Source organism: Eucyclogobius newberryi, unplaced genomic scaffold, assembly GCF_026437365.1.
Source record: "Eucyclogobius newberryi isolate DKJ021-1_F unplaced genomic scaffold, fEucNew1.0.hap1 SCAF_13, whole genome shotgun sequence".
Lineage (NCBI taxonomy): Eukaryota > Metazoa > Chordata > Actinopteri > Gobiiformes > Gobiidae > Eucyclogobius > Eucyclogobius newberryi.
In genome coordinates, this window is record NW_027315757.1 from 17000171 (window position 1) to 17284698 (window position 284528).

At 44.2% G+C, this 284528-nt stretch overlaps 5 protein-coding genes and 1 long non-coding RNA gene across 12 annotated transcripts; 3 read left to right on the plus strand and 3 right to left on the minus strand.

Annotated features, from left to right (window-relative positions):
* The first annotated feature begins 3020 nt into the window (after positions 1 to 3020).
* LOC140357637 (transmembrane protein 233) lies at positions 3021 to 10722 on the plus strand. Its single transcript, XM_072442139.1, has 5 exons — positions 3021 to 3186; positions 7256 to 7435; positions 7617 to 7852; positions 8717 to 8849; positions 9899 to 10722. Exons 2-5 carry the CDS (start codon positions 7327 to 7329, stop codon positions 9913 to 9915), a joined length of 495 nt encoding a protein of 164 aa, XP_072298240.1. The 5' UTR covers positions 3021 to 3186; positions 7256 to 7326; the 3' UTR covers positions 9916 to 10722.
* A 4049-nt stretch (positions 10723 to 14771) lies between these two features.
* Positions 14772 to 18082, plus strand: LOC140358100 (uncharacterized). The gene is made up of 3 exons (XR_011926694.1): positions 14772 to 15731; positions 15881 to 15934; positions 16424 to 18082. It is a non-coding gene; the product is annotated as an uncharacterized lncRNA (long non-coding RNA).
* Positions 18083 to 21787: 3705 nt separating this feature from the next.
* On the minus strand, positions 21788 to 41507 carry mvp (major vault protein). The gene is made up of 17 exons (XM_072442769.1): positions 41417 to 41507; positions 37608 to 37794; positions 36286 to 36481; positions 36083 to 36206; positions 35855 to 35986; positions 35688 to 35782; positions 35364 to 35600; positions 34893 to 35018; positions 31433 to 31651; positions 30961 to 31196; positions 28833 to 29030; positions 28194 to 28338; positions 25628 to 25839; positions 24826 to 24942; positions 24560 to 24686; positions 23263 to 23451; positions 21788 to 22091 (listed from the first exon to the last, which is right to left on the minus strand). The coding sequence occupies exons 2-17, from the start codon at positions 37769 to 37771 to the stop codon at positions 21969 to 21971; spliced, it is 2640 nt and encodes an 879-aa protein (XP_072298870.1). The 5' UTR covers positions 37772 to 37794; positions 41417 to 41507; the 3' UTR covers positions 21788 to 21968.
* Positions 41508 to 115683: 74176 nt separating this feature from the next.
* Positions 115684 to 142854, minus strand: LOC140358101 (caskin-2-like). Its single transcript, XM_072442754.1, has 22 exons — positions 142539 to 142854; positions 138841 to 138892; positions 135096 to 135193; positions 133546 to 133691; positions 132638 to 132733; positions 131139 to 131269; positions 129286 to 129394; positions 128971 to 129079; positions 128070 to 128164; positions 127567 to 127684; positions 126843 to 126971; positions 124956 to 125089; positions 124596 to 124641; positions 124019 to 124131; positions 123687 to 123797; positions 122876 to 122977; positions 121993 to 122131; positions 121750 to 121898; positions 120452 to 121117; positions 119158 to 120295; positions 118753 to 118990; positions 115684 to 117375 (listed from the first exon to the last, which is right to left on the minus strand). Exons 1-22 carry the CDS (start codon positions 142630 to 142632, stop codon positions 117267 to 117269), a joined length of 4122 nt encoding a protein of 1373 aa, XP_072298855.1. The 5' UTR covers positions 142633 to 142854; the 3' UTR covers positions 115684 to 117266.
* An 8771-nt stretch (positions 142855 to 151625) lies between these two features.
* On the minus strand, positions 151626 to 178949 carry LOC140358102 (uncharacterized). 5 transcript variants are annotated; one of them, XM_072442759.1, is made up of 5 exons: positions 178560 to 178949; positions 166347 to 166485; positions 166020 to 166274; positions 163181 to 163280; positions 151626 to 151826 (listed from the first exon to the last, which is right to left on the minus strand). In XM_072442759.1, exons 1-5 carry the CDS (start codon positions 178821 to 178823, stop codon positions 151724 to 151726), a joined length of 861 nt encoding a protein of 286 aa, XP_072298860.1. In that variant the 5' UTR covers positions 178824 to 178949; the 3' UTR covers positions 151626 to 151723. The 5 variants fall into 5 exon arrangements, with proteins under 5 accessions (XP_072298860.1, XP_072298858.1, XP_072298859.1 ...); XM_072442757.1 differs by having other exon boundaries at positions 166020 to 166304; XM_072442758.1 differs by having other exon boundaries at positions 166020 to 166232; positions 166275 to 166485.
* A 14036-nt stretch (positions 178950 to 192985) lies between these two features.
* On the plus strand, positions 192986 to 236915 carry LOC140358103 (V-type proton ATPase 116 kDa subunit a 1-like). Of its 3 annotated transcripts, none has more exons than XM_072442761.1 (22): positions 192986 to 193031; positions 196134 to 196282; positions 202462 to 202540; positions 202748 to 202845; positions 204299 to 204427; positions 207271 to 207347; positions 207419 to 207545; positions 207650 to 207732; positions 208238 to 208331; positions 221467 to 221679; positions 223389 to 223539; positions 224905 to 225044; positions 225630 to 225796; positions 226794 to 226884; positions 227908 to 228026; positions 228341 to 228557; positions 229384 to 229491; positions 230498 to 230605; positions 231928 to 231975; positions 233059 to 233176; positions 235277 to 235448; positions 236378 to 236915. In XM_072442761.1, exons 2-22 carry the CDS (start codon positions 196166 to 196168, stop codon positions 236469 to 236471), a joined length of 2550 nt encoding a protein of 849 aa, XP_072298862.1. In that variant the 5' UTR covers positions 192986 to 193031; positions 196134 to 196165; the 3' UTR covers positions 236472 to 236915. The 3 variants fall into 3 exon arrangements, with proteins under 3 accessions (XP_072298862.1, XP_072298863.1, XP_072298864.1); XM_072442762.1 differs by having other exon boundaries at positions 231955 to 231975; XM_072442763.1 differs by lacking the exon at positions 231928 to 231975 and having other exon boundaries at positions 192987 to 193031.
* Positions 236916 to 284528: the final 47613 nt, after the last annotated feature.

Consider the following 284528-nt stretch of genomic DNA (forward strand, 5'->3'; position numbering starts at 1 on the left):
CTTCAGTCCTGCTCTCTGCTTAAGATGTGTTTCTTCTGTTCTCATTTTTTTTACATTGTCGCCCTTGTCATCAGGGAGTGGAAAACAGCTCTCCTGAGTCTCACCTCAATATCCCACAGCTTGTTGGAACGGCGGATGGCAAATGTTTGTCAAGAACTTCGACTGGCAGAAGCATCTGAGTCCCTTCTTCAGACGGCTTCCAAAGATCAAGAGTTATCATCACTTCAGGTATTTATATTGAAACTCTCACATTGTGTTTAAAAAAAAAAATAATTGTTTAATGAGTTATGTTAAATAGTTAGCCATTTCTTAAATGTCCTGTTATTTGTTTACAGCTTTGATGCCAAGAGCCGAGAGTCACAGCACAGAAGAGTGCACAGACGAAGAAGAGGATGAGGATGTGATCTCTGATGTAATTGGACTCTGGTGGTGTACATATCATATCTATTATCTCATATATTTAAAGCCATGGACCCGTTGCAGTTCGTATACCTGGCCCTGGCATCTGTTTATAAGAGTTCTTCTATTGAGAGTGTTTTTTAAACTTCCTATAAGTTACTTTCCTTTCCCCCTGTATCGACTGCGTTGTAACATTAAAGGCTATTTTATCTTATCTTATCTTTTGTTGTTTGTGTTGCACTGAATCACCTGTGAATTATGTTTATCGACAAATGCAATGAACCCTATTCTGATTCTGATTCTTTGATTCTATTCAGGGCCTTTTGTAATCCAAGTATTTCCATTTTAATATAGTAACTTCTAATTCTGATTCAAGTCCAGTTACCATCAATAACAACACTCCTCTTGAGTCTTCAGTGACAGCTGTAGGGGGAGGTGGTGTCAGTGTGACAGGGGGGAGGGCTTATCTCAATGAGATGCAAATGAGCCCCCCTGTGACTCTGGGCTCACTCAGGTGAGAAACTTTGAGCCCCGTTTTCTCAGTGAATGGGTTTGAGAGTTGTTTACATTCAAATGACCACAACTTACTCAAATATGATCAGATCTACATGAGTGAGACATCAAAGCTTTGAATTCACACTTTCAGAATCTGAAGAACTCAAAATGTCTCCGGGTAGACATGTAACTGGTTTAGCCATGGGTCAGTCATAAATGTTTATCCTCTGTTTTGTTGTAACTTTGACAAGAATAAAAAAAAATATTTGAATTAAACCACTAGTCAACTTTAAAAAATAATGTTAGTTGTATCTAAATGTTGAATATAAATAATTGTTTGTTGCAGGTCTAGTGTCGGTTAAATATCAGTTATTTGCCACAACAGCAAGAAAATCTTTATTTGACCCTCCACATTTTATGGTCTTGGTCTTGGTCTTGTATTGGTTTCTAAAGCCAGAGTGGTGCATTGTGGGATTGTGCTCCATCAGCAGAAAGCCACAGGAAGTCCCTCAGCTGCAGCCATGCCCTGTCACAATAAAAGCACAGTTTGTTTCAAAGATCTGCTGCATTTACACTTAGATTTTACAGTTATATGCAGAGAAGGTGAAGCAGAAGAGGTGAAGAGGAGGAGCAAAGGAGGAGCAGAGACGGTGAAGCAGAGGAGGTGAAGAGGAGGTATAGAGGAGGAGCAGAAGCAGAGGAGGTGGAGAGGAGGTGAAGAGGAGGTGTAGAGAAGGTGTAGAGGAGGAGCAGAAGCAGAGGAGGTGGTGAGGAGGAGAAGCAGAGGAGGTGAAGAGGAGGAGGTGTAGAGGAGGTGCAGAGGAGGAGAAGCAGAGGAGATGAAGAGAAGGTACAGAGGAGGTGAAAAGGAGGTGAAGAGAAAAGACAGAGCAACATCCAATATGGTTTTAGTCTTTCATTCCATCGTTCTGTCTTGTTCAAACTCAGAGTTATAAGAGTTCAAACCCAGAGTTATAAGAGTTCGGCCTCGGGATTTAAAGTATAATTCTGTCAGAAGGACTGAACTCAAACCAGACACAGAAGAGCAAATTCTGGGACAACCAGAGGAACAACCAGAGGGACAAGGACACACAGGACAGGTCAGCTGACACAGGCCGTTAAAGTGCGTTTGACATTTTTTTATGATTTCCTGGTTTTGACTTTATTTGGTGGAATAAAACCTGTTGTGAATATAAATGATGGTTTTGCACCGCTCAAGTGTCAGTTTGAGAAGAAAAGTTGAAAAACAGCGACAGAGAGTGATGTCATGATTTGCAACCAGGAAGTAACATTTCAAACTGGGACAAAATCTGTAAACGTATGAGCAAAAAGTTAAATATAAAAAATGTGCAGTTCCACCTGTCACACGGCGCGTCAAACGACCCGCGCCTGTCACCACCAGGGGGCCGCGCACCTCAGTATGAGACGCTGCCCTGTGGTGTGTTTTGCTTGTGTCGGCTCCATTACTTCCTCACATCTGCACAACAGGAAACGCTTTCTATTCCCACTGTGGTTTTTACTCGCCCTTCTCCCTGCACCCCCCCTCCCTCCTCCCTCCCTCCCCCTCTCCCTCCTCGCTCCCTTCTCCCTCCCCCCTCCCTCCCTCCTCCCCTCCCTCGCTCTCATTCTCCCTCACTCTTGCTCTCCCTTTCTCTTGCTCTTACCCTCTTTTTCCTTTTTTTCTATAAATTCTTTGCTCTCTTACCTTACTCCTTCCCTCCTCCCTCCCTCCCTCCCTCCTCCCTGCTCTCCCTCTCTCACTTCTTGCGGCTCACTTCTCTCACTCCCTCCTTCCCTCTCTCCCCTCCCTCCCTCTCTCACTTCATGCAGTGCACTTGTTTCTCTCTTTCTCTCCCTCCCTCCTCCTCCCTCCCTCCCTGCTCTCCCTCCCCCTCTCACTTCATGCAGTGCGTGTACTTGTTTCGTTCTCTCCCTCTCTCCCTCTCTCCCTCCTCCCACCCTCCCCTCCCTTCCACCCTCCCTCCTCCCTGCTCTCCCTCCCTCCCTCTCTCTCTGCTCTCCCCCCTCCCTCCCTCCTCCCTCCTTCCCCTCCCTCCCTCTCTCACTTCTTGCAGTCTCCCGTTGGTCCGCAGCATCTCCTTCTCCGCATCACTTGGACATAGCCCACACACAGTCCTCCCTCTTGCTCCCCTCCTCCTTCATCCTTCACTACTGTTCGCGCCAAGATCGTTCTCATTCATTTATTTATCCCGCACAGAATCTTCCAGAAGCTCCCGGACAGAACGAGGCAGCCCGGACTGGGACATGGAACGCCAGATGCCTCACAATTAAGTAAGAAGATGCACTTTTTAGTCATTTGGGAAATTCATTTTATTTTTATTTTCTGTGATTTAGCTGAATGGTTGTGTCTTTCTTTTCATCCATTACAAAGCTGGACCGAGATCAAGGGGGTTTAATGAAGGAAAAATTAAGCCTGATCTCATCTGATTTAAAATTTAGTCCTGATTTTGCCTGGATTTGTCTCGTTGTGTAAACGGTTATGGCTCAGTCCCGGCTCCTTGACATAATGAAGATTAACGATCCTCGTTTTACTCTGGTTAAGCTCTGTTTTAGCCCTGCTTTAGTCCTGTTTTAGCCCTAGTTTAGTCCTGGTTTAGTCCTGCTTTAGTCCTGTTTTAGCCCTAGTTTAGTCCTGGTTTAGTCCTGTTTTAGCTCTAGTTTAGTCCTGGTTTAGCCCTGGTTTAATCCTGGTTTAGCCCTGGTTTAGTCTGTTTTAGCCCCGGTTTTAATCTTGGTTTAGTCCTGGTTTAGTCCTGGTTTAGTCCTGGGTTAGCCCTGTTTTAGCCCTGCTTTAGTCCTGTTTTAGCCCTGGTTTAGTCCTGGTTTAGTCCTGTTTTAGCCCTGGTTTAGTCCTGGTTTAGTCCTGTTTTAGCCCTGGTTTAGTCCTGGTTTAGCCCTGGTTTAGTCTGTTTTAGCCCCGGTTTTAATCTTGGTTTAGTCCTGGTTTAGTCCTGGTTTAGTCCTGGGTTAGCCCTGTTTTAGCCCTGCTTTAGTCCTGTTTTAGCCCTGGTTTAGTCCTGGTTTGTCCTGCTTTTAGCCCTGGTTTAGTCCTGGTTTAGACCTGGTTTAGTCCCGGTTTAGACCTGATTTAGACCTGGTTTAGTCCTGGTTTAGTCCTGTTTTAGCCCTGGTTTAGTCCTGGTTTGTCCTGCTTTTAGCCCTGGTTTAGTCCTGTTTTAGCCCTGGTTTAGTCCTGGTTTGTCCTGCTTTTAGCCCTGGTTTAGTCCTGGTTTAGACCTGGTTTAGTCCCGGTTTAGACCTGATTTAGACCTGGTTTAGTCCTGGTTTAAACCGACCTGGTTTAGTCCTGGTTTAGTCCTGTTTTAGCCCTGGTTTAGTCCTGGTTTGTCCTGCTTTTAGCCCTGGTTTAGTCCTGTTTTAGCCCTGGTTTAGTCCTGGTTTGTCCTGCTTTTAGCCCTGGTTTAGTCCTGGTTTAGACCTGGTTTAGTCCCGGTTTAGACCTGATTTAGACCTGGTTTAGTCCTGGTTTAAACCGACCTGGTTTAGTCCTGGTTTAGTCCTGGGTTAGCCCTGGTTTAGTCCTGTTTTAGTCCTGGTTTAGGTCTGAGAAACAATGGCATTAAAGCAGCACTTAGTACATTTTGTGCTCATCACCATGGAGATAGAAAGATAAACTGTAGAACATTCTCCTTTGAGGGCCGGTTGCCAGCTCCAACTGTTTGCTGAATGTCCCTCTCTCTCCTGTCCAATAAAAGCTTCTGTCAAAGTTAAATCTGCTCATGAGAAAAGTAATGACCATTGTAATCTCTGATAAGGGCCTCCTGCTGGTGCCAGAGTCAGGACTGAACATGGACCGGCCACCGCGCACGTGCGTGCGTGTGTGTTTAGTGTGTGTGTTTAGTGTGTGTGTGTGTGTGTGTTTAGTGTGTGTGTGTGTGTGTTTAGTGTGTGTGTGTGTGTGTTTAGTGTGTGTGTGTGTGTGTGTTTAGTGTGTGTGTGTTTAGTGTGTGTGTGTGTGTGTTTAGTGTGTGTGTGTGTGTGTTTAGTGTGTGTTTAGTGTGTGTGTGTGTGTGTTTAGTGTGTGTGTGTGTGTTTAGTGTGTGTGTTTAGTGTGTGTGTGTGTGTTTAGTGTGTGTGTGTGTGTTTAGTGTGTGTGTTTAGTGTGTGTGTGTGTGTGTGTGTGTTTAGTGTGTGTGTGTGTGTGTGTTTAGTGTGTGTGTGTGTGTGTTTAGTGTGTGTGTGTGTGTGTTTAGTGTGTGTGTGTGTGTTTAGTGTGTGTGTTTAGTGTGTGTGTGTGTTTAGTGTGTGTGTGTGTGTGTGTGTGTTTAGTGTGTGTGTGTGTGTGTGTGTTTAGTGTGTGTGTTTAGTGTGTGTGTTTAGTGTGTGTGTGTGTTTAGTGTGTGTGTGTGTGTGTGTTTAGTGTGTGTGTGTGTGTGTGTGTTTAGTGTGTGTGTGTGTGTTTAGTGTGTGTGTGTGTGTGTGTGTAGAACAGTAGATTGTGTTCTCGTTGCACTTTTGTAACTTTGCTCTGGTGTAAAATGACTTGCGTCAGGCTTTTTTCGGTGACAGTCACTTTACATCACGTCCCAAACTCAGATATGATGAAAAGTTGAATATTAAATGAAGTAAATGCTGTATTGTGTTTCTGGGACATTTTGGGTGATAAGTGCAGCGCAGCGTAACACAATCCGCTGCTCGTGTCAGCGTTTGGAGGGGCCGCAGTGGCTCCTGGGGGACCGCCATCGTCCTCCAGTGTTTTAATGCAGCAGCTCAAAGCAAAGAGCCGGGCATGATGACACGAGCCGGGCGCAAAGACACGAGCCGGGCGTAATGACACGAGCCGGGCATAATGACACGAGCCGGGCGTAAAGACACGAGCCGGGCGTAATGACACGAGCCGGGCATAATGACACGAGCCGGGCATAATGACACGAGCCGGGCGTAATGACACGAGCCGGGCGTAAAGACACGAGCCGGGCGTAATGACACGAGCCGGGCGTAAAGACACGAGCCGGGCGTAATGACACGAGCCGGGCATAATGACACGAGCCGGGCGTAAAGACACGAGCCGGGCGTAATGACACAAGCCGGGCGTAATGACACGAGCCGGGCATAATGACACGAGCCGGGCGCAAAGACACGAGCCGGGCGTAATGACACGAGCCGGGCGTAAAGACACGAGCCGGGCGTAATGACACGAGCCGGGCATAATGACACGAGCCGGGCGCAAAGACACGTGCCGGGCGTAATGACACGAGCCGGGCGTAAAGACACGAGCCGGGCGTAATGACACGAGCCGGGCGCAAAGACACGAGCCGGGCGCAAAGACACGAGCCGGGCGTAAAGACACGAGCCGGGCGTAATGACACGAGCCGGGCGCAAAGACACGAACCGGGCGTAAAGACACGAGCCGGGCGTAATGACACGAGCCGGGCGTAATGACACGAGCCGGGCATAAAGACACGAGCCGGGCATAAAGACACGAGCCGGGCGTAAAGACACGAGCCGGGCGTAATGACACGAGCCGGGCGTAATGACACGAGCCGGGCATAATGACACGAGCCGGGCGCAAAGACACGAGCCGGGCGTAAAGACACGAGCCGGGCGTAAAGACACGAGCCGGGCGTAATGACACGAGCCGGGCGCAAAGACACGAGCCGGGCGTAAAGACACGAGCCGGGCGTAATGACACGAGCCGGGCGCAAAGACACGAACCGGGCGTAAAGACACGAGCCGGGCGTAATGACACGAGCCGGGCGTAATGACACGAGCCGGGCACAAAGACACGAGCCGGGCACAAAGACACGAGCCGGGCATAATGACACGAGCCGGGCGTAAAGACACGAGCCGGGCGTAATGACACGAGCCGGGCATAAAGACATGAGTCGGGCATAATGACACGAGCCGGGCATAATGACACGAGTCGGGCATAATGACACGAGCCGGGCATAATGACACGAGCCGGGCGCAAAGACACGAGCCGGGCATAATGACATGAGCCGGGCATAATGACACGAGCCGGGCATAATGACACGAGCCGGGCGTAAAGACACGAGCCGGGCATAATGACACGAGCCGGGCGCAAAGACACGAGCCGGGCGTAATGACAAGAGCCGGGCGTAAAGACATGAGCCGGGCATAAAGACACAAGCCGGGCATAATGACACAAGCATAATGACACAAGTCGGGTATAATATAGGGGTAAATATTGAAACATGAGCCTGAAGAATGGGTTTATTATGTCGTTATATTTGTTTTACATGACCTGGAAGTTGATTCTGTGCTTGGCTCAAAGGGACAGGTCAGAGGTCAGAGGTCAGACCCACAGCCCGAGTGCAGAGGTCAGAGTGTTTCATACTTTTGCCCTCATTCTCCTCAGATCTCGCCGAGCTCGTTTCCCACCCGTGACCCTTCGCTCTCGACCCGAGCCCCGCACACCGATCCGGCAAGATGGAGGAGCAGCCAATCAGCACGCAGCCTGACTCACAAGCCCCGCCCCCCGCCTCAGATGAGGGGCACATGGCCCACCTGACCGTGGCCAACGACGCCTCCGAGAGCAGTAAGAGTTCACACACGGAGAGGGGCATTGTGGGTAAAACAGTCCAGCACCACCTCTGAAATAAGACGATTTATCGAGATTCAGTCATTTAAACTGATTTGTTTAAGAAAAGTGACAGTCTCTTTTATTCTTTTTTGTACAGTTTAAGGCACTGCTGATGGGGCCGTGTGTGTGTTTTCAGGTAACGGCGTGGTCCCCGTCCACACCTCGCCCACAGTGTCCAAACCCAAGCCCAGCAGCAGGTCTGGTTCTGTGGCCGGAGGTTCCCCCAGGCCGTCCCTGAGCCGCCGGCCCAGCGCCTGCCCCGAGGCCCCTCAGGACGGGTCCAAGCCACGAGACTACCTGTTCCTGGCCATCCTGTCCTGCTTCTGCCCCCTGTGGCCAATCAACATCGTCGCACTCACGTTCTCCGTCATGGTACGAGAAAAGAGCGCGGGGGTGTTCAGACAGCTCGCCATAGCCATGTTTCCACTGGTTCTCTTTGCTCTCTTTGCTCTGGCCCCAAAGTGTGACTCAGTCTTACTCGGACCAGAGACAGACCAGGACCAGAGACAGACCAGGACCAGAGACAGACCAGGTCCAGAGACAGACCAGGACCAGAGACAGACCAGGACCAGAGACAGACCAGGACCAGAGACAGACCAGGTCCAGAGACAGACCAGGACCAGAGACAGACCAGGACCAGAGACGGACCAAACCTGGACCAGAGACAGACCAAACCTGGACCAGAGACAGACCAAACCAGGACCAGAGACAGACCGGGAGCAGAGACAGAGCAAAGCTGGACCAGAGACAGACCAGGACCAGAGACAGACCAGGACCAGAGACAGACCAGAACCAGAACCAGAGACGGACCAGGACCAGAGACAGACCAGGACCAGAGACAGACCAGGACCAGAGACAGACCAGGACCAGAGACAGACCGGGACCAGAAACAGACCGGCACCGGAGACAGACCAGGACCAGAACCAGAACCAGAGACGGACCAGAACCAGAGACAGACCAGGACCAGAGACAGACCGGGACCAGAGACAGACCAGGACAAGAGACAGACCAGGACAAGAGACAGACCGGGACCAGAGACAGACCGGGACCAGAGACAGACCGGGACCAGAGACAGACCGGGACCAGAGACAGACCAGGACAAGAGACAGACCAGGACAAGAGACAGACCATGACCAGAGACGGCACACAGAGCTATAAGAGGATGTTTATGACTATGGGCTCATTTACTTGCACTGGTCTGAAGTGATTCTCCTCTCTGCTCCCCCTTGTGGCCAGTCAAGGAACAGCCTGCAGCAGGGCAACATGGACGGGGCTCGGCGCTTGGGTCGGAACGCCATGATTCTGTCGGTGGTGTCAATTCTGGGAGGAATCGCCATCATCGCCACCGCCCTCTTCTTCAACTGGGGCCGTGAGTGTGACGCCTGCCAGACTCTTTAGCGTAAAGATGCACTGCGGAACCTTTCCGTCACCCGCTCGTCTCAACGGTTATCGCGTTGTTCTCGCCCGCAATGTTCCGCGACTTGGCACACATCTTTTATTGCTCAAAGATTTCGGGAAAAACCTACATTCTTTCTGTGAGTGCGCTCGCCTCGTCACGGATCTGACCTGTAGCTTGGCCTGTTGGCGTCACCAGCTTGTTTAATGCCACAGTCAGTGCACCTTTGAGGGGAACATATTCTGCCTAGTCAACTTTAATGAAATTTGAACCTCGTTACAACAGCGTTTGCTCATCGTCGTTAGTTTAATTGCAGTTGTATTTTAATTTATCCGTATTTGAGTAAAGCTTGTGCTGCAACTAACGCTCTCCAGTGATCAGAAAAGTTGTGTTTTCCCCTACCCCCTAGCCCCGCCCATGTCCCTGTACTTACTGTGATTATTTGGAAAAATGTATAGCCGAGTGATGCACATTGGGTTAAAAAATTGCGGAGTGTTCACGTACTTATTTTCACTTATACTCACTCTAAATGGGGGCGGGGATAGGGGGTAGGTGAAGACAGGACTTTTACTCGAGCCTCAGCGGTGAGCCTAAACAGGATTGACTCAAACATGCAAGAATCACTCAAAATACAACTCCGAACAGTGATGTAACGAGGTCAAACTCTCATTTCAGTTGATTTAACAAAATACACAAATGGTTGACGACCCTTCAGCTGCAACTCGGTATTTAAACCCAAATGATGCAGTGCGCGGCTTCTCGTTTCCGGAACCAACCGTGCTGAAAGACGAATTCCGCGGTCATGCGAGTGTTTGGGACGAGCTGGAGAAGGCTTTGTGCAGTGGTCACTCTCTCCCATCATCAATACAAGATCTGGAATGAGCGTGACTTTGTTTTGTCTGTGTCTTCTTTTGGCCAGGCATTGTAATATGTGTCCTTTAAAGGCCACAAGGGTCAGCGCTCGTCTCTGTGATGTTTGTCTGTTTGTAAAGTGAATATTCCTTGTGTCTCTCTCTCTGCAGTGATCCTAAAGTCCTGATGGGGCCTTTTCTCTGGCTCTGGCCACATGTGTCTCGCTTCCAAACGCCTGCTCCTCCTCCTCTGAAGCTCCTCCTCCTCCTCTGAAGCTCCACCTCCTCTTCAGAAGCTCCTCCTCCTCCTCTGAAGCTCCACCTCCTCTTCAGAAGCTCCTCTTCCTCTTCTGAAGTTCTTCCTCCTTTAAGGCTCTTCCTCCTCCTCTGAAGCTTTTCCTCCTCTTATGAAGTTCATGCTCCTCCTCTGAAGCTCCTCCTCCTCCTACAGAAGCTCCTCCTCCTCCTGAAGCCCCTCCTTCTTCCCCCTCAAACCTCTGAAAATATTTAAAATCTCCAGTTTGGGTTTGCGTTCCCCCTTTGCTGTTTGCTGCTGCACGTCACGCATGGTCTTCCGCCCGACTCTACCTCGGACACGAGCGCACAAGCGGCACCACAGCGCCCCCCACTGTTCCTCTGTGGGAGCGACGCCCGTCTCAATCTGTGGAAAAACTCTGCTCCAAAACTGAACGGTTTACGCCAAAAACAAAAACTGACAAATGCTGCTGCTGCGAAAGGCGAGATGTTTTTTTTCCGAAAGTGAAGGAAACGATGCAAGTGAACGCGCTTACGAGAGCCGTGGATGCTAACGCTGCTAGCTCTTCAGTCCGTTTACAAAACCCCATCTTTAGGTCGAAAAAGTTCTGGTTCACCCAGTCACCAATGTTTTCACGGATTGCCTTCTTTTGAGACTTTTTTTAAACGATGTTTCACACACCTGAGAGGAAAGGGATGTTTCTGCTGATTCTCGATCGTCGGGATCTCAAAAAAAGCACCAAAAGTTATAAAAACATGAAAAAAGAAGAATGAATAAAACGAGACAAAACCCAGTAAAAAAAAAACATGACAAAGGAGGTTTAATAATGGATCGGTCTAAACTGAAATATAATTCAAACGGACGCAAGACGACATTTTAAAGTAGGTCCTGGGCAATGAGGATCGATATTAAAAAACAAAACAGAAAAGAAAAGAACACAACCACATATCACAGAGTAAACTCCCCATTTTTTTTCTGTAAAATTTATCCTTTTTTCAAATTACTTCAGAATCTGATTTGTTCTTCCGTAAGTCAATCCGGTCCATTATTGTTTGTGTCATTCTTTTCATGTAACGGCCTTCTTCACGCTGCTGTTCCAAAGGGATCCATTCATCGAGTCCATGGCAGGAGTTTTGAGGCCCAGATCCAACGCTCTGAAATCGAGTCAAAAACGTTTTTAATCTCAGTCCAATATTTCTGAGCTACAGGACGGTCCCAAAACTAATACCGTAATTCCGTTTGCCCCGCCCTGCGTTAAAGTGAAACTGAATATTTGAACGTTAAAATCCAAACAGAGCAGAAGACCACACTGTGCAAACACTGATGCACATGAAACGTTTACAGCGACTTTAAATGTGAGAGACCGACGACAGAACTATGATCACTTTAGATTAGAGAAGAAATATTTTTAGAAAATCAGACATTTAAAAACCTCTAAATCAGAAGAAGTTAGTCGAGAGTTTTCATATAAAACGAAATGTTAAGTAAAGTGTAAAGTTTGTGCTTTCAACCTTCTGTAAAACCTCTACAGTTTTCATCCTCAACTTGTTTCAGCGTGAACCAATGTGCCCAGAGCATGAACAACACTGTCAGCTGCGGTCTAGACTTTTGTGGGTAAAAGTCAATTTGCAGAAGCATTTGAAAATTTAATCACGGTTTGAATAATGGATTTGCCCCAACTCCAAACTTTATTAAATTATTGACCACAGAAGCAGCGGGAGAAGACTTCTATTCATTTAAGGCTGAGCCGCGGTATCACATGACCTCACACGGACTGAAGCGTCACATGACCTCAGACTGAAGCGTCACATGACCTCAGACTGAAGCGTCACATGACCTCAGACTGAAGCGTCACATGACCTCAGACTGAAGCGTCACATGACCTCACACGGACTGAAGCGTCACATGACCTCAGACTGAAGCATCACATGACCTCACACGGACTGAAGCGTCACATGACCTCAGACTGAAGCGTCACATGACCTCACACATGGACTGAAGCGTCACATGACCTCAGACATGGACTGAAACATGACATGACCTCAGGCTGAAGCGTCACATGACCTCACACGGACTAAAACGTCACATGACTTCAGGCTGAAGCGTCACATGACCTCACACGGACTGAAACGTCACATGACCTCAGACTGAAGCGTCACATGACCTCACACGGACTGAAACGTCACATGACCTCAGACTGAAGCGTCACATGACCTCACACGGACTGAAACGTCACATGACCTCAGACTGAAGTGTCACATGACCTCACACGGACTGAAACGTCACATGACCTCAGACTGAAGCGTCACATGACCTCACACGGACTGAAACGTCACATGACCTCAGACTGAAGTGTCACATGACCCCACACACGGACTGAAGCGTCACATGACCTCACACACGGACTGAAGCATCGCATGACCTCACACATGGACTGAAGCGTCACATGACCTCAGACTGAAGCGTCACATGACCTCACACGGACTGAAACGTCACATGACCTCAGACTGAAGCGTCACATGACCTCACACGGACTGAAACGTCACATGACCTCAGACTGAAGCGTTGCATGACCTCACACGGACTAAAACGTCGCATGACCTCAGACTGAAGGGTCACATGACCTCACACGGACTGAAACGTCACATGACCTCAGACTGAAGCGTCACATGACCTCACACGGACTGAAACGTCACATGACCTCAGACTGAAGCGTCACATGACCTCACACGGACTGAAATGTCACATGACCTCAGACTGAAGCGTCACATGACCTCACACACGGACTGAAGCGTCACATGACCTCACACACGGACTGAAGCGTCACATGACCTCACACACGGACTGAAACGTCACATGACCTCACACACGGACTGAAGCGTCACATGACCTCACACACGGACTGAAGCGTCACATGACCTCACACACGGACTGAAGCGTCACATGACCTCACACACGGACTGAAGCGTCACATGACCTCAGACTGAAGCGTCACATGACCTCACACGGACTGAAACGTCACATGACCTCAGACTGAAGCGTCCCATGACCTCACACGGACTGAAACGTCACATGACCTCAGACTGAAGTGTCCCATGACCTCACACACGGACTGAAGCGTCACATGACCTCACACACGGACTGAAGCGTCACATGACCTCACACACGGACTGAAACGTCACATGACCTCACACACGGACTGAAGCGTCACATGACCTCACACACGGACTGAAGCGTCACATGACCTCAGACTGAAGTGTCACATGACCCCACACACGGACTGAAGCGTCACATGACCTCACACACGGACTGAAGCGTCACATGACCTCACACACGGACTGAAGCGTCACATGACCTCACACACGGACTGAAGCGTCACATGACCTCACACACGGACTGAAGCGTCACATGACCTCACACACGGACTGAAACGTTACATGACCTCACACACAGACTGAAGCGTCACATGACCTCACACACGGACTGAAGCGTCAAATGACCTCACACACGGACTGAAGCGTCAAATGACCTCACACACGGACTGAAGCGTCACATGACCTCAGACTGAAGCGTCACATGACCTCACACACGGACTGAAGCGTCACATGACCTCACACACGGACTGAAGCGTCATATGACCTCACACACGGACTGAAGCGTCACATGACCTCACACACGGACTGAAGCGTCACATGACCTCACACACGGACTGAAGCGTCACATGACCTCACACACGGACTGAAGCGTCACATGACCTCACACACGGACTGAAGCGTCATATGACCTCACACACGGACTGAAGCGTCACATGACCTCAGACTGAAGCGTCACATGACCTCACACGGACTGAAACGTCACATGACCGCAGACTGAAGCGTCACATGACCTCACACGGACTGAAACGTCACATGACCTCAGACTGAAGTGTCACATGACCTCACACACGGACTGAAGCGTCACATGACCTCACACACGGACTGAAGCGTCACATGACCTCACACACGGACTGAAGCGTCACATGACCTCACACACGGACTGAAACGTCACATGACCTCACACACGGACTGAAGCGTCACATGACCTCACACACGGACTGAAGCGTCACATGACCTCACACACGGACTGAAGCGTCATATGACCTCACACACGGACTGAAGCGTCACATGACCTCAGACTGAAGCGTCACATGACCTCACACACGGACTGAAGCGTCACATGACCTCACACACGGACTGAAGCGTCATATGACCTCACACACGGACTGAAGCGTCACATGACCTCACACACGGACTGAAGCGTCACATGACCTCACACACGGACTGAAGCGACACATGACCTCACACACGGACTGAAGCGTCACATGACCTCACACACGGACTGAAGCGTCATATGACCTCACACACGGACTGAAGCGTCACATGACCTCAGACTGAAGCGTCACATGACCTCACACACAGCACAGATTCTTACGTTTACAGTACAACACTGTGTTATTCAACAATTCAGATTTGAATAATTGACAATAAATGAATAAAAACAAGAAGCACATTACAGGCACATTTACATATTACTGACAATTGTGGAAAACAAACCAATTATTCATTTATTTATTTATTTATTTGAGCAACTTACAGAAAGTTTTTGCACATTAATTGGACATTTAAAAAAATGCTTTTGTACTAAAAATTAAATGGTTCTAAGAAGTTACAAAGTCGTTAAACAATAACCAAAAACTCATGCGTTTAAGGAAAAGATAAACTAATTTAAAAAGGAAGAATAATTGTCGTGGCTAAAATGTAATAAAAGTGTAAACGTTCCCTAAACTCGACGCTTCCAGATGAAATCAGATCATGTGCCTGTTTGGACTGTTGACGCTGAAGCAGAAGTGAATGTTGATTTTGGGACAGATTCAAGTTTCGATTGAGATTTAAACGACACTAAAGAATCTGCTACGGACGAACTCACAGATTTTGCCTGTTTTTGAATGTGACTTTTGGATCCTGTGCATGTTTACAATATTTACTACGGACAACTACGCTCCATTAGCCACGGGAGCTAACAGACGCTAACAGAAAAGCACCATGTACATAAACTGGAACATGTACAATGTTTGCTTGAAGATTTTATCATGAACTTTGAACTTTTGAGGGAGAAAACAGCACTGTCACTTGAGGTACTCTGCGCCACAAAATGCGCCACAAAAACCGCGACAAAATGCACACTAAATCTAAACTTCGAGCCTTTTCACAGCGACCAAGCTTCAATGTGGCTTTTGGTTCCAGGAAATGTCATCTTGTTACAAAGCTCGGCACAAATAACATAAAGTAATATAACGTTTGCGCTGTTTCGTGGACAAATGTTCCCACGTTTATGGAAGTTTTGTATGAACCATGGAAGTATAAAAGAAGATGAATCGACAATGTTTCAATGGCCTGGGCTCCATTACGTCTTCAACACGAGTCTGTATCAGTTCTGACTTTAGGATTTAAGTCAAACGTGTCCGTTGTTGACCCTCCTAAAGCACAAAGCAGCAACTTTTATTCCAAAATAGCTCAGAGTTTGGTCGCTGTGAAAGAGAAACGTCTGCTGTGATGCTAACGCTATTTTGAAATGACCTAAAATTATATAATTTTAAATGCATTTCTAAGATAGATTCTGGGTGTCGCAGCTCTATCATTGCTCTTCAGGGGTTAGCTTCAGGGTTAGCTTCAGGGTTAGCTTCAGGGTTAGCTTCAGGGTTAGGGTTAGGTTCAGGGTTAGGGTTAGCTTCAGGGTTAGCTTCAGGGTTAGGGTTAGCTTCAGGGACAGGGTTAGCTTCGGGATTAGCTTCAGGATTAGCATCAGGGTTAGCGTCGCAGCTCTAACATTGTTCTGAGCCTATTCAGGGTTAGCGTCAGGGTTAGCATCACAGCTCCAACATTGTTCTGAGCTGATTCGGGGTTAGCTTCAGGGTTAGCTTCAAGGTTAGCTTCAGGGGTTAGCTTCACGGTTAGCTTCAGGGTTAGCTTCAGGGTTAGCCTAAGGGAAGTGCGCACCTATGTTTTCCCTTTTCTATGCACAGGGGAACTACGCTAATACTAGCATAGGCTACTGGCTCAGGTTCCACAGCCCCAATAATTGTGCATAAATGTCTGGTTTTACATCATAAAATGTAGCTGCATAGAACCCAAACCCAAATCCTAAACCAGGTCTCGGGGAATATAGGGCTGACCCCCTAGCGTCAGGATTAGCTTCAGGATTAGCATCAGGGGTAGCGTCCCATCTTTAACAGTGTTCTGAGCTGATTCTGGGTTAGCGTCAGGGTTAGGGTCAGGATTAGCGTCAGGATTAGCGTCAGGGTTAGCGCCAGGATTAGCGTCTTCAGGTTATTACCAGGGTTAGCATCAGGATTAGCATCTTCAGGTTATTACCAGGGTTAGCATCAGGATTAGCATCTTCAGGTTATTACCAGGGTTAGCTTCAGGATTAGCGCCAGGGTTAGCTTCAGGATTAGTTTCAGGATTAGCGTCAGGGTTAGCGCCAGGTTTAGCTTCAGGATTAGCACCAGGGTTAGCTTCAGGATTAGCGCCAGGGTTAGCTTCAAGATTAGCGTCAGGATTAGCCTCAGGATTAGTGCCAGGGTTAGCGTCAGGATTAGCGTCAGGATTAGCGCCAGGTTTAGCTTCAGGATTAGCGCCAGAGTTAGCTTCAGGTTTAGCACCACGCTTAGCGTCAGGGTTAGTTTCAGGTTTAGCACCACGCTTAGCGTCAGGGTTAGCTTCAGGTTTAGCACCACGCTTAGCGTCAGGGTTAGCTTCAGGGTTAGTGTCAGGGTTAGCGTCACAGCCCTACCGTGCTACTGCGCCGCCCTGCGCCCGTGTGACCCGCAGACAGGGGGCAGTGTTCCCTCCTCCTCGGCTCGTACTGTATGTAGCATGTCTCTAATAATCACAAAATGCAAAAATGTGAATGCTGTCGGACCGACGCAGCTTTCGTTCGGATTCAGACTGTTACTGCGCTACATTTCGCTCCAGACGCTTTCACACAGGACACACACTTTGTTAGCTCCAATTAGCGTTTCATTTGCGAAGTGAAATCCCGGGGCAAAACCTGCAGATTGACCTTAGACGTTTGACCCACTCCGTCGCAGTTAAACCTTTGTGATCGACTGACCTGATGGTTTTTTGGTGTGTCCTGTGTGAAAGAGGATCATTGAATGTCGAGCGCTCGTCATCACGCTTCTCGGACGTATTTAACCCGCTCTGTGTCGTGTATCGTGTATGTTTCTAGAGATGACACCCGCTCGTTTAGATCACATTTACGTTTGCACACCGTATATTACAACTATACCCCTAATATGTAACACGTAATGGAAAAGTAAATGAAAAATAATCTCGTTTTTGGGTTTTTATGTTAAACCGAGTGTGAGGATGATTGTGAGAAAAACGGAGAAAAAAAACATCAATTGACACGATTTCTGACCATTTTTACTCACACACATCTGTATCGTCAACTTTTTTAATTCACATACATTTTAAAAGTGATTTACAAATAGCGTTATGACTTTTGGAGAATATATCCACGGATTCCGAACAAACTCGTGGGTTTCTCGCAGTTTTCCACCTGTGACTTTTCACTTCCTGATGTTCTTGTATTTACAGAGCTGAGGATCGAAAGGCAAAAGAGACGTTTTGGGTGAAATTCAGTTTTTAAAATCAAATGAAAGCTTATGATCAGGTAAAATGATTCAAAAACTATGTGTGAAAAGTAAAAAGTGTTTGGAGACAAAAGAAGTTCTTAATTGTTCAAACAGAAAAACAAAAATGTGAAAGTTTTAATGTTGAACTGTGATTTTTTTTAATTTTTTGTTGTTGTAATTTTCAAATGTATTTCTTATTTTCAAGTTAGAACTTTTTCCCATATTTCAAAATTTTAAATAATTTTCAAATTCAGTGTTGAGTTTATTCAAGTTTTTTCAGATTCAAACTTTTTGGTCTGAACTTGAAGGCCCTGCCCCTCGCTGCAACGAGGTAAAAAGTAATGCCTTGAAATGAGGAAGAAAGAAAGATGGGGAAAAAAATAAAAGATAAAATGGATTTGTTGACATTCAAAATATTTTTTAGAACTTTTTGTGTGTGTTTTTTGTTTTTTTTTCAAAGTTCAACATTAAAACTTGCTTTTTCAGCCTCACATTTTAAATTTTCAGTTTTTAAATATGACGGACCTGTGTTTGCTCCACAGAAAAAACAATAGAAAATTAAAACTCAACCAGAACTTACTCATTTAAAAAGTGAAATTAAACCTGTGCGTCTGACCACACGAGCGCAGACGTCTTTGTGAAGGACACTGTCTTCTCTCTGGAGGAAGAACGTCCCTTTGGCCTCAGATCCTCAGCTTCACTTTGTGTTCAAGCGTCGAATGTTTGGGTTTGAAGCGGCTCCAGAGATCTTTGTGGACTCTCTCTCGTTGTTTTTTCACGTTTGTTCTTTTGTACGTTTGTATTTTTGTACGGCGGTGGCCTGATGTTCGGAGCATGACCTCATTAGCTGCAGAACGCGCCGCTGCATGTGTCTGTGAGCGACCGGGCCTCACACAAAACAATAAAACACAAACACCTCCGACCCCCCTGACCTTCCCCGTTTTCTTCTCTGGAAAACCACCGGGCCGATCCGCACCAAACGAAAACGGACACAAAGGTTGTCGACTTAATCCATAAAACTCCAAATCAGCTCAAACAAATTTGATACCGATCACCGTACGTTTCCTTTGGAGTTTACATTTGTTTAAGTGAGAAACTAGAACCGTTTTATTCGTCCTGGTTCGACCGACTGAGAGCGAATTCAGCACGAAGAACGGTGCGACGCTGGAAACACGACAGTCGGCTAAAACGACACATCTTTTCACGCATTCACACCGTTTGCGATATGCAAGAGCCGCCGACGTGGAGGCGGGATAATAAAAAGTGGCGGCGGGAGAGTTTTCTAGCAACCGTAAAAAGGCGTTTTGGCAGATTTGAACCGGTGTTTTGGGTCGAAGGCGGCGGCGAAAGGTGAGTTCCGCGCGGACTTTTGACGAGCGTTCCTGATCCGGAGCGGCATCGGCGAAGACTCGGAGGTTTGAGCGCACGAGTGAGCGGGTTTGAAACTGCTGATCGGCGGCGGCGGTGAGACGGGACGGCGAGGCTGGAGAACGACGTCACGAAAGCGCTGATCGGGGTTTCAGCTGCAGGGGGCGACGTGGGGGGACCGAGGTGGGAAATGAGGCATCCCCCGATTTTAACGTCCGGTGGTTAAAGTATTCATAGTTCTTGTGTTATTTCTCCCTCGTTTTTCTGTGCGATGCTACTAAAATACTATGCTAATGTTGCTAACGTCTGTGCGGTGCTAATGACCACCAGAGCACAGGTTCCTGACCTCTGATTTACAACTCACCAAAGTCTGGGCTAATCCACAGTTTTTCTTCAGATCCGAGCACATCTCTACGTTTTCAGTTACTCTACGCGAACGATAATACGCCGCTCTGTTATAGCCGCAGCTACTGTTGTTAGCCTTATTTGCACTGCCCCCGCCTCCTCCGTGCAGCGTCGTGTCATCGAAAGCTGAAAAATGCGGCACGTTTGGAGCTTTAAACGAGTCTAAACTTCTGTTCCCCCCCATCCCGTTTCTAGGGCGAGCAGGAGTTGGTTGTCAGGGCAACCGTCGCTAAGGGACTGGGCTGCGGCTCCATCACAATCCTGTGTCCATGTTCTCCTCTCAATCCTCTCTCTCCCTCGTTCTCTCCATCCTCTTCTTCTGGCGTTCCTCCCTCGTCGTCTCTCTCTCTCTCTCTCTCTCTCTCTCTCTCTCTCTCTCTCTCTCTCTCTCTCTCTCTCTCTCTCTCTCTCTCTCTCTCTCTCTCTCTCTCTCTCTCTCTCTCTCTCCTCTCTCTCTCTCTCTCTCTCTCTCTCTCTCTCTCTCTCTCTCTCTCTCTCTCTCTCTCTCTCTCTCTCTCTCTCTCTCTCTCTCTCTCTCTCCATTCCTTCACTGTCTCTCTGTTTTTCCTCCGAGAGCCGCTGCTGCTGTGGGTCATTTGAATTTAAGACGGTGATAAATTATTAAAAACACTGTCCGCAGCGAAAGACAAGAGCTGAGGGAGATAAGGGGGAGGGGGAGAGAGAAAGAAAGGGTAGGAGGAGAGAGAGAAGGGAGGGAGAGGGAAGGGGAGAGTGAAAGAGAGGGATGAGGAGGAGGGGAGGGGAGCAAAGGGAGGCGGAGGAAAGAGAAAGAAACAGCAAGGGGAGGAGGAGAGAGAGAATGGGGGGAGGAGAGGAAGGAAGAGAGAGTGAGGAGGCGGAGAGAAGGAGGGGGAGGAGACAGGGAGGGAAGAGAGAGTGAGGAGGAGAGAGAGAAGGAGGAGAGTGAGGAGGGAGACAGAGGAAGAGCAGGAGGAAGAGGAGGACGCGTGAGAAAAGGCAGAGACAGTGTCATAATGCAGAGGAGGGCGGGGCTTCCACTGCATCAGCGCACAAAGGATCAGACCAGGCTGTGTGTCAGATGCCCTCCCAGATGCCCTCCCGTCCCGCTGTGTCAGATGCCCTCCCAGATGCCCTCCCGTCCCGCTGTGTCAGATGCCCTCCCAGATGCCCTCCCGTCCCGCTGTGTCAGATGCCCTCCCTATGAAAACTATATATTTAATTATTCATATTTCACCATTTTTAATAAACAATAAAATGAGTTCTTCCCTGGAAATGAGATTGTTGCTTATTTTTTGTTGGAAACACTTAAAATTCTCACGATTTAGAGCCGAAGTCTGTTAAATGCTCTTTCCCCTGTCGCAGTGTAGAAAGTCCAACACTTCTGTAATAAAGACAGAAGTATTCGCTTTTACCTCACTTTAGGTTTCTTAAGCTGTTGGAGAGCGCCCTCTGGTGGGGAATGAAATATAGTACAATCAACACAATTCGACTAAACCAGGTCTAAACCACAAAACTGAGATTAAACTAGAACTAAACCAGGTCTAAACCACTAAACTGAGATTAAACTAGGACTAAACCAGGTCTAAACCACCAAATTGAGATTAAACTAAGACTAAACCAGGTATAAACCAATAAACTAGAACTAAACCAGGTCTAAACCACTAATCTGAGATTAAACAAGAACTAAACCAGGTCTAAACCACTAAACTGAGATTAAACTAGGACTAAACCAGGTATAAACCACTAAACTGAGATTAAACTAGGTCTAAACCAGGTATAAACCACTAAACTGAGACTAAACTAGGACTAAACCAGGTATAAACCACTAAACTGAGATTAAACTAGGACTAAACCAGGTACAAACCACTAAACTGAGATTAACCTAGGACTAAACCAGGTATAAACCACTAAACTGAGATTAAACTAGAACTAAACCAGGTCTAAACCACTAAACTAGAACTAAACCAGGTTTAACCACTAATCTGAGATTAAACTATAACTAAACCAGGTCCAAACCACTAAACTGAGATTAAACTAGAACTAAACCAGGTCTAAACCACTAAACTGAGATTAAACTAGAACTAAACCAGGTCTGAACCACTAAACTGAGATTAAACCAGGTCTAAACCACTAAACTGAGATTAAACTAGGACTAAACCAGGTCTGAACCAGAACTATATTTATTTGCTTTTATTTTAAAAACGCCAGGAGACCGAATAAGCAGCTCTTCATTTATTTAAGGCTTTTTGGGAAGAAAAAAAAAAAAAGAGTGCAACAAATGTAAACCAGTGAAACACAAATGTAAACTTTGGCTTGAGAAAGAGACAAGAACAAACTAAAGGTCATTGCACTACAACAACTTAAACTCAGATAAAAGATAAGGCATGTCGGATTTTTACTGATCTAAACGCGTCACCCGGAAGAAAAGTTAGAAACCCTGTCATTTTAACTTCATTTATTTACCATGCGAGGAATAAGCATGTTGGAATCTGTCAATGTGATGTCATTTCAGCTCCTTTAGATGTTCCTTTTAGCCCTGGCCTCCCGCTGGTCTACTCCTGGCCCTGTCCCGGCAGCGCCCCCAGCAGGCCGTTGGCGGTGGTGAACAGGTTGATGGGGGAAGATCCGTCTGTGATGAGAGTGGACTTCAGCCCCAGAGCCTGCAGCAGCTTCACCTGGAACACACATACTCTGAGCGTGAGCATCAGAGGAACTACAGCAGGGGTGTCAAACTCATTTGGGCCGCGGGCCGAATTTGGACGCTCAGGCTAGGTCGCGGGCCGAACATAACGTAAAACATAAAACAATTAAAAATATAAGAAATAAATAGCTTTATATAGCCTACGCTGTTTTGAAGCAATTACTCGATCGATTAAAAAAAATGACAAAATGTTTGTTCTCATAAACTGAAATGTATTTAGAAAAACAAGTGTCATTTCACCAACACTGTGCTTCAGTTTATGTACATTACAACTTCAGAGTTAATCTACAGTTCTACAGAGATAAACATTTGACTTTATAACAAAATAAACTTCTCAAGATCTAAAAAAACTTTTAAATGTACTAACTAACATTTCCACGTCTGTGTAGTTCTCTGTACACCTGAACTGACACACCACTAAACTTCTGCTCAAAAGTGCTTAAAGTGCACTTCTCCCTGAGCAGCTCACACAGCAGTGCAGCAGAGCCCCGTGGGGGAGGGGCGGCCACCTGCGGCATTGTGGGACGCGTAGTTTTAGCGATAATTTTTTTTAATGTTATTTTTCTATTATAAATTTGAAATGTTCGGCGGGCCGGATTAAAGCGTCTAGCGGCCGGATTTGGCCCGCGGGCCAGAGTTTGACACTTATGAACTACAGGGATCATGAAGCCTGTGGTATAAATAAAGTGACCTGAAGCTTCAGTCTTTGATCTTACACATGAACCTCACTCAGATACGTTTTGCCTTCTTGTTTTTCCTGGTTGGACATGAGGAGCAACTGTTTCCTAGCAACCACATTACAAACAAGGGCCAAGATCCATATAGATTACACAGTAGTTATGATTTGACAAACGATTGGTTGAAATGTGTGAACATTGTGTCCTTTAAATATAAAATGTCCTTGTATTGTTAATGGCACGTCGCATATTGATGACATCACAGAGGGAACTGTCATTTTTATCTTTCAGCATCATATGAGATGAGGCCAGAGGACCTTTAATGAACCGTAAACTAAACAGAAATGATCAACACTGAGCTCCAGGTCTTTTCTAAGGACACGTTTGGTGGAAAGTGTGAGATAAAGTCATGTCTCCAGTGCATCGCCATCTCTTCTAATAGTGATTCATTTTGTGATTGTGCTTCACCTGCAGCTCGGGCCCCGCCTTGGCCATCTCCCTGAGCGTGTCGGCCCCCAGGCTCTCCACCAGCCGACTGAACTTCAGACTCTCGATCTGGGACAGCTTCTCCTGCTTCTCCACCTCCAGATGGTCCATGTTCTTCTTGTAGCTCAGCTCCTGCTCTCGAGCCTGAGCCAAACGCTGCAGCTCCGCCTCCTGGAGGAGCACAGGGAGAGAGTGAGACATGTCCACAGAGTGAGAGAGTGAGACACGCCCACAGAGTGAGAGAGTGAGACACGCCCACAGAGTGAGAGAGTGAGACACGCCCACAGAGAGTGAGAGAGTGAGACACGCCCACAGAGTGAGAGAGTGAGACACACCTACAGAGAGAGAAAGTGAGACACGTCCACAGAGAGTGAGACACGTCCACAGAGAGTGAGAGAGTGAGACACGCCTACAGAGTGAGAGAGTGAGACACGCCTACAGAGTGAGAGAGTGAGACACGCCCACAGAGAGTGAGAGAGTGAGACACACCTACAGAGAGAGAGTGAGACACGTCCACAGAGAGTGAGACACGTCCACAGAGAGTGAGAGAGTGAGACACGCCTACAGAGTGAGAGAGTGAGACACGCCTACAGAGTGAGAGAGTGAGACACGCCCACAGAGTGAGAGTGAGACACGCCCACAGAGTGAGAGTGAGACACACCCACAGAGAGTGAGAGAGTGAGACACACCCACAGAGTGAGAGAGTGAGACCCCACGCCCACAGAGTGAGACACGTCCACAGAGAGTGAGACACACCCACAGAGAGTGAGAGAGTGAGACACGCCCACAGAGAGTGAGACGTGTCAACAGAGTGAGACATGCCCACAGAGAGCGAGAGAGTGAGACACGCCCACAGAGAGTGAGAGTGTGAGACAAGCCCACAGAGAGTGAGAGTGAGAGACAAGCCCACAGAGAGTGAGAGTGAGAGACAAGCCCACAGAGAGTGAGTGTGAGACACGGCCACAGCGAGAGAGAGGGAGACACGCCCACAGAGAGTGAGACACATCCACAGAGTGAGACACACAACACGTCTGCAAAAAGTGAGACAACCCCCTCAGAGAGTGAGACTGCTCCCGCAAAGAGTGAGACATGCCCGCAAAGAGTGAGACATGCCCGCAAAGAGTGAGACAACACCCAGCAGAGTTAGACAGCACGTCGTAAAGAGTGAGACAGCACACCAGCAAAAGTGAGACCAACACGCCAGCAGATAGTGAGACAACACGCCCGCAACAAGTGGGATGCAACATCACAGTCACATGTGGAGAAAACTGAGACTCACGGCCTCGATCCTCTGGGCCTCGGCCTTCAGCTTGGCCTCGTTCACAGCAGCTTCGCCCTGGATCCGAGCCGCCTCTGCCCTGGACTGAGCCTCAGCTTTGGCCGCTCCGGTGCTCTCCACCGCCGCACTGACCACACAACATCACTGTTACACACTCAATACTGGGAACATTAAAGGCCAGATTTGTCCCCGGTCCCGCTGTCCCCAAACCCCGTTTTCCAGTCCCCGGTCTGCCGGTCCCTGGTCCCCGGTCTCTGGTCTCTTACCTGAGGGCCTCCAGCTCTAATAGTTCCTTACGAGCTCTCTCAGCTGCTGCCTGGTCTGTGATCTTCTGACGGTCCAGTTTCCCTCTGGCCTCCTGCTCCAGACGCTCAGCCTCGTGACTGAAAGAACAAACTTATATTCAACTACGGCGCCCCTGTGCTGCTGGGGCGTCCACTGTGTGCTACTGCGGAGCCCCCTGTGCGCTGCTGCGGAGCCCCCTGCGCGCTGCTGGGGCACCCCCTGCGCGAAGGTGCGGAGCCCCCTGTGTGCTGCTAGGACGCCCCCTGTGTGCCCCCTGTGCTGCTGCTGCGGAGCCCCCTGTGTGCTGCTGGGACGCCCCCTGTGTGCTGCTGCTGCGCCCCCTGTGTGCTGCTGCTGCGCCCCCTGTGTGCTGCTGCGGAGCCCCCTGTGTGCTGCTGCGGCGCCCCCTGTGTGCTGCTGCGGCGCCCCCTGTGTGCTGCTGCGGCGCCCCCTGTGTGCTGCTGCGGCGCCCCCTGTGTGCTGCTGCGGAGCCCCCTGTGTGCTGCTGGGACGCCCCCTGTGTGCTGCTGGGACGCCCCCTGTGTGCTGCTGGGACGCCCCCTGTATGCTGCTGGGACGCCCCCTGTGTGCTGCTGGGACGCCCCCTGTGTGCTGCTGGGACGCCCCCTGTGTGCTGCTGGGACGCCCCCTGTGTGCTGCTGCGGCGCCCGCTGTGTGCTGCTGCGGCGCCCGCTGTGTGCTGCTGCGGCGCCCGCTGTGTGCTGCTGCGGCGCCCCCTGTGTGCTGCTGCTGCGCCCCCTGTGCAGCTGGCATACTGCTCACCGTGCCGTGGCCTCCTGGGAGTTGGTGGTGATCTCGATGGCGAGCTGCACACTCTTCTGCAGAGCGTCCCTCGTCCTCTGGTCCACAGGCTCTACAGACTGAATGTCCACGCTGGTGATGACCAAACGATTCTGATCAAACTCCAGAGAGCGACGGATGTTCACCTTCTCATCGAAGCCGAACACCGCAGAGCAGATGATCCGGTTTGAGTTCTGACGCAGAGAAAACAGTAAATCCTCTGCATGGTTTGGTGTGTAAAGTCAAGCGTTCTGTCCAGATCTCACGTGGGACTTCAAGATGCAGAGTTTGATAAATATCTTTTTACACAGTTCTTCAACACGCATTTGTTTTTTCAGTTACTTTTATGTTTAATATTCCATCGGAACGGTTTTAAGCACAAGAACCAGAGCCAGAACCAGCCTGGCACCATAGAACATCAAGTTAAAGCAGAATGTGCACAGGAAAAGGTCCCCATCCATCTTCTCCTCATCCTCCTCCTCTCTTCTCCTCCTCCTCTCTCCTCCTCCTCCTCCTCCTCCTCCTCCTCCTCCTCCTCATCCTTCTCCTCCTCACCCTTCTCCTTCTCCTCCTCCTCCTTCTCCTCCTCACCCTTCTCCTCCTCCTCCTCACCCTTCTCCTCACCCTTCTCCTCCTCCTTCTCCTCCTCACCCTTCTCCTCCTCCTTCTTCTCCTCCTCACCCTCCTTCTTCTCCTCCTCCTCCTCACCACCCTCCTTCTTCTCCTCCTCCTCCTCCTCACCACCCTCCTTCTCCTCACCACCATCCTTCTTCTCCTCCTCCTCCTCCTCACCACCATCCTTCTTCTCCTCCTCCTCCTCCTCCTCCCCCTCGTCCTTCTTCTCCTCCTCCTCCTCCCCCTCGTCCTTCTCCTCCTCCTCCTCCTCCCCCTCGTCCTTCTCCTCCTCCTCCTCCTCCTCCTCCCCCTCGTCCTCCTCGTCCTCCTCCTCCCCCTCGTCCTCCTCGTCCTCCTCCTCCCCCTCGTCCTCCTCCTCCCCCTCGTCCTCCTCGTCCTCCCCCTCCTCCCCCTCGTCCTCCTCCTCGTCCTCCTCCTCCTCCTCCCCCTCGTCCTCCTCCCCCTCGTCCTCCTCCTCCTCCCCCTCCTCCCCCTCGTCCTCCTCCTCCCCCCCTCCTCCTCTTCACCCTCCTCCTCCTCTTCACCCTCCTCCCCCTCCTCCTCCTCGTCCTCCCCCTCCTCCTCCCCCTCCCCCTCGTCCCCCTCCTCCTCCCCCTCCCCCTCGTCCTTCTTCTCCTCCCCCTCGTCCTCCTCCTCACCCTCGTCCTCCTCCCCCCCCTCCTCCTCCTCCTCCCCCTCCTCCTCCTCACCCTCGTCCTCCTCCTCTTCACCCTCCTCCTCCTCCTCTTCACCCTCCTCCTCCTCCTCTTCACCCTCCTCCTCCTCCTCCTCCTCCTCCTCCCCCTCGTCCTCCCCCTCCTCCTCGTCCTCCTCGTCCTCCCCCTCCTCCTCCTCGTCCTCCTCCTCCTCCCCCTCCTCGTCCTCCTCCTCCTCCTCCTCCCCCTCCTCGTCCTCCTCCTCCTCCTCCCCCCCTCGTCCTCCTCCTCCCCCTCCTCGTCCTCCTCCTCCTCCTCCCCCCCTCGTCCTCCTCCTCTTCACCCTCCTCCCCCTCCTCCTCCTCGTCCTCCCCCTCCTCCTCCCCCTCCCCCTCGTCCCCCTCCTCCTCCCCCTCCCCCTCGTCCTCCTCCTCCTCCTCCTCCCCCCCCCTCGTCCTCCTTCTCCTCCCCCTCGTCCTCCTCCTCACCCTCGTCCTCCTCCCCCCCCTCGTCCTCCTCCTCCCCCTCGTCCTCCTCACCCTCGTCCTCCTCCTCCCCCTCCTCCTCCTCCTCTTCACCCTCCTCCTCCTCCTCTTCACCCTCCTCCTCCCCCTCCTCCTCCTCCTCCTCCTCCTCCCCCTCGTCCTCCCCCTCCTCCTCCTCCTCCCCCTCCTCCTCCTCCGCCTCGTCCTCCTCCTCCTCCTCCCCCTCCTCGTCCTCCTCCTCCTCCTCCTCCCCCTCCTCGTCCTCCTCCTCCCCCTCCTCGTCCTCCTCCTCCCCCTCCTCATCCTCCTCCTCCTCCTCCCCCTCCTCGTCCTCCTCCTCCTCCTCCTCCCCCCCTCCTCCTCCTCCTCCCCCCCCTCCTCGTCCTCCTCCTCCTCCTCCCCCCCTCGTCCTCCTCCTCCTCCTCCTCGCCCTCCTCCTCCTCCTCCTCGCCCTCCTCCTCGCCCTCCTCCTCCTCCTCCTCCTCGCCCTCCTCGCCCTCCTCCTCCTCGCCCTCCTCCTCCTCGCCCTCGTCCTCCTCACCCTCGTCCTCCTCACCCTCGTCCTCCTCACCCTCGTCCTCCTCACCCTCGTCCTCCTCCTCCTCACCCTCGTCCTCCTCCTCCTCACCCTCGTCCTCCTCCTCCTCACCCTCGTCCTCCTCCTCACCCTCGTCCTCCTCCTCACCCTCGTCCTCCTCCTCACCCTCGTCCTCCTCCTCACCCTCGTCCTCCTCTTCACCCTCGTCCTCCTCCTCACCCTCGTCCTCCTCCTCACCCTCCACCTCCTCTCACCTTGTGGAAGTCGTCAAACTGCACGGAGGCCACAGCTCCTCTGATCTTGGAGGCGATGGCTTTACAGGCGTCGCCCACAAAGTCCGGGACGGAGAATAGAGCGGCCGCGTGCTCCGCGCTCACCGGGGTCTTTACGTCAAAGTACCTGCAAACAAGCACATGTGACAGACTCTACCAAAGAACTCACACTCCAACACAACATGGAGCTGGGACTGGGGCACTACAGGTTACCATGGCAACGGGAGCTCTAGATATAATTATAACCCATTTGTTATGCCAAGTTGCACTAGTATCACTCGTATGATCAGTGCGTGATGACACTGGGAGAGCATGGGGGGAGCGTGGAGGAGAGTGGGGGAGCCTGGGGGAGCATGAAGGGCGTGGGGGAGCGTGGAGGAGAGTGGGGGAGCCTGGAGGAGCCTGGAGGAGCCTGGGGGAGCGTGGGGGAGCCTGCGTGTTGCCGACCCTTGGTCTAAGGACATAGGACGTTGGGACATTGCCCCATTGTCTTTATGAACATTGTTTAATCTGTTTTTCACTGTCGCCCTTCAGGGCAACTGCTGTTGTGACTTTGGGCATTACAAAAAAATATAAATGGAATTGAATTGAAGTAGTACTGTAGTACTAAGTGTGACGTACCAGTTGTACGAGAGCTGCAGCTGCAGGCGGGCATGGTCAGCAGTTTCTATGGTGATGATGTCGGTGCAGAAGTCTGGTCCAAGCAGCAGACACACAGCTTTGATCACGTTCGCTCGCTTCGGTTTGTCTCCAGAGAGAGAGAGAACTGTGAACTGTTCATCAGGACCAAGCATGACGAGCTCCGGACCAAACACCACCCTGAAACATATAATAACAGCCTGAAACATATAATAACAGCCTGAAACATATAATAACAGCCTGAAACATATAATAACAGCCTGAAACATGCAATAACAGCCTGAAACATGCAATAACAGCCTGAAACATGTAATAACAGCCTGAAACATGCAATAACAGCCTGAAACATGTAATAACAGCCTGAAACATGTAATAACAGCCTGAAACATGCAATAACAGCCTGAAACATGTAATAAGATAAGATATTCCTTTATTGTAACAGCCTGAAACATGCAATAACAGCCTGAAACATGCAATAACAGCCTGAAACATGTAATAAGATAAGATAAGATATTCCTTTATTGTAACAGCCTGAAACATGCAATAACAGCCTGAAACATGCAATAACAGCCTGAAACATGCAATAACAGCCTGAAACATGCAATAACAGCCTGAAACATGTAATGACACACCCTGCAACATGCAATAACAGCCTGAAACACGCAATAACAGCCTGAAACATGCAATAACAGCCTGAAACATGTAATAACACACCCTGCAACATGCAATAACAGCCTGAAACATGTAACAACAGCCTGAAACATCTAATAACAGCCTGAAACATGTAATAACACACCCTGCAACATGCAATAACAGCCTGAAACATGTAATAACAGCCTGAAACATGCAATAACAGCCTGAAACATGTAATGACACACCCTGCAACATGCAATAACAGCCTGAAACACGCAATAACAGCCTGAAACACGCAATAACAGCCTGAAACATGCAATAACAGCCTTAAAAAAAAAGCAATAACAGCCTGAAACATGTAATAACACACCCTGCAACATGCAATAACAGCCTGAAACATGTAATAACAGCCTGAAACATGTAACAACAGCCTGAAACATCTAATAACAGCCTGAAACATGTAATAACACACCCTGCAACATGCAATAACAGCCTGAAACATGTAATAACAGCCTGAAACATGTAATAACAGCCTGTAACATGTAATAACAGCCTGAAACATGCAATAACAGCCTGAAACATGTAACAACAGCCTGAAACATGTATAACAGCCTGAAACATGTATAACAGCCTGAAACATGTAATAACACACCCTAGAGTCGCACCGCCACGACTCTGCCCCGGACTCTAGCACCGCCCCGGACTCTAGCACCGCCCCGGACTCTAGCACCGCCCCGGACTCTAGCACCGCCCCGGACTCTAGCACCGCCCCGGACTCTAGCACCGCCCCGGACTCTAGCACCGCCACGGACTCGAGCACCGCCCCGGACTCGAGCACCGCCCCGGACTCGAGCACCGCCCCGGACTCGAGCACCGACCCGACTCCACGACTCGAGCACCGACCCGACAGCACGACTCGAGCACCACCACGACTCGAGCACCACCACGACTCGAGCACCACCACGACTCCACGACTCGAGCACCACCGCACCGCCCCGGACTCGAGCACCGCCACGGACTCGAGCACCGCCACGGACTCGAGCACCGCCACGGACTCGAGCACCGCCACGGACTCGAGCACCACCACGGACTCCACGACTCGAGCACCACCACGACTCGAGCACCACCACGACTCGAGCACCACCACGACTCGAGCACCACCACGACTCGAGCACCACCACGACTCGAGCACCGCCCCGGACTCGAGCACCACCACGACTCCACCATTCAAGCACCACCACGACTCCACGACTCGAGCACCACCACGACTCGAGCACCACCACGACTCCACGACTCGAGCACCTCCACGACTCCACGACTCGAGCACCTCCACGACTCGAGCACCACCACGACTCGAGCACCACCACGACTCGAGCACCACCACGACTCGAGCACCACCACGACTCGAGCACCACCACGACTCGAGCACGACTTTAACAAAACCTCAGCCTAACTTGGTCCCGTTGATGTGACTGACCGTGCCTTCTTCTCTCTGTAGTCGTACACCTGCACCGCAGCGTTGTGTGGGACTCTGTACGACACCACGTGGGTCTTGTCTCGGGGTCTGGGGTCCGTAGTTTGATTCCGGTCGGACCGATCTGCCAAAGGGTCGAGAGGAGACGCCAACAGCGCCTCCACGTTCGTCGGCAGGTCCTTCTGCCACAGCTCCTCGTCCTGAGTCAGCATGTACGTGTGTCCAATCACCGCTCGCACCTGAGGGGAGAGAGAGAGAGAGGCCCAAGGGCACAATGTCAGAGAGAGAGAGAGAGAGGCCCAAGGGCACAATGTCAGAGAGAGAGAGAGGCCCAAGGGCACAATGTCAGAGAGAGAGAGAGAGGCCCAAGGGCACAATGTCAGAGAGAAAGAGAGAGGCCCAAGGGCACAATGTCAGAGATAGAAGCCCAAGGGCACAACGTCAGAGAACAGTGATGCAGAGGGGGAGGACTCACTTTCCCGGTCTTGATGTCCCTGACGTAGATTCCTTCGTTCTCGTCCAGAGGAATGGCCTGACGCCGCACTAACACCGCCACAGCAGCAGGGGGCACATACTCGATGGGCCCGCGGAGCATCCAGCGGTCTCCGGGGCGACGCAGAACTCCCGCACGGCGTCTGCGCTTGGCGGCGTTCTCGTCCTCCTCGTCATAATCCTCCTCCTCCAACGGCTCCAGCTATCGCCACCAGGGGGCAGCACACACCATCAGGCATTTTACATATCGTGTTGTATTATTACCGTTCTAAGGGTTAAACCAGGACCAGACAAAGATTCAATTACAGTAAAAGCTTTTCAATTTCAAAACCCGTTCCAACAGTGTTTCCTCACTCAGAGTTGTATTTTGAGGCTCAAGTGTTTTCACCTACCCCCTAGCTCCGCCCACATCCCTGTACCTGTGATTCTTTGAGAATTGTCGTTTTCCTAAAAACACGTAAATAAAAATGTCCTGGTTGTTACAGTGAAATACCACCATGAAGAGGTGGGGCTTATCACTGTGAAGAGGCGGGGCTTATTAGTTCAGGTAAAGGATCTTTGGTTTATATTATTGAGCAATTTAAATGTAAAATAATGTAAAATAAGAGTTGGCGTTGCTTCTGAGCCTCACGAGTCTCAGCCACAGAAGTGAAATCTGGAAGACGAACTAAAGATGGCGTCATGTTTGTTTCAATGGTCTGTGCTCGGTGGCACCCGACTCCGCCCTCTGTGACGACAGAAAAGTGACACAAAAGTGATAAATCAAACAAACCGCACCGAGGTCGAGTCAATTAGACCCAGACCCGGCTCCACAGCCGGACCAGGAAGAGTTGGACTGAGCATTCACAACTAGCCAAACCAACCAGACAATCTGAGCAAACGGATCCAGATTCAAATCAAAAGTATATTGTGAAAGAACGAAAAGGCTGAACCAGGTCTGACCCAGGACTAAGTGTTCTAACCCTCTCTCTCTGTGTTAAGGTGGATTTACTGTAGCTCAGACATGGCTTTGTGGGTTGGACCTGTTTGAACGGGACTCTCCACGTGCCGATCCGCCCCAGCGCGCAAAGATAAGTAAGGTTACACCGTTCTTCATTATCCTCGTCCTGCTTTGGCTGCGGAGTGTTCAAGGTGTATCCGATGCCCTGATTTATCACACAAACGGAAACACGTCTTGGACAAACACATTTTTCTTTGCTGCACCTTCTGTCACTCTCCGAGCTCATTAATCAAAGAACAAACTGTGGGAACGAACAGAACACTGCACCAACACGAGGCAACCCAGACCCGGGTCCCAGACCTGGGCCGGACCAGGGACCCGGATCATCCCAGACCTGGGCCGGACCAGGGACCCGGATCCCAGACCTGGGCCGGACCAGGGAGCCAGACCTGGGTCAGACCAGGGAGCCAGAACCGGGTCCCAGAACCGGGTCCCAAACGTGGGCTGGACCCGGTTAGCCACGTTTCGATTGGCCCTGATCCCGCCCCAGACCGGGTCACTTCAGTGCGCTGGCACAGACGGGTTCATGTTGCCTGTGTGTCCGCTCAGGGCCAAATTCCATATCATGGAGCAGAGTCTTTTTAATAATAACCAGTTGGACAATCTAAACCATCATACGGGTGTTTAACGCCTGTAATTACATTACACACCGCTTGGCCCATAGGCTTTATTGAACAGGAGAGCGTGGAATGGGGATGAGAGAAGGGAGGACATGCAGAAAACTGACAGTTGTGACTCGAATTCACGACACTGCAGCGAGCTGCACACGGAGCCTGGCATATTATAGTCTTCACCACTCCACCACCGGCGGGTTTTCGCTTTTCAACGTCAAGGGAGCGTCTCCAAGATTTTAAGCAAGAAACACAGGAAAAGGATGTGTCAAAATAAACAGATGCTCTTTCCTAAAACATGTAAAAACATGTTTCACATGATCAGAGCGTCCAGGACCTAAGACAAGTTTATCATCAAACTGGAGAAATATAAAAATTTTACAAAGACAACTTGGAATTTTGAATCCCTGGAGAGATCGACGCCCGGGGCATTCGGATGCTAATAAGGCACTCAAGGAGGAGAGAGAGTGAGCCAAGATACAATAGGAGACTAATAGCCTATTAAAAAAGACTGATAGTAAACAAAGGTTAGTTTAGTTTCTGGTGAAAGCAAAAACACATTTTATCAGGAGGTCCCGCCCAGTGGGCAGGGCCTACTCAGAGTAGGATAAATATCTGAGTTTCCTGTCTTGATTCGCAGATTGAGAATGACTCTCGGATGAGAGTCGAAACGTTTTGTTTTTCCTAAAAAACAGAGTCCAGATGATACAACTGAATCTTTTTCTACAACACTTTATCCAACCAACATTTAATATGTAAGAAATATGAAACAGTTTTGTGTAAATGTGTAGATCCACAGACGGACATAGCAGAGCCTCTGGTGTAGATCGTCTGCAGTTTTGCGTACATCACGTGCTGCTGTAGCTCCTGGTGTAAAGTATCATGTTTTCTTCATAAATCTAATCTAAATCCTCCTGAATGATACTTTTTTTTTAATCCTGAGGCCGATCTCAGTGATTCATAAAAAGACGTTTAGTAATTCGAAGTTTGTGTGTGTGTGAGGGGTGTGGCTAAAGCTAGCGTGCACAGGAACAGTTTTGCCTCATTTCTTTGACTTCTCTGCATGTGAGGGGTGTGGCTAAAGCTAGCGTGCACAGGAACAGTTTTGCCTCATTTCTTTGACTTCTCTGCATGTGAGGGGCGTGGCTAAAGCCTCTACGCCACGTTTGAACCTCTCTTTATGTCACGCTTTGGCTTTGGATCATGTCAGACGCATTATGACCTGGAAATATCAGATTGTGGCTCTTGACAAAGCGAGTGCCGTGCGGCCATAAACAGGAAGCAGCTGTTGCTAACGCCCCTTGCTAGCTTTATGTTGCTAAGGCTCAAAATAAGTTGCGTTCCCACTTGACCAGTTTAGTCCGGCTAATCCGGCAATTTCACAAGTGGAACAAGTTGGAGTAAACTGATCCGGGGCGGCCCCGGACTAAAATGCAAGTGGGAACGCAGCTATTCAAGTATAACTTTAGCTAGTTCCTCTCATGGTCGGACTTCTCAAACTAAGAGGTACAGTTCATTTTGAGCAGTGGAAACACCACAGAACCGCAACGCTCCCATGGAAACGCGGCTAAAGGGAAACAGTGGAAACGTGGCTTTTGAGACCTGGTCTAGTCCTGGTTTAGCCCCGTCTTGTCCTGGTCTTGTCCTGGTCTTGTCCTGGTCTTGTCCTGGTCTTGTCCTGGTCTTGTCCTGGTCTTGTCCTGGTCTTGTCCTGGTCTTGTCCTGGTCTTGTCCTGGTCTTGTCCTGGTCTTGTCCTGGTCTTGTCCTGGTCTTGTCCTGGTCTTGTCCTGGTCTTGTCCTGGTCTTGTCCTGGTCTTGTCCTGGTCCTTACCGGGTCTTCGTCCATGAAAGCCTCCACAGCTCTCAGCACCAGCCCTTCATCCTCAGAAAGAACAAAGACGTCCTGGATCCCGTTCTCCAGACGTTCTCCAGGCCGAAGGAAGAAGGACCTCTCGCCCTGAAGGAGAACATGGTCAGAAGAACATGGTCAGAGGAGAACCAGAGAGGGGCCAGTTATGGGGAATTGAATGAAATGTAAAGAAAAGCAGCAGAGACAGAGAGCTAGTATTCAACCAACAGAAAAGACACAGTTCATATCAAAAAGACGAATATCAGAAAATAGAAAAAGCCACACAGGGACTTCTCAAGGGGTTCTTGTGAGGGGGGCTAAGCATCAAAAGACTCAAACTTATTATTGTCATGTTGTTTATTAAGTTACATATAATTGTTCCTGAATCCTGTTTAAAGCCGTGTTGAGACGAGGTCATTAGTGAAGTGTAAACTGTGTAGACCAGGACCTCACCTTCACCACCTTCTTCTGTCCGAGCTGGAGTTTTCCGTCCTCGCCCACTGGGTCCAGGATGATGCAGTACTGTCGGCTGCTCAGCGTGGTTACCGTGACGACGCCCACCACTTCCTCCGACACCGACGGCACATGAGCCTCGCGGTCTGCCATTGTCACCAGCCACTCCTCGCCCGTACGCCGCTCTCGCCCCCCCGCATCCTTAAAGGACCGGAGCGCACGTACGTGCAGCGCCCTCTGCAGGAGGCAAGAGGAACACACAGACCGGGCTCAGACCGGGCTCAGACCGGGCTCAGACCGGGCTCAGACCGGGCTCAGACTCACCTTGTCCGTGAGGATAAAAGCGTTGACGATGTCGAGGACTTCCTCATGAGCTCCAGGGAGATACGCCCCAACTTTGCACACAAGCCACTCCTCTCCTGCAGGATACAAACACAGGCTTAATCAGCTGATATACAGAGTATTCTTGGCGTGTTCTTGGCGTGTTTTACCTGTTACTCTCTTGACTCCACCCCGGTCCAGTCCTTCTTTGCGTGCCCTCAGTCTGATGGCCTGGTTCTCGCGGATCACGGTGGCTTTGATGGTCTCCAGAACCACAACCTCCTTGCGGGGAATGTAGGTCCCTGTAGCAAAAAGACCGGCTCAGAACCAGGACAGAACCAGGACTAAATAAGGAACTAAACCTGGTCTAAACCCGGTCTAAACCAGTAGTCTCAGACCTGGTCCCTCGAACAGCCACTCGTCTCCGGCCGTCCTCTTGGTTCCGCTGGAGTCGGTGAAGTCGAGCAGAGCCTGGAGCCTCAGGGCCGTGTCAGGGAACACGATCTGCAGCGGCGTCACGTCCTGCACAGAGACACATGGGTCAGATGCCCTCCCACTGCGGTGTGTCAGATGCCCTCCCACTGATGATGGCGCTTCATACCTGCTGCACCTCCTCCCCCGGGTACAGGGGGAACGGGTCCTGGGTGAGGCGGATCTCCTGGTCAGCGTGTCTCAGCTTGGCCTGTCCTGATTGGTCAAACTGCGCCTGGCCGTTGTCGTCACGAGCGACGGGGTTCAACACGATGCAGTAGTGACGCGGAGGCACCATGACCATCCGCACGGGGGAAAAGAGCACCCTAAAGAGAGACAAACACAAATATAACACCTACACTGAGGGAAAGAGCGCCCTAAAGAGAGACTAACACAAATATAACACCTACACAGAGGGAAAGAGCACCCTAAAGAGAGACTAACACAAATATAACACCTACACAGAGGGAAAGAGCTCCCTAAAGAGAGACTAACACAAATATAACACCTACACAGAGGGAAAGAGCACCCTAAAGAGAGACTAACACAAATATAACACCTACACAGAGGGAAAGAGCTCCCTAAAGAGAGACTAACACAAATATAACACCTACACAGAGGGAAAGAGCACCCTAAAGAGAGACTAACACAAATATAACACCTACACAGAGGGAAAGAGCTCCCTAAAGAGAGACTAACACAAATATAACACCTACACAGAGGGAAAGAGCGCCCTAAAGAGAGACTAACACAAATATAACACCTACACAGAGGGAAAGAGCACCCTAAAGAGAGACTAACACAAATATAACACCTACACAGAGGGAAAGAGCTCCCTAAAGAGAGACTAACACAAATATAACACCTACACAGAGGGAAAGAGCTCCCTAAAGAGAGACTAACACAAATATAACACCTACACAGAGGGAAAGAGCACCCTAAAGAGAGACTAACACAAATATAACACCTACACAGAGGGAAAGAGCACCCTAAAGAGAGACTAACACAAATATAACACCTACACAGAGGGAGAAAGAGCTCCCTAAAGAGAGACTAACACAAATATAACACCTACACAGAGGGAAAGAGCTCCCTAAAGAGAGACTAACACAAATATAACACCTACACAGAGGGAAAGAGCACCCTAAAGAGAGACTAACACAAATATAACACCTACACAGAGGGAGAAAGAGCTCCCTAAAGAGAGACTAACACAAATATAACCCGGGTCTTAGGGTCGGATCCGGCCCGGGTCTTAGGGTCGGGTCCGGCCCAGGTCTTAGGGTCGGGTCCGGCCCGGCCCGGCCCGGGTCTTAGGGTCGGGTCGGGCCCGGCCCGGGTCTTAGGGTCGGGTCGGGCCCGGGTCTTAGGGTCGGGTCGGGCCCGGCCCGGGTCTTAGGGTCGGGTCCGGCCCGGGTCTTAGGGTCGGGTCCGGCCCGGGTCTTGGCCTACCTCTCATTGTCCTGTCGGATGTAGGTGAGCGGGCCGATCTCCACACGGGCGATGTTGGTGTTCTGGTCCAGGACGTGGATGTAGTGATGAGGAGGAATCCTGATGATGGAGGCGTCCACAGGAAACTCCATTTCAGGAACACGAGGACCAGACTTCCTAGACATGTTCTAGTCTCACTATAAAAGGTCTGGAACAAAACAGAACACTAACATGAGAACCAGACTTCGTAGACATGTTCTAGTCTCACTCTAAAGGTCTGGAACAGAACGAGAACACGATTCGCTGGCTAAGATAGAAGAACGACAACAACAACTCTACAACAACACCAAATATGTATATATTAGGCGGCGCAAGGCCCCTGGAAAGTCGGACCGACCTGGCGAAGAAGAAGAAGAAGAATAAGAGTCGGTTCTGCGCCTGGTGGGACAGGAGATGACAGAGGGGAGTGGATCGATGGTCAGTAGCGTTCTGGACGGCGAGGAGGAGCAGCCTTTTCTGGCTGTTGGTGCCCGGAAACGTAAAATGTCCCTTAGCTCGTCCGAGGGTTCTGGAAGTGAGCAGCAGGATGAAGCCGCTATTGTCGGGGTTGAGAGCAAAGTGTGTAAGGTGATCATAAAGCTTGCACAGGATAATGCGTCCTTTAAGGAGAGGAATCCGTTTGCATTGGCCAAGAGTCTATAGAAGGCTATGGGAGTGGTCAAGGAGTTGAGAGTCCGTGGAGATTGCTGCTGGTTATGTGCAAAGACGCGGCTCAGCGAAGGAAAGCAATTGGGAGTAAAAGTCTGCTCACAGCCTGGTTTACGGCGCACTGCGTTAAAAGTGCCGCTTTATTTTGTAAAAGCGTTGGAAAATACGTCTTCTGTCCTCGCCCAATCTAGTAGATGCACGGCTGCCAAGCAACGACAACATTGGAAGTATCAAAGTCTTAAGAATGAAGACTAAAGAATAAAGCCTAAAGAATAAAGTCTGGCGGTAATGTAACACTTGGATACAAACCGCCATAAAACAACACGAGGACCAGACAGAAATTTGAATTTTCAAGCCAAATTAAATTAAACCTGGCTCTGTCCAATTTTCAAATTTTTAAATGTCCCAAATAATGAGACATTTTGATCTCTTTTACACATTAAACGCCTCATTTGTATACAAACAGTTTTTGGGGGTGGGAGGGTGGGTTAAGAGCAGGCTTTTGGATAGGATTTGAAAACTACTTTCTACTTTTTCCCAAGGAGGTTTTTTGTAGTTTTTCCTGGCTGAGAAGGAGGGTCTAAGGACAGAGGACTCTGGGACATCGTCCCTCGCCACCACAGACATTGTTTGATTCATTTTTTACTGTCGCCCTCAGAGGCAACTGTTGTTGTGATTTTGGGCGTTACAAAAACAAATTGAATTGAATTGAAAAACACCCCGTACGGGGGCCGACTAGGCAAAATACGAGTAGCTTCGGCATTCTCCGGAGTACTCAAAAAATGTGTGCTCGCGCTCGATATGGAAAGCCAATATGATCACACTCGTATCGCGGCGTATTTTCCAACGCTTTTACAAAATAAAGCAGCGCTTTTAACGCCGTCTGATATTACGCCGTGCGCCGTAAACCAGCGCCGTAATTTGCGCCAGACGGCGTTCGGGTAAATCCAGCTCCCCTTACTTTCTGTGAAATTCTGTCAAAGTGCGTGAATAAACGAGTAGCTTCGGCAAACGAGTAGCTTTGCATTCTCCGGATCACGGATCAGCACCCAATCAGAGCCAAGCACACAAATTTCGTCGACAAATCAGCGAGCAGCTCGATTTAAAGATAATATTCTCTTTTTTTCTAAGATTTATTAATAAAATGACCCGTCCCTGCACTCGAAAATGCCCGTCCACATTTCAAAATACCCCGTCCAAAATACGGGAAGACGGTCCCCTATTTAAAAGCCTGGTCGAGAGAGCAGAGACAACAAGAGATGCTGGGATTGGCCTGTATAAATAGGGGTTCTGGGTTATTAGAGGTGTGGTTAAAGAGTGGAGGCGTGGTTGCTGTAGGAGTAAGAGGTTGAGGCGTGGTCCAGCTCCCGCCGAACCCCAGTTAACGATCAACAGTTTGCTGCATGTCCTTCCCGCTCCCTACTCCCCACCGCACTGTCCCGCCCATTAAAGCCACCGGGACAAACTGTGGACGGAAAACTGTAAAAGCGAGCGACGGCGCGAGTGCGTTTCTGTCGGAGCGGGGCGAGGCTCAAGTGCACTCTGGGTAAACTCTGAGGAATGAGACACTCCCGTAACACGCCTCATCCTCCTCGTGTGGTCGATGAGTTCTTTTTCAAAATAACACACTAACATGTCGCGTGAAGCCCGTATTACAGGTTCTCATGTTTTTCTAACCATGATGTCGTTCAGTCGTCGTGAATAACGATCGTCGTCTTCAGAAACTGCAACTTGACAGATGGAAAAACGGTTTGACAAATAAAAACAGACGATCACAGGAAGTGGAGCAGAGTTCTACGGCGGAATACCTCTGTGATATCAAAAAGCGCCATTCCACCGAAAATGCAGAGAAAATGTGCGACTCGCGATAGTGATGGTTTCTAGACTCTGAAACGCCAAAATTGTCTTCATTCAGCTGCAGAATTTTGCAGTAAAGTTTGAGGCTGGAAAATTGGTGCATTGAACATTTAAATGAACACTGCAAAATACTGTGAGTGAAAGTGACAATAGAAGAGTAAAAAGTTCGAAACAACAAATTCTCCGGCAATTTTAAAATTGTCCATGATCATTGGAGACATCGAACTGAAGCAAACGTTTCTAAAACAACCGAAGCGATCAACAAAACGACAGGAGGAAAACTACTGAACTTTGAGACTTTTAAAGAACCAGATAAAAGGTGTAAATATGTGACTGAAGCTTCGAGGGAGAATTTTTTTTAAAAAATGAATTAATTATTGATAAAAATCAGAAACAGTTGATATTTTCGTTGAATAATGCCATGTTTGACATAAAAGCTGTTCTTTTGCGTTTTAAAGTTGGAGTTTAAATAATCGAGATCTACAATTATTTTTTGTCAAATAGTTGATAAATTGTTACAGCCCAAAAGAATAATTATAATGTGAGTTTTATTTTAGCAGAATTTTGAGAACATTTCACAAACACAAAAGGAAAATGTTAATTATAGGTTTTAAGACACATGACTACTACAACCACTACAAATAACTATTAACTTATAACTACTACTAACTAGTAACTACTACTACTATTGTTCATTTGTACTTTCTGTGATCGTTATAAACAAGAGTTTTAGATTTGAAACGTCTGTTTCAAATGAAGAAACATGCAGCGTCATTCATCAGTGCGCATGCGCAGTGCTTTGAAGCATAATTGCATGATTAAATGTTAAATATTATTATTAAAGAGAATGAGGGAAAAGAAGCTTGTCTCGCAAACGATGTTTCGTGCGTTGAAGCGTTTGTTCTTTTCCTTTGAACTTACAGAAACATTTAAAGCAGGTTTAAGTGGATTAGTTTAGTAAATATGTGATAAACAAATAAATACATGTGATAAACTAAAGTACATTTCAGACTGGGTTCTTTGCATCGACACCAGAAATATGGAAATGTCACAGAAACGACAAAGTACATGTTTTTAATGTGAAGACGTAAAACAAACGCACGGAAGTGTTTTATAACTTAAGAAAACACAGTTTTATTAATTTGTGTGAAAACAAACATCGACTTTACAATGAACAAAGTAAAATGTTTGAGACGCGGAAGAGAAAAGGAGAAAAGGAGCGGCTCGGACTTTAAACTGCGCCAGACACAAAGTGCGGACTTTACCTGAGCTCGTGCGCAGAGGCTCGTGCAGCGGCAGCTCCGGGCTCGGGTCTGGGCTCGGGTTCGGGACAGGTTCAGGGTCTAGACCGGGACCGGCTCTGGTTCGGGTTTCGGGACGGAGCTGTGCGTCTCTGGCGTCAGGGGGCGTGGTGTCCCGGAACAGACAACGTGATTTCTCTCTTATGACGCAGAATGGACATGCGCATGTGTCAGGCGTGTGTGTGTGTGTGTGTGTGTGTGTGTGTGTGTGTGTGTCAGGCGCGCGTGTCTATGTGTCAGGCGCGTGTGTGTGTCTCAGGCGCGTGTGTGTGTCAAGCGCGCGTGTGCGTGTCGGGTGCGTGCGCAGCATGGTTCTTCTTCGTTTTGTCTTAAGACAGTGGCACTTCCGTCCTCTACTGTCCGCGCAAAGACATGAACCATGACATGAACTGTAGATGTTTGTTGTTGAGGACACGTGATTCTCGAGGTTGTTTCCATACTCAAACCTCTCAGAGCTCTGAACAAAGCTTTATGAAAGGCAAATAAATCAAATTTTCATAGAACATTGTCTTCATCTTGTCATTTTTGTTCCTGTTCCAGGTGCAGGTGACTGAGCCTCTCCCAGTGACTTTGGGCCTGGGAAACGCACTACGCCCTCGACGCGCGTTTACTATAGACTTTGAATGTAAACTGGACGCTTCGGGCGCGGCGGTGTGGACGGGCCTTTAGGCAAGTTCATCATGGACACAAACGTTCACTCTCACATTCACTCTAATGTTCACTCTCACATTTACTCTCATATTCACTCTCACGTTCACTCTCAAGTTCACTCTCACGTTCACTCTCAAGTTCACTCTCACGTTCACTCTCACGTTCACTCTCAAGTTCACTCTCACGTTCACTCTCAAGTTCACTCTCACGTTCACTCTCACGTTCACTCTCAAGTTCACTCTCACGTTAACTCTCACGTTCACTCTCACGTTCACTCTCAAGTTCACTCTCACGTTCACTCTCACGTTCACTCTCAAGTTCACTCTCACGTTCACTCTCACGTTCACTCTCACGTTCACTCTCAAGTTCACTCTCATGTTCACTCTCATGTTCACTCACGTTCACTCTCACGTTCACTCTCAAGTTCACTCTCACGTTAACTCTCACGTTCACTCTCACGTTCACTCTCACGTTCACTCTCAAGTTCACTCACGTTCACTCTCACGTTCATTCTCACGTTCACTCTCACATTCATTCTCACGTTCACTCTCACGTTCCCTCTCGCGTTCACTCTCGCGTTCACTCTCACGTTCATTCTCACGTTCACTCTCACATTCACTCACGTTCACTCTAATGTTCACTCTCACGTTCCCTCTCCCGTTCACAATCACTCTCACGTTCCCTCTCACGTTCACTCTCACGTTCATTCTCACGTTCACTCTCACATTCCCTCTCGCGTTCACTCTCGCGTTCACTCTCACGTTCATTCTCACGTTCACTCTCACATTTACTCTCACGTTCCCTCTCCCGTTCACAATCACTCTCACATTCACTCTCACGTTCATTCTCACGTTCACTCTCACGTTCACTCTCAAGTTCACTCTCACGTTCACTCTAATGTTCACTCTCAAGTTCACTCACGTTCACTCTCACGTTTACTCTCACTTTCACTCTCACGTTCACTCTCAAGTTCACTCTCACGTTCACTCTAATGTTCATTCTCACGTTCACTCTCACGTTCACTCTCAAGTTCACTCTCACGTTCACTCTAATGTTCACTCTCAAGTTCACTCACGTTCACTCTCACGTTTACTCTCACTTTCACTCTCACAATCACTCTCACGTTCACTCTCACGTTAATTCTCACAATCACTCTTACGTTCACTCTCAAGTTCACTCTCAGGTTCACTCTCACATTCACTCTTACGTTCACTCTCAAGTTCACTCTCACGTTCACTCTCAAGTCCACTCTCAAGTTCACTCTAATGTTCACTCTCACGTTCCCTCTCACATTCACTCTCAAGTTCACTCTCACGTTCACTCTCACGTTCCCTCTCACATTCACTCTCAAGTTCACTCTCACGTTCACTCTAATGTTCACTCTCACGTTCACTCTCAAGTTCACTCTCACGTTCACTCTCACCTTCACTCTCACCTTCACTCTCACATTCATTCTCACGTTCACTCTCACGTTCACTCTCACGTTCACTCTCACCTTCATTCTCACATTCATTCTCACGTTCACTCTAACGTTCATTCTCACGTTCACTCTCACGTTCACTCTCACGTTCACTCTCACCGTCATTCTCACATTCATTCTCACGTTCACTCTAACGTTCATTCTCACGTTCACTCTAACGTTCACTCTCACATTCACTCACACCTTCATTCTCACGTTCACTCTATCAAATCAAATCAAATCAAATCAATTTATTTTTGTAAGGCCCAAAATCACAACAACAGTTGCCTCTGAGGGCCACAGGGAGAAATGAATCAACAATGTCTGTGGTGGCGAGGGACGATGTCCCAGGGTCCTCTGTCCTTAGACTCTCCTTCTCGGCCAGGAAAAACTACAAAAAAAAACCTCTTTGGGAAAAAAGCGTAGAAACCTGGAGGAGTTCCAGTGAAGGAGAGATCTGACTCTCACAGACGGACAGACGGACACGAGGGAGACTGGAGCTGGACCCACTCTTCAGGCAGATGAGGGACCGACTGAGGCGAACTGGACCCACTCTTCAGATGAGGGACCGACTGAGGCGAACTGGACCCACTCTTCAGGCAGAAGAGGGACCGTCTGAGGCGAGCTGGACCCACTCTTCAGGCAGATGAGGGACCGTCTGAGTCGAGCTGGACCCACTCTTCAGGCAGATGAGGGACCGTCGGAGGCGAGCTGGACCCACTCTTCAGGCAGATGAGGGACCGTCTGAGGCGAACTGGACCCACTCCTCAGGCAGATGAGGGACCGACTGAGGCGAGCTGGACCCACTCTTCAGGCAGATGAGGGACCGTCCACACAGGGCAGGGACCACTTCACCAGGAGAGGGGCATCTGGGTCCACAGGTCCTCAGGAGTGAGAGAAAGAAAAGAAGGCGGTGAACAGTTTGCAAGTGGAATCAAAAAATAAATATTGTTTGATAGCATAAGTAGTCAGAAGAAGAAGAGGATAGTGCTCAAGCTGTCATACTTCCCCCAGCATAGTTACTCCTAGGGCAGCGTAGCTGAAGCTGTGGGTTTATGTTTCTGTTCCTAACTAGTCTGACCATAAGCGATTTCGAAGAGGAACGTTTTAAGCCTGGACTTAAATGAAGAGACTGTGTCAGCATATTTAACATGGGTCGGGAGCTGATTCCATAACACAGGAGCTTGGTAGCTAAACGCTCTACCTCCTACTGTACTTTTAGAGACTCTTGGCACCACCAGAAGGCCAGCATTCTGAGAGCGAAGAGCTCTGTTTGGATGATATGGTTCTATAGCATCTTTGAGGTAGGATGGGGCCATGTCATTTATGGCTTTGTAGGTCAAGAGTAGAATTTTGAATTTGATTCTGGACTCGACGGGAGCCAGTGAAGAGACTTCAGCACCGGCGTAATGTGCTCTCTTCTTTTTGTTCCTGTTAGTAATCTTGCTGCTGCATTTTGAACCAGTTGAAAGCTTTTTATGGAGCTTTTAGGACACGCTGCAAGCAGGAGTTACAGTAGTCTAATCTAGTCGTTACAAATGCATGGATAAGTTTTTCGGCATCACTTTTAGGTAGGATTCTTCTGATTTTGGCGATGTTGCGCAAATGGAAATAGGCTGTTTTACAGACTTGATTTATATGAGCTTTAAATGAGAGCTCCTGGTCAAATAAGACTCCAAGATTTCTTACAGTAGAACTAGAGGCTACACTGACATTGTCCAGTGTGACTATCTGCTCAGATAGAGAGTCTCGTAGATGCTTAGGGCCAAGCACAATGACCTCGGTTTTTTCAGGGTTAAGAAGCAGGTAGTTTAGTGTCATCCAGGTTTTTATCTCCTTCACACAAGTACTAAGTCTGTCTACTTGATCGCTCTGATCAGGTTTCATTGATAAATACAGCTGAGTGTCATCTGCATAGCAGTGGAAGTTAATGTCATGCTTTCTGATAATGTTGCCTAATGGCAGCATATAAAGAGTAAACAGAATTGGACCGAGTACCGAACCCTGTGGCACACCGTAAATTACTTTAGAGCATGGTGAGGAGCTCTTGTTTACATTAACAAATTGGAACCTATCAGATAGATAGGATTTAAACCAGCTGAGGGCTGTTCCTCCAACACCTACATCACATTCTAACCTCTGCAGTAGAATGTTGTGGTCAATGGTGTCAAACGCTGCGCTCAGGTCCAACAGAACCAGGATTGAGACCAGTCCATCGTCAGCGGCTAATAACAAATCATTTGTGACTTTAACTAGTGCAGTTTCAGTGCTGTGATGGGCTCTGAACCCTGACTGGAAAACTTCAAACAAGTTATTGTCCTGCAGGTGGCGACAAAGCTGTTTTACTACAACTTTTTCAAGGATTTTAGAGACGAAGGGAAGATTTGAAATAGGTCTGTAGTTTACCAATAGGTCGGGATCTAGGTTAGGCTTTTTCAGAAGAGGTTTAATGACTGCATGTTTGAAGGACTGTGGAACATAGCCACTTTGGAGTGAAGTATTTATTATATTAAGAATAGGTTCTATAATTAGGGGGAGAATGTCTTTGAGGAGTCTGCTTGGAATGGGGTCTAGGACACAAGTTGAGCTTTTAGAGGACATAATGGCTGAAGTTATCTCTGCTTGATCAACAGCTGTGAACCTTTCTAAGTTTACAGGTGGATTTATATGAGACGTTAGATTTACAGCTTGGGCTAGTTCAGGGCTAATAGCGGGGGTAATTTCATCTAATTTATCTCTGATTGTTTTTATTTTATTGTTAAAAAATAGGAGGAAATCATCAGAGCTGAGAGTAGCTGGGATTGAGGGCTCTACTGCGCTGTGACAGTTTGTTAGCCTAGCTACAGCGCTGAAAAGGAATTTAGTGTTACTTTTGTTGACTTCTATTAGATTTGAATAATATCTGGTTTGGGCCTTACGCAGAGCCTGCTTATAGGACAGCAGGCAACTTTTCCATGTTTTTAGGGATTCTTCGGTGTGAGAGCGACGAAATAATCCCTCTAACTTTCTAACTCTTTGTTTATGTGAACGCAGTTCTTGGTTGTACCATGGGGAGGCGCGCTTTGGCCTAATGACCTTCTGTTTTAACGGCGCTACAACGTCAAGAGCAGACTTCAGAGAATTCATTGCCAAGTCGACAAATTGATCACTTAAACTGGGACTAAAGCTGTTCTCAGCAGGATCACATGACATGTCACTGAATATTGGCTCTATTATTTCTTTGAATTTTGAGATAGATTTTTCAGATATTGTCCTTTTCATTATAACTTTATTTTGTGGGACTGGATGATCTTTAAGAATAAACTGAAAGGTAATTAGGAAATGATCTGACAATATAGGGTTTTGAGGGAGGACAATGAGGTCACTAATCTCTGTTCCATACGTTAGGACAAGATCCAGAGTGTTCTTGTGAGTGTGAGTCGGTTTATTTACATTCTGAGTGAAACCAATGCTGTCTAACAAGGCGCTGAGGGCATTACTGAGAGCGTCATCACTCATGTTCACGTGGATATTAAAGTCTCCAGCTATAACTATTTTATCCCAGGCTAACACTAAGTTTGATATAAAGTCAGAAAACTCTGTTAAAAACTCTGAGTAGGGACCAGGGGGTCGGTAGATAACTATGAACAAAACTCCTTTTTGGTTTTTCATATTTGGACATGTGATCGACAGCATGAGGCTTTCAAATGAGTGAAATGCATTGTTAGTTTTAGGGCTCATGAGTAGGCTTGAGTGTGAGATCACTGCCACACCACCACCTCGGCTTGTGCTCCTGGCAGTCTGAGAGTTTACATGGGTGGATGGGGTGGACTCATTTAGTCTGACGTAGTCGTCTTGTTGAAGCCACGTTTCAGTTAGAGCTAGAAGATCTATGTTATAGTCACTAATTAATTCATTAACTAAGAGCGATTTGGAGGAAATTGCTCTAATGTTTAGCAGTCCACATTTTACGTGTTTATTCATTTGTGTATTTGTGTCATTTGTGATTGTTATTTTCTTTAAGCTATTTGGTCTGACGCCTGAAATATTTTTTCTGAGATGTGACTTTTTGGCATTATTTGTACGAGGGACACGAGGGACACGAGGGACACACACAGTCTCTATCTGTCTTGAAACTGAACACTTCAAATGTAACAGAACGGGCGAGAGTTCAGCGACAGAGGAGCGTCTTACACTGCTGCTCTGCACCTGGGGCTCATCCCTAGATGGTCACTTAACACGACTAAGACTATCGGTCAAATTCCGAACTAATAGGGATGTACCCTCCGAAGTTGGATGGATGCCATCCCTGCGTATGAGCCCGGGCTTTCCCCAAAACGCACTCCAGTTATCAATAAAGACAACGTTGTTTTGAGGGCACCATCTAGATAACCAGCTGTTGAATGCTGAGAGACGGCTGTACAATTCAGCATTGATCCGATTGGGCAGGGGACCAGAAAATATTACAGTGTCTGACATCGACTTCGCTAGGTCACACACCGCGGCTACTTGAACTTTGAGCACCTCTGATTGTCTCTAACGTTCACTCTCACGTTTACTCTCACTTTCACTCTCACAATCACTCTCAAGTTCACTCTCACGTTCACTTTCACGTTCCCTCTCACGTTCATTCTCAAGTCCACTCTCACGCTCACTCTCAAGTTCACTCTAATGTTCACTCTCACGTTCCCTCTCACATTCACTCTCAAGTTCACTCTCACGTTCACTCTCAAGTTCACTCTCACATTCACTCTCACGTTCACTCTCAAGTTCACTCTCACGTTCACTCTCAAGTTCACTCTCACATTCACTCTCAAGTTCACTCTCACGTTCCCTCTCACATTCACTCTCAAGTTCACTCTCACGTTCACTCTCAAGTTCACTCTCACATTCACTCTCACGTTCACTCTCAAGTTCACTCTGACAATCACTCTCACGTTCACTCTCACGTTCACTCTCAGGTTTACTCTCAAGTTCACTCTCACGTTCACTCTCAAGTTCACTCTCACATTCACTCTCACCTTCATTCTCACATTAATTCTCACGTTCACTCTATCGTTCACTCTCACATTCACTCTCACCTTCATTCTCACGTTCACTCTAACGTTCACTTTCACGTTCACTATCACAATCACTCTCACAATCACTCTCAAGTTCACTCTCACGTTCACTCTCAAGTTCACTCTCAAGTTCACTCTCAAGTTCACTCTCACATTCATTCTCACGTTCACTCTCACGTTCACTCTCAAGTTCACTCTCACGTTCACTCTCACGTTCACTCTCACGTTCACTCTCACGTTCACTCTTACATTCACTCTCACAATCACTCTCACGTTCACTCTCAAGTTCACTCTCACGTTAATTCTCACAATTACTCTTACGTTCACTCTCAAGTTCACTCTCAGGTTCACTCTCATGTTCACTCTCAAGTTCACTCTCACGTTCACTCTCAAGTTCAATTTCACGTTCACTCTCAAGTCCACTCTCACATTCACTCTCAAGTTCACTCTCACGTTCACTCTCACGTTCACTCTAATGTTCACTCTCACGTTCAGTATCACAATCACTCTCACGTTCCCTCTCACGTTCACTCTCAAGTTCACTCTAATGTTCACTCTCACGTTCCCTCTCACATTCACTCTCAAGTTCACGTTCACTCTCACGTTCACTCTCAAGTTCACTCTCAAATTCATTCTCACGTTCACTCTCACGTTCACTCTCACGTTCACTCTCACATTCATTCTCACGTTCACTCTCACGTTCACTCTCACCTTCATTCTCACATTCATTCTCACGTTCACTCTAACGTTCACTCTCACGTTCACTTTCACATTCATTCTCACGTTCCCGCTATCGTTCACTCTCACGTTCACTCTCATATTCACTCACACCTTCATTCTCATGTTCACTCTCACGTTCACTCTCAAGTTCACTCTCACGTTAATTCTCACATTCACTCTCACGTTCACTCTCAAGTTCACTCTCACGTTCACTCTCAAGCTCACTCTCACGTTCCCTCTCACGCTCACTCTCAAGTTCACTCTAATGTTCACTCTCACGTTCCCTCTCACATTCACTCTCAAGTTCACTCTCATGTTCACTCTCAAGTTCACTCTAATGTTCACTCTCACGTTCCCTCTCAAGTTCACTTTCACGTTCACTCTCACATTCACTCTCAAGTTTACTTTCACGTTCAGCCTCACATTCACTCTCGCGTTCACTCTCACGTTAACTCTCAAGTTCACTCTCAAGTTCACTCTCACATTCATTCTCACGTTCACTCTCACGTTCACTCTCAAGTTCACTCTCACATTCATTCTCACGTTCACTCTCACCTTCACTCTCACATTCATTGTCACGTTCACTCTCACGTTCACTCTCACCTTCATTCTCACATTCATTCTCACGTTCACTCTAACGTTCATTCTCACGTTCACTCTAACGTTCACTCTCACGTTCACTTTCACATTCATTCTCACGTTCCCGCTATCGTTCACTCTCACGTTTACTCTAACGTTCACTCTCACATTCACTCAAACCTTCATTCTCACGTTCCCGCTATCGTTCACTCTCACGTTCACTCTAACGTTCACTCTCACATTCACTCACACCTTCATTCTCACGTTCACTATAACGTTCACTTTCACGTTCACTCTCACAATCACTCTCACAATCACTCTCACGTTCACTCTCAAGTTCACCCTCACGTTCACTCTCACCTTCATTCTCACATTCATTCTCACGTTCACTCTAACATTCATTCTCACGTTCACTCTCACGTTCACTTTCACATTCATTCTCACGTTCCCGCTATCGTTCACTCTCACGTTTACTCTAACGTTCACTCTCACATTCACTCAAACCTTCATTCTCACGTTCCCGCTATCGTTCACTCTCACGTTCACTCTAACGTTCACTCTCACATTCACTCACACCTTCATTCTCACGTTCACTATAACGTTCACTTTCACGTTCACTCTCACAATCACTCTCACAATCACTCTCACGTACACTCTCAAGTTCACTCTCACGTTCACTCTCACGTTCACTCTCACAATCACTCTCACGTTCACTCTCACAATCACTCTCATGTTCACTCTCAAGTTCAAACTCATGTTCACTCTCACAATCACTCTCACATTCACTCTCACAATCACTCTCACGTTCACTCTCACGTTCACTTTCAAGTTCACTCTTACGTTCCCTCTCACGTTCACTTTCACATTCATTCTCACGTTCCCGCTATCGTTCACTCTCACGTTCACTCTAACGTTCACTCTCACATCACTCACACCTTCATTCTTACGTTCACTCTAACGTTCACTCTCACGTTCACTTTCACGTTTACTCTCACGTTTACTCTCACTTTCACTCTCACAATCACTCTCACGTTCACTCTCAAGTTCACTCTCACGTTAATTCTCACAATTACTCTTACGTTCACTCTCAAGTTCACTCTCAGGTTCACTCTCACGTTCACTCTCAAGTTCACTCTCACGTTCACTCTCACCTTCATTCTCACATTCATTCTCACGTTCACTCTAACGTTCACTCTCACGTTCACTTTCACATTCATTCTCACGTTCCCGCTATCGTTCACTCTCACGTTCACTCTAACGTTCACTCTCACATCACTCACACCTTCATTCTCACGTTCACTCTAACGTTCACTCTCACGTTCACTTTCACGTTTACTCTCACGTTTACTCTCACTTTCACTCTCACAATCACTCTCACGTTCACTCTCAAGTTCACTCTCACGTTAATTCTCACAATTACTCTTACGTTCACTCTCAAGTTCACTCTCACGTTCACTCTCAAGTTCACTCTCATGTTAACTCTCACGTTCACTCTCACATTCACTGTCACAATCACTCTCACGTTCACTCTCACGTTCACTTTCAAGTTCACTCTTACGTTCCCTCTCACGTTCCCTCTCAAGTTCACTCTCACATTCACTCTAATGTTCACTCTCACGTTCACTCTAATGTTCACTCTCACGTTCCCTCTCACGTTCACTCTCAAGTTCACTCACGTTCACTCTCACGTTCATTCTCACGTTCACTCTCACATTCATTCTCACGTTCACTCTCACGTTCCCTCTCGCGTTCACTCTCACGTTCATTCTCACGTTCACTCTCACATTCATTCTCACGTTCACTCTCACGTTCACTCTCACGTTCACTCTCACGTTCACTCTAATGTTCACTCTCAGGTTCACTCACGTTCACTCTCACGTTCACTCTCAAGTTCACTCTCACGTTCACCCTTACATTCACTCTCACCTTCATTCTCACGTTCCCTCTCACGTTCACTCTCAAGTCCACTCTCACGTTCACTCTCAAGCTCACTCTCACGTTCACTCTCACGTTCACTCTCACAATCACTCTCACGTTCCCTCTCAAGTTCACTCTCACGTTCCCTCTCACGTTCACTCTCAAGTTCACTCTAATGTTCACTCTCACGTTCCCTCTCACATTCACTCTCAAGTTCACTCTCACGTTCACTCTAATGTTCACTCTCACGTTCAGTCTCACAATCACTCTCACGTTCACTCTCACATTCATTCTCACGTTCACTCTCACGTTCACTCTCAAGTTCACTCTCACGTTCACTCTCACGTTCACTCTAATGTTCACTCTCAAGTTCACTCACGTTCACTCTCACGTTCACTCTCACGTTCACTCTCAAGTTCACTCTCACGTTAACTCTCACCTTCATTCTCACATTCATTCTCACGTTCACTCTAACGTTCACTCTAACGTTCACTCTCACGTTCACTTTCACATTCATTCTCACGTTCCCGTTCACTCTCACGTTCACTCTAACGTTCACTCTCACATCACTCACACCTTCATTCGCACGTTCACTCTAACGTTCACTCTCACGTTCACTTTCACGTTTACTCTCACGTTTACTCTCACAATCACTCTCACGTTCACTCTCAAGTTCACTCTCACATTAATTCTCACAATCACTCTTACGTTCACTCTCAAGTTCACTCTCAGGTTCACTCTCACATTCACTCTCACGTTCGCTCTCACATTCATTCTCACGTTCACTCTCACATTCACTCTCACGTTCACTCTAACGTTCACTCTCACGTTTACTCTCACTTTCACTCTCACATTCACTCTCACGTTCACTCTCACCTTCACTCTCACCTTCATGCTCACGTTCACTCTATCGTTCACTCTCACGTTCACTCTCAGGTTCACTCTCACATTCACTCTCACCTTCATGCTCACGTTCACTCTATCGTTCACTCTCACGTTCACTCTCAGGTTTACTCTCAAGTTCACTCTCACGTTCACTCTTAAGTCCACTCTCACATTCACTCTCACCTTCATTCTCACATTAATTCTCACGTTCACTCTATCGTTCACTCTCACATTCACTATAACGTTCACTCTCACATTCACTCTCACCTTCATTCTCACGTTCACTCTAACGTTCACTTTCACGTTCACTCTCACAATCACTCTCACAATCACTCTCACGTTCACTCTCACGTTCACTCCCACGTTCACTCTCAAGTTCACTCACGTTCACTCTCACGTTCACTCTCGCGTTCACTCTCACATTCACTCTCACCTTCATTCTCACGTTCACTCTATCGTTCACTCTAACGTTCACTTTCATTTTCACTCTCACAATCACTCTCACAATCACTCTCACAATCACTCTCACGTTCACTCTCAAGTTCACTCAAAAGTTCACTCTCACGTTCACTCTCACAATCACTCTCACGTTCACTCTCACAATCACTCTCACGTTCACTCTCACGTTCACTTTCAAGTTCACTCTTACGTTCCCTCTCACGTTCCCTCTCAAGTTCACTCTCAAGTTCACTCTCACATTCACTCTAATGTTCACTCTCACGTTCCCTCTCACGTTCACTCTCACGTTCACTCTCATGTTCACTCTCAAGTTCACTCTAATGTTCACTCTCACGTTCCCTCTCACGTTCACTCTCAAGTTCACTCACGTTCACTCTCACGTTCATTCTCACGTTCACTCTCACATTCATTCTCACGTTCACTCTCACGTTCCCTCTCGCGTTCACTCTCACGTTCATTCTCACGTTCACTCTCACATTCATTCTCACGTTCACTCTCACGTTCACTCTCACGTTCACTCTCACGTTCACTCTAATGTTCACTCTCAGGTTCACTCACGTTCACTCTCACGTTCACTCTCACGTTCACTCTCAAGTTCACTCTCACGTTCACCCTTACATTCACTCTCACCTTCATTCTCACGTTCACTCTCACGTTCACTCTCACGTTCACTCTCACCTTCATTCTCACATTCATTCTCACGTTCACTCTAACGTTCACTCTCACGTTCACTTTCACATTCATTCTCATGTTCCCGCTATCGTTCACTCTCGCGTTCACTCTAACGTTCACTCTCACATCACTCACACCTTCATTCTCACGTTCACTTTCACGTTTACTCTCACGTTTACTCTCACTTTCACTCTCACAATCACTCTCACGTTCACTCTCAAGTTCACTCTCACGTTAATTCTCAGAATTACTCTTACGTTCACTCTCAAGTTCACTTTCAAGTTCACTCTTACGTTCCCTCTCACGTTCCCTCTCAAGTTCACTCTCACATTCACTCTAATGTTCACTCTCACGTTCCCTCTCACGTTCACTCTCACGTTCACTCTCATGTTCACTCTCAAGTTCACTCTAATGTTCACTCTCACGTTCCCTCTCACGTTCACTCTCAAGTTCACTCACGTTCACTCTCACGTTCATTCTCACGTTCACTCTCACATTCATTCTCACGTTCACTCTCACGTTCCCTCTCGCGTTCACTCTCACGTTCATTCTCACGTTCACTCTCACATTCATTCTCACGTTCACTCTCACGTTCACTCTCACGTTCACTCTCACGTTCACTCTAATGTTCACTCTCAGGTTCACTCACGTTCACTCTCACGTTCACTCTCAAGTTCACTCTCACGTTCACCCTTACATTCACTCTCACCTTCATTCTCACGTTCCCTCTCACGTTCACTCTCAAGTCCACTCTCACGTTCACTCTCAAGCTCACTCTCACGTTCACTCTCACGTTCACTCTCACAATCACTCTCACGTTCCCTCTCAAGTTCACTCTCACGTTCCCTCTCACGTTCACTCTCAAGTTCACTCTAATGTTCACTCTCACGTTCCCTCTCACATTCACTCTCAAGTTCACTCTCACGTTCACTCTAATGTTCACTCTCACGTTCAGTCTCACAATCACTCTCACGTTCACTCTCACATTCATTCTCACGTTCACTCTCACGTTCACTCTCAAGTTCACTCTCACGTTCACTCTCACGTTCACTCTAATGTTCACTCTCAAGTTCACTCACGTTCACTCTCACGTTCACTCTCACGTTCACTCTCAAGTTCACTCTCACGTTAACTCTCACCTTCATTCTCACATTCATTCTCACGTTCACTCTAACGTTCACTCTAACGTTCACTCTCACGTTCACTTTCACATTCATTCTCACGTTCCCGTTCACTCTCACGTTCACTCTAACGTTCACTCTCACATCACTCACACCTTCATTCGCACGTTCACTCTAACGTTCACTCTCACGTTCACTTTCACGTTTACTCTCACGTTTACTCTCACAATCACTCTCACGTTCACTCTCAAGTTCACTCTCACATTAATTCTCACAATCACTCTTACGTTCACTCTCAAGTTCACTCTCAGGTTCACTCTCACATTCACTCTCACGTTCGCTCTCACATTCATTCTCACGTTCACTCTCACATTCACTCTCACGTTCACTCTAACGTTCACTCTCACGTTTACTCTCACTTTCACTCTCACATTCACTCTCACGTTCACTCTCACCTTCACTCTCACCTTCATGCTCACGTTCACTCTATCGTTCACTCTCACGTTCACTCTCAAGTTCACTCTCACATTCACTCTCACCTTCATGCTCACGTTCACTCTATCGTTCACTCTCACGTTCACTCTCAGGTTTACTCTCAAGTTCACTCTCACGTTCACTCTTAAGTCCACTCTCACATTCACTCTCACCTTCATTCTCACATTAATTCTCACGTTCACTCTATCGTTCACTCTCACATTCACTATAACGTTCACTCTCACATTCACTGTCACAATCACTCTCACGTTCACTCTCACGTTCACTTTCAAGTTCACTCTTACGTTCCCTCTCACGTTCCCTCTCAAGTTCACTCTCACATTCACTCTAATGTTCACTCTCACGTTCACTCTAATGTTCACTCTCACGTTCCCTCTCACGTTCACTCTCAAGTTCACTCACGTTCACTCTCACGTTCATTCTCACGTTCACTCTCACATTCATTCTCACGTTCACTCTCACGTTCCCTCTCGCGTTCACTCTCACGTTCATTCTCACGTTCACTCTCACATTCATTCTCACGTTCACTCTCACGTTCACTCTCACGTTCACTCTCACGTTCACTCTAATGTTCACTCTCAGGTTCACTCACGTTCACTCTCACGTTCACTCTCAAGTTCACTCTCACGTTCACCCTTACATTCACTCTCACCTTCATTCTCACGTTCCCTCTCACGTTCACTCTCAAGTCCACTCTCACGTTCACTCTCAAGCTCACTCTCACGTTCACTCTCACGTTCACTCTCACAATCACTCTCACGTTCACTCTCACGTTCCCTCTCACGTTCACTCTCAAGTTCACTCTAATGTTCACTCTCACGTTCCCTCTCACATTCACTCTCAAGTTCACTCTCACGTTCACTCTAATGTTCACTCTCACGTTCAGTCTCACAATCACTCTCACGTTCACTCTCACATTCATTCTCACGTTCACTCTCACGTTCACTCTCAAGTTCACTCTCACGTTCACTCTCACGTTCACTCTAATGTTCACTCTCAAGTTCACTCACGTTCACTCTCACGTTCACTCTCACGTTCACTCTCAAGTTCACTCTCACGTTAACTCTCACCTTCATTCTCACATTCATTCTCACGTTCACTCTAACGTTCACTCTAACGTTCACTCTCACGTTCACTTTCACATTCATTCTCACGTTCCCGTTCACTCTCACGTTCACTCTAACGTTCACTCTCACATCACTCACACCTTCATTCGCACGTTCACTCTAACGTTCACTCTCACGTTCACTTTCACGTTTACTCTCACGTTTACTCTCACAATCACTCTCACGTTCACTCTCAAGTTCACTCTCACATTAATTCTCACAATCACTCTTACGTTCACTCTCAAGTTCACTCTCAGGTTCACTCTCACATTCACTCTCACGTTCGCTCTCACATTCATTCTCACGTTCACTCTCACATTCACTCTCACGTTCACTCTAACGTTCACTCTCACGTTTACTCTCACTTTCACTCTCACATTCACTCTCACGTTCACTCTCACCTTCACTCTCACCTTCATGCTCACGTTCACTCTATCGTTCACTCTCACGTTCACTCTCAAGTTCACTCTCACATTCACTCTCACCTTCATGCTCACGTTCACTCTATCGTTCACTCTCACGTTCACTCTCAGGTTTACTCTCAAGTTCACTCTCACGTTCACTCTTAAGTCCACTCTCACATTCACTCTCACCTTCATTCTCACATTAATTCTCACGTTCACTCTATCGTTCACTCTCACATTCACTATAACGTTCACTCTCACATTCACTCTCACCTTCATTCTCACGTTCACTCTAACGTTCACTTTCACGTTCACTCTCACAATCACTCTCACAATCACTCTCACGTTCACTCTCACGTTCACTCTCACGTTCACTCTCAAGTTCACTCACGTTCACTCTCACGTTCACTCTCGCGTTCACTCTCACATTCACTCTCACCTTCATTCTCACGTTCACTCTATCGTTCACTCTAACGTTCACTTTCATTTTCACTCTCACAATCACTCTCACAATCACTCTCACAATCACTCTCACGTTCACTCTCAAGTTCACTCAAAAGTTCACTCTCACGTTCACTCTCACAATCACTCTCACGTTCACTCTCACAATCACTCTCACGTTCACTCTCACGTTCACTTTCAAGTTCACTCTTACGTTCCCTCTCACGTTCCCTCTCAAGTTCACTCTCAAGTTCACTCTCACATTCACTCTAATGTTCACTCTCACGTTCCCTCTCACGTTCACTCTCACGTTCACTCTCATGTTCACTCTCAAGTTCACTCTAATGTTCACTCTCACGTTCCCTCTCACGTTCACTCTCAAGTTCACTCACGTTCACTCTCACGTTCATTCTCACGTTCACTCTCACATTCATTCTCACGTTCACTCTCACGTTCCCTCTCGCGTTCACTCTCACGTTCATTCTCACGTTCACTCTCACATTCATTCTCACGTTCACTCTCACGTTCACTCTCACGTTCACTCTCACGTTCACTCTAATGTTCACTCTCAGGTTCACTCACGTTCACTCTCACGTTCACTCTCACGTTCACTCTCAAGTTCACTCTCACGTTCACCCTTACATTCACTCTCACCTTCATTCTCACGTTCACTCTCACGTTCACTCTCACGTTCACTCTCACCTTCATTCTCACATTCATTCTCACGTTCACTCTAACGTTCACTCTCACGTTCACTTTCACATTCATTCTCATGTTCCCGCTATCGTTCACTCTCGCGTTCACTCTAACGTTCACTCTCACATCACTCACACCTTCATTCTCACGTTCACTTTCACGTTTACTCTCACGTTTACTCTCACTTTCACTCTCACAATCACTCTCACGTTCACTCTCAAGTTCACTCTCACGTTAATTCTCAGAATTACTCTTACGTTCACTCTCAAGTTCACTTTCAAGTTCACTCTTACGTTCCCTCTCACGTTCCCTCTCAAGTTCACTCTCACATTCACTCTAATGTTCACTCTCACGTTCCCTCTCACGTTCACTCTCACGTTCACTCTCATGTTCACTCTCAAGTTCACTCTAATGTTCACTCTCACGTTCCCTCTCACGTTCACTCTCAAGTTCACTCACGTTCACTCTCACGTTCATTCTCACGTTCACTCTCACATTCATTCTCACGTTCACTCTCACGTTCCCTCTCGCGTTCACTCTCACGTTCATTCTCACGTTCACTCTCACATTCATTCTCACGTTCACTCTCACGTTCACTCTCACGTTCACTCTCACGTTCACTCTAATGTTCACTCTCAGGTTCACTCACGTTCACTCTCACGTTCACTCTCAAGTTCACTCTCACGTTCACCCTTACATTCACTCTCACCTTCATTCTCACGTTCCCTCTCACGTTCACTCTCAAGTCCACTCTCACGTTCACTCTCAAGCTCACTCTCACGTTCACTCTCACGTTCACTCTCACAATCACTCTCACGTTCCCTCTCAAGTTCACTCTCACGTTCCCTCTCACGTTCACTCTCAAGTTCACTCTAATGTTCACTCTCACGTTCCCTCTCACATTCACTCTCAAGTTCACTCTCACGTTCACTCTAATGTTCACTCTCACGTTCAGTCTCACAATCACTCTCACGTTCACTCTCACATTCATTCTCACGTTCACTCTCACGTTCACTCTCAAGTTCACTCTCACGTTCACTCTCACGTTCACTCTAATGTTCACTCTCAAGTTCACTCACGTTCACTCTCACGTTCACTCTCACGTTCACTCTCAAGTTCACTCTCACGTTAACTCTCACCTTCATTCTCACATTCATTCTCACGTTCACTCTAACGTTCACTCTAACGTTCACTCTCACGTTCACTTTCACATTCATTCTCACGTTCCCGTTCACTCTCACGTTCACTCTAACGTTCACTCTCACATCACTCACACCTTCATTCGCACGTTCACTCTAACGTTCACTCTCACGTTCACTTTCACGTTTACTCTCACGTTTACTCTCACAATCACTCTCACGTTCACTCTCAAGTTCACTCTCACATTAATTCTCACAATCACTCTTACGTTCACTCTCAAGTTCACTCTCAGGTTCACTCTCACATTCACTCTCACGTTCGCTCTCACATTCATTCTCACGTTCACTCTCACATTCACTCTCACGTTCACTCTAACGTTCACTCTCACGTTTACTCTCACTTTCACTCTCACATTCACTCTCACGTTCACTCTCACCTTCACTCTCACCTTCATGCTCACGTTCACTCTATCGTTCACTCTCACGTTCACTCTCAAGTTCACTCTCACATTCACTCTCACCTTCATGCTCACGTTCACTCTATCGTTCACTCTCACGTTCACTCTCAGGTTTACTCTCAAGTTCACTCTCACGTTCACTCTTAAGTCCACTCTCACATTCACTCTCACCTTCATTCTCACATTAATTCTCACGTTCACTCTATCGTTCACTCTCACATTCACTATAACGTTCACTCTCACATTAACTCTCACCTTCATTCTCACGTTCACTCTAACGTTCACTTTCACGTTCACTCTCACAATCACTCTCACAATCACTCTCACGTTCACTCTCACGTTCACTCTCACGTTCACTCTCAAGTTCACTCACGTTCACTCTCACGTTCACTCTCGCGTTCATTCTCACATTCACTCTCACCTTCATTCTCACGTTCACTCTATCGTTCACTCTAACGTTCACTTTCATTTTCACTCTCACAATCACTCTCACAATCACTCTCACGTTCACTCTCAAGTTCACTCAAAAGTTCACTCTCACGTTCACTCTCACAATCACTCTCACGTTCACTCTCACAATCACTCTCACGTTCACTCTTAAGTTCACTCTCACGTTCACTCTCAAGTTCACTCTCATGTTAACTCTCACAATCACTCTCACATTCACTGTCACAATCACTCTCACGTTCACTCTCACGTTCACTTTCAAGTTCACTCTTACGTTCCCTCTCACGTTCCCTCTCAAGTTCACTCTCAAGTTCACTCTCACATTCACTCTAATGTTCACTCTCACGTTCCCTCTCACGTTCACTCTCACGTTCACTCTCATGTTCACTCTCAAGTTCACTCTAATGTTCACTCTCACGTTCCCTCTCACGTTCACTCTCAAGTTCACTCACGTTCACTCTCACGTTCATTCTCACGTTCACTCTCACATTCATTCTCACGTTCACTCTCACGTTCCCTCTCGCGTTCACTCTCACGTTCATTCTCACGTTCACTCTCACATTCATTCTCACGTTCACTCTCACGTTCACTCTCACGTTCACTCTCACGTTCACTCTCAAGTTCACTCTCACGTTCACCCTTACATTCACTCTCACCTTCATTCTCACGTTCACTCTCACGTTCACTCTCACGTTCACTCTCACCTTCATTCTCACATTCATTCTCACGTTCACTCTAACGTTCACTCTCACGTTCACTTTCACATTCATTCTCATGTTCCCGCTATCGTTCACTCTCGCGTTCACTCTAACGTTCACTCTCACATCACTCACACCTTCATTCTCACGTTCACTTTCACGTTTACTCTCACGTTTACTCTCACTTTCACTCTCACAATCACTCTCACGTTCACTCTCAAGTTCACTCTCACGTTAATTCTCAGAATTACTCTTACGTTCACTCTCAAGTTCACTCTCAGGTTCACTCTCACGTTCACTCTCAAGTTCACTCTCACGTTCACTCTCAAGTTCACTTTCACGTTCCCTCTCACGTTCACTCTCAAGTTCACTCTCACGTTCACTCTAATGTTCACTCTCAAGTTCACTCACGTTCACTCTCACGTTCACTCTCACGTTCACTCTCACCTTCATTCTCACATTCATTCTCACGTTCACTCTAACGTTCACTCTAACTTTCACTCTCACGTTCACTTTCACATTCATTCTCACGTTCCCGTTCACTCACACCTTCATTCTCACGTTCACTCTGACGTTCACTCTCACGTTCACTTTCACGTTTACTCTCACGTTTACTCTCACTTTGACTCTCACAATCACTCTCACGTTCACTCTCAAGTTCACTCTCACGTTAATTCTTACAATTACTCTTACGTTCACTCTCAAATTCACTCTCAAGTTCACTCTCACGTTCACTCTCAAGTTCACTTTCACGTTCCCTCTCACGTTCCCTCTCAAGTTCACTCTCACGTTCACTCTAATGTTCACTCTCACGTTCAGTCTCACAATCACTCTCACGTTCCCTCTCACGTTCACTCTCAAGTTCACTCTAATGTTCACTCTCACGTTCCCTCTCACATTCACTCTCAAGTTCACGTTCACTCTCACGTTCACTCTCAAGTTCACTCTCACATTCATTCTCACGTTCACTCTCACGTTCACTCTCACATTCATTCTCACGTTCACTCTCACCTTCATTCTCACATTCATTCTCACGTTCACTCTAACGTTCACTCTCACGTTCACTTTCACATTCATTCTCACGTTCCCGCTATCGTTCACTCACGTTCACTCTCACGTTCACTCTCAAGTTCACTCTCACGTTAATTCTCACATTCACTCTCACGTTCACTCTCAAGTTCACTCTCACGTTCACTCTCAAGCTCACTCTCACGTTCCCTCTTACGCTCACTCTCAAGTTCACTCTAATGTTCACTCTCACGTTCCCTCTCACATTCACTCTCAAGTTCACTCTCATGTTCACTCTCAAGTTCACTCTAATGTTCACTGTCACGTTCCCTCTCAAGTTCACTTTCACGTTCACTCTCACATTCACTCTCAAGTTCACTTTCACGTTCACTCTCACATTCACTCTCAAGTTCACTTTCACGTTCAGTCTCACATTCACTCTCGCGTTCACTCTCAAGTTCACTCTCACGTTCACTCTCAAGTTCACTCTCAAGTTCACTCTCAAGTTCACTCTCACATTCATTCTCACGTTCACTCTCACGTTCACTCTCAAGTTCACTCTCACGTTCACTCTCACGTTCACTCTCACGTTCACTCTCAAGTTCACTCTCACGTTCACTCTCACATTCACTCTCAAGTTCACTTTCACGTTCACTCTCAAGATCACTCTCACGTTAATTCTCACAATTACTCTTACGTTCACTCACAAGTTCACTCTCAGGTTCACTCTCACGTTCACTCTCAAGTTCACTCTCACGTTAACTCTCAAGTTCACTCTCACGTTCACTCTCAAGTTCACTTTCACGTTCACTCTCAAGTCCACTCTCACATTCACTCTCAAGTTCACTCTCACGTTCACTCTCACGTTCACTCTAATGTTTACTCTCACGTTTAGTATCACATTCACTCTCAAGTTCACTCTCACATTTACTCTAACGTTCACTCTAATGTTCACTCTCAAGTTCACTCTCACGTTCACTCTCACGTTCACTTTCACATTCATTCTCACGTTCCCGCTATCGTTCACTCTCACGTTCACGCTAACGTTCACTCTCACATCACTCACACCTTCATTCTCACGTTCACTTTCACGTTTACTCTCACTTTCACTCTCACAATCACTCTCACGTTCACTCTCAAGTTCACTCTCACGTTAATTCTCAGAATTACTCTTACGTTCACTCTCAAGTTCACTCTCAGGTTCACTCTCACGTTCACTCTCAAGTTCAATCTCACGTTCACTCTCAAGTTCACTTTCACGTTCCCTCTCACGTTCACTCTCAAGTTCACTCTCACGTTCACTCTAATGTTCACTCTCAAGTTCACTCACGTTCACTCTCACGTTCACTCTCACCTTCATTCTCACATTCATTCTCACGTTCACTCTAACGTTCACTCTAACGTTCACTCTCACGTTCACTTTCACATTCATTCTCACGTTCCCGTTCACTCACACCTTCATTCTCACGTTCACTCTGACGTTCACTCTCACGTTCACTTTCACGTTTACTCTCACGTTTACTCTCACTTTCACTCTCACAATCACTCTCACGTTCACTCTCAAGTTCACTCTCACGTTAATTCTTACAATTACTTTTACGTTCACTCTCAAATTCACTCTCAAGTTCACTCTCACGTTCACTCTCAAGTTCACTTTCACGTTCCCTCTCACGTTCCCTCTCAAGTTCACTCTCACGTTCACTCTAATGTTCACTCTCACGTTCAGTCTCACAATCACTCTCACGTTCCCTCTCACGTTCACTCTCAAGTTCACTCTAATGTTCACTCTCATGTTCCCTCTCACATTCTCTCTCAAGTTCACATTCATTCTCACGTTCACTCTCACGTTCACTCTCACATTCATTCTCACGTTCACTCTCACCTTCATTCTCACATTCATTCTCACGTTCACTTTCACATTCATTCTCACGTTCCCGCTATCGTTCACTCACGTTCACTCTCACGTTCACTCTCAAGTTCACTCTCACGTTAATTCTCACATTCACTCTCACGTTCACTCTCAAGTTCACTCTCACGTTCACTCTCAAGCTCACTCTCACGTTCCCTCTTACGCTCACTCTCAAGTTCACTCTAATGTTCACTCTCACGTTCCCTCTCACATTCACTCTCAAGTTCACTCTCATGTTCACTCTCAAGTTCACTCTAATGTTCACTCTCACGTTCCCTCTCAAGTTCACTTTCACGTTCACTCTCACATTCACTCTCAAGTTCACTTTCACGTTCACTCTCACATTCACTCTCAAGTTCACTTTCACGTTCAGTCTCACATTCACTCTCGCGTTCACTCTCAAGTTCACTCTCACGTTCACTCTCAAGTTCACTCTCAAGTTCACTCTCAAGTTCACTCTCACATTCATTCTCACGTTCACTCTCACGTTCACTCTCAAGTTCACTCTCACGTTCACTCTCACGTTCACTCTCACGTTCACTCTCAAGTTCACTCTCACGTTCACTCTTACATTCACTCTCACAATAACTCTCACGTTCACTCTCAAGTTCACTCTCACGTTAATTCTCACAATTACTCTTACGTTCACTCTCAAGTTCACTCTCAGGTTCACTCTCACGTTCACTCTCAAGTTCACTCTCACGTTCACTCTCAAGTTCACTCTCACGTTCACTCTCAAGTTCACTTTCACGTTCACTCTCAAGTCCACTCTCACATTCACTCTCAAGTTCACTCTCACGTTCACTCTCACGTTCACTCTAATGTTCACTCTCACGTTCAGTATCACATTCACTCTCAAGTTCACTCTCACATTCACTCTAACGTTCACTCTAATGTTCACTCTCAAGTTCACTCACGTTCACTCTCACGTTCACTCTCACGTTCACTTTCACATTCATTCTCAAGTTCACTCTCAAGTTCACTCTCAGGTTCACTCTCACATTCACTCTCACGTTCACTCTCACATTCATTCTCACGTTCACTCTCACATTCACTCTCACGTTCACTCTAATGTTCACTCTCAAGTTCACTCACGTTCACTCTCAAGTTCACTCTCACGTTCACTCTCACGTTCACTCTAATGTTCACTCTCACCTTCCCTCTCACATTCACTCTCAAGTTCATTCTCACGTTCACTCTTACGTTCACTCTAATGTTCACTCTCACGTTCAGTCTCACAATCACTCTCACGTTCCCTCTCAAGTTCACTCTCACGTTCCCTCTCACGTTCACTCTCAAGTTCACTCTAATGTTCACTCTCACGTTCCCTCACACATTCACTCTCAAGTTCACTCTCACATTCAATCTCACGTTCCCTCTCACATTCACTCTCAAGTTCACTCTCACGTTCACTCTAATGTTCACTCTCACGTTCACTCTCAAGTTCACTCTCACATTCATTCTCACGTTCACTCTCACCTTCACTCTCACATTCATTCTCACGTTCACTCTCACGTTCACTCTCACATTCACTCTCACCTTCATTCTCACATTCATTCTCACGTTCACTCTAACGTTCATTCTCACGTTCACTCTAACGTTCACTCTCACATTCACTCAAACCTTCATTCTCACGTTCCCGCTATCGTTCACTCTCACGTTCACTCTAACGTTCACTCTCACATTCACTCACACCTTCATTCTCACGTTCACTATAAAGTTCACTTTTACGTTCACTCTCACAATCACTCTCACAATCACTCTCACGTTCACTCTCAAGTTCACTCTCACGTTCACTCTCACGTTCACTCTCACAATCACTCTCATGTCCACTCTCAAGTTCACTCAAAAGTTCACTCTCACGTTCACTCTCACAATCACTCTCACGTTCACTCTCACAATCACTCTCACGTTCACTCTCAAGTTCACTCTCATGTTCACTCTCAGAATAACTCTCACATTCACTCTCACAATCACTCTCACGTTCACTCTCACGTTCACTCTCACGTTCACTCTCACCTTCATTCTCACATTCATTCTCACGTTCACTTTCACATTCATTCTCACGTTCCCGCTATCGTTCACTCTCACGTTCACTCTAACGTTCACTCTCACATCACTCACACCTTCATTCTTACGTTCACTCTAACGTTCACTCTCACGTTCACTTTCACGTTTACTCTCACGTTTACTCTCACTTTCACTCTCACAATCACTCTCACGTTCACTCTCAAGTTCACTCTCACATTAATTCTCACAATTACTCTTACGTTCACTCTCAAGTTCACTCTCAGGTTCACTCTCACGTTCACTCTCAAGTTCACTCTCACGTTCACTCTCACCTTCATTCTCACATTCATTCTCACGTTCACTCTAACGTTCACTCTCACGTTCACTTTCACATTCATTCTCACGTTCCGCTATCGTTCACTCTCACGTTCACTCTAACGTTCACTCTCACATCACTCACACCTTCATTCTCACGTTCACTCTAACGTTCACTCTCACGTTCACTTTCACGTTTACTCTCACGTTTACTCTCACTTTCACTCTCACAATCACTCTCACGTTCACTCTCAAGTTCACTCTCACGTTAATTCTCACAATTACTCTTACGTTCACTCTCAAGTTCACTCTCAAGTTCACTCTCACATTCACTCTCAAGTTCACTCTCACGTTCACTCTCAAGTTCACTCTCACGTTCACTCTCAAGTTCACTTTCACGTTCCCTCTCACGTTCACTCTCAAGTCCACTCTCACGTTCACTCTCAAGCTCACTCTCACGTTCACTCTCACGTTCACTCTCACAATCACTCTCACGTTCCCTCTCAAGTTCACTCTCACGTTCCCTCTCACGTTCACTCTCAAGTTCACTCTAATGTTCACTCTCACGTTCCCTCTCACATTCACTCTCAAGTTCACTCTCACGTTCACTCTAATGTTCACTCTCACGTTCAGTCTCACAATCACTCTCACGTTCACTCTCACATTCATTCTCACGTTCACTCTCACGTTCACTCTCAAGTTCACTCTCACGTTCACTCTCACGTTCACTCTAATGTTCACTCTCAAGTTCACTCACGTTCACTCTCACGTTCACTCTCACGTTCACTCTTACATTCACTCTCACCTTCATTCTCACGTTCACTCTCACGTTCACTCTCACGTTAACTCTCACCTTCATTCTCACATTCATTCTCACGTTCACTCTAACGTTCACTCTAACGTTCACTCTCACGTTCACTTTCACATTCATTCTCACGTTCCCGTTCACTCTCACGTTCACTCTAACGTTCACTCTCACATCACTCACACCTTCATTCTCACGTTCACTCTAACGTTCACTCTCACGTTCACTTTCACGTTTACTCTCACGTTTACTCTAACAATCACTCTCACGTTCACTCTCAAGTTCACTCTCACGTTAATTTTCACAATCACTCTTACGTTCACTCTCAAGTTCACTCTCAGGTTCACTCTCACATTCACTCTCACGTTCGCTCTCACATTCATTCTCACGTTCACTCTCACATTCACTCTCACGTTCACTCTAACGTTCACTCTCACGTTTACTCTCACTTTCACTCTCACATTCACTCTCACGTTCACTCTCATGTTCACTCTGACAATCACTCTCACGTTCACTCTCACCTTCACTCTCACCTTCATGCTCACGTTCACTCTATCGTTCACTCTCACGTTCACTCTCAAGTTCACTCTCACATTCACTCTCACCTTCATGCTCACGTTCACTCTATCGTTCACTCTCACGTTCACTCTCAGGTTTACTCTCAAGTTCACTCTCACGTTCACTCTCAAGTTCACTCTCACATTCACTCTCACCTTCATTCTCACATTAATTCTCACGTTCACTCTATCGTTCACTCTCACATTCACTATAACGTTCACTCTCACATTCACTCTCACCTTCATTCTCATGTTCACTCTAACGTTCACTTTCACGTTCACTCTCACAATCACTCTCACAATCACTCTCACGTTCACTCTCAAGTTCACTCTCAAGTTCACTCTCACGTTCACTCTCACGTTCACTCTCACAATCACTCTCACGTTCACTCTCACAATCACTCTCACAATCACTCTCACGTTCACTCTCACAATCACTCTCACGTTCACTCTCACGTTCCCTCTCAAGTTCACTCTCAAGTTCACTCTCACATTCACTCTAATGTTCACTCTCATGTTCACTCTCACGTTCACTCTCAAGTTCACTCTTACGTTCCCTCTCACGTTCCCTCTAAAGTTCACTCTCAAGTTCACTCACACATTCACTCTAATGTTCATTCTCACGTTCCCTCTCACGTTCACTCTCATGTTCACTCTCAAGTTCACTCTCACGTTCCCTCTCCCGTTCACAATCACTCTCACGTTCCCTCTCACGTTCACTCTCAAGTTCACTCACGTTCACTCTCACGTTCACTCTCGCGTTCACTCTCACATTCACTCTCACCTTCATTCTCACGTTCACTCTATCGTTCACTCTAACGTTCACTTTCATTTTCACTCTCACAATCACTCTCACAATCTCTCTCACGTTCACTCTCAAGTTCACTCTCACGTTCACTCTCACGTTCACTCTCACAATCACTCTCACGTTCACTCTCAAGTTCACTCAAAAGTTCACTCTCACGTTCACTCTCACAATCACTCTCACGTTCACTCTCACAATCACTCTCACGTTCACTCTCAAGTTCACTCTCACGTTCACTCTCAAGTTCACTCTCATGTTAACTCTCACAATCACTGTCACAATCACTCTCACGTTCACTTTCAAGTTCACTCTTACGTTCCCTCTCACGTTCCCTCTCAAGTTCACTCTCAAGTTCACTCTCACATTCACTCTAATGTTCACTCTCACGTTCCCTCTCACGTTCACTCTCACGTTCACTCTCATGTTCACTCTCAAGTTCACTCTAATGTTCACTCTCACGTTCCCTCTCACGTTCACTCTCAAGTTCACTCACGTTCACTCTCACGTTCATTCTCACGTTCACTCTCACATTCATTCTCACGTTCACTCTCACGTTCCCTCTCGCGTTCACTCTCGCGTTCACTCTCACATTCACTCTCACGTTCATTCTCACGTTCACTCTCACATTCATTCTCACGTTCACTCTCACGTTCACTCTCACGTTCACTCTCACGTTCACTCTAATGTTCACTCTCATGTTCACTCACGTTCACTCTCACGTTCACTCTCACGTTCACTCTCAAGTTCACTCTCACGTTCACCCTTACATTCACTCTCACCTTCATTCTCACGTTCACTCTAACGTTCACTCTCACATCACTCACACCTTCATTCTCACGTTCACTCTAACGTTCACTCTCACGTTCACTTTCACGTTTACTCTCACGTTTACTCTCACTTTCACTCTCACAATCACTCTCACGTTCACTCTCAAGTTCACTCTCACGTTAATTCTCACAATTACTCTTACGTTCACTCTCACGTTCACTCTCACGTTCACTCTCAAGTTCACTCTCATGTTAACTCTCACAATCACTCTCACATTCACTGTCACAATCACTCTCACGTTCACTCTCACGTTCACTTTCAAGTTCACTCTTACGTTCCCTCTCACGTTCCCTCTCAAGTTCACTCTCACATTCACTCTAATGTTCACTCTCACGTTCCCTCTCACGTTCACTCTCACGTTCACTCTCATGTTCACTCTCAAGTTCACTCTAATGTTCACTCTCACGTTCCCTCTCACGTTCACTCTCAAGTTCACTCACGTTCACTCTCACGTTCATTCTCACGTTCACTCTCACATTCATTCTCACGTTCACTCTCACGTTCCCTCTCGCGTTCACTCTCACGTTCATTCTCACGTTCACTCTCACATTCATTCTCACGTTCACTCTCACGTTCACTCTCACGTTCACTCTCACGTTCACTCTAATGTTCACTCTCAGGTTCACTCACGTTCACTCTCACGTTCACTCTCAAGTTCACTCTCACGTTCACCCTTACATTCACTCTCACCTTCATTCTCACGTTCCCTCTCACGTTCACTCTCAAGTCCACTCTCACGTTCACTCTCAAGCTCACTCTCACGTTCACTCTCACGTTCACTCTCACAATCACTCTCACGTTCCCTCTCAAGTTCACTCTCACGTTCCCTCTCACGTTCACTCTCAAGTTCACTCTAATGTTCACTCTCACGTTCCCTCTCACATTCACTCTCAAGTTCACTCTCACGTTCACTCTAATGTTCACTCTCACGTTCAGTCTCACAATCACTCTCACGTTCACTCTCACATTCATTCTCACGTTCACTCTCACGTTCACTCTAAAGTTCACTCTCACGTTCACTCTCATGTTCACTCTAATGTTCACTCTCAAGTTCACTCACGTTCACTCTCACGTTCACTCTCACGTTCACTCTCAAGTTCACTCTCACGTTAACTCTCACCTTCATTCTCACATTCATTCTCACGTTCACTCTAACGTTCACTCTAACGTTCACTCTCACGTTCACTTTCACATTCATTCTCACGTTCCCGTTCACTCTCACGTTCACTCTAACGTTCACTCTCACATCACTCACACCTTCATTCGCACGTTCACTCTAACGTTCACTCTCACGTTCACTTTCACGTTTACTCTCACAATCACTCTCACGTTCACTCTCAAGTTCACTCTCACATTAATTCTCACAATCACTCTTACGTTCACTCTCAAGTTCACTCTCAGGTTCACTCTCACATTCACTCTCACGTTCGCTCTCACATTCATTCTCACGTTCACTCTCACATTCACTCTCACGTTCACTCTAACGTTCACTCTCACGTTTACTCTCACTTTCACTCTCACATTCACTCTCACGTTCACTCTCATGTTCACTCTGACAATCACTCTCACGTTCACTCTCACCTTCACTCTCACCTTCATGCTCACGTTCACTCTATCGTTCACTCTCACGTTCACTCTCAAGTTCACTCTCACATTCACTCTCACCTTCATGCTCACGTTCACTCTATCGTTCACTCTCACGTTCACTCTCAGGTTTACTCTCAAGTTCACTCTCACGTTCACTCTTAAGTTCACTCTCACATTCACTCTCACCTTCATTCTCACATTAATTCTCACGTTCACTCTATCGTTCACTCTCACATTCACTATAACGTTCACTCTCACATTCACTCTCACCTTCATTCTCACGTTCACTCTAACGTTCACTTTCACGTTCACTCTCACAATCACTCTCACAATCACTCTCACGTTCACTCTCACGTTCACTCTCACGTTCACTCTCAAGTTCACTCACGTTCACTCTCACGTTCACTCTCGCGTTCACTCTCACATTCACTCTCACCTTCATTCTCACGTTCACTCTATCGTTCACTCTAACGTTCACTTTCATTTTCACTCTCACAATCACTCTCACAATCACTCTCACGTTCACTCTCAAGTTCACTCAAAAGTTCACTCTCACGTTCACTCTCACAATCACTCAAAAGTTCACTCTCACGTTCACTCTCACAATCACTCTCACGTTCACTCTTAAGTTCACTCTCACGTTCACTCTTAAGTTCACTCTCACGTTCACTCTCAAGTTCACTCTCATGTTAACTCTCACAATCACTCTCACATTCACTGTCACAATCACTCTCACGTTCACTCTCACGTTCACTTTCAAGTTCACTCTTACGTTCCCTCTCACGTTCCCTCTCAAGTTCACTCTCAAGTTCACTCTCACATTCACTCTAATGTTCACTCTCACGTTCCCTCTCACGTTCACTCTCACGTTCACTCTCATGTTCACTCTCAAGTTCACTCTAATGTTCACTCTCACGTTCCCTCTCACGTTCACTCTCAAGTTCACTCACGTTCACTCTCACGTTCATTCTCACGTTCACTCTCACATTCATTCTCACGTTCACTCTCACGTTCCCTCTCGCGTTCACTCTCACGTTCATTCTCACGTTCACTCTCACATTCATTCTCACGTTCACTCTCACGTTCACTCTCACGTTCACTCTCACGTTCACTCTAATGTTCACTCTCAGGTTCACTCACGTTCACTCTCACGTTCACTCTCACGTTCACTCTCAAGTTCACTCTCACGTTCACCCTTACATTCACTCTCACCTTCATTCTCACGTTCACTCTCACGTTCACTCTCACGTTCACTCTCACCTTCATTCTCACATTCATTCTCACGTTCACTCTAACGTTCACTCTCACGTTCACTTTCACATTCATTCTCATGTTCCCGCTATCGTTCACTCTCACGTTCACTCTCACGTTCACTCTAACGTTCACTCTCACATCACTCACACCTTCATTCTCACGTTCACTTTCACGTTTACTCTCACGTTTACTCTCACTTTCACTCTCACAATCACTCTCACGTTCACTCTCAAGTTCACTCTCACGTTAATTCTCAGAATTACTCTTACGTTCACTCTCAAGTTCACTCTCAGGTTCACTCTCACGTTCACTCTCAAGTTCACTCTCACGTTCACTCTCAAGTTCACTTTCACGTTCCCTCTCACGTTCACTCTCAAGTTCACTCTCACGTTCACTCTAATGTTCACTCTCAAGTTCACTCACGTTCACTCTCACGTTCACTCTCACGTTCACTCTCACCTTCATTCTCACATTCATTCTCACGTTCACTCTAACGTTCACTCTAACGTTCACTCTCACGTTCACTTTCACATTCATTCTCACGTTCCCGTTCACTCACACCTTCATTCTCACGTTCACTCTGACGTTCACTCTCACGTTCACTTTCACGTTTACTCTCACGTTTACTCTCACTTTCACTCTCACATTCACTCTCACGTTCACTCTCATGTTCACTCTGACAATCACTCTCACGTTCACTCTCACCTTCACTCTCACCTTCATGCTCACGTTCACTCTATCGTTCACTCTCACGTTCACTCTCAAGTTCACTCTCACATTCACTCTCACCTTCATGCTCACGTTCACTCTATCGTTCACTCTCACGTTCACTCTCAGGTTTACTCTCAAGTTCACTCTCACGTTCACTCTTAAGTTCACTCTCACATTCACTCTCACCTTCATTCTCACATTAATTCTCACGTTCACTCTATCGTTCACTCTCACATTCACTATAACGTTCACTCTCACATTCACTCTCACCTTCATTCTCACGTTCACTCTAACGTTCACTTTCACGTTCACTCTCACAATCACTCTCACAATCACTCTCACGTTCACTCTCACGTTCACTCTCACGTTCACTCTCAAGTTCACTCACGTTCACTCTCACGTTCACTCTCGCGTTCACTCTCACATTCACTCTCACCTTCATTCTCACGTTCACTCTATCGTTCACTCTAACGTTCACTTTCATTTTCACTCTCACAATCACTCTCACAATCACTCTCACGTTCACTCTCAAGTTCACTCAAAAGTTCACTCTCACGTTCACTCTCACAATCACTCAAAAGTTCACTCTCACGTTCACTCTCACAATCACTCTCACGTTCACTCTTAAGTTCACTCTCACGTTCACTCTTAAGTTCACTCTCACGTTCACTCTCAAGTTCACTCTCATGTTAACTCTCACAATCACTCTCACATTCACTGTCACAATCACTCTCACGTTCACTCTCACGTTCACTTTCAAGTTCACTCTTACGTTCCCTCTCACGTTCCCTCTCAAGTTCACTCTCAAGTTCACTCTCACATTCACTCTAATGTTCACTCTCACGTTCCCTCTCACGTTCACTCTCACGTTCACTCTCATGTTCACTCTCAAGTTCACTCTAATGTTCACTCTCACGTTCCCTCTCACGTTCACTCTCAAGTTCACTCACGTTCACTCTCACGTTCATTCTCACGTTCACTCTCACATTCATTCTCACGTTCACTCTCACGTTCCCTCTCGCGTTCACTCTCACGTTCATTCTCACGTTCACTCTCACATTCATTCTCACGTTCACTCTCACGTTCACTCTCACGTTCACTCTCACGTTCACTCTAATGTTCACTCTCAGGTTCACTCACGTTCACTCTCACGTTCACTCTCACGTTCACTCTCAAGTTCACTCTCACGTTCACCCTTACATTCACTCTCACCTTCATTCTCACGTTCACTCTCACGTTCACTCTCACGTTCACTCTCACCTTCATTCTCACATTCATTCTCACGTTCACTCTAACGTTCACTCTCACGTTCACTTTCACATTCATTCTCATGTTCCCGCTATCGTTCACTCTCACGTTCACTCTCACGTTCACTCTAACGTTCACTCTCACATCACTCACACCTTCATTCTCACGTTCACTTTCACGTTTACTCTCACGTTTACTCTCACTTTCACTCTCACAATCACTCTCACGTTCACTCTCAAGTTCACTCTCACGTTAATTCTCAGAATTACTCTTACGTTCACTCTCAAGTTCACTCTCAGGTTCACTCTCACGTTCACTCTCAAGTTCACTCTCACGTTCACTCTCAAGTTCACTTTCACGTTCCCTCTCACGTTCACTCTCAAGTTCACTCTCACGTTCACTCTAATGTTCACTCTCAAGTTCACTCACGTTCACTCTCACGTTCACTCTCACGTTCACTCTCACCTTCATTCTCACATTCATTCTCACGTTCACTCTAACGTTCACTCTAACGTTCACTCTCACGTTCACTTTCACATTCATTCTCACGTTCCCGTTCACTCACACCTTCATTCTCACGTTCACTCTGACGTTCACTCTCACGTTCACTTTCACGTTTACTCTCACGTTTACTCTCACTTTCACTCTCACAATCACTCTCACGTTCACTCTCAAGTTCACTCTCACGTTAATTCTTACAATTACTCTTACGTTCACTCTCAAATTCACTCTCAAGTTCACTCTCACGTTCACTCTCAAGTTCACTTTCACGTTCCCTCTCACGTTCCCTCTCAAGTTCACTCTCACGTTCACTCTAATGTTCACTCTCACGTTCAGTCTCACAATCACTCTCACGTTCCCTCTCACGTTCACTCTCAAGTTCACTCTAATGTTCACTCTCACGTTCCCTCTCACATTCACTCTCAAGTTCACGTTCACTCTCACGTTCACTCTCAAGTTCACTCTCACATTCATTCTCACGTTCACTCTCACGTTCACTCTCACATTCATTCTCACGTTCACTCTCACCTTCATTCTCACATTCATTCTCACGTTCACTCTAACGTTCACTCTCAAGTTCACTCTCACATTCATTCTCACGTTCACTTTCACATTCATTCTCACGTTCCCGCTATCGTTCACTCACGTTCACTCTCACGTTCACTCTCAAGTTCACTCTCACGTTAATTCTCACATTCACTCTCACGTTCACTCTCAAGTTCACTCTCACGTTCACTCTCAAGCTCACTCTCACGTTCCCTCTTACGCTCACTCTCAAGTTCACTCTAATGTTCACTCTCACGTTCCCTCTCACATTCACTCTCAAGTTCACTCTCATGTTCACTCTCAAGTTCACTCTAATGTTCACTCTCACGTTCCCTCTCAAGTTCACTTTCACGTTCACTCTCACATTCACTCTCAAGTTCACTTTCACGTTCACTCTAACATTCACTCTCAAGTTCACTTTCACGTTCAGTCTCACATTCACTCTCGCGTTCACTCTCAAGTTCACTCTCACGTTCACTCTCAAGTTCACTCTCAAGTTCACTCTCAAGTTCACTCTCACATTCATTCTCACGTTCACTCTCACGTTCACTCTCAAGTTCACTCTCACGTTCACTCTCACGTTCACTCTCACGTTCACTCTCAAGTTCACTCTCACGTTCACTCTCACATTCACTCTCAAGTTCACTTTCACGTTCAGTCTCACATTCACTCTCGCGTTCACTCTCAAGTTCACTCTCACGTTCACTCTCAAGTTCACTCTCAAGTTCACTCTCAAGTTCACTCTCACATTCATTCTCACGTTCACTCTCACGTTCACTCTCAAGTTCACTCTCACGTTCACTCTCACGTTCACTCTCACGTTCACTCTCAAGTTCACTCTCACGTTCACTCTTACATTCACTCTCACAATCACTCTCACGTTCACTCTCAAGTTCACTCTCACGTTAATTCTCACAATTACTCTTACGTTCACTCACAAGTTCACTCTCAGGTTCACTCTCACGTTCACTCTCAAGTTCACTCTCACGTTAACTCTCAAGTTCACTCTCACGTTCACTCTCAAGTTCACTTTCACGTTCACTCTCAAGTCCACTCTCACATTCACTCTCAAGTTCACTCTCACGTTCACTCTCACGTTCACTCTAATGTTCACTCTCACGTTCAGTATCACATTCACTCTCAAGTTCACTCTCACATTTACTCTAACGTTCACTCTAATGTTCACTCTCAAGTTCACTCTCACGTTCACTCTCACGTTCACTTTCACATTCATTCTCACGTTCCCGCTATCGTTCACTCTCACGTTCACGCTAACGTTCACTCTCACATCACTCACACCTTCATTCTCACGTTCACTTTCACGTTTACTCTCACTTTCACTCTCACAATCACTCTCACGTTCACTCTCAAGTTCACTCTCACGTTAATTCTCAGAATTACTCTTACGTTCACTCTCAAGTTCACTCTCAGGTTCACTCTCACGTTCACTCTCAAGTTCAATCTCACGTTCACTCTCAAGTTCACTTTCACGTTCCCTCTCACGTTCACTCTCAAGTTCACTCTCACGTTCACTCTAATGTTCACTCTCAAGTTCACTCACGTTCACTCTCACGTTCACTCTCACGTTCACTCTCACCTTCATTCTCACATTCATTCTCACGTTCACTCTAACGTTCACTCTAACGTTCACTCTCACGTTCACTTTCACATTCATTCTCACGTTCCCGTTCACTCACACCTTCATTCTCACGTTCACTCTGACGTTCACTCTCACGTTCACTTTCACGTTTACTCTCACGTTTACTCTCACTTTCACTCTCACAATCACTCTCACGTTCACTCTCAAGTTCACTCTCACGTTAATTCTTACAATTACTTTTACGTTCACTCTCAAATTCACTCTCAAGTTCACTCTCACGTTCACTCTCAAGTTCACTTTCACGTTCCCTCTCACGTTCCCTCTCAAGTTCACTCTCACGTTCACTCTAATGTTCACTCTCACGTTCAGTCTCACAATCACTCTCACGTTCCCTCTCACGTTCACTCTCAAGTTCACTCTAATGTTCACTCTCACGTTCCCTCTCACATTCTCTCTCAAGTTCACATTCATTCTCACGTTCACTCTCACGTTCACTCTCACATTCATTCTCACGTTCACTCTCACCTTCATTCTCACATTCATTCTCACGTTCACTTTCACATTCATTCTCACGTTCCCGCTATCGTTCACTCACGTTCACTCTCACGTTCACTCTCAAGTTCACTCTCACGTTAATTCTCACATTCACTCTCACGTTCACTCTCAAGTTCACTCTCACGTTCACTCTCAAGCTCACTCTCACGTTCCCTCTTACGCTCACTCTCAAGTTCACTCTAATGTTCACTCTCACGTTCCCTCTCACATTCACTCTCAAGTTCACTCTCATGTTCACTCTCAAGTTCACTCTAATGTTCACTCTCACGTTCCCTCTCAAGTTCACTTTCACGTTCACTCTCACATTCACTCTCAAGTTCACTTTCACGTTCACTCTCAAATTCACTCTCAAGTTCACTTTCACGTTCAGTCTCACATTCACTCTCGCGTTCACTCTCAAGTTCACTCTCACGTTCACTCTCAAGTTCACTCTCAAGTTCACTCTCAAGTTCACTCTCACATTCATTCTCACGTTCACTCTCACGTTCACTCTCAAGTTCACTCTCACGTTCACTCTCACGTTCACTCTCACGTTCACTCTCAAGTTCACTCTCACGTTCACTCTTACATTCACTCTCACAATAACTCTCACGTTCACTCTCAAGTTCACTCTCACGTTAATTCTCACAATTACTCTTACGTTCACTCTCAAGTTCACTCTCAGGTTCACTCTCACGTTCACTCTCAAGTTCACTCTCACGTTCACTCTCAAGTTCACTCTCACGTTCACTCTCAAGTTCACTTTCACGTTCACTCTCAAGTCCACTCTCACATTCACTCTCAAGTTCACTCTCACGTTCACTCTCACGTTCACTCTAATGTTCACTCTCACGTTCAGTATCACATTCACTCTCAAGTTCACTCTCACATTCACTCTAACGTTCACTCTAATGTTCACTCTCAAGTTCACTCACGTTCACTCTCACGTTCACTCTCACGTTCACTTTCACATTCATTCTCAAGTTCACTCTCAAGTTCACTCTCAGGTTCACTCTCACATTCACTCTCACGTTCACTCTCACATTCATTCTCACGTTCACTCTCACATTCACTCTCACGTTCACTCTAATGTTCACTCTCAAGTTCACTCACGTTCACTCTCAAGTTCACTCTCACGTTCACTCTCACGTTCACTCTAATGTTCACTCTCACCTTCCCTCTCACATTCACTCTCAAGTTCATTCTCACGTTCACTCTTACGTTCACTCTAATGTTCACTCTCACTTTCAGTCTCACAATCACTCTCACGTTCCCTCTCAAGTTCACTCTCACGTTCCCTCTCACGTTCACTCTCAAGTTCACTCTAATGTTCACTCTCACGTTCCCTCACACATTCACTCTCAAGTTCACTCTCACATTCAATCTCACGTTCCCTCTCACATTCACTCTCAAGTTCACTCTCACGTTCACTCTAATGTTCACTCTCACGTTCACTCTCAAGTTCACTCTCACATTCATTCTCACGTTCACTCTCACCTTCACTCTCACATTCATTCTCACGTTCACTCTCACGTTCACTCTCACGTTCACTCTCACCTTCATTCTCACATTCATTCTCACGTTCACTCTAACGTTCATTCTCACGTTCACTCTAACGTTCACTCTCACGTTCACTTTCACATTCATTCTCACGTTCCCGCTATCGTTCACTCTCACGTTTACTCTAACGTTCACTCTCACATTCACTCAAACCTTCATTCTCACGTTCCCGCTATCGTTCACTCTCACGTTCACTCTAACGTTCACTCTCACATTCACTCACACCTTCATTCTCACGTTCACTATAAAGTTCACTTTTACGTTCACTCTCACAATCACTCTCACAATCACTCTCACGTTCACTCTCAAGTTCACTCTCACGTTCACTCTCACGTTCACTCTCACAATCACTCTCATGTCCACTCTCAAGTTCACTCAAAAGTTCACTCTCACGTTCACTCTCACAATCACTCTCACGTTCACTCTCACAATCACTCTCACGTTCACTCTCAAGTTCACTCTCATGTTCACTCTCACAATAACTCTCACGTTCACTCTCACCTTCATTCTCACATTCATTCTCACGTTCCCGCTATCGTTCACTCTCACGTTCACTCTAACGTTCACTCTCACATCACTCACACCTTCATTCTTACGTTCACTCTAACGTTCACTCTCACGTTCACTTTCACGTTTACTCTCACGTTTACTCTCACTTTCACTCTCACAATCACTCTCACGTTCACTCTCAAGTTCACTCTCACATTAATTCTCACAATTACTCTTACGTTCACTCTCAAGTTCACTCTCAGGTTCACTCTCACGTTCACTCTCAAGTTCACTCTCACGTTCACTCTCACCTTCATTCTCACATTCATTCTCACGTTCACTCTAACGTTCACTCTCACGTTCACTTTCACATTCATTCTCACGTTCCGCTATCGTTCACTCTCACGTTCACTCTAACGTTCACTCTCACATCACTCACACCTTCATTCTCACGTTCACTCTAACGTTCACTCTCACGTTCACTTTCACGTTTACTCTCACGTTTACTCTCACTTTCACTCTCACAATCACTCTCACGTTCACTCTCAAGTTCACTCTCACGTTAATTCTCACAATTACTCTTACGTTCACTCTCAAGTTCACTCTCAAGTTCACTCTCACATTCACTCTCAAGTTCACTATCACGTTCACTCTCAAGTTCACTCTCACGTTCACTCTCAAGTTCACTTTCACGTTCCCTCTCACGTTCACTCTCAAGTCCACTCTCACGTTCACTCTCAAGCTCACTCTCACGTTCACTCTCACGTTCACTCTCACAATCACTCTCACGTTCCCTCTCAAGTTCACTCTCACGTTCCCTCTCACGTTCACTCTCAAGTTCACTCTAATGTTCACTCTCACGTTCCCTCTCACATTCACTCTCAAGTTCACTCTCACGTTCACTCTAATGTTCACTCTCACGTTCAGTCTCACAATCACTCTCACGTTCACTCTCACATTCATTCTCACGTTCACTCTCACGTTCACTCTCAAGTTCACTCTCACGTTCACTCTAATGTTCACTCTCAAGTTCACTCACGTTCACTCTCACGTTCACTCTCACGTTCACTCTTACATTCACTCTCACCTTCATTCTCACGTTCACTCTCACGTTCACTCTCACGTTAACTCTCACCTTCATTCTCACATTCATTCTCACGTTCACTCTAACGTTCACTCTAACGTTCACTCTCACGTTCACTTTCACATTCATTCTCACGTTCCCGTTCACTCTCACGTTCACTCTAACGTTCACTCTCACATCACTCACACCTTCATTCTCACGTTCACTCTAACGTTCACTCTCACGTTCACTTTCACGTTTACTCTCACGTTTACTCTAACAATCACTCTCACGTTCACTCTCAAGTTCACTCTCACGTTAATTTTCACAATCACTCTTACGTTCACTCTCAAGTTCACTCTCAGGTTCACTCTCACATTCACTCTCACGTTCGCTCTCACATTCATTCTCACGTTCACTCTCACATTCACTCTCACGTTCACTCTAACGTTCACTCTCACGTTTACTCTCACTTTCACTCTCACATTCACTCTCACGTTCACTCTCATGTTCACTCTGACAATCACTCTCACGTTCACTCTCACCTTCACTCTCACCTTCATGCTCACGTTCACTCTATCGTTCACTCTCACGTTCACTCTCAAGTTCACTCTCACATTCACTCTCACCTTCATGCTCACGTTCACTCTATCGTTCACTCTCACGTTCACTCTCAGGTTTACTCTCAAGTTCACTCTCACGTTCACTCTCAAGTTCACTCTCACATTCACTCTCACCTTCATTCTCACATTAATTCTCACGTTCACTCTATCGTTCACTCTCACATTCACTATAACGTTCACTCTCACATTCACTCTCACCTTCATTCTCATGTTCACTCTAACGTTCACTTTCACGTTCACTCTCACAATCACTCTCACAATCACTCTCACGTTCACTCTCAAGTTCACTCTCAAGTTCACTCTCACGCTCACCCTCACGTTCACTCTCACAATCACTCTCACGTTCACTCTCACAATCACTCTCACAATCACTCTCACGTTCACTCTCACAATCACTCTCACGTTCACTCTCACGTTCCCTCTCAAGTTCACTCTCAAGTTCACTCTCACATTCACTCTAATGTTCACTCTCATGTTCACTCTCACGTTCACTCTCAAGTTCACTCTTACGTTCCCTCTCACGTTCCCTCTAAAGTTCACTCTCAAGTTCACTCTCACATTCACTCTAATGTTCATTCTCACGTTCCCTCTCACGTTCACTCTCATGTTCACTCTCAAGTTCACTCTAATGTTCACTCTCACGTTCCCTCTCCCGTTCACAATCACTCTCACGTTCCCTCTCACGTTCACTCTCAAGTTCACTCACGTTCACTCTCACGTTCACTCTCGCGTTCACTCTCACATTCACTCTCACCTTCATTCTCACGTTCACTCTATCGTTCACTCTAACGTTCACTTTCATTTTCACTCTCACAATCACTCTCACAATCTCTCTCACGTTCACTCTCAAGTTCACTCTCACGTTCACTCTCACGTTCACTCTCACAATCACTCTCACGTTCACTCTCAAGTTCACTCAAAAGTTCACTCTCACGTTCACTCTCACAATCACTCTCACGTTCACTCTCACAATCACTCTCACGTTCACTCTCAAGTTCACTCTCACGTTCACTCTCAAGTTCACTCTCATGTTCACTCTCACATTCACTCTAATGTTCACTCTCACGTTCCCTCTCACGTTCACTCTCACGTTCACTCTCACGTTCCCTCTCACGTTCACTCTCAAGTTCACTCACGTTCACTCTCACGTTCATTCTCACGTTCACTCTCACATTCATTCTCACGTTCACTCTCACGTTCCCTCTCGCGTTCACTCTCGTGTTCACTCTCACATTCACTCTCACGTTCATTCTCACGTTCACTCTCACATTCATTCTCACGTTCACTCTCACGTTCACTCTCACGTTCACTCTCACGTTCACTCTAATGTTCACTCTCAGGTTCACTCACGTTCACTCTCACGTTCACTCTCACGTTCACTCTCAAGTTCACTCTCACGTTCACCCTTACATTCACTCTCACCTTCATTCTCACGTTCACTCTCACGTTCACTCTCACGTTCACTCTCACCTTCATTCTCACATTCATTCTCAAGTTCACTCTAACGTTCACTCTCACGTTCACTTTCACATTCATTCTCACGTTCCCGCTATCGTTCACTCTCACGTTCACTCTAACGTTCACTCTCACATCACTCACACCTTCATTCTCACGTTCACTCTCACGTTCACTTTCACGTTTACTCTCACGTTTACTCTCACTTTCACTCTCACAATCACTCTCACGTTCACTCTCAAGTTCACTCTCACGTTAATTCTCAGAATTACTCTTACGTTCACTCTCAAGTTCACTCTCAGGTTCACTCTCACGTTCACTCTCAAGTTCACTCTCACGTTCACTCTCAAGTTCACTTTCACATTCCCTCTCACGTTCACTCTCAAGTTCACTCTCACGTTCACTCTAATGTTCACTCTCAAGTTCACTCACGTTCACTCTCACGTTCACTCTCAAGTTCATTCTCACCGTCATTCTCACATTCATTCTCACGTTCACTCTAACGTTCACTCTAACGTTCACTCTCACGTTCACTTTCACATTCATTCTCACGTTCCCGTTCACTCACACCTTCATTCTCACGTTCACTCTGACGTTCACTCTCAAGTTCACTTTCACGTTCCCTCTCACGTTCCCTCTCAAGTTCACTCTCACGTTCACTCTAATGTTCACTCTCACGTTCAGTCTCACAATCACTCTCACGTTCCCTCTCACGTTCACTCTCAAGTTCACTCTAATGTTCACTCTCACGTTCCCTCTCACATTCACTCTCAAGTTCACGTTCACTCTCACGTTCACTCTAATGTTCACTCTCACGTTCAGTCTCACAATCACTCTCACGTTCCCTCTCACGTTCACTCTCACATTCATTCTCACGTTCACTCTCACGTTCACTCTCACATTCATTCTCACGTTCACTCTCACCTTCATTCTCACATTCATTCTCACGTTCACTCTAACGTTCACTCTCACGTTCACTTTCACATTCATTCTCACGTTCCCGCTATCGTTCACTCACGTTCACTCTCATGTTCACTCTCAAGTTCACTCTCACGTTAATTCTCACATTCACTCTCACGTTCACTCTCAAGTTCACTCTCACGTTCACTCTCAAGCTCACTCTCACGTTCCCTCTTACGCTCACTCTCAAGTTCACTCTAATGTTCACTCTCACGTTCCCTCTCACATTCACTCTCAAGTTCACTCTCATGTTCACTCTCAAGTTCCCTCTCAAGTTCACTTTCACGTTCACTCTCACGTTCCCTCTCAAGTTCACTTTCACGTTCACTCTCACATTCACTCTCAAGTTCACTTTCACGTTCACTCTCACATTCACTCTCAAGTTCACTTTCACGTTCAGTCTCACATTCACTCTCGCGTTCACTCTCAAGTTCACTCTCACGTTCACTCTCAAGTTCACTCTTAAGTTCACTCTCAAGTTCACTCTCACATTCATTCTCACGTTCACTCTCACGTTCACTCTCAAGTTCACTCTCACGTTCACTCTCACGTTCACTCTCACGTTCACTCTCAAGTTCACTCTCACGTTCACTCTCACATTCACTCTCAAGTTCACTTTCACGTTCAGTCTCACATTCACTCTCGCGTTCACTCTCAAGTTCACTCTCACGTTCCCTCTCACGTTCACTCTCAAGTTCACTCACGTTCACTCTCACGTTCATTCTCACGTTCACTCTCACATTCATTCTCACGTTCACTCTCACGTTCCCTCTCGCGTTCACTCTCGCGTTCACTCTCACATTCACTCTCACGTTCATTCTCACGTTCACTCTCACATTCATTCTCACGTTCACTCTCACGTTCACTCTCACGTTCACTCTCACGTTCACTCTAATGTTCACTCTCAGGTTCACTCACGTTCACTCTCACGTTCACTCTCACGTTCACTCTCAAGTTCACTCTCACGTTCACCCTTACATTCACTCTCACCTTCATTCTCACGTTCACTCTCACGTTCACTCTCACGTTCACTCTCACCTTCATTCTCACATTCATTCTCACGTTCACTCTAACATTCACTCTCACGTTCACTTTCACATTCATTCTCACGTTCCCGCTATCGTTCACTCTCACGTTCACTCTAACGTTCACTCTCACATCACTCACACCTTCATTCTCACGTTCACTTTCACGTTTACTCTCACGTTTACTCTCACTTTTACTTTCACGTTCCCTCTCACGTTCACTCTCAAGTTCACTCTCACGTTCACTCTAATGTTCACTCTCAAGTTCACTCACGTTCACTCTCACGTTCACTCTCACGTTCACTCTCACCTTCATTCTCACATTCATTCTCACGTTCACTCTAACGTTCACTCTAACGTTCACTCTCACGTTCACTTTCACATTCATTCTCACGTTCCCGTTCACTCACACCTTCATTCTCACGTTCACTCTGACGTTCACTCTCACGTTCACTTTCACGTTTACTCTCACGTTTACTCTCACTTTCACTCTCACAATCACTCTCACGTTCACTCTCAAGTTCACTCTCACGTTAATTCTTACAATTACTCTTACGTTCACTCTCAAATTCACTCTCAAGTTCACTCTCACGTTCACTCTCAAGTTCACTTTCACGTTCCCTCTCACGTTCCCTCTCAAGTTCACTCTCACGTTCACTCTAATGTTCACTCTCACGTTCAGTCTCACAATCACTCTCACGTTCCCTCTCACGTTCACTCTCAAGTTCACTCTAATGTTAACTCTCACGTTCCCTCTCACATTCACTCTCAAGTTCACGTTCACTCTCACGTTCACTCTCAAGTTCACTCTCACATTCATTCTCACGTTCACTCTCACGTTCACTCTCACATTCATTCTCACGTTCACTCTCACCTTCATTCTCACATTCATTCTCACGTTCACTCTAACGTTCACTCTCAAGTTCACTCTCACATTCATTCTCACGTTCACTTTCACATTCATTCTCACGTTCCCGCTATCGTTCACTCACGTTCACTCTCACGTTCACTCTCAAGTTCACTCTCACGTTAATTCTCACATTCACTCTCACGTTCACTCTCAAGTTCACTCTCACGTTCACTCTCAAGCTCACTCTCACGTTCCCTCTTACGCTCACTCTCAAGTTCACTCTAATGTTCACTCTCACGTTCCCTCTCACATTCACTCTCAAGTTCACTCTCATGTTCACTCTCAAGTTCACTCTAATGTTCACTCTCACGTTCCCTCTCAAGTTCACTTTCACGTTCACTCTCACATTCACTCTCAAGTTCACTTTCACGTTCACTCTCACATTCACTCTCAAGTTCACTTTCACGTTCAGTCTCACATTCACTCTCGCGTTCACTCTCAAGTTCACTCTCACGTTCACTCTCAAGTTCACTCTCAAGTTCACTCTCAAGTTCACTCTCAAGTTCACTCTCACATTCATTCTCACGTTCACTCTCACGTTCACGCTCAAGTTCACTCTCACGTTCACTCTCACGTTCACTCTCACGTTCACTCTCAAGTTCACTCTAACGTTCACTCTCACATTCACTCTCAAGTTCACTTTCACGTTCAGTCTCACATTCACTCTCGCGTTCACTCTCAAGTTCACTCTCACGTTCACTCTCAAGTTCACTCTCAAGTTCACTCTCAAGTTCACTCTCACTTTCATTCTCACGTTCACTCTCACGTTCACTCTCAAGTTCACTCTCACGTTCACTCTCACGTTCACTCTCACGTTCACTCTCAAGTTCACTCTCACGTTCACTCTTACATTCACTCTCACAATCACTCTCACGTTCACTCTCAAGTTCACTCTCACGTTAATTATCACAATTACTCTTACGTTCACTCTCAAGTTCACTCTCAGGTTCACTCTCACGTTCACTCTCAAGTTCACTCTCACGTTCACTCTCAAGTTCACTCTCACGTTCACTCTCAAGTTCACTTTCACGTTCACTCTCAAGTCCACTCTCACATTCACTCTCAAGTTCACTCTCACGTTCACTCTCACGTTCACTCTAATGTTCACTCTCACGTTCAGTATCACATTCACTCTCAAGTTCACTCACGTTCACTCTCACGTTCACTCTCACGTTCACTTTCACATTCATTCTCACGTTCCCGCTATCGTTCACTCTCACGTTCACTCTAACGTTCACTCTCACATCACTCACACCTTCATTCTCACGTTCACTTTCACGTTTACTCTCACGTTTACTCTCACTTTCACTCTCACAATCACTCTCACGTTCACTCTCAAGTTCACTCTCACGTTAATTCTCAGAATTACTCTTACGTTCACTCTCAAGTTCACTCTCAGGTTCACTCTCACGTTCCCTCTCACATTCACTCTCAAGTTCACTCTCATGTTCACTCTCAAGTTCACTCTAATGTTCACTCTCACGTTCCCTCTCAAGTTCACTTTCACGTTCACTCTCACATTCACTCTCAAGTTCACTTTCACGTTCACTCTCACATTCACTCTCAAGTTCACTTTCACGTTCAGTCTCACATTCACTCTCGCGTTCACTCTCAAGTTCACTCTCACGTTCACTCTCAAGTTCACTCTCACATTCATTCTCACGTTCACTCTCACGTTCACTCTCAAGTTCACTCTCACGTTCACTCTCACGTTCACTCTCACGTTCACTCTCAAGTTCACTCTCACGTTCACTCTCACATTCACTCTCAAGTTCACTTTCACGTTCAGTCTCACATTCACTCTCGCGTTCACTCTCAAGTTCACTCTCACGTTCACTCTCAAGTTCACTCTCACATTCATTCTCACGTTCACTCTCACGTTCACTCTCAAGTTCACTCTCACGTTCACTCTCACGTTCACTCTCAAGTTCACTCTCACGTTCACTCTTACATTCACTCTCACAATCACTCTCACGTTCACTCTCAAGTTCACTCTCACGTTAATTCTCACAATTACTCTTACGTTCACTCTCAAGTTCACTCTCAGGTTCACTCTCACGTTCACTCTCAAGTTCACTCTCACGTTCACTCTCAAGTTCACTCTCACGTTCACTCTCAAGTTCACTTTCACGTTCACTCTCAAGTCTACTCTCACATTCACTCTCAAGTTCACTCTCACGTTCACTCTCACGTTCACTCTAATGTTCACTCTCACGTTCAGTATCACATTCACTCTCAAGTTCACTCTCACATTCACTCTAACGTTCACTCTAATGTTCACTCTCAAGTTCACTCACGTTCACTCTCACGTTCACTCTCACGTTCACTTTCACATTCATTCTCACGTTCCCGCTATCGTTCACTCTCACGTTCACTCTAACGTTCACTCTCACATCACTCACACCTTCATTCTCACGTTCACTTTCACGTTTACTCTCACGTTCACTTTCACGTTTACTCTCACGTTTACTCTCACTTTCACTCTCACATTCACTCTCACGTTCACTCTCAAGTTCACTCTCACGTTCACTCTCAAGCTCACTCTCACGTTCCCTCTTACGCTCACTCTCAAGTTCACTCTAATGTTCACTCTCACGTTCCCTCTCACATTCACTCTCAAGTTCACTCTCATGTTCACTCTCAAGTTCACTCTAATGTTCACTCTCACGTTCCCTCTCAAGTTCACTTTCACGTTCACTCTCACATTCACTCTCAAGTTCACTTTCACGTTCACTCTCACATTCACTCTCAAGTTCACTTTCACGTTCAGTCTCACATTCACTCTCGCGTTCACTCTCAAGTTCACTCTCACGTTCACTCTCAAGTTCACTCTTAAGTTCACTCTCAAGTTCACTCTCACATTCATTCTCACGTTCACTCTCACGTTCACTCTCAAGTTCACTCTCACGTTCACTCTCACGTTCACTCTCACGTTCACTCTCAAGTTCACTCTCACGTTCACTCTCACATTCACTCTCAAGTTCACTTTCACGTTCAGTCTCACATTCACTCTCGCGTTCACTCTCAAGTTCACTCTCACGTTCCCTCTCACGTTCACTCTCAAGTTCACTCACGTTCACTCTCACGTTCATTCTCACGTTCACTCTCACATTCATTCTCACGTTCACTCTCACGTTCCCTCTCGCGTTCACTCTCGCGTTCACTCTCACATTCACTCTCACGTTCATTCTCACGTTCACTCTCACATTCATTCTCACGTTCACTCTCACGTTCACTCTCACGTTCACTCTCACGTTCACTCTAATGTTCACTCTCAGGTTCACTCACGTTCACTCTCACGTTCACTCTCACGTTCACTCTCAAGTTCACTCTCACGTTCACCCTTACATTCACTCTCACCTTCATTCTCACGTTCACTCTCACGTTCACTCTCACGTTCACTCTCACCTTCATTCTCACATTCATTCTCACGTTCACTCTAACATTCACTCTCACGTTCACTTTCACATTCATTCTCACGTTCCCGCTATCGTTCACTCTCACGTTCACTCTAACGTTCACTCTCACATCACTCACACCTTCATTCTCACGTTCACTTTCACGTTTACTCTCACGTTTACTCTCACTTTCACTTTCACGTTCCCTCTCACGTTCACTCTCAAGTTCACTCTCACGTTCACTCTAATGTTCACTCTCAAGTTCACTCACGTTCACTCTCACGTTCACTCTCACGTTCACTCTCACGTTCACTCTCACCTTCATTCTCACATTCATTCTCACGTTCACTCTAACGTTCACTCTAACGTTCACTCTCACGTTCACTTTCACATTCATTCTCACGTTCCCGTTCACTCACACCTTCATTCTCACGTTCACTCTGACGTTCACTCTCACGTTCACTTTCACGTTTACTCTCACGTTTACTCTCACTTTCACTCTCACAATCACTCTCACGTTCACTCTCAAGTTCACTCTCACGTTAATTCTTACAATTACTCTTACGTTCACTCTCAAATTCACTCTCAAGTTCACTCTCACGTTCACTCTCAAGTTCACTTTCACGTTCCCTCTCACGTTCCCTCTCAAGTTCACTCTCACGTTCACTCTAATGTTCACTCTCACGTTCAGTCTCACAATCACTCTCACGTTCCCTCTCACGTTCACTCTCAAGTTCACTCTAATGTTAACTCTCACGTTCCCTCTCACATTCACTCTCAAGTTCACGTTCACTCTCACGTTCACTCTCAAGTTCACTCTCACATTCATTCTCACGTTCACTCTCACGTTCACTCTCACATTCATTCTCACGTTCACTCTCACCTTCATTCTCACATTCATTCTCACGTTCACTCTAACGTTCACTCTCAAGTTCACTCTCACATTCATTCTCACGTTCACTTTCACATTCATTCTCACGTTCACTCTCACGTTCACTCTCAAGTTCACTCTCACGTTAATTCTCACATTCACTCTCACGTTCACTCTCAAGTTCACTCTCACGTTCACTCTCAAGCTCACTCTCACATTCCCTCTTACGCTCACTCTCAAGTTCACTCTAATGTTCACTCTCACGTTCCCTCTCACATTCACTCTCAAGTTCACTCTCATGTTCACTCTCAAGTTCACTCTAATGTTCACTCTCACGTTCCCTCTCAAGTTCACTTTCACGTTCACTCTCACATTCACTCTCAAGTTCACTTTCACGTTCACTCTCACATTCACTCTCAAGTTCACTTTCACGTTCAGTCTCACATTCACTCTCGCGTTCACTCTCAAGTTCACTCTCACGTTCACTCTCAAGTTCACTCTCAAGTTCACTCTCAAGTTCACTCTCAAGTTCACTCTCACATTCATTCTCACGTTCACTCTCACGTTCACGCTCAAGTTCACTCTCACGTTCACTCTCACGTTCACTCTCAAGTTCACTCTCAAGTTCACTCTCACGTTCACTCTCACATTCACTCTCAAGTTCACTTTCACGTTCAGTCTCACATTCACTCTCGCGTTCACTCTCAAGTTCACTCTCACGTTCACTCTCAAGTTCACTCTCAAGTTCACTCTCAAGTTCACTCTCACTTTCATTCTCACGTTCACTCTCACGTTCACTCTCAAGTTCACTCTCACGTTCACTCTCACGTTCACTCTCACGTTCACTCTCAAGTTCACTCTCACGTTCACTCTTACATTCACTCTCACAATCACTCTCACGTTCACTCTCAAGTTCACTCTCACGTTAATTATCACAATTACTCTTACGTTCACTCTCAAGTTCACTCTCAGGTTCACTCTCACGTTCACTCTCAAGTTCACTCTCACGTTCACTCTCAAGTTCACTCTCACGTTCACTCTCAAGTTCACTTTCACGTTCACTCTCAAGTCCACTCTCACATTCACTCTCAAGTTCACTCTCACGTTCACTCTCACGTTCACTCTAATGTTCACTCTCACGTTCAGTATCACATTCACTCTCAAGTTCACTCTCACATTCACTCTAACGTTCACTCTAATGTTCACTCTCAAGTTCACTCACGTTCACTCTCACGTTCACTCTCAAGTTCACTCTCACGTTCACTCTTACATTCACTCTCACAATCACTCTCACGTTCACTCTCAAGTTCACTCTCACGTTAATTCTCACAATTACTCTTACGTTCACTCTCAAGTTCACTCTCAGGTTCACTCTCACGTTCACTCTCAAGTTCACTCTCACGTTCACTCTCAAGTTCACTCTCACGTTCACTCTCAAGTTCACTTTCACGTTCACTCTCAAGTCTACTCTCACATTCACTCTCAAGTTCACTCTCACGTTCACTCTCACGTTCACTCTAATGTTCACTCTCACGTTCAGTATCACATTCACTCTCAAGTTCACTCTCACATTCACTCTAACGTTCACTCTAATGTTCACTCTCAAGTTCACTCACGTTCACTCTCACGTTCACTCTCACGTTCACTTTCACATTCATTCTCACGTTCCCGCTATCGTTCACTCTCACGTTCACTCTAACGTTCACTCTCACATCACTCACACCTTCATTCTCACGTTCACTTTCACGTTTACTCTCACGTTCACTTTCACGTTTACTCTCACGTTTACTCTCACTTTCACTCTCACATTCACTCTCACGTTCACTCTCAAGTTCACTCTCACGTTCACTCTCAAGCTCACTCTCACGTTCCCTCTTACGCTCACTCTCAAGTTCACTCTAATGTTCACTCTCACGTTCCCTCTCACATTCACTCTCAAGTTCACTCTCATGTTCACTCTCAAGTTCACTCTAATGTTCACTCTCACGTTCCCTCTCAAGTTCACTTTCACGTTCACTCTCACATTCACTCTCAAGTTCACTTTCACGTTCACTCTCACATTCACTCTCAAGTTCACTTTCACGTTCAGTCTCACATTCACTCTCGCGTTCACTCTCAAGTTCACTCTCACGTTCACTCTCAAGTTCACTCTTAAGTTCACTCTCAAGTTCACTCTCACATTCATTCTCACGTTCACTCTCACGTTCACTCTCAAGTTCACTCTCACGTTCACTCTCACGTTCACTCTCACGTTCACTCTCAAGTTCACTCTCACGTTCACTCTCACATTCACTCTCAAGTTCACTTTCACGTTCAGTCTCACATTCACTCTCGCGTTCACTCTCAAGTTCACTCTCACGTTCCCTCTCACGTTCACTCTCAAGTTCACTCACGTTCACTCTCACGTTCATTCTCACGTTCACTCTCACATTCATTCTCACGTTCACTCTCACGTTCCCTCTCGCGTTCACTCTCGCGTTCACTCTCACATTCACTCTCACGTTCATTCTCACGTTCACTCTCACATTCATTCTCACGTTCACTCTCACGTTCACTCTCACGTTCACTCTCACGTTCACTCTAATGTTCACTCTCAGGTTCACTCACGTTCACTCTCACGTTCACTCTCACGTTCACTCTCAAGTTCACTCTCACGTTCACCCTTACATTCACTCTCACCTTCATTCTCACGTTCACTCTCACGTTCACTCTCACGTTCACTCTCACCTTCATTCTCACATTCATTCTCACGTTCACTCTAACATTCACTCTCACGTTCACTTTCACATTCATTCTCACGTTCCCGCTATCGTTCACTCTCACGTTCACTCTAACGTTCACTCTCACATCACTCACACCTTCATTCTCACGTTCACTTTCACGTTTACTCTCACGTTTACTCTCACTTTCACTTTCACGTTCCCTCTCACGTTCACTCTCAAGTTCACTCTCACGTTCACTCTAATGTTCACTCTCAAGTTCACTCACGTTCACTCTCACGTTCACTCTCACGTTCACTCTCACGTTCACTCTCACCTTCATTCTCACATTCATTCTCACGTTCACTCTAACGTTCACTCTAACGTTCACTCTCACGTTCACTTTCACATTCATTCTCACGTTCCCGTTCACTCACACCTTCATTCTCACGTTCACTCTGACGTTCACTCTCACGTTCACTTTCACGTTTACTCTCACGTTTACTCTCACTTTCACTCTCACAATCACTCTCACGTTCACTCTCAAGTTCACTCTCACGTTAATTCTTACAATTACTCTTACGTTCACTCTCAAATTCACTCTCAAGTTCACTCTCACGTTCACTCTCAAGTTCACTTTCACGTTCCCTCTCACGTTCCCTCTCAAGTTCACTCTCACGTTCACTCTAATGTTCACTCTCACGTTCAGTCTCACAATCACTCTCACGTTCCCTCTCACGTTCACTCTCAAGTTCACTCTAATGTTAACTCTCACGTTCCCTCTCACATTCACTCTCAAGTTCACGTTCACTCTCACGTTCACTCTCAAGTTCACTCTCACATTCATTCTCACGTTCACTCTCACGTTCACTCTCACATTCATTCTCACGTTCACTCTCACCTTCATTCTCACATTCATTCTCACGTTCACTCTAACGTTCACTCTCAAGTTCACTCTCACATTCATTCTCACGTTCACTTTCACATTCATTCTCACGTTCACTCTCACGTTCACTCTCAAGTTCACTCTCACGTTAATTCTCACATTCACTCTCACGTTCACTCTCAAGTTCACTCTCACGTTCACTCTCAAGCTCACTCTCACATTCCCTCTTACGCTCACTCTCAAGTTCACTCTAATGTTCACTCTCACGTTCCCTCTCACATTCACTCTCAAGTTCACTCTCATGTTCACTCTCAAGTTCACTCTAATGTTCACTCTCACGTTCCCTCTCAAGTTCACTTTCACGTTCACTCTCACATTCACTCTCAAGTTCACTTTCACGTTCACTCTCACATTCACTCTCAAGTTCACTTTCACGTTCAGTCTCACATTCACTCTCGCGTTCACTCTCAAGTTCACTCTCACGTTCACTCTCAAGTTCACTCTCAAGTTCACTCTCAAGTTCACTCTCAAGTTCACTCTCACATTCATTCTCACGTTCACTCTCACGTTCACGCTCAAGTTCACTCTCACGTTCACTCTCACGTTCACTCTCAAGTTCACTCTCAAGTTCACTCTCACGTTCACTCTCACATTCACTCTCAAGTTCACTTTCACGTTCAGTCTCACATTCACTCTCGCGTTCACTCTCAAGTTCACTCTCACGTTCACTCTCAAGTTCACTCTCAAGTTCACTCTCAAGTTCACTCTCACTTTCATTCTCACGTTCACTCTCACGTTCACTCTCAAGTTCACTCTCACGTTCACTCTCACGTTCACTCTCACGTTCACTCTCAAGTTCACTCTCACGTTCACTCTTACATTCACTCTCACAATCACTCTCACGTTCACTCTCAAGTTCACTCTCACGTTAATTATCACAATTACTCTTACGTTCACTCTCAAGTTCACTCTCAGGTTCACTCTCACGTTCACTCTCAAGTTCACTCTCACGTTCACTCTCAAGTTCACTCTCACGTTCACTCTCAAGTTCACTTTCACGTTCACTCTCAAGTCCACTCTCACATTCACTCTCAAGTTCACTCTCACGTTCACTCTCACGTTCACTCTAATGTTCACTCTCACGTTCAGTATCACATTCACTCTCAAGTTCACTCTCACATTCACTCTAACGTTCACTCTAATGTTCACTCTCAAGTTCACTCACGTTCACTCTCACGTTCACTCTCACGTTCACTTTCACATTCATTCTCACGTTCCCGCTATCGTTCACTCTCACGTTCACTCTAACGTTCACTCTCACATCACTCACACCTTCATTCTCACGTTCACTTTCACGTTTACTCTCACGTTCACTTTCACGTTTACTCTCACGTTTACTCTCACTTTCACTCTCACAATCACTCTCACGTTCACTCTCAAGTTCACTCTCACGTTAATTCTCAGAATTACTCTTACGTTCACTCTCAAGTTCACTCTCAGGTTCACTCTCACGTTCCCTCTCACATTCACTCTCAAGTTCACTCTCATGTTCACTCTCAAGTTCACTCTAATGTTCACTCTCACGTTCCCTCTCAAGTTCACTTTCACGTTCACTCTCACATTCACTCTCAAGTTCACTTTCACGTTCACTCTCACATTCACTCTCAAGTTCACTTTCACGTTCAGTCTCACATTCACTCTCGCGTTCACTCTCAAGTTCACTCTCACGTTCACTCTCAAGTTCACTCTTAAGTTCACTCTCAAGTTCACTCTCACATTCATTCTCACGTTCACTCTCACGTTCACTCTCAAGTTCACTCTCACGTTCACTCTCACGTTCACTCTCACGTTCACTCTCAAGTTCACTCTCACGTTCACTCTCACATTCACTCTCAAGTTCACTTTCACGTTCAGTCTCACATTCACTCTCGCGTTCACTCTCAAGTTCACTCTCACGTTCCCTCTCACGTTCACTCTCAAGTTCACTCACGTTCACTCTCACGTTCATTCTCACGTTCACTCTCACATTCATTCTCACGTTCACTCTCACGTTCCCTCTCGCGTTCACTCTCGCGTTCACTCTCACATTCACTCTCACGTTCATTCTCACGTTCACTCTCACATTCATTCTCACGTTCACTCTCACGTTCACTCTCACGTTCACTCTAATGTTCACTCTCAGGTTCACTCACGTTCACTCTCACGTTCACTCTCACGTTCACTCTCAAGTTCACTCTCACGTTCACCCTTACATTCACTCTCACCTTCATTCTCACGTTCACTCTCACGTTCACTCTCACGTTCACTCTCACCTTCATTCTCACATTCATTCTCACGTTCACTCTAACATTCACTCTCACGTTCACTTTCACATTCATTCTCACGTTCCCGCTATCGTTCACTCTCACGTTCACTCTAACGTTCACTCTCACATCACTCACACCTTCATTCTCACGTTCACTTTCACGTTTACTCTCACGTTTACTCTCACTTTCACTTTCACGTTCCCTCTCACGTTCACTCTCAAGTTCACTCTCACGTTCACTCTAATGTTCACTCTCAAGTTCACTCACGTTCACTCTCACGTTCACTCTCACGTTCACTCTCACGTTCACTCTCACCTTCATTCTCACATTCATTCTCACGTTCACTCTAACGTTCACTCTAACGTTCACTCTCACGTTCACTTTCACATTCATTCTCACGTTCCCGTTCACTCACACCTTCATTCTCACGTTCACTCTGACGTTCACTCTCACGTTCACTTTCACGTTTACTCTCACGTTTACTCTCACTTTCACTCTCACAATCACTCTCACGTTCACTCTCAAGTTCACTCTCACGTTAATTCTTACAATTACTCTTACGTTCACTCTCAAATTCACTCTCAAGTTCACTCTCACGTTCACTCTCAAGTTCACTTTCACGTTCCCTCTCACGTTCCCTCTCAAGTTCACTCTCACGTTCACTCTAATGTTCACTCTCACGTTCAGTCTCACAATCACTCTCACGTTCCCTCTCACGTTCACTCTCAAGTTCACTCTAATGTTAACTCTCACGTTCCCTCTCACATTCACTCTCAAGTTCACGTTCACTCTCACGTTCACTCTCAAGTTCACTCTCACATTCATTCTCACGTTCACTCTCACGTTCACTCTCACATTCATTCTCACGTTCACTCTCACCTTCATTCTCACATTCATTCTCACGTTCACTCTAACGTTCACTCTCAAGTTCACTCTCACATTCATTCTCACGTTCACTTTCACATTCATTCTCACGTTCACTCTCACGTTCACTCTCAAGTTCACTCTCACGTTAATTCTCACATTCACTCTCACGTTCACTCTCAAGTTCACTCTCACGTTCACTCTCAAGCTCACTCTCACGTTCCCTCTTACGCTCACTCTCAAGTTCACTCTAATGTTCACTCTCACGTTCCCTCTCACATTCACTCTCAAGTTCACTCTCATGTTCACTCTCAAGTTCACTCTAATGTTCACTCTCACGTTCCCTCTCAAGTTCACTTTCACGTTCACTCTCACATTCACTCTCAAGTTCACTTTCACGTTCACTCTCACATTCACTCTCAAGTTCACTTTCACGTTCAGTCTCACATTCACTCTCGCGTTCACTCTCAAGTTCACTCTCACGTTCACTCTCAAGTTCACTCTCAAGTTCACTCTCAAGTTCACTCTCAAGTTCACTCTCACATTCATTCTCACGTTCACTCTCACGTTCACGCTCAAGTTCACTCTCACGTTCACTCTCACGTTCACTCTCAAGTTCACTCTCAAGTTCACTCTCACGTTCACTCTCACATTCACTCTCAAGTTCACTTTCACGTTCAGTCTCACATTCACTCTCGCGTTCACTCTCAAGTTCACTCTCACGTTCACTCTCAAGTTCACTCTCAAGTTCACTCTCAAGTTCACTCTCACTTTCATTCTCACGTTCACTCTCACGTTCACTCTCAAGTTCACTCTCACGTTCACTCTCACGTTCACTCTCAAGTTCACTCTCACGTTCACTCTTACATTCACTCTCACAATCACTCTCACGTTCACTCTCAAGTTCACTCTCACGTTAATTATCACAATTACTCTTACGTTCACTCTCAAGTTCACTCTCAGGTTCACTCTCACGTTCACTCTCAAGTTCACTCTCACGTTCACTCTCAAGTTCACTCTCACGTTCACTCTCAAGTTCACTTTCACGTTCACTCTCAAGTCCACTCTCACATTCACTCTCAAGTTCACTCTCACGTTCACTCTCACGTTCACTCTAATGTTCACTCTCACGTTCAGTATCACATTCACTCTCAAGTTCACTCTCACATTCACTCTAACGTTCACTCTAATGTTCACTCTCAAGTTCACTCACGTTCACTCTCACGTTCACTCTCACGTTCACTTTCACATTCATTCTCACGTTCCCGCTATCGTTCACTCTCACGTTCACTCTAACGTTCACTCTCACATCACTCACACCTTCATTCTCACGTTCACTTTCACGTTTACTCTCACGTTCACTTTCACGTTTACTCTCACGTTTACTCTCACTTTCACTCTCACAATCACTCTCACGTTCACTCTCAAGTTCACTCTCACGTTAATTCTCAGAATTACTCTTACGTTCACTCTCAAGTTCACTCTCAGGTTCACTCTCACGTTCCCTCTCACATTCACTCTCAAGTTCACTCTCATGTTCACTCTCAAGTTCACTCTAATGTTCACTCTCACGTTCCCTCTCAAGTTCACTTTCACGTTCACTCTCACATTCACTCTCAAGTTCACTTTCACGTTCACTCTCACATTCACTCTCAAGTTCACTTTCACGTTCAGTCTCACATTCACTCTCGCGTTCACTCTCAAGTTCACTCTCACGTTCACTCTCAAGTTCACTCTCAAGTTCACTCTCAAGTTCACTCTCACATTCATTCTCACGTTCACTCTCACGTTCACTCTCAAGTTCACTCTCACGTTCACTCTCACGTTCACTCTCACGTTCACTCTCAAGTTCACTCTCACGTTCACTCTCACATTCACTCTCAAGTTCACTTTCACGTTCAGTCTCACATTCACTCTCGCGTTCACTCTCAAGTTCACTCTCACGTTCACTCTCAAGTTCACTCTCACATTCATTCTCACGTTCACTCTCACGTTCACTCTCAAGTTCACTCTCACGTTCACTCTCACGTTCACTCTCAAGTTCACTCTCACGTTCACTCTTACATTCACTCTCACAATCACTCTCACGTTCACTCTCAAGTTCACTCTCACGTTAATTCTCACAATTACTCTTACGTTCACTCTCAAGTTCACTCTCAGGTTCACTCTCACGTTCACTCTCAAGTTCACTCTCACGTTCACTCTCAAGTTCACTTTCACGTTCACTCTCAAGTCCACTCTCACATTCACTCTCAAGTTCACTCTCACGTTCACTCTCACGTTCACTCTAATGTTCACTCTCACGTTCAGTATCACATTCACTCTCAAGTTCACTCTCACATTCACTCTAACGTTCACTCTAATGTTCACTCTCAAGTTCACTCACGTTCACTCTCACGTTCACTCTCACGTTCACTTTCACATTCATTCTCACGTTCCCGCTATCGTTCACTCTCACGTTCACTCTAACGTTCACTCTCACATCACTCACACCTTCATTCTCACGTTCACTTTCACGTTTACTCTCACGTTCACTTTCACGTTTACTCTCACGTTTACTCTCACTTTCACTCTCACAATCACTCTCACGTTCACTCTCAAGTTCACTCTCACGTTAATTCTCAGAATTACTCTTACGTTCACTCTCAAGTTCACTCTCAGGTTCACTCTCACGTTCACTCTCAAGTTCACTCTCACGTTAACTCTCAAGTTCACTTTCACGTTCCCTCTCACGTTCACTCTCAAGTTCACTCTCACGTTCACTCTCACGTTCACTCTCACGTTCACTCTCACCTTCATTCTCACATTCATTCTCACGTTCACTCTAACGTTCACTCTCACGTTCACTTTCACATTCATTCTTACGTTCCCGCTATCGTTCACTCACGTTCACTCTCACGTTCACTCTCAAGTTCACTCTCACTTTAATTCTCACATTCACTCTCACGTTCACTCTCAAGTTCACTCTCACGTTCACTCTCAAGCTCACTCTCACGTTCCCTCTTACGCTCACTCTCAAGTTCACTCTAATGTTCACTCTCACGTTCCCTCTCACATTCACTCTCAAGTTCACTCTCATGTTCACTCTCAAGTTCACTCTAATGTTCACTCTCACGTTCCCTCTCAAGTTCACTTTCACGTTCACTCTCACATTCACTCTCAAGTTCACTTTCACGTTCACTCTCACATTCACTCTCAAGTTCACTTTCACGTTCAGTCTCACATTCACTCTCGCGTTCACTCTCAAGTTCACTCTCACGTTCACTCTCAAGTTCACTCTCAAGTTCACTCTCAAGTTCACTCTCACATTCATTCTCACGTTCACTCTCACGTTCACTCTCAAGTTCACTCTCACGTTCACTCTCACGTTCACTCTCACGTTCACTCTCAAGTTCACTCTCACGTTCACTCTCACATTCACTCTCAAGTTCACTTTCACGTTCAGTCTCACATTCACTCTCGCGTTCACTCTCAAGTTCACTCTCACGTTCACTCTCAAGTTCACTCTCAAGTTCACTCTCAAGTTCACTCTCACATTCATTCTCACGTTCACTCTCACGTTCACTCTCAATTTCACTCTCACGTTCACTCTCACGTTCACTCTCACATTCACTCTCAAGTTCACTCTCACGTTCACTCTTACATTCACTCTCACAATCACTCTCACGTTCACTCTCAAGTTCACTCTCACGTTAATTCTCACAATTACTCTTACGTTCACTCTCAAGTTCACTCTCAGGTTCACTCTCACGTTCACTCTCAAGTTCACTCTCACGTTCACTCTCAAGTTCACTTTCACGTTCACTCTCAAGTCCACTCTCACATTCACTCTCAAGTTCACTCTCACGTTCACTCTCACGTTCACTCTAATGTTCACTCTCACGTTCAGTATCACAATCACTCTCACGTTCCCTATCACGTTCACTCTCAAGTTCACTCTAATGTTCACTCTCACGTTCCCTCTCACATTCACTCTCAAGTTCACGTTCACTCTCACGTTCACTCTCAAGTTCACTCTCAAATTCATTCTCACGTTCACTCTCACGTTCACTCTCACGTTCACTCTCACATTCATTCTCACGTTCACTCTCACGTTCACTCTCACCTTCATTCTCACATTCATTCTCACGTTCACTCTAACGTTCACTCTCACGTTCACTTTCACATTCATTCTCACGTTCCCGCTATCGTTCACTCTCACGTTCACTCTCACATTCACTCACACCTTCATTCTCATGTTCACTCTCACGTTTACTCTCACTTTCACTCTCACAATCACTCAAGTTCACTCTCAAGTTCACTCTCACGTTAATTCTCACATTCACTCTCACGTTCACTCTCAAGTTCACTCTCACGTTCACTCTCAAGCTCACTCTCAAGTTCCCTCTCACGCTCACTCTCAAGTTCACTCTAATGTTCACTCTCACGTTCCCTCTCACATTCACTCTCAAGTTCACTCTCATGTTCACTCTCAAGTTCACTCTAATGTTCACTCTCACGTTCCCTCTCAAGTTCACTTTCACGTTCACTCTCACATTCACTCTCAAGTTTACTTTCACGTTCAGTCTCACATTCACTCTCGCGTTCACTCTCACGTTCACTCTCAAGTTCACTCTCAAGTTCACTCTCACATTCATTCTCACGTTCACTCTTACGTTCAATCTCAAGTTCACTCTCACATTCATTCTCACGTTCACTCTCACCTTCACTCTCACATTCATTGTCACGTTCACTCTCACGTTCACTCTCACGTTCACTCTCACCTTCATTCTCACATTCATTCTCACGTTCACTCTAACGTTCATTCTCACGTTCACTCTAACGTTCACTCTCACGTTCACTTTCACATTCATTCTCACGTTCCCGCTATCGTTCACTCTCACGTTTACTCTAACGTTCACTCTCACATTCACTCACACCTTCATTCTCACGTTCACTATAACGTTCACTTTCACGTTCACTCTCACAATCACTCTCACAATCACTCTCACGTTCACTCTCAAGTTCACTCTAATGTTCACTCTCACGTTCCCTCTCACATTCACTCTCAAGTTCACGTTCACTCTCACGTTCACTCTCAAGTTCACTCTCAAATTCATTCTCACGTTCACTCTCACGTTCACTCTCACGTTCACTCTCACATTCATTCTCACGTTCACTCTCACGTTCACTCTCACCTTCATTCTCACATTCATTCTCACGTTCACTCTAACGTTCACTCTCACGTTCACTTTCACATTCATTCTCACGTTCCCGCTATCGTTCACTCTCACGTTCACTCTCACATTCACTCACACCTTCACTCTCAAGTTCACTCACGTTCACTCTCACGTTCACTCTCACGTTCACTCTCAAGCTCACTCTCACGTTAACTCTCACCTTCATTCTCACATTCATTCTCACGTTCACTCTAACGTTCACTCTAACGTTCACTCTCACGTTCACTTTCACATTCATTCTCACGTTCCCGTTCACTCTATCGTTCACTCTCACGTTCACTCTCAAGTTCACTCTCACATTCACTCTCACCTTCATGCTCACGTTCACTCTATCGTTCACTCTCACGTTCACTCTCAGGTTTACTCTCAAGTTCACTCTCACGTTCACTCTCAAGTTCACTCTCACATTCACTCTCACCTTCATTCTCACATTAATTCTCACGTTCACTCTATCGTTCACTCTCACATTCACTATAACGTTCACTCTCACATTCACTCTCACCTTCATTCTCACGTTCACTCTAACGTTCACTTTCACGTTCACTCTCACAATCACTCTCACAATCACTCTCACGTTCACTCTCAAGTTCACTCTCACGTTCACTCTCACGTTCACTCTCACAATCACTCTCACGTTCACTCTCACAATCACTCTCACAATCACTCTCACGTTCACTCTCACAATCACTCTCACGTTCACTCTCACGTTCCCTCTCAAGTTCACTCTCAAGTTCACTCTCACATTCACTCTAATGTTCACTCTCATGTTCACTCTCACGTTCACTCTCAAGTTCACTCTTACGTTCCCTCTCACGTTCCCTCTAAAGTTCACTCTCAAGTTCACTCTCACATTCACTCTAATGTTCATTCTCACGTTCCCTCTCACGTTCACTCTCATGTTCACTCTCAAGTTCACTCTAATGTTCACTCTCACGTTCCCTCTCCCGTTCACAATCACTCTCACGTTCCCTCTCACGTTCACTCTCAAGTTCACTCACGTTCACTCTCACGTTCACTCTCGGGTTCACTCTCACATTCACTCTCACCTTCATTCTCACGTTCACTCTATCGTTCACTCTAACTTTCACTTTCATTTTCACTCTCACAATCACTCTCACAATCTCTCTCACGTTCACTCTCAAGTTCACTCTCACGTTCACTCTCACGTTCACTCTCACAATCACTCTCACGTTCACTCTCAAGTTCACTCAAAAGTTCACTCTCACGTTCACTCTCACAATCACTCTCACGTTCACTCTCACAATCACTCTCACGTTCACTCTCAAGTTCACTCTCACGTTCACTCTCAAGTTCACTCTCATGTTAACTCTCACAATCACTCTCACATTCACTGTCACAATCACTCTCACGTTCACTCTCACGTTCACTTTCAAGTTCACTCTTACGTTCCCTCTCACGTTCCCTCTCAAGTTCACTCTCAAGTTCACTCTCACATTCACTCTAATGTTCACTCTCACGTTCCCTCTCACGTTCCCTCTCACGTTCACTCTCACGTTCACTCTCATGTTCACTCTCAAGTTCACTCTAATGTTCACTCTCACGTTCCCTCTCACGTTCACTCTCAAGTTCACTCACGTTCACTTTCACGTTCATTCTCACGTTCACTCTCACATTCATTCTCACGTTCACTCTCACGTTCCCTCTCGCGTTCACTCTCGCGTTCACTCTCACATTCACTCTCACGTTCATTCTCACGTTCACTCTCACATTCATTCTCACGTTCACTCTCACGTTCACTCTCACGTTCACTCTCACGTTCACTCTAATGTTCACTCTCAGGTTCACTCACGTTCACTCTCACGTTCACTCTCAAGTTCACTCTCACGTTCACCCTTACATTCACTCTCACCTTCATTCTCACGTTCACTCTCACGTTCACTCTCACGTTCACTCTCACCTTCATTCTCACATTCATTCTCACGTTCACTCTAACGTTCACTCTCACGTTCACTTTCACATTCATTCTCACGTTCCCGCTATCGTTCACTCTCACGTTCACTCTAACGTTCACTCTCACATCACTCACACCTTCATTCTCACGTTCACTTTCACGTTTACTCTCACGTTTACTCTCACTTTCACTCTCACAATAACTCTCACGTTCACTCTCAAGTTCACTCTCAGGTTCACTCTCACGTTCACTCTCAAGTTCACTCTCACGTTCACTCTCAAGTTCACTTTCACGTTCCCTCTCACGTTCACTCTCAAGTTCACTCTCACGTTCACTCTAATGTTCACTCTCAAGTTCACTCACGTTCACTCTCACCTTCATTCTCACATTCATTCTCACGTTCACTCTAACGTTCACTCTAACGTTCACTCTCACGTTCACTTTCACATTCATTCTCACGTTCCCGTTCACTCACACCTTCATTCTCACGTTCACTCTGACGTTCACTCTCACGTTCACTTTCACGTTTACTCTCACGTTTACTCTCACTTTCACTCCCACAATCACTCTCACGTTCACTCTCAAGTTCACTCTCACGTTAATTCTTACAATTACTCTTACGTTCACTCTCAAATTCACTCTCAAGTTCACTCTCACGTTCACTCTCAAGTTCACTTTCACGTTCCCTCTCACGTTCCCTCTCAAGTTCACTCTCACGTTCACTCTAATGTTCACTCTCACGTTCAGTCTCACAATCACTCTCACGTTCCCTCTCACGTTCACTCTCAAGTTCACTCTAATGTTCACTCTCACGTTCCCTCTCACATTCACTCTCAAGTTCACGTTCACTCTCACGTTCACTCTCAAGTTCACTCTCACATTCATTCTCACGTTCACTCTCACGTTCACTCTCACATTCATTCTCACGTTCACTCTCACCTTCATTCTCACATTCATTCTCACGTTCACTCTAACGTTCACTCTCACGTTCACTTTCACATTCATTCTCACGTTCCCGCTATCGTTCACTCACGTTCACTCTCACGTTCACTCTCAAGTTCACTCTCACGTTAATTCTCACATTCACTCTCACGTTCACTCTCAAGTTCACTCTCACGTTCACTCTCAAGCTCACTATCACGTTCCCTCTTACGCTCACTCTCAAGTTCACTCTAATGTTCACTCTCACGTTCACTCTCAAGTTCACTCTCAAGTTCACTCTCATGTTCACTCTCAAGTTCACTCTAATGTTCACTCTCACGTTCCCTCTCAAGTTCACTTTCACGTTCACTCTCACATTCACTCTCAAGTTCACTTTCACGTTCACTCTCACATTCACTCTCAAGTTCACTTTCACGTTCAGTCTCACATTCACTCTCGCGTTCACTCTCAAGTTCACTCTCACGTTCACTCTCAAGTTCACTCTCAAGTTCACTCTCAAGTTCACTCTCACATTCATTCTCACGTTCACTCTCACGTTCACTCTCAAGTTCACTTTCACGTTCAGTCTCACATTCACTCTCGCGTTCACTCTCAAGTTCACTCTCACGTTCACTCTCAAGTTCACTCTCAAGTTCACTCTCACATTCATTCTCACGTTCACTCTCACGTTCACTCTCAAGTTCACTCTCACGTTCACTCTCACGTTCACTCTCAAGTTCACTTTCACGTTCAGTCTCACATTCACTCTCGCGTTCACTCTCAAGTTCACTCTCACGTTCACTCTCAAGTTCACTCTCAAGTTCACTCTCACATTCATTCTCACGTTCACTCTCACGTTCACTCTCACGTTCACTCTCAAGTTCACTCTCACGTTCACTCTCACGTTCACTCTCACGTTCACTCTCAAGTTCACTCTCACGTTCGCTCTTACATTCACTCTCACAATCACTCTCACGTTCACTCTCAAGTTCACTCTCACGTTAATTCTCACAATTACTCTTACGTTCACTCTCAAGTTCACTCTCAGGTTCACTCTCACGTTCACTCTCAAGTTCACTCTCACGTTCACTCTCAAGTTCACTCTCACGTTCACTCTCAAGTTCACTTTCACGTTCACTCTCAAGTCCACTCTCACATTCACTCTCAAGTTCACTCTCACGTTCACTCTCACGTTCACTCTAATGTTCACTCTCACGTTCAGTATCACATTCACTCTCAAGTTCACTCTCACATTCACTCTAACGTTCACTCTAATGTTCACTCTCAAGTTCACTCACGTTCACTCTCACGTTCACTCTCACGTTCACTTTCACATTCATTCTCAAGTTCACTCTCAAGTTCACTCTCAGGTTCACTCTCACATTCACTCTCACGTTCACTCTCACATTCATTCTCACGTTCACTCTCACATTCACTCTCACGTTCACTCTAATGTTCACTCTCAAGTTCGCTCACGTTCACTCTCAAGTTCACTCTAATGTTCACTCTCACGTTCCCTCTCACATTCACTCTCAAGTTCATTCTCACGTTCACTCTCACGTTCACTCTAATGTTCACTCTCACGTTCAGTCTCACAATCACTCTCACGTTCCCTCTCAAGTTCACTCTCACGTTCCCTCTCACGTTCACTCTCAAGTTCACTCTAATGTTCACTCTCACGTTCCCTCTCACATTCACTCTCAAGTTCACTCTCACGTTCAATCTCACGTTCCCTCTCACATTCACTCTCAAGTTCACTCTCACGTTCACTCTCAAGTTCACTCTCACATTCATTCTCACGTTCACTCTCACCTTCACTCTCACATTCATTCTCACGTTCACTCTCACGTTCACTCTCACGTTCACTCTCACCTTCATTCTCACATTCATTCTCACGTTCACTCTAACGTTCATTCTCACGTTCACTCTATCGTTCACTCTCATGTTTACTCTAACGTTCACTCTCACATTCACTCAAACCTTCATTCTCACGTTCCCGCTATCGTTCACTCTCACGTTCACTCTAACGTTCACTCTCACATTCACTCACACCTTCATTCTCACGTTCACTATAAAGTTCACTTTCACGTTCACTCTCACAATCACTCTCACAATCACTCTCACGTTCACTCTCAAGTTCACTCTCACGTTCACTCTCACAATCACTCTCACGTTCACTCTCATGTTCACTCTCAAGTTCACTCAAAAGTTCACTCTCACGTTCACTCTCACAATCACTCTCACGTTCACTCTCACAATCACTCTCACGTTCACTCTCAAGTTCACTCTCATGTTCACTCTCACAATCACTCTCACATTCACTCTCACAATCACTCTAACGTTCACTCTCACGTTCACTTTCACGTTTACTCTCACATTTACTCTCACTTTCACTCTCACAATCACTCTCACGTTCACTCTCACGTTAATTCTCACAATTACTCTTACGTTCACTCTCAAGTTCACTCTCAGGTTCACTCTCACGTTCACTCTCAAGTTCACTCTCACGTTCACTCTCACCTTCATTCTCACATTCATTCTCACGTTCACTCTAACGTTCACTCTCACGTTCACTTTCACATTCATTCTCACGTTCCCGCTATCGTTCACTCTCACGTTCACTCTAACGTTCACTCTCACATCACTCACACCTTCATTCTCACGTTCACTCTAACGTTCACTCTCACGTTCACTTTCACGTTTACTCTCACGTTTACTCTCACTTTCACTCTCACAATCACTCTCACGTTCACTCTCAAGTTCACTCTCACGTTAATTCTCACAATTACTCTTACGTTCACTCTCAAGTTCACTCTCAGGTTCACTCTCACATTCACTCTCACGTTCACTCTCAAGTTCACTCTCACGTTCACTCTCAAGTTCACTCTCACGTTCACTCTCAAGTTCACTTTCACGTTCCCTCTCACGTTCACTCTCAAGTCCACTCTCACGTTCACTCTCAAGCTCACTCTCACGTTCACTCTCACAATCACTCTCAAGTTCACTCTAATGTTCACTCTCACGTTCCCTCTCACATTCACTCTCAAGTTCACTCTCACGTTCACTCTAATGTTCACTCTCACGTTCAGTCTCACAATCACTCTCACGTTCACTCTCACATTCATTCTCACGTTCACTCTCACGTTCACTCTCAAGTTCACTCTCACGTTCACTCTCACGTTCACTCTAATGTTCACTCTCAAGTTCACTCACGTTCACTCTCACGTTCACTCTCATGTTCACTCTCAAGTTCACTCTCACGTTCACTCTTACATTCACTCTCACCTTCATTCTCACGTTCACTCTCACGTTCACTCTCACGTTAACTCTCACCTTCATTCTCACATTCATTCTCACGTTCACTCTAACGTTCACTCTAACGTTTACTCTCACGTTCACTTTCACATTCATTCTCACGTTCCCGTTCACTCTCACGTTCACTCTAACGTTCACTCTCACGTTCACTTTCACGTTTACTCTCACGTTTAATCTCACAATCACTCTCACGTTCACTCTCAAGTTCACTCTCACGTTAATTCTCACAATCACTCTTACGTTCACTCTCAAGTTCACTCTCAGGTTCACTCTCACATTCACTCTCACGTTCGCTCTCACATTCATTCTCACGTTCACTCTCACATTCACTCTCACGTTCACTCTAACGTTCACTCTCACGTTTACTCTCACTTTCACTCTCACATTCACTCTCACGTTCACTCTCATGTTCACTCTGACAATCACTCTCACGTTCACTCTCACCTTCACTCTCACCTTCATGCTCACGTTCACTCTATCGTTCACTCTCACGTTCACTCTCAAGTTCACTCTCACATTCACTCTCACCTTCATGCTCACGTTCACTCTATCGTTCACTCTCACGTTCACTCTCAGGTTTACTCTCAAGTTCACTCTCACGTTCACTCTCACGTTCACTCTCAAGTTCACTCTAATGTTCACTCTCACGTTCCCTCTCACATTCACTCTCAAGTTCACTCTCACGTTCACTCTAATGTTCACTCTCACGTTCAGTCTCACAATCACTCTCACGTTCACTCTCACATTCATTCTCACGTTCACTCTCACGTTCACTCTCACGTTCACTCTCACGTTCACTCTAATGTTCACTCTCAAGTTCACGCACGTTCACTCTCACGTTCACTCTCACGTTCACTCTCACGTTCACTCTCAAGTTCACTCTCACGTTCACTCTTACATTCACTCTCACCTTCATTCTCACGTTCACTCTCACGTTCACTCTCACGTTAACTCTCACCTTCATTCTCACATTCATTCTCACGTTCACTCTAACGTTCACTCTAACGTTTACTCTCACGTTCACTTTCACATTCATTCTCACGTTCCCGTTCACTCTCACGTTCACTCTAACGTTCACTCTCACGTTCACTTTCACGTTTACTCTCACGTTTAATCTCACAATCACTCTCACGTTCACTCTCAAGTTCACTCTCACGTTAATTCTCACAATCACTCTTACGTTCACTCTCAAGTTCACTCTCAGGTTCACTCTCACATTCACTCTCACGTTCGCTCTCACATTCATTCTCACGTTCACTCTCACATTCACTCTCACGTTCACTCTAACGTTCACTCTCACGTTTACTCTCACTTTCACTCTCACATTCACTCTCACGTTCACTCTCATGTTCACTCTGACAATCACTCTCACGTTCACTCTCACCTTCACTCTCACCTTCATGCTCACGTTCACTCTATCGTTCACTCTCACGTTCACTCTCAAGTTCACTCTCACATTCACTCTCACCTTCATGCTCACGTTCACTCTATCGTTCACTCTCACGTTCACTCTCAGGTTTACTCTCAAGTTCACTCTCACGTTCACTCTAATGTTCACTCTCACGTTCAGTCTCACAATCACTCTCACGTTCACTCTCACATTCATTCTCACGTTCACTCTCACGTTCACTCTCAAGTTCACTCTCACGTTCACTCTCACGTTCACTCTAATGTTCACTCTCAAGTTCACTCACGTTCACTCTCACGTTCACTCTCACGTTCACTCTCACGTTCACTCTCAAGTTCACTCTCACGTTCACTCTTACATTCACTCTCACCTTCATTCTCACGTTCACTCTCACGTTCACTCTCACGTTAACTCTCACCTTCATTCTCACATTCATTCTCACGTTCACTCTAACGTTCACTCTAACGTTTACTCTCACGTTCACTTTCACATTCATTCTCACGTTCCCGTTCACTCTCACGTTCACTCTAACGTTCACTCTCACGTTCACTTTCACGTTTACTCTCACGTTTAATCTCACAATCACTCTCACGTTCACTCTCAAGTTCACTCTCACGCTAATTCTCACAATCACTCTTACGTTCACTCTCAAATTCACTCTCAGGTTCACTCTCACATTCACTCTCACGTTCGCTCTCACATTCATTCTCACGTTCACTCTCACATTCACTCTCACGTTCACTCTAACGTTCACTCTCACGTTTACTCTCACTTTCACTCTCACATTCACTCTCACGTTCACTCTCATGTTCACTCTGACAATCACTCTCACGTTCACTCTCACCTTCACTCTCACCTTCATGCTCACGTTCACTCTATCGTTCACTCTCACGTTCACTCTCAAGTTCACTCTCACATTCACTCTCACCTTCATGCTCACGTTCACTCTATCGTTCACTCTCACGTTCACTCTCAGGTTTACTCTAAAGTTCACTCTCACGTTCACTCTCAAGTTCACTCTCACATTCACTCTCACCTTCATTCTCACATTAATTCTCACGTTCACTCTATCGTTCACTCTCACATTCACTATAACGTTCACTCTCACATTCACTCTCACCTTCATTCTCACGTTCACTCTAACGTTCACTTTCACGTTCACTCTCACAATCACTCTCACAATCACTCTCACTTTCACTCTCAAGTTCACTCTCACGTTCACTCTCACGTTCACTCTCACAATCATTCTCACGTTCACTCTCACAATCACTCTCACAATCACTCTCATGTTCACTCTCACAATCACTCTCACGTTCACTCTCACGTTCCCTCTCAAGTTCACTCTCAAGTTCACTCTCACATTCACTCTAAAGTTCACTCTCACATTCACTCTAATGTTCATTCTCACGTTCCCTCTCACGTTCATTCTCATGTTCACTCTCAAGTTCACTCTAATGTTCACTCTCACATTCACTCTCACCTTCATTCTCACGTTCACTCTAACGTTCACTTTCACGTTCACTCTCACAATCACTCTCACAATCACTCTCACTTTCACTCTCAAGTTCACTCTCACGTTCACTCTCACGTTCACTCTCACAATCATTCTCACGTTCACTCTCACAATCACTCTCACAATCACTCTCATGTTCACTCTCACAATCACTCTCACGTTCACTCTCACGTTCCCTCTCAAGTTCACTCTCAAGTTCACTCTCACATTCACTCTAAAGTTCACTCTCACATTCACTCTAATGTTCATTCTCACGTTCCCTCTCCCGTTCACAATCACTCTCACGTTCCCTCTCACGTTCACTCTCAAGTTCACTCACGTTCACTCTCACGTTCACTCTCGCGTTCACTCTCACATTCACTCTCACCTTCATTCTCACGTTCACTCTATCGTTCACTCTAACGTTCACTTTCATTTTCACTCTCACAATCACTCTCACAATCTCTCTCACGTTCACTCTCAAGTTCACTCTCACGTTCACTCTCACGTTCACTCTCACAATCACTCTCACAATCACTCTTACGTTCACTCTCAAGTTCACTCTCACGTTCACTCTCAAGTTCACTCTCATGTTAACTCTCACAATCACTCTCACATTCACTGTCACAATCACTCTCACGTTCACGTTCACTTTCAAGTTCACTCTTACGTTCCCTCTCACGTTCCCTCTCAAGTTCACTCTCAAGTTCACTCTCACATTCACTCTAATGTTCACTCTCACGTTCCCTCTCACGTTCACTCTCACGTTCACTCTCATGTTCACTCTCAAGTTCACTCTAATGTTCACTCTCACGTTCATTCTCACGTTCACTCTCACATTCATTCTCACGTTCACTCTCACGTTCCCTCTCACGTTCATTCTCACGTTCACTCTCACATTCATTCTCACGTTCACTCTCACGTTCACTCTCACGTTCACTCTCACGTTCACTCTAATGTTCACTCTCAGGTTCACTCACGTTCACTCTCACGTTCACTCTCACGTTCACTCTCAAGTTCACTCTCACGTTCACCCTTACATTCACTCTCACCTTCATTCTCACGTTCACTCTCACGTTCACTCTCACGTTCACTCTCACCTTCATTCTCACATTCATTCTCACGTTCACTCTAACGTTCACTCTCACGTTCACTTTCACATTCATTCTCACGTTCCCGCTATCGTTCACTCTCACGTTCACTCTAACGTTCACTCTCACATCACTCACACCTTCATTCTCACGTTCACTCTCACGTTCACTTTCACGTTTACTCTCACGTTTACTCTCACTTTCACTCTCACGTTCACTCTCAAGTTCACTCTCACGTTAATTCTCAGAATTACTCTTACGTTCACTCTCAAGTTCACTCTCAGGTTCACTCTCACGTTCACTCTCAAGTTCACTCTCACGTTCACTCTCAAGTTCACTTTCACGTTCCCTCTCACGTTCACTCTCAAGTTCACTCTCACGTTCACTCTAATGTTCACTCTCAAGTTCACTCACGTTCATTCTCACGTTCACTCTAACGTTCACTCTAACGTTCACTCTCACGTTCACTTTCACATTCATTCTCACGTTCCCGTTCACTCACACCTTCATTCTCACGTTCACTCTGACGTTCACTCTCACGTTCACTTTCACGTTTACTCTCACGTTTACTCTCACTCTCACTCTCACAATCACTCTCACGTTCACTCTCAAGTTCACTCTCACGTTAATTCTTACAATTACTCTTACGTTCACTCTCAAATTCACTCTCAAGTTCACTCTCACGTTCACTCTCAAGTTCACTTTCACGTTCCCTCTCACGTTCCCTCTCAAGTTCACTCTCACGTTCACTCTAATGTTCACTCTCACGTTCAGTCTCACAATCACTCTCACGTTCCCTCTCACGTTCACTCTCAAGTTCACTCTAATGTTCACTCTCACGTTCCCTCTCACATTGACTCTCAAGTTCACGTTCACTCTCACGTTCACTCTCACGTTCACTCTCAAGTTCACTCTCACATTCATTCTCACGTTCACTCTCACGTTCACTCTCACATTCATTCTCACGTTCACTCTAACGTTCACTCTCACGTTCACTTTCACATTAATTCTCACGTTCCCGCTATCGTTCACTCACGTTCACTCTCACGTTCACTCTCAAGTTCACTCTCACGTTCACTCTCAAGCTCACTCTCACGTTCCCTCTTACGCTCACTCTCAAGTTCACTCTAATGTTCACTCTCACGTTCCCTCTCACATTCACTCTCAAGTTCACTCTCATGTTCACTCTCAAGTTCACTCTAATGTTCACTCTCACGTTCCCTCTCAAGTTCACTTTCACGTTCACTCTCACATTCACTCTCAAGTTCACTCTCACGTTCACTCTCAAGTTCACTCTCAAGTTCACTCTCAAGTTCACTCTCACATTCATTCTCACGTTCACTCTCACGTTCACTCTCAAGTTCACTTTCACGTTCAGTCTCACATTCACTCTCGCGTTCACTCTCAAGTTCACTCTCACGTTCACTCTCAAGTTCACTCTCAAGTTCACTCTCAAGTTCACTCTCACATTCATTCTCACGTTCACTCTCAAGTTCACTCTCACGTTCACTCTCACGTTCACTCTCAAGTTCACTCTCACGTTCACTCTCACAATCACTCTCACGTTCACTCTCAAGTTCACTCTTACATTCACTCTCACAATCACTCTCACGTTCACTCTCAAGTTCACTCTCACGTTAATTCTCACAATTACTCTTACGTTCACTCTCAAGTTCACTCTCAGGTTCACTCTCACGTTCACTCTCAAGTTCACTCTCACGTTCACTCTCAAGTTCACTCTCACGTTCACTCTCAAGTTCACTTTCACGTTCACTCTCAAGTCCACTCTCACATTCACTCTCAAGTTCACTCTCACATTCATTCTCACGTTCCCGCTATCGTTCACTCTCACATTCACTCACACCTTCATTCTCATGTTCACTCTCACGTTTACTCTCACTTTCACTCTCACAATCACTCTCACGTTCACTCTCAAGTTCACTCTCACGTTAATTCTCACATTCACTCTCAAGTTCACTCTAATGTTCACTCTCACGTTCCCTCTCACATTCACTCTCAAGTTCACTCTCATGTTCACTCTCAAGTTCACTCTAATGTTCACTCTCACGTTCCCTCTCAAGTTCACTTTCACGTTCACTCTCACATTCACTCTCGCGTTCACTCTCAAGTTCACTCTCAAGTTCACTCTCACATTCATTCTCACGTTCACTCTCAAGTTCACTCTCACGTTCACTTTCACATTCATTCTCACGTTCACTCTCACGTTCACTTTCACGTTAATTCTCACATTCACTCTCAAGTTCACTCTCAAGTTCACTCTCACGTTGACTCAGGGCCAGCCCAGCTTATAAGCGAACTAAGCAGCCGCGTAGGGCCCCGAGGCTTTAATAAGGCCCCCAATCTGGCAACCCGTTTTATGCGAAGTGCAAGCGCAGCGTGCGCCACTAGTGTAGTAGCGCTGCTGGCGCGGCAGCGCACACAGCGGGAACATATAACGCACAAACCGCATTTATTTGTAATGACAATCTGGCAACCAAGGCATCAAACCTGCGCTGATTGGGCAACTTCATTGTGCGCGAGCAGAACGAGAGCAAAACATAAACACAACAGAACGTGGTCCTCATGTCCAGAGGAATATATCCCCCCGATGCCGAAAAACGAAAGAAGAAACTTCTTGACGATGTAAAGAAACTGCAAACTCAACAACACTCTCCAGGTATTGAACTTCTCTTACAAAGAGACGGTTAATGCTGCTGTTTGAAACAACACGATTCTGTCACGTTAGTTCGCTCAGGCTGGAGGCGACGAGAGCTCTGCCCCGCGCATTATATGTGTCTGAATGAAAGATAATAAGCTTAACATTTACACCAGCCCGGGAGTGTCAGCTGCAGGTGAGGCCGGGGAGGGGCGTCTATGCCCCGGTCACTAAGAGGCGGAGATCCGGTCCGGACGAGCGCCGTCTCGTCCAGAACCTCTGATGTGAAACTTTGGAGTGAACAGTGTGCGCCCCCTGTCCCGGGCCCCTGTCCCGGGCCCCTGTGCAGCCTCAGTTAGAGATGAGCGGGTTTGAGTTTGCGTCCCTCTCTCTCACATCACCATGTGTGAGATCAATCGTGACTCGTGATGTCTGTTTGACTTCTTAAAGTGCAATAAGAGGAACGTAAAGGTTTATGAACGTAAGGTCCATCAGCCAATCACATCGCAGCATTGTTTCACGCAGGAGTCCAGTGTGTGATGTTCTGATCAGAACAAACATTTATATTGTAATTAACTTTTAATAGAGCAATAAAACATTTCAATTTATTTAAAAAGCATCATTAGACTATTTGTTATAATAAAATATTATAATAAATTGATAGTGAAAAATAACCAGACATATTATGATATAGAATAATACTATATATTTTTATACAAAAGTGGCAAAGTTGCAGAAACGCAGTCTCTTCACTATAGCTAGGTTTGGACCTTCACTTCTAGTTCTGTTCATTCTCTGGGAATAACATGTTTGTTTTATCAGTGTTAATTGTTCATCAAGCAATGCTTATGCCATTTGTTTAATTTAATATAACTTGTTTTGTCACTTTAGCAAGAAGGAACAGTTGGGAGCAGTAAAAGATAAATTAGTAAGGATAACTATTACTTTTACATTTTCAGTTAAAATGAATCAATTTGACCATAATTATTTTTCATAGCCATTATTGTATTGAGTAATTAAGTACACTAATGTATTAATAACTGGCTTTAATCATTTTCTCCTGGCACAGTTTCATCACATCATCATTTTATAGCATTACAACCTCAACATTTTACTCTTACTTTAGCCGGCCGGACCACATTAAAATGCAGCTGAAGACCCAAAAAAGGTCTGAAAATCTCTGGGGGAGGGCCCCCAGACCCCCCTGTTCATTCATTTAAACTAATGTGCTAATGTGGCTGTCGACCCCTAACGCCCACAAATACGCCCAAAAACATATCTGGGATGTGTGTTATTTGTACAGGGAGTAGAGGTGATGTCAGCGGAATACCAAGTTGCATTGTGGGATTTAAGTTATCAATATTTGAGCTTGTGAGGTGCTGAGAATAAACTAACTGGCAAACGGATTTTAATGTTCTGTTTTCTCGTGTCGTTTACAGCTTATGCATGGCTTTAAGGACAAAATATGACAAATAAAATACGTAAAAACAGCTTTAGTTAAAAGTTAGGATAAATCAAGATTACAAGAATAAAACAAACTTAAATACAATAAAATAAAGAGAGTTTTATATAAAGTGTGGTTGGTTTCAGTCATAATTCAATAATACAAAGGAATGAGCAAAACATGCAGTTTAATGGAAAAGTGGTTCTGTCCTGGTTTAGTCCTGGTTCAGTCCTGGTTTAGACCTGGTTTAGTCCTGGTTCAGTCCTGGTTTAGACCTGGTTTAGTCCTGGTTTGTCCTGGTTTAGACCTGGTTTAGTCCTGGTTCAGTCCTGGTTTGTCCTGGTTTAGACCTGGTTTAGTCCTGGTTCAGTCCTGGTTTGTCCTGGTTTAGACCTGGTTTAGTCCTGGTTCAGTCCTGGTTTGTCCTGGTTTAGACCTGGTTTAGTCCTGGTTCAGTCCTGGTTTAGTCCTGGTTTAGTCCTGGTTCAGTCCTGGTTTGTCCTGGTTTAGACCTGGTTTAGTCCTGGTTTAGTCCTGGTTTGTCCTGGTTTAGACCTGGTTTAGTCCTGGTTTAGTCCTGGTTCAGTCCTGGTTTGTCCTGGTTTAGACCTGGTTCAGTCCTGGTTTGTCCTGGTTTAGACCTGGTTTAGTCCTGGTTCAGTCCTGGTTTAGACCTGGTTTAGTCCTGGTTTAGGCCAGGGTTAGTCCCGGGTTCTTCTTCATCAAATAAATGCTTTCGTTTTTTCCAAAATAAATCATATTTTAAAAACATGGACGGATTAGACTGTAAAACACAGGTATAAAAGGAGCAGTCCACAAACAATACATTTTAGGAATTATAGAATCTGATATAGACGAAATATAAAGGACAAATTTACAATAAAATACATTTGGTGTATGTTTTATGATTTGGAGAGTTATTTTGTTGAAGATAAAAGATTCAGAGAGGAGTCAGCTGATATTGACCCAAACCTTCTCAGGAGACAGCCGCGCCCCCTACTGAAGGTTTGGGTCATTTCTCGGTCTTTGTAAACCTTAGAGTCATTATTTTAGAAGTGCTCATCTGGATCCAGCTTTGTTCATTTTTCAGCATCATAAGAGAGAAGTCCTTCCATTTTCAGTCAGGTTTTTATAGCAGAATGTTTTGATTTGAAGGGTCGTTCCATTACGGCAGGTTTTCTTTGCGATTGCTGGACTTGTAATACTCTTTCCCTCCTGCAGAGGGAGTGAAGCTTGTGGTTTTATTCAACACTAGTTAGAGGGTGTCCGGTTTGGGGACCACAGGATCTCATCTCTGCTGCAGACTATGTTGTCCTGATGGCTCCATCAAACCAGGACCTGCAACATGCACTGGGACGGTTTGAGCCGAGTGTGAAGCGGCTGGGATGAGAATCAGCACCTCCAAATCCGAAGTCATGGTTCTCGACCAGAGAAAGGTGGCTCGCCCTCTCCGGGTGGGTGGGGAGTCCTTGCCCTCTCCAGGTGGGTGGGGTGTCCTTGCCCTCTCCAGGTGGGTACCCCACCCAGGGTCCTTGCCCTCTCCGGGTGGGTGTGGAGTCCTTGCCCTCTCCGGGTGGGTGTGGAGTCCTTGGAGGAGTTCAAGTGTCTCGGGGTCTTGTTCGCGAGTTTCTTAATGTGAGCGGTCACTCCAACATGGCGTCCAGCTGGTCAGCGAGGTCATCGAACATGGTCCCGATGTCGTCAAGAATGGTTCCCGCAGATTTCACGGAGCAGCTGAGGACAGAGGACACACTTTAGTCCTAACCTTTGAGACTCAGGGGCCCGTCCACGCACAGGGGCATAGCATATTAGGGGCAACACCTTCCATGACTGTTTCATTAATATTTTACGTTTTGAAGTTAGCATTAGCGGTGACAAACAGTGAGCGAGCCAACTGTGCGTTTGACCCGGTCGACTCTCTCACACTAAAGCAGTTCGCCTACAGAACCACAGGTCTGTGGACGACGCTATCAACCTGGCTCTCCACTTCACCCTGCAGCATCTGGACTCCCCGGGAACGGGACAAGCTCTCCCAGCTCAACATCCCTGACTCCACCTGCACTTGCACTGACTCCACTCCACCTGCAGGGGGAGCACTGACTTCCTGACGGATCAGAGGCAGTGCGTGTGGCTGGGGAAGAATGTCTCAGACACACGTACCATCAGTACAGGAGCTCCACAGGGCTGTGTACTTCCCCCTCTTCTCTTCTCCCTGTACACAAACTGCTGCACCTCCAGCCACGACTCCGTTAAACTAATCAAGTTTGCGGACGACACCACCCTCATTGCCATGACGACACCACCCTCATCGCCATGACAACACCACCCTCATCGGGCTCATCTCGGACGGGGATGAGTCTGTCTGAGTCAGGGACAAACAGAGACTACAGCGCATTGTGCGCTCTGCTGAGAAGGTGATCACAGCCGACCCTTCTCATCCTGAACACGGACTATTTGAGCCACTCCCCTCAGGCAGGAGGCCACTCCCCTCAGGCAGGAGGCCACTCCCCTCAGGCAGGAGGCCACTCCCCTCAGGCAGGAGGCCACTCCCCTCAGGCAGGAGGCCAATCCCCTCAGGCAGGAGGCCAATCCCCTCAGGCAGGAGGCCACTCCCCTCAGGCAGGAGGCCACTCCCCTCAGGCAGGAGGCCAATCCCCTCAGGCAGGAGGCCACTCCCCTCAGGCAGGAGGCCAATCCCCTCAGGCAGGAGGCCACTCCCCTCAGGCAGGAGGCCACTCCCCTCAGGCAGGAGGCCAATCCCCTCAGGCAGGAGGCTACGGTCCATCTGGACCAGAACCTCCTGCCACAAGAACAGTTTCTTTCCCTCTGCTGTTGGACTCATGAACACTTCTAAACACTGTCACTTTAATTTTAATTATTCAACCAATACTATTCACGCACTGTTGACTTTCTGCTCTATTTCCGACCATCTGTAAGTGTTTGTGTAAATATCTGTGTACATACCAGGTTTTGACCTTATTTTATGAGTAAATTCTAAATTTATGCATGCCATATTTGACTTTATTGACATTGCTATTATTATTATTTTATTACTATATATTTGTTTTGTGTTGCACCTAAGTAGTAATACAGTAGTACAGTAGTACTTTGCAGTACTACAGTATTTACCCGGGTTCCAGGCTCCGCTCCACGTCCTGAAGAGCCGCCACCAGACTCACACTGGTCTGATCCAGCCTCAGCTGCACCTCAGAGTCATGTGACCCAGGAGAGGTCATGTGACTGCGAGAGGGGGAGCGGGCGGGGCTGAGGGAGTGGGCGGGGCTAAGGCAGCGAGGGGAGGAGGGGGAGGAAAAGGCCACACTCTGGACGACAGAGACAGAGACACCTGGACAAGACCAGCCTGACCCTGAGGAGCAGAGGCACAGAAAGGGTTAAACTCTCAAGTGTGATATATTTGAACAGAACAACAATCATATTTAAACTTTATGATAAACCCTGAAGCAGAAGAATGTCTGTAAACTCTTCTAATTGTACAATTCACTTTAAAAACATGAGTTGCGTTGGCAGACTGACCGTGGCTCAGCAGACTCTGCCGCACAGGTTTAGGAGCCACCACAGGTTTGGATGCAAGACAAGGTCTGTGCAGAGAACCAGGAGAACCAGGAGAACCAGGAGAGCCAGGAGAGCCAGGTCTGAAGAGGGGCTCAGATCTCAGTGGAGAGCCAGGTCTGAAGAGGGATTCAGATCTGAGCGGAGAGCCAGGTCTGAAGAGGGCCTCAGGTCTGAGTGGAGAGCCAGGTCTGAAGAGGGCCTCAGGTCTGAGTGGAGAGCCAGGTCTGAAGAGGGCCTCAGGTCTGAGCGGAGAGCCAGGTCTGAGCGAAGAGCCAGGTCTAAAGAGGGGCTCAGATCTGAGCGGAGAGCCAGGTCTGAGCGGAGAGCCAGGTCTGAGCAGAGAGCCAGGAGAAGGGGCTCGGTCCTGGGCAGCTCTGAGCGGAGATCCAGGTCTGAAGTGAGGGTCGAATCGGAGCGGAGAGCCAGGAGAAGAGGCTCGGTCCTGGGCAGGTCTGAGAGGAGACCCTGCTCTAAGCGGAGATCCAGGTCTGAATGGTGGCTCGGGTCTGAGAGGAGACCCAGGAGAGGGAGCTCGGTCCTGGGCAGGTCTGAGGAGAAAGGCGGCCCGCAGCTCCTCCAGACTGGACGTCCTGCTATCGGGCCCCGACTCCTCAGGGTCACCATGGCCTGGAGACCCATCGCTCTGGTCTTTGGGTTTGTGTCTCCGCTTTACTGTGTCCGACTCCTTCAAGTTAAACTCCAGAGTCTGGTCCCTGGTCTGGTCCCTGGTCTGGTCCCTGGTCTGGTCCCTGGTCTGGTCCCTGGTCTGGTCCCTGGTCTGGTCCCTGGTCTGGTCCCTGGTCTGGTCCCTTGTTTGGTCTATTTTCTGATCCCTGGATTGAAGCACCTCCTCGGTCCTGGTCTGCTCTCTGGTCTGCTCTCTGGTCCGGTCTTGGTTCTGGCCCAATCCCAGCACCTCCTCTGCCCGGGGCGGTGCCGGGGCTTTGGGTCTCTGTTTAATGGTTAGATTCCCTTCCTCAGCGAATGGGATGCACTCGCTGGAGCTGCTCTGCGAGGCCCCGCCCAAGGCACGCAACTCTTCCGAGTCTGAGTCCGATGTGACCCCGGTTTGGCCTTGCCCCCGAGTCACAACACCCTCCTGTGATTGGACAGAAGGACCAGAAACAGCCAATCAGAACTCAGGACTGAAAAGCAAAGACAAACACACAGCACAATGGTCTAAACCAGGTCTAAACCAGGCCTAAACCAGGTCTAAACCATGTTTAAACCAGGTCTAAACTGGGTCTATCTGTACCTGATGGCTGGGCTCTGGTGCACGCCCCTCCAGGGCCTTGGCGAGGGTCCGTACTCGCCCTGGGCTGTCGGACATACTGCTGTCGCTTTGGTCATCGCTGGGCGAGCTGACAGAGCTGAGGCGTTTGGGCGGAGGAGGGGGCGGGCCTTTCCTTCGTGCTCTGATGGCAAAGGACTGGCTCCGCCCCACACGCTCCCCCTCGCAGCCTCCGGGGGCACTCTTCTGCGAGCGCCGGCGGCTCAGGGTGGCGTAGGACGGTGGCAGAACCGCATCCTCCTCATCCTCGCCCTGCTCTCCATCAGACAGCGAGCCCCGGGAGATATGCGGCTGCTTCAGCAGGGCGGGGCCACGGGGCGAGGAGGCAGAGCCCCGTGGAGAGGAGGCACCGTGAGGAAAGCCTGCAACCTGTGGTTTGGCGGGAATAGTCGGGTACTTGAAGACTGTGGCTGTGCCCTGAGGAACGTGTTTGGGCCGGGTATGGTCCCTGGACTCAGGCGGGTCCAGAGGTGGGTCTAGAGGTGTGTCCAGGGGCGTGTCTTGGGAGCGCCCGGAGCCTTGGGAGCGGCCCGCCAGACTCTCCTCACTGTGGGACAGACTCATGCTCTGGCTCAGAGACTGGTCCGGCTGAGAGAGGGCGCAGGGCAGTTCAGCGCTCAGACCACTGTCCTGAACACACCAGAGAGAAGCTACTGCGTTAACCTCATTTACACCCTTATTGTGATCATGCTAATGCTAAAATTAAACATTTAGCTATTAGGAAATCAAATATTGTTAATATTGAGTAAATTGTTTTTGCATACGAAATAATTCAGACTGGTACAATTTTTTTTGGGTTAGCTTTAGCATGTGACACAAACACCTTAAGTACTGACTCCTCCTCCATCGAAGCACACCATATGTTAGCCCTATAGCTACAGGAAGTAGTGGGGCAGTGCTAACGAGTCTATTCTGAAATGCAGCGGATTTTCCTCAAAGTTGCAAAGTGACACAGCCATAGATTGTGTCTAATCGTTAACGCTACGACTAGACTACGACTACGACGACTAGAGACGCACTAACACGGACTGTAAACGCCGCCATATTGACAGGAAAAGGCTGTTACTATGACTTAAATATCCGGAAACAAATACAAGTATAAACACTAGCTATTGTTATTATTTTGTCCGGCATGAATTATATATTGTCAATTGTTATCGTAAATGTTCTCTTTTATGTCACGATAAAACATTTTGGCCGGATCGTTCTGCCCTTTCGCGCAGTGTGGCCAGCAGAGGGCGTAGGAGCAGTGTGGCTGTTACCTGGAAGCTGCTCATGGGCGTGCGAGGACTCGGGGGCCCCTCAGAGTTTGGGGGCCTCGGGGCTCGTCTCCTCAGCGTCCCCCCCTGCGTCGCGGCTCTGTGCAGCTCACACACTCGCTTCACCGCCAGCATCAGCTTCTTCTGGTGACCTACACACAAAGTACACGACAGAGTACACAACTGCAGTAGTACACAGAGTAAAGCACATGACTGCAGTACAAGTACACAGAGTAAAGTACTGACCCAGCTTGATGATGCCGATCTCCTGCAGGTCTTCCCAGCTCAGGTCCTTGACGATCTCCATGGAGTCGTATCCGTTTTCACACAGTTTCCTCTGGTATTGCAGGAGGCCGATAGAACTGAGCCACGCCCCCAGGTCCGCCTGGCACACACAGTACAAATACTACTGTTACTGAGTCCCTCGCCAGGCCTAACAGTATTTTACACAGATTTAGGGGACTTTAGGAGTCAACTCAGCAAGGGCTAAAAGAGAGTAAAAGTGGGTCTGAAGACGAGGCTTGAACTCAAAACCTTCTGGAAGGATGTCGCCATAAACATACTAGAACTAAAGCCCTCATTTCAGATCCAGCTCTAGCTTTGAGTTGTGTTTTGGGTTGTATTTTGTGTGTTTAGTGTGTTGTGTTTAGTGTGTTTAGTGTGTGTTGAGTGTGTTGTGTGTGTGTTTCGTGTGTGTTGTGTGTGTTGAGTGTGTTTTGTGTGTGTTGTGTGTGTTCTGTGTTTAGTGTGTGTTGAGTGTGTTGTGTGTGTGTTTTGTGTGTGTTGTGTGTGTTGAGTGTGTTTTGTGTGTGTTCTGTGTTTAGTGTGTGTTGAGTGTGTTGTGTGTGTGTTTTGTGTGTGTTGTGTGTGTTGAGTGTGTTTTGTGTGTGTTGTGTGTGTTCTGTGTTTTGTGTGTGTTGTGTGTGTTCTGTGTTTAGTGTGTGTTGAGTGTGTTGTGTGTGTGTTTTGTGTGTGTTGTGTGTGTTGAGTGTGTTTTGTGTGTGTTGTGTGTGTTCTGTGTTTAGTGTGTGTTGAGTGTGTTGTGTGTGTGTTTCGTGTGTGTTGTGTGTGTTGAGTGTGTTGTGTGTTTAGTGTGTGTTGAGTGTGTTGTGTGTTGTGTGTTCCTCACAGGGATGAAGTCAGGGAGCCACTCTGGGATGTTGAGCTGTGTGATCTCCAGAGCGATCTTCTTGCGATGTCCAGGTTTAGTGACTCCGACGGCCGTCAGGTCCTGAAGAGACGTTTGCACCGCTGTGAAACTCACACTCTTACAACATTTGTATTTTTTTCTGTTTTTCTTTTCTTTCTTTCACTATCACTAATACGACTCACAGAGAGCCCGGGTTTTGATGATTTGACTTAAAACAAGGAGACCTCCAGATCTCTGCCTTTAACAAAGTCACAAATGTGTGAAATTGTAAAGTGAGTGTTTTGTGAGGCTCAGAGAAGGAGCAGAGAAGACGAGCTCGTAAACAGGATTCACAAAACAAACAATGTGAGGCCCTGCCCACAGGGCACTGATACAGAGTGTTTTTGGTTTCACCAGAAACTAAACCTCTTTGTTTTCAATCAAACTAGCCTCTTTGTTAAGTATGAGTCCTTTAATGGGCTATCAGCCTCCTATTGTTACCTAACAATAGGAGGCTGAAATAACAATAGGAGGCTGAAACAAAAAAAACACCCTTTATCAGGAGGGCCTACTCAGAGTAGGATAAATATCTGAGTTCCCGGTCTTGATTTGCAGATTGAGTTAAAACAGGGATAGAACAGGGTTAAAACAGGGATAGAACAGGGATAGAACCGGGTTAGAACAAGGTTAAAACAGGGATAGAACAGGGTTAAAACAGGGTTAAAGAGCTCTAACAATACATAAAGGAATGAAAGTTGACAAGCGACAAATCTCCATTAAATCTGTGAAGTGTGAGACTGAATCGTCAAACCTCGGGCGTCATGCGGCTGATGGTGGGCACGTCGTAGCCGTTGTTCAGGAAGTTGGGCGCGTACTGCTCCAGCTGGAACTCACTGAGCCACTGGAAGATGGCGTCTGCGTCCTGGAACAGACGGGGTTAAAACGGATCAGACAGTGGACGTGTGTGTGTGTGTGTGTGTGTGTGTAGTTCTGGAGGTGTGTGTGTGTGTGTGTGTAGTTCTGGAGGTGTGTGTGAGTGTGTGTGTGTAGTTCTGGAGGTGTGTGTGAGTGTGTGTTTGTAGTTCTGGAGGTGTGTGTGTGTGTGTGTGTGTGGTTCTGGAGGTGTGTAACGCTGGGTCAGACCTTTCCATCGAGGAGCTGCTGTGGTCGCACAAACTGCTGCGCGAACGGCTCGGCTCTGGACTGAACTGTGACCGTTTGCCGCCGAGGGGTGCCAACTGTGCCACCTGTGCCAGCTGTGGAGAGAGAGGGTGGGGTTGATTAGTGAATTAGCACTCATTATTATGCTTGTTTAAAGATAATATCTGGTCAAATTGGCAGGGGCTTCTTTTTTGAATGTGTCCAAAGGAGTACCTCAGGGCTCCATCTTAGGCCCTATTTTATTCTCTATTTATATCAATAATCTCTTTGATCTTTCAAATGTCAGTTATCATTTCTGTGCAGATGATACGGTGCATTACTGTTCAGCTTGTCTTGATGTAAACACTGACTGGGGAAAGAGAGCGTTTTCCTAAACTGCTCCTGTCGTGTTTTCCAGGACTTGGACTTTTGATTCTCAATTTCCATGACTTTTCTAGGTTTTCCATGAACCCGGCTGTGTCAGAGCTGAGTCACACGTCTGTGCTCAGCCTCTGCACAGGTTTGAGGAGTTCGGAGGGAGAAAACCAGAGCACTTGTGCTGCTCTGGCTGAATAAATACCTGCAGAGGAATCGTGCTGCTTTAGGTCTCCAGCAGAGGGCACCACCTGAAACACAGCACAGAACAACAGGACTCAGAAGATAAGGCCTAAACCTCACGAGGAGCTCTGTGGAGGTCTAAAGATAGAGTGACCGGTAAGGTAGGTTCATGCTTGACGCGTCCGTGAAGTCCGGGCAGTGAAATGTTTAAATGTTTTGTCTGACACACCGCCTTTTCCGCATCAGCGTCACTGAAAACGTTTTAACTATGGGGACAGTTCTGCACGAAAATGAGCGGTATTTCATTCAGAGCGTATCCTTCCTGCACGGAATTCGTGTGCGGGAAGTATAATCCGAGCGTTGGACGACACACAGCAAATACCTTGTCGTGGTGTGTTTGGCTGCAGTTCTGCGCGGAGCCGGTGGTGGCGCTGTTGCTCTCGGTGCTCTGTCCGCTGCCGGCGCTGCGGGTGCTGGCCACGCTCCCGGTGCTGCCCACGCTGCTGCGATCGCCTGCTGTGAACACCACAGGCACGTCTGAGGCTGAAACGCTGAAACACTGAAGACGTTTCACTACGAGTCCAGAGCTGAACGAGGGACGTAACAAGAACTGAAACGTCTCAGTCGCATCACGAGCGTCACATTGCGCTCGATCATGAGGTTCTTTGCTTGAATACATTGTTTTGTTGAAGCAGCAGCTTCAGAGGACGATAAGACTAAGCACTTTTACATCTGAATTATCTTCATTATGACAGTAACGTTTCACACCAAAGTGACATTTGGATAACGTTACATCCCTAATCTTCATTAGGACTAAACCAAGACTATAACTGGTCTAAACCAGGACTAACCAAGACTAAAATAGGACTAAACCAGGACAATAACTGGGAATAAACCAGGTCTAAACCAGGACTAAACCAAGACTAAACCAGGACTAAACCAGGACTATAACTGGGACTAAACCAGGTCTAAACCAGGACTAACCAAGACTAAAATAGGACTAAACCAAGACTATAACTGGGAATAAACCAGGTCTAAACCAGGACTAAATAAACCAAGACTAAACCAGGACTAAACCAGGACTATAACTGGGACTAAACCAGGTCTAAACCAGAACTAAAATAGGACTAAACCAGGTCTAAACCAGGACTATAACTGGGACTAAACCAGGACTAAACCAGGACTATAACTGGGCCTATACCAGGTCTAAACCAGGACAAAACCAGGACAAAACCAGGCAAAATCCAGAATTACAGAGGAATGTATGAACCAGAGATGAGGGGAAAATGTATGATGCATAAAGTTTGAAGGTTATGCTCAAGTTATGAGTGAAACGTTATTTTAAACTATTATTATTGCCACAACAAACAAACAAACAAACAAACAAACCAACAAACAGGATTTCGGGTGAACAGGGATTAGCGGGCGTTACCTGTGTTGGCGAGGGGGCAGTGGTCTTTACCTGTGTTGGCGAGGGGGCAGTGGTCGTTACCTGTGTTGGCGAGGGGGCAGGGGGCGTTACCTGTGTTGGCGATGGGGTGTTACCTGTGTTGGCGAGGGGGCAGTGGTCTTTACCTGTGTTGGCGAGGGGGCAGTGGTCGTTACCTGTGTTGGCGAGGGGGCAGGGGGCGTTACCTGTGTTGGCGAGGGGGCAGTGGGCGTTACCTGTGTTGGCGAGGGGGCGTTACCTGTGTTGGCGATGGGGCGTTACCTGTGTTGGCGATGGGGCGTTACCTGTGTTGGCGAGGGGGCGTTACCTGTGTTGGCGAGGGGGCAGTGGGCGTTACCTGTGTTGGCGAGGGGGCAGTGGTCGTTACCTGTGTTGGCGAGGGGGCAGGGGGCGTTACCTGTGTCGGCGATGGGGCGTTACCTGTGTTGGCGAGGGGGCAGTGGGCGTTACCTGTGTTGGCGAGGGGGCGTTACCTGTGTTGGCGAGGGGGCGTTACCTGTGTTGGCGAGGGGGCAGTGGGCGTTACCTGTGTTGGCGAGGGGGCGTTACCTGTGTTGGCGAGGGGGCAGTGGGCGTTACCTGTGTTGGCGAGGGGGCAGTGGGCGTTACCTGTGTTGGCGAAGGGGCAGTGGGCGTTACCTGTGTTGGCGAGAGCGCAGTGGGCGTTACCTGTGTTGGCGAGGGGGCAGTGGGCGTTACCTGTGTTGGCGAGGGGGCAGTGGGCGTTACCTGTGTTGGCGAGGGGGCAGTGGGCGTTACCTGTGTTGGCGAGGGGGCAGTGGGCGTTACCTGTGTTGGCGAGAGCGCAGTGGGCGTTACCTGTGTTGGCGAGGGCGCAGTGGGCGTACAGCATGTACCCGTCATCGGTCTGGGGGTACAGCGGCAGGGCCAGGGGGCGGGGCAGGCGCTGAGTTGTGGGCAGAGAGGCGTGTCGGGACAGAGCGCCCCCTGCAGGAGGTTAGGAGCAAGTCAGGGTGAGGTTAGACACACAGAGGAGCAGAGGGCGGAGCTTGGTCAGCCAACGACCAATCACGGGGTTCGTCTTTGAGCAGTGCTGCTTTTTATAAAAATAAATATTTACAAAAATAAAGTGAAAAGAACAGAATTCTAACCCTAATGTTGCTGTGAAGCTGTGTTTTCACTGAAGGCACTGAAAAGTAAGTCAAGGACAAAACACTGACTTTCCCCAGTATTTATTCATGCACGTCTTTTAAGCAAAGGAAACATGACAACTGCTCAAATATTATTTTAATAACATTTTTAAACTTCAATTATTTAAATTTTGTGATTATGGATGAGGCTGACGAAGCTCCAGGACCAGATCTGAGATGAACTTTCACAAAACTCTGGTTCATTTTTTAATTTCACTATGAGCAGAGAAATAAACCAGGTCTGGACCAGGACTAAACCACAGACCAGGACCAGAGTCTTTGTAAAAGCAGAAACAATAGAATTAGGTGCAGAGGATTGTGAGCTTGTTTTATGGTTCAAAGTAGTAGTAGTAGTAGTAGTAGTAGTAGTAGTAGTAGTTTACTGTACTTACCTATCCGTCGGCTGAGCACTTCGACGATACTCGGGGGGAAGAATCCAACTCGGTCGGTTCCTCTTTGAGAGTCGTGAATGTGTCCTTTCCACCGACCGTCTGCATGCTGCTCCATCACCTGCACAACAGGACTATTACTACTGCTGAAGTACTATTACTACTGCTGAAGTACTATTACTACTACTGAAGTACTGAAGTACTATTACTACTACGGAAGTACTATTTCTGCTGAAGTACTATTACTACTACTGAAGTACTGAAGTACTATTACTACTACTCAAGTACTATTACTGTTGAAGTACTATTACTACTACTGAAGTACTATTACTACTGAAGTACTATTACTACTGAAGTACTATTACTGCTGCTGAAGGACTATTACTACTGAAGTATTATTACTGCTGCTAAAGTACTATAACTACTGCTGAATTAGTATTACTACTGCTGAAGCACTAATACTGCTGCTGAAGTACTATTATTGCGTCTGAGATGGCGTTCTATACCGTGATGATGTCGCCTGCTCGGATGTTCAGAGCCGTCGGGTCGTGAACGTTCCAATAATCCTTCAGAGCTCGAACCTGCAGCACTCCAGTGGCATCTGCAACAAGGAACCAGGTCTGAACCAGGTCTGAACCAGGTCTGAACCAGGACTAAACCGGGTCTGAACCAGGTCTGAACCGGGTCTGAACCAGGTCTGAACCAGGTCTGAACCAGGACTAAACCAGGTCTGAACCAGGTCTGAACCGGGTCTGAACCAGGACTAAACCCGGTCTGAACCAGGTCTGAACCAGGACTAAACCAGGTCTGAACCAGGTCTGAACCGGGTCTGAACCAGGACTAAACCGGGTCTGAACCAGGTCTGAACCAGGACTAAACCAGGTCTGAACCAGGTCTGAACCGGGTCTGAACCAGGACTAAACCGGGTCTGAACCAGGTCTGAACCGGGACTAAACCGGGTCTGAACCAGGTCTGAACCAGGTCTGAACCAGGTGTGAACCAGGACTAAACCGGGTCTGAACCAGGACTAAACCAGGTCTGAACCAGGACTGAACCAGGTCTAAACCAGGTGTGAACCAGGTGTGAACCAGGACTAAACCAGGTCTGAACCAGGTCTGAACCAGGTCTGTACCAGGTCTGTACCAGGACTGAACCGTGTGTGAACCAGGTCTGAACCGGGTGTGAAACAGGTGTGAACCAGGTGTGAACCAGGTCTAAACCAGGTGTGAACCAGGTCTGTACCAGGACTGAACCAGGTGTGAACCAGGTGTGAACCAGGTCTAAACCAGGTGTGAACCAGGTCTGTACCAGGACTGAACCAGGTCTGAACCGGGTGTGAACCAGGTGTGAACCAGGTGTGAACCAGGTCTAAACCAGTTGTGAACCAGGTGTGAACCAGGTGTATACCTCTGAGCAGCTGTTTGATGTCTCGACTGGCATGTGAGGTGGTAAACTGGTTGACGATGTCCAAAGCTGTTTGATTGTACGTGTTCCTGATGTTCACGTCGACTCCGGCCTGAGGAACAGTAAAGCATCAGTGTGGAACCTGTGTGAGGGCCCAGAGTCTGAGGGCCACAGTCTGAGGGGCCACAATCTGAGGGCCACAGTCTTAGGGCCACAGTCTGAGGGGCCACAATCTGAGGGCCACAGTCTGAGGGCCACAGTCTGAGGGGCCACAGTCTGAGGGGCCACAGTCTGAGAGGCCACAGTCTGAACACTCACGTCCAGCAGAAGTTGCACCACCTCAGTTTTGCCGTAGAGCGCCGCCTCATGAAGAGCTGTGCCAGATTTTGTCGTTTTGTTTATGTCGATACCAGACCTGAGCAGCAGCCTGAAAATACAACATACAAGTACTGGTACTACAGAGTACTGCAGAGTACTACAGAGTACAGCAGAGTACTGCAGAATACTGCAGAGTACTGCAGATTACTACAGAATACAGCAGAGTACTACAGAGTACTACAGAGTACTACAGAGTACAGCAGAGTACTGCAGAATACTGCAGATTACTACAGAATACAGCAGAGTACTACAGAGTACTGCAGAGTACTACAGAGTACTGCAGATTACTACAGAGTACAGCAGAGTACTACAGAGTACTGCAGAGTACTACAGAGTACTGCAGAGTACTGCAGAGTACTACAGAGTACAGCAGAATACTGCAGAGTACTGCAGAGTACTACAGAGTACTGCAGAGTACAGCAGAGTACTGCAGAGTACTACAGCGTACAGCAGAGTACTACAGAGTACTGCAGAGTACTACAGCGTACAGCAGAGTACTACAGAGTACTGCAGAGTACAGCAGAATACTGCAGAGTACTGCAGAGTACTACAGAGTACTGCAGATTACAGCAGAGTACTGCAGAGTACTACAGCGTACAGCAGAGTACTACAGAGTACTGCAGAGTACTGCAGAGTACTGCAGAGTACTACAGCGTACAGCAGAGTACTACAGAGTACTGCAGAGTACAGCAGAATACTGCAGAGTACTGCAGAGTACTACAGAGTACTGCAGATTACAGCAGAGTACTGCAGAGTACTACAGCGTACAGCAGAGTACTACAGAGTACTGCAGAGTACTGCAGAGTACTACAGCGTACAGCAGAGTACTACAGAGTACTACAGCGTACAGCAGAGTACAGCAAAGTACTGCAGAGTACTGCAGAGTACAGCAGAGTACTACAGAGTACTGCAGAGTACTACAGAGTACTGCAGAGTACTACAGAGTACAGCAGAGTACTACAGAGTACTGCAGAGTACTACAGAGTACTACAGAGTACAGCAGAATACTGCAGAGTACTGCAGATTACTACAGAGTACTGCAGAGTACAGCAGAGTACTGCAGAGTACTACAGCGTACAGCAGAGTACTACAGAGTACTGCAGAGTACAGCAGAGTACTGCAGAGTACTACAGCGTACAGCAGAGTACTACAGAGTACTGCAGAGTAAAGCAGAGTACTACAGCGTACAGCAGAGTACTACAGAGTACTGCAGAGTACTGCAGAGTACTACAGAGTACTGCAGAGTACAGCAGAGTACTACAGAGTACTGCAGAGTACAGCAGAGTACTGCAGAGTACTACAGCGTACAGCAGAGTACTACCGAGTACTGCAGAGTACAGCAGAGTACTGCAGAGTACTACAGCGTACAGCAGAGTACTACAGAGTACTACAGCGTACAGCAGAGTACAGCAAAGTACTGCAGAGTACTGCAGAGTACAGCAGAGTACTACAGAGTACTGCAGAGTACTGCAGAGTACTACAGAGTACTGCAGAGTACTGCAAAGTACAGCAGAGTAATACAGAGTACTGCAGAGTACAGCAGAGTACTACAGAGTACTGCAGAGTACTGCAGAGTACTGCAGAGTACAGCAGAGTGAATCATTGAGCCCGGTGCCAGGCGTGGACTGGGGTTCTCAGCGCTCCTGTTAGCGCTGAGAACAGGTGCTAAATACGACCCAAAAACAATAGTTGATAAACTGGTAGTTAAGAGTTTAACTCAGTATTTTAACATTGTTTCAAAGTACAGCTCATACTAATGCAGTACAAATACACGTTCCTGATGAGACACTGACCTGATGATGTCCTTGTGTCCGTTGCGTGCAGCCAAATGCAGAGGAGTTGTGAAGGACGAGTCTGAAGGCTCCTTCTTCTCACCCTCCAACAGCCCAGCGGCCATGTTACTGCTGAGCAACAGCTGCGCCACCTGGACACAAGTACAACGTGTCCAACGTGTCCCAACTATGTCCCACTGTGTCCAACCAGCATGTCCCACTATGCCCAACCAGCGTGTTCCACTATGTCCAACCAGCATGTCCCACTATGCCCAACCAGCGTGTTCCACTATGTCCAACCAGCGTGTCCAACTATGTCCAACCAGCGTGTTCCACTATGTCCAACCAGCGTGTCCAACTATGTCCAACCAGCGTGTTCCACTATGTCCAACCAGCGTGTCCAACTATGTCCAACCAAGGTTTCCCGCTATGTCCAACCAGCGTGTCCCACTATGTCCAACCAGCGTGTCCCACTATGTCCAACCAAGGTGTCCCACTATGTCCAACCAGCGTGTCCCACTATGTCCAACCAAGGTGTCCCACTATGTACAACCAGCGTGTCTAACTATGTCCAAACAACGTGTCCCACTATGTCCAACCAGCGTGTCCAACTATGTCCAACTGACTGTATCTGTCAAACATAATTTTCTTAATGAATCAAATCTAAACTAATGTCAGACGCATTATGACCTGGAAATATCAGATTGTGGCTCTTGACAAAGCGAGTGCCGTGCGGACATAAACAAGAAACAGCTGTTGCTAACGTGCTTTGCTAGCTTTGTGTTGCTAAGGCTCGACATATAAGTTAGCATCAGTGGAAATACGGCGCTTTAGCACGAGATCAGGTTAGAGTTTGATGACAAATGATTATTTTGTGTTTCTCTGCTTTTTGCCTCTTGTTTTAGCCTGAGTCATCTGGTCCAATCATCTGGCTGTGCTGTGGAGCTCCCCCTCCTGAGCACTTTGGATCCAAGAAACGGCCCAGACCAGAGACTTAAGACTGAGACACACTTTAGGCCTGATCAAAGAGAACCAGAGGAAACATGGTTTGAATGTGTGGCATGGTGAGGGACCCAGGCGACAGAATGAAGACTGACAGCTGCTCCTCTAAAGATAGAACCTTCAGCTCCCGACTGGTCTGCTCTCTGCTCTCTGGACTCTGGTCTGATTTCTCATCTGGTCTCTAGTCTCTAGTCTCTGATCTGATTTCTCATCTGGTCTCTGGTTTCTGGTCTCTGGAGTGTGGTTTGGTCTCTGTTCCAGTCTCTGGTCTATGGTGCGGTCTCTGGTCCGGACTCTGGTTTTGTCTTTGGTGTGGTCCAGTCTCTGGTCTGGTCTCTGGTCCGGTCTCTGGTCCAGTCTCTGGTCCGGTCTTTGGTCCAGTCTCTGGTCTCTGGTCTCTGGTCTCTGGTCTGGACTCTTGTCTGGTCTCTGGTCCAGTCTTTGGTCCAGTCTCTGGTTTCTGGTCCGGTCTCTGGTCTATGGTCCAGTCTCTGGTCCGGTCTCTGGTCTGGACTCACCTGAAAGCGTCCAAACTCGCAGGCCAGGTCCAAAGGCGTCTTCTTGGCTTTGTTCAGGAGACACGGGTTCGACTGGTGCTGCAGCAGCATCTCAGACTGAAACAGAGGAACAGAACCTCTTTAGTCCTGTTTTTTGCCTCTAAATATTTCATGTTCTTTTATTTTACCAGAAAACATTTTCTGATCAGAATGGGAAATAAAACTCGAGAAGCCTCAGATAAAATGGAAATAACATTTACAGGAGGATAATTACACAGGCTATTTTCAGTCCACGTTTAATTAGCTGCTGGAGTTTTGCCGTTTGAAGCTCTTAAATGAAGCTTAAAGTTCATTGTGTTCTGCTGGAGATGTGTGTGTGTGTCTGTTCATGGTGTGTGAGGACTCAGGAGGCAGTGCCTTTGAGGATCATAAGGTCAGGAAACTGTACGTACGACCTCAACAAACGTACGCTTACTAGCCTTAGCTCTGCCACAGAAGTGGACTCATTACCATGGCAACCAGATCAGCAGCACTAACCTGGGCTGAGTCTGAATGTGCGCACAGTCCCGACAGAGGGAACAACACGACTGAACGAAGCAGAAGCATATGAACAAACCCTCAGTTACCATAGTAACTGTCACTGGCAACAACTAGAAGAATCCAGTCTGTTTGTTGTTTATTGTGAGGTCCACGACTGTGTGGGGATCATAGTGTCTGACATAATATACCAATATTTACATTTTTATCCGAGTTTTTTAGACTTTCCCAAAGGTTCTGTGAGAATATGAGAACCTTCAAATAAACTTGGTCCAGTCCCAGTCCAGGTCCCTGTCCTGGTCCTGGTCCTGGTCCTGGTCCAGTCCAGGTCCCTGTCCTGGTCCTGGTCCAGTCCCGGTCCTGGTCCTGGTCTAGTCCTGGTCTGGACTCACCACATGGAAGTGTCCGTACTGGGCCGACAGGTGCAGTGGGATGTGTCCGTCCTGAGAGGTCCCATTCACAGAGGCCCCTGAACGCAAGAGCAGCAGCACCGAGTCGGCCCCGCCCTGCCACGCCGCGTAGTGCAGGGGCCGCATTCCTGTAGGGGGCAGTATATGTGTTAGTGCAGGGCCCACAGGGGCCACATGCCTCTAGGGGGCAGTATATGTGTTAGTGCAGGGGCCACAGGGGCCACTTGCCTCTAGGGGCAGCATATGTGCTAGTGCAGGGCCCACAGGGGCCACTTGCCTCTAGGGGGCAGTATATGTGCTAGTGCAGGGCCCACAGGGGCCACATGCCTCTAGGGGGCAGCAAATGTGTTAGTGCAGGGGGGGGCAGTTTATGTGTTAGTGCAGGGGCCACAGGGGCCACTTGCCTCTAGGGGCAGCATATGTGCTAGTCTAGGGCCCACAGGGGCCACATGCCTCTAGGGGGCAGTATATGTGTTAGTGCAGGGCCCACAGGGGCCACATGCCTCTAGGGGGCAGCAAATGTGTTAGTGCAGGGGGGGGGGCAGTTTATGTGTTAGTGCAGGGGCCACAGGGGCCACTTGCCTCTAGGGGCAGCATATGTGCTAGTCTAGGGCCCACAGGGGCCACATGCCTCTAGGGGGCAGTATATGTGTTAGTGCAGGGCCCACAGGGGCCACATGCCTCTAGGGGGCAGCAAATGTGTTAGTGCAGGGGGGGGGCAGTTTATGTGTTAGTGCAGGGGCCACAGGGGCCACTTGCCCCTAGGGGGCAGCATATGTGTTAGTGCAGGGGCCAGATGCCTCTAGGGGGCAGCATATGTGTTAGTGCAGGGCCCACATGCCTCTAGGGGGCAGTATATGTGTTAGTGGAGGGCCCACAGGGGCCACATGCCTCTAGGGGGCAGTATATGTGTTAGTGGAGGGCCCACAGGGGCCACATGCCTCTAGGGGGCAGCATATGTGTTAGTGCAGGGCCCACAGGGGCCACATGCCTCTAGGGGGCAGCATATGTGTTAGTGCAGGGGCCAGATGCCTCTAGGGGGCAGCATATGTGTTAGTGCAGGGCCCACATGCCTCTAGGGGGCAGTATATGTGTTAGTGCAGGGCCCACAGGGGCCACATGCCTCTAGGGGGCAGCAAATGTGTTAGTGCAGGGGGGGGCAGTTTATGTGTTAGTGCAGGGGCCACAGGGGCCACTTGCCCCTAGGGGGCAGCATATGTGTTAGTGCAGGGGCCAGATGCCTCTAGGGGGCAGCATATGTGTTAGTGCAGGGCCCACATGCCTCTAGGGGGCAGTATATGTGTTAGTGGAGGGCCCACAGGGGCCACATGCCTCTAGGGGGCAGTATATGTGTTAGTGGAGGGCCCACATGCCTCTAGGGGGCAGTATATGTGTTAGTGCAGGGCCCACAGGGGCCACATGCCTCTAGGGAGCAGTATATGTGTTAGTGCAGGGCCCACAGGGGCCACATGCCTCTAGGGGGTAGTTTATGTGTAAATATATCTACATTGAAACTAGAGTTTGTGACTGACCGTTTGAGTCTTTGATGTCGACTGAAGCCTGAGCGTCGAGCAGAGCCGAGAGAAGCTCCGAGGATCCAGAGAGAGCAGCATGATGGAGAGCGGAGAACCTGAAGGAGAACAGGGTCGTTAGAACCTAAGGAGAACAGAGAGAACCTGAAGGAGAACAGGGTCGTTAGAACCTAAGGAGAACCTGAAGGAGAACAGCTAAGAGTTGCAGAGGAATACTAAACACGACCGTTACAGTGAGCACTGTGGAGTGACCCCTCAGTCCCTCCTCAGTCCTGCACTTCTTAGCAGACTCTAAAGTGCACTCAATCACAGAGCACACTGCGCTCGCTGCTCTCTCCTCGTCGTGGGTCACGTGACTCTGGCGTCCGAGTGAAAAAAAAAAGTCGAAACACAAATGAAAATGGATTTCTGGAAAATATATATATGGACTAATAATCCCCACACAAGTCATGGATCTCACATTCAACAACAAAGGTACTGGATTATTCAACGTTTTGCCCGTGCGACTCAAGCTAAGATTAGCGGCTAAGGTTAGCGGCTAACGCTAGTGACGCTGCGGCTAACGGTTCATTTAAGAGTGTTTAGTTAATATCCTCAGAGCTTTGTTTAAACAGCTCTACTGCTTCATTCAGTCTGTTGTGTCCAGTTAGAGACCTGTCACTTGTCTTTTCGGCTCTCACAATGCATTGTGGTCTAGTCTAGTGACCATCGCCGTACAGTACTTTTCAAGGTGCATTGTGGGAAATTTTAAAGTGCACTGGTTTTTCACCTGCGGGACATTCGGACAGCACTAAAGTGGCGTGAGCCCTAAATAGTGCCCTCTGTAGGGAAGAGTGTGGACAATCGGACACAGCCACAGACTGTCTTAGCCCGGGAAAAACTGCTGGTAGTAACCAATGCGTTGCTATGACAACAAGCCACGTCTCACTGGTTCTGTTTGGACTGGTTCTGTTTGGACTGGTTTGGTCCTACAGTGTCTTAGGTCTCTTCTGGGTGGGTTCTCGGAGCCAAAGCGGATCTTGGGTGGTTCCTGTTCCTTCTGCCTCCTGTAGGGGGCGTCACAGAGCGTCTCCTCTGAATGAACAGGCCACATGCTCGTCTGGGTCACATGACTTCGCTCTGAACACGCTCATGGAAGCGGAGAAAACTGAGTCTCTCTCTCTCCTCGGTTCCTCTCTCTTCCACTTCTCATTCGAGCGTTCTCTTCCTTGTGTGTGACAGGGGCCCCGGGGCCAGAGGGGCCAAAGCGTCTAATGGACTCACTCAGGTCTCATTCCCTCTTTCCCTCTTTCCCTCTCTCTGACGCTCTGTCGCTCTCTTCTCTCAAAGATCTTCAGAGACGGATAAAAACCAATGTAGAACAATTGTACTACTATCATTTTATAAACCAGGTCTAAACCAAGACTAAACCAGGTCTAAACCAGGTCTAAACCAGGTCCAAACCAGGTCTAAAGCAGGTCTAAACCAGGTCGAAACCAGGTCTAAACCAGGTCTAAACCAGGTCCAAACCAGGTCTAAACCAGGTCTAAACCAGGACTAAACCAGGTCCAAACCAGGTCCAAACCAGGTCTAAACCAGGTCCAAACCAGGTCCAAACCAGGTCCAAACCAGGTCTAAACCAGGACTAAACCAGGTCCAAACCAGGTCTAAACCAGGTCTGAACCAAGACTAAACCAGGTCTAAACCAGGTCTAAACCAGGTCCAAACCAGGTCCAAACCAGGTCTAAAGCAGGTCGAAACCAGGTCCAAATCAGGTCTAAACCAGGTCTAAACCAGGTCCAAACCAGGTCTAAACCAGGTCTAAACCAGGACTAAACCAGGTCCAAACCAGGTCCAAACCAGGTCTAAACCAGGTCCAAACCAGGTCCAAACCAGGTCCAAACCAGGTCTAAACCAGGACTAAACCAGGTCCAAACCAGGTCTAAACCAGGTCTAAACCAGGTCCAAACCAGGACTAAACCAGGACTAAATCAGGACTAAAACAGGTCTGGACCTGGTCCAAACCAGGTCCAAACCAGGTCTAAACCAGTTCTAAACCAGCTTTAAACCAGGACTAAACCAGGTCTACATGTGTCTCTTGTTTGGGCTCCGAACATTCCAGTCACATTCCTGTCCATTTGACCAATCAGAGCCCAGCACCACTACAAACCGGCCAATCACAGCCCGTATCTCTGTCAACACTGAGGAACAAACAATGATGGACCGGAGTCTCTTTTATTAAACTTAACGTGGAATTCCAACTGAGCGTGTGCAAACGGACACAAAGGTCTGGAGCCTCGAGTGGGAAAAGACATCCAACAGAAGAGTTACCATTATTGTGAGAAAAACATCACAATTCACGAGTTTTCTGTTCATTTCCTTCTCAACTCATTGTCTTTTCATTGTTTGAAAGTCACAAACATGACATTTTTGTGTTCATGAAGAAATAGTCCTGTTTCAGTCTGAAGTGGTTTTGGAGTGTCTGCGTTTCGACCTTTGACCCTGACCCTAAACTCTTCCTCTGGATTTACGAGATGTTGATTTTGTCGCCGTCTTTCCTCTGTCGTCTCCACGGAAACGCTCAAACCTCCACAAAAGTATCATCAAATATTGGTTTTCGCGTTTCCCGGTCACGACCCGAGAGTTTAGACCTGGTCCTGAACTGGGACTAAAGAGGGAATAAAACAGGACTAAAGCAGGACTAAAGCAGGTCTAAAGCAGGTCTAAAGCAGGTCTAAAGCAGGACTAAAGCGGGACTAAAGCGGGTCTAAAGCGGGTCTAAAGCGGGTCTAAAGCAGGTCTAAAGCAGGTCTAAAACGGGTCTAAAGCGGGTCTAAAGCGGGACTAAAGCAGGACTAAAGCAGGTCTAAAGCAGGACTAAAGCAGGACTAAAGCGGGACTAAAGCAGGATTAAAGCAGGACTAAAGTAGGTCTAAAGCAGGACTAAAGCGGGACTAAAGCGGGACTAAAGCGGGTCTAAAGCGGGTCTAAAGAGGGACTAAAGCGGGTCTAAATTGGGTCTAAAGCGGGACTAAAGCGGGACTAAAGCGGGTCTAAAGCGGGTCTAAAGCAGGACTAAAGCAGGACTAAAGCAGGTCTAAAGCAGGTCTAAAGCAGGACTAAAGCAGGTCTAAAGCAGGTCTAAAGCAGGTCTAAAGCAGGACTAAAGCAGGACTAAAGCAGGTCTAAAGCAGGACTAAAGCAGGTCTAAAGCAGGTCTAAAGCAGGACTAAAGCAGGACTAAAGCAGGTCTAAAGCAGGACTAAAGCAGGTCTAAAGCGGGTCTAAAGCAGGACTAAAGCAGGTCTAAAGCAGGACTAAAGCAGGACTAAAGCAGGACTAAAGCAGGTCTAAAGCAGGTCTGAAGCAGGACTAAAGCAGGACTAAAGCTAGTCTAAAGCAGGTCTAAAGCGGGTCTAAAGCGGGACTAAAGCGGGTCTAAAGCGAGTCTAAAGCAGGACTAAAGCGGGACTAAAGCGGGACTAAAGCGGGTTTAAAGCGGGTCTAAAGCGGGTCTAAAGCGGGACTAAAGCGGGACTAAAGCAGGACTAAAGCAGGACTAAAGCAGGTCTAAAGCAGGACTAAAGCAGGACTAAACCAGGACTAAAGCAGGTCTAAAGCAGGTCTAAAGCAGGACTAAAGCAGGACTAAAGCAGGTCTAAAGCAGGTCTAAAGCAGGACTAAAGCAGGACTAAAGCAGGACTAAAGCAGAACTAAAGCAGGTCTAAAGCAGGACTAAAGTAGGTCTAAAGCAGGTCTAACTCACCCATCTGAGTCTTGGTAGTTGACGTTCAGGCGTTTGGTTGATCCCAGCAGCTCTGAAACACAAAATGCAGAAAAACATGAGAAACAACAACGCAGAACAAAACAAAACAAACGCAGGAGCACAACCAGACAGACTCTAATTGTTTGTTCATTATTAAGGTCTGGACCCTTCTCCAGGTCTGGTCAGGACTCAGGAGGAAACCAGAGGAATCCCACAGACACAGGGACAACATGCAAAGTGCACACAGAAAAGCCCCACGCCACCTGAGAATCCATCCCAGGACCATCTTGCTGTGAAGCTTCTAAATGTAGCTCTGTTTTTAATCTTTTATACAATGTCTATAGTTTAATGTAAACGTGTAAATGTTTTTACTCTGTGTGCCGGAAATCTCTCTCTGTGGTCAGGGTGAAGACTGAGGAACAGAGCTACTTTAGACTGCTTTAGACCTGTTTTAGACCTGCTTTAGTCCTGCTTTAGACCTTTTTCAGTCCTGTTTTAGACCTGATTTAGACCTGCTTTAGACCTACTTTAGACCTGCTTTAGTCCTGCTTTAGACCTGCTTTAGTCCTGCTTTACACTTGCTTTAGACCTGCTTTAGATCTGTTTTAGACCTGCTTTAGTCCTGCTTTAGACCTGCTTTAGTCCTGCTTTACACTTGCTTTAGACCTGCTTTAGATCTGTTTTAGACCTGCTTTAGTCCTGCTTTAGACCTGCTTTAGTCCTGCTTTACACTTGCTTTAGACCTGCTTTAGACCTGCTTAAGATCTGTTTTAGTCCTGCTTTAGTCCTGCTTTAGACCAGTTTCAGTCCTGTTTTAGACCTGCTTTAGTCCTGCTTTAGTCCTGCTTTAGTCCTGCTTTAGGCCTGCTTTAGTCCTGCTTTAGTCCTGCTTTAGACCTGCTTTAGACCTGCTTTAGACCTGCTTTAGTCCTGCTTTAGTCCTGCTTTAGTCCTGAGCTCACATCTCAGAAATAAAACAAGAATCGCCCTCAGGAAAAGGAAGTGATGTCAGGGAGGGCCACTTCCAGGAAACTTTGAGAGAATCCATCAGCACTGGATCCGAAACAGGTCTGAACCAGGTCTAAACCAGGTCTAAACCAGGTCTAAACCAGGACTAAACCAGGTCTAAACCAGGACTGAACCAGGACTAAACCATGTCTAAATTAAGTTTAAACCAGGACTAAACCAGGACTGAACCAGGGCTAAAACCAGGTCTAAACCAGGACTAAACCAGGACTAAACCAGGTCCAAACCAGGACTAAACCAGGACTAAACCAGGACTAAACCAGGACTAAACCAGGACTAAAACAGAACTAATGCAGAACTGAACCAGGTCTGATTATATAAAGCCATGTCTGATCTGGTCTTTTGAGTGAGATTTCTTTTGTTCCTGAGCCAAAGTGTGAGGATCAGAACAGGGCGGGACTTCCTGTTCAAGCTCAGGTCACAGGGAGGGCATCTGACACACAGGGAGGGCATCTGACACACAGGGAGGGCATCTGACACACAGGGAGGGCATCTGACACACGGGGAGGGCATCTGACACACACAGGGAGGGCATCTGACACACGGGGAGGGCATCTGACACACAGGGAGGGCATCTGACACACAGGGAGGGCATCTGACACACAGGGAGGGCATCTGACACACGGGGAGGGCATCTGACACACACAGGGAGGGCATCTGACACACGGGGAGGGCATCTGACACACAGGGAGGGCATCTGACACACAGGGAGGGTATCTGACACACAGGGAGGGCATCTGACACACGGGGAGGGCATCTGACACACACAGGGAGGGCATCTGACACACAGGGAGGGTATCTGACACACAGGGAGGGCATCTGACACACGGGGAGGGCATCTGACACACACAGGGAGGGCATCTGACACACAGGGAGGGCATCTGACACACACAGGGAGGGCATCTGACACACAGGGAGGGCATCTGACACACACAGGGAGGGCATCTGACACACACAGGGAGGGCATCTGACACACACAGGGAGGGCATCTGACACACACAGGGAGGGCATCTGACACACAGGGAGGGCATCTGACACACACAGGGAGGGCATCTGACACACACAGGGAGGGCATCTGACACACAGGGAGGGCATCTGACACACACAGGGAGGGCATCTGACACACACAGGGAGGGCATCTGACACACACAGGGAGGGCATCTGACACACACAGGGAGGGCATCTGACACACACAGGGAGGGCATCTGACACACGGGGAGGGCATCTGACCTAATACATCCATGCATCTGACACACACAGGGAGGGCATCTGACACACAGGCATCTGACACACGGGGAGGGCATCTGACACACAAGCATCTGACACACAGGGAGGGCATCTGACACACAGGCATCTGACACACGGGGAGGGCATCTGACACACAAGCATCTGACACACAGGGAGGGCATCTGACACACAGGCATCTGACACACGGGGAGGGCATCTGACACACGGGGAGGGCATCTGACACACAAGCATCTGACACACACAGGGAGGGCATCTGACACACAGGGAGGGCATCTGACACACAAGAGAGCTGCAGAGGTGCATTGTGGGAGCTGCAGTCTTCCTCGAGGCAGTGTTTGGTGGTTGGTCACATGACTCTCAGATTTGAGATGTTATGTAACTGACAAAGAAAAGACAGAATCAGAAACCTGGTTAAGTCCTGGTTTAGAGCTGGTTTAGTCCTGCTTTAGTCCTGGTTTATTCCTGGTTTAGTCCAGGTTTAGTCCTGGTTAAGTCCTATTTTAGTACTGCTTTAGTCCTGGTTTGGACCTGGTTTAGACCTGGTTTAGTCCTGCTTTAGTCCTGGTTTAGTCCTGGTTTAAACCTGGTTTAGTCCTGGTTTAGACCTGGTTTAGTCCTGCTTTAGTCCTGGTTTATTCCTGGTTTATTCCTGCTTTAGTCCTGCTTTAGTCCTGGTTTAGTCCTGGTTTAAACCTGGTTTAAACCTGGTTTAGGCCTGGTTTAGTCCTAGTTTAGACCTGGTTTAGTCCTGGTTTAGTCTTGGAAAGAATCCTCGGAACAAAACTCTGGAAGGAAAGGAGACGAGGGAGGAAGGAGTGATGAGAGACGACTTAAGACCTGCTCTGTGTTTCGATTAATCGACTTAAGACCTGCTCTTTGCTGTGCTTAAACGATTAATCGATTAAACCTTGTAGAGGTATTTAGAAACATCTTCCTGCTGTGGAGATCCTCATCATTCTAATGAAATAACAGGTCGACTAAGACTCTGTCGACCGATTAATTGACTATGTGACTAAAGGACTTCATTTATTCAGTAACAGAAGTAAAGCTCCAGCTCGACCTGAACGGACCGACAAAGCTCAGGCTACAAAGTGATAAAGTGAGAGCACCCGTTTCCTGCAGATCCGAGAGGGAGGATATAGACTGTACTCTAGCTAAAAACAGCAGGAATCAATCAAAAAAACACTTTGGGCACAAATATGAAGCACCAATAGCACTGTAAGAAGGGTTAGGGTTAGGGTCAAAGCTCTGAAAAGTCCATTTTGCATGATATGGGACCTTTAAGATCCCAGTGCGGCACGGTGATCTTAATACCTGGCGGTGGTGGTGACCAGCCAAAACCACTCAGCGAGAACACTGCTTGTAGTATTAGTAGTACTTGTAGTATTAGTAGTACTTGTAGTATTAGTAGTACTTGTACTCACTGTTTCTCGGCGCTCGAAGTTTGGACAGCAGTTTCTGGGTCTGGCTCAGGTCTCCGGTCTTCACGGCCTGGAGGAGGTCCTGCTCCTTCCCCATGGTCCTCCTCCAGACCCGAACTGGACCCCGGGACGAGACCAGGACTGGATCAGGATTGGACCAGAGACTGATCCAAACCGAAACCAGAAACCGAGTCTGGATTAGAGCGGGTCAGTGGACAGGTCCATTCTGCCTCCGGGACCAGGACCAGGACCAGGACCAGGACCAGGACCAGGACCAGGACCAGGACCAGAACCAAAACCAGGACTAGGACCAGGACCAGGACCAGGACCAGAACCAGTCCGCTGGCTCAAGTTCAGACGCAGCTGTCAGGAAAATATAAAATTAAATTAATATAAACCAAAAAAAACATTTAGTAATTCCAAGTGTGTGTGTGTGTGAGGGGCGTGGCTTAAGCTAGCGTGCACAGGAACAGTTTTGCCTCATTTCTTTGACTTCTCTGCATGTGAGGGGCGTGGCTAAAGCCTCTAAGCCGTGTTTGAACCTCTCTTTATGTCACGCTTTGGCTTTGGATCATGTCAGACGCATTATGACCTGGAAATATCAGATTGTGGCTCTTGACAAAGCGAGTGCCGTACGGGCCATAAACAGGAAACAGCTGTTGCTAGCGTGCTACGCTAGGTTTGTGTTGCTAAGGCTCGACATATAAGTTAGCATCAGTGGAAATACGACGCTTTAGCACGAGATCAAGTCAGAGTTTAATAAAAATAATGAAGAGGAAGAACTGTCTCTGTGTCTTTACCCGCAATTTTGCTTTTTAGTCACTTTTTACTCATTCTTTGTCACTTTTAGATCACTTCCTGTCAATAATGAAGCCTGCGTAAGTTCAACCGGAAGACCTAACTACATCTGCGTCAACTGCCACGTCAGGACCACCTCTTCCCAGCCTCTATCAACGCACCGTCCGCCTGTGAAAGTCAGATCTCTCCTTCACTCTGGAACTCCTCCAGGTTTCGACTTTACCAAAGGAGGTTTTGTAGTTTTTCCTGGCCGAGAAGGAGAGTCTAAGGACAGAGGACTCTGGGACATGGCCCCTCGCTCCTGCTCCACATCCTCAATCAGTGCACGTCTCATTTAAACCCTCAGGCAGATGGCTCGGCCGCTTCAGACCGTACTGCGACCCACCACCTCACCTCCTCCTCCTCTGCATCCCTCTCATCCCACTCATCCACCACCTCCCCTCCCCCTCCTCTGCATCTCTCTCATCCACCACCTCCCATCCTCCTCCTCTGCACTCCACTCATCCACCACCTCCCCTCCTCCTCCTCTGCATCCCTCTCATCCACCACCTCCCCTCCTCCTCCTCTGCATCTCATCCACCACCTCCCCTCCTCCTCCTCTGCATCTCATCCATCACCTCCCCTCCTCCTCCTCTGCACCCCTCTCATCCACCACCTCCCCTCCTCCTCCTCTGCACCCCTCTCATCCACCACCTCCCCTCCTCCTCCTCTGCATCCCTCTCATCCACCACCTCTGCACCCCTCTCATCCACCACCTCCCCTCCTCCTCCTCTGCATCCCTCTCATCCACCACCTCTGCATCCCTCTCATCCACCACCTCCCCTCCTCCTCCTCCTCTGCATCCCTCTCATCCACCACCTCCCCTCCTCCTCTGCATCCCTCTCATCCACCACCTCCCCTCCTCCTCCTCTGCAGCCCTCTCATCCACCACCTCTGCATCCCTCTCATCCACCACCTCCCCTCCTCCTCCTCCTCTGCATCCCTCTCATCCACCACCTCCCCTCCTCCTCCTCCTCTGCATCCCTCTCATCCACCACCTCCCCTCCTCCTCCTCTGCATCCCTCTCATCCACCACCTCTGCATCCCTCTCATCCACCACCTCCCCTCCTCCTCCTCCTCTGCATCCCTCTCATCCACCACCTCCCCTCCTCCTCTGCATCCCTCTCATCCACCACCTCCCCTCCTCCTCCTCTGCAGCCCTCTCATCCACCACCTCTGCATCCCTCTCATCCACCACCTCCCCTCCTCCTCCTCCTCTGCATCCCTCTCATCCACCACCTCCCCTCCTCCTCCTCTGCAGCCCTCTCATCCACCACCTCTGCATCCCTCTCATCCACCACCTCCCCTCCTCCTCTGCATCCCTCTCATCCACCACCTCCCCTCCTCCTCCTCTGCAGCCCTCTCATCCACCACCTCTGCATCCCTCTCATCCACCACCTCCCCTCCTCCTCCTCCTCTGCATCCCTCTCATCCACCACCTCCCCTCCTCCTCCTCTGCATCCCTCTCATCCACCACCTCTGCATCCCTCTCATCCACCACCTCCCCTCCTCCTCCTCCTCTGCACCCCTCTCATCCACCACCTCCCCTCCTCCTCTGCATCCCTCTCATCCACCACCTCCCCTCCTCCTCCTCTGCAGCCCTCTCATCCACCACCTCTGCATCCCTCTCATCCACCACCTCCCCTCCTCCTCCTCCTCTGCATCCCTCTCATCCACCACCTCCCCTCCTCCTCCTCTGCACCCCTCTCATCCACCACCTCCCCTCCTCCTCCTCTGCATCCCTCTCATTCTAATCATCCTCTCTACCCTCTCACCACATCTACCACCTCCAGTCTCCAGGCCCTGGGGGGAGACATCTAATACAATCACATCATGGAGTGCCCATGATCGCGATGTCTCCTGCCGGGGTCTGAGCGCCAAATAACCCTAAGAATAAAGCTCGCTAAACAGTCCTTTCTGTGTTTGTCTGAGTCTCTCCAGGGTGAAGAAGTCTTCCAGTCCTATTTTTGACGCTTGTAGTCACGTTTTGTCACGTTTTGTCACATTTCGTCACGTTTTGTCACTTTTTGTCACATTTTGTTACATTTTGTCATTTTTTGTCCCTTATTGTCACATTTTTGTCACATTTTTGTCACCTTATGTCTTTTTGTCAAATGTTTTGTGGCTTTTACTTGCATTTAATTGCTTTTTATGTGCTTTTTTTTACACTTTTAAGTCCCTTTTACTGATTTTTAGTCACTGTCACTAATAGTCTCAGTCCTTTTGCCGCTTTCCGTCCTGTTTTTGTCGCTTGTAGTCTCTTTTTGTCATGATTTTATAATTATTTGTCACGTTATCCTCTCATTTTTGCGGCTTTTATTATGATATATTTTTATACGTCGCTTTAGCACGAGATCAAGTCAGAGATTGGTGAGAGATGAAGACGTGACACGCGCTGGCGTCTGGAGCAGAGTCTGACCTGATTCACCGACACAAATCTGATCTTACCACAAACGAGGAGGGCGTGTCTGTCCAGAAATGAAATAAACTTTAAAATATTGATGGATTGAGTGATTTTGCAGTGATCCATTTGGCCCCGAGATACTGATCATAATTTAATCTGAACGACATAATTTTTTATTATGAAAACTCCCAAAACACTTTATATTGAATTTATTGTGTTTCTGTTTGTCTTTTTGTTTTCTAAATTGTTATATTTAAAGTATATTTTGTCAGTTTGTGTCTATTTTGTGTTTTTGTGCTTCTCATTCTGTTTATTTTTTTAAACTTTCCATTAATGATAAAAAAAATATAGATAAAAAAATAAATAAATAATCGTAAAAGTTAGTAAAATTAATTCTCCAAAATAGTCAAAATATGGGAAAAAAACGGTAAGATTTGAGTTGTAGTGGACTGTGTCTAATTTAAATGTGTATTTGAATTAAATGAACACATACAAGTATAATGACGTTGTAGCTGTTGTTTGTGTCGTTTATTCTTGAACACGTCATTCAAAATATCTCACTGTGTTTTAATCATTAACGTTTTGTTCATCGCTATGGCAACAGTGTCTCATCTCAGAAACTCAAGGAGTAAAGTAACCAATTAAAAGCAAAAACAAGAGATGATAAATATAAAAACAGAAACGACCCAGAGAAAGATGAATATGAAGATATTTACCTTTAGAATAAAATAATATATATAATATAATATAAAGGGTTTAGTCCTGGTTTTGACCTGGTTTAGCCCCGCTTCAGTCCTCTTATATAAGCCTTGTAGTTTCTGCAGTTGTGTTTCTGCCTCAATAAACCAGGACTAAACCGGGTCTAAACTGGGTCCAAACCGGGACTAAACCGGGACTAAACCGGATCTAAACCGGGACTAAACCGGGACTAAACCAGGACTAAACCAGGACTAAACCAGGTCTAAACCAGGACTAAACCAGGACTAAACCAGGACTGAAACAGGACTAAAACAGAACTTAAACCAGCATTATAACTAAACCAGGACTGAACAAGGATTAAACCAGGACTAAACCAGGTCTAAACCATGTCTAAACCAGGACTAAACCAGGACTAAACCATGTCTAAACCAGGACTAAACCAGGACTAAACCAGGTCTAAACCAGGACTAAACCAGGACTGAACCAGGACTGAAACAGAACTTAAATCAGCATTATAACTAAACCAGGTCTAAACTTTGAGTCTCAAATTACGTGTTTTGAGTCCAAATGTTGTGAAGAATGTCCCGCCCGCAGCGCAGTCCGGCTCGTCCCGTTTGGACACAAAACCCGGGACTTTGACACATGTTCGGACTCTTTTAAACCTTTATAACCCGCACTAAAGACGTTTAAATGCCCAGTGACGTGAACAATGTATTTACGCCCGTGAATTTGGTGTTAAAATCACTTTAGTGTCGAATTAAGTCCAAATCCCACGGGAAGGCTCAACTTTCACTTTAACAAAAAACAACGTGTCCGTCAGAAAATCCACTTTTCTCACATCTTTAGCAGATAAAAGTGTAATAAGTCAGTTATAACGCTAACAGGCGTCGCACATTTAAAACGTCACGGTAATTTGTGTAATTCGGCGTGATTTATCTGCGTTAATAACCCTCAGACGTGCCGTAAATCACCGGGAGAGTGTAGGAGGACGCCCGCACCGACCGGAGAACAAACGGAGCACAAACGGAGCATTTCACGGGACTTTGACTGCGGTTTACGGCGCCGTTTGCACCGTTTCTCCCGGTGTCACGGAAAAACACAAGTTTAGTTTTTCCACTTAGTTTGAGAGTTTTTATGCAGAGAAAGTAGTGGGAATGAGGTTAAACGTGAGTCAGACTTTGGCGAGAGCTTCACCAACGTTTAAATGTGAAAACGCGTTATTTGCAACAGATAAGTGTTACAATATGAGTGAAATATTATAAAAGTTACCTTAGTCTGTGTGATGAAACGTGACTTTTGCCCGTTGGAACAGCCGCGTCTGCGTGTGGAGAAAAGAGGGAAAGTGCCCCGTCAAATCCGTTATAAACGTTTTAAATCCGATGGGAAAAGCTCGGTAAAAGTGCTATAAAAGTGTAATAAGGGGTTTATAAACGGTGTGTGAACGTGTCATGGATCCCGCAGCGGCAGCGGGAGCAGCTCGTCTGTTTCCCAGAGCTTTTCCCGTTGGAGAGTCCCGGAGCGGCGGAGCGCGCGGGGCTTACGCGCAGAGCATCCGGGCTCCGCGATCAAGCCTTCACAATAAAACAGGAACACAACACTTTCAGAATAAACACTGAATGACTATGAAGGTTATTTTGTTTTTATGATGCTTTATTTTTTATCTTTTTATTTTTTTTACATCGAATGTGTTATTTTTTTTACATCGATTTTTTTTTACATTGAATTTCATTTTATTTTACATAGATTTTTTTTATTTTTTGACATCGATTTTCATTTTTCTTTTACATTATATTTTTCTTTACATCGATTTAAAAAAAAAAAAATCAATGTAAAAAAAAATAAATCTGAATAAAAACACAAAATAACCTTCATAAATGATGATCTTCACTGATTAAACTGATGTTAAACCTTATTTCACGAAGGCCTTTTCCTAAAACTTAGACTAAAATGAGCCTCATGAAGCTATTTCACACCAAAAAAAAGAGTTTTGGGAACTTATAATGAAGTCTATATAAAAGTCCTGCTAAAGTATTAAGAATTTTAAGATAGGCTAAGATAAGATAAGCCTTTATTTAGGGTTTAGGGTTGTTTCTGATTCATCCCAGAATGTTATGTTTGTGTTTCGCAGCACATGTTAAAGTCTTACATTGATCTAATCTCTGGACATTTGAAACGTCCCACAAGAGTCATCAGATTAACAATTAATGAATTTAATTACTTTGGGGGGGAAATACATTTACTGCTCAGGAACAAACTTCGTAAACGTTCTGTTTAACTACCTTCAGTGTTGTGCATAAAACAGGCTGTGATGTTTGGATTCACTTTATTCTGTTCATCGTTTTTACGACACTTTTATGGATTTTACACATTCAGGGTTCGATCTACTCGATCTAAACTCTTCAAAAGCTCTTTTTTAAAGTCACTAATTATAATCTCATTAGTTTTAAACATGTTTTGTTATTTACGGCTTCATTTAATGACAAAGATAAATTCCAACGACAGTTTGTTCAGTTTTATTGTCTAAACTTTGAGCTAAAGAAAGAGCCTTTAAGTTTCATTGCGGTTTCAAAATCAGGGTTGAAATGTTTGTATCGACTGTTAAAATGTTGAGTTTATTTTGAAATGTTCAAAAAACATCCTTTTTTGTTCTAACTCTAAATCTTGAAGATAGTTTTGAACATTTATTAAATCTTTAGTCTACAAAGGGAAGAGTTTAATTTATTTATCTATTTACACCTATTTACATTTATTTATATTTATTATTTTGTATGTATTTATAATTATTTTTACTCCTTTATAGATATTTTCTAATTTGAATTTGTTTATATTGATTGATTTATATTTTGTTATATTTATTTATTCATATTTATTCATTTTTATGTATATGTATATATGTATGTATGTATGTATGTATGTATGTATGTATGTATGTATGTATTATTATTTTTTCCATCCTTAGTTCCGTCAAAGCTCGAGCTAAAATTTATTTGTATGAAGCACAAAACAATCACAAATTAAAAAGTAAACGTGGTAAAAAAATAATAAAAAGATTAAGATCCGCAAAACGTGGACACGACATGTAAGTGCAGTTTTCTGATTTAAATAATCCTCTGAGTCTGGGAGTTTAAAGTGTCTGAAGACTTTGTTCCAAACTGATCCTGAGTAATCATGATATTTACATCACAGTGTGGCGTTTATCACACTTAAACATGACTTAAACAAAGCAGCACTGACCACCGACCAGCACTGACCACTGGACAGCAGTTTTTTGATTATCAGCACATTCTGCATAACTTATTTAACATAAAAATACATATCATATAGAATTATTTGTGTTCACATTAAAGCCAGTTAAAGATCTTAGATAATGTTCAGCCTTTCTTCTGGTCAGTGATTTGGTCCAGTCTGTCCAGTGACGTCCAGGAGCTCCACTCTCTTTTAAAATGCTGAATGTTATATCTGCGCACTCGCATTTGGTAATCTAATGATTTTTTGGACAATATTCTATTGACTTTCATAAACCCTGGTGCATTGCTGCCGAATCGCCGGGATTTGATTTATTTATTTTCTTTTGGACATTTTTGTTGCAACTCATTGAACTCAAAGCTCAAATAAAAGTGCACTTTCCTCCTTCAAAGCGGTTATCAATACTGCAGTCTGAGTATATATGGTGTTATTGTTATTCCTGTTGTTGTAAATACTTTATAATATATTAATAATATATTGTACCATCATCACTCAAACATAATTCATGATTCTGGTCTTAGTGATCACACCAGCTCCAGCAGCTGAACCAGTCCGCAAACATGGCCAATGCTACGGCTACATGTTACTAACACATTAATAACACATTATCAACACATTAATAACACATTAATAACACATGAATACCTGCTGGTAACAGAAATACATGCTACATATTCTTTAACAAACTCCAGTGGAGCAGCTGATCACACTCAAATCAAGACTCTGTGAAACTGGACAGGATCTCTCTGCCACTGGTTCAGAGTCGGAAAATACACAAATCTGCAGAAAAACTCAAACAATCTTTTAGATGAATTTATTTTTATTAAAAGAAAATCATTAAAATACAAATAAAAAACATTTTTTCTAGAAAAGATTCAAACTGAAAACACAAAACTCATGACTTATTTCACATTTTCTATTTAAAAAGAAGAAATTCGTGAAAAGGAACAATACCAGGAGCTCGATACAATACCGATATTTTGATACTTTGATACCTGAGCTGTGAATCATGAAACTCAATCAGGGTTTTTAGACCTGTTTCAGTGTCAAACTAAACATTTTACTTTCTGCACAAAGTCTTATCCCAGAAACAATCCAGTCTGAACTCGTGAACAGCGCCCTCGAGTGGACTCACGAGGAACTAATCACAATCACTTTTTTGATACATCATTTTGGAGCCTCAGAATGTTCAAAAGTCCAGAATGGAAGAAAAAAATAATAAACATTTTCAATATTTAACAGAGATCTCTAAATACCAAAAAACAAAAAAACGATTTTGAGGTATTTTCTTACCTGAAAATTGTATTTGTAATTCGTGGTAAAGTGTGTAGTATATGTACAGGGGGGAGCACCTCAGGGAAAGGTACTTGCTCCATTCCTGTTTATTATCTACTACACACCAGCTTTACAGAAATGTTCAGATGATACTGCAGATGGAGAAGGAGGAGGAGGAGAAGGAGAAGGGCGGAAGAGGAGAAGGAGGAAGAGGAGGAAGAGGAGAAGGTAGAAAGAGGAGGAGGAGAAGGAGGAGGTGGGGGAGGAGGGAGGGGAAGGAAGAGAAGGAGGAGGAGGAAGAGAAGGAGGAGGAGGAGGAGGGAGGAAGAGGAGGAAGAGGGAGGAGGAGGACAAGGAGAAGGGAGGAAGAGGAGGAAGAGGAGAAGGAGGAAGTGGAGGGGGAGGAGGAGAAGGAGGAGGAAGAGTAGGAGGAGGAAAAGGAGGAGGAGGAAGAGAAGGAGGGGGAGCAAGAGGAGAAGGAGGAAGTGGAGGAGGAGGGAGGAGGAGGAGGAGAAGGAGGAGGAGGAAGAGGAGGGCGAGGGGGACAAGGAGGAGGAGGAGGACATTACCCTCTCGTGCTGTTGAATGTCCCTCACACAGAAGTGGTCAGTGTCCTGCTGGGGAGAAGGGGCGTCGTGTCGTTTTGGTCGCGCTCCATGTAAGGGCGCTCACGGGTGTGGGCGGGGTCACAGGTGCGCAGGGGGCGTGGTCGCCGGTGTGGGCGGGGTCACAGAGAGTAGAGCTTGAGCTGCTCCTCCATCTCGCCCTCGCTCATCTCTTGACTCTCTCGGAGCATCAGGAAAATGGCTGCCAGCTGCTCCTGTTGAACCCTGAGACAGAGGAAGAGAGAGGAAGTCAGAGAACCTTAGAGAACCCCAGAGAACATCAGAGAATATCAGAGAACCCCAGAGAACATCAGAGAACATCAGAGAACCCCAGAAAACATCAGAGAACATCAGAGAACCTTAGAGAACCCCAGAGAACATCAGAGAACATCAGAGAACCCCAGAGAACCCCAGAGAACATCAGAGAACATTTGTGATGGTCCGGCACTTCACAAAAAGCCTAAACCAAACTGACCTGTACCCTTGATGTCTGTAATGTGGGAACGTGAACAGAAGTCAGAGGTGTGTTAAAAGTGTGTTCAGTGTAGTGACCTGCAGATGACCTCCGGATGTTGCCATGGTGACAGGAGTGTGGGACATAAGGTCTCAACCTACATTTCTTCTTTTTGTTGGTTTGAAGCTTCAATACATCGTTGTGGCAGTAATTGTTTTGAAATGCTAAAAAACTCTATCAGCATTAGGCCAACATTAGGCGGCGAGTGTGTACGGGGGAGCACGGCGCGCCGTGGCCCGCGCGGGGAGCGGCTGGTGCAGAAAAGTTGGAAAAGCTTTTTTGCGGCAAGACGCGGCGCAGCAAATGATCAAGAGATTTGGCTCTAGTAACGTGCTACACACTGACCGGAAGAAGGAAACAAAACAAACCCGCATGAGGTTTCAGATTTCACAAGACGTGAGATTCTCACTGAGACGAAAGCGCGTGTTCTGCTTCTGTCATTCTGACATGTCTAAGGTCTAAACTCAGGCAATTGACAATTACAGGTTTTGATAATAAACATTAGTTTCTCACTCTCTCATCCTCTTGAGACTATCTCAATGTGGTCATCTCACAGTTTGGGTTGAATGGGACGGTCGTAGGGCCCCTAGGGCCCGTGACCATGTGGATTGAGTAAACAAACATGAGTGACAGGTGACATTATTTGGAGAGTTCATAACTTCTAAATATAAACTTACCAAAGGATGTTCAGGGATGTTCACTAGAGGTGAGCAGGGTCTATCAAGCTACTATCGTTTTATCAACGCGTAAAATTTTATGTGAAGCCAGACAAAGTCTTTGGGGGGGAGGGGGTCCAGAGAGAGACAAAAAAAATGAAGTCTTTTCAGCTTCAACCCATTTTGAGATGATCCCTTAGCCTAGCCCGTGGCACTGCCAGGAGCTGGTCAGCTGACCTGAGGGAACGGCTGGAAGTGTAGGGGTGTAGCAGCTCGGAGAGGTAAGGAGGGGCAAGACCATTTAAGGCTTTAAAAGTAAATAAAAGAGTTTTAAAATGAATCCTAAAATGGACGTGCAGCCAGTGGAGTGAAGCTAAAATAGGTGAAATGTGCTCATATTTTCTTGTTCCAGTTAAAAGACGGGCAGCAGCATTTTGGACCAGTTGGAGACGAGCAATATAGGACCCACTAACCCCCATGTAGAGAGCATTGCAGTAATCCAGCCGAGTGGTGACAAAGGCGTGGATTACGGTTTCAAAATGCTGTCTCTGAAGGACTGGTTTTATTTTTGCCAGCTGCCTCAACTGGAAGAAGCTTGACTTCACGACAACTTTTATCTGGCTGTCCAGTTTAAGGTCTGGGTCCACTTTCACCCCCAGATTGCTCATGATAGTCTTTTGATACTGGGCTAGAGGACCCAGGTCAACCATGGGGGTCACAGAAGTCCCACTAAAGACCATGACTTCAGTCTTTTTTTCATTAAAATTTAAAAAGTTCAGAGACATCCAGGCTTTAATGTCTTTTAGGCACTGTAGCAATGGCATAACACTATAGGAGTCAGATTTGTTAAGGGGGACATAGATCTGACATCTGCATAGCAATGAAAAGAGATGCCATGTTTCCTGAGGATTGAGCCAAGTGGGAGTAGATAGAGAGAAAATAAAAGAGGGCCAAGCACAGAGCCCTGCGGGACCCCATATGAGAGGGAAGCCGTGGAGGACACAGAGTCAGCCAGACTGACACAGAATGTTCGATGTGACAAGTAGGACCTGAACCATTCTAATGCAGTGCCACTGATGCCCACCCACTGCTCCAAGCGAGCAATCAGGATTTCATGGTCCACTGTATCAAAAGCTGCAGTCAAATCTAAAAGTACAAGGACAACACAGTGACCAGAGTCAATAGCTAAAAAGATGTCATTAAAAACTCTTAAAAGCGCAGATTCGGTGCTGTGCAAGGTTTTAAAACCAGATTGGAAAATCTCAAGAATATTTTGTTCATTTAAAAAATCCATGAGCTGGGAATAGACAATTTTTCCCAAGATTTTAGAAAGGAAGGGCAGTTTAGAAATAGGCCTGAAATTTGCCAAAAACAGTAGTATCCAGCCCGGGTTTTTTTTAACAAGGGTTGCACAACGGCATGTTTAAATTTAACAGGAACCACTCCAGAAGTCAGACTGCTATTAATAACTGTGATAAAAGATGGGCCAACAGTCTGAAAAGCCTCCTTAAAAAGTCGGGGAGGGACAGTGTCACCTGGAGAACCTGAGGGCTTCAAAATGATCAACAATCTCCTGCACAAAGGGGAGGGTCACTGGCTCAAACGTGTCCAGACCAGCAGAGCAGGGGACATACACTGAAGGGTCAATGGCAGGAGGTGAAATAAGTGCTCTGGTAGAGGTGAGTGTGCCCCAAATAAAGGCTGGTGCCCCAAATAACTCTTGACATATGATAAACATACTCAAGTGTGTCATTCTTTAATCAATATAAACTTGAATCTTTCATGTGGGAGGACATGACGAATACTGCAGTACTGCAGTACTTGTACTCAAAGAACTTCTACATCAGTGTGAGAGTGTCAGGGGTGAAGTGTGTTCAGGACCAGGACAAACAACACGATCTCACACACGGCAAAACCACCGAACATCAGCAGGTCTCAGTCGTCCTGGTCCTGGTCCTGGTCCTGGTCCTGGTCCAGGTCCAGGTCCAGGTCCAGGTCCTGGTCCTGGTCCTGGTCCTGGTCCAGGTCCAGGTCCTGGTCCTGGCTCTGGTCCTGGTCCTGGTCCTGGTCCTGGCTCTGGCTCTGGCTCTGGCTCTGGCTCTGGCTCTGGCTCTGGCTCTGGCTCTGGCTCTGGCTCTGGCCCTGGCCCTGGCCCTGGTCCTGGTCTTGGTCCTGGTCCTGGCTCTGGTCCTGGCTCTGGTCCTGGTTCAAACCTTGTCTCAGGACGCTTCATGACATTATCCTTTTTTCTAATAAAGTCCACAGATGTCCAAGATGTAAGTGAAATAAATCAAGTCAAACATGTTGATTGAGAAGAATTAAAAAATTGTACTTGAGTAAATCTACAAACATGTTCTGGAGTCTTGGTTTATTAAGTTCATATTTCAGTCTTTTACAGTTTCATAAAAATTTCCTCGTCAAACTCTGAATTGCAAAGCTGAAAAAACCCGTTTGAAATGTTTTTATTCTAAATGTCTTTTTTGAAAATTGAGAAATTTGACAGACTGTGATTTATGTCTGTTTTTGTTATTGTTGTTCTCTGTTTTTGTTCTGTTTTTTTTTCTCATTGTTATTAACATTTTTTGAAATAAATAAATCAATCTTAATTTTTTTTTTAAAGAAAAAAATCCCTATTACAGATTTTCAAGGCTCAAATTCAACAGTTTAAAATCAGAGGGAAAATTTTCAAAATGCCAAAATTCTCTCACTCAGATCGATCGTTAAATACTTTAAAGGTGCCATAACATGCTTTTTTCCACGTTTCGTAGTCTATCCTAAGTGTATAATTGATAATAATAAGGGTTGTGCAACACCCTTAACATAATAGTTAAGAAATATCACCCAGACCTTGCCCCTCTTATTTCCTGGTTTTTCGGTATCGGATAGAACTTCTCTCCGTGTATTTTCCCGGTCGCTGCATCAACTGCCACATAAACCTTCACCATTGTGATAATAGTAAAGAGTGCGATATCATTAATGAAGTTTTGGGCCTCTTTGAGCCGTGTTTCGTCGTAAATCGAAGCAGAAAAACTCCGGGGCTTGTATGAGGAGACAGCAGCGCTGAGCCGAGGGGAAGGGGGCGGGAGGCGGCAGGCGGGTGGAGAGGAGGGAGGGGGGATGATGACGCGTGCCTCTGATTATGACGCGGTCCTGTGAACACCCCCCGTCAGTTTGGAGATTCGTGGAAAAGAGATAGTCTGTAATATAGCTAAAAACTGCGGGACTCAATCTAAAAAACACTCTGGGTACATATATGAAGCACAAATAGCAATGTAAGAAGGTTAAAAGCTCTGAAAAGTCGATTTTGCATGTTATGGGACCTTTAAATTGCTTCTTACTGTTCAATTTCAGGCTTGAAAAACGGTGCATTAAATTAAAAGGTGGATTTTTCATTTGGAATTTTTAAACTGAAAAAAATTAAAATTAAAAATTGAAAATGATAAAATACATTTCTAAATAAAAAATTCACCATTTAAAATTCAAACTCCGATGACCTTCCACAGTTTGTGAATAAAGAAACGTGAGTCAGATTTGGACAAAAGTCTTTATTTGTCTCGACGTGGACTCGCTGTAAACACAAACTCAAAGCCGATCCGAGCGTCACGTCTCACGGTGACGTCCATCCACCAGAAAACACAACCAGGTTCAATTAAAAGGAAAAATCACTTTAAATTATACTGGACAAAAAAGAAACAAGAAACGGTTTTGAAACATTTTGTCATTATTTGAACAAAGTTTGTGCAGATTTTAAATAGATTTTAAATGTAACATTCTGACAAACCACAAACTCGTGGTTTGTGACGCTGGAGAAAACGGTTAAAGCAAAGCAAAGTTTCATGCACAAAAATTAAAAAAACAAAACAAAAACGACATGACTTCATAAAAGTCTTTATAAAAGATTAAATAATGGACAGATTTGTGAGTTAAAAGCAAAAACCGAAAACAAAAACAGCCGCTTTGTCCTGGTTTATCATTCTATTCATATTTACTGAGCCTTTTTCCCACGATTAACACCAAATGTGTCAATAATGTTCAGTTCAGATTCAAGACGTTTGAATTGATATACTAAACCTGGATTAAACCTGGACTAAACCTGGATTAAACCTGGACTAAACCTGGATTAAACCTGGACTAAACCTGGATTAAACCTGTGATTAAATCTGTATTGAACTGGGATTAAACCAGGACTAAACTTGGATCTAAAGACAGGTAAAAACAACTTTATTGACATATATAAATAAATAAAAGGAACAATATTTTGGGGACTCAATATTTATCTCTTGAAACATTTTGTACTTTTTTGTAATTGTATAATAAGGTCAGAGCAGTATTTGAGCTGTCGAATAAGTATCTTCTATGACCAACAGATATAAAATAAGTACTTAGTGTTAAGTTCTGCCCTTTATTTAACGCAGCTCATGTTTTTACCAAAGTGTTCACTTTCTCTCAGGCTTTTTGTGTCAGTGATACAAAGTTGTTCCAATATTATCATTTTTCCGTAGCAAAATATCTCAAATATCCCACTTGCAAATGTGTAGTTGTTTTCCCACAATGCCCCAGGGCCACAGCCGCTGCTACAGTCCATCGTCGTTTATAATCCTTTCTGTAGCTTCAGCTTCACTCTGGCCTGGAACACACAGAGGAAACATTTACTGCTCAAACATCTTTATAAAGGACAATAATAACATGAATGACTGAATATGTAATAAAGGCATGAGTATGTGTACTACGAGTATGTGTACTACGACTATGTGTACAACGAGTATGTGTACTACGAGTATGTGTACTTCGAGTATGTGTACTACGAGTATGTGTACGAGTATGTGTACAACGAGTATGTGTACTATGAGTATGTGTATTACGAGTATATGTACTACGAGTATGTGTACTTCGAGTATGTGTACTACGAGTATGTGTACGAGTATGTGTACAACGAGTATGTGTACTATGAGTATGTGTATTACGAGTATATGTACTACGAGTATGTGTACGAGTATGTGTACTACGAGTATGTGTACTACGAGTATGTGTGCTATGAGTATGTGTACAACGAGTATGTGTACTATGAGTATGTGTACTACGAGTATGTGTACTACGAGTATGTGTGCTATGAGTATGTGTACAACGAGTATGTGTACTATGAGTATGTGTACTAGGAGTATGTGTATTAGAGCTGCAACACTCTGCAACCGATTCATCCACAAGTTGTGTTCAGCCAACTTAATTAAAATGTCAAAAAAGTTTAAACAATTTCTGATTTTCATCAATATGCTCTTTTTGGTTCAAGATGTGTTTAAATCGTCTTCAATACTTGGACATTGAATACTAAAATAACGTAGTTGCAGCTCTAATATTCAACTTTTCATTCTAATTCTCATGAATAATAAATGAAGATTCATGAGCAGTTCTAGATGTGTTATAATTTAGTGTTTTTCACTCACCAGGCGCTGGATGGAGCAACAGCAAATGTAGCAAATTTGGTAGTAACGGCATTAGTAACGGCATTAGTAATGGCAGTAGTAACGGCAGCAGTAACAGCATTAGTAACAGTGGTAGTAACAGCATTAGTAACAGCATTAGAAACGGCAGGAGTAACAGTAGTAGTAACAGCATTAGTAATGACAGTAGTAACGGCAGTAGTAACAGCATTAGTAACAGTGGTAGTAACAGCATTAGTAACAGCATTAGAAACGGCAGGAGTAACAGTAGTAGTAACAGCATTAGTAATGACAGTAGTAACGGCAGTAGTAACAGCATTAGTAATGGCAGTAGTAACAGTAGTAGTAACAGCATTAGTAACAGCATTAGTAATGGCAGTAGTAACGGCAGTAGTAACAGCATTAGTAATGGCAGTAGTAACGGCAGCAGTAACAGCATTAGTAACAGTGGTAGTAACAGCATTAGTAACAGCATTAGAAACGGCAGGAGTAACAGTAGTAGTAACAGCATTAGTAATGACAGTAGTAACGGCAGTAGTAACAGCATTAGTAACAGTGGTAGTAACAGCATTAGTAACAGCATTAGAAACGGCAGGAGTAACAGTAGTAATAACAGCATTAGTAACAGTGGTAGTAACAGCATTAGTAACAGCATTAGAAACGGCAGGAGTAACAGTAGTAGTAACAGCATTAGTAATGACAGTAGTAACGGCAGTAGTAACAGCATTAGTAACAGTGGTAGTAACAGCATTAGTAACAGCATTAGAAACGGCAGGAGTAACAGTAGTAGTAACAGCATTAGTAATGACAGTAGTAACGGCAGTAGTAACAGCATTAGTAACAGTAGTAATAACAGCATTAGTAACAGCAGTAGTAACAGCATTAGTAATGGCAGTAGTAACAGCAGTAGTAACAGTAGTAGTAACAGCATTAGTAACAGCATTAGTAACGGCAGTAGTAACAGTAGTAGTAACAGCATTAGTAACAGCATTAGTAACGGCAGTAGTAACAGTAGTAGTAACAGCATTAGTAACAGCATTAGTAACGGCAGTAGTAACAGTAGTAGTAACAGCATTAGTAACAGCATTAGTAACGGCAGTAGTAACAGTAGTAGTAACAGCATTAGTAACAGCATTAGTAATGGCAGTAGTAACAGCAGTAGTAACAGTAGTAGTAACAGCATTAGTAACACCATTAGTAACGGCAGTAGTAACAGTAGTAGTAACAGCATTAGTAACAGCATTAGTAACAGTGGTAGTAACAGCATTAGTAACAGCATTAGTAACAGCAGTAGTAACAGTAGTAACAGCATTAGTAACAGCATTAGTAACGGCAGTAGTAACAGTAGTAGTAACAGCATTAGTAACAGCATTAGTAATGGCAGTAGTAACGGCAGTAGTAACAGCATTAGTAACAGTAGTAATAACAGCATTAGTAACAGCAGTAGTAACAGCATTAGTAACAGCATTAGTAACGGCAGTAGTAACAGTAGTAGTAACAGCATTAGTAACAGCATTAGTAATGGCAGTAGTAACGGCAGTAGTAACAGCATTAGTAATGGCAGTAGTAACGGCAGCAGTAACAGCATTAGTAACAGTGGTAGTAACAGCATTAGTAACAGCATTAGAAACGGCAGGAGTAACAGTAGTAGTAACAGCATTAGTAATGACAGTAGTAACGGCAGCAGTAACAGCATTAGTAATGGCAGCAGTAACAGCATTAGTAACAGTGGTAGTGACAGCATTAGTAACAGCATTAGAAACGGCAGGAGTAACAGTAGTAGTAACAGCATTAGTAATGACAGTAGTAACGGCAGTAGTAACAGTAGTAATAACAGCATTAGTAACAGCAGTAGTAACAGCATTAGTAACAGTAGTAGCAATGGCAGTAGTAACGGCAGTAGTAACGACATTAGTAACAGGATTAGTAACAGTAGTAGTAACGGCATTAGTAACGGCTGTGGTAACAGTAGGAAGATAAGATAATCCTTTATTGTCCACACATGGGGAAATTTCGTTGTTACAACGCAGTAGATACAGGGGGAAAGGACAGATAACTTATAGGAAGTTTAAAAAAAACACTAGTAACTAGCATTAGTAACGGCAGTAGTAACAGTAGTAATTACGGCATTAGTAACAGTAGTAGTAACAGTAGTAGTAACAGTAGTAACAACGGCAGTATCTGAAGATCTGAGGTCAGTGTTAGCTAGTGGAGAAATGTTCTGGTTATCACTGCACACTATCCAGCAGAGGACGCTGTAAATGGTCACATTTATATAGCGCTTTTCTACCGTCAAGGTACTCAAAGCGCTTTACATCAAGGAACCAGTCACCCATTCACACACACATTCACACCCCAGATATACGCAGACACTGGGGGGCAAGTTGGGTTAAGTGTCTTGCCCAAGGACACAACGGCAGTATTCACATGAGGCAGCTGCGATCGCACCGCCAACCTGCGGGCCAGTGGATCTGACCGCTCTGACTGAGCGGGGAGTCGAACCGCCGACCTTTGGATCAGAAGACGAGCGCTGTAACACACTGTGTCCAGCAGAGACCGCTGTAACACACTGTGTCCAGCAGAGGGCGCTGTTACACACTGTGTCCAGCAGAGACCGCTGTAACACACTGTGTCCAGCAGAGGGCGCTATTATAACAAAAACTGTTAGTACTGAACACTCGCAATACTGACCTAACCATGTGCAATTCTGTCATATGTGCAATTGCTGTTGGAATTCATGTGCAATTCATGTGCAACCTATGTGCTGTCGTGACACATATTCATGTGCAATTACTGTCGTGATCACATGCAATGGTATTTATGTATTTATTTATTTATTTGTCTATGGGAGTTTTTGTTTATTTATAGGAGATCTTCTACTGAAAGTGTTTTTCAGACTTCCTATAAGTGATCTGTTCTTCTGGATCTACCTGCGTTGCACCAATGAAATTTCCCCATGTGGGACAATAAAGGAATATCTTATCTTATCTTATCTTATTACACACTGTGTCCAGCAGAGGGCGCTGTTACACACTGTGTCCAGCAGAGGGCGCTGTTACACACTGTGTCCAGCAGAGAGTCACATGTTCATAACTGTACATTATTTGATTTCAGACCTAATTATTCATGTCTTCTTCCACATGTTCATGACTTGTGACTTTCTGTGAGTTCACGTTTGGTTCAACAAAGTGAAACGTGAACCACAAACAGGACCGTTACAGGGCACTGCATTGTGTCCTTATTCTACAGAACAATAATGTGACTTTATGTGATCTGAATCTGGAGCAGCTCTTTGTTCTGTGACCCACAGCCCCCAGCTCTGACCTGGACCAGGACTACACCAGGACTACACCAGGACCAGGACCAGGACCAGGACCAGGAACAGGAACAGGAACAGGACCAGGACCAGGACCAGGACCAGGACCAGGACCAGGAACAGGAACAGGAACAGGACCAGGACCAGAACCAGGACTAGACCTGGACCTGGACCAGGAACATGACCAGGACTAGACCTGAACCAGGACCAGGACCAGGACCAGGACCAGGACTACGCCAGGACAAGGACCAGGACAAGGACCAAGACCCGGACCAGGACCAAGACCAGGACCACAAAGGGCATTATACTACTTTCTTTATTTATATTTTGCTCTTTCAGCTGTGACTTTTGAATCAGTTAATTGTAACATAATAAATGAGATATTAGATGATGATTATAAATAAATTGTATTAAATGATTATTATAAATTAATGTTAATAAATTTTCTTACCACAAAGTGTCAGAGAGACGTGAGCTCTGAAGTGAGCTCAAACCTGCAACACAACGGCACTGAGACGTAAGAGACAGAGACCAGAGGGACACGGACCAGAGAGACACGAACCAGAGAGACACGGTCCAGCGGGACAGAGACCATAGTGAAAGAGACCAGAGGGACACGGACCAGAGGGACACGGACCAGAGAGACACGGACCAGAGGGACATGGACCAGAGAGACACGGACCAGAGGGACATGGACCAGAGGGACAGAGACCAGAGGGAAAGCGACCAGAGGGAAAGCGACCAGAGGGAAAGAGACCAGAGGGACAGAGACCAGAGGGACAGGGACCAGAGGACAGGGACCAGAGGGACAGAGACCAGAGGGACAGGGACCAGAGGGACAGGGACCAGGGGGACAGAGACCAGAGGGAAAGAGACCAGAGGGACACGGACCAGAGGGACAGGGACCAGAGGGACAGAGACCAGAGGGAAAGAGACCAGAGGGACACGGACCAGAGGGACAGGGACCAGAGGGACAGAGACCAGAGGGACAGGGACCAGAGGGACAGGGACCAGGGGGACAGAGACCAGAGGGAAAGAGACCAGAGGGACACGGACCAGAGGGACAGGGACCTGAGGGACAGAGACCAGAGGGACAGGGACCAGGGGGACAGAGACCAGGGGGAAAGAGACCAGAGGGACAGAGACCAGAGGGACAGAGACCAGAGGGACAGAGACCAGGGGGAAAGAGACCAGAGGGACAGAGACCAGAGGGACAGAGACCAGAGGGACAGAGACCAGAGGGAAAGAGACCAGAGGGACACGGACCAGAGAACATTCTTTTTTTTAAGGTTGGCCCATGAAGACATTTGTGTCTCCTGACCGACTCAGCAGAGCCAAGTTCAAGCCTTTTTCAGGAGGAAGATATCGCTCCATCTCGTCTTGAACAATGCACTTTGATCTTCAAGTATATGTTTTAGTTTGATCCTTTTAGCTGTTTTTATTTCAGTGTCTTAATGTTTAGTTGGTGTTAGCTTTGTCCTTTATTTGTTCATGTAGCTTTTCAGACGGACGAGACAGCCAAAGACGGCTTTTGACAATTACTTTATTGTAAGAGTAAACAGATTTCCCATCATGCTTTGGGCCATGCGGGTGTGTGCTGGGGCAGGGCTCATGCTATGGGCGGGGCTACAGCAGGCAGGGGGCGGGACACTCACCTCTGCTCCTCCTCAATCTCTTCTTTGGTCAGCAGCGTCTCAAACTTATTCTTCTTTTTCCCCGGAGAAAACTTGACCTTCTCCTCGGCCTCTGCTACGTCTGCAACACAAACCACACCTAAAAGTTCATTTAAGAGCGGTTTATCCATGATCACAGCTAATGTTAGCATCTTTACAGCTAACAGTTCATTTAAGAGCGGTTTATCCATGATCACAGCTAATGTTAGCATCTTTACAGCTAAAAGTTCATTTAAGAGCGGTTTATCCATGATCACAGCTAATGTTAGCATCTTTACAGCTAACTAAAAGTTCATTTAAGAGCGGTTTATCCATGATCACAGCTAATGTTAGCATCTTTACAGCTAACAGTTCATTTAAGAGCGGTTTATCCATGATCACAGCTAATGTTAGCATCTTTACAGCTAACAGTTCATTTAAGAGCGGTTTATCCATGATCACAGCTAATGTTAGCATCTTTACACCTAAAAGTTCATTTAAGAGCGGTTTATCCATGATCACAGCTAATGTTAGCATCTTTACAGCTAACAGTTCTTTTAAGAGCGGTTTATCCATGATCACAGCTAATGTTAGCATCTTTACATCTAAAAGTTCATTTAAGAGCGGTTTATCCATGATCACAGCTAATGTTAGCATCTTTACAGCTAACAGTTCATTTAAGAGCGGTTTATCCATGATCACAGCTAATGTTAGCATCTTTACAGCTAACAGTTCATTTAAGAGCGGTTTATCCATGATCACAGCTAATGTTAGCATCTTTACACCTAAAAGTTCATTTAAGAGCGGTTTATCAATGATCACAGCTAATGTTAGCATCTTTACAGCTAACAGTTCATTTAAGAGCGGTTTATCCATGATCACAGCTAATGTTAGCATCACTACACCTAACAGTTCATTTAAGAGCGGTTTATCCATGATCACAGCTAATGTTAGCATCTTTACAGCTAATAGTTCATTTAAGAGCGGTTTATCCATGATCACAGCTAATGTTAGCATCTTTACAGCTAACAGTTCATTTAAGAGCGGTTTATCCATGATCACAGCTAATGTTAGCATCTTTACAGCTAAAAGTTCATTTAAGAGCGGTTTATCCATGATCACAGCTAATGTTAGCATCTTTACACCTAAAAGTTCATTTAAGAGCGGTTTATCCATGATCACAGCTAATGTTAGCATCTTTACAGCTAACAGTTCATTTAAGAGCGGTTTATCCATGATCACAGCTAATGTTAGCATCTTTACACCTAAAAGTTCATTTAAGAGCGGTTTATCCATGATCACAGCAAATGTTAGCATCTTTACAGCTAACAGTTCTTTTAAGAGCGGTTTATCCATGATCACAGCTAATGTTAGCATCTTTACACCTAAAAGTTCATTTAAGAGCGGTTTATCCATGATCACAGCTAATGTTAGCATCTTTACAGCTAACAGTTCATCTAAGAGCGGTTTATCCATGATCACAGCTAATGTTAGCATCTTTACAGCTAACAGTTCATTTAAGAGCGGTTTATCCATGATCACAGCTAATGTTAGCATCTTTACACCTAAAAGTTCATTTAAGAGCGGTTTATCCATGATCACAGCTAATGTTAGCATCTTTACAGCTAACAGTTCATTTAAGAGCGGTTTATCCATAGTCACAGCTAATGTTAGCATCTTTACAGCTAAAAGTTCATTTAAGAGATGTTTGTCCATGATCACAGCTAATGTTAGCATCTTTACAGCTAACAGTTCAGTTAAGAGCGGTTTATAAATTATTACAGCTAATGTTAGCATCTTTACAGCTAACAGTTCAGTTAAGAGCGGTTTATAAATTATTACAGCTAATGTTAGCATCTTTACAGCTAAAAGTTAATTTAAGAGAGGTTTATCCATAGTCACAGCTAATGTTAGCATCTTTACAGCTAACAGTTAATTTAAGAGCGGTTTATAAATGATCACAGCTAATGTTAGCATCTTTACAGCTAACAGTTCATTTAAGAGAAGTTTATCCATAGTCACAGCTAACGTTAGCAACTTTACAGCTAACGTTTTATTTAAGAGTGGTTTATTCATAATCAAGGCTGATGTGAGCGACTTTACAGCTAACAGTTTATTTACAGTCATGGCTAATGTTAGCGACTTAATAGTTTATTTACAGTCATGGCTAACGTTACACAGGCCACACTGGGACTGGTTTTAGTCTCTGTCCAATAAAAAGTCTGCATTCACAATATCTTATCTTATTCAATCATGTGACAAACATGTGGAGAGTCCACCAAGTTCTGACCTAAAGTTCAGACTGATTAACAAATTAATTCTATACTTTGAGTAAAGCTGCAGTTGAAGAGCAGCTCAGAGCTAATTAAACATATGCATCTGAGGCCCATGACCCATGACCCATGACCCATGACCCATGACCCATGACCCATGACCCATGACCGGGGCCTGGACTGAGTTGAGGCCTGGTTCTGTCTGTGGTTCTGTTGCTTCTGTTGGTGGTTCTGTTGGTTCTGTTGGTTCTGTTGGTGGTTCTGTCGGTGTTGTGATATCGGCCCCTGACGGCTCTGTGTCTGGAGCTGCAGATAAGAGCGCGGGGCCGAGGCGTGTTTGTGTTTGTGTCACTCGCGTCAGAGCCAGGGTTTTATTTTTTAACAGCGAGCACCAAGAGAAACCCACCCAGCGGCAGATCCAAAAGAGACGGAACAGACATACAGCATTTTTTACACTCTTTCTCAGACTGCTAGTCCTGGTTCAGTCCCGGTTTAGGCCTGGTTTAGACCTGGTTTAGTCCTGGTTTAGTCCTGGTTTAGTTTCAGTCTCCTACAGTCACATCTCCCACCTTTCTCTTGGATGACTTCTGGTTCTTCGACAGGTTTCTCTGGTTCTGGTTCCACCACAGGTTCTTCTGCTGGAATGGGCTCAGGCTCTGGTTCTAGAGCAGGTTCTGGTGCTGCCTCCACCACCGGCTCGGGCTCTGGTGTTGGTTCTGGTTTAGACTCTGGTACCTCTGGAGCAGGTTCTGAAACAGGCGCAGGCTCTGGTTCTGCCACTGGTTCTATCACTGGTTCTGGTTCTTTCACTGGTTCTGGTGCAGGTTCTGGTTCTTTCACTGGTTCTGGTTCTGGTGCAGGTTCTGGCTCTTTCACTGGTTCTGGTTCTGGTGCAGGTTCTGGCTCTGCGGCAGTGACTGGAGCAGGAGTTGGCTCTGGGATCACCTCTGGGACTGGTTCTGACACCACAGGCTCTGGTTCTGGAACTGGTTCTGGTACTACTGGCGCTGGTGTTGGTTCTGGTACTGGTTCAGGCTGCGAAAAGAAAAGGACAAGAATGAGCTCCACGAACGTCACTGCAGCAGCTCAACAGCAGAGAAACATCACCTGGTGTTTCAGAGAATCAAATAAATCTGTATTTCCCCCCAAAAAATAGTATTGTAAAAACAGCTTTTAGGGTGAACATGAGGGAGGAAGTGCGCCGCTAACATGCTAATGTTTGTTAGCATGCTAATGTTTGTAAGCTATACGATATACTGCTCTGGGCTATGAAAGTTGTGGAAAGCGCATTTAAACTGAATGATTAGGATGTTAGCGATATGTTTGGACCGGTTTAGATCACTGCAACTGTTTCAAATTAACTAGATTATTTTTTTTATGTTTTTAAGACAATAAAAATCACATTTAAAGGGCTTAAATCTGACAGGCTCACTCTCCTCTCACTCCCGTCTCGCTCCCGTCTCACTCTCCTCTCACTCCTGTCTCACTCCAGACTAACTCTCCTCTCACTCCCGTCTCACTCCCGTCTCACTCTCCTCTCACTCTCCTCTCACTCCAGACTCACTCTCCTCTCACTCCCGTCTCACTCTCCTCTCACTCCCGTCTCACTCTCCTCTCACTCCCGTCCCACTCTCCTCTCACTCCCGTCTCACTCTCCTCTCACTCCCGTCTCACTCTCCTCTCACTCCCGTCTCACTCTCCTCTCACTCCCGTCTCACTCCAGACTCACTCTCCTCTCACTCCCGTCTCACTCTCCTCTCACTCCCGTCTCACTCTCCTCTCACTCCCGTCTCACTCTCCTCTCACTCCCGTCTCACTCTCCTCTCACTCCTGTCTCACTCCCGTCTCACTCCCGTCTCACTCTCCTCTCACTCTCCTCTCACTCCCGTCTCACTCTCCTCTCACTCCCGTCTCACTCCAGACTCACTCTCCTCTCACTCCCGTCTCACTCTCCTCTCACTCCCGTCTCGCTCCCGTCTCACTCTCCTCTCACTCCTGTCTCACTCCAGACTAACTCTCCTCTCACACCCGTCTCACTCCCGTCTCACTCTCCTCTCACTCCAGACTCACTCTCCTCTCACTCCAGACTCACTCTCCTCTCACTCCCGTCTCACTCTCCTCTCACTCCCGTCTCACTCTCCTCTCACTCCCGTCCCACTCTCCTCTCACTCCCGTCTCACTCTCCTCTCACTCCCGTCTCACTCCCGTCTCACTCTCCTCTCACTCCCGTCTCACTCTCCTCTCACTCCCGTCTCACTCCAGACTCACTCTCCTCTCACTCCCGTCTCACTCTCCTCTCACTCCCGTCTCACTCTCCTCTCACTCCCGTCCCACTCTCCTCTCACTCCCGTCTCACTCTCCTCTCACTCCCGTCTCACTCTCCTCTCACTCCCGTCTCACTCCCGTCTCACTCTCCTCTCACTCCCGTCTCACTCTCCTCTCACTCCCGTCTCACTCCAGACTCACTCTCCTCTCACTCCCGTCTCACTCTCCTCTCACTCCCGTCTCACTTTCCTCTCACTCCCGGCTCAGTCTCGTCTCACTCTCCTCTCACTCCCAGCACACATGTTGAAGACTGGATACACTTCTGTGTTCAGAAGGTTTTCGTGCTAATGCTTATTATGGAGCCTAATGATCCATATGATAAATTGTACTTTGTTGTTAGATATACATTTGAATAAAAGCTTATAGACGGAGTGAGCGCCGCTGTAAACAGACGTTATTACAGGGCCCATATAAGGTGCAGCTCTGTGAACTGTACGAGTCATTGACAAAGAATGAGCAGGAAATACTTCACAGTGAAGCAGAGTCTGCTCCGAGCATGAGCCAGAAGGAAGGAGAGAAGGAAGGAGAGAGAAGAAGAGAACGAGAGAAGGAAGGAGAGAGAGAAAGAGAACAAGAGAAGGAAGGAGAGAAGGAGAGAAGGAAGGAGAGAATGAAGGCGAGAGAAGAAGAGAACGAGAGAAGGAAGGAGAGAAGGAAGGAGAGAGAGAAAGAGAACAAGAGAAGGAAGAAGAGAACGAGAGAAGGAAGGAGACACAAGGAGAGAGAGAAGGAGAGAGAAGAAGAGAACAAGAGAAGGAAGGAGACACAAGGAGAGAAGGAAGGAGAGAGAAGAAGAGAACAAGAGAAGGAAGGAGACACAAGGAGAGAAGGAAGGAGAGAGAAGAAGAGAACAAGAGAAGGAAGGAGACACAAGGAGAGAAGGAAGGAGACACAAGGAAAGAAGGAGAGAAGGAAGGAGAGATAAGTAAGATGAGAGAAGAGGCGAGAAGGAAGAGGGGGATGAATATCTACCATTACAATATATTAATATTATTTAGATGACTGGTTCTAGGTCCTGGTCTAAGTCCTGTTCTGGGTCTTGGTCTTTGTCCTGGTCTAGGTCCTGGTCTAAGTCCTGGGTCCTGGTTCTGGTCTGCGTTCTGGTCTTTGTCCTGTTCTGGGTCCTGGTCTGGGTCCTGGTTCTGGGTCCTGTCTCTAGGTCCTGGTCTAGGGCCTGGTCTAGGTCCTGGTTCTGGGTCCTAATCTAGGCCCTGGTCTGGGTCCTGGTCTACGTCCTGTTCTGGGTCCTGGTTCTGGGTTCTGGTCTTTATCCTGGTCTTGGTCCTGTTCTAGGTCCTGGTCTAGGTCCTGGTTCTGGTTCTGGGTCCTGTTCTGGGTCCTAATATAGGTCCTGTTTCTAGGTCCTGGTCTTTGTCCTGGTCTAGGTCCTGGTTCTGTGTCTTAGTCTAGGTCCAGGTCTCGGTCCTGGTCTAGGTCCTGTTCTGGGTCCTGGTCTGGGTCCTGGTCCAGGTCCTGTTCTGGGTCCTGGTTCCGGGTCCTGGTCTGGGTCCTGGTCTAGGTCCTGTTCTGGGTCCTGGTTCTGGGTCCTGGTCTAAGTTCTGGTCTTTGTCCTGTTCTGGGTTCTGGTCTAGGTCCTGGTTCTGGGTCCTGGTCTAAGTCCTGGTTCTGGTGTGGTTTAAAGGTACTTTCCGGAGGCGTGGGGACATTTAGTTCTCGGGACAGTCTATAGGGGACAGGGTTTAGACGTAGGAGGTGTGGGAGGGGGCGGGAGCGCAGAGTCCAGGGTCTGTCCAAACACGTGCTGCGTTCAAGGACGGAGACAGAGTGGGACAGATGCACAGGGAACACGGCCAGATCAGACATTAACACACAGTTGAATTGTCAAAACTCACATATTTGTCCCGGTTTATGGTTCGTGTCTCTGCACTGGGCCAATTCACACATGAAACAAAAACTGTCTATTTTTCAAAACAGCGAATCTCCCATAAGCGTTTCTTACACCGAACTAAAAGCTAAACAGTTGCATTTTCAGTGGGAGAGTTAGCGTTAGCCTCAGAGTTAATGTTAGCCTCAGAGTTAGCCTCAGAGTTAACGTTAGCCTCAGAGTTACGTAAGCCTCAGAGTTAGCATTAGCCTGAGAGATAACGTTAGCCTCAAAGTTAGCGTTAGCCTCAGAGCTAACGTAAGCCTCAAAGTTAGCGTTAGCCTCAGAGATAACGTAAGCCTCAGAGTTAGCGTTAGCCTCAGAGATAACTTAAGCCTTAGAGTTAGCGTTAGCCTCAGAGATAACGTAAGAATCAGCGTTAGCCTCAGAGTTAGCATTAGCCTCAGAGTTAGCGTTAGCATCAGAGATAACGTAAGCCTCAGAGTTAGCGTTAGCCCCAGAGTTAGCGTTAGCATCAGAGCTAGGTTGAACAGGTGCGCATGACATGCTCCCGCGGACAAGTGTGGCAATTCTATCACTTTTAATGCTGCCACAAATAAATGCGTCCAAAACGGTTTTATCGTTACAAACTCTGAGGCTAACGCTAATTCTGAGGCTAATGCTAATTCTGAGGCTAACGCTAACTCTGAGGCTAAAATCCGATTTTAATGCGTGTGTAGAGAGAAATATATGTGCAGAGTGTTTAGGGCCTTAGTCTGTGGCCAAAGTGTATATGTGTTTCACCGTGTGGCACTTGGAGCAAATCCATAGGCACCGTTTACTGTAGGAGAAGAGGAGGAGGAGGGGCGAGGGGCGGCGGGTGAGGGGCAGGGGGCGAGGGGTGAAGGGTGTGTGTGTGTGTGTGTGTGTGTGTGTGTGTGTGTGTGGTGGTGGGCTCATGCCTGTAACTGAGCTCGGGAACATTGCACACACCAAGAACATGCAGTAAATGTCACAGAGAGGATCAGGTGCAGAGGGGGAGGAGCTTATACGAGTGTCACGTCCTTCATCATATACTGTCATTTGCTTTCTGGAACAATATGAAATTTGGAATATTGTGATATAATTTCGTGTAATCTGCAAAGTGAGGCAGACAGAGACTAAAGCCGCTTCAGCAATTTGTCGTACCAAGATGGCGCTGCACCAGAGAAACGCACATTTTTAACACTTTAAACAATGAACACAGGACCAATGAATAATGTTTTCTCAAATAAGGTTCAGTGCACTCACTTCACTGTTCCACATGTGTTTGGCTAAGCTAGCATAGCCAGTGGAGCATAGAGACTATTTAAAGTACATAACTTTATGCCTTTTAGTCTTTTCATGGCACTGGTTATGGTCTGTACACTGGGCCGCAGCTTGTTTTACATGATTTTATTCTGTATTGTATGGGTAAGTGTGTTTTTATTTATTTGTTAATTTTATTGATAGTTTTATTAGCATTTTATTTGGCTATCCCATGTTTGTGTGTTTAATCTGTATTTTGTTTTTAACAGAGTACTTATGAAAAAGAGTCTTTCTCATTGGGTTTTTCCTGTATAATTATTTAAAAATATATATATATATATATATATATATATATATATATATATATATATATATATATATATATATATATATATATATATAATTCTAAATGTAATGTATGTAAAATAATGCAATTAAACACAATGCAATTACCATTGATTTTAGTCCTTGTTTTTCAATAATGATTTGTATAAATCTGTTTTGAGATGTAGATAGGCTGATAAGTGTAGGACACTTAAGTTACTACATAGTTAGTTTATGTAGTTAATATGATGAAACTTGTTGCTAGAAAAATCCTATTTATTGAAATCCAAACCAACTCTGCTAGAGAAACACGACAGCCCTGTAACAACCTAGTTCTGATGAAAGTCAAAGCAGTTTAACTTTTCTAAACAAGCCTTAAATTGGTTTAAATCTTATCTTGAATTTAGACAGCAATGTGTGAAAGTGAATGGTGTAAAATCAGGGATAAAAGAAATTCACCTGGGTGTGCCCCAAGGGACAGTTTTGGGCTCACTACTTTTCTATTTATATAAATGACTTACCATAGTGTAGTATATGAGTATATATGTATATGTATATAAGTATATATGTATGCAATGACTTAATCTCACATATCGTGTTGTGTTATCGTCTGGGGCCAGGCCACAAAATCTTTGTAAAAGCAACAGTATGTTTTTATACTTACTCTGTAGTACTTTGTAGTTCTTTATTCCTCTAACCACCTCTAAAAGCCTAACGAGGAACAGAGGCTGCTGAGCCTGAGGATAGAAGTCTTATCTACATGACGTTACCCGCTTGGTGCAAAGTGTACGGTCCCTGTCAAATAAACAAAAACAAATAAATCCTATTGTTTGCTGACTGCAGCTCCCTTGTCACTGATGAGTACCTGGTTAGCATAGGACTGGCCTATACTGTTAGCTGACCAGCGTTTGTTGTGCTCTAACTTTTATGGAGGAGGGTCCCGTACCTGCTCGTCTCCACGTAAATGTTACTGCTGTGCCTGGAGTTCAACAGTGTGTGGCATACAACCTAGCCAAGTCACTGGTCAGATCTGTGGAGGAGCACTAACTATTCGAATGCATCTTTTGGAGGGTTTTGCAAGAGAAAATGTTCATACTGAAATAAGTGGCCCCCCACCACCTGAAAAGGAAGGTACTGCACCTTTAAATGTGTTATAGAGCGTTGTTATCGCACATGTTCTGATTTTAGACCAAATCGCCCTGTGCTGTACGAGTTTAGGGGACAAGAGAGTCAGATGCCCTCCCCCTCCTGTACCCTGTGGGTCAGATGCCCTCCCCTCCTGTACCCTCTTGTACCCTGTGGGTCAGATGCCCTCCCCTCCTGTACCCTGTGGGTCAGATGCCCTCCCCCTCCTGTACCCTGTGGGTCAGATGCCCTCCCCCTCCTGTACCCTGTGGGTCAGATGCCCTCCCCTCCTGTACAACAGTACGTGGTGTGTATATTTAAATGTACAGTGGAGAAAGAAGGTGTGGACAGAGGGAGGGGCAAAGTGTGTGTGTGTGTGTGTGTGTGAGAACAGTGTGTGTGTGTGTGTGTGTGTGTGAGAACAGTGTGTGTGTGTGAGAACAGTGTGTGTGTGTGTGTGTGTGTGTGTGTGTGTGTGTGCGTGTGCTATATGTGAACAGTGTGTGTGTGTGTGTGTGTGTGTGTGTGTCTAGGGGAGTGAAAGTGGAGCAGCTGTGTCCGTCTGTCCACACCAGGCGCTCCCTGTAAAGCCAACATGCTCGTACGTTACAGCCTAATACCCAAACCCGCAACCTAACCCTACACTCTAACCCTAACCCCCTAAAAACCTAACCCTAACACCCACACCCTAACTCTACACTCTAACCCTAACACTCTAACCCTAACACTCTAACCCTAACACTCTAACCCTAACACTCTAACCCTAACACCCACACCCTAACACTCTAACCCTAACACTCTAAACATAACACCCACACCCTAACACTCTAACCCTAACACTCTAACCCTAACACTCTAACCCTAACACCCACACCCTAACACTCTAACCCTAACACTCTAAACATAACACCCACACCCTAACACTCTAACCCTAACACTCTAACCCTAACACTCTAACCCTAACCTTAACACCACTTTTCCACCTTTTTCTCCTCGTGGCCTGTGCCAGCTTGGTGCAGCATGTGGTTAAAGGCCAAACAAGGGTCAACGCCATCATTGGTATAACAAAAACTCATGAACATAATGATGTCATCCTCTCAGCTGGTGCAATAGAGCGTGTGTAACTCTGTGGAGATGCACTGTTTTTGAAAAGACTCCACATACCATGAATCTTATTATTTATAAGTTTGGTATTGGCTCCACACACGTGTCATATGTAACCTGACTCACGCAGACTGATGTGTGAGTCACTCTGAATTGAGTTCTACAAAACAGCAATCTGGAAAATCCATCAAATGAATGAGTTGAATCTGATTGGTCAAAGCGTCACAACAGGAACAAGCCAAGAAATCAAACTGTTGTTAAATCCTGTCATAGAAAAGCACAGACTTCTTCCCCGTCCTCCAATACACAAAGTGCTTCTATGTCATGTTTTTAAGAAACTAAAAAGTCAATGAATCTGCTAAAATAGGTCAAAGTAAGTCTGCCGGCGTCGCTATGTTTGTTTAGGTTGGTCGCTGTGACTTTTGCACAAACCACAATGCTGTGCTGTGATTGGTCCACCACACAGTGGAACATGGGCCAGAGGGATTCTCACAAATATCACGTAAATATCTCCTGTAACTGTCATGTGATTGAGATGAATAATAGGTCCACTTTCTGAAAAAAGAATGTCACACGTGTTTGTTTGTGTTGACGGAGATGTTGAACATGTTGAACTTCGTGTCAGTTTTTGTTTCATATGGATAGGCCCAGTTTACAGAGATCTGACCTCTGACCTCTGACAGTTCAGCCTGTTGCTCACTGCACACTTTTTTGTCTGATAAGATTTATTGATGTCACAGTAAAAGACAAGGGGGATTGAAAACAACAAACATGATCAAAGTTTGTCTGAATATCAAACTCTAAGTGCTGTGATAACGTCACAGGAGTTTTTCTGTTAGCTGAGGCTTGCGCGACATGCTAGCAGCATTTTTGCAGGCATAAAAGTTATGAAATTCATAAACGTTATGAAATGGAAGAGAAATTGTGAGATAAGGTCCAGTTTGCAATGGAATTCCCCTGCACTTTGAGGAGTATTTGTGTTCATGTGTTTGACAGGGAATGATATTAGAATATCAGACCGGCTTGATATAAATTGTAGCTTGCTGTAGAGTTCTAAGTTACACAGGGAGGAGAGAGAGTGAGCCATGTTACAATAGGAGGCTGATGGCCCATTGAAGGGCAGATAGGAAACAAAGAGGTTTAGTTTCTGGTGAAATCAAAAACACCCTCAGGAGGTCCCGCCCGGTGGGCAGGGCCTACACAGAGTAGGATAAATATCTGAGTTTCCTGTCTTGATTCGAGAATAACTCTTGGATGAGAGTCCAGATGATACAACTGAATCTTTTTCTACAATGGAACACTTCTGGACGAATGAGGGATTACACCGACACATAAATTCTAAAGAGAGTTCTAAATTTAATCTATGTCTCTGTCTCACTGTGAGAACTGTGAACATTATTTTGAGCCATGACTGATTATTTCCCCACAATAAGTAAATAAGTAAGAGAATTCTACCTGAGGATTCTGACCTGACTCTAGAGAAATTCAAGATTGTTGTGATGTCACGTGAACGCAATCACTGGGTGGTGAGTTCATCCTCTGATCCGAAGGCCGGCGATGTAATTCCAACTGCTATTGTGTCCTTGGGCAAGGCACTTAACACGCCTCGCCTCAGTTTCTGGCCCAACTCATGCTTTTGTGGAAGACAGGAGAAGCGGTTCTGAAACTGGCACCGGCCCAGAACCACCAGCTTGATGGAAGACAAAGGGGCACCAGGGGCACCAGGGTCACATGATCTGCTGTCAGAACCATGTGACACACTCTGAGCAGAACCAGGACGAGCCCTGGTCATGACGATACGCACCTTTGAGGGGTCAACGCTCCTTTAACAACTTTAACATTGTTTGCTTTTCCTCTGTGAATCCAACGCTGAGAAACAAACAGCTTCTGATCCACAGAAAACAAAAGGATTCTGTTTCTTCTGAGGGAGAGAGGGCTCAGTCTGACACTGAGGCTTCTGTCTGGCACAACAGTCACTGTGATGTCACACGTTCAGACCACACGAGGCTCCCTTGTGTTTTTAAAGTCATTGATCTTCAGCAGACTCTGGATCACAAATTAACTTTCACCAAATGCAAAAGGTTGGGAACTTCCCTGGGTCTTTTATGTTAATTTTACATGATTATATACAAAGTATTTTTCTCAAAATATACCAATGATTGATTCTGTGTACTCCCTCATCTGTCAAGCAGTGGTCAGCGGGTTTCAAAGGTTTCATCAAGTTTTGACTTCATCCAGAAGTTATTTTCAATCTGAAGACACTGGCCTGAGAAGTTAGACTTTAAAGTCGATCTCATCAGAACTGCTTTTCAGGTCTGTGTTATTTTAACTGCTGCAGGTTTAGGACTCAAACAGACTTCAGCAGAAGCATGTGACAGAAATATAGAGTGAGAAATGAATGATATAGTGACTGGCAAAAGTATTCGCACCTCTGAAACGTTACCATATTTTGTCATCTCACGAACACAACCTTGAATAAATTGTACTGGCATTTTTGTGAAATAGAACAAGACGGAGCAGGTGTTCTGTGTCTGTGGTATTTTCATCAGGGATCTACATAAGTCAAATCACAAATGTTTTAAACTCTGATCATTTCGGTTAATGATTCATCCACAGACAGACACGTAACAGTTGTGTCACAGTGCTGTGTGTGTCAGTCACATGGGGGAGTCAGCACTGCCCCCCTCTTGCTCTCTCGCTCTCTCTGTGGCACATGACACTGACAGGTGACACTCAGGTAAAAATACAGACTTAAATATACTCCACAGGACGGTGCATGTTACAGCCGCCGAGCACATTCCACCGACTAAAGACTCTAGACACATGAGCAGGAGTCTAACCCCCAACCTCCACCGTCTAAAGACTCTGGACATGTACACATGTAACAACCTCCACCGTCTAAAGCAGGGGTGGGCAAACTACGGCCCGCGGGTTAGTATGTATCCTTGTATCCTTAATACATATGACGTGAAAATAATTAAATAATAGATTCAATAGCCTATATTTGACAGAAATGTGATATTTAATTTTTGGGATTTTTTTTTTCACACCAATGATCGCGGGCCGGCTCTGGATTCGAATATGGCCCTCAGAGGAAAATAATTGCCCACCCCTGGTCTAAAGACTAGACACATGAGCAGGAGTCTAACCCCCAAACCTCCACCATCTAAAGACTCTGGACATGTACACATGTAACAACCTCCACCAACTAAAGACTAGACACATGAGCAGGAGTCGAACCCCCAACCTCCACAGACTAAAGACTCTGGACACCTGTCCAGAGTCTAACCCACAACCTCTACCGTCTAAAGACTCTGGGCATATGAGCAGGAGTCTAACCCACAACCTCTACCGTCTAAAGACTGTGGACACATGTGCCGGAGTCTAACCCACAACTTCCACCGTCTATAGACTGTGGTGCGGTACATCTCTAAAACAACAAATTGCATCTGTATGTTGCAACTGTATGTTCCGGACTATAATTCGCACCTTTTTTCATAGTTTGGCCGGGATGCGACTTATAAGATAAGATAAGATAATCCTTTATTGTCCCACATATGTGATATTATTAACACATTATTATATCACCTTGTTCGTTACTTTCACACTGACAACCACAAGAGGGCGCTCTTGGCTCTAAGCGACGCAGAAGAAGAATCTGCACTTCCTCTTCCTCTGGAGTTTGTGGAGTTGTTTAGAAGTGACACAGAGGAAGAAGAATTCAATGGATTTAGTGATTTGGGGTAAAACTGATGCTTTGGTAAACTTGTTAGCATGTTCTTTATGATATAGTTATCTGAATAACTGTTCATATGTTACGTTAACATACCAGACACTTACCACAGTTCTGTCTGTGCGTCATGTAGCTGAAGGTGTTAGCGTTAGCATACGTACACCTATTCACCATGTTCTCTAATCTGTTATTATTTTAAACTGCATTTCAAGATTAAATGTCTGTTCTTGGTCTTTGATTTTTTTGGCTGGAGCAACTTATAGTATTAAGGTAATCGAGCTGGTTAAAAAACTCATCTAAAAAAATACATCTTAAGCAAAAAGTACGATGCAAGTTGAGTATTTCACACAGATTTTTAGAACAATTGAAGCGTCAGATGTGGTGATTCACAGAGTTGTGCTGATCTTTGGTCAAAGAAAGCGACCGATTCTTACTTAATTTATCTAGTTATTTTTACTTGTATATTTTTGACAAAAGTACGTCTTAAACTCAAAATCTTAGTGCAAAGTGCAAATACCAGATCTCAAATGTAGTGAAGTATCCGATGCAACATTTACTCAAGTACAGATTAGGTACCTAAAATGTAAAAGTACAATACTTTTACTTTTGTACTCGGTTACTCTCCACCACTGCTCCAAAGTAATCTTCACATACATCTGTCGTGTCTGATCAGTGTGAAGCTCTGAGGATTTGTAGGTTTTGTTCTTTGCAGTGGGTCCAGGTCTGCACATGAGAGGTCGCACCCTCGTCACACAGGCTCGGACCCCCTGCAGGCCGAGGAAGGTGTCGTTACAGCCGGGGCGGGGGTCAATTACAGGCTCTTAGTCGTCTGTGACGCTGCAGATGCTCAAAATGACCAGAAACACACAATACAACGAGAGCGGGCGATATTGATGAATACATTTGTTTATATTTGTGAAATGTTTGTAAAATGTGAAATGTCTGTAAAATGAATTACAAAAGTGCAGAATTATCACCTTTTACTCTTGACAGTTAACAACGTCAATTTAGTTTTTAATCAGCTCTTTATGTATGATTTTTAATTTTTTTCAAAATTTCGATGTATTGCCCAACTTAAAATACACAATATACATAACCAGACTAAATCGGAAAATAGCATAATTTTACAGGCTTCCACTGTTTCTATTTCAGGACAGCCATAAAATGTAATGTATATGGCTGATATTACTACTTAATTACAGGGTAAATCACTTTAGTCCTTGTTGGAATAATATTGAAACGTTTTAATCTTGCTTATTATAAACTCAAATATAAACTTTTTAAACATTTTAAAGAATAAATAAATACTTTATAATTTCCATATCAGTATAAACTAAACCTTTAGTGTAAGACTTGACTGATCCCATAAAACCTGGCTCCTGGTACCTTGGCTTCCACCACGGGCTCCGCGGCTCTCACGGGCTCTGCTGGCCTAGGAGGAGGCTCTATCTTCTGCTCGGGCTGTGGCGCTGTGGGGGTCGGGTCTCCGAGGGCTCTGGAGGGCGGGATGTCATCTCCGTATCCCACTTTGGGCTTCTGCTTCTTCGCCGCGGACTCGTCGGGCTTCTTTCCGAGGTAAGACGCGGCGAAGTACACGGCCGCGGCGGTGAAGAGCAGCGCGGGGATGAGCACGGCGGGGTCCAGCTCCATGACAGCGGGGACACGGCGGGAGGCAGGCGGGGAACGGAGCGAGCGGCGCGGCGTGTGTGAGTGTGAAGCCCGCGGCCACAGTCTGAGCGCTGGAGCCTGGAGACGAGCAGCTCTGCCCCCGGTCCTCACACCCTCACCCCCGGCCTCACGCCCCCGTCCTCACACCCCCACCCCCGGCCTCACGCCCCCGTCCTCACACCCCCACCCCCGGCCTCACGCCCCCGTCCTCCCGGCCGCACCCCTGACTCACCCCCGGCCTCATCCTCGGCCTCACCCCCGGACCACCTGACGGAAGTCTCTTCAGAGTAAAAGCCCGGTCAGGAGCAGCTGTTCTGGGTCCATTCAAACGGATTTAGTCCTGTTTTTACTCCAGCCGCGTCACGTCACATATCTTAGTTTGAGTCTCAAAGTTATTTCTCGTTCATTGTGTCTGTTTTGAGCCTTCCTCTGCTTAACCAGAGAGAGGTTTTTCTATTTTTCTAATTTTTCTTTTTTTAAGTTTATCATATTTTCAAACATAAAAAGACAGCATTGAAATACGAGCCAGAGAGAGAGAGAGAGAGAGAGAGAGAGCAGAATATGAAGGTTATTTTGTTCTTATTACGATTTTGTTTTTTTGACATTGATTTTTTTAATCAATTAAATTGATTAAATATTTATATACAATGGATATTACTATTACTAGATTTTACTAGATGTTTAAAATAAAATCGTAATAAAAACACAAAATAACCTTCATAGCAGAAGACAAAAAACAAAATAAGCAGACATCCAACAGGTGAGGGAAAGGAAAATAAATAAATAATGAAACGTTCCTCTTGGTCATTCAAATGTGTCCATTTTCAGTTCGAAGCCGAATGTGAGTTTTTCCATTTTTCAGAATCAGAATAAAGTTTATTGCCATTTGTCAATAAACATGATTCACGGACATGGGAACTTGTCCTGGCGGTCGGTGCAACACAGACATCAAACACTGAACAATGGATACAACAACGATGGACAATAAATAACTAGCTGGTATTAAACATAGGTAAGTAAAGTTAAAAGTCCAATGAATGTCCAAAGTGCTGTCTGTCCAGTCCTTGGTTGTCATTGCAATTAGTGTCATCCATATTGTGATGGCCTTTTTCGCCGCTGCCAAGAGTATGTTCCAGCGGTAACTGTTTATTGTGTCCGTGGCAGGAGTCCTCAGGCCCAAGGAAATAGTTCCAAAATGTCAAAAACTGTCTGCAGTGCATCCTTAATTTCAGTCCAAAACGTTTGACCCACAGGACAGTCCCAGAACACGTGATAGTGATTTGCCTCCTGCTGCCACGATTCCTCACAGTCTGCGTTTTCCCTGTGAGTAATGGCACTTTGACATGGTGAAAAAACGTGATGTATTCTTCCAACAAAACTCTCTCCAAACACGTGATTTTGTGGTCTTCCACATTGGAAATGCAATGATATCATCTAGATATAAATCCCATTGAAAGTTCAGATTCATAAGCCTTGATAAACATCTCAGTCAGGGGGCTACAATGGTCATTAGCTATAGTTTAATTTCTTGGTTATAGTAACTCCTTATTTGTAAAAACCTATAAAAGTCCTGTTTCTCCAAGTCAGATGATTATTTCAACATATCAAAGCTTTTCATGTGATTATCACTTTTATACCTTTTGTAATCCAGACCTTAAATCTCAGGTCAGTTCTATTTTAAAAAACCTTGGGTCATAAACTGACCAGTTTAAGATTAAAACATCTTTGTCCAGTTTGTATGTCTTGATCAGCTCCTTCCATGTTGTAAGCACAGATTTCACCCAGGGATTCTCAACTTCCTCAAACAGACTCAACCGTTTGTCATCTGCCAGTAAGGCCTGCACAGGAACCTCAGGCACAACATTACACTAAATATTTTTTCCATTGAGCTTCATACTCTGGGTCACACCAGCAACACTCTGATTTGAGCTGAAATAAAGTAATTTATCAGACAAGGTAAACCCCACCTCCTTTATCCTTTGATAATTGTAAGGTTTTGAATCGGATATAGGTTTATTTTCCTGGCCATATAGATTTGGAGATTGCTTTATTCCACATATCAAACAGCCGGGGATGGAAATCGGAAGAGTCTGGAACAGATAGAAAAATCTGGACAAAACATTCATTTATATAGTTTCTACCCTTTGATGGGATAAGGTTCCATTTTTCAAGATCTTTCTTAATAGTAGTAAAAAGAGGAGTATAATTTTTCCATGTTTGTTCCATTCTTTTGGACATATTTGAGTTGTTTATATGATAGTCCACATTCAGAATAGAAATAGGTCTATATGAGGCACAATCCAGTCGGTCTTTCCCTTCTTTGGTATCAGGGATATGACGGCTTCTTTCACACCCGGAGGCTCTGAGGATTCACACGAGGGTTGAATTTGGTCTTGTTTTGACAATTTAAAAAGGGTGCTCTAAATATGAAGGTTATTTTGTGTTTTTATTACCAAAGCTACTGAATATATGTAATTTTTTTTTGCATTTGAATTCAGCTTTTAAAAAACACATTTTTTAACATCTGATCAAGTAAAAATATTAATAATAAATTAAATAAGATAATAATACAAAATAAATAAGATTAGAAAATGAATAAATATATATATATATACTATGATTTAATATTCAGTTTGTACTGTGTTTTAAATTTCAGTGCATGAACATGTTTTAAAATTCACTTTGTTAAAATACAGTTGCTTTTTTAAAATCCAGTGCAAATAATTATGTGTAAAAATTAATTTCCGGTTAAAACCAGAGAGCAATGGAGCTCATCGTTCCCATTGTCCCCATAAGCAGAGTTTTTCCTATTCCATTCCCTATGCTTTGCTTTGTTTAAGTGTTATAATATGTATGAATATTTACATTTAGGAATGTATGAAGCACAAAACACAAAAAGCGACAGTGCCCGGTCCTGCAGCGCTCTCTAGTGGCTAAACTTTGAGCGATAGAATTTACCATCAGACAATAGTTTGAATGTAGTGAAGTACTCAAATGTAGTGTAACTGACACATATACTCAGAATGTAGAGTAACTGACACGTATACTTAGAATGTAGAGTAACTGACACATATACTCAGAATGTAGAGTAACTGACACATATACTTAGAATGTAGAGTAACTGACACATATACTCAGAATGTAGAGTAACTGACACATATACTCAGAATGTAGAGTAACTGACACGTATACTCAGAATGTAGAGTAACTGACACATATACTCAGAATGTAGAGTAACTGACATATACTCAGAATGTAGAGTAACTGACACATATACTCAGAATGTAGAGTAACTGACACGTATACTCAGAATGTAGAGTAACTGACACGTATACTCAGAATGTAGAGTAACTGACACATATACTCAGAATGTAGAGTAACTGACACGTATACTCAGAATGTAGAGTAACTGACACGTATACTCAGAATGTAGAATAACTGACATATACTCAGAATATAGTGACTGACACATATACTCAGAATGTAGAGTAACTGACATATACTCAGAATGTAGTGACTGACACATATACTCAGAATGTAGAGTAACTGACACATATACACGTATACTCAGAATGTAGAGTAACTGACATATACTCAGAATGTAGTGACTGACACATATACTCAGAATGTAGAGTAACTGACACATATACACGTATACTCAGAATGTAGAGTAACTGACACATATACTCAGAATGTAGAGTAACTGACAAGTATACTCAGAATGTAGAGTAACTGACACATATACTCAGAATGTAGAGTAACTGACACGTATACTCAGAATGTAGAGTAACTGACACATATACTCAGAATGTAGAGTAACTGACACATATACTCAGAATGTAGAGTAACTGACACATATACTCAGAATGTAGTGTAACTGACACATATACTCAGAATGTAGAGTAACTGACACGTATACTCAGAATGTAGAGTAACTGACACATATACTCAGAATGTAGAGTAACTGACACATATACTCAGAATGTAGAGTAACTGACACGTATACTCAGAATGTAGAGTAACTGACACATATACTCAGAATGTAGAGTAACTGACACGTATACTCAGAATGTAGAGTAACTGACACATATACTCAGAATGTAGAGTAACTGACACATATACTCAGAATGTAGAGTAACTGACACGTATACTCAGAATGTAGAGTAACTGACACATATACTCAGAATGTAGAGTAACTGACACGTATACTCAGAATGTAGAGTAACTGACACATATACTCAGAATGTAGAGTAACTGACATATACTCAACTCAAATCAAATCAATTTATTTTTGTAAGGCCCAAAATCACAACAACAGTTGCCTCTGAGGGCCACAGGGAGAAATGAATCAACAATGTCTGTGGTGGCGATGAAGTCAGACAATGTCTGTGGTGGCGAGGGACGATGTCCCAGGGTCCTCTGTCCTTAGACTCTCCTTCTCGGCCAGGAAAAACTACAAAAAAAACCTCTTTGGGAAAAAAGCGTAGAAACCTGGAGGAGTTCCAGTGAAGGAGAGATCCGACTCTCACAGACGGACAGACGGACACGAGGGAGACTGGAGCTGGACCCACTCTTCAGGCAGATGAGGGACCGACTGAGGCGAGCTGGACCCACTCTTCAGGCAGAAGAGGGACCGTCTGAGTCGAGCTGGACCCACTCTTCAGATGAGGGACCGACTGAGGCGACTGGACCCACTCTTCAGGCAGATGAGGGACCGTCGGAGGCGAGCTGGACCCACTCTTCAGGCAGAAGAGGGACCGTCTGAGGCGAGCTGGACCCACTCTTCAGGCAGATGAGGGACCGTCGGAGGCGAGCTGGGCCCACTCTTCAGGCAGATGAGGGACCGTCGGAGTCGAGCTGGACCCACTCTTCAGGCAGATGAGGGACCGTCGGAGTCGAGCTGGACCCACTCTTCAGGCAGATGAGGGACCGTCGGGGGCGAGCTGGACCCACTCCTCAGGCAGATGAGGGACCGTCCACACAGGGCAGGGACCACTTCACCAGGGGAGGGGCATCTGGGTCCACAGATCCTCAGGAGTGAGAGAAAGAAAAGAAGGCGGTGAACAGTTTGCAAGTGGAATCAAAAAAGAAATATTGTTTGATAGCATAAGTAGTCAGAAGAAGAAGAGGATAGTGCTCAAGCTGCCATACTTCCCCCAGCATAGTTACTCAGAATGTAGAGTAACTGACACATATACTCAGAATGTAGAGTAACTGACACATATACTCAGAATGTAGTGACTGACACATATACTCAGAATGTAGAGTAACTGACACATATACACGTATACTCAGAATGTAGAGTAACTGACACATATACTCAGAATGTAGAGTAACTGACACATATACACGTATACTCAGAATGTAGAGTAACTGACATATACTCAGAATGTAGAGTAACTGACACATATACTCAGAATGTAGAGTAACTGACACATATACACGTATACTCAGAATGTAGAGTAACTGACACATATACTCAGAATGTAGAGTAACTGACATGTATACTCAGAATGTAGAGTAACTGACACATATACACGTATACTCAGAATGTAGAGTAACTGACACATATACTCAGAATGTAGAGTAACTGACATGTACACTCAGAATGTAGAGTAACTGACACATATACTCAGAATGTAGAGTAACTGACACGTATACTCAGAATGTAGAGTAACTGACACATATACTCAGAATGTAGAGTAACTGACATATACTCAGAATGTAGAGTAACTGACATATACTCAGAATGTAGAGTAACTGACACATATACTCAGAATGTAGAGTAACTGACACGTATACTCAGAATGTAGAGTAACTGACACGTATACTCAGAATGTAGAGTAACTGACACATATACTCAGAATGTAGAGTAACTGACACATATACTCAGAATGTAGAGTAACTGACACATATACTCAGAATGTAGAGTAACTGACACATATACTCAGAATGTAGAGTAACTGACACGTATACTGAGAATGTAGAGTAACTGACACGTATACTCAGAATGTAGAGTAACTGACACATATACTCAGAATGTAGAGTAACTGACACATATACTCAGAATGTAGTGACTGACACATATACTCAGAATGTAGAGTAACTGACACATATACACATATACTCAGAATGTAGAGTAACTGACACATATACTCAGAATGTAGAGTAACTGACACATATACTCAGAATGTAGAGTAACTGACACATATACTCAGAATGTAGAGTAACTGACACGTATACTCAGAATGTAGAGTAACTGACACATATACTCAGAATGTAGAGTAACTGACACATATACTCAGAATGTAGTGACTGACACATATACTCAGAATGTAGAGTAACTGACACATATACACATATACTCAGAATGTAGAGTAACTGACACATATACTCAGAATGTAGAGTAACTGACACATATACACGTATACTCAGAATGTAGAGTAACTGACATATACTCAGAATGTAGAGTAACTGACACATATACTCAGAATGTAGAGTAACTGACACATATACTCAGAATGTAGTGACTGACACATAAAGAAGAGCAGTCTTGATGCTGCAGTACTGAGTCATTACCGGCCCATCTCTAATCTGCCATTTTGGGGCAAAGTCCTTGAAAAGGTTGTTTACCAACAGCTCACAGATTTCCTCTTAATAAACAACTCATTTGATGTTTTTCAGTCAGGTTTTAGACCTCATCACAGCACTGAGACTGCTCTTGTCAAGGTGACAAATGACATCCGCCTGAACACTGACACGGGCAAAGCCTCAGTCTTAATTCTGTTAGATCTGAGTGCTGCTTTTGACACTGTCGATCATGGGATCCTCTTACAGAGACTAGAGGACTGGGTGGGCATCACTGGCACTGCCCTAAACTGGTTAAGGTCCTATCTGGAAGACAGGAAGTACTTTGCTGAAATTGGTAGCTGTGTCTCAGACCACATGACCCTGACCTGTGGAGTGCCCCAAGGGTCAGTCCTGGGTCCCCTTCTGTTCAACCTCTACATGCTGCCGTTAGGTCAGTTGATACGCAGTGAAAATGTGTCCTATCACAATTATGCAGACGACACTCAGATCTATGTTTCACTATCGGCAGGTGACTATGGACCAGTAGATTCACTCTGTCACTGCATCCAACAGATCAGTTTGTGGATGCAAAACAACTTTCTCCAGCTGAACTTAGACAAGACTGAAATAATCGTTTTTGGCCCACAGAAACAAAGAGAAAGTGTTAGCGGTCACCTCCAGAGTCTCGCTCTAAAACCTACAAACCAAATTAGAAATCTGGGGGTAATAATGGACTCAGACTTGAACTTTAATAGCCACGTCAAATCAATAACATCAGCAGCTTTTTACCATCTAAAAAACATTGCCAAAATCAAAAATATAGTGTCAAAACCAGATTTAGAGAGACTTATCCACGCGTTTGTCTCCAGTAGATTAGACTACTGTAACGGCCTGCTCACTGGTCTCTCCAAACGAGTTGTAAAACAGCTGCAGTACATCCAGAACGCTGCTGCTCGGGTCCTGACTAGAACCAGGAAGTATGATCACATTAGTCCTGTTCTCAGGTCTCTGCACTGGCTCCTGTGGCTCAGAGAATAGACTTTAAAGCAGCTCTGCTTGTGTACAAGTCTCTCCATGGCCTAGCACCAAAGTACATCTTGGATATGTTAGTGCCATATGAACCATCTCGGACTCTGAGGACCTCAGGGACCGGCCTCCTGCTGGTGCCCAGAGTCAGGACAAAACATGGGGAATCTGCGTTTCAGTTTTATGCAGCTAAAATCTGGAACAGTCTTCCTGAAGATGTGAGACAGGTTCTACTCTGACAATGTTCAAATCTAAGCTAAAACAGTTTTGTTTAGCTGCGCATATGACTGAAAGGATTTTTTCTTTGCACTCTTCTCTTTTGTTTGTGATTTTATTAGTTTAGAAAATCAGTTGGATTGATGATTTTTAATTTAGTTAATTTTATTGTATTTCTGTAATTTCTTTGTGATTTGAATGCATTTTTCCTGCTGTGTGAAGCACTTTGAATTGCCTTGTGTATGAAATGTGCTCTACAAATAAACTTGCCTTGCCTTGCCTTGCCTATACTCAGAATGTAGAGTAACTGACACGTATACTCAGAATGTAGAGTAACTGACACATATACTCAGAATGTAGTGACTGACACATATACTCAGAATGTAGTGACTGACACATATACTCAGAATGTAGAGTAACTGACACGTATACTCAGAATGTAGAGTAACTGACACGTAAGCAGAATGTAGAGTAACTGACACGTAAGCAGAATGTAGAGTAACTGACACGTAAGCAGAATGTAGAGTAACAGACACGTATACTCAGAATGTAGAGTAACTGACACGTAAGCAGAATGTAGAGTAACTGACACGTATACTCAGAATGTAGAGTAAAACTTAGTATTCACGCAACATATTTAATCTCAGTTTCAATGATTAAAGTGGGTGTATTACATATTTCAACAGAACAGCTGAGATGGTTTTAACAAGAAAACAATCTACTAAACTTAACATCAAAGGCTAAAAACATATTGGAATAAGATATATTTTGTTATGCGGAGAGTATCTTTTATTCGTTTTCTGAAGCCATATTTTTACTTCACTGCTATATTTTGTTTTAGAGTTCTTGGTGAATTGGCCCATAATCACATGTGAAGCCCTTTTTGCTGCACTTGTCATTTTATACATTATTTACCATTATATAGCTTCAAACAAAAGAATAAAAAAGACATAAAAAGAGGTAAAAAATTACAGGGAGTAGAGCCGAGTCCCTCTGTGATGTCATCAAAAGGTGACGTGGAAAACACAGAGATAGATCCATGGTTACACTTAACGGACACTTTTCTGACATTCTGAATCGTCGTTTGACAAAATTATGGCGTTATTGTTTCTCAAATAATAACTGTTGTGTCATTTATATGGATTTCGGCTCTTGTTTACAGCCTGGTTGCTAGGTGACAGCTGTGGCATCACCTCTACCTGCATCATATCTGCTGCTCGTGTCCAACCAGGAAGTACAATTATAAACATTGGCAAAAATGGTCAAACAGGGGACAAATGGGGAAAAATGTTTTGTAAAATCGGAAATATAATTGCGTTCATTGCGTTTTAGTGAAACGTGTCGCTGGATTAAGGAGTAGTAGCACTTTAAAACCTCTGATAAATGTAACTTTTAGGACGGATTTACTGCAGTGACCAACAGTCTATAGTCCCCCACTTTGTGCACGTTTATTTACAATATTCAGCAAAAAAAAAAAAAAAAGAAATACAATTATTCTGACACAAAGATTGAGACACGCGACTAATATTTGAGACAGTTTTGCCGTTTTTATCCTCTGTGCAAAGCGCGGCCCGTAAAAACCAGCGGAGAAAGAAAGAAAGAAAGAAAGACGATAGGAACGGAAAACCTTTCAATAATCAATGGCCCTCTGCGTCATCAGCGCCTGGCAACAGCGGAACCGCGAGCAGCCAATCAGCGGCGCGCTCATGTCCACGTGACTCTCTAAACCCCGGGCATTTCGATCGGGTGCCGGCTTCACTTTACGGTGTTAAGAGTTACAAGAGTATTTCAGTGTTATTTGTGCAAAGTAAATGATACAAATTCTAAATGAATGTATGTTTTGTTCAAGCATAAAAAAGTGGCACAAGTTGGTACAGAAGTAAAAAGAACAGATAACTTAAAGAGGGTTTAAAAAAAACAAAATAGAAAGCTTAATAGAAAAGCTCTTATAAAAAAAAAAAACTCTTATAAAACACCTCTTATATTCTTAATAAAAAGTAAAATAAGAATAATAATGACAGTAACAAAAGTAACACTCTTATTTACAGCAGTTATATGGATGGAGAATATTGCACCAATATAGTAGAAAAAGCTTCAGTTGTAGTCATCTGGACTCAGTTTGAAAAATTAGACGTTTCGACTCTCATCCAAGAGTCATTGTCAATAAAAGAATTTAGATCGAGAACTCCGATATTAATACTGTTCTGTGGTAAGACCCACCCATTGGGCGGAGCCTTCCTGAAGTAGAAAGAGTTGTTTGTTTCAACAGAAACTCCCCCCTTGTATCTACCGAGCTAGCCTATTCAGAATTTTAATGGGCTATTAGAATCCTCTTTGTCTTTGTGAGACCCTGGCTCAACAAGTATCAACAAGTAATACCGGCTCAGTATTACAGACTGTATCCTGGGGAAGCCATGCCTTGCATTTATGGCCTTCCAAAAATACACAAAAAGGAGGTTCCACTCAGACCCATAGTGTGCAGCACAGATTCCATCACTTACAATGTGGCCAAGCATTTAACAACTATATTGGCTCCACTTGTGGGGAATTCGGAACATCATGTGGAAAACACGCACAACTTTGTGGATAAAGTGAAACATCTCCAACTGGACCCAGATGACCTCATGGTTTCATATGATGTTGTGTCCCTGTTCACCTGCATCCCGACCTCTGATGCAGTAGCAGCGGTGAGGATCAGACTGCAGGAAGACACCACCCTACAGGAAAGGACCAAACTGACACCTGAACACATATGTAAACTGTTGGACATCTGTCTGAACACCACTTACTTTCAATTCCGGGGACAATTTTACAGACAGATTCATGGCTGTGCCATGGGCTCGCCCGTCTCTCCCATAGTGGCCAACCTGTACATGGAGCACTTTGAGAAGAAGGCACTGTCCTCATTCTCAGGCATAGCCCCAAAACTATGGCTCCGCTATGTCGATGATACTTTTGTAACAATCAAGAAACAAGAGCTGGAAACCTTCTCTGATCACATCAATGCGGTGGACCCACATATTAGGTTTACAAGAGAAGACGCTAAGGAGAACCGCTTGGCCTTTCTTGATTGTTCCACGATCAGAGGAGAGGACGGGAAACTCCAAATAGAAGTATATAGGAAACCTACACACACGGACCAGTATCTGCTCTTTGGTTCCAACCACCCACTACAGCTATTTATAATGGGTTACTGAACCCCTGGAAAGGTAGAGGACCAGGACAAGGACATTCGGATTCTAATCAGGTACTCAGGGTGGTTGAGCCAGGGTCTCACAAAGACAAAGAGGATTCTAATAGCCCATTAAAATTCTGAATAGGCTAGCTCGGTAGATACAAGGGGGGAGTTTCTGTTCTCTCTCTACAAACAAACAACTCTTTCTACTTCAGGAAGGCTCCGCCCAATGGGCGGGTCTTAACACAGAACAGTATTAATATCGGAGTTCTCGATCTAAATTCTTTTATTGACAATGACTCTTGGATGAGAGTCGAAACGTCTAATTTTTCAAACTGAGTCCAGATGACTACAACTGAAGCTTTCTCTACTATGGAACACGCCTGGACGAATGAGGGATTACACCGACATTGCACCAATATGATTGACATTATGTCAGAGTATTGCACATGGTTAAGTCAGTATTGCGAGTGTTCAGGACTAACAGTGTTTGTTATAAAGTCTGACAGCAGCAGGAAGGAATAGACCTGTGAAACGTCTCCCTCCCACAGCGAGGGTGGATCAGTCTCTCACTGAAGCTGCTCTCCAGAGCGGACAGAGTGTGCTGCAGGGGGCGACACTCATGGTCCAGCATAGATGTGAGTTTAGCCAGGACCCTTCTGTCCCCCACCTCCTGCACCGAGTCCAGAGCACAGCCCAGGACGGACCTGGACTTCTTGATGACTTTGTCCAGTCTCTTCCTCTCCCTCTCTGTGATGCTGCTGCTCCAGCAGGCCACACCTACAGGAGCTGATGCCACCACAGAGTCGTAGAAGGTCTTCAGGAGTGGCCCTGTCACTCCAAAAGACCTGAGTCTCCTCAGGATGTAGAGCCGACTCTGGCTCTTCTTGTACAAACACTACATGTATTTAGTTTATCCTTAACTCATTATGTGAAATGATCTTTTAAGTACTTTGAAACTTTGGAATGGATTGATTCGTGCTCGTTTGAGTGATCTTGTATTGTTCTGTATTTTGAGGCTTGAGTGCCCAGAAATGTTTAGTTTTCACCTACACCCTATGTCCATGTACTTAGTTTGTATTTACAATGGACTCCGAGTCGTAGGATTCAAAACTGTTCAGTTGAAAAGTAGCCAACTCGCAAGCTAAATGAAAATCTGCTGCTTGTTAGGCCCGAGCGCCACAAACTGGCGAGAGGCCTATTAATCTCGTAAGGCCTTGCGAAATCGAGCGCGAAGCGCTCGCCCACTTCCAAACACTCACTAACGCACTCCTTCACTCACGCACGCCCCTTGCATACTAATTAGTAGTAGGAAAATGGAACATTACCATTGTAAACGGGCAAAGCCCGTGCAAAAGTGCGCACTAAACGAGCACTTTACATTGGGATGACGACCACTTTGCGGTCGTCATCCCCATATAAAGCACTCATTTGCGCTAAGTAGCTCACGAATACGTTCCCAATCTCTTGCATGTTCCGTGCATATAAGCATGTAATGCAAAAATGTAACATTATTACTGTTTAGAGGGCCAAATACACAAAATGGGAAATATCGTTTTCGCATCGGAATATTATTATTTCTTCTTCTTCTTCTTCTTCTTCTTCTTCTTCTTCTTCTTCTTCTTCTTCTTCTTCTTCTTCTTCTTCTTCTTCTTCTTCTTCTTCTTCTTCTTCTTCTTCTTCTTCTTCTTCTTCTTCTTCTTCTTTTCGGGACCAACCCCCCTATTTTTCACCCAGTGAACATTGACGAAAAGTCACAAAAATTTGCACACCTCTAAAAATCGTGCCTCTCTACATTCTGGCTATTTCCCTTTTCTAAAATAAAAAAAATTGGCGCGTCAGCGCCCCCAAATGTACCAAAAATGCATTGAGATAGGAAATGACCCAAAATGATCGTAGAATCTTGAAATTTGGCGCAGAGGTAGATGGTGACAAGAGAAGTACAAAATATTACTACGGCAACGCCGTCCGCCCAACCAAATGTCGGCCATATTGCTTCAAAAATGGCTAAACATGACTCGGGAGTTTTTCCAAACGTCGTACTTTTACGAACTACTCCCAGGGCGTTGGCCCTAAAAAGCTGAAATTTGGTGAAAATGGTACTGAGGAGTGGGACATCAAAAGTTATTAAAATTACATTGATACCTGTCACGGTCTCTGTGCGGCGAAGCCGCAAACTGTAGCAAGAATTTCAAAAATCTCCCAAATTTAACATTTCTGCCGTTTGCGCGGATAAAGTCCGAATTGCGTCAAATTAGAATCAGTTGTTAAACTCTTTGCCCTAAACCTACTTGAAGTGAAATAAATTAATTTAGCGCCACAGCGCCCCCTACAGATTTTATATGGAGGTTAAATGTTTAGTTTTGCGAAATTTTATGAAATTTGACACAATACTCAATTTTGGCATCCCCATCAAAAAAGTCAATGAGACCCATGTCATAATTGTTATGGCTTTGCCGTAGCGATGACCGAAACCTCCCATGTTATTCCAATGGGGAAATCGCCAGAACATGTTTACACTTTAGACTTTCACAAACTCCTCCCAGGGCGTTCGCCCTATTAACCTGAAATTTGGTGGGACTCATCTTCAGGGGTGGACCATCAAAAGTTATCCACATTTTAATTCAAAGAGTCACGGTGTCTGTGCGGCAAAGCCGCACATTTTGCCAAGAATTCAAAATAAAATTGCTTTTTGATGGTAAAACAAAGGGGAGAAGATGTGACAGCGTCACAGATTCATCAGTAGATGTACTAAAAGGACAATTGGGGCGCGTTAGCGCCCCCTCCTATTGCGGCGTGGCGGCGGCGTGGCGAGGGCCGATCATTGCCGCTTGCGGCTATATTTTATATTATTATCATCATAGTTAAATACTACTATGAAGAGGCGTGGCTTCTCATTCCTGCAGTTTTGAACATGACGTCATTGGTCCCGTTCCCACTACTTGCCGTCGTAGATACTTTGAATACTGCCTGTTACAATCAACCAAACGTACTTTTACAAAATGTACTTGTATTGCAGTTGTTAATACTTTTAGACCCGGGCTCGCGGTACAACGTATCCTCTTCACGCGGCGAAACCACGCCCCCGGCCCGGGACCAAACGCCTGGGCTTTAGCCTCTTCCGCAGAAGGGCTCGTCATCCTCTGCCTTTACAACACACGTCCCACAACAAAGTGCGAAGAGGAAAGTCAAACCGCTGACGGGTACGTTTCATTCTCCTCAAACCACGCGACGTTTCGCCAATTTACCCGCGTTTGTCCACGAAATACTGCGGAGTTTTGCGTGTACTTTTCCCACTGAGCGATCAACAGGTGCACTACGTGCGTTAGCTTGTTTTAGCCGTGTTTATAACCACGTCCAGCTTTAAAAAGTGACGTCGGGTTCATTAAACTCGATATTTATTGCGGTTTTCCACGCGTTAAGGTGTGTTTTAAAGCTCAACCTGACGCAATTTCAACTTTGATCGTGTTGTTACGTGGATTTATTGCTTCCTTTTCGCGTTGATCGGTTTGACAGCACTGATTTCGGAGGATTTGTCACGTTTAATGACAGATACAAGCAATTGATTCACGTGATTTGCTGTATTTCACGGTTTTGCGGTGTTGTTGTTGATTTAAATTCGTGTAATAAACTAAAATAAACCCTGTCTGTTGCGTCCTGTCGTGAGACGGTCCACTACTGGTCACGTGCTGCGCCGTAATCCGCAGATAAGCTTTGCTCTTTACGGTCTGTGGCTTTTACAAAACTCTCTTGAAACGCACCGAAACGTCACATTTATGCTTGCAATGGTCTTTAACACGCGCATTTTTGATCCACAAGGGAAATTACTTGCGCACAACAAGTTTACGGTAGGATTTATTAACAATATAGTACCTGCTAATTCAAAATATAGTCGCAAAATTTGCGACGGCGCGTCAAAAAAGGTACAAATACACGTGTGCTAATGTGCAATAAAAGTAAAAGTGATATAAATTGAGTTATATGAGTGTTATTGTCCTTTAGCATCACATTCAACAAGCTTACGTTCGTATTTATTTACAATAGTAACTGCTAATTAAAAACATAGTGGCAAAATTAGCGACGGCACGTCAAATAAGGTACATTTACACGTGTGCTAATGTACAATAAACGTAAAAGTGATATAAATTGAGTTATATGAGTGTTATTGTCCTTTAGCATCACATTCAACAAGCTTACGTTCGTATTTATTTACAATAGTAACTGCTAATTAAAAACATAGTGGCAAAATTAGCGACGGCACGTCAAATAAGGTACATTTACACGTGTGCTAATGTACAATAAACGTAAAAGTGATATAAATTGAGTTATATGAGTGTTATTGTCATTTAGCATTTCGTTCGATAAGGAAAATTGAGGCGGTTTCTAAATGCGTCATGTTTTATTACATTATTTTATTATGAAAAAGTAAACATTCTCTATTTAGAGGCTTTAAGATGCCACATTTTAAAGCCCCAACACATTTAAAGATTTTAACTCTGGTTTTATCTGTAATTTGTCCAGTTATTACACTCATTAAGTTGGATTTAAACTGATTTAATGCCCATTTTCTCCTAAAATCCTGACTGCATAACATCTCCAAGCAATACTTGTATTTATTTTTACATTTAAGTGAAGTGAACAAGTAACCTTTTTTACAGCTTAACAGTGTGTATTTTTGTACTTAAAATGTGTATATTTAGTTTAAACTTGGACCTTATATAGCTAAACCGCACCCATCGAGACAATAACTCAAGTGGTGGCTAAACGTCAAAAACATGTGTCAAATAAACTTCAAATATGTATATCCATAAGCAGAAGTACATGTGAATATATGAAGGCTATGTAAAACTTGATCATTGTACTGCATTCCTGTGTCATCATGAGACACAGGGGCCCGTGTCACATGAATTACTCACACGTACACATGAAGTAACATATGAAGTAACACGTACCTGACGCAGTAATTAGCGATTATGTTCCAAATGTTACCGGAATAATTATGTGTATTTATCTGCTGATTATACTGTGTTACGTGTATTTGTGTATGTAACAGCAGAAGTTGTAGTATTTGTGTGTGTGTAGCAGCAGAAGTTGTAGTATTTGTGTGTGTAGCAGCAGAAGTTGTAGTATTTGTGTGTGTGTGTAGCAGCAGAAGTTGTAGTATTTGTGTGTGTGTGCTGAAGCTGCGGTGCCATTTATATTTGAATCATTTAGTTTAATACAGTTTATGGAGAATAAATGTCACTTTTTGACCGATTATGGACTTAAATGTCGTTCGTTGTCTATATTTTTGACAATTAGACGTGTGCGATGTGCCAAAAAATGCATAACACAATCTTTTTATTGTCTTAAATGTAAATATAAAGTGTGTTTGTTATAACTTCTATTGGCTAAATCTACTTGTCACTAGAGATGTCAAGATTATTAGGTTAATTAATAAACAAAATCAAGACTAAAAACTTAAAATCGTGACTTTTTAGTTTTTTTTTTCTAAAGTCAAGTCAAAAATGTTCTTTTCTGTGATCAGATTTTCATCATTTTAAGCTAAATTCAAAATAGCGACTTATATGTAATATTATTTGTTATTTTCACACTTGCAACCGCATTTCATACTCCAGTGCGACTTATATATGTTTTTTTCTTCTCTATTAGGTATTTTCTGGCTGGTGTGACTTAAACTCCTGAAAATACAGTACTTTGAACATGCGTGAGATGAATAAAAGTATGAATGAAAACCTATTAAGGCTGTGAAAAAGCTCTACATACACAAGGCCCTTTGAATTGCCTCGTGTGTGAATTGTGCTCTACGAATACACCTGCCTTTGGTTTACTGTTTGTTTACGTGTGATTGGACATGGGCAAATGTACGTGTTTCTCTGTCAGTGTCTGGGGCGTGGCACACATCCCGGTGCATCATGGGTAAATGGCTCTCGCGTGTTAATAATGTTTAATGTTAATGTTTCTCTGTCAGTGTTTGGGGCATGGCACACATCCCGGTGAATCTTGGGTAAATGGCTCTCGCGTGTTAATGATGTTTAATGTTATTGTTTCTTCGTCAGAGTCTGGGGCTTGGCACACATCCCGGTGCATCATGGGTAAAGGGCTCTCGCATGTTAATGATGTTTAATGTTTCTTCGTCAGAGTCTGGGGCGTGGCACACATCTCGGTGCATCATGGGTAAAGGGCTCTCGCGTGTTAATGATGTTTAATGTTTCTTCGTCAGAGTCTGGGGCGTGGCACACATCCCGGTGCATCATGGGTAAAGGGCTCTCGCATGTTAATGATGTTTAATGTTTCTTCGTCAGAGTCTGGGGCGTGGCACACATCCCGGTGCATCATGGGGGAGTTGCTCAGGAGCGAGGAGATGACCCTGGCCCAGCTCTTCCTCCAGTCCGAGGCGGCGTACTGCTGCGTCAGCGAGCTTGGCGAGATCGGGATGGTCCAGTTTCGAGACGTGAGTGCTGAGCCACGCCCCCTCCCGTTCCCCGAAGTGTCAGCGCTGCCTCGCTCTGATAATTCTGCGTGGACTTTTCAGTTGAAAGACTAGAACGATCGTTATCCCGTAACCACGGCACCATCTGTACAATGAGTCATTCAGATTGCTTAACAAAGAATAAACACAATGCATTGAAATCACAATACTAATGCATTAATATCACTAAAGAACATACAAATCACAATTCAAACAAATAAAACTATAAAGAATATGCTGTAAAATCACAATACTAATGCAATAATATCACTATAGAACATAAAATCACCATTCAAAGAAATAAAACAATGAAAATTAAAGCCGCAAGCGGCATCCAACGGCCCTCGCGGGCCGCCGGCCTTCCGACTCTGCGCTTTCGACTTGATAAAGATGGCGCCCTTATTGTGTGTTGAATAAAAAAAGAACTTGACAGACGGCGACACATTGGACATGGCCAATCCAGTGCAAATGAACACAAATGTCGGTCAAATGTGCTGCGCCGCCGCACAGAGACCGTAGCACTTGGAATAAAAATATGGATAACTTTTGATGCCGCGCTTGTGTAGATGATTTTTCCCAAAGTAAAGCTTGATCGAGCTATTGCCCACGGAGGAGTTTGTTAAAGTCCATCCATCCATCCATCCATTTTCTACCGCTTGGTCCCTTTCGGGGTCGCGGGTGACTGGAGCCTATCCCAGTGACTTCGGGCCTTAGGCGGGGTACACCCTAGACAGTGGCCAACTCGTCGCAGGGTTTGCGAAAGTTTGTTAAAGTGTGAAGTGTAAATGTGAACATTTCAGAGATTTCGCTGTTTTCCCATTTCTGACATATATTTGCGGGTCCGCCACACAAAGACCGTAGCACTTAGAATCAAAATATGGATACGTTTTGATGCCCCGCTTGTGTAGATGATATTCTCCAAATATGAACTTGATCGGACAATCGCCCTAGGAGGAGTTCGTTAAAGTGTGAAGCATAAAAAATGTGGTGATTTGAGCGATTCTGCGATTTTCCCATAAGGATAACATGGGATGTTTCTGTCATCGCTACGGTTACGCCGTACAAAATATGACTTTGGCTCTCATACTTTTATGATCAGGATGGCAAATTAGAATTTTGTTCAAAATGTCATGTCATTTGGAAAAACTCTATTGTTTATAGGCCACTCTGAAGGCCAAATAGTCAGAATTCTGGGAAACGTTTGCGGCTCCGTCGCACAGAGACCGTAAAAGTTATCCTTAAAATTTGGATAACTTTAGATGCCCCACTTGTCTAGAGGACATACACCGATTTTGAGGTTCGTGGGCAAAACGCACTAGGAGGAGTTCGTTAAAAGTGTGAAACATAAAAATGTGGATATTTGAGAGATTTTGCGGTTTTCCCATAGGGATAACATGGGAGGTTTCTGTCATCGCTACGACTACGCCGTAAAAAATAAGGCATTTGTCTGATTGGCTTTTGTGATCGGGACGGCAAAATAGAATTTTGGGTAAAGTTTAGAACATTTTGGTAAAACTAATTTTTGACCTTCAATGTTAATTTAAAGGTCACTCTGTAGGGGGCGCTATCGCGCCCATTTCAATTTTGTCATCATAAACTGGTCCAAACTAGAAAGTTTAACAACTGATTCAAATTTGGTCCTAATCGGACTGGTTTTGATCAAATGGGAGCAATTTTTAGATCTGCAATATTCCAAAATAAATTGTCCAACTTTGTGGCTGCGCCGCACACAGACCGTAAAAGGTATCTCAAAAAATTTGATAACTTTAGATGCCCCACTTGTCCGGAGGACGTACGCCGATTTTGAAGTCGGTGGGCAAAACGCCCTAGGAGGAGTTCGTCAAAGTTTGACGTGAACAAAATGGCTAACACAGCGTGTTTTCATTTTCAAAGGAAGATGGCGGCCATAGGGTAAGTCTGGGGGCGTGGCCACAATGATTTTTTTTTTTGTCCTCACGAGAGGAATGCGTGTCCCGAATTTCGTAGCTTTACGACAAAGTTGACCTCGGGGCGTCTCCCAAAGGCGCAATGTATTTTGACTTTTGTCGGTGGCGCTGGTGCACCATTTTTTAACAAAAAAAAAAATGGCCCAGAAAAAACAAAATTTTTCGCCGATTCTGAATTTTGGGCAAAGTTTGGTGAGTTTTTGAGCATGTTCAGGGGGTCAAATTAGAGATCAAAGCGCTGAAGAACAAGAAAAATTAAAGCCGCAAGCGGCATCCAACGGCCCTCGCGGGCCGCCGGCCTTCCGACTCTGCGCTTTCGACTTGATAAAGATGGCGCCCTTATTGTGTGTTGAATAAAAAAAGAACTTGACAGACGGCGACACATTGGACATGGCCAATCCAGTGCAAATGAACACAAGTGTCAGTCAAATTTGCTGTGCCGCCGCACAGAGACCGTAGCACTTAGAATCAAAATATGGATATGCTCAAAAAGCAGAAGAACAAGAAAAATAATAAAAATAATAATATTTTTAGCAAAAACAATATAGCCGTTTCCACTATAACAACAAATTATACATCGTTTGAAAGCTCTAAGCCTTCCCCATGCCGCCATGGGGTGGAATCATCATTACGAGCGCTTACGCGCTCGTCACTCCCTATTCCGTCGGGATGCCCCGCCCACTCCCCATAGACTTCCATTGATTTGAGCAGATACAAGCATGGCCCATGCCTGCGGCATGGATTCTCGCGTACAGGACGATGCCAGGAGGGTTTTTGGAGGAATGCAGCGCTTCGCGCTGCTGTTGTCAACAATGAGTGAATGGGCTACGCCCATTCACTCATTGTTGACTTTTTCTGTCATAGCAGGAGTAAGTATGCATGATCCATGCCTTCGGCATGGGCTAGTTCACTGTACTTGCCAGGGGCGACGGGGTACCAAACATGCGGGCACAGCCCGCATGTTTGGTCAGACAGTTGCAACGCTGCCTTCGGCAGCAATAGGCCCTCCGCCCTGCTGGGGCTCGGGCCTAAATATGCATTAAAATCACAATACTAATGTGTTAATATCACAATATAACATAAAATCACAAGTTAAACAAATAAAACTATAAAAAAGATCCATTTAAAATCACAATACTAATGCGTTAAAACCACTAAAGAACATAAAATCACAATGCAAACAAGTAAAACAATAAAAAAAATATGCATTAAAATCCCAATACTAATGCATATCACAATACAGCATAAAACCAATGAGTTCAATGAGTCATCCGACCTGTAGGGGGCACATTAACTATTGCACTATTCAAGCATTCGGAGGCAAACGAGACAATCAGATTAATGAGCCGCTGCATATGTTTATTACACAAGCAAAACGATTACACACAATTTTATTCAGACAGAAATATTTGAAAAAGTCTAAGCAATAGAACATTTGGACTCATCGTTTCCAACTTTGTTCAGCTTCACAAACTTTGAATTTGCTCTGACGACATAAACAACGACTTATATTTGTAAAATAATGATATACAAACTGTGATAAAGAAAAGTTGTGCTTAAAATACCTGCGTAAAAACAAAAATCGGTTCTAAACTCTCTTAAAAATGATAATAATTCGTTATTTTTTGTGAATAACCTTTTGAATCCGCACACAGTTCCTCGAGATAGTATTCTTTTGTATTATTTGCGCAGTAGTGGTTGGTAGTAGAAATATTTGAGCGGTTGAAATGCCTGAAGGCTCGTCATGTGCTTTCAGCTGAGCACAAAATCCTTCACATTTGGCTCTCTCACTGTGGGAAACATTCTTCTGCACAAAACTCACCGGCTTAAACGGGATCAGGGATTTGGAATCGCTGGAACTAAGTTATATTTATCTGGGTTTGAGTATATTTTAACTGTTAAAGTAAAACGTGCCACTGAAACAAGCTTTATGTTGTGTGTTTATACCTGTTGTACATATTAAATGTTAGTTTTACACCAATCGAGCAGGTATTTGTGGAGAAAACAATGAAAGATCTGTGGTAAATAACAGGAAGTGACATCACACCAGGGCACCCGTCAAAGTTTATGCAGAATTTACACAAAAGAAACAACTTTTTTGACGCTCTAAACATTGATGCAACAAAATAAAGTGTCTCTCATATATTTCCTAGTGTGATGTCATTGATTACAAACAGGAAGTGGAAAAAATGGCTGGTATGTGATAAGATTTATATAATTTTTAGCAAAATTCAAAATATATCTATCTTAACTGCATTTTAGTTTAACACGACGTCCAAAGAACAAGCCTTCTTCAATTTAAAGTGAGAAAAAGCTTGTTTTTTTCCCCCTTATTTTTAGTAAAACATTACATTTTACACTTGTTCCATTGGTAAATCTTCTTTTAGGACAGTCAAAATGCACTAAAATCAGCATAAAATACTGCTTAATTCAAGCACTGTCTCCAGTGTACGAGGATGACAAAAGGGCTGCAAGATTTAGGGCTATCATGTTTAGGGCTAATCCTAAACATGAAACCCCAACAGAAACTCCATTAGAAACTCCTACACCAATCCCATTAGAAACCCCATTAGAAACCCCTACACCAATCCCATTAGAAACCCCTACACAAACCCCATTAGAAACCCCATTAGAAACCCCTACACAAACCCCATTGGAAACCCCATTAGAAACCCCCTACACAAACCCCATTGGAAACCCCATTAGAAACCCCTACACAAACCCCATTAGAAACCCCTACACAAACCCCATTAGAAACCCCATTGGAAACCCCATTAGAAACCCCCTACACAAACCCCATTGGAAACCCCATTAGAAACCCCTACACAAACCCCATTGGAAACCCCATTAGAAACCCCTACACAAACCCCATTGGAAACCCCATTAGAAACCCCTACACAAACCCCATTAGAAACCCCATTGGAAACCCCATTAGAAACCCCCTACACAAACCCCATTAGAAACCCCATTAGAAACCCCTACACAAACCCCATTAGAAACCCCCTGCACAAAAAACCCCTACACAAACTCCATTAGAAAACCCTACACAAACCCCATTAGAAACCCCATTAGAAACCCCATTAGAAACCCCCATTAGAACCCCCATTTGAACCTCTGTTTGAACCCCCATTAGAACCCCTTTAGAAACCCCTTTAGAAACCCCCGACAGAAACCAAACCCCAATCCCATAAAGTGTTTCTGTAATACAGTGCATCCAGGAAATAAATCCAATAAATTCACGATTTCCAAAGAATTCGATCCATTTTGGAGTAACACGCCGTGAATACTTCCCGGATGCGCCGTATTTGTCCTCTGAAAACAGCCAAATATCCTTTACAAACACGCTCTCAAGTGCTTAAGATGCTTCTCGTTTTAGTTTAGCGGTTTTTGTTTCCATCGTCGCTCAAGCTTTTAATATGTTTAAAAGAAGTTCAACCTGAGCCGAACAATGATCTAAAGGGTAAACTCCGTCTTGAAATATGTGACAAATTGATACCGCATTACCGTATTTTCCGGACTATAAATCGCACCCTTTTTCATAGTTTTTGCCGGGGTGCGATTTATACTTTAATTTCTTACTTATATACTGATATTTCAACTACATTTCATACTCCAGTGCAACTTTTTTTCTTCTTTATTATGCATTTTTTGGCTGGTGCGACTTATACTACGGAAAATACGGTATTCCTTCTGAAATGGACACCTTCATATAATAACATTAACTCTCGTCGATGCAGTTTTTATGTTTTGTCAAGCCTTTACAAGCTTTTTATCGTATTTTCCGGACTTTAAGTCGCACCAGCCAAAAAATGCATAATGGAGAAGAAAAAAACATATTTAACTTTTGGGGGAAATTCATCACTAAATCCACTGAATTCTTCTTCCTCTGTGTCACTTCTAAACAACTCCACAAACTCCAGAGGTAGAGGAAGTGCAGATCCTTCTTCTGCGTCGCTTAGAGCCTAGAGCGCCCTCTTGTGGTTGTCAGTGTGAAATAACAAAGAATATCACATAAGTCGTTCTGGAGTATAAGTCGGCCAAACCTAATGAAAAACGGTGCGACTTATAGTCCGGAAAATATGGTACTTATTGATACAGCAGCCGATGTTAAAACAGCTCCACTTCCTTCCTTTTGTCGACATCTTCCACGTCGAGTTAATCCGTCATGCTCGCGCAACGTCCACGTTTAAATGGTTCTTTGTTGTTTCTTCGCAGCTAAATCCCGACGTGAACGTTTTCCAGCGCAAGTTTGTCAACGAAGTGCGACGATGTGAAGAGATGGACCGCAAACTGAGTAAGTGCAAAGCGCCAGTCCCCAGTCGCCAGTCCCCCCAGTCCCCCCAGTCCCCCCAGTCCCCCCAGTCCCCCCAGTCCTCCCAGTCCTCCCAGTCCTCCCAGTCCTCCCAGTCCTCCCAGTCCCCCCAGTCCCGCGCGTTGGCGTAGTTCCTGATCTCGCCACTTCAGCGACGTGTTTCAACCGCATGTTGTTTTTTTCGTGCAGGGTTCGTGGAAAAGGAGATCAAAAAGGCGAATATCGAGATGGTGGACACGGGAGAGAACCCCGAAGTGCCGTTTCCGAGGGACATGATCGACCTGGAGGTAATTTATCCTGCTAAAGTCAAAGGTCATTTATGAGCCACTTGATTTGGTCCAATGCAAACATTTTGAGAGCAGAACTTTATTGCTTATTTGTCGAAAAAAGTTGGTGGTAATGGAATAGTAACTGCCGACAAACTCATATCCTACTGTGCGAACAATAGTCAGTATTTATTTATTAACCTTTATTTAACCAATAACCCATTGAGATCGAAAAAACTATAGAACAGCACAAACATTTAAAAACCTTTACACATTCAAGAGACGTTTAAGAAAAGAAAGCAAACTCTCCATTTATAAGCACAGACCTTGTTCAAAGATTGACTCTTAGTCTTCTAAACCCTCCGCCCTCCGCCCTCAGTCCTTTACCCTCCGTCCAAGGCCCTCCGTCCTTTACCCTCCGTCCAAGGCCCTCCGTCCTTTACCCTCCGTCCAAGGCCCTCCGTCCTCTGCCCTCTGCCCTCCGTCCTCTGCCCTCCGTTTTCACCCCTCCGTCCTCTGCCCTCCGTCCTCTGTCCTCCGTCCTCTGTCCTCCGTCCTCGCCCCTCCGTCCTCTGTCCTCTGCCCTCCGTCCTTAGCCCTCCTCTTTATACAGAGAGCATGGCCGTAATCCCACAGAGGCATAATAGTGTCCGTCACAGACCTTTATGAGCGTCGAGGGTAAATCGGTCTTTATTGCGATTATAAAAAGATCATGTGAGATGTTCATGACTTGTTTTGTTGCGTTCGATAGTTTCAGGGACTGAGCTAAGACAAAGGCAAAACTGTGACGACTCGCATCAGGAACGTGTTGAAATGTGTCACGGTCAAAGGTCAAGTCCAGCACAAAACATGAATGAAAAAAAAAAAAAACAGAAATATCACGTCTCTCTTCAATAAATGTATTTTAGTAGTAGTGGTGGTGGTGGTGGTGGTGGTAGTAGTTTTTACCACATCTGCTCGTGTTTGGAGACATTTATGGACCCAGGAGCTCAAACAATGCAGTGCAAAGACAATACTTCATAAATACAGTAGCGTCCATATCATAAAATGTCTGAGTAATACTTTTAGAGAAAAGCTGTAAAAAAGATACAATTTCACCTCAAAACTGTCATTATTTTGATTGTATCTGGCAGCGTTTTCATAAATTACACCCAGTTTAGCCTAAAAAAATGCTGATGTGAGCCTTTCTTGTTGAAAATATGTGTACATTTTACATATAAAAATCATCAAATATAGTGTAGAACTATAAAATTGTTTATTTTCTTCTGGCATAAACTTCCACAGGGCTTGATCCAAAATGTTTCTCTCAGTTTTGTTTGATAACGGTGCTGTTTTTAAGCCAACTAAGCTAACGATTCTTCTTCTTCGTTGATTCCGTCCGGTCGATGCAGCGCCACCGTCCTGCGAGTTCCGTCATTGCTCTCACGATGCTGAACCGTCAGTGTTTTTCTCTTGTGTGTTTCCCTGACAAAAGGCCACGTTTGAGAAGCTGGAGAACGAACTGAAGGAGATCAACACCAACCAGGAAGCGCTGAAGAAGAACTTCCTGGAGCTGACGGAGCTCAAACACATCCTGAGACGCACGCAGCAGTTTTTCAACGAGGTACGTGACGCTCGGGGCGATGTTATGCTTGCGAGCTCAGCCTCAGTCACGGGGAGATGTTTCTGTAGCGTGACGGTTAAAATGCCCTTCATCATCGTCACGAGTGGACAGTAGGTGGAGATGAGCCGGGAAGTGGAGATGTGCAGTGTGTTATAGCTGCAAATGGAGCTGGTGAAAATGAGAATTAGATAAAATGTGTGCGTAATATTTCAAATAAGGGCATAAAACTATATTTCTGCACTTTGTTGTGGCTAATCTTTCTGTCCGGTCACATTTTGTGTGATACATGGAGCCTTAGCCAAGCTCCAGCTCGTCTGAATTTTAATATCATAATAATACAAATAATAAAAAAAATACAAATAATAACACAAGTACAAAAATAATAACACAAATACAAATAAATAATAATAACAATAATAATACAAATAATAAAAATGACAAATAAAAAAACAAACAAACAAATAAAAAAAAATACTAATACAAATAAATAATACAAATAAATAAAATTAATAATAATAAACATTAGGCGACGCTGACCGGTCCAACTTTTTCGTATTATAAGAAATAAAAATAATCACCAGTCGAATAACATTTTTAAATTTCCTGTTCAATTGTATAACCAAAGCGCCTCAAAAAGCACTGATCACTCGTCAATCGATTGTCAACAACGGCATGACACACTTGACAGATCCCGCTGCTGTCACAGATCGCGCGTGTGAAAACTGCTGAGAAGGAGGAGCCACCGGGAGGCGCTTTACGAGCGCCGCGTCTCGCTGATCTGAGCGAGACGCGACACTCGTCAAAACCCCTCTTCGCCTCTGCGCGCTACCGTTTTCACCCCGAGAACCCCGAGGATGTGGAATTCAAAGGGGTCAAACTCACTTATGTTCAGGACAAAACCAAGTCCTGTGTGTGTAAAAATCCAGAGCCGTAAGAGAAGTCATTCTGATACAAACAGCTCATCGTCATCTGATGACGAGTCTGGTGGCGATATGCAACTTGTGAGTGTAAAGACAATATGTAAATGAGACTCTCGCAAATAGTCATCTGATGAAAGTTGTAAATAAGGCCATCTGACTTGGCGTTAATTAATTTGTTCAACAAATCATTTTATTTGCAAGTTTTCTTTTTTATTTTGAAAACAATTAAGTGTTTAAAAGCTAATAGAGTTTTTTTTTTGATAGAATGTTTACAAATACATTTTAAATAAATAATCGTGTCATATCAATGGAAAATATTGATTGTTAGTCACTTTTGTGTTTTGCTATGCAATTTTCAAATTGCTATACAAATTTGAAAAAAATTACGGATTGTTTAGCAGCACCGCTATACAAGTGAAAATCCTTAATCTGAGCCCTGAATAGTGTCACAAAAAGTAGTATACTTAAAGTACAACATTATTATTTGTATTATCAGCCTTTAAACATACTCGAACGCGTTTAGTTTGGCATCATGTTTTAGAACAAAAAAAGTTTTATATAAAAAAATAGCATTTGGATTTCTGTCGTTTTCCCTGGCGCTAATTGCGTTTTGGCGTCATCTACTGGCCACAGAGGGAATTACACAGATGAATCATAAACAGCTGGATGGTTCTCTCGGAGGTGCCTGCAGCTGTACTGATTGTGATTAGACGGCAGAAACGATCAGTCTACCGATGGTTTATAGACACTGATTAAATCAATGCGAGTTATACATTTAAAGCAACTCGTCAAGCCACTAACCGACAGCTGTTGCATTTGTTTGACTCATTTACAAAAGAAACGAAGGAAACCGCTGACCATTTCCTGTGAAGTTGCACAAATGTCTGACGTGGTGGATTCTGGGGACGTGCTGACGGGCCATGTTTCCACCGTGATGATTTGAATACTTTTGGCCGTATAAGATGACGTGTCTGTCGCAGGGATCATAACGCTGAGGTTCACTGCGACTTCTCTAATGTTTTCAAATCCGTCTCTGTTAAACATTCACTGCGATCACATTTACTGGTATTGCCCGTTATGACACACCTATAATTACATCACCGCTGACACACTATCCCTCCATTATTATTTCTGAGAGGAGGATATTTGAACCATGATTCATTTTTGTGCTCCATTTCACACATTGAAAGACACATATTATGCAAATTAGACTTTTAAGAGCTGCCAATCATGGTATAATCGTTTTTCTTTCTCATTTACACACTCAAATTGTACTTAGAGTGATGCATGCACGTTTGAGTGAGTGTTTACAGATCAATATTGTGGTTTTAAAATGTCCAAAATATAAAATAATGTTTTTTAGGCGTCGACAAAAGTACAATACATCCAAAATTAGAGATAAAATGATTCAAATAGAGATGAGCTCTGCCAACTTAATCATTTAATACATTTCTTTGTTATTTTATGCCAATTTTTGTTCTCAGCATAGTTTATATTTTACTAATATTATTAATTGTTCTTAGTTTGGGAGTTTTGTTCACTGACAATGGCAATACAAGCTTTCTGATTCTGATCGTGATTCAGAGCAGAAATAGTAGGAATATTAGAACGTTTATTTGTCCCACAATCCCTCGACAAAGTGACCATAACTTTTGGTTGATGTTTATGCATTTTGTATTTTATGAATTTTTATATATATATATATATATATATATATATATATATATATATATATATAATTATTATTATTATTTTGTATTGATTCATGATCTATTTATGTATCTATTTATCTATTTCATAACATAAAATTATCAGTGTTATCCGCCCCTTTTCAACTTGTACTTAACAATAATATGTTTTACAATACAATAAACATTTGCCGTAAAGTATATTGCATTCAGAGTTTCCCTTGATGCTTTGCAGATGGAGGATCCTAGTTTACACGAAGAGTCCATCCTCCTGGAGCCCGGTGAGGTGATCCGGGCCCCTCTCAGACTCGGGTAAAGAACTAGAAAACACCTCCTGCTACGTCTCCCTTCCCATCAGCCCTTAATCTGATCTCGTCCCGCAGCTTTGTCGCCGGAGTCATCGGCCGCGAGCGCATCCCCACGTTCGAGCGGATGCTGTGGAGAGTCTGTCGTGGGAACGTGTTTCTGAGGCAGTCGGAAATCGAGGACCCCCTGGAGGACCCCACCACAGTCCGTACATCCACCAAATGACACACAAAAAAACAAGAAAATGACAATGAAAGTAAATGTAATGTTTGTTTGTTTGTTTGTTGTTGTTGTTTTTCTGCGCACAGAGCGACCAGGTCCACAAGTCCGTCTTCATCATCTTCTTCCAGGGAGATCAGCTCAAAAACAGGGTCAAGAAGATCTGTGAAGGGTGAGTGACGTTAGACGACCGCGCGCTGGTTTATGTAGCTTTTTCTGCTTAACTAGTGGCGGACAGGCATTCACTCCCACCTATAACCACCGGGGACACGATATTGTTATTTGACAAATTGTAGAGTCAAATCGCAACAATAATAATCTCCGTTCAACCAGAAAAGTTGCATTAAGAGCAATTAACGGAGCAAAATGTATCTCCTGACGAGGCAACGCGAGTTTGTTTGTAGAGCACAAACTAAAGTAATTCAAAGTGCTTTACGAAACACGAAAAGATAGATTAAAATCGACAACACAAACAGATAAAAACATAAATAATCAGACCTTTTCTGTCTCAAGCACTGCTAAAAAAAAGATCGGTTTGTCTAGATTTGAACATTGGCCGAGTAGAACCGGTCTTGCGTCGTCAGGGAGACTTCTGTACTGTTCGCTTGCGTTTTAGATTATGGTTGGCGCAAAATAAACAACGTATCGTGCGGTCCGTTCTTCATCTTTCCGTCCAGGTTTCGGGCGACCCTGTACCCGTGTCCGGAGACCCCCCAGGAGAGGAAGGAGATGCTGGCCGGGGTCAACGCGCGCATCGACGACCTGCAAATGGTAAACGCCCAAACCGCACGCACCGGACGTAAATCATTGCGTAAACGGTCGGACCACAAAGCACGCGAGGCATCCGGTTAAAACGGTCGCAACGAGAGAGCTAAAGGTGCGGCGCGATGTCCGAAAGAGCTCCCCCTGCAGCACCGTTGTGACAACACGTGGTCAGGAAATGGACGTGAACGCTTGATTTCAGTCGAGTCGCATACAAAAAGATTTCACGTTGCCAAACTGAGAAAAAAAATAAAAAGGCTGAGGGTTTCTCAGGAGAGTTGCTCGTCTGTTTTTCCACCCAGAGACAGCAGGGGGCAACGACGGGCACTTCAAAACGCCCTGAAAACGCATATTTAACCATCACAGGGACTTAATGTTACTTAGGAAGGCCCTCCCCAAAATGGGACGGTTATTTGAAAGTTAATATGCTTTAACTCTGCTCTAAAATGTTTAAGTTTTCTTGATGCCATTCCCTTATTTTGTACTTTTACTACTTTACTTACCTTATGTTCTCCATGGTCCTGCTCGTGCTTTGTGAGTTCTTTGTTTCTTTTTTTGCGTGTGTATTTTTTTATTGATTTTTTTTTTTATTGATTTATTTGATTTTTATTTGATTTGATTTATTTTATACGACTGAGTATAAGGGCCAACCAAGAAAAAAAAAGCGCTGCACTACGAGAATAAAGTCGTTAATTAATGAGAAAAAATACGTCAGAAAAAAGTTGTAAATTAACGACAATAAACTCAATTACTATTACTAGCAGGATACTATTACTAGCAGGATTACTATTGCAACAACACATCATTAGTAGGGTAAAACTAACCTGTCTCTCAACGGTATACAATAGTAATTAACGAGAAAAGTCGTAGTTTAGGGGCCGATTCAAAGTGACGTGAGCTGTTCACTTTCAGCCCCACGGTCAGGACAAAAAAGAACGGGCTTGGATGAGTTGACAGTTTAGAACTACATAAAAGGCTGAAAAAGATGTTAAAGTGTTTCCTGGCCTTTAAATCGATGTCTTACGTGTGTTTATTACAAGACAAGACACTGCGTTTAGCAGCACCTTTCCTGTTACGCATCATCAACAAACTGTTTGATAAACACATTACTTTCTCCATGGCGTAGCCGTAGTGCACCATGAGCTCAAACAGCAGCCATGCTCCATGCCACAGCCGCCCGCAGACAGGAGGCGCAGCCTCGGTATTATATTCACATATCTTCTGTTCCTCTATAGGGTTGTTTCTCTACGTGGGCACTTTGCGCAGTCACTCTTCTTACATGCTCATTGTGCACTTAAGTTTTATGCTCCGATTCTAACCTTTTGTCATCCCTTGGACAAACTCAGTAAAACACACAGAACACAAAACTGTCCGTCTGCAGTCTGCGCTTCCTCTCAGCTACTCATGACACCTGGATCGTGTTTGGCACAGCCAAAAAGCGATAAGTTTTACGCACATGCCATCATCCATACATCATCCATACATCATCCATACATCATCCATACATCCTCCATACATCCTCCATACATCCTCCATACATCATGGCATGAGCTCCAACACACGCGAGCACCAACACCGGAGTCCGTCATCTTACAGGTCCAGGACCTGACATGGGGACACTGCACCGGGGAAATGATTGTTTGCGATGTCTAAAAGACCCGCATCATAAAGATCGACATCTATTGTGGGCTTTTGTATTAACTTTTAACCAAGCGCCATTTGCGTCCTGGCGGTGGTGTGTTTGTGTGTAATGAAGACTCCAGATGCATCTGACTCAGTGCCAATCGGCTTCATAGCTTTATACACAGTTCTTACAAAACAGAGTTGTTACTGGACTGTTCCATTATGCAACACTGGGGGGAGACCGTGACATGGTGGCAAGGCAAGGCAAGGCAAGGCAAGTTTATTTGTAGAGCACATTTCATACACAAGGCAATTCAAAGTGCTTCACACAGCAGGAAAAATGCATTCAAATCACAAAGAAATTACAGAAATACAATAAAATTAACTAAATTAAAAATTATCAATCCAACTGATTTTCTAAACTAATAAAATCACAAACAAAAGAGAAGAGTGCAAAGATAAAAATCAACTACAATAAAATTAACTAAATTAAAAATTATCAATCCAACTGATTTTCTAAACTAATAAAATCACAAACAAAAGAGAAGAGTGCAAAGAAAAAATCCCTTCAGTCATATGCGCAGCTAAACAAAACTGTTTTTAGCTTAGATTTGAACATTGTCAGAGTAGAAGCCTGTCTCACATCTTCAGGAAGACTGTTCCAGATTTTAGCTGCATAAAACTGAAACGCAGATTCCCCATGTTTTGTCCTGACTCTAGGCACCAGCAGGAGGCCGGTCCTTGAGGTCCTCAGAGTCCGAGATGGTTCATATGGCACTAACATATCCAAGATGTACTTTGGTGCTAGGCCATGGAGAGACTTGTACACAAGCAGAGCTGCTTTAAAGTCTATTCTCTGAGCCACAGGAGCCAGTGCAGAGACCTGAGAACAGGACTAATGTGATCATACTTCCTGGTTCTAGTCAGGACCCGAGCAGCAGCGTTCTGGATGTACTGCAGCTGTTTTACAGCTCGTTTGGAGAGACCAGTGAGCAGGCCGTTACAGTAGTCTAATCTACTGGAGACAAACGCATGGATAAGTCTCTCTAAATCTGGTTTTGACACTATATTTTTGATTTTGGCAATGTTTTTTAGATGGTAAAAAGCTGCTGATGTTATTGATTTGACGTGGCTATTAAAGTTCAAGTCTGAGTCCATTATTACCCCCAGATTTCTAATTTGGTTTGTAGGTTTTAGAGCGAGACTCTGGAGGTGACCGCTAACACTTTCTCTTTGTTTCTGTGGGCCAAAAACGATTATTTCAGTCTTGTCTGAGTTCAGCTGGAGAAAGTTGTTTTGCATCCACAAACTGATCTGTTGGATGCAGTGACAGAGTGAATCTACTGGTCCATAGTCACCTGCCGATAGTGAAACATAGATCTGAGTGTCGTCTGCATAATTGTGATTCTGCATTTTCACTGCGTATCAACTGACCCAACGGCAGCATGTAGAGGTTGAACAGAAGGGGACCCAGGACTGACCCTTGGGGCACTCCACAGGTCAGGGTCATGTGGTCTGAGACACAGCTACCAATTTCAACAAAGTACTTCCTGTCTTCCAGATAGGACCTTAACCAGTTTAGGGCAGTGCCAGTGATGCCCACCCAGTCCTCTAGTCTCTGTAAGAGACTAGAGGCTTTGCCCGTGTCAGTGTTCAGGCGGATGTCATTTGTCACCTTGACAAGAGCAGTCTCAGTGCTGTGATGAGGTCTAAACCTGACTGAAAAACATCAAATGAGTTGTTTATTAAGAGGAAATCTGTGAGCTGTTTGTAAACAACCTTTTCAAGGACTTTGCCCCAAAATGGCAGATTAGAGATGGGCCGGTAATGACTCAGTACTGCGGCATCAAGACTGCTCTTCTTTAGGAGAGGCTTTATGACCGCAGTTTTCAAAGACATTGGGAATGTTCCAGATTGAAGCGACATGTTAACTATGTGAGTGAGTGGTGCTAACAAACTGTTCAGCACAGACTTTAGAAATTTGGTGGGTAACACATCAAGGCAGCATGTAGATGAACTCAGACTGGTGATGATCTCATGGACAGTTTTGTCAGTTACTGGTGCAAAGTGAGTTAGCTCTAAGTGTCTTGGTGGTTTTAGGGTAATTTTTTGCATTGTGGGATTTATAGCATTTTTAATGCCCTGAACTTTGCAAGAATAATGCAAACTCATTACACTTGGATGTGGAAATGAGTTCTAACGGCAGCTGAGCTGGAGGGTTTGTTAATCTGTTTACTGTGGCAAACAGGACACGCGAGTTGTTATTGCAGCTTCCAATTATTTCAGAGAAATATCTTTCCCTAGTTCTACATAAGATTAGGTTGTACATGTTCAGCTTTTCTTTGTAAATCTCTTTTTGAACCTGGAGCTTTGACTTGCGCCATTTCCGTTCGGCCCTGCGGCACTCCCTTTTCTGTGCCCTGACCGAATCATCATTTCTCCACGGCGCCTTCTGCTTATTTTTAACCATTTTAGCCTTTATAGGGGCGATGGTGTCCAGAACATTCAAAACACTAGATGTAACAGAGTTCAACAAATCATTTACATTAGAACATGAGACATTTTCAAAGTTTATCATTTCCATAAAAAGTGCACCTGTGCCATCACTTATGTGTCTCCTCTGAACAACTGCAGGACCAACCGGAGGTTTGGGAGAAACAGACAGGTCAAAGAAGACACAGAAATGATCATACAGAGCAACATCGATCACATTAACATTTGAAATATTTACCCCCTTTGTAATTATGAGATCTAGAGTGTGTCCTTTGCTGTGGGTGGGGCCTCTCACATGCTGAGTAAGACTGAAGGTTTCAAGGACAGCATCAAGCTCTTTAGCGTTTCTGTCACAAATATTATCAACATGCACATTGAAATCACCTGTAATGACCAAACCATCAAAGTCTGTGCATATGACTGAAAGCATCTCAGTAAAATCATCAATAAAACTTTGGCAGTGCTGGGGAGGCTTGTATAAAACAATGAAGAGAATGGATGGAGACCGTTTTAGCTCCATTTTAAAGGATACATACTCAAATGATGAAAACACCCCAAAAGACAACCTGCGGGTAATTATTTCATCTCTAAAGACAGCACAGACTCCACCCCCTTTTTTGTTTTCTCGTCTTTCAGATTCAAACTTAAAGTTGGGTGGAGCAGATTCTATCAGAACTACATTTCCTGTGTTTTTGTCAAGCCATGTTTCAGTTAAAAACATAAAATCAAGATTATAAGAAGAAATAAAATTATTAATTAAGAGATTTGTTACATAAGGATCTGACATTTAGCATAGCAAGTTTCAGACTAGTTTCAGTGAGACTGGGCTTTATCTTTTCACAGGGAATATGAATCACATTTCTCAGATTGGGCCTGACTCACATTTTGTTTTTCCATCTCTGTGATGATGTGACTACAGAAATAGAACTAGGGGGGGCTATTTTTACATAGGGCTGGAGTTGGTTTGATTTTTAATGTGACAATAAGTCCCGGCAACGCTGAGACCCAGTGCATCCTAGCTATGGGAGGTACCAGGTGAAAGGCGAGGTTGGATGGGTGGTGGGGCTTTTGTAGCCAAGGAGAGTTTGAGACCAGGTGAGAGGCGAGGGGGGATGGGTGGTGGGGCTTTTGTTGGTGTAGTCGGTACTGACATAGCCCTTGCTATATTGGGCGTGAGTGGAGCCATCTTAATGCCTGATTTGATCAGACTTTCAAAATGGCTGGGAAGGCCCATGGGTGAGAGTGGAGATGAGAAGGAGAATGATGAATCTTTAGTGGGAGTAGATGTTGCAGGGGGAACCCAGGGCTGGTGTGAAGGCAGGGGCGATGACAGGGATGTTGTTGGGCTTGTCACAGATGGGTCCAAGGCCTTTGAAGATTGTTCCTTTGCTGGAGGCGGTGGAGGTGAATGTGGAGCAGCTGGAGCTGAATCCTTTGCTGGTGGTGGTGGAGCAGCTGCTGATGAATCCTTTGGTGGAGGCTGAGGTTGTGGTGCTTTTGATGTTGAAACATTGGCTCGGTCTCTGGCTGATGGAGCAGGAATTCTTCTCTCATTCCTCTCTTCTCTAACTATCTGCTCAGGACCCTGTCCAGGCCCAGTCCAATGCCTCAGAGCGTGGAGCAGGTTCTCTGTCAGCACCCTCACTCCACCTCTGCAGAGGTGGGGGCCATTCCTCTTAAACAGGTCCTCTCGTTTCCAGAATAGATAGAAGTTCTCAATATAGTGTAGTCCTCTCGGGGAACACTCTTTGGACAGCCATGTGTTCAGCTGAAGAAGCCGGCTAAACTTGTTTATCCTCCTGTCGATGTTTGGAAGAGGTCCACTTATGAATGTTTTGATTTCCATTTTATCAAGCACGTCGAATAACTTCAAGAAGTCTTTTTTCAAAACTTCAGTCTGTTCCCGCCGCATGTCCACTGCACCCACGTGCACAATCAGCTGTTTAGCTCCTCCATGCTTAGCCATAATATTTGGAAGGAGTGACGTTATCTCAGAAACAGTGGCGCTTGGAAAAGAATGTGTGTTTATCTTTTCATGCGTCACGTGACTTATCGCGCCGTCCCCAACTAAAACAATCTGCGTGACCTTGGCAGATCCTCCTCGCTGTATTTTGGCCACGTCATCTTTCCTTTTTTCATTTAATTCCATCTCTGAAAGTGGTAAAAATCTGTTGGTGAGCTGTATTTTAGGTGACTTCACGTTATCTTTGTATCGTTTAGGCTTTGCTCCAAGTTTGTTCCAAGAAACAGCCTGGTCTTTCTGGTTTTTAGACAGTTTTGGAAACGACACAGAGTCACTGCGGTTTAGGTTGAAAGTAGCAGTTTTTCTTGTAAAAAGTGTGCTCTTCTTACCGTCGGTTGACACAGGAATGGTATCGTGAAGAACTTTTTCAGATTCCAAAACAAATATCCGTGTTTTCAGCTCATTAATTTCTTGTTGATATTTCCGACAGCGTTCACAGTCTTTCTCCCTTCTTCTCACGGACATGTCGCTGGCGTCAGATATGTCGTTAAAACTGGAAAAATGTTCTTAAAATCCTTGGTTTACTTGAAAAAGTCTAAAGCAAAAATGTTTGGAAGACAAAAACTGATTAAAAAGCAAAATAAATAAGGAAAGCAGCGATAGCAAGCGGAGCGAGCAAAAAAGCGTGTGCACTCTTCGGAAGCAGGATTACTGGAAAGTGCCTTTATTCTCTTTAAATTATGAGATTTTTCTCGTTATTTAACGAGAATAAAGTAATTAATTAACAAAAAAAATCTTGGTTTTTCCCACCAACCTCAAAATCGGTGTACGTCCTCTAGACAAGTGGGGCATCTTAAGTTATCCAAATTTTAAGGATAACTTTTACGGTTTCTGTGTGACGGAGCCACAAACTTTACCCAGAATTTGGACTATTTGGCCTTCAGAGTGGCCTATAAACAATAAAGTTTTTCCAAATAACATGACATTTTGCACTAAATTCTAATTTGCCATCCTGATCATAAAAGTATGACAGCCAAAGTCATATTTTGTACGGCGTAACCGTAGCGATGACAGAAACATCCCATGATATCCTTATGGGAAAATCGTTGAATTGCTCAAATCACCACATTTTTACGCTTCAAACTTTAACAAACTCCTCCGTGGGCAATAGCTCGATCAAGCTTTACTTTGGGAAAAATCATCTACACAAGCGCGGCATCAAAAGTTATCCATATTTTTATTCCAAGTGCTACGGTCTCTGTGCGGCGGCGCAGCAAATTTGACTGACACTTGTGTTGATTTGCACTGGATTGGCCATGTCAATTGTGTCGCCGTCTGTCAAGTTCTTTTTTTATTCAACACACAATAAGGGCGCCATCTTTATCAAGTCGAAAGCGCAGAGTCGGAAGGCCGGCGGCCCGCGAGGGCCGTTGGATGCCGCTTGCGGCTTTAATTAGGCCCGAGCCCCAGCAGGGCGGAGGGCCTATTGCTCCCGCTACGCTGCCGAAGGCAGCGTTGCAACTGTCTGACCAAACATGCGGGCGCAGCCCGCATGTTTGGTGCCCCGTCGCCCCTGGCAAGTACAGTGAACTAGCCCATGCCGAAGGCATGGATCATGCATACTTACTCCTGCTATGACAGAAATAGTCAACAATTTGTGAATGGGCTACGCCCATTCACAAATTGTTGACAACAGCAGCGCGAAGCGCTGCATTCCTCCAAAAACCCTCCTGGCATCGTCCTGTACGCGAGAATCCATGCCGCAGGCATGGGCCATGCTTGTATCTGCTCAAATCAATGGAAGTCTATGGGAAGTGGGCGGGGCATCCCGACGGAATGGGGAGTGACGAGCGCGTAAGCGCTCGTAATGATGATTCCACCCCATGGCGGCATGGGGAAGGCTTAGAGCTTTCAAACGATGTATAATTTGTTGTTATAGTGGAAACGGCTATATTGTTTTTGCTAAAAATATTAGTATTTTTATTAGGCCCGAGCCCCAGCAGGGCGGAGGGCCTATTGCTCCTATTGTTTTTGCTAAAAATATTATTATTATTATTTTTCTTGTTCTTCTTCAGCGCTTTGAACTCTAATTTGACCCCCTGAACATGCTCAAAAACTCACCAAACTTTGCCCAAAATTCAAAATCGGCGAAAAATTTTGTTTTTTCTGGGCCATTTTTTTTTTCGTTAAAAAATGGCGCGACAGCGCCACCGACAAAAGTCAAAATACATTGCGCCTATGGGAGACGCCCCGAGGTCAACTTTGTCGTAAAGCTACGAAATTCGGGACACGCATTCCTCTCGTGAGGACAAAAAAAAAAAATCATTGTGGCCACGCCCCCAGACTTACCCTATGGCTGCCATCTTCCTTTGAAAATGAAAACACGCTGTGTTAGCCATTTTGTTCACGTCAAACTTTGACGAACTCCTCCTAGGGCGTTTTGCCCACCGACTTCAAAATCGGCGTACGTCCTCTGGACAAGTGGGGCATCTAAAGTTATTCAATTTTTTGAGATACCTTTTACGGTCTGTGTGCGGCGCAGCCGCAAAGTTGGACAACTTATTTTGGAATATTGCAGATCTAAAAATTGCTCCCATTTGATCAAAAAGAGTCCGATTAGGACCAAATTTGAATCAGTTCTTAAACTTTCTAGTTTGGACCAGTTTATGATGACAAAATTGAAATGGGCGCGATAGCGCCCCCTACAGAGTGACCTTTAAATTAACATTGAAGGTCAAAAATTAGTTTTACCAAAATTGTCTAAACTTTACCCAAAATTCTATTTTGCCGTCCCGATCACAAAAGCCAATCACAAAAATGCCTTATTTTTTACGGCGTAGTCGTAGCGATGACAGAAACCTTCCATGTTATCCCTATGGGAAAACCACCAAATCTCTCAAATTACCACATTTTTATGTTTTACACTTTAACGAAGTCCTCCTAGTGCGTTTTGCCCACCAACCTCAAAATCGGTGTACGTCCTCTAGACAAGTAGTGCATCTAAAGTTATCCAAATTTTAAGGATAACTTTTACGGTCTCTGTGCGACGGAGCCGCAAACGTTTCCCAGAATTCTGACTATTTGGCCTTCAGAGTGGCCTATAAACAATAGAGTTTTTCCAAATGACATGACATTTTGCACACAATTCTCATTTGCCATCCCCAAAATAAAAGTATGGGAGCCAAAGTCATATTTTGTACAGCGTAGCCGTAGCGATGACAGAAAAATCCCATGTTATCCCTATGGGGAAACCGCAAAATCTCTCAAATGACCACATTTTTACACTTCACACTTTTAACGAACTCCTCCTAGGGCGAAAGCCCGATCAAGTTCATATTTGGGGAGAATCATCTACACAAGCGTGGCATCAAAAGTGATCCATATTTTGATTTTAAGTACTAGTGCCTCTGTGCGGTAGAGCCGCAAATATATGTCACAAATGGGAAAAACGCCAAATCCTTGAAATGTTCACATTTACGCTTCACACTTTAACAAACTCCTCCGTGGGCAATAGCTCGATCAAGCTTTACTTTGGGAAAAATCATCTACACAAGCGGGGCATCAAAAGTTATCCATATTTTTATTCCAAGTGCTACGGTCTCTGTGCGGCGGCGCAGCAAATTTGACTGACACTTGTGTTCATTTGCACTGGATTGGCCATGTCCAATGTGTCGCCGTCTGTCAAGTTCTTTTTTTATTCAACACACAATAAGGGCGCCATCTTTATCAAGTCAAAAGCGCAGAGTCGGAAGGCCGGCGGCCCGCGAGGGCCGTTGGATGCCGCTTGCGGCTTTAATTATTTTTATTTTTATTGTTCTTCTGCTTTTTGATCTCTAATTTGACCCCCTGAACATGCTCAAAAACTCACCAAACTTTGCCCAAAATTCAGAATCGGCGAAAAATTTGATTTTTTCTGGGCCATTTTTTTTTTCGTTAAAAAATGGCGCGACAGCGCCACCGACAAAAGTCAAAATACATTGCGCCTATGGGAGACGCCCCGAGGTCAACTTTGGCGTAAAGCTACGAAATTCGGGACACGCATTCCTCTCGTGAGGGAAAATCATCTACACAAATGGGGCATCAAAAGTTATCCATATTTTGATTTTAAGTGCTACGGTCTCTGTGCCGTGGAGCTGCAAATATACTGTCACAAATGGGAAAAACGCCAAATCCTTGAAATGTTCACATTTATGCTTCACACTTTAATGAACTCCTCTGTGGGCAATAGCTCGATCAAGCTCATATTTGGGAAAAATAATCTACACAAGCGGAGCATCAAAAGTTATCCATAGTGTCACGGTCTCTGTGCGCTGGAGCTGCACATTTGACCGACATTTGTGTTAATTTGCACTGGTTAAGCACAGCATTGTACATGTCCAATGTGTCGCTGTCTTAGTTCTTAGACAATTGCGTTAGCGCCATCTCTGTAAAATGCAGAGAGCAGAGTCGGAAGGCCGGCGGCCCGCGAGGGCCGTTGGATGCCGCTTGCGGCTTTAATTTTTCTTGTTCTTCTGCTTTTTGAGCTCTAATTTGACCCCCTGAACATGCTCAAAAACTCACCAAACTTTGCCCAAAATTCAGAATCGGCGAAAAATTTGATTTTTTCTGGGCCATTTTTTTTTTTCGTTAAAAAATGGCGCGACAGCGCCACCGACAAAAGTCAAAATACATTGCGCCTATGGGAGACGCCCCGAGGTCAACTTTGTCGTAAAGCTACGAAATTCGGGACACACAATTCTCATTTGCCATCCCCAAATTAAAAGTATGGGAGCCAAAGTAATATTTGGTAAAGCGTAGCCGTAGCGATGACAGAAACATCCCATGTTATCCCTATGGGGAAACCGCAAAATCTCTAAAATGACCACATTTTTACGCTTCACACTTTAACAAACTCCTCCTAGGGCAAAAGCCCGATCAAGTTCATATTTGGGGAATATCATCTACACAAGCGGGGCATCAAAACATATCCATATTTTGATTCTAAGTGCTACAGTTTCTGTGTGGCGGACCCGCAAATATATGTCAGAAATGGGAAACAGCGAAATCTCTAAAATGACCACATTTTTACGCTTCACACTTTAACAAACTCCTCCTAGGGCGATTGTCCGATCAAACTCATATTTGGGGAAAATCATCTCCACAAGCGGGGCATCAAAAGTTATTCATATTTATATTCTAAGTGGTACAGTCTTTGTGTGGCGGACCCGCAAATAGATGTCACAAATGGGAAAACAGCGAAATCTCTAAAATGTTCACATTTATGCTTCACACTTTAACAAACTCCTCCGTGGGCAATAGCTCGATCAAGCTTAACTTTTGGGAATATCATCTACACAAGCGGGGCATCAAAAGATATCCATATTTTTATTCCAAGTGCTACGGTCTCTGTGCGGCGGAGCAGCAAATTTGACTGACACTTGTGTTCATTTGCACTGGATTGGCCATGTCCAATGTGTCGCCGTCTGTCAAGTTCTTTTTTAATTCAACACACAATAAGGGCGCCATCTTTATCAAGTCGAAAGCGCAGAGTCGGAAGGCCGGCGGCCCGCGAGGGCCGTTGGATGCCGCTTGCGGCTTTAATTTTTTATTGTTATTAGTTATTTGTGTTAAAAAAAGAAGAAAAAAATAAAGAAAATGTTACTTTGTTCTACTTTAGCAATAAAATCTCAATTGTACCTGAATTATACTTTATACTTTAGTTTGTGGCACTCGAGACAGATTTACACACTCTGAATGGTGATCTATAAGACGACTTGAACACAATTTAAAATATTTTTTTAAAGCTAACTTCTCCGTAGCTCCGTTGCAGTTTCACAAATCGAGAGTATTTGTAAATTCAGGATGTTGACACCGCGGCATCTCTGGTTACATACAGTATTTTAGCCTCTCTAACAAACCTGGCTTTGTGTACTTTGTGTACTCTAAGTGACATCTTATCCAGGCGAGTCCGTGTTGACCAAAGAGGATGGTGTGGTCATGGAAACTAAACGCAAACATCCTGTCTTTACATATGTTTAAGTAAAAAACAACTTTGACTCTCTGAGAAATGGAACTAAATGTCTTTCAGCATGAACAAAGACTTAAGTCATAATGAACAGAAGAGTTTATCATGCTTAGTTACAGCTTAATTATGACCATAACTCATTATCTTTTAGTTAAGTAGTTACTAAGCATGAATATGTCTTAATATTTGTATTTTATTATAATTTGTTCATTGTGACTTAAGTCTTTGTTCATGCTTTGTTAAGGTGGATTAAAGTGTAGTTACTGTAAAGTGGTTTCCATTGTTTGTTATTTTTAATTGTTCAATATGAGGAGAAAACTACAATAAGATAATATCATCTTTTTTTTCTAGCTTTCTTTTTTCTGTCTTTCTAACTTTCTGTCTTTCTGTTTTTCTGTCTTTATTTCTTTCTTTCTTTCTGTTTTTCTTTTAATCCATCTTTCTTTCTGTCAGTGGGTCTAAAATGTGCTTTATTGACAATATTTACGTAAAAAATATTAGTTTTTAAATATCTACACAGCTTTGGCTGATGTCATTGTTTTGCCTTGAATGTTCCACAAAATGACATAAAAATATATGCAATAAAAATATCTGTAATTGAATAAATGAAAGTTAGACGAGTGTATGTCATGAAGCGTTAAATTACCCCTAAGTTAACAACATTTTCACTTGAACAAAAGAAGTAGACTCCGGCAGAAAACATTCATAAATTTAATAAAAGTGCATAAAAAAATTACGTATTTTCCGGAGCATAAGTCGCACCAGCCAAAAACTGTATAATAGAGAAGAAAAAAACATATATAAGTCGCACTGGAGTATGAAATGCGGTTGCAAGTGTGAAAATAACAAATAATATCACATATAAGTCGCTCCGGAGTATACGTGTAAGTATAAGTCGCACCCCGGCCAAAACTATGAAAAAAGGTGCAACTCATAGTCCAGAAAATACGGTAATACATTTAGAAGTGTGTGGCAGGAGCGGTTCAGAGCCACACGTTAACTTAACTTCAGGTTTATTTACTTGTATACGTCTCTTCTTTGTGCCCCTCCCCCTCCGACAGGTGCTGAACCAAACCGAGGACCACCGGCAGCGCGTCCTCCAGGCCTCCGCCAAGACGGTCCGAGTCTGGTTCATCAAAGTGAGGAAGATGAAGGCCATTTACCACACGCTGAACCTCTGCAACATCGACGTGACGCAGAAGTGTCTGATCGCCGAGGTGTGGTGCCCCGTCTCCGACCTCGACTCCATCCAGTTCGCCCTCCGCAGAGGCACGGTCAGTATCGCATCGGCGGGAATCGACGGCAATAATACTGCTCTTTATACTGCATTAGGAGCAACAATACTGGTCTTTATACTGCATTAGGAGCAACAATACTGCTCGGTGCAACAATACTGCTTTTTATACTGCATTAGGAGCAACAATACTGCTCTTTATACTGCATTAGGAGCAACAATATTGCTCTTTATAAGATAAGATATTCCTTTATCTTATAAAGAGCAATATTGTAATATTGAGTCCAGCTACTTATACTGCATTAGGAGCAACAATACTGCTCTTTATACTGCTTTAGGAGCAATAATACTGCTCTTTATACTGCATTAGGAGCAACAATACTGCTCTTTAAACTGCATTAGGAGCAACAATACTGGTCTTTGTACTGCATTAGGAGCAATAATACTGCTCTTTATACTGCATTAGGAACAATAATACTGCTCTTTGTACTGCATTAGAGCAATAATACTGCTCTTTGTACTGCATTAGGAGCAATAATACTGCTCTTTATACTGCATTAGGAGCAACAATACTGCTCTTTATACTGCATTAGGAGCAATAATACTGCTCTTTGTACTGCAATTGGAGCAATAATACTGCTCTTTATACTGCATTAGACTTTTATAACGAGTAAAGAAACGTGAGAAAAGTCAAGATTATGATGTCAGTTATGTTACTTTTTTGTAAGTTATGTTCCTTTTTTGTAAGCAGTGAGTAAAAGTACTCAAGTAAAACTACAATAAAAAGGACTCTGGTGAAAGTAAAAAATACTGCTAGAAAGTACAAAAAAATAGAATAAAATGATGTGTTAATCCTGTTTGTATGGTGGGCTTTATTTTGCTTTAAATTTTGATTAATTGTAAATGGCGTCTTTTCCAGTTTCCCCTTCAAACCACAAATGTTAGTTTAGTTATTTACTCCCGACCAGAATCAGAAAAGAGTCCAGCTACTTCTGATTGGGTGAAGACTAAACAATGGGTCAAATGCAGAAGATATATTTATTTATATGTATATATTTGTATGTAAGATATATACAAATATATACATATAATATATTACATATAAATATATACATATGTATATATTTATATATAAGATATATTTATATGTAAGATATATTTATTTATATGTATATATTTAATTTATACAATATTATGTCCTGCAACCACTGAAATGTGTTAATTAAATGTTGTATAGGATTATTTTACATTGTTTTTAATGTGTTTTTATTTGGTTTGTACGTATTTATTTATACATTTTTTTTATTTTCATTTTAACATATTTTACTTTGCTCGTTTTGTGCTCTTTGCTGCACTTTGGAGACTTTGTGTTGGTAAATGTACAAATAAAGTTGGATTGGATGAATAATACTAGATTAACATCCGAATACCGTATTTTCCAGACTATAAATCGCACTTTTTTTCATAGATTTGGCCGGGGTGCGACTTATACTTATATTTATACATTAATATATATATTAATATTATATATTTATACTCCGGAGCGACTTATATGTGATATTATTTGTTATTTTCACACTTGCAACCGCATTTCATACTCAACCGCATTTTTTGGCTGGTGCGACTTATACTCCGGAAAATACGGTATAGTCTTTGATTGGTTTGCGGCACAATTTCCTGCAAACTGTAAAACCCGAATATGGAATAGCGCCTGAAGTGATCTCTTCCCGTGTGATGATGTGTTTTTAGGAGAAAAGTGGTTCGACCGTGCCCTCCATCTTGAACCGCATGCAGACCAAGCAGACTCCGCCCACTTACAACAAAACAAACAAATTCACCTCGGGCTTCCAGAACATCGTGGACGCGTACGGGATCGGCAGCTACAGGGAGATAAACCCAGGTAAACCCGGCTGCGGCTGCGGCTGCGGCGGCTGCTGTGGCGGCTGCTGCGGCGGCTGCGGCGGCGGCTGCTGCGGCGGCTGCGGCGGCGGCTGCTGCGGCGGCTGCTGCGGCGGCTGCTGCGGCGGCGGCGGCTGCGGCGGCTGCTGCGGCGGCGGCGGCTGCTGCGGCGGCGGCGGCTGCTGCGGCTGCGGCGGCGGCTGCGGCGGCGGCTGCGGCGGCGGCTGCTGCGGCGGCTGCTGCGACGGCTGCTGCGGCGGCTGCTGCGGCGGCTGTTGCTGCGGCTGCTGCGGCGACTGTTGCTGCGGCTGCTGCGGCGGCGACAAAGGCCTGTGTTTGAACAGCTGCGGCGCGTTTCATCAGCATTTGTCATTGTGTTTTGACGCTCTTTATGTCGCTGGGTTTCCATGGTTTCCATACAATATTTACTTTATTACTGGCCCTCTTTGAACAGAACACGCGCTTTTCTTTACGAACAGACCGTTTATGACCGTGTTTTTTTTACTGAATCTGTAAATCAACAACGACTGTATTTAAAGGGCCCTTGGCAGATTTTTAAGATTTTCTCATTTTGACTGTATTTGCTGCATTTATACCAGCTGTAAGTGTAAATGATAGTTTTACTCCGATCGAGCAGGTATTTGTGGAGAAAAGTTGAAATCTGTAGGAAGTGACATCACACTAGGGACTCGTTCCAGCCAAAGTTTACGCAGAAATTACACAGAAGAAACTGCTCTCTAAATAAAAGTCATTCTCATAAATTTCTATTTGTCAAATAAAAAATGTGATATCATAAATTATAACCAGGAAAAAAAATTATAAACCTAAATTACTTTAATTTAATTTAGTTGAAGTAGAAAATAAAGTAATTTTGGTTTATAATTTTCTTCCTGGTTGTAATTGATGACAACACAAACCCAGCTCTAATGTCTAATGTCACAATTCATTTTGTATTTTTTTACAAATGAAAATATATTAGTGTACCTTTATTATTTTCAAATTTAAATATAAATTCATTTAATTTAATTTAATTTAGTTGAATTAGAAAATAATTTATCTTTCAATTTAGCAAAAATAAAGGTGCTCTCATATTTTCATTTGTAAAAAGATAAATGAAAAAAATAAATTGTGAGCTGGGTCGTTTCTGTTTGTGATTACAACCAGGAAGTAAAAATACAAACCTAGAAAAAGTGCCATTCTGTGATAAAAAATGATTTATTCATAGCAACATTTTAAATACATTTATCTTGACTGCAGTTCAATGACCTGTCCAACGTGGCCCTTTAAAGTTCAGTAAATTGAGACTCTGTATCTGAGTAAAACCATGGAAACCTGGCTAAAGCGTGGCTCATCCTGTCGTCTCCAGCTCCATACACCATCATCACCTTCCCCTTCCTGTTCGCCGTCATGTTCGGCGACCTGGGACACGGCGTTCTCATGACGTGCGCCGCTCTGTATCTGGTGCTGAGGGAGACCCGGCTCATCGCGCAGAAGAACGACAACGAGGTGGGGACGCCACGGGGAGATGCCACGGGGGGACGCCACTGGGGGACGCCACTGGGGGACGCCACTGGGGGGGCGCCACGGGGGGACGCCACGGGGGGACGCCACGGGGGGCGCCACAGAGGAACGCCACTGGGGGACGCCACTGGGGGACGCCACTGGGGGACGCCACTGGGGGACGCCACTGGGGGGGCGCCACGGGGGGACGCCACGGGGGGACGCCACGGGGGAACGCCACTGGGAGACGCCACTGGGGGACGCCACTGGGGGACGCCACTGGGGGACGCCACTGGGGGACGCCACTGGGGGACGCCACAGGGGGACGCCACAGGGGGACGCCACAGGGGGACGCCACAGGGGGACGCCACAGGGGGACGTCGCATCGCTTATATACTGTACACACCTCGCTCCGCTCACAGATGCTAACGATCATTGTGTCGTGGAAAGGTTTTTACTAAGTTTCAGACTCGTTATAGCTTAAATTGTCTTGAGTGTGTTGTAGGAGGATGTTAAGGCGTTATCACACGACCACACGGTAAAGGCGGGGCAGAAAAGGTGACGCTTGTGTGGCTGGTTTTCCCCGCTCAGATGTTCAGTATGGTGTTCGCCGGGCGTTACATCATCCTCCTCATGGGGGTCTTCTCCATCTACACCGGCATCATCTACAACGACTGCTTCTCCAAGTCCATCAACCTGTTCGGCTCGGGCTGGAGCGTGCGGCCCATGTTCGACTCAAAAGTCGGAGGGAACTGGACGTGAGTGATGATTGAGAAGAAAAATAAATAGATAATGATAATAATTCTGTTCTGAATGTGAAAGGATCCAAAAAATAAAAATAAAAAATCAATATCTAGGTACAAAACTTGCTCAAAACTTCAATCAATACTTGAATTAGGATTAAATAAATGACTGCTTTGAACTGCTTTTAGCCCTTAAATTCCCTCTCGCTGCTCTATTGATTTACTGTTTTTATCTTTTTACATTCATTGTTGCTTAGTGGTTTTTCAATTATGTAAATTATCTTTGAGTGTCATAAAAAGTGCTATATAAATGAAAAGTATTATTATTTTTATGATTATTATTTTATGATTATGATTCTTCTCCTTCTCCTTCTCCTTCTCCTTTTCATTCTCATTCTTCTCCTTCTCATTCTTCTCATTCTCCTCCTTCTTCCTTCTACTTCTAATTCTCCTTCTCATTCTTCTCATTCTCATTCTTCTCATTCTTATTCTTCTTCCCTCTACTTCTAATTCTCCTTCTCATTCTTCTCATTCTCCTTCGTATTCTTATTCTTCTTCCTTCTACTTCTACTTCTCATTCTTCTCATTCTCCTTCGTATTCTTATTCTTCTTCCTTCTACTTCTACTTCTCATTCTTCTCATTCTTCTTATTCTTATTCTTCTTCCTTCTACTTCTACTTCTCATTCTTCTCATTCTCCTTTTCATTCTTTTTCTCATTCTTTTTCTCATTCTTTTACTCATTCTCCTTCTTCTCAATCTTCTCCTTGTTCTCCTTCTCATTCTTCTCATTCTAAAGTCTTTTAAAACATAAATCAAAAAACGTTACGATACAAAGTTTGAACGGGTTAACTTTTGATATAACATATAATTGTGTTAAATAATGAAGATTTTATTTGTGATGTTTATCTTCCTCCATAATCATGCAGTTCTACCCGTTTAGAAGTAGAAAAGTGAACTGTCGTGTTGTAGGTTCGACATGTTTGAACTGTGTCGTGTCGTGTTGTGTTGTAGGTTCGACTTGTTGAATACCACCAGGGTTTTGCAGTTGGACCCGGCTGTGGACGGAGTATTCAAAGGCCCGTACCCCATTGGCATTGATCCTGTGAGTACTTTACTGGACTGGATTGACTGAACGAAGGAATGTGTGCTCATCAGAGAGTGGAGAGCTTTACATTTCAAAATCTTTGCTGATTTACAATTAGAATAACTCCAATCTCTGTAAGTAGATGAATAAGAGTTATAAACTCGTTCATTATCAATAGCTGTGAGAGTTATAAACTCATTCTTTATCAATAGCTGTGAGTTATAAACTCGTTAATTATCAATAGCTGTGAGAGTTATAAACTCGTTCTTTATCAATAGTTGTGAGAGTTATAAACTCGTTCTTTATCAATAGCTGTGAGAGTTATAAACTCGTTCATTATCAATAGCTGTGAGAGTTATAAACTCGTTAATTATCAATAGCTGTGAGTTATAAACTAGTTCTTTATCAATAGCTGTGAGTTATAAACTCGTTCTTTATCAATAGCTGTGAGTTATAAACTCGTTAATTATCAATAGTTGTGAGTTATAAACTCGTTCATTATCAATAGTTGTGAGAGTTATAAACTCGTTCTTTATCAATAGCTGTGAGTTATAAACTCGTTAATTATCAATAGTTGTGAGAGTTATAAACTCGTTCATTATCAATAGCTGTGAGAGTTATAAACTCGTTCATTATCAATAGCTGTGAGTTATAAACTCGTTCATTATCAATAGCTGTGAGTTATAAACTTGTTCATTATCAATAGCTGTGAGTTATAAACTTGTTCATTATCAATAGCTGTGAGAGTTATAAACTCGTTAATTATCAACAGCTGTGAGAGTTATAAACTCGTTCATTATCAATAGCTGTGAGAGTTATAAACTCGTTCATTATCAATAGCTGTGAGAGTTATAAACTCGTTCATTATCAATAGATGTGAGAGTTATAAACTCGTTCATTATCAATAGCTGTGAGAGTTATAAACTCGTTCATTATCAATAGCTGTGAGAGTTATAAACTTGTTCATTATCAATAGCTGTGAGAGTTATAAACTCGTTCATTATCAATAGCTGTGAGACTTCTTGCATCTTTGTGTTTTAGATCTGGAACATCGCCTCAAACAAACTCACGTTCCTCAACTCTTTCAAAATGAAGATGTCTGTGATCCTGGGAGTCATCCACATGCTGTTTGGAGTCAGCCTCAGTCTTTTCAATCACCTGTAAGAAATATATACTTTAAAAAATACTTTGAAAGCTGCGTTATAATAGGCCGTGGCTACAGATACAGAGCCGCGGTCAAATAGCCCAGGAGTTTCAGGAGCCGCGGCTCAAAATAGCCTAGCAGTTTCGGCCGAGCGCCGCGGCTCTGTAGACACTCCCGTCATAATAATCCATGTGCAGTATTATTATAAAATTAAAATTTTACTAAAAATACGGTTACATTTTATTGATGATAAACTTGTAATATAATAATGTATTTTGAAAGTTATTTTTAAAAAACTGATTCATCTCTCTTTGTGTGGTTATTTTGCAGATATTTCCAGAAGCCCTTGAACATCTACTTCGGTTTCATCCCCGAGATCGTCTTCATGTTCAGTTTGTTTGGATATTTGATCATCATCATCTTCTATAAGTGGGTGTCGTACAGCGCCCGCACGTCCCGGGACGCGCCCAGCCTCCTCATCGCCTTCATCAACATGTTTCTGTTCAGCTACCGCGACCCCACCAGCAAACCACTCTACACGGGACAGGTACAGACAAGGGGACGGGGCTGACGCCGAAGCAAACGGGTACGGACAGGAGGCGGGGCTGACGCCGAAGCAAACGGGTACGGACAGGAGGCGGGGCTGACGCCGAAGGAAACGGGTACGGACAGGGGGGCGGGGCCGACGCTGAGGGAAACGGGTAGGGACAAGCGGGCGGGGCCGACGCTGAGGGAAAGGGGTACGGACAGGGGGCGGGGCCGACGCTGAGGGAAACGGGTAGGGACAAGCGGGCGGGGCTGACGCTGAGGGAAACGGGTAGGGACAAGCGGGCGGGGCCGATGCCGAGGGAAACGGGTACAGACACGGGGGAGGGGCTGATGCAGAGGGAAACCAGTACGGACAGGGGGGTGGTGCCGAAGCCGAGGGAAACGGGTACAGACTAATCATAATAAAGGGTAAAACTAGATATTTTTGTTAACTAAAGTACCAATGTCAAAAGTGTCAAAACATGTGTTTTCTAGATAATAAGTTAAGATTTTTGTTTCTTATATTAAGTTATCTTATTGTGTATTAGACTCAAATGTAAGTGAACTTTTCTGGGCGTGTCTCTCTTGTCCCGACGCACAGGTATAACAACTAAGATCAGGACGTTTTTGTATCATCTCCATAACAACATTCAGACAATATTTTAGGAAAGTGCCAAAATGTGTCCATAACAAACGTCTTGACCGTACCTCGAGACCACGACACACATCCGCCTCTTTTTCCAGGTGGTTTTTAATCGTTTTAATTGTAGCGATCGCAGATACCATCACATCTTCTTCCACATCTGCGTATCGTAGGCCATCACCTGGTTTTGTCTCCTCCACAGCCCGTGGTGCAGTCGTTCTTGGTGATCATGGCGTTGGCGTGCGTCCCTTGTATGTTGGTGGTGAAAACTCTGGTTCTTCGGAGACAACACATGTGGCGCCAAAACCTGGTGAGACAACGCACGCTTTCATCATGTCCATTATGTGAGAATGTGTTCCGTCTGACAACCACAAGAAGGCGCTCTAGGCTCTATGTGACGCAGAAGAAGAATCTGCACTTCCTCTTCCTCTGGAGTTTGTGGAGTTGTTTAGAAGTGACACAGAGGAAGAAGAATTCAATGGATTTAGTGATTTGGGGTAAAACTGATGCTTTGGTAAACTTGTTAGCATGTTCTTTATGCTATAGTTATCTGAATAACTGTTCATATGTTATGTTAACAGACACTTACCACAGTTCTGTCTGTGCATCATGTAGCTGAAGGTGTTAGCGTTAGCATACGTACACCTATTCACCATGTTCTCTAATCTGTTATTATTTTATTTGGCATTTCCTTGTGGCAAATGAACTTCACAGTTTTACATCAGTCAAGTTGCAGTTTGTGAAGACAATTTGACAAATGAAAGGGGAAAATTACAGGAAGTAGAGCCAAGTTCAACAGAATCCCTCTGTGATGTCATCAAAAAGCACCATTGCGTTAAAAATGCAGCGAAAAAACCCTTTTTATGATAAATAATTTCACAGGTGTCGTCAGGTGTAATTATACGTCAAATCATATCTATTGTATGATTTTAAATGGGGTTTTGACTCTTGTTTACAGTCTGGTCGCTCGGTAACGGTTGTGTAATTACCTCTGGCCACGTCAAAACCAGGAAGTGACATAATAAATGTCACCGAAATGGCCAAATTGGAGGAAAAATGTTTGCTAAAATCTTAAATCTAAATCACGTTCCCTTTGTTTTACTGGAAAGTGACTTCAGACTTTGCAACACATAAATCAAACAGTCGATCAAACCAACAGTCGATAGAAACCACGTCCGTAGATTTAGTGCAGTTGCTGACATCATCACTTCATCATCGCCCGCTGCAGTTTTGAGTCGAGACATCACAGCGTACACAGCTTTCGTTTGTTTGTTCGCCGGCATCTTTATTTCCCGTTTGTCCTCTGTGGCGTTCAGGGCACTCAGAACTTCGGCGGGGTCCGAGTCGGCAACGGCCCGACGGAAGACGAGGCGGGGATCATTCAGCACGACCAGCTCGCTCAGCAGTCCGAAGACGAGCCGGAGGTAAAACATAGACGGGGCAGGTTTGAAGGTTTGAAGGTTTGAAGGTTTAAAGGTTTGAAGGTTTAAAGGTTTGAAGGTTTAAAGGGGCCGATCCACTCTCCACCTTTTAAATAAATAATGGGCCGGTCCCCGAGTGGAAACTAAAACCCACCGCTCAAGTTTCAAATGTAACTTTAATAGCTTTGTGCTGCCTCTTTTGTCTGCGTGTTCCCTGTTGTAACCATAGTAACCCTCGGAAATCTTACACGCAAAACGCCTCAAAGATGTATGTAGTATATCAGAATATGGTAACGCAATGTTCCTTAGATGAACTCATATGTTGAAAATTGTACCGTCAATTTTTGTCGTTTTTAACATCCGAGGCAGTACAGAAAGATTAAGCTATTGTCCTGAACATTTAAACCCAAGCGCAAGTCTATAATGCAGTACTTTGTAACTGATGTGATGTGTGATTAAAACCCTGGTTCCTTTAAGGCTCTTTCGCACCAATACGACCTTCCGTCCCGTCTCTGAGTCGCTTATGTTTGAATTTACTCCAGGCCTAAACGAAAAGGAAGCTAACGCGGGAGCTAACGCGGGAGCTAACGCGGGAGCTAACGCGGGAGCTAACGCGGGAGCTAACGCGGGAGCTAACGCGGCGCATTAGATGGAACACGCCGAGAGATGTTTTGTATTTAAAGTTGAGTTAAACGACAGGAAATGCAGATATTTTAAACCGATCTTCCAAAAACCAGGCTGCGCGATCTCCTCCGCGCCCCTCCGAGGTCCGACGGAGTTAATCGCGCTAAACTGCAACGATTAATCGACTAATGGTGATTCGTGACAAGTCGACTATAAGAAAATAACCGTTGTCTTCTTCTTTATATCGACTATAAAGACTTTTTACAACAAAGACAGTGTCCAAGAAATTACAAATAATTCCTGATTTCGTCAATATTGTCCATCTTAAAACCTTCAAACATTCGTAGTTCAACCGTTATTTGGTCGATGATGTTAACGAACAATTGAAATAATCGCTTGACTCGCCGACCTATCGGGAAAAGAATGGTTGCCTGGCCAATGAACGCGCGCAGGCCGCAGGTCGCCCATACCGCTCCGACCGGTCTCGTTACGAGGGGATTTTGTCGTTGGTGCGGAAAAGTCTCGACGTCCCGCAGCGTTTGCCTTCTGCGCGGGACTCGTACTACGCTGGCTAACACTAACCCGTGTTTGGCTCTGCGGACGTGGCTGTTTCTAACTTGTTTTCTGTTTGCCGTGTCTCATTTTTCTGTTCTCGTTTGTGTGTTTGTCCGTGTGCGTCTATGTGCGTCTGAATAACCAAGCAATCCCTTTTGTCACCTGCTTTCAAGGCCCGCGAGGAGGTGGAAGAGGTAAACGGCATCCTATCCTTTTCTCTCCCTCTGTCTCTCTGTCCCTATCCCCCTCTGTCCTTCTGTCTCTCTGTCCCGTCCTCTCTAAATGCACGTGTGTATCTGTCCATTTCCTTGAGCTTGATGGCTGTCTTGGTGGTAGACGCTGGAGCTGTGCACACTCACCGGCGACTTGATTACAGATCCGTGCGCTTCTCATAGGCGTCGATATATCGCCGCTTTTGGCAATATATCGGTCCGTGCAAATACTGGGGCGCTAACTTTTTCGCCCCAGTATTTGTATTTATCTGGATCAGAAAGGGGGAGGGGGGAGGTTCATCTAGAGACAGTTCATCAAACTAGAGCAGGCATGTCCAAACTACAGCCCGGGGGCCAAATGCGGCCCTTAGACCAATTTTTGTTGGCCCTCCGGTTTCCTGCTAAGTTGGCCCAAACAACAAATAGTAAAAAAGTACTTTTACTGTAAAATTGGAAAAATTCAAGTATTTTGATGTTATACCAACCTAATATTAATGTTCCAAGTCTTATGAAAGGTGTGGAGGCTCATCAAAACTATGTCAAATGTAAAACTTCAAATGAATCACTTTTCAAATTTGACATTGTCAGGTTGCTTGTGGCCCTTTGCTCCATATAAGTTTCAAAATGCGGCCCTCAGTGAAACAAGTTTGGACACCCTTGGTCTAGAGGCAGTTTATCGAGCTAGAACCACTCAGGAGGAGAGAGGGAGGTTCATCTAGAGGCAGTTCATCCAGGCAGACAAAGAGCAGTTCATCTGGAGTAGGGAGCGTTCCTCCAGCCAGAAAGGAAGTCGTAATCGCACAAAGTAATTCAGTCCGTTTGGATTAAAAACAATACAAAATGTCTCTAATAAATTGGCCGGTGAGTGAATTCCTTGCGATGGTTCACAATGTCATTCCTTCGTTGTTCATCTGTAACGTGTATTTGGTTTCGGTGGAAAAGCGCTTGCCAATATACCAAAAGCCGACCTGTTGATTTCCTGTCGCAAAGTTTCCCTCTCGGTGTTGGGGCGTGGCCGTAAAGTGTGGTGACGCTCGCGTTGTGCTTCTGTGTCGTGTTTTGCAGTTTAACTTTGCGGACGAGGCGGTGCACCAGGCCATTCACACCATCGAGTACTGCCTGGGCTGCATCTCCAACACGGCGTCCTACCTGAGACTGTGGGCGCTCAGCCTGGCACACGCCCGTAAGCCACACCCACAAGCCACACCCACCCCGACGCTTTGCAGTGACGCGGCAAAATCACAAAGACACGGATTATTTAAGATGTTTAGCTCGACCGTCGACAAAGTACATTTCATTATAACGCTGTCCAACGCTAATTTTTTTCTTTTTCGACGCATAATTTTTTATCATGGGTTTTTTTCCATCGTTTTCCTTGTGTGGACGGTCGGAAGGAAATCATATGTGACCGTTAACGTGACGTGTCAAGAATCAGAGTCAGCTTTATCGACAACAATTTACAAACGATGAACTTGCTGAAGGTGCGACATAAAACATGTATATTTAATAATAAAGTACCGTATTTTCCGGAGTATAAGTCACACCAGCCAAAAATGGCATAATAGTGAGGAAAAAAAAGTGTCACATGCATAAATACAAGTATAAGTCTCACCCCGACCAAAACTATGAAAAAAAGCGTGACTTATAGTCCGGAAAATACGGTAATGAATAAATAAATCATTCTACAATTGATTATAATAATTAAATTAATAATGATAAAACTAATCATATTTTTTATCATAATAAAAATAAAATTGACAATAATAAAATAAAAATTAATAATAAGTACAAAATATAGAATATGCTAAAATTATATTAAAAAAGGGCTTGTAAAATAAAATGTGAGGCATAAAAGTGATTCTAAATACAATATACACAACAAGATCAGAACTAGTGCAAAATAAAAACAGTCATCTGAAAACTGCATAAATCAGACGATCAGATTTTTGGATCCGTGAATTAAGTGATTATTGTGAGAAGAAACAACTTGATTTGCTATTGACAGAGAAATCTTTAATTTTGAACTATCTGAATGACAAAATAAAAAAGCGACAAAAGCCGACAGATAAAAAGTTTTGTCAGTTAGTTTTGTCAGTCTTTCAGTTATTTAAGTTAGGTTAAGTTAGTTAAGACATGTTTTATCTTGTAATGAAAGAGTTTAGGCAGAAGTGTGTAAACGAAGATAAATGCCAAGAATACAGCTATAATTAATAAAACTGCTGAATATAAAACTCGACAGGAAAATGGCATTAATAATTCACTTTCTCTAACACTGATAATGTTGGTAAAGAGATGAAATCGTGTCATTCTTCATTTGGATTTAGGCCTTTAAAGACAGTTACCTCAATAAATATCTACTTTTTTAAGGTTGAAGATGCAACCTTTCAACTCATTCTCTAAATTCTCTGTTAAAAAAGTGACTTGTGATGTAAATAGAAGCAGATCGAGCCTTTTGCTTCTGCCTCTATAACGTGTGCATCTGTCTGAAGTGATGAAGCGACTGAAGCTAAACAAACGACCTGAATAATCACGATTGTTGATTTAATCTAATGATCTTGACATTCCTCCTTCCTCACTTCCTCCTTTCAGACAGATAGAAAGCATCGACTTAGCAGCTTTTGTCACCGTCTTGAACTGAAGAAGCGACTTGGATGAGCGGTTTAACAAACTGGAGTATAAGTCGCACCAGCCAAAAAATGCATAATAGAGACTAAGACCAAGAACAGACATTTTAATCTTGAAATGCAGTTTAAAATAATAACAGATGAGCGAACATGGTGAATAGGTGTACGTATGCTAACGCTAACACCTTCAGCTACATGAGGCACAGACAGAACTGTGGTAAGTGTCTGGTATGTTAACGTAACATATGAACAGTTATTCAGATAACTATAGCATAAAGAACATGCTAACAAGTTTACCAAAGCATCAGTTTTACCCCAAATCACTAAATCCATTGAATTCTTCTTCCTCTGTGTCACTTCTAAACAACTCCACAAACTCCAGAGGAAGAGGAAGTGCTGATTCTTCTTCTGCGTCACATAGAGCCTAGAGCGCCCTCTTGTGGTTACGAATAATATCACATATAAGTCGCTCTGGAGAGTTGTTGCACCCCGGCCAAGACTTTGAAAAAAGTTACGGTAGTCTTCAAACATTTGTCCGTTTTATTTTCCCACGGTAATCTCTCGGGTCGATAATCGGTAAATTGCATCGTTTCATCGCACTTGGGGCTGTTGTATAGTCTCAGACCGACGCCCTCTCTCCCCTGCACTTGCGCCTCCAGAGCTGTCGGAGGTGCTGTGGACGATGGTGATGCGTATCGGTCTCTCCAGCGGCGGCCTCGGGGGCTTCGTCATGCTCACCGTCGCCTTCTTCTTCTTCTCCATCCTCACCGTGGCCATCCTGCTCATCATGGAGGGGCTGTCGGCGTTCCTGCACGCGCTCAGACTGCACTGGTGAGTCCACTTCGCCCGCCGTGTTGTCGCTGCGCTACACGCCCTTTGACCCGGTCGGGGGTGAGAGGGTTTGTGGCGCTGCGGGTCGATAAATAATAATAATAATAAATTCAATTAGAGTGATGAATATGACACTTTCTCTGTAGTTTACGTAGATGAATGTAAGAAAAAAACGCATTACAGCTTTTTCATCATGTAGTGTTTTCATATTTAATTAAACCCTTTTGTGTGTTAAAATGGCCACATTGTACACATTTGGGAAATATAAAAAATGGATAAAGCTGGTTTTAAAGTTCTTCATTTTATTGTCGTATTATTAACAAAACAAAAATGACACATATCTTATTTGGGATTTGAGTAAATTAATAGTTAACCAAATTTTGAGTTTGTTTTATTTTTAATTTTAAATCCAGCTCAGAATTAGATATAAATAAATCCAAAAAGAAATCTGGTGTAATCGTGTTTCATAATCACTTTGATATCACCATTTTGCAATTCTTCACATAGACAATAATTCAAAACCTAAATTATTCGGATTTATTGGATTTATTTGGATTATTTATTGCCCCGCCCTGTGTCGATGACATAAGTAACTGTAACTCTCAGTAGAAGTTTTGGCTGTTGCTCATGTCAAATTTAGAAGCGGCTGTAAAGTAACTTTGAGCCGACGCTGTCCTCTAGTGGAGGTAAAGTTTGACCCATTTTCTGTCTGGTCTTTGTAAAAGTTGTCCTCACATACTGGGCTTTTAAAGATGGAACCAGGTCCAAACCAGGCCCAAATTGGGTCCAAACCAGACTCAAACCAGGTCCAAACCAGGTCCAAACCGGGCCCAAACCGGGCCCAAACCGGGTCCGAACTGATGGTGATGATTGTTATGATGGTGGGAAAAAAAAGTAAAAGTATTATAACGTTGATGTGTCTTTTGTAGGGTGGAGTTTCAGAACAAGTTTTACTCAGGACAAGGGTTCAAGTTCCTCCCGTTCACGTTCGAAAGCATCCTCGAAGGACGATCGGAAGAATGAAATCAATACAAACGTGTCACTTCCTGTTTATTTAAAACCATCATTGCGACCTGCATCTTTGTCCGTCTGAATCCATGTGTGTTTTATTTAGTTATTTATTATAATTTTCTTCACATGTTGTCTCTGTATCAGGCTTACTATTTTTAATGAGTTTAGTCCGTTTGAACTTTTCCCTCGCATTTTTCCCACTTTCAAACTTGTATCCGTTTTGCACACGATGTTGTATCACAAATCCACTGATAAATGAGCAGAAGTCCAAAGGGAAAAAGCGTTGTTTAGTCAGACTTGAATCAGAATGTCTTTGTTGCGCTTGTGTCATGTTTCTGTATTCTTTGTGGTAGAATAAATATATATATTTAGTTCTCGACACATGTAGAAGGGAGTCGCACTGAAATGATCCTGATGTTTGCGCACATGTCAATAAAGTGATAAAAGATGCTTTAACTCAATGTTTCTTTCACTCGTTTGTTATAGTTAAATCATGTTACACAGATACTTCATTTAGAGGTGAAATGTACTCCGTAGTTTACAAACGTACATCATCATAAGGCATTTTATGTGTAAAAATGGCTTAAATTGAATAAACTGTAAACTATAGAAAAAATGGATAGTTAGTTTTGAGGTACTTTCTTTTTCTTCTTTTGGGGATTTTTGATTTGTTTAGTATTTGAGGAGACGAGATCTGACTGAAAATGTTTGTACAATTTTAAATGTGCCCCATTTTTGGAGTTAAAACATGAATCAGTAGAATTAGATATAAACAAATCCCGTGTACAATCTGTCAAAATCGTGGTAAACTCAAAATGAGAAAACTCTTTAACATAAATTGTTCCATATAAATCAAGTGGATTATATTAAATAATATGGTTAGATGCAGATTGGACGATGTTGCTTCCAGAAACTGACTAAAAATTAGATTTAAAAAAAACAAATAAACCCTGTTTTGTGCCTCATACTTCTATAAATTACATTTACAGTTGGTAAGTACAATTGGCTTAGTTTGTTTTGTGTTCCTCCACTAGGTGGTGCTGCTAAACTAGTTGAGTTCTGTTCTGATTTTCAAACCATGTGTGAAGTAATGTTCCACATGTTTATGTGGAGTTCTTTAGTCCAGTTTTAGACCTGTTTTTGTCCTGTTTTAGACCCGTTTTTGTCCTGCTTTAGACCATTTTTAGTCCTGTTTTAGTCCACTTTTCATGTCAGACGGAGCACAGCTGGAGCAGAGTTTTATCTCCTTCTTACTCCCGGCTGCACAAACACTTTGATAAACTGCTTCTGGATCAAACTGACCCTCGTGACACTGGAAGAAAGAGACATTTCAAAAAGAAAGCGCAGGGTTTTTCCACATCACGTTGTCTTAGTTTAGCTCAGGAAAATCACCTTGTGTTTTATTGTGAAGGAGTAAAAAGTCAGGTATTTTCCACTGTTGAAACTTGATCAACATAATGAGTTAAAGAGGCATGTGGAACTTTTCTGCCGTCTGATTTAATCAATTAATCTTTATTTATAGACCTCTTTACCACAGGGATGTTCAAAGGGCTTTCCAGTTTAAAACAAGGCAATACAAAAGCATTAAACCATAATAACATTTAATTTGTACAATATTTAAAAACAATAATGAAACAGAATTGAACTAAAATGCATGTATTTAAAATTTTGCGAAAATTATTTAAAAAATATCCCAGAATATTCATTGTTTTAGGTTTATAATTTCACTTCCTGTTTGTAATTGATGACATCACACGAGGAAATTACCCAGCAAACACTGGGCCAAAACTCATGGACAAATAATAAATATACGAGGGAAGCTTTTGTTTTGTAGAATTAATCTTTAGCGAGTCAAAAAATGTGCTTGTTTTGTGTAAATTCTGCATAAACGTTGACTGGAATGAGTGTCCCTGGTGTGATGTCACTTCCTGTCATTTTCAACTGTTTTGTTTATCTTTTCTCCACAAATACCTGCTCGATCGGTGCAAAACCATCATTTATATTCACAACAGGTATAAACACACCAGATGAAGTCAACATCAGAAAATCATAGAAAATTTTGCCGTCCCTTTAACTTGTGCGATCGCCAAACTTTATTGATCACACAACGAACACAGTGGCTCGTTTAAATATAGGAACAGCACAAAGAGCTAAGAGACAGAATGATAATAAAAGTGATCATTTAAGTAGAAACAGTTCATATAATGACACAGAAAGTGGAAGTTTTAACCGTGGAAACAACAACTTTTACCAGGCTTTTCGTTCCCCTCGCTTTGTTAATGTCTCTGCTTCTTCACCTCCTTCTTCATCTCCTTCTTCACCTCCTCCTTCACCTCCTCATTCACCCCCTCTTCACCTCCTCCTTCACCTTCTTCACCTCCTTCTTCACCCCCTTCACCCCCTTCTTCACCTCCTTCTCCTCCTACTTCACCCCCTTCTTCTCCTTCTACTTCACCTCCTTCTTCACTTCCTCCTTCACCTCCTTCTTCACCTTCACCTCCTCCTTCACCCCCTTCTTCTCTTCCTACTTCACCTCCTCCTTCACCTCCTTCACCCCCTTCTTCACCTCCTTCTCCTACTTCACCCCCTTCTCCTCCTACTTCACCCCCTTCTTCACCTCCTTCTTCACTTCCTCCTTCACCTCCTTCTCCTCCTTCACCTCCTCCGTCACCCCCTTCTTCACCTTCATCTCCTCCTTCACCTCCTTCTCCTCCTACTTCACCCCCTTCTTCTCCTCCTTCTTCGCCTCCTTCTTCGCCTCCTTTTTCTCCTCCTTCTTCACCTCCTTCTTCACCTCATCCGTCACCTCATCCGTCCTGGGCCTGTGTTACATATTTTCTGTGTCAGAGGTGAAACAATGTACCGCGCTGTGGAGGAATTTCCGGTCATTTTGGCGGTGTTTCTGAGAGGGCGGAGCTGAAGGAGAGGGAGGAGCTGGAGGAGAGGGAGGAGCTGAAGGAGAGGGAGGAGCTGGAGGAGTGGGAGGAGCTGGAGGAGAGGGAGGTGAGGGCATCAGTGCGGCCACAGTCCCGGGACAAGCGGGTCAAATGTGAGCCAGTTTCAAGTGCAAAATGAACCCACTGACCTCCAAGAACACAACAAGTAAATAAACACATTTAAAAAAATACAATGGACAAAATGGGACAAGAATTCAGAACCTAATATTACTTAACTCTTATTATACTCTTTTACTTACCTTGTGTCCAGCCCGCTCTTAGTTTTTTCTGTTATTTTTCCAATTTGTTTTTCTGTGATTTTTTATGTATTTTTCTGTGATTTTTCTATGTATTTTTCTGTGACGTGAGGTTTTTACGATGTTCTGATTTAGACTTTATGTTGTGTATCACCTGTTGCACATATAAATTATAGTTTTACACCAATCGAGCAGGTGTTTGTGGAGAAAACGTTGAAAAATCCGTTGAAAAATGACAGGAAGTGACATCACACCAGGAACACTCATTCCAGTCAAAGTTTATGCAGAATTTACACAAAGAAACAACGTTTTTTTCACATTCTAAACATTAAATCAACAGGAAGAATGTATATATTTTCCTTCCAATTATTACACCATTTTAGATCGATATTGCAGTTTCCACGCAACACAATTTTAAAGTAGCAAAGTAATAATTTAACAGGAAATGGATAATTAAAAGCATAATAATACGTTCTTTTGTTTTGTTTTTGGTACCTCTGCACATGCCTCACAGCTGACGCTAAACTGTGAAACAATAACCTGCTGCGGTGCCCTGGGTTAGCCTTTAGCCTTTAGCATACGAGCTGGAGAAGAATGCAGTGAGAAGGTCCTCAGAGGCTGGTGTGACATCTCTCCTGTGGATGAGTGAAATGTGCCAAATGTCATCGCAGCGAGACGCACGATGCCGACGCGATGCCGCTGCGTCACGAGAATGCGGCGTCCGAGTGCCAGAATGCGACTCCATAGCGTAATCCTCCTCTGCCGGTGGAAGCGTGCGGTTTGGGGCGGGGTTCAGGCTTTGGGTGGAATGGCACTGTCTGATATTGTGCACAGATACTGGATGTTTTCGTCCCACTCAGTTTTTGATGTACTCGGGCCTCAAAAGCCTCTGTTTGTCATGTCTATCTAACAGCGGAGATGTAACAGCACGTGGTATTAGAGCTCCCCCTGCAGCTTTCTCTGTGAAATTACACTGTCAGAAACTAGACACAAAATCTTTTTTTAATTTTGATGAATTAAAAAAAATTAAAAAATCTTACTTTCTTCATTGTAATAAGAAACGCATTGGCTAGCAAAAAGAGCCAGGGTTTCTCAGGAGAGTTCGCCGGGGGTGAGGCCACTTTTCCACCTGGAGACAGCAGGGGGCGACGGCGGAATTTTTTTTTTTTACTTAGTTCAGCTTTAAGTGACAGTTTAAGTTGAAAATAATTAAAAAAGTGACAAAACAAATCAAGAAGTGCTGAAATCTAAAATGGACTCCCAGTGTTCTACGTCCCAAAAATGCCGGGACAATGCAACCGGTGCTGCTCGTGTCCAGGAAGTGACATTATAAACCAGGAAGTGACATTATAAACCAGGAAGTGACAGTATAGTGTCATTATAAACCAGGAAGTGACATTATAAACTCCACCAAAATGGTCAAAACGGGGAAAGTCACGATAACTTCCTTTTTAGCGGAACGCGGTGTCGGATTTGGCCATTCCGCCTCGTTCGCTGGTCGTCGACTCTCCCACCGTCGGTTTCGTGTTTCGCCCGTGATGATTTCAGCAGCAGATGGCGTCTCACTCGCCCCCCGCGACGCGCTCAAACGGCCACGGCGCATTTCCCAGGGCTAACGTTGCCGGCCGCGCACCGCGATTTGAGTTTTACGCGCCGCATCACTCGTCTCAGCACCGTCCATGACAAGCGTGTAAAGTTTTAACCGCTACATTTGGCTTTTAGTATCGAGGATGCTAAATATGTCGGTGTTCTGAGACTTCCTGTTTTGTCCATTAGATCAATTTGTTTTTTTTTAATCTTGGAACGTGCATCTAGTGGACGTTCCTCCCACTTAGCATGACCTTTAGGCAATAAAAACACCTGTAAATCAATTGTTTATCTTTGTTATAGATAAATGTTGTATAAGAATATATATCACTTTGTCGTTTTAGGCTCTAGGCCGTGTACTTGGTGATGGATCTATGATGTTTGTGTGTGTGTGTGTGTGTGTGTTTTTGTGTGTGTGTGTGTGTGTGTGTTTTTGTGTGTGTGTGTTTGTGTGTGTGTGTGTGTGTGTTTGTGTGTGCGTGTTTGTGTCGTGGGAAATGTCCACTACAAATCAACTCCTGTCATTCTTTTCATATCAAACACTTCCTGGTTATTGAAAACAGGCTGCCATGGCAACCGGCAACAACGGGAGGTCTTTTTTTCCCCAGAAATGTGCCAGAGGGAAAAGGGGGAAACAGAGGCTGCGCGCTCGAGTTTATTTATAAAGCACATTTCATACACAAGGCAATTCAAAGTGCTTCAAACAACAGGAAAAATGTATTCAAATCAGGAAGACTTTCCAGATTTAGCTGTATAAGACTGAAACACAGATGTTTAGTCCTGACTCTGGCACCAGCAGGAGGCCGGTCCATGTTTAGTCCTGACTCTGGCACCAGCAGGAGGCCGGTCCATGTTTAGTCCTGACTCTGGCACCAGCAGGAGGCCGGTCCATGTTTAGTCCAGACTCTGGCACCAGCAGGAGGCCGGTCCATGTTTTGTCCTGACTCTGGCACCAGCAGGAGGCCGGTCCATGTTTAGTCCTGGCTCTGGCACCAGCAGGAGGCCGGTCCATGTTTAGTCCTGACTCTGGCACCAGCAGGAGGCCGGTCCATGTTTAGTCCTGACTCTGGCACCAGCAGGAGGCCGGTCCATGTTTAGTCCAGACTCTGGCACCAGCAGGAGGCCGGCCCCTGAGAACAAGACTAATGTGATGGTACTTCCTGGTTCGGGACCCGAGCAGCAGCGTTCTGGATGTACTGCAGCTGTTTTAAGCTGCTTAAGTATAAGATAAGATATTCCTTTATTGTCCCACATGGGGAAATTCCATTGATGCAACGCAGGTAGATACAGAGGTAGATACAGAAGAAAAGAACAAATAACTTATAGGAAGTTTGAAAAACACTCTCAGTAGAAGTATCTGGACTTTACTGTGCATTTTACAGTGGATCAGGGCCGGCCCAGCCTATAAGCGAACTTAGCAGCCGCGTAGGGCCCCGAGGCTTTAATAGGGCCCCCAATCTGGCAACCCGTTTTATGCGAAGTGCAAGCGCAGCATGCGCCACTAGTGTAGTAGCGCTGCTGGCGCGGCAGCGCACACAGCAGTAACATATAACGCACAAACCGCATTTATTTGTAATGACAATCTGGCAACCAAGACACCAAACCTGCGCTGATTGGGCAACTTCATTGTGCGCGAGCAGAACAAAACAAAAGCTAGGTTTGGACCTTCACTTCTCGTTCTGTTCATTCTCTGGGAATAACATGTTTGTTTTATCAGTGTTAATTGTTCATCAAGCAATGCTTATGCCATTTGTTTAATTTAATATAACTTGTTTTGTCACTTTGGCAAGAAGGAACAGTTGGGAGCAGTAAAAGATAAATTAGTAAGGATAACTATTACTTTTACATTTTCAGTTAAAATGAATCAATTTGACCGTAAGTATTTTTCATAGCCAATATTGTATTGAGTAATTAAGTACACTAATGTATTAATAACTGGCTTTAATCATTTTCTCCTGGCACAGTTTCATCACATCATCATTTTATAGCATTACACCCTCAACATTTTACTCTTACTTTAGCCGGCCGGACCACATTAAAATGCAGCTGAAGACCCAAAAAAGGTCTGAAAATCTCTAGGGGAGGGCCCCAGACCCCCCTGTTCATTAGTTTAAACTAATGTGCTAATGTGGCTGTCGACCCTTAACGCCCACAAATACGCCCAAAAACATATCTGGGACGTGTGTTATTTGTACAGGGAGTAGAGGTGATGTCAGCGGAATACCAAGTTGCATTGTGGGATTTAAGTTATCAATATTTGAGCTTGTGAGGTGTTGATAATAAACTAACTGGCAAACGGATGCCCTGGAGTTTTGGTGCGCTTTGTTTGCGTTGAAGAAAGTTCCCATATGTGAATTGTTCACTGACAATGGCAATAAAACTGATTCTGATGACGTGGTGAGGGGCCCCCAAAAATGTTTTCGCTTGGGCCGGCCCTGCAGTGGATACTTTTATTTCTCGACATTTGAGAGCAGTTTTCTCTACTTTCATCACCACTACATATTTGAGCGGGACGGAGAAGTAAAAAGTACTTTCTGTATGGCTTGAGGGGTTATTTTTTTGGCGTGTTTATGAAGGTTTTGACATTTTACACTTTTATGCGCTATTTTTACTTTGAGTACATGTTTTGCTCCTGTATCTGCACTTTTAATTAAAGTCTAAATATAAGTTCTCTTCTTTTTTTAATTACGACTATGTTTGGTGGAATAGAACCTGTGCTAAATATTTATCATAGTTTTACTCCGTTAAATTACAATTTGTGAAGAATATTTTGAAAAATTAAACGTTATAATTACAGGAAGTAGTTCTCAAACTGTATCTCTCTGTGATGTCATTAGTGTGCGACACAGTCTAAACACTAAACTGACACTTCTCTGACAGTTTTAATGACTATGCAACAAAATAAAGGTGTTTTGTGGTGTTATTGTTCATCAAATCATCACTTTTGTGTAATTTAAATGGATTTTGGCTTTTGTTTACAGTCTGGTTGCTAGGTAACAGTTGTGGAATGGCCTCTACCTGTGTCATTTTTGCTGCCATTTGCTGCTCGTGTCCAACCAGGAAGTGCAATTATAACCTTTACAAAAACGGTCAAACTGGGACAAATGGGCAAAATATTTGGTCAAATCTGACATATTTTTGTTGTGTTACTGTGTAATTTAACCAGTAAATACTATTTGCGTTATTGTACAAGAGTTTTTGTTTGTTTCTTGCTTTTTTACTGTAAAGTTTCCATTCCTTTCCCCCCGGTAAAATCAACAATTGTGTGAAACGCTGCCAGGCAAAAGCAGTTGATTTTGGGCTCTACAGAGAAAATCAAAATGACTTGAATTTAAGATGCGGCTGATTTTTTATAGTTAGTTATAGTTAGTACTGTCATTTTGGCTCCTCTTTAGTACGTTTAGTTCAGTCCTGACTTAAGCTTGGCGTCCGCTGCACACTTTGAGTCCATCTTTTTGGATCATTTTCGCACGTTCATCGCACTACGACACATGAGTTGAATAGTTGCCGCGGTTACATAAGGTCAGCGTGATCCCAGCCGTGTAAAATGTTGCAAATGGAAGAGAAATGTGGAGCTATAGTCCCCGTTTACCATCGACCGTGCAGAAGCGGCGAGAGGAAGGCTCACTCGGACCGGCTTCAGTCTTCCGTTTGTTTCTTGTCCTCTCTGCGACGGCCTTGAGCCCCCGGGGGGTTCGGACCCGCCGGCGTCACTCCAGTTGCATCTTGCGGTTTGGCGCCCGCACAAAACGCCTCGCGCAGCTGCCAATTCTTCACGAGTTCAGCCCGGTTCAGCGTCTTCGCCCAAGTCTGAACCCGAGTCCGTCTGCCAGAGTTTAGCTGGATAAAGCCGCCTGCGGGAGGAATGCGCCCGCTTCCTTCATCGATCCATGAAACGCAGCTTCATTAAAACGCCTTTTGTCATTATCGAGCACGTAAACAACAACGTCAACATCTAGTCGTACAATGTGGAGGCAGACAATTACTTTTGCACAATACAATAAGGTTTTTGTGTAATTCTTTATCATAACTTTGAATCACCTTAAAGGGCCCATGACAGGTTTTTACGATGTTTTAATGTTGACTTTATTTGGTGTGTTTATACCTGTTGTACATATAAATTATAGTTTTACACCAATCGAGCAGGTATTTGTGAAGAAAATGTTATCTGTAGAAATTTGTAGAAAATGACAGGAAGTGACATGACACCAGGCACATTCCAGTCATAATTTATGCAGAATTTACACAAAGAAACAACTTTTTTGACGCTCTAAACATTAATTCAACAAAATAAAGTCGCTCTCATATATTTTGTATTTCCCCCCCAAAATAATTGCCCAGTGTTTGATGGCTATTTTCCAATTGTGATGTCATCAATTTCAAACAGGAAGTGAAATGATGGACCTAAAACGTGCTATTCTGTGATAATTCTGTGTTTTCATGTTGGGTTCGCGTCGGGTCAGCCATGAACCTGGGTTTGTGTCGGATTCATGGCGGGTTCATGCCGGGTTCATATCGGGTTCATGTCGGGTTCATGTCGGGTTCGTGTCGGGTTCGTGTCGGGTTCATGTCGGGTTCGTGTCGGATTCATGTCGGGTTCATGGCGGGTTCATGGCGGGTTCATGTCGGGTTCATGGCGGGTTCATGGCGGGTTCATGTCGGGTTCATGGCGGGTTCATGGCGGGTTCATGTCGGGTTCATGGCGGCTTCATGGCGGGTTCATGGCGGGTTCATGGCGGGTTCATCGCGGGTTCATGGCGGGTTCATGGCGGGTTCATGTCGGGTTCATGGCGGCTTCATGGCGGGTTCATGGCGGGTTCATGGCGGGTTCATCGCGGGTTGGTGTCTAGAGGTGCAGCTGCTCCACGCCTCATTTCCTCACCTGTGTGGGAGCTCCGGGAGTCTGTGGTGATTCAGGCGTTCAGGTATTCACTGGCATCAACACCAAGCTGCAGCGACGGCGAAACGAATCAGCCTTTGGCAATTTTGTTTGTCATTTTAGACCCGGTTTAGTCTCATTCTAGACCTGGTTTAGTCTCATTTACACCTGGTTTAGTCTCATTCTAGACCTGGTTTAGTCTCATTTACACCTGGTTTAGTCTCATTTCAGACCTGGTTTACTCTCATTTACACCTGGATTAGTCTCTTTACACCTGGTTTAGTCTCATTTAGACCTGGTTTAGTCTTATTTCAGACCTGGTTTAGTCTCATTCTAGACCTGGTTTAGTCTGATTTCAGACCTGGTTTAGTCTGATTTCAGACCTGGTTTAGTCTCATTTAGACCTGGTTGAGTCTGATTTCAGACCTGGTTTAGTCTCATTTAGACCTGGTTTAGTCTGATTTCAGACCTGGTTTAGTCTCATTTCAGACCCGGTTTACTCTCATTTACACCTGGTTTAGTCTCATTTACACCTGGTTTAGTCTCATTTACACCTGGTTTAGTCTCATTTCAGACCTGGTTTAGTCTCATTTAGACCTGGTTTAGTCTCATTTCAGACCTGGTTTAGTCTCATTTAGACCTGGTTTAGTCTCATTTCAGACCTGGTTTAGTCTCATTTCAGACCTGGTTTAGTCTCATTTCAGACCTGGTTTAGTCTCATTTCAGACCTGGTTTAGTCTCATTTAGACCTGGTTTAGTCTCATTTAAGACCTGGTTTAGTCTCATTTAGACCTGGTTTAGTCTCATTTCAGACCTGGTTTAGTCTCATTTCAGACCTGGTTTAGTCTCATTTCAGACCTGGTTTAGTCTCATTTGGACCTGGTTTAGTGTCATTTAGACCTGGTTTAGTCTCATTTAGACCTGGTTTAGTCTCATTTAGACCTGGTTTAATCTCTTCTCTATCGTCACAAATCCACTTGTTTTCGATCATTTGTTTTCACTGCGTTAGAGTTGAACATTGCGATCTCCGCCCTCGTCTTTGTTGCTAAGTCTTCTTTTATCTTAACGTCTTGACGCGCTGTTTAAACGCGCGTGATCCTCGTGTTCTTTGGCATTACCGTAAAAGGCGCGGCGTTTCACACACGTGACACAAACGTCGCAGCTGATCCTCGCTCTTCTGCTTCCTGCACGTGAGAAACCACTTCCTCTGAGCTGCAGAAGCGTCGCACAAAGACACGAGGGAAAGTCAAGCAGAACAACAATGAACATGTTTACTGTCTGCAGCTCCGCCTCTAAATGGAGATGTTATTGTTTTCAGTACGACACTTATCTCCATGGAGACAAGAATAAAATTAATAAATGTAAAAGTTTTCAACCAACTTAACTAATTCATAATAGTGATACATTTTTGTCGTTTTTTGAGTGCACTGAGCAAACTCACAGACTTTTTTTCATACTTTTATTCTAATTATGAGTCGTTTGACAATAGACTTTAAAATAATGTTTTAGTAGATGGTGTTTTGTGGCTTGTTTCATCAGAAAAGTGTTCCAAAAGGTTTAAAAACACGGCACTGGAGCACAACGCAAGATTATCTGTATGAAATATTTAGACCATTTTCAACTAAGACAAGGCAAGTTTATTTGTAGAGCACAATTCGTACACAAGACAATTCAAAGTGCTTCACACAACTGGAAATATATGCAGTAAAATCACAAAACCTTTATTTCTCTTCATTTAATTCAACAGTTTTGCTGATATGAATCATACATTTTGTCCGTGCTTAGTGATCAGCCAGATGAAAAACCAAATCTATTTGACTGCACTGGCCCACACTGGCCTACAGTGGCCCACACTGGCAGACACTCCAGACACTCTTTCCCATATTTATTTGACGTTGCCATAGTGACAGGCGTCTCCAGGAGGGGCACATCACTTTTGGATTGATCCTTTCCCATGTTTGACCGTCCTTAGACGTCAGCGCGCTCGCTGCCTCTGCACACGTTTGGCTGAGCGTATCTTTTACCGCGACTCTCTGGTCGACGCCTCCACCTTATGGGTGGAGCTTTGTATTGTTAACGACGGACCCTGTCTCATCTGCCCTGCCCTAGATTTAGCTTTTGCTAAACTAATTGTCCAGACAAACCTCCACCAAAGCTTTTAGTGTTAAACTGGCTCTTGATCAGTGGCTGACCATCTGACCAGCGTGTGTTCTGACCCTCTCCACAGGCTCCTGCTCTGCGGCTGCGCTCAGACATATATTTCTATTTGTCAAATAAAAAATTGTGACATTAGATGAGTTTTGGCCCAGTGTTTGCTGGGTAATTTCCCAGTGTGATATCATCATTTGCAAACAGGAAGTGAAATTATAATCCTTAAACATTTGCATTTTTATAATTTTTAGAATAATTCCAAATATGAGTCGTCCGACCTGTAGGGGGCACTTTAACTATATTTTTTGGCGCAGGTGTCAGTGTCAGGTTTGTCCTCCAGGTTTGTCCTCCGGGTTTGTCCCATGAGACTGAGACCTTTGTAATTTGTATTTTATGTCACGTCTTTATCGTTTATTGCCGTCTGCATTAAATATTAATTGCACTTTTATCTCTGTGATTCAGACTTTGGTATTTAGATAAAAGATAAAAAGCTGCACTATGTAACTTTTTACTCTGGAGGATTACAAGCTGCTTCATTGTGTCTTGCTTTGTCTGAAAGGTTCCGCAGTAGGAGACTGTTTTTAGCAGTTCAAATATCTGTCATTGATTAAGGGCCAGGTACGTTTAATGCTCTACTGTGGAACATTCCAGGCAAAGCATTAACATCTCCATGGAGACAAATGAGTCACGGATCCTTCAACAAAACATTTACACGTTGCACCTTTAAAGTCAACTGGCAAATTGATGCCAAATGACCTAAGTATTGAATGTCATGAAATTAAAAAAATAAAATAAAAAAATCACTAAAATTTTTCACAACATGATATTTTTAGAGGATAAGATTTTAGTGCATTTAAAAAAAAAAAAAAGTTTATCTGCACATGTATTTAATTTTTTAGGCCAGTTTAAAGTGTTGTAACAAAGATAAAACACTTTTATACTCAAAGTGTTTCAATGCATTTCAATGTAAAAGTGATATTATTTATATTACTTTATTTAACCATAAAAAACTAATTGAATTCGAGTGTGACCCGGGGCAAAGGGAAAACTATGACAGCGCACAAATCATAAACGCTTGGCACAAAGTTCACCATGTGAGCGTGCCACGACCTGTCATGACCCACAGCGTCTGAGGAGTTCTGCAGATGCGTTTATACAGAGCCATAATGCAACAGAGGCATAAAAGTGGCAAATACCAGACGTTTATGAGCTTCAAGTGTAAAACTGGCTTTATTACAATAAAAGAACTCAAGATTTACCTTCAATTTATATGTTTGTAAATGAAATTGAAACAAGGTATTTATAATTTGAGACAAAACAGAGAAGTCTTAATCAGGAGGAGACATTCTGTATGATAAACATCCCATAGCTTTATTTTTTTATTTTTTTTATTCAGCACAAACTTCAGACATTTCAACCTCGACTTCACCAGAGACAGTGAAGACTCGATGTCGTGTTCAAATGAGTCCGACCAGCTAAAAAATTATCCTCGACGTTTGACGGATGATTAAAACAACTAGAGAATACAATCGGGCCTAAAATAGATCCCTTGGGTACTCCTTTGGACACAATCAAAAAAGAAGAATCCAATGCCAATTTGACATATTGTGAATGGGTAGATGATTGACACCAGTTTAAGGCTTAAGGCCACTTTAGGAGTTTAATCAAAAGCAGAAGCTCAACCGTGTAAAAAGCCTTTGATGGACTGACGAAAACAACACGATACACCACAATATCGGATTGACATTTTTTCAATATTCTCAATATTCTGTTTTTTCAATATTCTCTGTCCATGTAATAGCTGTAAATAAGAGTGTCACTATTGTTATTATTATATAGTATAAGAGTTTTTTACAAGAGTTTTATAAGAGCTTTTCTATAAGAGTGTTTTTTAAATATATTTTTTTTATAAGTTATCTGTTTTTTATTATTCTCTACCTACTTTGTGTTGCAACTCTGGAATTTCCCCATTGTGGGACAAATAAAGGCTTATTTTATCTTATTTCATCTTATTGCACACGATACTTGCCATAGTATTACTTGCTATTGTATTGAAACTAAAATCAATTGTTTTGCTCATTACTTGTGCGAAACTGTGAAAAAAGTCATCAAAAAACATTAAAACTAAAGATTGTTTTGTCCTCTCCTTCAGTTTTATATTTTACTTTACACGATGTGAAGTGAAGAAGCTGTGAAAAAGTGTAAAAACTCTTAAAACTCTTAAAACGTTTGTCTAAATCCATTTTCTTTAACGCTTCATAACAACTTTCTGGTATTTATTTATTTGCATTGCTAATAACTTTCGGTACAATTTCCCTGTCGAGAGCTAATCCCTGCACATGAATGACGTGAATGCTGCCCGGCTTCATATTTGGCATTTCTTCTCGTCTCGTTCCCACGGCGCCGCGCTCAAATTGGCCGAGAGGCTGCACTTTGGATCGTGCTACTTTTAAAAGAAAGGAAAGACGGCCCCTGCAAATACCGAGTGACACGTCCCCGACATGTTTACAAGAGATTATCTCATCAGTGCTGTTTGCTCACTTACCGTTTGTTGCCGTGGTTACGAGCGATTTAGCGTGACAGGTTGAAGTGGCTGATAATGTCAAAGGTCGAACTCATTTACGACGACCGAACGCGCCAAAAATCTGCGCCAACTGTGCCAATCTGACCAAAACATCAGAATATAAACACAAAAATGAGCTATAAATTACTATATTGTCAATTAAAAGTGGCAATATGGTAAGATTTTTATTACAAGCAATAAAAAATAATATTTCTGTTGTAAAACTCATCAAATACATAACAACATTCAGATTTCATTTTGATTATTTTATGAGTAATACATTCTCTTTCATTATTTACCACACCTATGTAAGTTTTCTGAAGAATGTGAGGTAAACAAAAGGACTTCTGGGAAAAGGGAGCGCGTTCATTTGTGTCGTGTGAAACGGCAGACGACAAAACAAACGCTCGTAACAATGAAACACGGAATGTTAATTAAAAGTTTCTCTAAATCAAGATGAATGTGAGTCTGGACCAAGTATTGAATGTCGTGAAACTTGTTTAAACTCTTAGTATTTGTCCCTTCAGCTGCTTAACCTCCACTTTGGGTCAGACTTAGAGCGGTGGCGGCCATTTTGTGCCTGTTTCCTCTTCGATAATCGGTTATACAGGCTTTATTTCTAAACGCAGGGAGCCGCTGTGCCGTCCTGGTGTGGTCCTGGTTCTTGGAGGACTTTAGTTTGCAAAATATTCAAGATTACCATATTTTCCGCTTTGTTCTTCTTCATTCAAGCGTACTGTTTCACACACAACACGATGCGCATATTCGATTACAAACAGGTCAAAATCATCATGAATTTGTGCCATTTTGCCCTTATTTGAAAACGTGACGCTAAAAATGTTGTCACCAAAATAAATCAAACCTTTGCCACGCTTACGACGCCATATTACATACCTGTAATACGGTACTTACTTTAATACTGTACTTATTGTAATACTGTACTTACTTACTGTGATACTGTACTTACTGTAATACTGTTCTTACTTACTGTAATACTGTACTTACTGTAATACTGTACATACTTACTGTAATACTGTACTTACTGTAATACTGTTCTTACTTACTGTGATACTGTACTTACTGTAATACTGTACATACTTACTGTGATACTGTACTTACTGTAATACTGTACTTACTGTAATACTGTACATACTTACTGTGATACTGTACTTACTTTAATACTGTACATACTTACTGTGATACTGTACTTACTGTAAAACTGTTCTTACTTACTGTAATACTGTACTTACTGTAATACTGTACATACTTACTGTGATACTGTACTTACTGTAATACTGTTCTTACTTACTGTAATACTGTACTTACTGTAATACTGTTCTTACTTACTGTAATACTGTACTTACTGTAATACTGTACATACTTACTGTAATACTGTACTTACTGTAAAACTGTTCTTACTTACTGTAATACTGTACTTACTGTAATACTGTACATACTTACTGTGATACTGTACTTACTGTAATACTGTTCTTACTTACTGTAATACTGTACTTACTGTAATACTGTACATACTTACTGTAATACTGTACTTACTGTAATACTGTACATACTTACTGTGATACTGTACGTACTGTAATACTGTACATACTTACTGTGATACTGTACTTACTGTAATACTGTTCTTACTTACTGTGATACTGTACTTACTGTAATACTGTTCTTACTTACTGTAATACTGTACTTACTGTAATACTGTACATACTTACTGTGATACTGTACTTACTGTAATACTGTTCTTACTTACTGTGATACTGTACTTACTGTAATACTGTTCTTACTTACTGTAATACTGTATTTACTGTAATACTGTTCTTACTTACTGTAATACTGTACTTACTGTAATACTGTACATACTTACTGTGATACTGTACTTACTGTAATACTGTTCTTACTTACTGTAATACTGTACTTACTGTAATACTGTTCTTACTTACTGTAATACTGTACTTACTGTAATACTGTACTTACTGTAATACTGTATATACTTACTGTAATATTGTACTTACTGTAATACTGTACATACTTACTGTAATACTGTACTTACTGAAATACTGTTCTTACTTACTGTAATACTGTACTTACTGTAATACTGTTCATACTTACTGTAATACTGTACATACTTACTGTGATACTGTACTTACTGTAAAACTGTTCTTACTTACTGTAAAACTGTACTTACTGTAATACTGTACATACTGTAATACTGTACATACTTACTGTAATACTGTACTTACTGTAATACTGTTCTTACTGTAATACTGTACTTACTGTAATACTGTACATACTTACTGTAATACTGTACTTACTGTAATACTGTTCTTACTTACTGTGATACTGTACTTACTGTAATACTGTTCTTACTTACTGTAATACTGTACTTACTGTAATACTGTACATACTTACTGTGATACTGTACTTACTGTAATACTGTTCTTACTTACTGTGATACTGTACTTACTGTAATACTGTTCTTACTTACTGTAATACTGTACTTACTGTAATACTGTACATACTTACTGTAATACTGTACTTACTGTAATACTGTTCTTACTTACTGTGATACTGTACTTACTGTAAAACTGTTCTTACTTACTGTAATACTGTACTTACTGTAATACTGTACATAGTTACTGTGATACTGTACTTACTGTAATACTGTTCTTACTTACTGTGATACTGTACTTACTGTAATACTGTTCTTACTTACTGTAATACTGTACATACTTACTGTAATACTGTACTTACTGTAATACTGTTCTTACTTACTGTGATACTGTACTTACTGTAATACTGTTCTTACTTACTGTAATACTGTACTTACTGTAATACTGTACATACTTACTGTAATACTGTACTTACTGTAATACTGTACATACTGTAATACTGTACATACTTACTGTAATACTGTACTTACTGTAATACTGTTCTTACTTACTGTAATACTGTACTTACTGTAATACTGTACATACTGTAATACTGTACATACTTACTGTAATACTGTACTTACTGTAATACTGTTCTTACTTACTGTGATACTGTACTTACTGTAATACTGTTCTTACTTACTGTAATACTGTACTTACTGTAATACTGTTCTTACTTACTGTGATACTGTACTTACTGTAATACTGTTCTTACTTACTGTAATACTGTACTTACTGTAATACTGTACATACTTACTGTGATACTGTACTTACTGTAATACTGTTCTTACTTACTGTGATACTGTACTTACTGTAATACTGTTCTTACTTACTGTAATACTGTACATACTTACTGTGATACTGTACTTACTGTAATACTGTTCTTACTTACTGTAATACTGTACTTACTGTAATACTGTACATACTGTAATACTGTACATACTTACTGTAATACTGTACTTACTGTAATACTGTTCTTACTTACTGTGATACTGTACTTACTGTAATACTGTTCTTACTTACTGTAATACTGTACTTACTGTAATACTGTACATACTTACTGTGATACTGTACCTACTGTAATACTGTTCTTACTTACTGTGATACTGTACTTACTGTAATACTGTTCTTACTTACTGTAATACTGTACATACTTACTGTGATACTGTACTTACTGTAATACTGTTCTTACTTACTGTAATACTGTACTTACTGTAATACTGTTCTTACTTACTGTGATACTGTACTTACTGTAATACTGTTCTTACTTACTGTAACACTGTACTTACTGTAATACTGTTCTTACTTACTGTGATACTGTACTTACTGTAATACTGTTCTTACTTACTGTAATACTGTACTTACTGTAATACTGTACATACTTACTGTGATACTGTACTTACTGTAATACTGTTCTTACTTACTGTAATACTGTACTTACTGTAATACTGTTCTTACTTACTGTAATACTGTACTTACTGTAATACTGTACTTACTGTAATACTGTATATACTTACTGTAATACTGTACTTACTGTAATACTGTACATACTTACTGTAATACTGTACTTACTGTAATACTGTTCTTACTTACTGTAATACTGTACTTACTGTAATACTGTTCATACTTACTGTAATACTGTACATACTTACTGTGATACTGTACTTACTGTAAAACTGTTCTTACTTACTGTAATACTGTACTTACTGTAATACTGTACATACTTACTGTAATACTGTACTTACTGTAATACTGTACCTACTGTAATACTGTACATACTTACTGTAATACTGTACTTACTGTAATACTGTTCTTACTTACTGTGATACTGTACTTACTGTAATACTGTACATACTTACTGTAATACTGTACTTACTGTAATACTGTACATACTTACTGTGATACTGTACTTACTGTAATACTGTTCTTACTTACTGTGATACTGTACTTACTGTAATACTGTTCTTACTTACTGTAATACTGTACTTACTGTAATACTGTACATACTTACTGTGATACTGTACTTACTGTAATACTGTTCTTACTTACTGTGATACTGTACTTACTGTAATACTGTTCTTACTTACTGTAATACTGTACTTACTTACTGTGATACTGTACTTACTGTAATACTGTTCTTACTTACTGTGATACTGTACTTACTGTAATACTGTTCTTACTTACTGTAATACTGTACTTACTGTAATACTGTACATACTTACCGTGATACTGTACTTACTGTAATACTGTTCTTACTTACTGTAATACTGTACTTACTGTAATACTGTACTTACTGTAATACTGTACATACTTACTGTAATACTGTACTTACTGTAATACTGTACTTACTGTAATACTGTACATACTTACTGTAATACTGTACTTACTGTAATACTGTTCTTACTTACTGTAATACTGTACTTACTGTAATACTGTTCATACTTACTGTAATACTGTACTTACTGTAATACTGTTCTTACTTACTGTAATACTGTACTTACTGTAATACTGTTCATACTTACTGTAATACTGTACATACTTACTTTGATACTGTACTTACTGTAAAACTGTTCTTACTTACTGTAATACTGTACTTACTGTAATACTGTACTTACTGTAATACTGTACATACTTACTGTAATACTGTACTTACTGTAATACTGTACTTACTGTAATACTGTACATACTTACTGTAATACTGTACTTACTGTAATACTGTTCTTACTTACTGTGATACTGTACTTACTGTAATACTGTACATGCTTACTGTAATACTGTACTTACTGTAATGCTGTACTTACGGCGCGGAAGACTGGAAACTGTGATTTTCGCTGCCTCTGACGCGATAACTCGTACTGGGGCTGGACTTCACACGTTCGAGGTGAACTGTGACGTGGATCTGAGTTGTTAACGAGCACATAAACGGTGAAAACATTTGTTACAGGTTCAATATGACAACATTCTGTTATTGATCACATTTTGTTTAACAGTAAAAAAAAATCGGCTGCAGTTAGCATTAGCTGCATTGTTTACATACAAATGAATTCAGGACGAATGAATGCGCTGAGGTTGGAAAGCATATTTATTTTTTCTCTTTTTATTTATTTATTAATTTATGTATTCATTTATCTATTCATTTATTTATTCATTTATTTATTGATTGGGACATCAAAAGTTATCAAAACAAAATTCTAAGAGCCACGGACTTTGTGGGGCGGAGCCACAAACTTTTCCATTTATATGTAAAGCAAAGGACAGAAGACGCGATAGCGTCACGGATTCAGCAGTAGGTGTATTAAAAGGAAAATTGGGGCGCGTTAGCCCCAATTGGCGGCGGCGGAGTGGTGAGGGCCGATCATCGCCGCTTGCGGCTATATTTATTACTACTATTACTAATACAGAAAACAACCATTTGAGCTCTGATTTTTAAGTAAAATGTATTGTAAAAATGTATTTTGTACGTATAAATATATCCACAGATTTCAGAATGATGAAAAGTTAGGACTGTTGCCATAGCAATTAACAATTCAAAATATGATCTGACTGGTCCTCATAATGGTAACGGTAAGCTAAAACCCGTGAACAACAACATTCGCTTGTCCTGAGATAACAGCCTCATGTGTAACGCTTCACTAACGGTGCCTTTAAATACCAGACACACACACGCCTGTTACAGTCTGTACAAACTCACTTCGGAGATGTGATCCTGCACTCGTGTCTGCGCGTTGCGTAAAAAGGCACTTACGTTAATGGCCCCTTGTTCCAGCGATGGCGATTCGGCCCTGAACATTCCCGGCTCTTATCACGTCTCCACATCGTTTCCTCAAAGTTTAACGACCGGAGTTTGGAGCCAAGTCCCCGAAGAGAGCACTCGGAGTGAGTCTACGTGACGACCGAACACTCCACATGCTCCACAATCAGCAACCGCATCGGCCATATTGATAACTGCTCCTAAATATTTATTATTCTTATCGCACCGTTCTGTCCGTGGCTTTTCAGAGCGATGGAACTTTGACACAGTTGCATTGGAATGGACGATTCAAAGGCAAATGTTTCGATGTTTTGAAAGTCCTCCATAATTCAGTGGCAACCAAGGGCAATCAAGGCAAGCAGTGATTGACCAATACAATCTAAAATTATGTATATTTCAATTGGTCCAAAATATATCCAATTAAGCCCGTTTCCCCCTCACTTCTGCTGCTGAAGCTCGGTCACAGTGCCGTATAGTGGCCTCTACAGGTCGCTGAGCAGTACTGCAGGAAGCTTGGTTCTTCTCCTGCCGCTGCTCAGTCTGTGGGCGTGTTCAGAGGCCCGTTCATGCTCCGCCCTCTAACATGAGTTTTTTAGAACCAGAGCGGACAGCAGCTTCTTTTAGAGCTCTGCACATGTGACTGAGGACCACAGCCTCAAACCCATGGATCTGAGCTCAAACCACCTGAAGAAACCTGTGCGGGAATCAAGGATGTTTGCCCTAACTGAGCATGTGTTTGTAGCTCAGGCTCTGTTCACATTTGTAATAATTAGACGTTAGTTAGAAATACAGGCGGTAATTTAACATCATAAGGCGCTAGTTTGAGTAATGAATGTATCAGTGAAGTGAGAATATTTGCTCTATTCAGCAGTTTTTACATGAATGAGAGTGTAGCTCAGTAGGCGTTCACCTTTCATATTGGCGACTGAGGTTCTTAACTCACTTTTGCGTGTGCATTTGTTTTTGCTTCTTACTTTTTCACATGTTTTCACACCCCAAGTCCGCTGACCATCTATAATCGTCACCGCACGCTACTGCTATAAGTAGAAGAAACTCAAAACATATGCTTGACTTCGTAGAGATGTTCTTGCTTTGCCTAATGTCACACAGTATGGCATTAAACACAGGTTTCAAAACAAAACAAAATGAAAAAACCTTGAAAGACATACATTCGTCTCCATGGAAACAGATAAAATGTCATTCCGTGGAACATTGTTTGCATTGTCAGCCAAGAATACACACTTTGACAAAACTTTACAAAGAGTCTGGTCACAGGTTCAGACGGGCGATGACTGACAGGTGGATTAGCCAATCAGGGCGCATGTGTGGTCCAAAACTAAACAATAACAGAGTTCTTCAGAACCGCTGTTAATCTGAGGTGAGGCACGTTAGATTTTGTTGCAAGTGATGATCGCGAATGACTAATGAGCTCATTCGTTTCACACGTTCACTGAAATGAACCAGTCTGATTGCACGTTTCTGACTGAGTTTGGCTCGAGACGCAGCGGAGGAAATGACCAGCCCGAGACCTCCTGTACATTCAGATTATACAAGGAGGATCAGTATTGCAATGGCAGATGATCCACCAGAAAGCACCAGTGTTAATTTAATTGTATTATTTTATTTCAATGTATTATTTTATTTCAATGTATTATTTTATTTCAATGTATTATTTTATTTATTTTATTTATTTTATTTATTTTATTTATTTTATTTATTTTATTTATTTTGATTATTTTATTTATTTTTATTTATTTCATTTTATTTATTTTATTTATTATATTTGTTTTGTTTATTTTATTTTTTAATATTACCAGTTCAAGGGCATTATTTTATTTTAATGTATTATTTAATTTATTAGGCCCGAGCGCCACAAGCTGGCGAGAGGCCTATTAGTCTCGTAAGGCACGGCTGCGAAAGTGCGCACGTAGTGCGCACGAAATCGAGCGCAAAGCGCTCGCCCACTTCCAAACACTCACTAACGCACTCCTCCACTCATGCAAGCCCCGTGCATACTAATTAGTTGTAGGAAAATGGAACATTACCGTTGTAAACGGGCGAAGCCCGTGCAAAAGTTCGCACTAAACGAGCACTCATTTGCCCTAAGTAGCTCACGAATACGTTCCCCATCTCTTGCATGTTCCGTGCATATAAGCATGTAATGCAAAAATTGAACATTATTACTGTATAGAGGGCCAAAAACACAAAGTGGGCGGAGCCCACTCAAAATTATCGAAAGTATCCGTCAGTGACCAGGGACCCACACCATGAGGTAGGAAAGCGCGAGCGCTTTCCGAAAATGTATAGTTTATGATATTTGAAAAATGGGAAACATTGTTTTCGCATCGGAATATTCTTCTTCTTCTTCTTCTTCTTCTTCTTCTTCTTCTTCTTCTTCTTCTTCTTCTTCTTCTTCTTCTTCTTCTTCTTCTTCTTCTTCTTCTTCTTCTTCTTCTTCTTCTCGGGACCAACCCCCCTATTTTTCACCCAGTGAACATTGACGAAAAGTCACAAAAATTTACACACCTCTAAAAATCGTGCCTCCTTACATTCTGGCTATCTCCCTTTTCTAAAATTTAAAAAATTGGCGTGTCAGCGCCCTCAAATGTACCAAAAATGCATTAAGATAGAAAATGACCCAAAAAAAATCTTATCGTAGAATCATGAAATTTGGCGCAGAGGTAGATGGTGACAAGAGAAGTAAAAAATATTATTACGGCAACGCCGTCCGCCCAACCAAATGTTGGCCATATTGGTTCAAAAATGGCTAATTATGACTTGGGAGTTTTTCCAAACGTCACCAAATGAAATTTGGTGAAAATGGTACTGAGGAGTGGGACATCAAAAGTTATCCAAATTACATTGATACCTGTCACGGTCTCTGAGCGGCGAAGTCGCAAACTGTAGCTAGAATTTCAGAAATCTCCCATATTTAAAATTTCTGCCGTTTGCGCAGATAAAGTCCGAATTGCGTGAAATTAGAATCAGTTGTTAAACTCTTTGCCCTAAACCTACTTGAAGTGAAATAAATTTATTTGGCGCCACAGCGCCCCCTACAGATTTTATATGGAGGTTAAATGTTTAGTTTTGCGAAATTTGACACAAAACTCAATTTTGGCATTCCCATCAAAAATGTAAATGAGACCCATGTCATTGACCCATGTCAATTGTTACGGTGTTGCCGTAGTGATGACCGAAACCTCCCATGTTATTCCAATGGGGAAATCGCCAGAACATGTTTACACTTTATACTTTCACCAACTCCTCCTAGGGCGTTAGCCCTATCAACATGAAATTTGGTGAGACTCATCTTCAGGACCATCAAAATGTATTCACATTTTTATTCAAAGAGTTATGGTCTCTGTGCGGCAAAGCCGCACATTTTGCCAAGAATTCAAAATAAAATTGGGGAGAAGATGTGACAGCGTCACAGATTCATCAGTAGATGTACTAAAAGGACAATTGGGGCGCGTTAGCGCCCCCTCCTCTTGCGGCGTGGCGGCGGCGCGGCGAGGGCCGATCATTGCCGCTTGCGGCTATATTTTATTATTATTTTCTTTCTGTGTGTTAATATTACCAGTTCAAGGGCATAGTCACAAATAGAAATGATCAGATTGTACATTTGTGCCTTTTTATTCTCACTTTTCTTTGCATTATTAGACTTAGACAATGGTTATTGATCGACAGTATCACACATGCCAAACAATGACAAAGATCAATCCAATCCACTTTATTTATATAGCACGATTTATACAACCAGAGGGTTCCAAAGTGCTTCACAGCAAGGTAAAAGACAGGCAAAAATAGGATAAAAGTAATAAAATAAGATATAAAAACAAAATCAAATAGAAAATTAAATCAAACAAACACACTAAAATCAATGGAATAAAAATAAACAAAATAAAATAAATAAAAAGGTGCTGCCCTCCCAACACATATAAAACATACAATCAACACACTACATGGAGTTAAAAGCCAGAGAAAACAGATGGGTTTTTAGAAGCGATTTAAAAGAGGCAGTGAGGAGGCTTTTCTTATGGGGAGTGGCAGTTTGTTCCACAGTTTTGGAGCTGCCACTGCAAAGGCTCGTTCACCTCTGACCTTTAGCCTAGCCCGTGGCACTGCCAGGAGCTGGTCAGCTGACCTGAGGGAACGGCTGGAAGTGTAGGGGTGTAGCAGCTCGGAGAAGTAAGGAGGGGCAAGACCATTTAAGGCTTTAAAAGTAAATAAAAGAGTTTTAAAATGAATCCTAAAATGGACGGGCAGCCAGTGGAGTGAAGCTAAAATAGGTGAAATGTGCTCATATTTTCTTGTTCCAGTTAAAAGACGGGCAGCAGCATTTTGGACCAGTTGGAGACGAGCAATATAGGACCCACTAACCCCCATGTAGAGAGCATTGCAGTAATCCAGCCGAGTGGTGACAAAGGCGTGGATTACGGTTTCAAAATGCTGTCTCTGAAGGACTGGTTTTATTTTTGCCAGCTGCCTCAACTGGAAGAAGCTTGACTTCACGACAACTTTTATCTGGCTGTCCAGTTTAAGGTCTGGGTCCACTTTCACCCCCAGATTGCTCATGATAGTCTTTTGATACTGGGCTAGAGGACCCAGGTCAACCATGGGGGTCACAGAAGTCCCACTAAAGACCATGACTTCAGTCTTTTTTTCATTAAAATTTAAAAAGTTCAGAGACATCCAGGCTTTAATGTCTTTTAGGCACTGTAGCAATGGCATAACACTATAGGAATCAGATTTGTTAAGGGGGACATAGATCTGACATCTGCATAGCAATGAAAAGAGATGCCATGTTTCCTGAGGATTGAGCCAAGTGGGAGTAGATGGAGAGAAAATAAAAGAGGGCCAAGCACAGAGCCCTGCGGGACCCCATATGAGAGGGGAGCCGTGGAGGACACAGAGTCAGCCAGACTGACACAGAATGTTCGATGTGACAAGTAGGACCTGAACCATTCTAATGCAGTGCCACTGATGCCCACCCACTGCTCCAAGCGAGCAATCAGGATTTCATGGTCCACTGTATCAAAAGCTGCAGTCAAATCTAAAAGTACAAGGACAACACAGTGACCAGAGTCAATAGCTAAAAAGATGTCATTAAAAACTCTTAAAAGCGCAGATTCGGTGCTGTGCAAGGTTTTAAAACCAGATTGGAAAATCTCAAGAATATTTTGTTCATTTAAAAAATCCATGAGCTGGGAATAGACAATTTTTCCCAAGATTTTAGAAAGGAAGGGCAGTTTAGAAATAGGCCTGAAATTTGCCAAAACAGTAGGATCCAGCCCGGGTTTTTTTTTAACAAGGGTTGCACAACGGCATGTTTAAATTTAACAGGAACCACTCCAGAAGTCAGACTGCTATTAATAACTGTGATAAAAGATGGGCCAACAGTCTGAAAAGCCTCCTTAAAAAGTTAGGGAGGGACAGTGTCACCTGGAGAACCTGAGGGCTTCAAAATGATCAACAATCTCCTGCACAAAGGGGAGGGTCACTGGCTCAAACGTGTCCAGACCAGCAGAGCAGGGGACATACACTGAAGGGTCAATGGCAGGAGGTGAAATAAGTGCTCTGGTAGAGGTGACTTTATCAATGAAGAAGTTAAGAAAGTCCTCACACACAGCCGGGGATGCCTCAACTCCAACAGTCTGTGGTGCATTCAGAGCAGAGTTGATAACTTTAAATAAAACACGAGGTTTGTGGGAATTCAACAGGATAATATCAGATAAATTATTTTGTTTTGCCTTTTTCACATTGCATTGGTAATTACGCCAGCAGTCCCTCAATGTTTGAAAAGGGACTTGTAGTTTGTCTTTTTTCCACTTTCGCTCGGCTCTTCTACAATCTTGTCTGGCAGCACGAGTTGTTTCATTCAGCCAGGGCTCAGCCTTAGATTTAGGCTTTTGCCGTCTATTCTTTAATGGAGCCGCAATGTCTATAGCATTTTGACAGGTGTCAAGAAACCATGAGTTCAGGGCCTCTGTATTCTCATATACAGATTCAAGGATGAGACAGTTTTGACTGAAAGCAGATGAGAAGTGAGCAGCAGAGGAAGGGTTAATAATTCGACTTCTGTGAGTGGCAGTGCGAGGTTCAACTGTTCAACACATCAGCTTCAAACAGTACAAGCATATGATCAGAGAAGATAGCATCACAGATCTCCAGGTTAAAAACAGGCAAACCATAAGATAACACAAGATCAAGTGTGTGACCACGTTCATGGGTAGGCCCACGTACAGACTGCACAAGATTGAAAGAGTCAATGATGTTTAAAAATTCACGCGCCAGCGGGTTTTCACGGCAACACACATGAATATTACAATCTCCAACAATAAGGACCCGGTCATAATTAGGCATTATATCTGCCAGGAAAACAGAAAACTCCATTAAAAAGTCTCTGTTATATTTGGGAGGCCGGTAAAGCACAGCACACAACACCGTGTGAGAATGTCCCAGCTCAAATAGACTCATTTCAAAGCTGGCGAAGGATGACAGCGATAACTGTTTGCATTTGAAGTCTTTCTTAAAAACAGTCGCAATTCCTCCTCCTCGACCAGTCGTCCGAGGAGAATTAAAATAGCAGCACTCGTCAGGTAAAAGTTCTGTGAAGACACTGGATTCACCGACACTCAGCCAGGTCTCGGAGATGAAGAGGAAATCCAGTTCCCGGGATATGAATAAGTCCTTGAGGATAAACGATTTATTCCCCAGATCAGGAAAATAAATGGTAATAAAATCCACAATAATTGTCAAAATAGCAAAATACTGTCAAAAAAGGTACAAATATATATGTATTTGCACAAGCAGAATAAATCAAATTGGTTGTTTCTCACTTTTTGCTATTCAGATCCTACGACTAATAACAAAATCAAGCATGATTCCGCTCTAATTTACCGTGTTCTCGCTCAGTAAATGACAAACAACACTTCAGCAGCGACTGCGCTCGCACTTTTAAACCACCGGGGGCGCAAGTTACAGCTACCGACCTCAAGAATGTCCTTTTCCAAACATCTTTCACACTCCACTCCTGCGGGTCGAGTGAGTGATGAGGTCGCCGTGACTTTGCACTTCCAGAACAAGCCGTAAACGGGAAGAGGTCGAGGGTCAAACTCGGCGTGGGAAACGTGGCGACTCCGATACCCCCCCTCCCTCCCGAGGTGGATGCTTTCTCCCTTAATCATTTCAGCTGCTGCGGTTTTATAGCGTATAATTTGGACGAGCGGACGGAGCGGTAGATTATTAGCGGTCGAGGCAGAAATGTTCCGACGCGAGGCCGGCGGAGTGACGTCGTTTGGTCGACGGCGGGACAGAAAGGGCAACATACCGACTCCTTATATGGGCAACGGGTCAAAAAGAGGCTCGTCCGGGCTTAAAAGGTGCAAATATCAATCTTCTAACGGTCAAAACTGGACGACAATACTGACCGCGTGCAGATAAAACTAGGGATTTTCACAAAATTCCGACCAAATTTTCCAATCAGCGCCAAAACATTTCCGCGCTTTCGTTTTAATCCGCTCACGTTTATAGATTTGTACGGGACAATGTAACTTCAAAGACCCGTAAAGCCCTTAAAGTAGCACCCAGACTCGCAAAACTTTACAAACCTGTACTTAAATACTCAAATTTGAATAAATGCTCAAAAAGATTTGCTGACGTCTAATTCTGAGCCTGATTTATCACAGTTTCAAATTTTAAAAATGAGGCAAAATTAGACGTTTTAGGTCAATTTTTCAGTAAAAAATGAAATCTATCTGTAATACTTTATGTATCTAATGTGTCACAAAATGAGTTTGGTATAAACCTGGCATCAACTCCTTCTAGATTTTTTTTTTTTGGATCTGCCCCTGAATTGTGGTTGCCATGTGACACAATTCAAAATAGGAAAAAAGAAATAAGTCCATTGAAAGTAAAATTACTCGACGGGAGTGGAATGGTGGAATAGTATGGTTTCACAGTACAGGATTAAATTTACCCATCTCCATAGGGACAAGTTACAGTTCAGGTCTGTGGAGAAGCGTTTTTTTAAGCCATAAATAAAAGTGTCGTGAAATAAATTGCGGCGGTGGAGCAGTCAGAGCGGTCAGAGCTCGCGCCTCCCAAGAAGGGTCCAGGGCCAGACCGACGTCCCGCGATCTCTCTGGGCGGAGTCTGCTGCACGTTCTCCCCGTGTTACCGTGAGTTCGCTCTGCGCAATGTGTTTTGGCGAATCAAATTGAAAGATGGGACAAATATGAAGGCCACATTTGTCCAGGGACAGATATAGATCACTTTATAGATAACTGTACTTTTCCCTCGTTTCGTTTGTATGTTTGCGTGTTATTATGTGGGGATCAGTGTTAGCATGTGGTGATCAGTGTTAGCATGTGGTGATCAGTGTTAGCATGTGGTGATCAGTGTTAGCATGTGGTGATCAGTGTTAGCATGTGGGGATCAGTGTTAGCATGTGGGGATCAGTGTTAGCATGTGGGGATCAGTGTTAGCATGTGGTGATCAGTGTTAGCATGTGGGGATCAGTGTTAGCATGTGGTGATCAGTGTTAGCATGTGGTGATCAGTGTTAGCATGTGGCGATCAGTGTTAGCATGTGGCGATCAGTGTTAGCATGTGGCGATCAGTGTTAGCATGTGGTGATCAGTGTTATTATGTGGTGATCAGTGTTAGCATGTGGTGATCAGTGTTAGCATGTGGTGATCAGTGTTAGCATGTGGCAATCAGTGTTAGCATGTGGTGATCAGTGTTAGCATGTGGGGATCAGTGTTAGCATGTGGTGATCAGTGTTAGCATGTGGTGATCAGTGTTAACATGTGGTGATCAGTGTTAGCATGTGGTGATCAGTGTTAGCATGTGGCGATCAGTGATACTTTTAGCTCACGCACTAACTCATGCACTTTCGCTCGTGCACTTTCGCCCGTGCACTTCTACTTGTGCACGTTCACTCGTGCACTTTTACTCGTGCACTTTCGCCCATGCACTTTCACTCGTGCACTTTTACTCGTGCACTTTCACCCATGCATATTTTCTTAAACCCAAGATATTCATTTGAAATTCACTTTCCAAATGAATCTTTTTATTGGATAAACCCATCGCAGATTTAGAACTAACATGTTTTGAGTGAGTCTAAGAAGTCATCTCTACAACTCTCTTCCTTGATTTGTAGTTTCCCCAAATACCTTTGCCGCGTGACACATCGACGCGAGAATGATTTAAAGCCGGCGTCGTCTTTTGAAACACAAAGCCGGACAGATTTATCCGAGTCGATAAACGTGTGTGGAGCGTTGGCTGCGTCCCAGTCGTGCCGCGGGAGAGTTTCCTGCGTTTTCTTTCTATTCACACAAATAAAACCTCCTTCAGTCGCTCTAAAGCCAATAAAGCTGAACCAGAGCCATAACTTCATATTGCAATCCTGATGCGGGACCTCCCAGAGAGACACGCCGGCGACTCGTACTCAACGCGCAGTTAATCTACCGCTCGCCCCCCCTGTGTAGAAGCCCCCCCCCCCGTCAAGAAGCTCCCCCATCCCAGTGAAGAGAAGCCCCCCCCATGAAGAAGGCCCCCGAGTCAAAAGTATTTATCGCCGACTTTGCCATTCACATCGTCACAAATGCAAGCGCTGCAGTTTCCCCGACGCGCTCCAGTTACTGCTCGACCTCAACAACTGGAATGGACAGTACTTCAGAAGCCATTAATACTGCATGTGTGGAAATATGCCATAGAGTACTTTTATGATAGCTGTAATCGGACACTAAAGAGTACTAATACTACAATACACAGCAATTAGAGTGGCTTCTACTTAGCCACTATTGTCTGCTACTGTTTTTAATACTTTACCTGCTACTTTTCTTACTTTTCCTCCTCCTATTTTTCCTACTACTACTACTAGCTACTACTACTACTACTACTACTACTACTACTACTACTACTACTACCAATTCTTGATATTCTTTCCTTCTCCTTTTTTTCCTCCTCCTACTTTTCCTACTAGTACTTTTCCTACTAGTACTTTTCCTACTACTGCCCTTCCTACTACTACTTTTCCTACTTTCCCTACTTTTTCTCCTCCTACTTTTCCTACTACTCCTACTTCTACTCCTACTTCTACTTCTACTCCTACTACTACTCCTCCTACTACTACTCCTACTACTACTACTACTTCTACTCCTACTACTACTCCTACTCCTACTACTACTCCTACTACTCCTACTACTACTTCTCCTCCTACTACTACTACTCCTACTACTACTTCTACTCCTACTACTACTCCTCCTCCTCCTCCTCCTCCTACTACTACTACTACTACTACTACTACTACTACTTCTACTCCCATTCCCTAACACTACCATGTATAACTCTCTCTTAAAATTTTCTCAAAAAAAATATCAAACTCAGATAAAATTTTGAATTGTTCTTGTTGTATTATGTTTTGTTGGCGAATAAATTGAAGTGGCCCGAGAGTTGACAGAAGAGGCTGGAGAAGTGTATTTCCATCCGCACATAAACGGGACCTGCGAGCCGGAGACGTGAACCCACGGACATTGCGACCGTACGCGCGCGGCATCGAGAAGCGCAAGAAGCGCTTTTCTCCGACGGTTTTACGCATACGTTTCTCTTTTTTATAGGCAAAATGTGAACGTTGTATGGGCCGTGTCGTGTACTATTTGCATGTTCTTTGGTCTGTTTGTCACGAATGGGGACGTAAAGCATCCTGACAGCTCCGCCCCTGACAGCTCCGCCCCTGACAGCTCCGCCCCTGACATACCTCTGATCCTCATTCAGCACGATCTCATTTAAAACAACTCATAAATCCAGCCGATCGCAGCGACGGGGAGATTCCTCTGTGTTTTTAAAGCATAAATCTTGAGTTAAAAGGAAGAGTTTGTTTGGGTTTGCATCGGGAAAAAGAGAAACACAATAAACCGATGACATCGCTGTATTTCCTGCAATAATTAATGCTCCAAACCAGTTTTAATATCAAGTGTTCATTAGTGTTTGAAGCTACATTTAATGTATGATATTAGGGAAATAAAGATGCTAAATGTAACTTTTTGGCTCTTTAATTTCAACACGTTATAGCTTTGTGTCTGCAAAAGAAGTAATGGTTTTAGTAGTAGTTCGTGGTAGTGTTAGTAGTGTTTTACTCACTTTTTACTATGTTATTACAGTCTCAGACAATCTTTGTTGACAGGGAAATATATTGAGGTTGAACAAATATTCATGAAGTTTAGTTTACGCATGTCACAAAATCACGTTTTAATGTTAAAAATCAAACTTTCTGAAGGATCAAGTAAAGTTAATATGACATAAACAGTCAGATATAAAACCTTTTCACATTTTATTGTCGTTTTTTTAGCTTCTAGATGAAATTTAATAAACCTAATTTTGCTTCTAAAATGGTCACGACTATTATTTTTCCGTGATTATATTGTGTCCTGCATAATCCCGATTATCGATGAACCAAAGAATCGTGAAAACTTTAGTTGTGATTGATAATAATTTGGGTTCAAAACCAATCAAAGCCAAAGCGTCCGTAGACATGATTCGACGCAGTCATATTTCATACACATTAATGATCTCCCTCCGCGTTCTCCTCAGACAGTGGCTTCCTGTGTCGTCCCGTCTGAATGGCCCATTGTCGGGTCACACTGGGCGCACTGTACGCCGCTTCCCTCAGACATAACTTCCACCGTCAGCCCGTACACCCCTCGCAACCGGCGGCGGGGCACAGGAAATGCCCCCTACTGTCTGGCCCGGCACGTGTAGACCGGCAAATATGTAGGGTGCCCGTGCCCAACCCTGTGGAATCCCCCCCGTGCCCAACCCTGTGGAATCCCCCCGTCGACCCGCGGCCAGAGGAATCCAGAGCGGCGTCTGCGTGGAGTGGAAAGTCTGTTTTCTGCATTCAGGCCGTCGCGTAAGACAGCTGAGAATACACCTCAACATCAATATAAATATAGATTTGTATGAATATATTAATAGAGGCATTTATTGTGAAGACCTTTTTCCATTCTAGAGATGTGACAGTTGGATTTGCTTCTGTTGCCAAAGCTTGAAAACCGTGTGATTCTGAAATATCAATGCCTTTTTTTAAACTTTTAAATGTTTTCCAAATGTGACTACGATACAAACGAGTCAGATATTGTTCTGATCCTTCTGATAAACTCGTTATGTCACTTTTGATCCGTCGCTTTTGAAGTTCCCGTGCTGTTTAGACGGACGGCAGCAGATGTCCAGAGTCCGGCCCGATGATATAATAGATCCATGGTCCAGCCCGACGATCAAAGCCTCTTGTGGTCACGTGATCTGCTCCTGCTGGTCACGTGCTCGGGACCGTCCCACCGCAGAAGGGGGAGGGGCTCGAGCAGTGACCAAATTCAAACCGACGCGAGCCTGAGTTTCCTGGAAGCGTTAAACTCTCATTTATGTAACTTATAATCCAATTTGCTTCTGCATAACAACACATTTCGAAGATCTTTTCACATTATTACATGCAGTACTACAGTCTTATTGCAATACAAAAATATATACGTTCAAGACAGGTTAAAGCAACAATACGCAACTTTCTGGAGTCACGATTCAACAGTTAAACAGTTAAATGTTAAAACCAATACTTTGTGGCGTTAGATACACTTACTGCAATACTGTGGAATATTATAGCTAGAAGGAGCAACAGCGCCGTGGAAACGAGCTGGAGGAGCGCCGCCAGGGCCAGCACGAGTCAGGTCTGTGGAGATGCAAGCCCGCTCAGAGTTAGAATGCATGTTTTTCAGTGCAATAAAAACATAAAACATGAAGAAACATGCTCCTATCACAATGTATTTGGTTCTAAAATGTTGCGTACTGGGGATTTAAACATAAAAAATACATATACAGTCTAATACAGTCTAAACATATGCACTTTAACCAGCTTTAAGCCATTAGATTTCATCCCAACACCCCAAGAATGCATACAAATGGGAGGATAACGTCAAAAGATGTGAATATAAATCCTGTTTTGGACCTGGATCTAAACTCTACATCTGTTGCGATTCATCTTTTGTTCGGCTCAGTCTTAAGATCACTGCGACTGAGAAAAGAGCCGGTGTTAAAATCCATATCACGTCCCAGATGTCGGCGTGAAAGACAAAAGTGTGCCCGGCGCTCAGCCATCGGCTCGCTCCACCTTCCCCACGGCGACTCCGCGCACACAATGGCCCCGGAGCGACGCGCCCTGGCGGCTGACAATTAGCACCCCCGTGACCTCTGACCCCTCAGGCCTCCCATATGTTCAACACTGACCTGCTGTCGTGGAGTCGGCAGCAGCAGCAGCAGCAGCAGCAGCAGCAGCAGCAGCAGCAGGCGGCGAGTGGAGCTGTGGCTGAAGGCAACAAAGTGACACTCCATTCGACGCAAACAAAGGATCAACTGGTGCGACCAAACAAAAACTGTTATTAAAGTTAAGGCTGTAAGATTAAAACACGTGTGAATTTAAGAAAATGCACTTTCAAAGGTCATTGTTCGCTTCAATTGTTACATAAGTGCATAGTTTCGTCTGCAAAACGAGACGGCAAACAGGTTCTAAATACCTAGAGTTTTTTAGTTGAGTGTTTGTTTTTCAGACTTTCTCAAAACGCCTGGACAAAAATGTGAACAAAAATGATGAATATATTGCAAAAAAGTGGTACGTATTTTTTTTGTTGTTGTCGTTTTGTTTTGGTTGATCTATGTTCTGATAAAAAAATAAAATAGCAACAACAAAAAAAGAACATTAGTGCCAAAAATATTTTTTTAAAGTTAATACATTTTGTGTTTTTCGCCCAAATTGTTCAGCCCCAGTACTTTTATTGTAAGTTTACTGCTACTTCATGTTGCACTTTTAGTATATATATATATTTTCTGTCACTGAACAGTTCTCTTGAGAAATACAGACTTACGTAAGAAAATGTTGCGTATAACAGTAATAGTAAAATAGAATTTGTTTGTTTGCATTTTTGACAATAGAAGCAATTACACTTTGTAACGTTGGATTTTTACGTGACCGTCCTTTTCTTCTTGTTGTAAAAACATAACTTTGAGGTAATTTGAGCAAAGGAAATGAGCAGAAAGTGTCCAGTGAAGTTTAAGTACACGGAAAACTGCTCAAACGTGATCTTTTTCACGAGGACACAACATTATAGAGCGGTTAATATCTTAAAAAGTAAAGCATAATGTAGATATGATATACCAGTGGATCATTTTTTTGAATCTACTTTTGTCGATATGTTTATGTACGTTCTTCCTCCACATTCAAACTGCAGTATTTCCCCGACCACAGAGCAGTACTTTCTGACTGGTGCAGAGGACGTTTCACAGGCGTGTGTCGTATGTTGTGCAGTAATGTCTCTAGCACATGGTACAAAGTGTTTACAGTCGTTTCCCTCGGCCGTTTCTGGGTTCGGGCAGATTGTACGGTCGAACCCCCCACAAGGAGCGCTCCTTCGCCAATTCAAATACATGTTTTCCATTCTCCCTCATCCTCATCCCTGTTTTTCCACTGTCCCTCCATGTGCTGCTTCATATCCTTCAACAATCTTAGAATGATGTAGTACTCTGCTAAAGACAAACAAAGGATAAGCTAAATATACGCATTTTTATTTTGTAATGAATTGGGTTTTTGGTGCTACTTTCTTTTGTGGATCAGTAAAGTTTGATCTGGAGCTAAAATGTGGCCCTGGTAACTAGTTCCTGAAATGTGCATTGGGGACTGGCTGGGGTCTCGTTTGTAAAACTTTAAGTAGAATTCTTAATAAAAATGTTCATACGGACAAAACACACACTTCTTCAAACTTGCTAACTTCTCTTCTCTCTTAACTTAGATCAGCTTCTGCCTCATTTCCATCCATACATCGGGGCCAGCAGGGACTCCAAGACTTCCCTCTCCCCAGACACTTCTTCCAACTCCTTCGAGGGGATTCCGAGGTGTTCCCAGGCCACCGAGAGACATAGTCCCTCTCGCGTGTCCTTGGTTTTCCCCAGGGCCTCTTCCCGGTGCCTCATTTCTGAGACCCTTAAAGTGCAAATTAGAGTTTTTGGACCATTTTTGACTAATTTATGTGTCAAGTTTTATTTTTTTAAATCACAAACTTAACGTGGAAATTCACAAATATACGCAACATTTGTGAACACATGCATGCTTTATAAATGAGACCCCAGAAATGCAATAGGTTTCTATAACCTGGACCCCCTGATGTAACTTTTGTGGTGGAGGGTCAGTCCCCTGCTTGCTTGCCTGCCACTTGCTTGTCCGTCACTCACTTGTCCATCACCTGCTTGTTCGCCACCTGCTTGTCTGTCACCTGCTTGTCCGTCACTTGCTTGTCTGTCACCTGCTTGCGCCCCACCTGCTTGCTCGCCACCTGCTTGTCCGTCACCTGCTTGTCTGTCACACGCTTGTCCGTCACCTGCTTGTCCGTCACCTGCTTGCTCGCCACCTGCTTGTCCGTCACCTGCTTTCTCGCCACCTGCTTGCTCGCCACTTGCTTCTCCGTCACCTGCTTGTCCGTCACCTGCTTATTTGTCACCTGCTTGCTCGTCACCTGCTTGCTCACCACCTGCTTGTCCGTCACCTGCTTGTCCGCCACTTGCTTGTCCGTCACCTGCTTGCTCACCACCTGCTTGCTCGCCACCTGCTTGTCCGCCACCTGCTTGTCCGTCACCTGCTTATTTGTCACCTGCTTGCTCTTCACCTGCTTGCTCACCACCTGCTTGTCCGTCACCTGCTTGCTCGCCACCTGCTTGTCCGCCACTTGCTTGTCCGTCACCTGCTTGCTCGCCACCTGCTTGCTCGCCACCTCCTTGTCCGTCACCTGCTTGCTGACCACAGGCAGGTTCTGATTGGAGGACCAAAGGGCGCAATTAGAGGAGCGAAGAGTCAAAAGGTCGAAAATGTTGAAATTGGTCCTGAACTTTACCAGAAACCAGAGAAGGTGGGATGAAACTGGGGTGCTGTGGGGCGTTCTGGGGGTTAAAGGCACTGGTTTGAGAATGTGTGCGGAAATGTCATCAATCAACACCATCAAACTTGAATTAACTAAGCTTGAATCATTCTTGATAAACTATTTGGTCATTATGTATTAAGTCTTTGTTCATGCTTTATTTAGGCTGAATATAGTTTATTAGAGTATTTTACTGTGACCAGTTCAGTTCGCAGTACTTTACATTTTCACTGGACTATATTGTAGCTGCAAATGACATTGAAGGTGATTGATTGAAGTCAAATTTAGCTGGTGCAGAAGTTTAGCTGGTGCAGGAATGACTTTACACTGACAGCGCTCGTCCTAAATTACTCGCGCTGTGGTTTCATGTCGACACATTTAGCCCGTGTGAAGTCCCTCGCGGCTGCTTTCTGATTAGACAAACGCTTTCGTCCTTTAGAGATGACAGTGCAGACGCATTATGGGGATGACGTGCTGGGTGTGGAGCAGATGATAACCGCAGACAGACTTAGAAAGGCCTGTGTCAGCTGTTCAGGACAAAGAAAGACCTTGCCGTTCAGAGATAGCGACCTCATCGACGCTAAGAGAGATGCCGTGGCCTGTGCCGAGCTCAACGGCGATCGCCTGATGCTTTGCTCTAGAATCAAGTGTCCTGTTTGTTCAAAAAAGAGAAAGAAAACAATATTTAAAGATTTGTAGGTTTCAGGTTTCATCATAAGACGTCTTGAATTGATGGTTGGGGCGAAAAGATCTTCTGGCATGAACAAAATAGTCATTTCTAGGTTAGATCATGTTTGTTTGTTTGTTTGTTTAATACTAACTAATGGCAACAAGACCATCATTTTTATCATAATTTTTTCATCTGTTTTTTAATCTGTGTCTGAAGCTTTACGATTCGCTAAGCTATTTAAAACATTTTGAGAATTTTAAGTCGGATTTGTTTTGTTTTTCCCCACAAACCATCCATGTTCGAGGCTTGTCCATTTAAACCAGGGATAAATGGTCGGGCCAAAGTTAATTATCATCACCATTTTACCGTAAGTTTGAAAATTCTCCACCGCCGTAACTCTAAAAATATGTGTTGGTTCAAATGACTAAATTGGAATGATAGACCACCAGTAGATCTCAATTGGCCGTCTGCTTTGACTCCATCTCAATATGTGGCCCTGTTTCGACTCTCCTGCTTTAAACTCTCAATATTTGAATTATACAAAACGTCTACCGGACAAATTAATGAGAAATTTACTCCAGAAGCCACGGAGCACTTTGAAGCGGGCGAGAATGTTCAGCTTTACTGTAGTTAGAACCAAGAGTGAAGAACGTGTTTTTGAACTACAGTGTTTTCCTGGACTCGACGGCTATAAAGTCAAGCACAGACCCTTGAATCTGGTTAAAATAAGGTCCAAAGTTGGAACTAAACCTGAAGTCTCAGTTACAAAACGCAAACGTTCACAAACGACAATCGAAACGAGCCGAATCGAGCCCGACATTGGATCTAAACCAAGTCTAAGGTTCATTACTGAGAACCCGGACTTGCCGAAGGCGTCATTGTATGTGCCCCTTTCCGTCCCACAGGCCCTGCTTCAGTCAGATGTTTGAATGGCGGTTCAACAGTGGAGTCGGATGCTAGCGCGGCGCTTGGGCTCATTCATCTAAAACACTGTCACTGTCTTTTGTTAGTGCTGAACAAACCGCTGTTGTTCCAGTTGTCGTCAATGGCTCGGCCCGGAGTCATCACTGGCTGAAAGTGCTTCGGGCAAAAACTGATTATTTCTTTCCTCTCGCTGCGACACACGTAATTTTTAGTTTTTCATCCTGGACTTCTGTTTCTATCTGAAACTGGTCTGAGCAACTCAACGTGACTCAGATCAAAGCGCTTTTGGATTGAAGTAGAAACGTCTTGATTTTTAAAACATTATCCAGAAGACGACATTTTTTAACACTTGACCGGTCACGACTAGAATTTAAAAAGACTAAACTAAAGCACTAACTTACATGAAAACTACTTATTAATTAAAGTAAATATTAATTTCCCCCTCTCATTGTTGATTCGGTAGATGTTTTTAGAGAGCTTGTATAGTTGTAGTAGTTTGGTTTTCCAGTCAGGACGTTAATTACTTATTTTCTTTTCTTTCTTTCTTTCTTTTATTTTTATTTTTATGTATTCATTTATTTTTATTTATGTTTTGATTAATATATTTTTTGTTTTATTTTATTATTATTTTTAATCATCATCATTTTTTAAATTTATTATGTTTTAAATATTTAGATTTTATTATTATCAAATGATGTATTATGTATTATTATTATTATTATGTGAACTTTTTGAATTTTTTATTGTTTGCCATCATCACTTCCACCCACTTTTCATAACTATAATCGTACACATAAACTTCTTGAGTAAACTGTTATTGATGCATCGAAGACGACAGGAAATCACCGCGGTCTCGACTTCTCACGCAAGCGCTGCTTCGAGACGAGCGCGCGCTTCCCGTCGAATTCTGATTTGTCGGCGCTCGACCTCAAACGCTCGCGGCGCAGCAGGATGTGGCGTCTTGAACCTTTGCCGCGGCTTTCGTCACTTCTCGAGCGAAATGTCGAGCATTGCATCTGCAGAAAAAACGTGCGTGACGAACAAACAGAAGTGTTTCGCCGGATTATCTGTGGTGATTCAGAAACACAACCTTCACGATTCCAGTAAAAAGTGTATTATGTCGGTTCGGTTGAAGAAGGCAAGTCAGACAACGTGATTTATGTGATTTAAATGGTTCCCAGTATGGAATTAGAGTTACAGTCGAACTACAGGTCAGATTCATGTAGAGGCGAGCCCGCTTACAGTAAGAAAGTGTTTAACGGTATTAAAACACGTCTTTTCCCAGAATTTGTGTCAAAACTGATTCTGTGCACGACCAGAAGCTTCTGCACAAACGTTGGTCACTAAGACACAGTTTTTTTTATTTATGTGCGATGTGCTTAGTTTTTATGTTTAAACAACGTAAAAAACAGAATTAGTTTGTTTTTGACTCGTTGCAGCGGTTCACGTGTATCGCCCATCTCGTCTCGCCCCGCCTCGCCCATCTCGCCACGCCCCGTCTCGCCTCATCTCGCTCCGTCTCGCCCCGCCCCGTCTCACCCATCTCGCCCCGTCACGCCCCGTCTCGCCGCGCCCCGTCTCGCCCATCTCGTCTCGCCCCATCTCGCCCTGCCTCGCCCATCTCGCCCCGTCTCGCCTCGTCTCGCTCCGTCTCGCCCCGCCCCGTCTCACCCAGCTCGCCCCGTCTCGCCTCGTCTCGCTCCGTCTCGCCCCGCCCCGTCTCACCCAGCTCGCCCCGTCTCGCCTCGTCTCGCTCCGTCTCGCCCCGCCCCGTCTCACCCAGCTCGCCCCGTCTCGCCTCGTCTCGCTCCGTCTCGCCCCGCCCCGTCTCACCCAGCTCGCCCCATCTCGCCCCGTCTTGGATCCAAAGGGTCAGAGGTTAAGGACTGGATACTGCCATATTATTTTAGAATATTAGATTTGTATGTGCTTTAACTATAGCTCCTCATCTACTGCTCATAACACTGAGCTCGTGTCCAGTCCATCTCGTTGTAACAAATATTCAATCACAAGTTTATTTCAAACATTCATTCCACGACTCAAATCTGTTTTTCTTTATTTCCTTGTCACTTCAATCACTTCCATTGTGTGGAACACGAGAACAACCTGTGCCTTTACAAACTGGGACATTATTCCATGACGTTGAAGCTGTTTATCTTTCTTTTTCTTTGTTTGGTTCGAGAACTAAACCGTGTTCGAGAAGAATCTAGGTCAATTTACCAAAGCCCCAAATAAAAGATAAATAAAACACTTAATGGACTCTTTATAGGCATTCCACTTCGGCTTTTTACTTCATTTCATGACCAGAAATCTGATATTGTGTTTAAATTGGCTTCAACTTCCGACTCCTCGTTATATTTTCCTCAAAAATACATCTGAATTCTAAGTTTCCTTTACTCATAGGTTGTTACTGCTTAAAATCACAGTGAATCTGACTCGAATGTCAAAACCACCGAGTGCCAGCTTCACAAAGAACCCAACAATCTGTTTGTACGCTCCAAAAGCTTCAGTTTGAGTCAACGGGAGGATTTTTGGTCAGGAAAATCTGTGGGAACACTTATACGAGTTTAACGCTTCGATCAGTTCAAGCTGAGAAGCTTCAATGCACTATTAGGCCCGAGCGCCACAAGCTGGCGAGAGGCCTATTAATCTCGTAAGGCACGGCTGCGAAAGTGCGCACGTAGTGCGCACGAAATCGAGCGCAAAGCGCTCGCCCACTTCCAAACACTCACTAACGCACTCCTTCACTCACGCACGCCCCGTGCATACTAATTAGTAGTAGGAAAATGGAACATTACCGTTGTAAACGGGCGAAGCCCGTGCAAAAGTGCGCACTAAACGAGCACTTTACATTGGGATGACGACCGCTTCGCGGTCGTCATCCCCATATAAAGCACTCATTTGCCCTAAGTAGCTCACGAATACGTTGCACGATTTTTAGAGGTGTGCAAATTTTTGTGACTTTTCGTCAATGTTCACTGGGTGAAAAATAGGGGGGTTGGTCCCGAGAAGAAAGAAAGAAAGAAGAAGAAAGAATAATATTGCGATGCGAAAACAATGTTTCCCATTTTTCAAATATCATAAACTATACATTTTCGGAAAGCGCTCGCGCTTTCCTACCTCATGGTGTGGGTCCCTGGTCACTGACAGGTACTTTCGTTAATTTTGAGTGGGCTCCGCCCACTTTGTGTTTTTGGCCCTCTATACAGTAATAATGTTACATTTTTGCATTACATGCTTATATGCACGGAACATGCAAAAGATGGGGAACGTATTTGTGAGGTACTTAGCGCAAATGAGTGCTTTATATGGGGATGACGACCGCTTCGCTTCGCGGTCGTCATCTCAATGTAAAGTGCTCGTTTAGTGCGCACTTTTGCACGGGCTTCGCCCGTTTACAATGGTAATGTTCCATTTTCCTACTACTAATTAGTATGCACGGGGCGTGCATGAGTGAAGGAGTGCGTTAGTGAGTGTTTGGAAGTGGGCGAGCGCTTCGCGCTCGATTTCGTGCGCACTATGTGCGCACTTTCGCAGCCGTGCTTTGCACGGCCTTACGAGATTAATAGGCCTCTCGCCAGCTTGTGGCGCTCGGGCCTAATAAAAATACTATTGTTGCTAATCCCATAAAAAATGTTTTTAAATCATTTATCTATCTTTAGTCATTTATTTATATTTGTATTTATTTATTTCTGTATTAATTTATTCTAAAATCTATTTGAATGTATTTATTTATATGTATTTATTTATATATATATATTTTTTTATATTTATATTTTTTTCCTGACATAAAATACATAATCAGTGTTGTACAGTTACACAAAGAATGAAAAGAAGTCGAAAGAAGAGCGATCTTATGTTCTCCGCCCCCTTTTCCACTCGTACTTAACACCGATATTTTAAAGTACTTTACAGTAAACAAGTCAACGCACATTTTCTCCTCAAAACGGCTCTAAAAAAGATCAAACTTCTTACGCAAACGCCTGACGTTACTTTCCAAAAACACCATAACAAACAACCAGCGCTTTTCGTTCGACACCAGCCGCTCGGACAAATTGCACAAAAAAACACGCGACTCGGTAAAATATACTTTGGACGGCGCTAAAATCGTCAGCTTAAAGATCGAGGCGGGATTAGCCAATGGCAGCGCGCGGCCCCCAAACCGTCCATTACACCCCAATCCTCCCGCGGCGTAAACAGCAGTTAGCGCTAGCAACCGTCAACAGCGGCTTACGACGGCGGCTATTAACGCCTGTAAGGATTTAAACGTGCAAGATCCGGCACAGAGTCGGGCCGTGTTAACATGTTTACGAAGAAAGAGGAAAGAGGAAAGAGGAAAGAAGAAAGAGGAAAGAAGAAAAAGGAAAGAAGAGAGAGCAAACAAGAAAGAGGAAAGCAGAAAGAAGAAAGAGGAAAAAAGAAAAGAAGAAAGAAGAAAGAGGAAAGAAGAAAGAGGAAAAAGGAAAGAAGAAAAGAAGAAAGAGGAAAGAAGAAATATACGAAGAGGAAAGAAGAGTGAGGAAAGAAGAGTACGGAAAGAAGAAAGAGGAAAGAAGAAAAAGGAAAGAAGAGAGAGCAAACAAGAAAGAGGAAAGAAGAAAGAGGAAAGGAGAAAAAAGAAAGAGGAAAAGAAGAAAAGAAGAAAGAGGAAAGAGGAAAGAAGAGTGAGGAAAGAAGAAAGAGGAAAAAGGAAAGAAGAGAGCGCAAACAAGAACGAGGAAAGAGGAAAAGAAGAAAGAAGAAAGAGGAAAGAAGAAAGAGGAAAAAGGAAAGAAGAAAAGAAGAAAGAAGAAAAAGGAAAACAGGAAAGACGAAAGAGGGAAGAAGAAAGAGGAAAACAAGAAAGAGGAAAACAGGAAGGACGAAAGACGAAAGAGGAAAGAAGAGTGAGGAAAGAAGAAAGCGGAAAGAAGAAAGAAGAAAAAGGAAAGAAGAGAGAGCAAACGAGAAAGAGGAAAGAAGAAAGAGGAAAGAAGAAAGAGGAAAAGAAGAAAAGAAGAAAGAGGAAAGAAGAAAGAGAAAAGAGGAGAGAGGAAAGAAGAAAAGAAGAAAGAAGAAGGAAAACAGGAAAGACGAAAGAAGAAAGAGGAAAACAAGAAAGACGAAAGAGGAAAGTCGAAAAAAGAAAGAGGAAAGAAGAAAGAGGAAAACAAGAAAGAGGAAAACAAGAAAGAAGAAAGAAGAAAGAGGAAAAGCCCGGGATTCGATTTTGACGTGAAATGTCGCTAACGTTTGGCGGACAAAGTGGAACGGAAGCGAGGGAGGGTTTGGTCATGATGTTTTATTTGTTTTAATCTCAGTCCAATATCTTTGCACAACAGGAACAGTTTCTCCAAAAGCTTGAATTTACTTATGAATAATGAGCATTTTGACTTTTCCAACATAAATACCTCCAAACTTGTGATTTTTGGGGGATTCCATTGGGAAGTACTTATATTTTCCCATTCTTCATCAGTCAAAACAAAGTCTTTCCCTCTTTCCCTTTTTCTTATAATTAGTAAAGTGTCAGTCCAAACATCGATATAATTTAGATATAATTCGCCTTGACCGTTCTGATGTATAAGCTTTAATAAATCAGAGGGTTATATTGGTCAGTACTTTGTTTAATAGTTCAGTATTTCTAACTAAAAAAGAGCATTTACCCCATTTAGTTTAAACATTTGAAACAGTTATATAATATTATTTCAACATCTAGTTTTAAATCACTGAAGCAGCTTCGATAACGCAGTGATCTGTTGAGCTAATATCTGGCTTTGTTTTCATTTAATTATCTTGCCTGATGTGAATTATCTCAGAGAACAAGATATTTTTTTCTCCTTTTGCACATAAAGAGTTGCTGCTTTTCTTGTTTTGAGCACAATCCGTCTTGCTCGGTGCAGATAATATGACATGTAGCTCACATTCTAATCAGATACGTTCTTCTTGCGTCACTTTGAAAGAGTTTTGACGTCGCTATAGCAGTATTTACGCTCAAATATACGTCGACGTGCTGTTACGTTAAGCGTGAGATCGACAGGCGGATCGATGCAGCGGCTGCAGTGATGCAGTCGCTGCATCGGACCGTTGTGGTGAAGAGGGAGCTGAGCCGAAAGGCAAAGCTCTCTATTTACCGGTCGGTCTACGTTCCTACCCTCACCTATGGTCATGAGCTTTGGGTAGTGACCGAAAGAACAAGATCGCGGATACAAGCGGTCGAAATGAGTTTCCTCCGCCGTGTGGCTGGGCGCTCCCTTAGAGATAAGGTGAGGAGCTCGGCCACACGGGGGAGCTCGGAGTAGAGCCGCTGCTCCTCCACGTCGAGAGGAGCCAGCTGAGGTGGCTCGGGCATCTGTTCCGGATGCCTCCTGGGCGCCTCCCTCGGGAGGTGTTTCAGGCATGTCCCACCGGGAAGAGGCCCCGGGGAAGACCCAGGACACGCTGGAGAGACTATGTCTCTCGGCTGGCCTGGGAACGCCTCGGGATCCCCCCGGAGGAGTTAGAGGAAGTGTCTGGGGAGGAGGAAGTCTGGGAGTCCCTGCTCAGACTGCTGCCCCCGCGACCCGGCCCCGGATAAAGCGGCAGAAGATGGATGGATGGATGGGTGCTGTTACGTTACAGTTTAAGATCATAAACTTGAAGTAAAAGTCAGATAAAAAGCTTCTTATTCACTCCAAACATCTCTACGTGAGTTAAAAAGACTTGAATCCAAAACATTATCTTGTTTTGAGTAAATTATCTGTGAGAACAAGATATTTTCTATCACTTTGAGTGCCGAGAATTGCTGTTTTTCTTATTTTCAGTACACTCAGTCTCGCTCCGTGTTGATAATGTTATTCTTGCTTCAATTTATTTAAAAAAAGCTAGTTTCAGTTTTTTTTGGTCGGATCGTTGCCGTTTGTTGAGATTTTGCATAAACTTAAACACATATGCACAGTTTTAATCACATTTTCTACGGGTGAACGCCGTTAGCAAAGTGAAATATTAATACTAAAACTGTGAAAACTAAATTATACTGACGAATACTGAGCTGGATGAAGTGCTCAGTATTCCACAAAGAAAAGAAGAAGAAAAAGTGAAAGTGGCACAAACAAAAGTCTCTAGTAGTTTTGACGTTTAAAAATGTAAATAATTGTCCGGATCTTTGTCGAGTGAACTGTGTTTTTGTTTGCTTGAATGTGCCAAAGATAGAGTTGAAAGTACTCAACATAACAACTGTAAAAACAAATTACTTAAAGTGCGTTTGGCAGATTTTTATAATGTTCTAATTTAGACTTTATTTGGTGTGTTTATAACTTGTTGTACAAATAAATTATAGTTTTACGAACAGGTATTTATGTAAAAATGACAGGGACACCCATTCCGGTCAAAGTTTATGCAGTTTAACTTTTTCTACACTCTAAACATTAATTCAACAAAATAAAGTCGCGCTCATATATTTTACGAGTTTTTGCTCAGTGTTTGCTGGGTAATTTCCCCTTTAAATGACAAATAAATCAAAATACAGTGAGTATTTACATGTAAATTGGCTGAAATGGAATCACTCACGTTGAAAGGAAAACTTAGAATGACAATAAACAAGAGAAAAGACCATCACAGTTGTTTTAATCATGTTGATGAACGGCTTGAGTCGCACTTTCAGGTGAAACTGTCGCACCAAAACCAAACTTTGCCTCACTATATTCCACTGAACACGCTTTTGACAGAAGGATTGTTGATATCTACTTCTGAGCTTGGTTTATTAAAGTTTTAACTCTAATTATGAATTAAAAAATCCAACTTTTAAGGCCGATTTTCGGTGTAGTTTACTCAAATACTAACTAACATTCCTATTTTTTTCTTTTTCACACAGCGTTTCGCCTTTTGTATTTGTTTTTAATAAATTTCTGTGCATTTATTCAAGTTTTGCACTGAAACTTAAAACGTTTTGCATGTTTTATGTGCTTTTTATATGGTATACTTGGTTGTGAAATGACAAATTGCTATTTTAATTGTAAACGCAAGACGCATAGTCAAATCTTTAAGTTGGACCAGACCTATAGTGCAGCCTTTATCAATTATTTACAGTTCTTTTTTTATATGTTTCATGTGTTATTCAAACCATTTATGGAGGCAAAGTGAGTGCACTGTAATGTTCTGATACTCACATGAACCTTGTACGTTCTCAGGGCCATTTAAGTCCGTTTTACTCTTCACGTCTTTGTCCTTTTCAGAGACAGAACATGGCCTCAGAATCCGCCTCGTGATTTCCCTCCAGATCGTAGCGTTTCCTCAGGTCACGGTTGAACTTCTCATGCTGACGTTAGCGCAGACATATTACATCATCTGCTGTTCTAAAGACCCTGTGTGCCTCTCAGACCCTTCACACCCAGAACCGCCAAGGACCACGTGTGGCCTCCAGACTACACGACTACACTGCAGAAGGACACCTTCTAAAGACTAGAAAAATATACTTGTTTTAGGAAAATGTGTGTTGAAAATAAGTGAAATTAAGTGAATTTTACTTAATAAAAAAAAAAATATTATTATGTTTTATTTTAGTTTATTTTAGTTATGTATTTAATTCAATTAATTTAATATATGTATTTATTTTTATGTATTTTTGTTTATTTTATTTATTCTATTTATTTATTTTTTACTAACCTATTTTGTCAAAGTGTGTTTAAATGACATAAAGTATAGCTCTAAATAATAAAGATCATTGAAATAAATAAATCATGCGGTTAACGCCATACAACATGGCATAAAAAAGATTGCAATTTACAATACTTTTTCATTCAAGCATAAATATTTTTAATGACAGATTATTAATGAACTAATAACCAAATATCAGAGAATGTTGAGGTTCTTCATATTTAAGAGTTTTGTGTTTCAGATTAACAAAAGACAAACCACTTCAGTTTGAGATTAAATTTATCCATAATTATTGAAATAAGCTTAATTATGTTGCTTATTTAGTGTTTATTTAATAGAAATGTCTACAACAAGATGAGTCAGATCTTTGGTCTGAATTTAAGTGAATAAATCAGTTAGTTTTACACCAGTCGAGCAGGTATTTGTGGAGAAAATGTTGACAAATCTGTAGAAAGTGACAGGAAGTGACATCACACCAGTCAAAGTTTATGCATAATTTACACAAAGAAACAATTTTTTTGACTCTCTAAACAACAAAGCCACAACAAAGTCGCTCTCAAATATTTTTATTTATTTAAAAGGTGACATTAATTGAGTTTTGGCCCAGTGTTTGCTGGGTAATTTCCTAGTGTGATGTCATCAAACACAAACAGGAAGTGAAATTATAAACCTAAAAAATATGCTATTCTGCAATGACATTTTAATATTTTTTAAGCAAAATTCTAAATATATTTATCTTAAAGGCGGTATGGACGATTTTTCGGCGATTTGAGAACGCAGGCGGAAGTGCGCATGCGCACTCCCCCGTGCGGACCGATACAACACACACGTGTGTTTGTTTATTAGCGCAACGGATCGCATTGTATCTCTCGTCTCCGTAGATTTCTGTCCACTTCTGCGTCAGCTCGAACTGTCTTTGTCCGTCTTCATTTTGCCCCGTACACAGAGGGAACTATATTATGATAGATCGATGCGCTTAGGCACGCGGAAACGTGGGGACGAGCCTGACGCGGCTGCAGGTGAGCGGTAGGTGCGTTTTATGATTGATATGTGGCAGGACTAATGATTTATCCACGCCACGAGGAAATATGATAAAAAATTTGCTGAAAAAAATCGTCCATACCACCTTTAACTGCGTTTTAGTTCAGTGAGTCTTCCAACCTGTAGGGGGCGCTTTAAATCCGTGAGACTTTGGAAAGACAAAAAGCAGTACCTGTCCCACGTTTGAAATTGTGACATGATTAAATTCAAACCGCTCTCTTTATCTCGACCTGTGACCTTTGCCCTCGTCTCCGATGGCGACCCCAGCAGCAGCGCTGGAAACAAGTGCGCCGCGGCTTTGGCA

What these genes read in the sequence shown, in the direction of transcription:
- LOC140358102 (XM_072442755.1), bottom strand. Translation starts at nt 178,823, where the DNA reads ATGGAGCTGGACCCCGCCGTGCTCATCCCCGCGCTGCTCTTCACCGCC. An exon ending in AGCCCGTGGTGGAAGCCAAG is followed by an intron (nt 166,486 to 178,559) that starts GTACCAGGAGCC and finishes TTCTTTTCGCAG; the next exon opens with CCTGAACCAGTACCAGAACC. An exon ending in GAGATTGAGGAGGAGCAGAG is followed by an intron (nt 151,827 to 163,180) that starts GTGAGTGTCCCG and finishes CCTCTGTCTCAG; the next exon opens with GGTTCAACAGGAGCAGCTGG.
- LOC140358101 (XM_072442754.1), bottom strand. Translation starts at nt 142,632, where the DNA reads ATGGGGAAGGAGCAGGACCTCCTCCAGGCCGTGAAGACCGGAGACCTG. An exon ending in GCAGCACGATTCCTCTGCAG is followed by an intron (nt 124,132 to 124,595) that starts GTATTTATTCAG and finishes CTCTCTCCACAG; the next exon opens with CTGGCACAGGTGGCACAGTT. An exon ending in CACCAGAGCCCAGCCATCAG is followed by an intron (nt 120,296 to 120,451) that starts GTACAGATAGAC and finishes GTCCAATCACAG; the next exon opens with GAGGGTGTTGTGACTCGGGG.
- mvp (XM_072442769.1), bottom strand. Translation starts at nt 37,771, where the DNA reads ATGTCTAGGAAGTCTGGTCCTCGTGTTCCTGAAATGGAGTTTCCTGTG. An exon ending in ATCCGACAGGACAATGAGAG is followed by an intron (nt 36,482 to 37,607) that starts GTAGGCCAAGAC and finishes GTCTCTCTTTAG; the next exon opens with GGTGCTCTTTTCCCCCGTGC. An exon ending in AGGCCCAGAGGATCGAGGCC is followed by an intron (nt 23,452 to 24,559) that starts GTGAGTCTCAGT and finishes GTGCTCCTCCAG; the next exon opens with GAGGCGGAGCTGCAGCGTTT.
- LOC140358103 (XM_072442761.1), top strand. Translation starts at nt 196,166, where the DNA reads ATGGGGGAGTTGCTCAGGAGCGAGGAGATGACCCTGGCCCAGCTCTTC. An exon ending in AACCACTCTACACGGGACAG is followed by an intron (nt 228,558 to 229,383) that starts GTACAGACAAGG and finishes TCTCCTCCACAG; the next exon opens with CCCGTGGTGCAGTCGTTCTT. An exon ending in GCTCAGCCTGGCACACGCCC is followed by an intron (nt 233,177 to 235,276) that starts GTAAGCCACACC and finishes TTGCGCCTCCAG; the next exon opens with AGCTGTCGGAGGTGCTGTGG.
- LOC140357637 (XM_072442139.1), top strand. Translation starts at nt 7,327, where the DNA reads ATGGAGGAGCAGCCAATCAGCACGCAGCCTGACTCACAAGCCCCGCCC. An exon ending in CAACGACGCCTCCGAGAGCA is followed by an intron (nt 7,436 to 7,616) that starts GTAAGAGTTCAC and finishes GTGTGTTTTCAG; the next exon opens with GTAACGGCGTGGTCCCCGTC. An exon ending in CACTCACGTTCTCCGTCATG is followed by an intron (nt 7,853 to 8,716) that starts GTACGAGAAAAG and finishes CCTTGTGGCCAG; the next exon opens with TCAAGGAACAGCCTGCAGCA.